At 47.7% G+C, this 225504-nt stretch overlaps 78 protein-coding genes across 78 annotated transcripts; 38 read left to right on the top strand and 40 right to left on the bottom strand.

Annotated features, from left to right (window-relative positions):
• The first annotated feature begins 5532 nt into the window (after nt 1-5532).
• EV420DRAFT_1544215 (uncharacterized protein) lies at nt 5533-6350 on the top strand. The gene is made up of 2 exons (XM_060473226.1): nt 5533-6075; nt 6115-6350. Exons 1-2 carry the CDS (start codon nt 5668-5670, stop codon nt 6169-6171), a joined length of 465 nt encoding a protein of 154 aa, XP_060330502.1. The 5' UTR covers nt 5533-5667; the 3' UTR covers nt 6172-6350.
• Nucleotides 6351-8962: 2612 nt separating this feature from the next.
• On the bottom strand, nt 8963-9550 carry EV420DRAFT_1479955 (uncharacterized protein; the record flags this gene model as incomplete). Its single annotated transcript, XM_060469620.1, has 2 exons — nt 8963-9050; nt 9246-9550. 2 exons carry the CDS (start codon nt 9548-9550, stop codon nt 8963-8965), a joined length of 393 nt encoding a protein of 130 aa, XP_060330501.1.
• Nucleotides 9551-10520: 970 nt separating this feature from the next.
• On the top strand, nt 10521-10874 carry EV420DRAFT_1643092 (uncharacterized protein; the record flags this gene model as incomplete). Its single annotated transcript, XM_060477454.1, has 1 exon — nt 10521-10874. The coding sequence occupies one exon, from the start codon at nt 10521-10523 to the stop codon at nt 10872-10874; it is 354 nt and encodes a 117-aa protein (XP_060330500.1).
• Nucleotides 10875-23303: 12429 nt separating this feature from the next.
• Nucleotides 23304-24742, bottom strand: EV420DRAFT_1479954 (uncharacterized protein; the record flags this gene model as incomplete). The annotated part of the gene is made up of 4 exons (XM_060469619.1): nt 23304-23601; nt 23734-24115; nt 24145-24285; nt 24358-24742. The coding sequence occupies 4 exons, from the start codon at nt 24740-24742 to the stop codon at nt 23304-23306; spliced, it is 1206 nt and encodes a 401-aa protein (XP_060330499.1).
• Nucleotides 24743-27385: 2643 nt separating this feature from the next.
• Nucleotides 27386-27938, bottom strand: EV420DRAFT_1643085 (uncharacterized protein; the record flags this gene model as incomplete). Its single annotated transcript, XM_060477453.1, has 2 exons — nt 27386-27518; nt 27580-27938. The coding sequence occupies 2 exons, from the start codon at nt 27936-27938 to the stop codon at nt 27386-27388; spliced, it is 492 nt and encodes a 163-aa protein (XP_060330498.1).
• Nucleotides 27939-28307: 369 nt separating this feature from the next.
• Nucleotides 28308-29375, bottom strand: EV420DRAFT_385452 (uncharacterized protein). The gene is made up of 2 exons (XM_060481932.1): nt 28479-29375; nt 28308-28429 (listed from the first exon to the last, which is right to left on the bottom strand). The coding sequence occupies exon 1, from the start codon at nt 29278-29280 to the stop codon at nt 28768-28770; it is 513 nt and encodes a 170-aa protein (XP_060330497.1). The 5' UTR covers nt 29281-29375; the 3' UTR covers nt 28308-28429; nt 28479-28767.
• A 1313-nt stretch (nt 29376-30688) lies between these two features.
• On the bottom strand, nt 30689-31800 carry EV420DRAFT_1643084 (NGG1 interacting factor 3-like protein; the record flags this gene model as incomplete). The annotated part of the gene is made up of 7 exons (XM_060477452.1): nt 30689-30816; nt 30869-30922; nt 30975-31079; nt 31137-31483; nt 31560-31611; nt 31658-31673; nt 31720-31800. The coding sequence occupies 7 exons, from the start codon at nt 31798-31800 to the stop codon at nt 30689-30691; spliced, it is 783 nt and encodes a 260-aa protein (XP_060330496.1).
• A 1698-nt stretch (nt 31801-33498) lies between these two features.
• Nucleotides 33499-36032, top strand: EV420DRAFT_1479951 (uncharacterized protein; the record flags this gene model as incomplete). Its single annotated transcript, XM_060469618.1, has 13 exons — nt 33499-33570; nt 33683-33869; nt 33938-34098; nt 34142-34195; nt 34330-34395; nt 34627-34661; nt 34767-34826; nt 35181-35262; nt 35315-35364; nt 35688-35742; nt 35822-35840; nt 35892-35947; nt 35997-36032. 13 exons carry the CDS (start codon nt 33499-33501, stop codon nt 36030-36032), a joined length of 933 nt encoding a protein of 310 aa, XP_060330495.1.
• A 728-nt stretch (nt 36033-36760) lies between these two features.
• EV420DRAFT_1544157 (uncharacterized protein) lies at nt 36761-40371 on the bottom strand. Its single transcript, XM_060473225.1, is given in 18 exon segments — nt 36761-37169; nt 37221-37284; nt 37343-37823; nt 37874-38356; nt 38442-38464; nt 38511-38525; nt 38581-38657; nt 38713-38781; nt 38832-38880; nt 38937-39110; nt 39160-39161; nt 39241-39294; nt 39314-39392; nt 39443-39545; nt 39638-39660; nt 39701-39778; nt 39828-39836; nt 39856-40371. 18 exon segments carry the CDS (start codon nt 40081-40083, stop codon nt 36889-36891), a joined length of 2292 nt encoding a protein of 763 aa, XP_060330494.1. The 5' UTR covers nt 40084-40371; the 3' UTR covers nt 36761-36888.
• A 1837-nt stretch (nt 40372-42208) lies between these two features.
• Nucleotides 42209-43019, bottom strand: EV420DRAFT_1643081 (GTP cyclohydrolase 1 type 2/Nif3; the record flags this gene model as incomplete). Its single annotated transcript, XM_060477451.1, has 5 exons — nt 42209-42244; nt 42300-42424; nt 42489-42859; nt 42916-42956; nt 43005-43019. The coding sequence occupies 5 exons, from the start codon at nt 43017-43019 to the stop codon at nt 42209-42211; spliced, it is 588 nt and encodes a 195-aa protein (XP_060330493.1).
• A 373-nt stretch (nt 43020-43392) lies between these two features.
• Nucleotides 43393-44114, top strand: EV420DRAFT_385143 (uncharacterized protein). Its single transcript, XM_060481931.1, has 2 exons — nt 43393-43751; nt 43809-44114. Exons 1-2 carry the CDS (start codon nt 43581-43583, stop codon nt 43962-43964), a joined length of 327 nt encoding a protein of 108 aa, XP_060330492.1. The 5' UTR covers nt 43393-43580; the 3' UTR covers nt 43965-44114.
• Nucleotides 44115-44612: 498 nt separating this feature from the next.
• Nucleotides 44613-47044, bottom strand: EV420DRAFT_1308963 (cytochrome P450). Its single transcript, XM_060468537.1, has 11 exons — nt 46615-47044; nt 46439-46568; nt 46199-46387; nt 45996-46150; nt 45820-45935; nt 45648-45771; nt 45578-45591; nt 45332-45521; nt 45198-45276; nt 44865-45134; nt 44613-44815 (listed from the first exon to the last, which is right to left on the bottom strand). The coding sequence occupies exons 1-11, from the start codon at nt 46787-46789 to the stop codon at nt 44746-44748; spliced, it is 1512 nt and encodes a 503-aa protein (XP_060330491.1). The 5' UTR covers nt 46790-47044; the 3' UTR covers nt 44613-44745.
• Nucleotides 47045-47287: 243 nt separating this feature from the next.
• On the top strand, nt 47288-48850 carry EV420DRAFT_1682223 (uncharacterized protein; the record flags this gene model as incomplete). Its single annotated transcript, XM_060479225.1, has 6 exons — nt 47288-47453; nt 47503-47579; nt 47635-47825; nt 47878-48062; nt 48148-48363; nt 48413-48850. The coding sequence occupies 6 exons, from the start codon at nt 47288-47290 to the stop codon at nt 48472-48474; spliced, it is 897 nt and encodes a 298-aa protein (XP_060330490.1). The 3' UTR covers nt 48475-48850.
• An 86-nt stretch (nt 48851-48936) lies between these two features.
• Nucleotides 48937-51052, bottom strand: EV420DRAFT_1544130 (uncharacterized protein). The gene is made up of 20 exons (XM_060473224.1): nt 50966-51052; nt 50836-50911; nt 50772-50785; nt 50622-50720; nt 50566-50575; nt 50496-50513; nt 50384-50435; nt 50297-50331; nt 50221-50245; nt 50154-50165; nt 50086-50101; nt 49989-50034; nt 49838-49938; nt 49722-49781; nt 49640-49667; nt 49529-49586; nt 49449-49473; nt 49267-49396; nt 49143-49208; nt 48937-49089 (listed from the first exon to the last, which is right to left on the bottom strand). The coding sequence occupies exons 1-20, from the start codon at nt 51028-51030 to the stop codon at nt 49057-49059; spliced, it is 969 nt and encodes a 322-aa protein (XP_060330489.1). The 5' UTR covers nt 51031-51052; the 3' UTR covers nt 48937-49056.
• A 383-nt stretch (nt 51053-51435) lies between these two features.
• On the bottom strand, nt 51436-54366 carry EV420DRAFT_1308961 (cytochrome P450). The gene is made up of 13 exons (XM_060468536.1): nt 54258-54366; nt 53791-54200; nt 53616-53745; nt 53376-53564; nt 53174-53328; nt 53001-53116; nt 52822-52945; nt 52755-52768; nt 52513-52702; nt 52378-52456; nt 52045-52314; nt 51753-51993; nt 51436-51685 (listed from the first exon to the last, which is right to left on the bottom strand). The coding sequence occupies exons 2-12, from the start codon at nt 53963-53965 to the stop codon at nt 51753-51755; spliced, it is 1683 nt and encodes a 560-aa protein (XP_060330488.1). The 5' UTR covers nt 53966-54200; nt 54258-54366; the 3' UTR covers nt 51436-51685.
• Nucleotides 54367-57490: 3124 nt separating this feature from the next.
• EV420DRAFT_384725 (delta 12 fatty acid epoxygenase) lies at nt 57491-59730 on the top strand. Its single transcript, XM_060481930.1, has 10 exons — nt 57491-57746; nt 57799-57926; nt 57975-58187; nt 58237-58288; nt 58340-58393; nt 58451-58694; nt 58748-58801; nt 58849-59010; nt 59065-59231; nt 59283-59730. The coding sequence occupies exons 2-10, from the start codon at nt 57862-57864 to the stop codon at nt 59496-59498; spliced, it is 1227 nt and encodes a 408-aa protein (XP_060330487.1). The 5' UTR covers nt 57491-57746; nt 57799-57861; the 3' UTR covers nt 59499-59730.
• Nucleotides 59731-60710: 980 nt separating this feature from the next.
• EV420DRAFT_1643075 (cytochrome P450) lies at nt 60711-61317 on the bottom strand (the record flags this gene model as incomplete). The annotated part of the gene is made up of 4 exons (XM_060477450.1): nt 60711-60722; nt 60776-61019; nt 61083-61161; nt 61215-61317. 4 exons carry the CDS (start codon nt 61315-61317, stop codon nt 60711-60713), a joined length of 438 nt encoding a protein of 145 aa, XP_060330486.1.
• A 2138-nt stretch (nt 61318-63455) lies between these two features.
• On the top strand, nt 63456-65345 carry EV420DRAFT_384601 (uncharacterized protein). The gene is made up of 3 exons (XM_060481926.1): nt 63456-63548; nt 63599-64037; nt 64097-65345. The coding sequence occupies exons 2-3, from the start codon at nt 63841-63843 to the stop codon at nt 65151-65153; spliced, it is 1254 nt and encodes a 417-aa protein (XP_060330485.1). The 5' UTR covers nt 63456-63548; nt 63599-63840; the 3' UTR covers nt 65154-65345.
• On the top strand, nt 65346-66141 carry EV420DRAFT_384602 (uncharacterized protein). Its single transcript, XM_060481927.1, has 4 exons — nt 65346-65488; nt 65542-65754; nt 65806-65844; nt 65909-66141. The coding sequence occupies exons 2-4, from the start codon at nt 65591-65593 to the stop codon at nt 66075-66077; spliced, it is 372 nt and encodes a 123-aa protein (XP_060330484.1). The 5' UTR covers nt 65346-65488; nt 65542-65590; the 3' UTR covers nt 66078-66141.
• Nucleotides 66142-66242: 101 nt separating this feature from the next.
• EV420DRAFT_384717 (uncharacterized protein) lies at nt 66243-67506 on the top strand. Its single transcript, XM_060481929.1, has 2 exons — nt 66243-67225; nt 67282-67506. Exons 1-2 carry the CDS (start codon nt 66698-66700, stop codon nt 67381-67383), a joined length of 630 nt encoding a protein of 209 aa, XP_060330483.1. The 5' UTR covers nt 66243-66697; the 3' UTR covers nt 67384-67506.
• Nucleotides 67507-68834: 1328 nt separating this feature from the next.
• Nucleotides 68835-69763, top strand: EV420DRAFT_384623 (uncharacterized protein). The gene has a single exon (XM_060481928.1). It carries the CDS (start codon nt 69095-69097, stop codon nt 69569-69571), a length of 477 nt encoding a protein of 158 aa, XP_060330482.1. The 5' UTR covers nt 68835-69094; the 3' UTR covers nt 69572-69763.
• A 593-nt stretch (nt 69764-70356) lies between these two features.
• Nucleotides 70357-72023, bottom strand: EV420DRAFT_384594 (uncharacterized protein). The gene is made up of 3 exons (XM_060481925.1): nt 71642-72023; nt 70501-71585; nt 70357-70451 (listed from the first exon to the last, which is right to left on the bottom strand). Exons 1-2 carry the CDS (start codon nt 71776-71778, stop codon nt 70529-70531), a joined length of 1194 nt encoding a protein of 397 aa, XP_060330481.1. The 5' UTR covers nt 71779-72023; the 3' UTR covers nt 70357-70451; nt 70501-70528.
• A 1581-nt stretch (nt 72024-73604) lies between these two features.
• On the top strand, nt 73605-74841 carry EV420DRAFT_384575 (NGG1 interacting factor 3-like protein). Its single transcript, XM_060481924.1, has 7 exons — nt 73605-73737; nt 73792-73807; nt 73863-73914; nt 73959-74329; nt 74379-74503; nt 74560-74605; nt 74661-74841. Exons 1-7 carry the CDS (start codon nt 73657-73659, stop codon nt 74786-74788), a joined length of 819 nt encoding a protein of 272 aa, XP_060330480.1. The 5' UTR covers nt 73605-73656; the 3' UTR covers nt 74789-74841.
• Nucleotides 74842-75567: 726 nt separating this feature from the next.
• Nucleotides 75568-76315, top strand: EV420DRAFT_1643069 (uncharacterized protein; the record flags this gene model as incomplete). Its single annotated transcript, XM_060477449.1, has 3 exons — nt 75568-75638; nt 75695-75853; nt 75904-76315. The coding sequence occupies 3 exons, from the start codon at nt 75568-75570 to the stop codon at nt 76313-76315; spliced, it is 642 nt and encodes a 213-aa protein (XP_060330479.1).
• Nucleotides 76316-77137: 822 nt separating this feature from the next.
• On the top strand, nt 77138-78524 carry EV420DRAFT_1643068 (PLC-like phosphodiesterase; the record flags this gene model as incomplete). Its single annotated transcript, XM_060477448.1, has 8 exons — nt 77138-77205; nt 77259-77310; nt 77363-77417; nt 77472-77695; nt 77746-77896; nt 77949-78118; nt 78157-78347; nt 78401-78524. 8 exons carry the CDS (start codon nt 77138-77140, stop codon nt 78522-78524), a joined length of 1035 nt encoding a protein of 344 aa, XP_060330478.1.
• Nucleotides 78525-79562: 1038 nt separating this feature from the next.
• Nucleotides 79563-81065, bottom strand: EV420DRAFT_384397 (uncharacterized protein). Its single transcript, XM_060481923.1, has 5 exons — nt 80822-81065; nt 80754-80767; nt 80584-80697; nt 80415-80531; nt 79563-80356 (listed from the first exon to the last, which is right to left on the bottom strand). The coding sequence occupies exons 1-5, from the start codon at nt 80967-80969 to the stop codon at nt 79655-79657; spliced, it is 1095 nt and encodes a 364-aa protein (XP_060330477.1). The 5' UTR covers nt 80970-81065; the 3' UTR covers nt 79563-79654.
• A 673-nt stretch (nt 81066-81738) lies between these two features.
• EV420DRAFT_1643066 (uncharacterized protein) lies at nt 81739-82935 on the top strand (the record flags this gene model as incomplete). Its single annotated transcript, XM_060477447.1, has 3 exons — nt 81739-81815; nt 81870-82007; nt 82056-82935. The coding sequence occupies 3 exons, from the start codon at nt 81739-81741 to the stop codon at nt 82933-82935; spliced, it is 1095 nt and encodes a 364-aa protein (XP_060330476.1).
• A 1269-nt stretch (nt 82936-84204) lies between these two features.
• Nucleotides 84205-86717, bottom strand: EV420DRAFT_384254 (uncharacterized protein). Its single transcript, XM_060481922.1, has 21 exons — nt 86578-86717; nt 86321-86526; nt 86185-86260; nt 86123-86136; nt 85966-86064; nt 85906-85915; nt 85814-85831; nt 85706-85757; nt 85617-85651; nt 85540-85564; nt 85472-85483; nt 85392-85407; nt 85294-85339; nt 85135-85235; nt 85023-85082; nt 84944-84971; nt 84832-84889; nt 84758-84782; nt 84576-84705; nt 84449-84514; nt 84205-84398 (listed from the first exon to the last, which is right to left on the bottom strand). Exons 2-21 carry the CDS (start codon nt 86383-86385, stop codon nt 84366-84368), a joined length of 969 nt encoding a protein of 322 aa, XP_060330475.1. The 5' UTR covers nt 86386-86526; nt 86578-86717; the 3' UTR covers nt 84205-84365.
• Nucleotides 86718-88211: 1494 nt separating this feature from the next.
• EV420DRAFT_1643064 (uncharacterized protein) lies at nt 88212-88719 on the top strand (the record flags this gene model as incomplete). Its single annotated transcript, XM_060477446.1, has 2 exons — nt 88212-88222; nt 88284-88719. 2 exons carry the CDS (start codon nt 88212-88214, stop codon nt 88717-88719), a joined length of 447 nt encoding a protein of 148 aa, XP_060330474.1.
• A 1246-nt stretch (nt 88720-89965) lies between these two features.
• Nucleotides 89966-92658, bottom strand: EV420DRAFT_1682098 (uncharacterized protein; the record flags this gene model as incomplete). Its single annotated transcript, XM_060479224.1, has 12 exons — nt 89966-89987; nt 90040-90194; nt 90247-90727; nt 90784-90961; nt 91010-91182; nt 91231-91295; nt 91350-91399; nt 91450-91677; nt 91729-91871; nt 91922-92082; nt 92140-92328; nt 92380-92658. 12 exons carry the CDS (start codon nt 92656-92658, stop codon nt 89966-89968), a joined length of 2124 nt encoding a protein of 707 aa, XP_060330473.1.
• Nucleotides 92659-92969: 311 nt separating this feature from the next.
• EV420DRAFT_1270575 (NADH(P)-binding-domain-containing protein) lies at nt 92970-93907 on the top strand (the record flags this gene model as incomplete). Its single annotated transcript, XM_060467580.1, has 5 exons — nt 92970-93008; nt 93068-93319; nt 93367-93468; nt 93518-93715; nt 93764-93907. The coding sequence occupies 5 exons, from the start codon at nt 92970-92972 to the stop codon at nt 93905-93907; spliced, it is 735 nt and encodes a 244-aa protein (XP_060330472.1).
• A 291-nt stretch (nt 93908-94198) lies between these two features.
• On the bottom strand, nt 94199-95608 carry EV420DRAFT_383975 (uncharacterized protein). The gene is made up of 7 exons (XM_060481919.1): nt 95464-95608; nt 95333-95407; nt 95071-95279; nt 95011-95019; nt 94857-94952; nt 94761-94806; nt 94199-94591 (listed from the first exon to the last, which is right to left on the bottom strand). Coding segments are annotated over exons 1-7 (705 nt in total). The 5' UTR covers nt 95465-95608; the 3' UTR covers nt 94199-94322.
• A 275-nt stretch (nt 95609-95883) lies between these two features.
• EV420DRAFT_1544017 (uncharacterized protein) lies at nt 95884-97705 on the top strand. The gene is given in 5 exon segments (XM_060473223.1): nt 95884-95933; nt 95944-96409; nt 96464-96625; nt 96681-96947; nt 96997-97705. 4 exon segments carry the CDS (start codon nt 96080-96082, stop codon nt 97609-97611), a joined length of 1374 nt encoding a protein of 457 aa, XP_060330470.1. The 5' UTR covers nt 95884-95933; nt 95944-96079; the 3' UTR covers nt 97612-97705.
• A 107-nt stretch (nt 97706-97812) lies between these two features.
• EV420DRAFT_383811 (uncharacterized protein) lies at nt 97813-99371 on the top strand. Its single transcript, XM_060481917.1, has 6 exons — nt 97813-98004; nt 98064-98083; nt 98139-98343; nt 98388-99012; nt 99067-99316; nt 99367-99371. The coding sequence occupies exons 1-4, from the start codon at nt 97821-97823 to the stop codon at nt 98996-98998; spliced, it is 1020 nt and encodes a 339-aa protein (XP_060330469.1). The 5' UTR covers nt 97813-97820; the 3' UTR covers nt 98999-99012; nt 99067-99316; nt 99367-99371.
• A 202-nt stretch (nt 99372-99573) lies between these two features.
• Nucleotides 99574-101642, top strand: EV420DRAFT_383757 (auxin efflux carrier). The gene is made up of 9 exons (XM_060481916.1): nt 99574-99647; nt 99702-99772; nt 99826-99913; nt 99976-100048; nt 100132-100272; nt 100323-100426; nt 100475-101361; nt 101418-101451; nt 101500-101642. The coding sequence occupies exons 2-9, from the start codon at nt 99720-99722 to the stop codon at nt 101629-101631; spliced, it is 1512 nt and encodes a 503-aa protein (XP_060330468.1). The 5' UTR covers nt 99574-99647; nt 99702-99719; the 3' UTR covers nt 101632-101642.
• EV420DRAFT_383751 (uncharacterized protein) lies at nt 101466-103542 on the bottom strand. The gene is made up of 10 exons (XM_060481915.1): nt 103436-103542; nt 103139-103386; nt 103009-103087; nt 102720-102957; nt 102601-102668; nt 102466-102548; nt 102367-102417; nt 102138-102311; nt 101896-102087; nt 101466-101837 (listed from the first exon to the last, which is right to left on the bottom strand). The coding sequence occupies exons 2-10, from the start codon at nt 103211-103213 to the stop codon at nt 101733-101735; spliced, it is 1065 nt and encodes a 354-aa protein (XP_060330467.1). The 5' UTR covers nt 103214-103386; nt 103436-103542; the 3' UTR covers nt 101466-101732.
• A 2344-nt stretch (nt 103543-105886) lies between these two features.
• EV420DRAFT_383705 (hydrophobin 2) lies at nt 105887-106842 on the bottom strand. Its single transcript, XM_060481914.1, has 4 exons — nt 106308-106842; nt 106171-106250; nt 106028-106115; nt 105887-105975 (listed from the first exon to the last, which is right to left on the bottom strand). The coding sequence occupies exons 1-4, from the start codon at nt 106440-106442 to the stop codon at nt 105928-105930; spliced, it is 351 nt and encodes a 116-aa protein (XP_060330466.1). The 5' UTR covers nt 106443-106842; the 3' UTR covers nt 105887-105927.
• An 84-nt stretch (nt 106843-106926) lies between these two features.
• On the top strand, nt 106927-109482 carry EV420DRAFT_383452 (cytochrome P450). The gene is made up of 11 exons (XM_060481911.1): nt 106927-107259; nt 107310-107439; nt 107487-107675; nt 107725-107879; nt 107937-108052; nt 108101-108224; nt 108285-108298; nt 108356-108545; nt 108599-108677; nt 108741-109010; nt 109062-109482. The coding sequence occupies exons 1-11, from the start codon at nt 107085-107087 to the stop codon at nt 109132-109134; spliced, it is 1515 nt and encodes a 504-aa protein (XP_060330465.1). The 5' UTR covers nt 106927-107084; the 3' UTR covers nt 109135-109482.
• A 759-nt stretch (nt 109483-110241) lies between these two features.
• Nucleotides 110242-112358, bottom strand: EV420DRAFT_383504 (fatty acid desaturase-domain-containing protein). Its single transcript, XM_060481913.1, has 12 exons — nt 112121-112358; nt 111940-112064; nt 111679-111891; nt 111578-111629; nt 111473-111526; nt 111172-111415; nt 111068-111121; nt 110859-111020; nt 110638-110804; nt 110563-110584; nt 110389-110514; nt 110242-110325 (listed from the first exon to the last, which is right to left on the bottom strand). The coding sequence occupies exons 2-12, from the start codon at nt 111999-112001 to the stop codon at nt 110270-110272; spliced, it is 1212 nt and encodes a 403-aa protein (XP_060330464.1). The 5' UTR covers nt 112002-112064; nt 112121-112358; the 3' UTR covers nt 110242-110269.
• A 271-nt stretch (nt 112359-112629) lies between these two features.
• On the bottom strand, nt 112630-113301 carry EV420DRAFT_383445 (uncharacterized protein). The gene is made up of 4 exons (XM_060481910.1): nt 113155-113301; nt 113056-113102; nt 112876-113001; nt 112630-112821 (listed from the first exon to the last, which is right to left on the bottom strand). Exons 2-4 carry the CDS (start codon nt 113087-113089, stop codon nt 112718-112720), a joined length of 264 nt encoding a protein of 87 aa, XP_060330463.1. The 5' UTR covers nt 113090-113102; nt 113155-113301; the 3' UTR covers nt 112630-112717.
• Nucleotides 113302-113305: 4 nt separating this feature from the next.
• Nucleotides 113306-114852, bottom strand: EV420DRAFT_383470 (uncharacterized protein). The gene is made up of 8 exons (XM_060481912.1): nt 114737-114852; nt 114353-114681; nt 114101-114304; nt 113995-114046; nt 113892-113945; nt 113747-113841; nt 113516-113689; nt 113306-113467 (listed from the first exon to the last, which is right to left on the bottom strand). Exons 2-7 carry the CDS (start codon nt 114385-114387, stop codon nt 113518-113520), a joined length of 612 nt encoding a protein of 203 aa, XP_060330462.1. The 5' UTR covers nt 114388-114681; nt 114737-114852; the 3' UTR covers nt 113306-113467; nt 113516-113517.
• Nucleotides 114853-116130: 1278 nt separating this feature from the next.
• On the top strand, nt 116131-120202 carry EV420DRAFT_1764326 (uncharacterized protein). The gene is made up of 21 exons (XM_060480775.1): nt 116131-116825; nt 118026-118067; nt 118124-118199; nt 118251-118264; nt 118317-118415; nt 118465-118474; nt 118524-118541; nt 118596-118647; nt 118700-118734; nt 118787-118811; nt 118865-118876; nt 118940-118955; nt 119009-119054; nt 119105-119205; nt 119264-119323; nt 119378-119405; nt 119461-119518; nt 119577-119601; nt 119657-119753; nt 119807-119872; nt 119926-120202. Exons 1-21 carry the CDS (start codon nt 116611-116613, stop codon nt 119956-119958), a joined length of 1128 nt encoding a protein of 375 aa, XP_060330461.1. The 5' UTR covers nt 116131-116610; the 3' UTR covers nt 119959-120202.
• A 298-nt stretch (nt 120203-120500) lies between these two features.
• EV420DRAFT_1479921 (alpha/beta-hydrolase) lies at nt 120501-121858 on the bottom strand (the record flags this gene model as incomplete). The annotated part of the gene is made up of 7 exons (XM_060469616.1): nt 120501-120581; nt 120635-120722; nt 120774-120970; nt 121023-121260; nt 121315-121438; nt 121488-121637; nt 121699-121858. The coding sequence occupies 7 exons, from the start codon at nt 121856-121858 to the stop codon at nt 120501-120503; spliced, it is 1038 nt and encodes a 345-aa protein (XP_060330460.1).
• A 752-nt stretch (nt 121859-122610) lies between these two features.
• Nucleotides 122611-123534, top strand: EV420DRAFT_1479920 (uncharacterized protein; the record flags this gene model as incomplete). The annotated part of the gene is made up of 4 exons (XM_060469615.1): nt 122611-122779; nt 122831-123020; nt 123131-123376; nt 123462-123534. The coding sequence occupies 4 exons, from the start codon at nt 122611-122613 to the stop codon at nt 123532-123534; spliced, it is 678 nt and encodes a 225-aa protein (XP_060330459.1).
• Nucleotides 123535-124166: 632 nt separating this feature from the next.
• Nucleotides 124167-126612, top strand: EV420DRAFT_382836 (cytochrome P450). Its single transcript, XM_060481908.1, has 11 exons — nt 124167-124559; nt 124607-124736; nt 124784-124972; nt 125022-125176; nt 125234-125349; nt 125397-125520; nt 125577-125590; nt 125647-125836; nt 125892-125970; nt 126036-126305; nt 126357-126612. The coding sequence occupies exons 1-11, from the start codon at nt 124385-124387 to the stop codon at nt 126427-126429; spliced, it is 1515 nt and encodes a 504-aa protein (XP_060330458.1). The 5' UTR covers nt 124167-124384; the 3' UTR covers nt 126430-126612.
• An 830-nt stretch (nt 126613-127442) lies between these two features.
• Nucleotides 127443-129950, bottom strand: EV420DRAFT_382874 (MFS general substrate transporter). Its single transcript, XM_060481909.1, has 11 exons — nt 129682-129950; nt 129497-129625; nt 129340-129445; nt 129179-129284; nt 129042-129121; nt 128883-128991; nt 128660-128828; nt 128572-128612; nt 128464-128510; nt 128043-128407; nt 127443-127993 (listed from the first exon to the last, which is right to left on the bottom strand). The coding sequence occupies exons 1-11, from the start codon at nt 129754-129756 to the stop codon at nt 127637-127639; spliced, it is 1584 nt and encodes a 527-aa protein (XP_060330457.1). The 5' UTR covers nt 129757-129950; the 3' UTR covers nt 127443-127636.
• A 1105-nt stretch (nt 129951-131055) lies between these two features.
• EV420DRAFT_1682069 (uncharacterized protein) lies at nt 131056-133463 on the top strand (the record flags this gene model as incomplete). Its single annotated transcript, XM_060479223.1, has 18 exons — nt 131056-131120; nt 131174-131249; nt 131301-131314; nt 131371-131469; nt 131520-131529; nt 131581-131598; nt 131655-131706; nt 131763-131797; nt 131849-131860; nt 131914-131941; nt 132006-132118; nt 132175-132259; nt 132311-132386; nt 132441-132468; nt 132523-132580; nt 132633-132657; nt 132707-132947; nt 133001-133463. 18 exons carry the CDS (start codon nt 131056-131058, stop codon nt 133031-133033), a joined length of 1068 nt encoding a protein of 355 aa, XP_060330456.1. The 3' UTR covers nt 133034-133463.
• A 751-nt stretch (nt 133464-134214) lies between these two features.
• EV420DRAFT_382630 (beta-1,4-endoglucanase) lies at nt 134215-135757 on the bottom strand. The gene is made up of 5 exons (XM_060481907.1): nt 135180-135757; nt 135053-135123; nt 134847-134993; nt 134614-134793; nt 134215-134562 (listed from the first exon to the last, which is right to left on the bottom strand). Exons 1-5 carry the CDS (start codon nt 135504-135506, stop codon nt 134388-134390), a joined length of 900 nt encoding a protein of 299 aa, XP_060330455.1. The 5' UTR covers nt 135507-135757; the 3' UTR covers nt 134215-134387.
• Nucleotides 135758-136590: 833 nt separating this feature from the next.
• Nucleotides 136591-137901, bottom strand: EV420DRAFT_382568 (N-acetyltransferase 9-like protein). The gene is made up of 7 exons (XM_060481905.1): nt 137772-137901; nt 137633-137720; nt 137525-137584; nt 137320-137466; nt 137008-137266; nt 136695-136954; nt 136591-136619 (listed from the first exon to the last, which is right to left on the bottom strand). Exons 2-6 carry the CDS (start codon nt 137703-137705, stop codon nt 136942-136944), a joined length of 552 nt encoding a protein of 183 aa, XP_060330454.1. The 5' UTR covers nt 137706-137720; nt 137772-137901; the 3' UTR covers nt 136591-136619; nt 136695-136941.
• Nucleotides 137902-138043: 142 nt separating this feature from the next.
• On the top strand, nt 138044-139524 carry EV420DRAFT_1620764 (nucleosome assembly protein; the record flags this gene model as incomplete). The annotated part of the gene is made up of 5 exons (XM_060475610.1): nt 138044-138397; nt 138451-138949; nt 139006-139190; nt 139243-139365; nt 139420-139524. 5 exons carry the CDS (start codon nt 138044-138046, stop codon nt 139522-139524), a joined length of 1266 nt encoding a protein of 421 aa, XP_060330453.1.
• Nucleotides 139525-140738: 1214 nt separating this feature from the next.
• Nucleotides 140739-142793, bottom strand: EV420DRAFT_382605 (uncharacterized protein). Its single transcript, XM_060481906.1, has 2 exons — nt 142725-142793; nt 140739-142679 (listed from the first exon to the last, which is right to left on the bottom strand). Coding segments are annotated over exons 1-2 (1671 nt in total). The 5' UTR covers nt 142726-142793; the 3' UTR covers nt 140739-141009.
• A 376-nt stretch (nt 142794-143169) lies between these two features.
• On the bottom strand, nt 143170-144592 carry EV420DRAFT_382494 (uncharacterized protein). Its single transcript, XM_060481903.1, has 11 exons — nt 144458-144592; nt 144379-144407; nt 144175-144315; nt 144085-144125; nt 143936-144028; nt 143837-143883; nt 143771-143781; nt 143617-143719; nt 143459-143562; nt 143343-143409; nt 143170-143290 (listed from the first exon to the last, which is right to left on the bottom strand). The coding sequence occupies exons 1-11, from the start codon at nt 144491-144493 to the stop codon at nt 143225-143227; spliced, it is 738 nt and encodes a 245-aa protein (XP_060330451.1). The 5' UTR covers nt 144494-144592; the 3' UTR covers nt 143170-143224.
• EV420DRAFT_382512 (uncharacterized protein) lies at nt 144561-145410 on the bottom strand. Its single transcript, XM_060481904.1, has 2 exons — nt 144775-145410; nt 144561-144710 (listed from the first exon to the last, which is right to left on the bottom strand). Exon 1 carries the CDS (start codon nt 145404-145406, stop codon nt 144786-144788), a length of 621 nt encoding a protein of 206 aa, XP_060330450.1. The 5' UTR covers nt 145407-145410; the 3' UTR covers nt 144561-144710; nt 144775-144785.
• Nucleotides 145411-145493: 83 nt separating this feature from the next.
• EV420DRAFT_1764316 (Hsp70 protein-domain-containing protein) lies at nt 145494-147887 on the top strand. The gene is made up of 4 exons (XM_060480774.1): nt 145494-145667; nt 145721-145801; nt 145853-145935; nt 145985-147887. The coding sequence occupies exons 1-4, from the start codon at nt 145548-145550 to the stop codon at nt 147609-147611; spliced, it is 1911 nt and encodes a 636-aa protein (XP_060330449.1). The 5' UTR covers nt 145494-145547; the 3' UTR covers nt 147612-147887.
• An 815-nt stretch (nt 147888-148702) lies between these two features.
• Nucleotides 148703-150941, top strand: EV420DRAFT_1543841 (acetylornithine aminotransferase). Its single transcript, XM_060473222.1, has 5 exons — nt 148703-149099; nt 149152-149336; nt 149385-149449; nt 149502-150277; nt 150334-150941. Exons 2-5 carry the CDS (start codon nt 149165-149167, stop codon nt 150683-150685), a joined length of 1365 nt encoding a protein of 454 aa, XP_060330448.1. The 5' UTR covers nt 148703-149099; nt 149152-149164; the 3' UTR covers nt 150686-150941.
• Nucleotides 150942-151390: 449 nt separating this feature from the next.
• Nucleotides 151391-152686, bottom strand: EV420DRAFT_382419 (uncharacterized protein). The gene is made up of 7 exons (XM_060481902.1): nt 152497-152686; nt 152207-152443; nt 152123-152148; nt 151944-152069; nt 151773-151893; nt 151571-151706; nt 151391-151513 (listed from the first exon to the last, which is right to left on the bottom strand). Exons 1-7 carry the CDS (start codon nt 152585-152587, stop codon nt 151474-151476), a joined length of 777 nt encoding a protein of 258 aa, XP_060330447.1. The 5' UTR covers nt 152588-152686; the 3' UTR covers nt 151391-151473.
• EV420DRAFT_1543831 (succinic semialdehyde dehydrogenase) lies at nt 152376-154812 on the top strand. The gene is made up of 8 exons (XM_060473221.1): nt 152376-152658; nt 152705-152988; nt 153044-153159; nt 153209-153316; nt 153374-153637; nt 153687-153862; nt 153914-154138; nt 154187-154812. The coding sequence occupies exons 2-8, from the start codon at nt 152787-152789 to the stop codon at nt 154674-154676; spliced, it is 1581 nt and encodes a 526-aa protein (XP_060330446.1). The 5' UTR covers nt 152376-152658; nt 152705-152786; the 3' UTR covers nt 154677-154812.
• A 104-nt stretch (nt 154813-154916) lies between these two features.
• Nucleotides 154917-156227, top strand: EV420DRAFT_382305 (uncharacterized protein). Its single transcript, XM_060481900.1, has 4 exons — nt 154917-155463; nt 155513-155590; nt 155643-155875; nt 155929-156227. The coding sequence occupies exons 1-4, from the start codon at nt 154938-154940 to the stop codon at nt 155968-155970; spliced, it is 879 nt and encodes a 292-aa protein (XP_060330445.1). The 5' UTR covers nt 154917-154937; the 3' UTR covers nt 155971-156227.
• EV420DRAFT_382385 (uncharacterized protein) lies at nt 156228-157708 on the top strand. Its single transcript, XM_060481901.1, has 4 exons — nt 156228; nt 156282-157155; nt 157205-157567; nt 157619-157708. Exons 2-3 carry the CDS (start codon nt 156537-156539, stop codon nt 157288-157290), a joined length of 705 nt encoding a protein of 234 aa, XP_060330444.1. The 5' UTR covers nt 156228; nt 156282-156536; the 3' UTR covers nt 157291-157567; nt 157619-157708.
• Nucleotides 157709-158121: 413 nt separating this feature from the next.
• EV420DRAFT_1620757 (uncharacterized protein) lies at nt 158122-160839 on the bottom strand (the record flags this gene model as incomplete). The annotated part of the gene is made up of 14 exons (XM_060475609.1): nt 158122-158276; nt 158334-158668; nt 158721-158942; nt 158999-159141; nt 159192-159304; nt 159358-159583; nt 159638-159668; nt 159720-159747; nt 159808-160023; nt 160074-160132; nt 160190-160332; nt 160386-160525; nt 160573-160738; nt 160795-160839. 14 exons carry the CDS (start codon nt 160837-160839, stop codon nt 158122-158124), a joined length of 2022 nt encoding a protein of 673 aa, XP_060330443.1.
• Nucleotides 160840-162202: 1363 nt separating this feature from the next.
• EV420DRAFT_1543818 (urea carboxylase) lies at nt 162203-167250 on the top strand. The gene is made up of 18 exons (XM_060473220.1): nt 162203-162721; nt 162827-163126; nt 163187-163254; nt 163308-163380; nt 163432-164067; nt 164119-164333; nt 164389-164527; nt 164591-165026; nt 165126-165218; nt 165275-165813; nt 165866-165952; nt 166005-166098; nt 166153-166178; nt 166238-166284; nt 166334-166443; nt 166490-166572; nt 166621-166775; nt 166838-167250. Exons 1-18 carry the CDS (start codon nt 162440-162442, stop codon nt 167145-167147), a joined length of 3693 nt encoding a protein of 1230 aa, XP_060330442.1. The 5' UTR covers nt 162203-162439; the 3' UTR covers nt 167148-167250.
• Nucleotides 167251-167350: 100 nt separating this feature from the next.
• Nucleotides 167351-170312, top strand: EV420DRAFT_1543815 (uncharacterized protein). The gene is made up of 10 exons (XM_060473219.1): nt 167351-167502; nt 167551-167700; nt 167748-167900; nt 167950-168509; nt 168560-168942; nt 168996-169245; nt 169301-169491; nt 169543-169698; nt 169747-169874; nt 169931-170312. Exons 1-10 carry the CDS (start codon nt 167401-167403, stop codon nt 170243-170245), a joined length of 2388 nt encoding a protein of 795 aa, XP_060330441.1. The 5' UTR covers nt 167351-167400; the 3' UTR covers nt 170246-170312.
• A 34-nt stretch (nt 170313-170346) lies between these two features.
• Nucleotides 170347-171680, top strand: EV420DRAFT_382169 (Delta2-dienoyl-CoA-isomerase). Its single transcript, XM_060481898.1, has 6 exons — nt 170347-170492; nt 170545-170571; nt 170621-170727; nt 170784-171013; nt 171062-171391; nt 171442-171680. The coding sequence occupies exons 1-6, from the start codon at nt 170416-170418 to the stop codon at nt 171514-171516; spliced, it is 846 nt and encodes a 281-aa protein (XP_060330440.1). The 5' UTR covers nt 170347-170415; the 3' UTR covers nt 171517-171680.
• A 433-nt stretch (nt 171681-172113) lies between these two features.
• EV420DRAFT_382176 (uncharacterized protein) lies at nt 172114-173818 on the bottom strand. The gene is made up of 3 exons (XM_060481899.1): nt 172946-173818; nt 172526-172892; nt 172114-172467 (listed from the first exon to the last, which is right to left on the bottom strand). The coding sequence occupies exons 1-3, from the start codon at nt 173498-173500 to the stop codon at nt 172199-172201; spliced, it is 1191 nt and encodes a 396-aa protein (XP_060330439.1). The 5' UTR covers nt 173501-173818; the 3' UTR covers nt 172114-172198.
• Nucleotides 173698-175975, bottom strand: EV420DRAFT_1543804 (uncharacterized protein). The gene is made up of 9 exons (XM_060473218.1): nt 175538-175975; nt 175413-175481; nt 175346-175364; nt 175028-175293; nt 174875-174977; nt 174642-174826; nt 174547-174585; nt 174339-174494; nt 173698-174286 (listed from the first exon to the last, which is right to left on the bottom strand). The coding sequence occupies exons 1-9, from the start codon at nt 175724-175726 to the stop codon at nt 174155-174157; spliced, it is 1158 nt and encodes a 385-aa protein (XP_060330438.1). The 5' UTR covers nt 175727-175975; the 3' UTR covers nt 173698-174154.
• Nucleotides 175976-176427: 452 nt separating this feature from the next.
• EV420DRAFT_1308881 (glycoside hydrolase family 71 protein) lies at nt 176428-178052 on the bottom strand (the record flags this gene model as incomplete). The annotated part of the gene is made up of 6 exons (XM_060468535.1): nt 177854-178052; nt 177384-177802; nt 177217-177333; nt 176953-177166; nt 176745-176899; nt 176428-176691 (listed from the first exon to the last, which is right to left on the bottom strand). The coding sequence occupies exons 1-6, from the start codon at nt 178035-178037 to the stop codon at nt 176428-176430; spliced, it is 1353 nt and encodes a 450-aa protein (XP_060330437.1). The 5' UTR covers nt 178038-178052.
• Nucleotides 178053-179056: 1004 nt separating this feature from the next.
• EV420DRAFT_1270656 (uncharacterized protein) lies at nt 179057-179699 on the top strand (the record flags this gene model as incomplete). The annotated part of the gene is made up of 2 exons (XM_060467583.1): nt 179057-179412; nt 179465-179699. Coding segments are annotated over 2 exons (591 nt in total), but the record flags the coding sequence as incomplete, so codon positions are not given.
• A 1229-nt stretch (nt 179700-180928) lies between these two features.
• On the bottom strand, nt 180929-181789 carry EV420DRAFT_1643030 (uncharacterized protein; the record flags this gene model as incomplete). The annotated part of the gene is made up of 4 exons (XM_060477445.1): nt 180929-180942; nt 180995-181442; nt 181496-181514; nt 181557-181789. 4 exons carry the CDS (start codon nt 181787-181789, stop codon nt 180929-180931), a joined length of 714 nt encoding a protein of 237 aa, XP_060330435.1.
• Nucleotides 181790-182696: 907 nt separating this feature from the next.
• Nucleotides 182697-185348, bottom strand: EV420DRAFT_381899 (Fet3 protein). The gene is made up of 8 exons (XM_060481896.1): nt 184992-185348; nt 184801-184944; nt 184550-184640; nt 184328-184502; nt 183922-184278; nt 183511-183868; nt 183021-183452; nt 182697-182964 (listed from the first exon to the last, which is right to left on the bottom strand). Exons 1-8 carry the CDS (start codon nt 185216-185218, stop codon nt 182790-182792), a joined length of 1959 nt encoding a protein of 652 aa, XP_060330434.1. The 5' UTR covers nt 185219-185348; the 3' UTR covers nt 182697-182789.
• Nucleotides 185349-185952: 604 nt separating this feature from the next.
• On the top strand, nt 185953-187558 carry EV420DRAFT_1643028 (Ftr1 protein; the record flags this gene model as incomplete). Its single annotated transcript, XM_060477444.1, has 10 exons — nt 185953-186177; nt 186229-186281; nt 186335-186399; nt 186453-186521; nt 186572-186619; nt 186670-186741; nt 186789-186923; nt 186978-187244; nt 187295-187368; nt 187421-187558. The coding sequence occupies 10 exons, from the start codon at nt 185953-185955 to the stop codon at nt 187556-187558; spliced, it is 1146 nt and encodes a 381-aa protein (XP_060330433.1).
• Nucleotides 187559-187879: 321 nt separating this feature from the next.
• On the bottom strand, nt 187880-189124 carry EV420DRAFT_382023 (uncharacterized protein). The gene is made up of 3 exons (XM_060481897.1): nt 189080-189124; nt 188256-189023; nt 187880-188206 (listed from the first exon to the last, which is right to left on the bottom strand). The coding sequence occupies exons 2-3, from the start codon at nt 188785-188787 to the stop codon at nt 188046-188048; spliced, it is 693 nt and encodes a 230-aa protein (XP_060330432.1). The 5' UTR covers nt 188788-189023; nt 189080-189124; the 3' UTR covers nt 187880-188045.
• Nucleotides 189125-191854: 2730 nt separating this feature from the next.
• On the top strand, nt 191855-192452 carry EV420DRAFT_1543755 (uncharacterized protein). The gene is made up of 2 exons (XM_060473217.1): nt 191855-192263; nt 192327-192452. The coding sequence occupies exons 1-2, from the start codon at nt 192058-192060 to the stop codon at nt 192373-192375; spliced, it is 255 nt and encodes an 84-aa protein (XP_060330431.1). The 5' UTR covers nt 191855-192057; the 3' UTR covers nt 192376-192452.
• Nucleotides 192453-193725: 1273 nt separating this feature from the next.
• On the top strand, nt 193726-196136 carry EV420DRAFT_1270744 (uncharacterized protein; the record flags this gene model as incomplete). Its single annotated transcript, XM_060467588.1, has 10 exons — nt 193726-193869; nt 193924-194112; nt 194167-194327; nt 194386-194528; nt 194580-194807; nt 194863-194912; nt 194968-195035; nt 195090-195262; nt 195319-195527; nt 195792-196136. The coding sequence occupies 10 exons, from the start codon at nt 193726-193728 to the stop codon at nt 196134-196136; spliced, it is 1710 nt and encodes a 569-aa protein (XP_060330430.1).
• Nucleotides 196137-196906: 770 nt separating this feature from the next.
• Nucleotides 196907-198092, bottom strand: EV420DRAFT_1543727 (uncharacterized protein). Its single transcript, XM_060473216.1, has 4 exons — nt 198045-198092; nt 197950-197985; nt 197315-197898; nt 196907-197263 (listed from the first exon to the last, which is right to left on the bottom strand). The coding sequence occupies exons 2-4, from the start codon at nt 197965-197967 to the stop codon at nt 197218-197220; spliced, it is 648 nt and encodes a 215-aa protein (XP_060330429.1). The 5' UTR covers nt 197968-197985; nt 198045-198092; the 3' UTR covers nt 196907-197217.
• A 2292-nt stretch (nt 198093-200384) lies between these two features.
• EV420DRAFT_381286 (uncharacterized protein) lies at nt 200385-201361 on the bottom strand. The gene has a single exon (XM_060481894.1). It carries the CDS (start codon nt 201173-201175, stop codon nt 200432-200434), a length of 744 nt encoding a protein of 247 aa, XP_060330428.1. The 5' UTR covers nt 201176-201361; the 3' UTR covers nt 200385-200431.
• A 1781-nt stretch (nt 201362-203142) lies between these two features.
• On the bottom strand, nt 203143-205086 carry EV420DRAFT_1543719 (uncharacterized protein). The gene is given in 5 exon segments (XM_060473215.1): nt 203143-204061; nt 204115-204206; nt 204261-204411; nt 204431-204710; nt 204746-205086. 5 exon segments carry the CDS (start codon nt 204779-204781, stop codon nt 203247-203249), a joined length of 1374 nt encoding a protein of 457 aa, XP_060330427.1. The 5' UTR covers nt 204782-205086; the 3' UTR covers nt 203143-203246.
• Nucleotides 205087-208924: 3838 nt separating this feature from the next.
• On the bottom strand, nt 208925-210446 carry EV420DRAFT_1479892 (uncharacterized protein; the record flags this gene model as incomplete). Its single annotated transcript, XM_060469614.1, has 2 exons — nt 208925-209296; nt 209349-210446. The coding sequence occupies 2 exons, from the start codon at nt 210444-210446 to the stop codon at nt 208925-208927; spliced, it is 1470 nt and encodes a 489-aa protein (XP_060330426.1).
• A 2188-nt stretch (nt 210447-212634) lies between these two features.
• EV420DRAFT_1479891 (uncharacterized protein) lies at nt 212635-214436 on the top strand (the record flags this gene model as incomplete). Its single annotated transcript, XM_060469613.1, has 7 exons — nt 212635-212853; nt 212976-213022; nt 213506-213510; nt 213565-213663; nt 213727-214022; nt 214107-214194; nt 214237-214436. 7 exons carry the CDS (start codon nt 212635-212637, stop codon nt 214434-214436), a joined length of 954 nt encoding a protein of 317 aa, XP_060330425.1.
• Nucleotides 214437-225504: the final 11068 nt, after the last annotated feature.

The following is a 225504-nucleotide window of genomic DNA, read 5'->3' as shown; positions in this document are numbered from 1 at the left end:
TACCGCTACTCGTTGTAATACTAATCTACTTGTCAACTCTATGGTATGTAAAACTCTCGGGTAAAATTCTATGTAGCTTCGTGTGTTTTAGGTGTCTATTCTTCGTTGCAAAAATCATTGTCTAGGGAAAAGAGATAGGGAATAAATACAAATAGAAAAAGAGTAAAGGAAAAGAAACAATGGGGGGGCCCGGTAGCACTGCGATGTAGTGTTCTATCCATCATCCTCTTCTTCATGTGGCTCTGGTTCATCTTCCCAGAGCGGCATTCCCACCTCTCACCTTTGAGTTCCGGTCTTTGTAAAGGCTCCAGACTCTGCTAGGAACCTTGTGACCGCTTCGATGCCCTCTGTCGTGCCCAAAAGGTCGCACATCACTAGATTCTGTGATCCTTCATGTAGGATCTGTTGATGGTCGTTGTATCATGGGCAGGATCGTATGATGTGATCTCGCGTTTGTAGTCGCTCGCTGCATTCGCAGTCCGTCGCCTCTGGGATGTTAAACAGTTTGTAGAACTCACCCATGTGGGTGTGCCCTGTTCTACACTGTATGAGCCTTCCAAACACCTCGCGTGGTGTCTCCTTGAACCTCTGGGTTGGTTTTAGCTGTGGTTTGAGTCGGTTTGCGAGTCCAAAGCAGCCAGTAGGGCTTGTCCTTTCCCACTCCTGTACCCATTTCTTCTGTACTTGTTCTCGCATCCTTCTCCTTGCGTTTGCATATGTGCGCTGTCCCATGTCGAACATTGTACATGCCGCCTTCGCCAAAGCGTCCGCTTTTTCGTTTTCAGGTATGTCCTGGTGGCCAGGTGCCCATGCTACCTCCAGCGATGTTTCTTTGTCCTCTTCCAAGAGCTCCGTGGCTATCTTGAAAAACACTGTTGCATGCTGTTGACCTGGTCCCCGTTTGGGACGTATAATGGAGTCAACTGCAGAGGAGTTATCGGCAAAGAAATGAATGTGACGTACGCTTGGGTGGGCTGCACGCAATCATTGTACATTTCATGCGGCCCACGCTAAGCCTATAAGCTCTGAGTCATACACCTCAGCATGGGGTCCTGTCCCTATGCTCTGTGATGCGACCACTTTTCCCCGAATCATCGCTACCCAGCTCGCTCCTGTCTGTCGTTTGCCATTTAATTCGAGTAGGGAGCTGTCTGAGTATAACAGTAGATGGGTGTCGTCGAAGGAGAACCTCCTTATGTAATCTCGATGTTTCTTTGCAGTGTCCTCTTTTGATTCACCGCTGACTGGTAATGAGGTCTGAAATCTGTTTCCGTATTCTGTCAGTGATTTCTCCCATGGGGCTATTGGGAATAGTGAAATTCTCTCATCCTCCGGTGTTAATATTGACTCTAGCTCGCCTAGGAAGGTTCTCCTTGTTGGCCTTTCTTTGTTTCATCGCATTCTAATTGGAATGTCGGGCTGTATTGGCGGGTGTGCTCGTGGTGCCACACCACCTCTCCAATCTTTGTCTGTTAGTCGCTGGATGATGGGACTTGTTTCGCTGAACTTGCATATCCGTACCGCAAACCTATCTCGTTTGAGATCCAGTAGGTGCCGGATGGGTGGTATAGATGCTTCAATTTCTAGAGCAACAATCGGTGTTGTTCTGAATGCTGCGCAAATCAGGCGTAGCGCTTGATTCTGTACTCGTGTAAGCATTTTGATATGAGATGCTTGCCGTTTTCCTTTCCACCATATAGCTGCTCCGTACGTCAAAACTGGGAGAACACATGACATATAGAGTTGTCGCATGTGGTTCTGGCTCAGTCCTCGTACAGTGTTTGCTAGCATTCCAAGCCCGTTTACCACTGACTCTGCCCTTCCCACCATCTCCTTGATGTGAGACCGGAAATTCAGCTTTGCATCAAAGAAGAACCCCAGCCATCTTGTCGATAGCTTTGGTGCAATTGTGACTTCAGTCCTAGCTGTTTTGCCAGGTAGGATGATTGCCGGAAATGGTGTGACCCCCTTTTGTGAGATGAAGTGGCATAGCTCTCTCTTGTCGCAGTCTAAAGAAAGGCCAATCGACTTGAGGAGATCCGATGTATTGTGATACTCAGCTTTTAGGATGGCGATGTTGGTCTCAAGGCTTTTTGAGCTAACCCAGATGTTGCCATCATCTGCGAACATGACTGTCGTCGGTTTGGTGTGCCACTGGGGGTTCCTTGAAAACCATGCAGCATCTGGCTTTAGTGGTGGTTCGGGTGGTGGTACTTCTGGTGGGGTATATCGCTCCAGAATCTCTGCTGAGTAGAACGCTGATAGGATTGGTGACACCGGGGATCCCTGGGGAATTCCATTCATCACTGGTTTCATCTGACCTCACTTGCCATCTAGGCACACTGCTGCCTGTCGCTGCATGAGGAATGAGGATACCCATTTCATGGTTGGTAGTGGTATGTGTTTACAGTGCAATTCCCTTAGTAGTCGTGCATGGTTGATAAAGTCAAAGTAGCCTGTAATGTCAAACATCAGTGATGATGTGACTAGTCCTCTTGCCCTTGCTGCCTCAATATCATGTACGAATGTGGCAGCTGCATCGATTGTTGATCGTCCTGCAAGGCCTCCAAACTGGGTTGGTGGTACCAGATTTCGTGTTTCGGCCCAGAAAGCAAGTCTATTTGCCTGTATGCGTTTGAGGACCTTTTCCAAGCACTCCAGCAGTTGGATGAGTCTCCATGCTCTTGGCATACCATAGTCCTTCTTTCCAGGTTTTCTTAATGCAAAAGCTATAGCTGTTTTCCATGGCATTGGGTGGTAGCCCATGGCGGCGCAGAGGCGGATGAGTGCAATGATGAAATCTTCGCATACATTCCATGCCCACTGTAGCAGTAGGTAATTGATCTGTGATGCACCAGGAGCAGAAGTCTTTGATCCGGCAAATAATGCTGAACGTACCTCTTCCCTGGAGACATCATGGTATTCTATGTCTCCCAGGTTCCTAGTTTCTAGCTCTGGTTCCTTGCTATCTGGCAGTTCTGGAGGTGGTTGGAATAACTCATCTCAGATTGCATTACATTTGTCCTCATGTGTCACTGCTGGTGTCTCCCCTTCGCCTCGGCTAATTGCTGGTGAAGGATAGTTACGTTCTGTTTTGTACCACTTGCTGAATCTCCATATCTTGTCTGTAGTTGCTTCTGCAAGTGTCTCGTCCAACCATTTCTTCTTTGCTCATCGGCATATGCACTTGAAAAAGTTCTGTGCTTTCTTGATCTCCCTTGCGATGTCCAAGCTTATGCAGCCATGTTCTGCTTTGTCGGTTCGTTGCGCTTCTCACAATTCCTTCACCTGTCTGCAAGCATTCTTCATCTCTCTCCCCCACCATGCGCATGCATGTGTGCTTGGTTTCCTTTTGGGGACCACATTCTCTGTGGACTCTTGGATCAGCGTATGAAATTGGGTAACAATCTCATCTAGTCGAGATCGGTCCATGGATTCCGATGTAGCTTGTTTGATCTCTCTCATGCTGTCAGAGAAGCCTCCTATTTTTATCTTGAAGTCTTCCTCCCATTCTCCTGCATCAGCATCTTTTAGGTTGTATTGCTCTCCAAGCGCATTTTCCACCACTTCCACGTCCTGATCGATCCTCCAGAATATTGCACTGTGGTCCGACATGTACGAGGATTCAGGATCTACTCTCCAGTCTACCAGGAGGTTGCCTGTAATAGCTGCAGCATTGGCGAATGTCAGATCTATGACTGACTTGGCTCCATTGTTGCTTCTGGAAAAGAATGTGGGTATTCCCTTCATATTCATCATCAGTAAACCTCTCTCTACCATCCACTCAACAAGTCCCTCTGCCCATGGGCTCTCCCGCTGTCCTTCCCATGACCATAGGGAGTGGTGGGAGTTGTAGTCACCAGTAATCACCATCGGAACGTCTTGGTCAATGGCGAGCCTCTGTACTCTGTCTAGTGCCATCTTGCCATTTTCATCTCTGTCCATTGGGTTGTTGTACAAATGGACCAGCCATAATTTTGTTCCTCCTTGTTGTACGTCTAGCACCTGTATATAGGGATCTGTCGCAATGTCTGATCTCAGTGTTACCATGAGGTCACTGCACTTTCGAACAAAGGTTATTACTCGTGGGCACTCCTCCTCAGCCCCAGCTGGGAGTATTGCCTGCCATTCCTGGGCATTCATGCTTGCCGAGATCCACTTCCCATGTGGAGTCTTCCACCACCATGGTTCTTGAAAAAGAAACACATCAATTGATTTACATAAATCTGCAAGCACTGCTCGCATGATTAACGATGACCGTGAGCAGTTCAACTGCATGAAGTTCATGGGTTTCGTACATGTTGTCTGTTGGTGTTGTGTTGTATCATTCATTGGCTACTGCATGGTTGTTCTGGGTCACGTATGTCCTCGATGACTTGTGCCAGTGAGCTTCCATTGCTACGTTGTTTCCATGACAGCTGGAGTTGTTCAGATTGTATCTCTGGAAAAACAACTTGGAGCATAGCAATGATTTCTTTTTCAGAGAGTATATTATTCGCATACCTTCTGCCAGAGGTGGGTGGGTCAGCTTCTGACTCCGTCCCAGCCTCTGTGGCAGGATTTGTCTGCTTTTTCCCTTTTCATTTGCGAGTGACCTTTCTCCAGCCTCCATTCGCATTTCCAATGTTCCCCACTGGGTGTGTTGGTTTTGGATCTCTATGATCTCCCAGCCTACGGATCTGGACTGGACACATCCGGTCATTCGCTGCATGGTTTGCTTGTTCCCCGTCTTTGCAGTTTGCGCATCGCCTGTGCATACAGACCGTTGCCATCTCCCCTCTTTCCAATGCCTCTCCCCTTGCTTGTATGCACCGTGAGCATTTCTCTGCATGTTCATTCTCGTGGTGGTCCTCCGCACACAGTCGGCACCTTGCTGCTGCTTTGCATGCTGCTTTCCGGTGGAAGCCTTGGCATCCCTCACATTGGATTGCCGGTGGTTTGTCTGTAAACTCCTTCACAATACACGATGCCCAGTAAAGCGATACGCTTCTCCTCTCCATTGTCATGTACCTTGCATCCTCCTCTTTCTCGAAGGATACAACTACCGATGATGCATACTTCCCTTCTTCTATGAGTTTTCCCTCTGGTCTCACCCATCTGAATGCTCTGATTGTCCTTCCCCATATGTCAGGGTTCTTCGCTATGAGCTCCTGTCTGACTTCTTCAGCTGTCCGGATTCCACTTCCATCGACTATCCCTGTCTTGATGCCGCATATATGGACCGAGAACCATTTCTCATCTGGGTATGCTTCTACTTTGCTGTGTCCTGGGAACACAATCTGTTTGAAGATATGTGCATGTGGTTCTAGATCTGCCGCTCGCTGGTCGCTTCGTAGGTTCAATATGCAGCTATTATTCACATTGAACCGTACATGGACAACTACGAACTCCTTCGTCTCGTCATGCTTGGCTAGTTCTTCATTGACCCTGATGGCGACCATTTCGGGTTTAGGCCTTTCATAGTCTATCAGTAGTTCTGGCACTCGTACGACCATGCGGCATGGGTTGTATGGTCTGTTGGGGTTTTTGAGTGTCGATGCAGGTGGTATATTCTGTGTTGTTGCCTTAGCTGGTCTCATGGGACGTGTAACATAATGCATTGCTGGTGTTTCTGTGTTTCCTCCTCTATGTATACTTGCGGTTGCGGCAACAGCTGCGTAATTCAGAATGGGTTTAAAGGTACGCACTTCTTCATTCAGCATCCTTGTCTCGCTCTTCCTCTCCCTTCTGTCCAGCTCTATCTGGCAGCATTCAAACTGTTTCATCCTCTTCTCCATTCTTTCCTGCTGGTTGTACACCCGGTGGAGCATCGCATTGGTGCTGATCGTCTTCTCTCCCGACATCATCACCGTTAGCTTGTGTGCTAGAGCCTGCGCTCGTTCTCCGAGTCTCCCTTCACCTGCCGTTGCTCCACTCTTGGTGTACTCCTGCACGGCTGTGATGGTATCCTCCATCAGTTCTTGTAGCTTTGCTTCATTTTCCCTAATGTTCATGCTCGACATGTGGTCACTCCAGTTCCTCACCGGAGTCCCGAAGAAGTCATCATTGTCCCCTTCCCAATTCCTTTTGGATCCTGTGGAGGAGTTCGAGTGTGCTGGCGATGTGCTTTGAGAGGGTACTGCTCTCGGGCGGTCTCTGTCGTTCGGCAGGGCCATTTTCTTTTTGACGTGACCTTGTCTTGCTCTAGGTGTCTCATTCATGGGCTGTGCGATGCGATTTTTGCTTTTCGTAGGTGTAGTTTGTATATCTTTTGTTATGGTACTGCCTACGCTAGTTTCTACACCCTCCATCGTCGCAAATTTACCTGTGGGAAAATTAGCCAGATGGTGGTTTCGGATCAAGGAGCGGTGCGGAGATGATGATGGAGAGCTCGGTCTTGGGGCCTCCGCTGCAAATTCCACCGGAGCAGGTCATCGCGAGCCCTCTAGACATGGAGTGGCTGCAAATAGGCCGGGAGAGTGGCAAGGGATACCTATCGCCTGGTATCCTCAAACAGGTTGGGTTTTCGCAAGGGAAGACGATTCCCCCCCTGCCAGAGGAGTACCAACTGAGAAAACCACAAGGACCATGAGCGAGCCCTTCATGCAGACCCCTGTCACCATCACCCTCAACCCCAAGACCCAGCAGCAGATCTGGGACACCATTGAAGCCCACAATCCCGATACTGCTGGAGCAGCTACCAGCACCAACACACTCCCTGGTATCCCTGCTTTCATCCCGTCTGTCATGCTGCAAGCCTTCGCTGCCCCTGTCCCTGTCCATCAGTGACCCTGGACCCATCTGTACCACATGCTCATTGAGTCCTTGCTCCTCCCTAGAAATGCCAGGCTCACCCCAGAGGTACAGGCCCGAATGGACTGAGCCTGAGAGAGTGAAGCATGAAGCCGAGATGCAGAGATCGCCATGCTCTGGGAGTATCAAATCCTCCCCCTTGAACCTGATGCCACAGATGCAGAGGCAGGAAGGAGGATTGGGATGGCAGGCCTCTGATACCAATTTGCCCTTTGAAGGGCTGGAGCTGACAGAGATGAGCAACAATACGCTCGAGAAAACTACCGAAATGAGCTCTACAATGAGAGCTCTGACCTCGCCGAGTGGAGGTGCCAGAATGCCAAACAGACCCCCCAATGCTGCGATCAAAATAGAGATCATGAGGCAGGTTTGAGTGGTTCTCACTAGAGATACTGAGACCGCTCCCATCCTTCTCTTGTTCCTTCGATGGGAGGCCTTATACGAGATAATAGCAGAGGACATGATTCGGGACCTGCAATGGATGCTCTCTAAGGGGGGAGAAGACTACCTAGATGCTCAGGTGGTAGGAGATGTGCTCCTTATGTGCAACATTGTCGAGGTAGACACATGGCATCGAGCTGCAATCATATGGAACCTATGCCATGAGGATGACCCAAAGGAAGGATGTGCCACGTACTGAAGACTGGCTCATATGCCGCATCCCTGGGAGACCAAGGGGCTTCAAGGAGGACAGGGAGGCAGAGATGAAGCTGGACTATCACCTGACAAGGGGAAAGGTCACCCGTCGCCAGCCGCACCACTGCTGTGACCACCACCCTCTCTGATCCCATACTATAACTGACCAGGCAGGTACCCATCACCCTGGCACAACCATCAGCTACAGTCCCTCCCATGACCACCAAACCCACCATTGCCTCCAGTACTGCCATCACCTCCAAATACACCACCAGCATGGCAGTTAGGTCCACAAGACCAAAATCCGTGGAGCAATATAAAACTGAAGTTAATCATGGTGCCTGAGTTTTTCTATGGGGAGTCGTCAGATATTAGGCACTTCTTCAACCACTGCAAACTTTACTTTGCAGTGTTCCCTAACCATTACTCCCTCAACTCAGAGAGCATCAACCTGTATCGCATTACCTTCACACAATCGTACTTACAAGGAGAGGCACAGAAGTGGTGGACACATCAGGACCACCGCTTCCGAGACCATGAGTGGGGCCACTGGAGGCTGCCCTCATGGGAGGAGTTCCAATGAGCCATCATGGACCACTTTCATGAGGTGGCCAAGCTAGCCATCAAGAAGCAGCAGTGGAAGAAGCTCCGACAATTGGACTTCAAAACTGCCATAGAGTTCTTTTCAAAGTTCGAAGAAATGGCCCACGAGTGTGACAAGTTTGAGGATGAGAAGCAGATGTTCGAGACTGTAGAAGCCACAGTACGACCCACAGTTCAGGATACCATCATGCATGGGGACAACGAACATCCCACCATGTACACCAAATGGAAACATCGCATCGAGAGGATTGACACCAACTACCGCTATGGACTCACACAGCAGAATGCGAATAAGACCTCCCAGAACAACAGCAACAGTTCTGGGCAAGGCAACCAAGGCCAGTCGTCAGGAAAAGCCAGCAGCTCTGGGAATTCTGGCAACAAGAGAGATGCCATGGGAGTCACATACAGAGGGGCAGGGCAGCCAATGGAACAGCCTTGGCTGCTAGATTTCTGTTTGAAAGGTGTTAGTTGACAGTTAATTGTGATACATCAGGAGTGTTAGTTAGAACCCAAGTGTCAACTAACACCTTAGCTAACAAATCCCACAGGATCCCGCACCAGCGATTATGACATCAGAGACATGAACTGGCAAGGTCTGGGGTTCGAACCAGCAACACTGCAAAATAATGTCCAACCTTATGACATCACTGCAATAGCACAAACTTTAACCAGTAGACTACTCACCTGTTACTAATAGCTGTAATTAAAGCTAAATATAGATCACCCAGTGCAGCCACTTCCCCAATTAGCGATGACGCAAATGTTATGTCAGTGGCATGGTATTAAATATCCTGTACTGCCCAATTGGGATTATGTGTAAATAACTTGATGACATGCAGGAAAGGAGTAAAAATAATGAAATTATGAATAAACAACACGGCATGATATATGTCATACAGTGCCCACCCTCACGGAACTCACTGCTCCCTCAGAGATCCACATAATCCTCCTCATCCAGCTCCACCTCCTCCTCATCACTCCAAATCCTGATGTCTTGTTCATCTGCATCACCATCGCTGCTGGCATCATCATCATCATTGGGATGCAGTTCGGAATGCAGTGTATTCTCCATTCATCCATTGTCTAGAGCTGTCAACCAGAGATCCCAAAACTTGACTGCCAGCTGATGCTGTATATCGCTTTGTTTGAGAGCATAGGCATCCACCACTTCATGCAGTGCACTGCCTAACTCATGTGCACCCCACCGTTACATCCACCACTCCCCTCGCCATTCCAAGAACTTCAAGGTTCTGCGCATTTCCTCCCAGAGGAGTAAAACTTCCTCACGTGCCTGATATGCTCTTGCATGACTGTGACACCATTCCAAATATAGCACTTCATCGTTGTTTTCATCAGCCCCATCTGCTAGGTTGATCTTCGTTGTTGTCCAAATCCAAGAAAGAGTATGCCAGGTTTGGCCAGTCCCATCACGTTTTTCTCGACTATCTTGATACAGATCGACACCAGGTTCAGGAAGTTCAGGAACCAATCCTGGCTCCCAGCTATCTTCATTCATTCCTCAGCGACCTGTTCCCTTATGGAGATGATCTGGATCTTGATAGAAATGGATATTGCCATCTTCGAGCCTATGAAGCCCCTCCTCCCAATCTCCTGGGCCACTCAGCTTCATTTTTGCCTCCCTTGCCATACGGTACTTGATTGCTGCTTGTTACAGTTTATTCATTTTCTTTCCTTTTTCTGACTCATTTCTGCTTATTCACATACGATCAAAGCATATCTGAGTTCTCATAGTACTATTATTAGCACCATCATTGTGTATTTAAGTAGTAGCCTTCACTGGCCTAAACCCCAGCTTTGGCTAAGGTTTAATCTACCCAACCATTCTCTGTGTTTTGTGACTATCTAAGTTCACCTACCCTCTCTTCTCCCACAAATACAGACCTGCAAGTGTATTGACCGCCGAAGTGCGAGTGGTGATCCTTGTTTGATCTTATTTGTTAAGTTGGTGGCTAACATTTAGCCGAAGCTCGTCTATTCGTTCCTCATCGACGTGGCACGATGGTGACCAATGATTCTACATTCTTAAACTTTCAATCTGCATATGCCCATATCTGAACTACTTCCAACTCTCTCAGTCGCCTTCACCCTGTTTACCATCACAGTCCTGATCATTGTCATCTGACAAGTGTATCGGTGTTGCCAACGGACTCAGGAAGTGAGAGCGTGACTCCCCCTTCACTACATCCCACCCTTCATAACACCTGCAACCACGACACAACCATCCTAACCACCAATCCTTCATGATGGACGACCCATCACACCAAGAGAGCCCAGCAAGTTGAGCTCCAACTCCTACAGAACAGCCTCAGTCGATATCACCGATACCTGGGGCGTACTCCTTGACACCGGAGACACTCCCATACCAGGCCTCCTCGACCAGCCTGCCGTCCAGCGAAACGAGTCAGGAAGCAAAGAAAAAGGGTCTGTGGAGTCGAACCAAGGGAGCCCTCTCTGGCTCTTCGACGATGAAGGCAGGAGGCTCCAAAGCTTCCTTGAAAACGACAGGGGTGGGGAAGAAGAACCTGACCCCTATACCTGAAGCGAGTGGCTCACTGCAGAGGCAGACACCCACGATCTCAGATGCAGAGACGACTTTGAACAGGATGATGGAGAGCTCGGCCTTGGGGCCTCCGCCACAACTACCGCCAACGCAGCTGGAACAGACCCCTCTGGATCGAGAGTGGCTGCAACTAGTTGGCCAATGGACCAAGGAATTCCAATCGCCTGGTATCCAGCCACCAGCTGGGTCTTCGCCAGGGAAGAAACTCCTGTGGCCCGAGTACCAACCATGGGGCCCACATCAGAGTCCACCCAAGTGACCCCTGCCCACTCAACGCCTCTGTCAATTACTCGCTGAAGCCAAAAAGGAGGAATCACTAGGAAAGGATATGAAGATCGAGGAGGTAAAGGAGGAGAAGGGGTCAAAAGATGAGCCGGCATCGAAATAAGCGATTCGACGATGTTGGCTAAGGACTTAATTTCTATCGGTATGAGCTTCCCTGTCGCTGGTCAGACTTATACTACATATGTAGGTACTCCATACGATCAATATATTCATTCTGTTGCTACACTCACTATCGAAGAAGTTAAAAAAGAAGAATCGCAAAATCCCAATGGCGTAGAAGGGGATTTCCACCACTGTGAGGTGCACGCTGCGCCCAGTACTGAACCCCGAGGGGTCGTCCAGGAGGAACCCCCTACTAGTGCTACAAGAAAAGTTCCCGATGCAAGGGAGAGGCCCTCCTGCTAGGATCAGGCTGGGCCCAGCCGCCCCGAGGGGAAAGAATAGGCAATGGCCAGTGGCAAAGCAGCTGAGGCCATGACCTTGAAGGATCCCTCCCACTTAGTAGCCCTTGGAATGCAGAATGCACCTGCCAATGGTGCAGAGCCTTCGAGTGAGTCAGCATGTGTGTGGCCTGCCCAGATTCCCAGGAGTACCCAAGGGCCCAAGAACAAGGACAAGAACAATAAGGAGGTTGCAACGCTGGGTGCAAGTACCCTTGGCCAGGGTCAAAGACAGGACAGAGAGTCCTCCTCCTCCCCTTCGACATTCAGTGCCCAACTGCCGCATCAGGGCGCTTCTCTGCCCGGCGACCAACTGCTGCCACAAAGAGCAAGTAAGTATTCTAACGTTACCTTGGAGGAGGTCCTGGATGAGGAGGAACACCTAAAATCTGACATACCCGTTACGCCACCCAAGGGGACATCTCCCATGACCCCTGCTGAACCTGAGTTAGCCCCTGAGGCTCGTCGAGCCATCATAGATATGTACTATGAACCCTTCGGGGTACATTGGACCCGACAAGCATTAAGGCTAGCAACCAATGAATCAGCCGCCTCCACCATACTAAATGGATGGATACACTCCAGATGACGAGGAGAGGTGAACGAGGAATTGTGCCGAACCCTCAAGGAACAACCCGAAATGGCTGCAGAGGCACGAGAGAAGTGGGAATGGATGGAGGATTTAAAGAAACCACCCATGTTTATTCAGGGACGAAATGGGTGCAGTGTATCCATTAACATCCAATTAGAGACTCTTGACACCAGAGAGACTTATGCCCTGAAGGCATTAGTGGACAGTGGGGCCACGGGTAGTTCGATTGACCAACAATGGGTAAAGAAGAACAATATTAATCTCAAAAAGACCGTGCATCCCATGCCGGTCTATAATGCAGATGGCACACACAACAAGGGAGGTGACATCATGGAATATGCTGAAGTACGATTATGTATCAGAGATCATGTGGAATGGATCGACCTGGCCATGGTTGATTTAGGTACCACTCCTCTGTTCCTAGGACATGACTGGTTACAATGTCATAATCCTCTCATCGACTGGAGCACCGGAGCCATGACCTTAGCCCGGTGCACCTGCTGAAAAATACCGTTCTCCTTACCTGATGAAGACCCTTCAGCGACGTGGGGAGAGGAATATGAAGAGGGAGATACCATTTTGGTGGTGGACTTCGAAGAAGCCTTCCACATCCAGGCCATGGGTACTAAGGCCAATGAGCTGGCAGCTCAAGCTCATACCAAAAAAATGACCAAGTCTTTTGAGGAAATCGTCCCCGAGGAATATCGGGACTTCCAAGATGTATTCAGCAAAGAAAACTTCGACGAATTACCACCACGAAAACCTTGGGACCATGCCATAGAACTTATCCCAAACACAAATGCCAATTTAGATTGCAAAATCTACCCATTAAACCCTCTCGAACAAGAAGAATTGGACAAGTTCTTAGACAAGAACCTATCAAGTGGCAGAATTTGAGCGTCGAAATCCCCGATGGTGTCCCCCTTCTTCTTCATCAAGAAAAAAGACAGAAAGCTTCGCCCTGTTCAGGATTATCAAAAACTTAACGAAATGACCATTAAAAATCAATACCTGCTACTGCTAATAGGGGAGCTGATGGACAAGTTGAAGAGGGCTAAGTACTTCACCAAACTCGACATATGCTGGGGCTACAATAACATCAGGATTAAACAAGGAGATGAGTGGAAGGCAGCCTTCTGAACAAATCGGGGTTTGTACAAACCCTTGGTTATGTTCTTCAGCCTTACAAATTCTCCCGCCACCTTCCAATGGATGATGAACGACATCTTTAAAGATCTCATATCCGCCAGGGAGGTTACGGTTTACTTAGACAATATTCTCATCACATCAAAGACCAAGGCCGAACATCAGAGAGTGGTGCGCAAAGTGCTAAAGATCCTATGAGAAAATGGGCTCTTTTTAAAAGCCGAGAAATGCGAATTTGAGGTGGAGGAAACCAAGTACTTGTGAGTGATCATTAGCAAGGGAAAAATTCGCATGGACCCCGTAAAGATAGCAGGTCTACTGGAGTGGCCAATCCCCAGGAAAAAGCAAGAACTGCAGTCCTTCCTCGGCTTCTGTAATTTTTACTGATGCTTTATTCGCAATTACAGTAAGCATGTCAAGCCGTTGACACTCTTAACAGGCAAGGCCTCATGGAGCTGGGGAAAAGCTCAGCAAGAAGCCTTTGACAAGCTCAAAGAACTCTTCAAGGAGGACGTAGTACTAGCCATTCCTCTGGATGAAGGGAGGTTTCGAGTGGAGGCAGACTCCAGTGAAGGAGCAATCAGGGCCGTACTTTCCCAGTTGCAGGAGGACAAGTGGCGACTCATGGCCTTTCTCTCTAAGGCTCTATCCACCACAGAACGCAACTACGAGATTTATGACAAGGAACTCCTAGCCATCATGTTGGCCTTGGAGGACTGGCGTCACTATCTTATGGGCGCATGAGAAGACTTTGAGATCTGGACAGACCAATCCAATCTTCAGTACTTTCGAAAACCCCAAAAGCTCAACCAAAGACAGGCTCAGTGGGTCACAGAGTTAGCCAAATACCAGTTCACTTTACATCACAAACTGGGGGCACAGAATCGCAAAGCAGACCTCCTTTCCCGATGAGCAGATCATGATCAGGGAAAGGGTGACAACAAGGACGTGATTGTTCTCAAAGCTGAACACTTTAGGGCACTCATCATGCCCACGGTGGAGGACCTTCATGAGAAGATCAAGCTGGCCACTCACGACCCCCGAAAGTGGGATCGAGGAATTTTGGACTCCCTCAATCATGAAAAGGGCATCATCCGCCAACAAGACCTACTCATTTATGAAGGACGAATTTATATCCCAGTAGATCAACAACTGCAAGGAGAGATCAGCGCTCTCAAACACAATCATGCCACGGCGGGGCACCCTAGGGTTGAGAAGACCAAAGAGTTGATCCTCCGAAATTACTGGTGGCCCCGAATGCGATGGGATGTGAAAGCCTATATCAAGGGGTGTGAAACCTGCCAGCGAACCAAAGCGGATCGATGACCCAAGAGGGCTCCCCTTCATCCCAATGAGATACCCTCTTGACTGTGGACCCATATCTCGGTAGACATGATCACCAAGCTATCGAATTTGAAAGGATATGACTTGATCCTAGTCATTGTAGACCATTTTTTGAAGACCATAATCCCCATCACCTGTACCAAAGAGCTCATGTCCCTCGGCTTTGCCAAAATCCTAAGAGACTATGTCTATGTACCCTATGGGGTGATGCTGGAAAAAGTTATCTCCGACAGAGGCTCCATATTCATCTCCAAATTCATGCAAGAGTTCTATCATCTCCTCCAAGTTCAAGAGAACCCCTCCACCGCCTATCACCCCCAAACAGATGGACAGATGGAATGGGTCAATCAGGAAATAGAAAAATACCTAAGGATGTTTGTTAACTATAGACAGGACGATTGGAGTGAATGGTTACCCTTAGCGGCCTTCACCCACAATAATTGCCCCCATTCATTGACAGGATACTCCCCTTATAAAGTAATATTCAGACGGGATGGACAAACCCTCACGGGCACTTTACCTCCAGGAACAGTACCAGCAGTGGCCAAATTAGTTGAAGGAATACAGGAGACGCAAGAGAAAGCAAGGATATCGTTGGAAAAGATGGCCGAGTCAATGAAAAGGGCATACGACAAGCGTAAAAACCTGGCTGTCGAGTACAACATTGGCGATAAGGTGTGGCTCGATACCATGAACCTACACCTCCCTCGACCTGCAAAAAAGTTGAGCGACCATCAAGTGGGACCCTTTACCATTTTATCCAAAAAAGGAGCCTCCACCTATGAACTCAAGTTACCAGTCGGATGGAAAATTCACAATCGCTTCAACAAATCCCTATTAACCCTGTTGATACACCTGGTATCAGGCTACCTGTAGATTTTGCAATTTTACATCAGTTTATGCAATCTACAAGCAGTACAAAGAGCTACAGTGGAGGCTTCTCACTGGTAGCTAAATACTACATAAAGAATGAAAGCACGGCAGTACAGAACGGACTTAGAAACGACGTCTCGAAGAGTCAATTCTACCAGCCATCAACATGCCAAGCTAAGCCCTACCTAAACAAGACTATTACAGTCAAATCTCAGGAACTCATCTGTATGGAGTATAAAAACCAAGAAGTTGAAGAATGAAATGAACTAGATGCCTCGTCGCCTCGACGAGTAGAAAGAACCTGTCAAGAAAAATTGTTAAGTCGAGAAACAGATCAGCTTTCAAGATCAACTCAGGCTAGAAAAGGAATAACCTTGGCAGCCTGGTCTGCTAGATTTCTGTTTGAAAGGTGTTAGTTGACAGTTAATTGTGATACATCAGGAGTGTCAGTTTACATCCAGCCCATATACAATAATTCCATCAGGATGACAAAGTGGCTTAGTAAGCTTCCCAATCTATGTCAATTATGGCATCATTAGAAAAGAAGGCAATTCAGGGAATTGAACCCAGGACCTCAAAAATAAATCCAATAATGTCACATGACCTTCTTGAGCAGGCACACTAACCACTACATCATACTGACATTATATATATATCTTTTCATCTCTATATATACCCTCCCTCCCTTAATATTTATGACCTCATATTGATGCCCTCCCTTTGCTCCGCTCTGGTGCGCTCTTTTGCCTTTTTAGGCTCCCCAAATCAGCCCATCAATTTTGTCTAGATCCAGTGGCAGTGCCGCATTTTTAATACCCAAAATAGGGGCTATCTTCCGGTCAAAATAGCTATTGGGCTATTCTCAGGCTACTGGCTGGGCCAGGGGATGGCACTATAATCTGTATAGACATAAACAACATAAAATAGAGCCCTCTAATGATGCATAGGAGCCCTGGATAGTGGGATAAAAGGGTAATATAATGAAAATCGCATAAATATTCGCTTTTGGGGGCTGCTGCATGCATTGGATCGGCTGGAGGACTTCACAAATCGATTCCCTGACCTTGAAAACACCCAAACGAGCCCTCCACAGTACTTTTGGCACACTTTATTCCTGGAGATAAACGAAAATATTCGCTTTTTAGGGTGCAGCATGCTCCAGATCGCTTTGAAAACATTACAAGTCGATTCCTATGCTATAAAAACCCTAGAATACATCCTCCTTCGTAATATAGGTCCAGTATAATACAGTATAAAAGGGGGTATTAGGGGGCATACATCGCTTATTTTGTTTTTCGCACTTCGGATGGCCTGGGGAGCATCACCAATGGATTCCCTGATATTAAAAACCCCAAAACGACTCCAGCCTTCATTTATAGGGTCTCAAAAACGACAGAAATAATGATATTACAGTTTAGGAGGAGCACATGTAATAAATCCTATTTCTGGGCTTCGGACCACTTCGGAGTTTTGTCTATTGTGTTTATTGACCTGAATAACACTCAAATGACCCCACAGGACAAAGGAAACCATCAGAAATACGTGATAAAAAGAGTAATAGGGGGATGGAGGAGACATACCTTATATTTCGCATTTCTAATAGTTAGGGAGGATATTCTTGTTATATAACAGACTATATATATTGTACAATGGTGTGTACGAAGCCCCATGGATATCCGAAATGTATTGAATGAGATATGAGCAGATCATTCTGTAAAACAGGAGGAGCACATCCCATATTTCGATGTTCTGCTCATTCTATGGCCTGGGGATCATCGGATTCGGATTCCTTGACCCAAAAAACAGTAGAGGCACTTATCATCCATAGGAGCCATTTTACCCAGATAACACATACAGCCATATGTAGCTACAGGACAATATAAGTGACAAATGAGAGAACATCTTGTACTTCGGAGTTTGAACATCTGAATACCATGGATGATAGGTGCTTCTACTGTTTTTTGGGTCAAGGAATCCGAATCTGATGATCCCCAGGCCATAGAATGAGCAGAACATCGAAATATGGGATGTGCTCCTCCTGTTTTACAGAATGATCTGCTCATATCTCATTCAATACATTTCGGATATCCATGGGGCTTCGTACACACCATTGTACAATATATATAGTCTGTTATATAACAAGAATATCCTCCCTAACTATTAGAAATGCGAAATATAAGGTATGTCTCCTCCATCCCCCTATTACTCTTTTTATCACGTATTTCTGATGGTTTCCTTTGTCCTGTGGGGTCATTTGAGTGTTATTCAGGTCAATAAACACAATAGACAAAACTCCGAAGTGGTCCGAAGCCCAGAAATAGGATTTATTACATGTGCTCCTCCTAAACTGTAATATCATTATTTCTGTCGTTTTTGAGACCCTATAAATGAAGGCTGGAGTCGTTTTGGGGTTTTTAATATCAGGGAATCCATTGGTGATGCTCCCCAGGCCATCCGAAGTGCGAAAAACAAAATAAGCGATGTATGCCCCCTAATACCCCCTTTTATACTGTATTATACTGGACCTATATTACGAAGGAGGATGTATTCTAGGGTTTTTATAGCATAGGAATCGACTTGTAATGTTTTCAAAGCGATCTGGAGCATGCTGCACCCTAAAAAGCGAATATTTTCGTTTATCTCCAGGAATAAAGTGTGCCAAAAGTACTGTGGAGGGCTCGTTTGGGTGTTTTCAAGGTCAGGGAATCGATTTGTGAAGTCCTCCAGCCGATCCAATGCATGCAGCAGCCCCCAAAAGCGAATATTTATGCGATTTTCATTATATTACCCTTTTATCCCACTATCCAGGGCTCCTATGCATCATTAGAGGGCTCTATTTTATGTTGTTTATGTCTATACAGATTATAGTGCCATCCCCTGGCCCAGCCAGTAGCCTGAGAATAGCCCAATAGCTATTTTGACCGGAAGATAGCCCCTATTTTGGGTATTAAAAATGCGGCACTGCCACTGGATCTAGACAAAATTGATGGGCTGATTTGGGGAGCCTAAAAAGGCAAAAGAGCGCACCAGAGCGGAGCAAAGGGAGGGCATCAATATGAGGTCATAAATATTAAGGGAGGGAGGGTATATATAGAGATGAAAAGATATATATATAATGTCAGTATGATGTAGTGGTTAGTGTGCCTGCTCAAGAAGGTCATGTGACATTATTGGATTTATTTTTGAGGTCCTGGGTTCAATTCCCTGAATTGCCTTCTTTTCTAATGATGCCATAATTGACATAGATTGGGAAGCTTACTAAGCCACTTTGTCATCCTGATGGAATTATTGTATATGGGCTGGATGTAAACTGACACTCCTGATGTATCACAATTAACTGTCAACTAACAGTGTTTGATGCATCAAAGTAGCAGCTACAGGTGGTCGGGAAGTCCTATCGGGATGAATACTGAAAGCTGGAACACATGGACCAGCTTACAAAACCACCCCAATATGTCTGAGGAGTGAAGGGACAAAATATCACAATCACTCTGCAACTAGAGACCTTTGATACTATGGCCCATCACTCCGTGAAGGCCCTGATCGACAGTGGCCATACTGGAAGCGCTATTGACCGGCAGTGGACCTGTGATTGTGGTATTACCACACATAAAGCAGCTCACCCCACCCCAGTCTATAACGCGGATGGTACTCATAACAAAGGCAGCGACATCACCGAATTTGCTGAAGTCTGACTTAAGATTGGAGACCACAGCGAACATATTGAATTAGCAGTCGTTGACCTAGGAACCACACCCATCTTCCTAGGACATGACTGGCTACAAAGACACAACCCACTCATCGACTGGAATATGGGTTCGGTAACCTTAGCATGCTGCGACTGCCGCAAGGTACCATTCCGACTCCCAGACGAGGACCCAGAACAACGGTGGGGAACCGAAGTCGAAGATGGGGATACAATCCTCATCATAGACTTCGAAGAAGCCTTTCACATATGAGCAGTGGGATATAAAGCCAATGACCTAGCAGCCAAGGCCCATGAGGGAAAGGAGGTAAAAACGTTCAAGGAAATTGTCCCTGAACATTACCGAGACTTCATCGATGTTTTCACCAAAGAAAACTTTGATGCGCTTCCCCCTCGCAAACCTTGGGACCATGCCATTGAGCTTATTCCTAATGCCAATGCCAGTCTGGACTGCAAGATATATCCCTTAAACCCAAAGGAGCAGGAGGAATTGGACAAATTCCTTGATGAAAACCTGGCCACCAGCCAAATTCGACCCTCCAATTCCCCAATGGCGTCCCCCTTCTTCTTTGTCAAGAAAAAGGATGGAAAACTGCAGCCAGTACAAGACTACCACAAGCTTAATGAAATAACCATCAAGAATCGCTATCCCTTACCGCTTATTTCTGACCTTATGGATAAGCTCAAGGATGTGAGGTATTTCACTAAGCTAGACGTCCATTGGGGATACAACAATGTCCGAATCAAGAGGGGAGACGAGTTCAAGGCCACATTTCGTACTAACCGAGGACTCTATGAGCCCATGGTTATGTTCTTTGGATTGACCAATTCACCCGCCACATTCCAGTGGATGATGAATGACATCTTTAAAGATCTCATTGTGCAGGGAAAGGTCACCATCTATTTGGATGACATCCTCATCTTCACAAAGGACAAGGTGGAACACCAAAGAATTGTACGAGAAGTCCTGAGGATTCTGTGCAAGAACAGATTGTTCTTGAAGGCAGAAAAATACGAATTCGAGGTACTCGAAACTGAGTACCTCAGAGTTATTATCAGCAAAGGATCCATTAAAATTGATCCAATAAAAATCGCTGGTATCATGGACTGGCCAGCACCCTCCAGGAAACAGGAACTGCAATCATTCCTAGGATTCACCAATTTCTATCGACGGTTCATCTGGCACTATAGTGCAATTGTCAAACCAATGATGAAACTCACAGGGAAGGTCTCTTGGACATGGGGGAAAGAACAACAAGAGGCATTTGAGGAACTCAAACGTCAATTCGCAATGGGAGTCGTTTTGGCGATGCCAAATGACTACAACAAGTTCTGCATGGAGGTGGACTCTAGCGAAGGGGCCATTGGTGCCATCCTGTCACAGGAACAGGAAGGGAAATGGTGCCCGATTGCATTCCTTTCGAAATCTCTTTCCACGATGGAACAGAATTATGAGATTTACGACAAGGAATTACTAGCAATAATGATCGCCCTAGAAGAATGGCGACACTATCTTATGGGTGCCCATTAAGATTTTGAAATCTGGACGGATCACTCAAATCTACAATACTTCCGCAAACCTCAGAAACTCAACCGCTGACAAGCACGATGGGTCACCAAGTTGGCAGGGTACCATTTCACGCTCAACCACAAGCCAGGAGCATCCAATAGGAAGGCCAACCATGATCAAGGCAAGAAGGACAATGACGATATTGTCCTCCTGAAGCCAGAATTCTTCCGTGCCCTGATAATGCCAACGGAGGAAGAAGTTCATGGCAAAATTCGGAGAGCTACGAGCAATCACCAATGATGGGACCGAGGAATTGCTTCAAGTCTCAATCATGAGAAGGGGGTCATCGAAAAGGACCACCTCCTACACTACGATGGACGCATCTACATCCCTCGTGATCACATGCTATGAGGAGAGCTTATCTCCCACTACCATGATCATGTCTCTGCAGGACACCCAGGTATCGAAAAGACCAAGGAATTGATCTTAAGAGATTACTAGTGGCCTAAACTGCGAAGAGACATGGAAACTTATGTATGAGGATGCGAGGCATGTCAGAGGACAAAGACTGACATGCAGCAGAAGGCAGCTCTGCTACATCCTAACGCCATACCATCTCGACCCTGGGAACACATCTCGGTCAACATGATTACTGGATTTCCAGAGTCTAAGGGGTATGATGCAGTACTAGTCATGGTAGACCAATTCTCAAAATACATCGTGCTGATTCCATGCACGAAGGAACTCTCGTCGAGTGGATGGGCCAAAATCCTACGCGACGAGATCATCTGTCAATTTGGGGTCACCCCCTCCAAAGTCATCTCAGATCGGGGACCACAATTCATGTCAAAATTCATCACCGAACTATATGCAATGATGAATATTCAAGGAAATCTGTCAACAGCTTATCACCCTCAGACGGATGGACAAACGGAACGTGTTAACCAAGAGCTTGAAAAATACCTTCAAGTCTTCATTAACCACAAACAGGACAACTGGAGTGAGTGGCTGCAGTGGGCAGTATTCGCTCACAACAACTGCCAACACTCTGCAACGGGCTTTTCCCCCATCAAAATCGTCTTTGGATGGGATGGGGAAATTCGCCCAACTGTGGTGAGGCAGTTGGAAACACCATCGGTAACTGACTTCATCGAAAGCCTCCAGAGAGTATGCAAACAAGCAGAAGACTCTCTGAATAAAGCCACTGAAGTTATGAGAAAGGCTTACAACAAACACACTCGTCCTGCGCAGGAGTACCAACCAGGCAACAAAGTCTGGTTGGATTCCACCAACCTTCACCTTTCCTGGCCAACAAAGAAACTAGACAATAAATGCGTTGGCCCCTTTGAAGTAATCTCCAAGAAGGGGTCCTCCATGTATGAGCTAAAGCTACCGCCAGGGTGGAAGATCCACAACAAGTTCAATGAACGATACCTAACTCCGTACGTCCCCCCGGAGTTTTCCAACCAGGAAAAACCTCCGCCACCTGAGCCAGAGCTTATGGAAGGCGAAGAAGAATATGAAGTAGAGGAGCTACTTCAAGACCATGACCACATCATCAGTCGAGGACACAGCCGGAGAACCATAACTGAATATTTGGTCAAGTGGAAAGGATATCCAGTGGAGGAAGCCACCCGGGTCAAGAGGAGCAATCCTGCCAATGCCGAAGAACTCGTCAAACAATACGAGAACAAGGAAGACCGCGTAGGGGATCACGATTTGCAACACTTGGAAAACAAAGGGGGATGTATAACCATATCATCTCCTGGCTCTTCAACCAAGAGCTCAACACTCTTTCCAGTCTCAAACAGGAATCATACCGATCCATTATCCCTTGATGAACAGGGCTTTTATTCATCGGACATGGATGAAGACGTCTTCGAAGATGAGTGTCCCATGTCTCCTCTAACGACTCAGACCGACCCCAGCTTCCTTCAAGAAGAATAGGGCATGTTTGCTTGGGAGCAAGCCAAGGACTACAAATGGGATATGGAATCTACTAACTCCCTCGACTCAGGGAGTGAGTACGTCTAAAGGACTGTCAGGATGACAGTCTTAGTTGGGAGGTATTATTATGACTTTACCCCTATTTTTCTTATCTTATCTTATCCTTATCACTCGGAACCTCAGACCTACCTATCTTATCTCTCAGACCCATGATATTCCACTGGCACATTCCTTACCCGTTTACCTGGTTGCCATCACCCCAGTTCACAGCTGCCGCATCCCGGATGACCGACGACCTGCATGCACCATCATGCTTCTCTTGATGGCATCATGCTTCTTAGTAGTTGGACAGGAGTCGACTGCTAGTCGAGGGCGGTCTACAGGATGCAGCCCATTCAGACGGAGTCCCGCACAGATGCAGGTGATATGTGCTCTTTACTCTCATTCATCGGGAGCGTACTTCTTTCAGTGCCCTCACTCCTCATTCGTTGAAAGATGCACTTCTAGCTGCACGTGCCCTTGTAGATACTATTCTTAGTACAAGTCTAACATGTATTTAAGCTAGCCTATACTGTGGCTTCAAACCCCAGCTTCGGCTAAAGTTATATACTCCTAACTCTTACAAGCTCCTTGCTTTCACTAATAAGTGATGCCTAACTTCTCACAATCTACCAACGCCTCTCTAACACTGAATCACTGAACACGAGTGACAGGATAGAGATCAGCCTTGGTTCAGATTAGAGTTAGTGCATAACACCTGTGGGGTGGTGGACCAGTATGTTTCATAGGGCAGGCTATCGTGCATGTGCCACCAGAACTGGTCCCAGTTCATCCTATAGAGTTCTTCAGCAGTAGGGTCTGGTACTGGACTCCTGAACGAACTTGTCGCCTTCCTCATTGAAGGGGGGTTCATTTGCATATTCTCCCGCATGGGTGAGCCTGTCGATTTGTATCCTGGCTCTAACCCACGGGTCCAATCGATCGGTATGATCAGTTGGATGGAAGATGGGTTCGTACCATAGGAGGTAGGGATTTCCATCGATCCATATCTGGTTCCAGTTCCAGACATATGCAAAGTATCTTCGATATTCTTCGAAAATGAGGTCGAAGTCTTCTCTATCGTAGACCCACCACTGGAGCTCCCTTTGGGATATGAAGGGCAGCTCAACATAAAAGGTGGGTTCTGGGTTAAGGAAGGGTTTGAGCTCTGAGTGAGGCCCAACTTCGTTATATCAGGCTCGGGCCAGGTCCTGTAGTTGCTGGCAGATTCTGCACCAGCAGTGGGGCCAGTCGTTGTGATTTGCCTGATTGAGCTCTTCCTTGACAGGGTTTGGGACATCTGTGGTTCCAGCAAGGGAGTGTGCTCCAGTGAACCACCAGATGATGGTGTCGTCCTCAGGCCCATCGTCCACAAAGAAGACTCTGCACTCTGGCTGTGGGGATTTGGTATGGAAGTGATCATCCCATGGGTCGTCGTCGTTGTAATATGGGGTTTGGGCCCCAGAGAGTCTTGGGAGTGTGAGTGGGATAGGGTTTTCTTCCTTGGTGATAGTGTCGAGGGTTCCCCCAATGGTGGAGGTTGACTCAACTGGTGAGATTTGTGCAGTCGCGGTGTCTGCAAGGCTTCTGAGGTCTGCGATGGTGATAATCTCTCTGGCTGGGGCATGACGTTAAAGTTCTGCCCACTCAGCGAGCTCTCTGGGGTCAGGTTGGATTGGAGGGTCTGGAATGTATCAATTTGAGCTAGGGATTGGCGACGAATAGTGTCGTGGAGTGTTGATCCCATAGACTCATCGGGTTCCATCTGCTGAGTACCAGGATAGTCAGCTGGAGGAGTGGGTCGGAGACCCAGGGCCTTGGATTCTTGGCTCTGGGGAATTCCTCGTCATATCCCTTGACTTGCCTTCTGTTGTCGTGCCACTTCTAGCCATGACGGGCTCTCCCCAGGACCGCTGGCTGTGCCCATCTGTTGACTGGGCACTCCCAGGGTCTGAACTATCTGGGCCGCCGCTGCTGCTTCCCACATTGCACCTGGCATTTGGTCATACCCACTCTCCTTCAATTGCTCCTGGTGTTGTACCCAGGAGGTGTATTTCATGGCCTCTGTTGGTGAAGATTCTTCTTCTAGTGACATCAATGTAGATCCTTCGGGCTTCTCGTACATGTAGCTGCTCTCTGGAACTGTCACCGTCGTCGTTTGGAGGGATGCTGTGTTGTCCGAGGTTTTCTTCCCGAAGGGGAGACCCAACTTCTTCGCCCCTGCTGCCATTTTGCCCTTCCACATCTTGCTGTGAAGGGACACGGTCGTCCTCTGGGGTGAGGTTTTTTGAGGCCGGGTATAGGTGTTCGAAGCTCTGCGACTGAGGACTGCGGCATGCTTGGGCGGAGTCTGATGGAAGTGAGGTGTCTGGTGGAGGATTCATTAGAGTCCGTTACTCGCTCACTTGGGAGGGTCGGTGCTCTTTGTCATGTTCGTTCTAGCTCATAAGCATATAAAAGGATCATGGATTCAAGGGTGACCACAGAGGTGTAGGCTTCACGGTCTTTGGGGTTCATACAGTCACCGTCGTTGAACAGCGATGAAAGTACTAGTCATGATTAACAGTATGACCACTGTTATTGTGGAGAGTCATAACAGGAATACATAGAATCAACAGTGTAACCGTTGGTTCGATGGTGAGGGTATGTGAAGCAAGCTTCGGCTAATTGTAATGCACTAACTTGGATTGCTTGATGTTTACCTCCAAACTGTCACTCACGTTCGGTGATTCAGTGTGATGGAGGGCATTGCAAACACTAGGTTAGGGATGATAGTCCTTAGTCTTTGAAGCAGGGAGTTTCTGCATGGAAAGTTAGGAGTGTATAACTTTAGCCGAAGCTGAGGTGTAAGACCACAGCAAGGCTTGACTAAATACATTGCGGTATTTACTAGTATGTACTGTCCTAATGCATCGCTGTCTTCTGTATCATATGGCACTGGTATGGTAGAAGTCCTCCTGTGAACATTAAGGCTTCTGTCCTTATGGTGCTTGGTATAGGAGAAGTGCTCAGGCAAGTAAGAAGACTAGTGTCCGTATGGTGCTTGATATGGTAGAAGCATGTCAGTGAGTCAGAAGACTAGTGCCCATGCAGTGCTTGTCTTCTGAGGAACGTACGTGGTGTCCTATCCATCCTGGGTGTGACTTGTGTCATCCCATGAAGCATGAGGGAATATCAAGGGTGGAGCCCATCGAAGTATGATTGGGTCTATGGGCCATCAAACGGATCATGCATGTGAGCAGTGCGATCATGCGTGTGGGGTCATGAATGGTGTGGATCAGGTATGAGCAATGATGACGAGAGTCGAATGACGAGTTGCTAAGATAAGATAAGATGAGATAAGATAAGATGAAAAATAGAGATGAATTCATGACAGTATCAGTATCAACAAGGAAGGCTGGGTTGATCAGACCAGGTGGAATCTGTAGGCAACAAAGAGAGAGAGAGAGATTAAGAAAGAAGCATAAAGAAAATCAAACTTGTCAAAATATGTGATGGAGGCATGATGAGTAACACATCTGAAGTCACATGAGATTAGGAGAGATAGTAGACTTTCAAGTAAAGCTTAGTTTCAGCCAATAGATTGGTGTGAAAATTGAAGCTGGGTATCTACACACAACACTGGCTGTACTTATACTAAAGCTAGAGAATCACATGTAAGATAACCAGGATAATAAGGAATAAAACTGAATATAATGAGTGTCATATGAGTTAGACAGAGAGCCATAGTATAGAAAGGAGTGAGTAAAAAATGGCTCAGAAAAAGGTATATGAAGGAGTGACTAGTAAGTTAGGTAAGCATGATGAACCAGGTATTCCATTACATCTAGTCCTCACTACCTGAACAACAGCTCACTAGATTAATCAAGGACTTGAAGCATGGAAGTTAGACATCTGCTTCACAATTGGGTCCATTGACTTGACTCAATATCTGGGCTGAAAGACTGTGGTTGAAGACCCACCCAATGGCCTTAGTAATGTTGTTCAGCAAGGACCTGTGCAGCTGAGATAGCTTGGAAATATGGGCATCAATTAGGTGGTCTCTGATTTGGTGCCAAAGCTCCTCTTCTGTGAAATGTATATCCTCATACTAGTGCATTACTTCCATCCACTCTTCATCATGCAGGATTACAATCTCCAAGGAGGGATCCTATGAGGAATGTATCAGCATGTAAATTGTTGTCTGCAGGTAATTTACCATATTCAGCAGATATTCATTCACTGCCACTGAAGGATTCAAGAGCTGATAGTAGAATTAGTTTTGGTATGTACTGAGAATGACTGACATAAATCTCACCTCACTTTCTCCAGGTGAAAATTTTGATACTTTTGCAACCAATGACCTATCATCAACACTCTCTGCCAACATCCCACTCTGATCTGAGTCTGGATCCTCCAGCACTTTCCCAAAACCAAAGAATGAGGAAGTACGAGCCCAAAATCCAGTTTTTTCATTGCTCAATGGAAGAGGAGCACTCTTAGTGTCAAAAGAAGGAACCCTGTCTTTGGAGGAGCCACTGAGGTGATAAGGAACCGACTTCCGCCTTGATTTATTGAACAGGCTTTCTGAAATTGATATCATAAAACCCCATGCGAAGACACATTGGTTCTCATGATCTGTCGGGTAAGAATAATGGGCGATAGGATTTGGAAATAAGCTCTTTTCCACCCCGGAATCACCGACCCACAAGTTTGCAACCTTAACCATTACTCCACCAGTGCTCACTAAAGTACACTTGAGGGAAAACATGATGGAGTGGTCTGTCCTTCCAACGGCTGCATTCCCCCAGGTAGTTGTTTTATCACACCCGGTGACAAGATACAAAGAGCCGTTTGGTGCCTGCCAACCCAATGTCCCATTGACATAATTGTACCATGATACTCCATGTCATTGAGCGTAATCTTTGATTGGTGCTTTGTTCAGAGCCTCATACTTTGTTGAACAATTTGGAAGGAACAGGATTGCTGCGGATGCCTCCATAATGCTAACATCAAAGGAGACACCAGCATCCACTTGAATGCTATTATCAAGAATCAAGAAGAATTTAGACAACAAAATCAAGATTATGACTGTCTACACACCTCTGCAAACCCTGAGCAGAAGCGCCTGCCGAAACCTCTCTGCAGGATACATGCTGACTTTTAAGAACATCTCCGTGGGCTGGCGAAATTTGTACATCCCGTGAGGTCGGTTCAGGGAGAGGTTGAAAGCCAGGAGGTACTCGTCGCTCATCAATTCGACCATTAGCATCGCCGAAGATATTGAAGAGAAAGTTGAAACCCCCATCATTGTTAAGAATCCCTACATCCCCAGGATATATGCCTCTTTCCTTGAACTCAGCTGATGCGCTGGAGTCTGGCTCTGGATACCAAAACGGATAGCCACGGCCTTTGTGGATGAGCTCCTTTGTGTAGAGGGTGCGGGGGTGCTGTTCAGCCATGGAAGTTTGGATTAAACCGTGTTTGATGACAAACCTGTGCTCAGGGGTGTGAGAAGATGCTGAACGGCAAAAGCTTCCAAAAGCTTCCATGGCTGTAATGATTCCGATCGGCAATTCACAGAACACGTAACATGCCTTTTTCGAAGGTAGTTGTATCGGTCTTCCTTTGTTACTTTTGGCGGCCTGCCGGTGTCAGATACACTATATATGTAAATTTCACAAATTCACATCGTGTTTGAGCGAACTTTGACGGTTTCATAATAACCCCCCAGTGAAGCTGTAGCCGAAATCGAACAGTGGTGGCGCAATGAATTGAAAGCACAAATAGATGAATACTCACCGGTCACCCACCGGCTAGTACATGGACATGCTGCATGTCATGAGTATATAATTTGTAGTCACCAGATGTCAACTTCATTGAAGAGCATCTGCCACAATGACTACACATGACTGGATAGATGGATCACAGTGTCGTAAGTAGGCCGTAGGTGCTGTAGAGTTTGATGCTTCCGTGAACTTGCACAGGCCAGGCGGGCCTACCTCGCAGAAAATAATGCTTCCCTTTCGAGTTAAAACTAGGTTGCGCTGACTTCTGAAATGGTATGACAAGCCTAGAGCTGTTCTCAAAGAAACGAGTTGAGGGGTGGATGTGAATATAAAACGACTTTGAGACATTCGGAGGCGGTGCGTGATAGGTGTGCTATTCCAAGAAAGAAGTACCTCGCGAAGCGCGCGGTGACTACTTGAGGTTCTGAGATTGAGCGAGGAATGACCAGTAGAACAGGGTTTGTGGGCGAGAGAGTATGATGCAACCGGATTCCTTTTCCTCTCACAACTTCGAGGCCTCTTTCCCCGGTGTGGGCGGTGGCCGCGTACGAATCAAGTGTATCTTTAACGAATGCGCAGGTGGACAGTGGAAAAGTTGGTTCATGATAAAGAGGGGTCCTATTTCCACTCGCAACATCGGCAGAAAACGCATCAGAGCGAGCCAATGAGTGCCAGTTGTAACGAGGAAGTTTTTAATCAAAATCATGTCAGAAACGTGGTCATCTCGAGGCTTCAAAAGACAATGCAATGATAAGTGTAGGCGGGAAAACAATGTGACATTGGCGATATTGAACAGCTGATATGCAAAGACGGGCTGAAGACGTGCAGGAGGAACGCAATGGGTGTTCTGTGCGGATGGATGGATGGATCCTTTATTACCCGAAGTTGCTCCTCGACAGAAGCATGACGGGGTCCGTACTACAGCTCCCCGGATGTACACAACAAACACGAGGGACAATGCTGCTGTGGTAACAAACCGGTCCTGCGCTCTGCTGCCATGGCAAAGCTCTGTCATGAGTACACCTTCACAGCCTCGGAAGTAGGTAGGCTGATATTTTTGTCAATAACATTATTCGGACACCATGCAGAAGCACGCCAGTCATGGGCAGTGCAAATGCTGTCGGCAACAAGTGAAGAGGAGTCGTAGCGCGAAAGCCTTTCGATAACCCTCCTTCATCATAGCGCGCCGTAGCCTTGTGTGACGGAATGAAGTCGCGCAGTGGTGGTGGTAGATTTGGGATTCGTGATCACAGACATTGGGAATATAACACGGTCGTTATCCATAACCCAGGAGATCTAACTTTTAATCCAACTGTCCAAAATGCGTCACCACCACCGACTGAACACTTCCTGTCGCACCTCCTGGTTCTCGACGTCGACTTCTGGAACCGGTCGATTCCTAGAGACCACAACGAGTGGCTTTGATCCGGGTGTCCTCTTCTTGAATCAGGGGTTGAAGGCGAAGGCCGAACATACACGATGTCGAACCCCGCTTATCGATAAATAGGCAAGCAGACTTGGCCCCGTTTGATGGTGAGCTTGCGCACGGTGGGTAACATAAAATTAATTACAACATCTTGATAGTACCGCTCCGTTGAAATGTGGGAGGCCGAGGTCGAAGATGATGCGTCGGGTCTTGGTTGTGGCAGACAAAGATTATCTCCAGCTCGTCGACATTGGGAGTTAACCTACTCTGGTCATTGGTTTCACCTGCAGCGAGCTTTTGAAGACGAATGACACCCGACGGAGATAGAGATGAGGGAACATGAAGGACCCGCTGAGGTTAGGTAATTTTCGTGACAGAAGTACAGTCATACAACGGCAGCGGGAGGATATGTATTCGGCGTTGGAGATAAATTCCTCGGAGTCATCCATGCGGAATAGGAAGAGCTTTTCCTTTTCTAAGAAAATGAAACAGAGATAGTAGTCGACATATGAGCATGAGGGAATGAACATGTCGCTGAATGCCGTGGTATGCGCGTAGCCAGAATCGGCAGAGGTGAGGACGATCTTGCCCTCCGCGACAATGCTTTCAGAGAGTTCGACAGAAGTCGTTTACAATGTCGGGAACAAGATATCGATGAAAATAAACTTTGCTGATGGTAGGAGCGGACCGGAAATTAACACGTCTCAAGGTATGTTAGATGAGGTGTTGTCGAGGTGTTGTGTTATCTCTGATAAGACACCGTCTATGGACCATCCTCTCTATGCACGACCGTTGGCAAAGGTTGAGGACAAGCCACAGAAGCTTAGGAAGCTGGTGATTCGGCTTTATTATACGTCAGAGACCATAAAGCGCTGAAGCTTGAATCCAGGTTATTGTGGAGCAGACTGCGGTAGACTCTGAGCATGCCGTTAGTGTTGTATTTACATAGGATAGACATGAGCACGCACCTCCTCTTTCGGCGTCCCGAAATCCAACATCATGCAAATGTCCACGGATGCGCATCCTCTTTGCTGACAAAGACTTCAAGGTCCTCGGCTTGGATCTCCTTCCGAAGCTGCTCAGCCAGCACAGAAAGATAACCGCGTTCCCTATTCGTGTGGCCGCCTATAAAAAGAATTTCAGCAGCGCCTTTATCGTTCATACCGCAAGCACTTACACAAAATGGCATGCTTCCCAGCGGCGACTGATGCTATTACTTCCATACTTGATACTATCGTCGAGATGTCAGTACGCTGGCAGGAACCAGAATATGAAAGAAATACAAACATGCGACATCCCCCCAATGAAATAAACGTCTGTTTCACGTCCAACGAGCATCGACCCCGTCCGAATGACGCTTAGTGCGGCGGAAGGATATGCTACTTGAACTGAGAGAATACATCAGCCACCAAGAACAATTACCAATTAGTAAAAGGATTTCTCACCTTGTGGTAGCCCAAGATACCGCTTCACCCTACCCACAAGCTCTTTCACCGACACCGGCTCATCCAGGATCACCAAACGACTCTCCGCACCCTCGCTCGTCCCACTCGCATCGAGTTTCTCACCCATAAAGGCGCTGACTTTACCGGTACCAAACCCTTTGGCAAGCCAGTCGTTCAAGCCTCCCCAGACAGAGTCCAATGATGAACGTGGCGAGAAGATTGAGATCCCTTCTGCTGCGCACTGGAGAAGCGAAGTTTGCAGAGGGTTAGTGATTGGAGAGGCTTGAATATCGGTGGATGGTACGAGACGACGACTGGCGCGCTGAGCGTGATGGACCCGTCGACGACTGACGGATTAAGCTAGTTAAGGCTGAAGAATGTTGAAAATTAGACTTGATATAGGTCAAGAGTGGGAAAACGGACTCGATAGTGAGTAAGACGCAATTCCTGCCTTTTAGTTTATGCGAGGGAGACTCTGGAGACGTCATAAGAGACTTGTTCGTCACGTCCAAGGGCCTTACCAAGTAATAATCCAACCTTGAACGACATGAACACGAGAACAAATCGGAGTCAAAGGGCTTACATTGTCCCATTTCTCTGCCAGCCGGAGAGGAGCAATACTCTCCATAACCTTGCATACAGTTTTGACGAAAGGAATACACATCAAGGTAGCGTCTTGAGGTTGAGGTTGAAGTATCGTTACATAACAGATGATGGTGGTGATGGTCAGAGTTGGTTGAAATCGACGGCGCAAGTGATGGTGGTTCAAAGTTCAAACAGAAGCGGTATCCGGACCGATTGCCGCAGCTGACATGGCCTTTTCCTTTCCACTAGCTTTTACGCATCCGTTCGTGCTCGATTCTGGATATACTTCGAAGCCTGGCTTATCAGCTGTTATACTGTGCCGGTACTTGATCCGTGAGCAAGGAGAGGGCTCAAGCCCAGGGCGAGCAGCACCGTTACAGAGAAAATAGTGCGTATCCAATAGGTTTGCCTGTAAGCTCAGGTTGACGATATTTGCAATATGACAGCCTACTTCTTCTCCAACAATGCCTCGCAGACTAGTTTACGTTGGACAATCCATACTACTTTCCTATTTGCCTACCTGGACGAACCCTAGTTGCAAAAGAAATTGGCAGCACACTGCGACGATACCGTCTAAAAGAGGAGGATGAGCTGGGAAGGTCCAGCACGAATTTTCTGTGTCTGATATGAGATTGCCGATGGTTGAAACAGTCGAGGACATCTAAGAAAGGGATTCGTGAGCCTTCTTGGTGCGTTGTGTAAACGGTCTCCTACTATTCGTATTGACAGACACTATTCTAGTGCGAGACACTCATGCCGTGGCTTCATGAGAACAGTTCATGAACAGCTGCTAAGTAATGGTGCATTTTTTAGCCAGTCGTCTGCAGTATCAAAGCTTATCTTTCCTTCAGACCCCTTCGTCGCATTATCATGTGCGGGACGAAGTATGGCTCCCAGTTCTTCAGCTAATGCTGCACGTACCATCAACTACCGCTCGCTATTCCTAGATGAGTTCTAAGGGAAGGCGGTGAATCATGTTTTGTAGGTTGATTTTACGAGTCTATGGTTTATTGTTAGCTGACTGGATAGATGAAGATCAGAGGAGACGTGAGATCTCAAAGTTCGAACATTTATCAGCTCCAATATTCTACGCTGCGTCCACAAGAACATCTCCACGAGAGCTGCTGCAAGATAAATTCCCCCAATTCGCACTCTTCTCTCGATTACGTGGGTCCTTCCACGTTCGAGGAGCTGCCACTCTGGCACTTTCATGCTGAATGGCTGAGACTGTCTCTGTAGCCGGTCTCTTAACCGGACTGTCCCAGGACTACAATCGTTGTTGACTATTCATTATGATGCATGCTGGAATATAGCGGCTGCATCGACTGGACCAACGATACGCAAAAGCAACCTCTAAATGTGTCGAGCATCATGCCGTTTTCTTTGAATGCGAGACACTCTTATCTACTGGCCCTCGCGCATCCATGCCTGAATCTCAGAACAGTAGGAGAGGATGACGGTGACATGGAAAGGACAAGGCGCGCTTCGGTATGTTCGGACCGGGGCCCGTGAAGTCTAACCACGACGATAACGCACAGCCTGTTTTCCCGTTTTCCACTCAATTCTCCTTTGGAATATACAACAATGATACCGCGCAGAGCCATCTGCCCGATAAGAACAGGTGCGGTTAAGTTTCAGGAATTTTGATGGTGCGTACTTAGTGCGTCGCTTAAACGCTTGTACTAGCGATGTGAAAAAAACATAGAAGAATATGTATACAATGGGAACATTCGAGGACCACACGGAGCGATGCAACCTCATCATCGGCCGATGAAACATGTGTAAGAGCATTAATGCTTATTTTGAGAGAAGGTGGGGCCGTGGTTGGGGGGGTATCCCGCCCGAAATGGTACGAGATCGGGCTAGGAAGGAAATGAATGCTCGGGGATGTCGAGTGATCTTGGGACTTACCATCCATCCCCGCCACATCCTCCACCGTCTCCCCGTATCATTTATTCCAGCCACCCACATCCCGTACGCCGAAACATGGTCTCAGAGTAAACCTGGTTCTTGAGGGCACAGAAGCCTACGTCAACGTCCTTAGCGAGACAAGGACGCAGAAAGCGGCAATATCCGATGGTGCACCCAAAACTGTCTTTCGAGGGAAATATATCGTTCATATCAGGGTGATCAAGATCTGCGGGGGAAGTGAGCACTCTGGATGTCAGCGAGGAGCGAATGAACTTGCTCTCTTTTGCTCTCTTGCATGCTTCCAGATCTCCTCCCATCCATCCACCCCTTCCCCGCTCTGATACAATTCGCTTCTCGTCGTCATCGAGTACGACAAGTACATCCTGCCCTTCGCGCCGCTCGCAGACCACGACACGCCATCGCAAAGGAAAATTTGGTCCTTCTGCTCATGGGCAACTCCATCGTTGTTAGTAGGCTGGCGCTGATCGGTTATACGGTTGTAAGTCCAGGCGATGTTGGCAGACGTATGCATAGGCATGGAAGATTGTGGCTGCGGAACGAAGGTTAGGATAAACATACTGCTCACTAAGGGAACATATGTTGAATTCGTGTCAGGACACCATTGATACCTTTCTCTACGCCCATAGACCAAGCCGCATTAATACAACACTAAAGCCCTTGTCAGCGAGATTTGCAGATTTTTCGATATCGTGGTCTTGAACTTGGAACTTTTGGGGGATGGAAATGTCGGCTAAAATGGGCGGTAAGCAGCGCCTCAAACAGCTGCAAAAACAACACCTACATAGCGCCAATAAAGGAGGTTATAATCGTCTCGATGAGTCCTGGAGATCGTTGATAGGCGGGAAGAAAGACTCGTCAGTGGCGGTGGGGGCAGGAAATGAACGACTCGGCTGTATCCGAAGTTGGCCATCAACACCCATCTTGCGACGATGATGCTAACTGAGCACCGTTCTCTGCGACGCTGTTACACTAGTATAGGCATGGTCTCTGGATGAAGAAGGGTAGGAGGTAATGCTAGTGAAGGTGAGAATAGAATGTCCGTGGCAGCACACCCTTCTTTAGACCCCTGTATTCATAGCTGACCGTGCTTCACTACTAGGTTTCTTTCAACAGGGCCGAGAATACACCACCTTTCATTCAAGCCAAGGGACTATTCTTTCAAAATTATGGCATGTAAGCATTTGAAACGACCCGACTCCTTTGAACCTCTGAGCACAAACCTTCATCCATCCCCTCTTCATTTTTCCCTTCTCTTCTCTCGTTTTCCGATATAGTATGCCAGAGACAGCTACACGCTGTGTATACCGCCGAGATTGCTACACTCGTCGCCTCATACGGCAAGTTTCCCGCCTCGCGTCTTTGACGCGTCTGGTCTCGTGACCCTAAACCTACTCGTTTTGGGACCGAGCAGGTTTTGACGATAAACGATTTTTGTGCTTGACCACCATCTTCTCGCCGAGCTCGAATATGGAGAGCTCAATTTCTGCTGCTTTTTTTTTTTGATCTTTTTTATTCCTTCGCCTGAAGACTTCCCTCCATCAGCAACAATCCCACTCTCGACAGCGTGGGTATGCGCTTCCGTTGCGTCGAGCAGAGCGAGTTCGTAAAGGTAAGCATGGTTATTTTACTACACTAAGATTTACTGCAGAGCTTTGCAGTAGAGGATCTCAAGTTTTGATGTAAATTTTTGGATGGAAACACGGTGGCCAAGGTGCGTGGAATACATATGTCATTTATTCTCGCCTCGCTCACCTCTCGACATTCCTCAGCATTGTCACAATACATCTCTCCCTCTCCGATACGCCAACAACACCTCCCTCTCATATGATCAAGTGTATGCCCCCTGCCCCTCCTTTCCCTGTCGCTCCTGCAATTTGTTAAGATAGCGCGTCTATGCACCATCGATAAGGAAGGCTGATAAGCATGATTTGGGGGTGCAGCATTTTTCCGTTGAGCTCAAAGGTGAGACCAATGTCCTTCTATCTCTTTTCCGTGGCTTATGCCCCAATTTTAAAGCCGTTTTCTCTTGAACAGTCATGCCAACGACGCGCACGCACACGACTGCACTGAGATGGGGAAGCCAATCAAGGTAAACCTCATCGTTGAAACCACCATTCCTTTGCTCATGACATTTATCCCATTTGAGCACGAAATCTTCAATGATTCAGCGGGTACATGAGGCTAGAGGTGCGTGCACTAAATTTTGATGCATTTATCTTTTTCTCAAAAATTTCTCAGGCTCACTGTCGACAGCGCCATTGTCAATACGCACAAAACCTGTAGCGTACCCGATGGTACGCAACCGTCCTGATTGCGATGCTCTCGCTCACGTCGTTTTGCCAGAACGACGGAATTAATGGGGTGATTGACGATCGATAGGCCCGAATTCGACGTGCAATATTCACGGCTCACGTTGGGATGCTCGGTAATCCCTTTGATCTCTGAAAGGTAGAGCAACGGTGTTTGGGATCGTTCAGGAGGCAGGAGGGGCTAATGACCACATCAGGGGCCGCTACAGTATACAGTATGTGTGCTAACCTTCTGCTTTCCTTTGGTTACTAACTTAGGCTCGTATAAGCTTCCTTGATCACACGGTGAGAGGAGATGAGGTAAGATGCCTTCATCCGCTGCCTTATTCTACACTGATGGTTAGTTTATGACCAGGCATGGTCAAGCAACGAGTTACGTAGGACATTATACTAGGTAAGGACTTTCTCTTGTTCTTGTTCCTTCTCGTTAAATTAACAGGGCTTCACGCAGGAAGCACAATCCAATACAGCAAGATTTTCTTCTACGCGAGGCTGCATATAAGTAAGTGTGCAATCAAATTGAGAGTCGGCACGCGAGCACAGCGAGAACAGAAGGAGGGTGTACCCACGAGGCGTCGAAGAAGTGGCGCCGTTTTCATGAAAGACCGTGCCTCGTCGGCACTGTAATTAGAACGAGACGACCGGCGGCGCTGACGTACTTAGAAGTCCGCTGGGCGCATCATCATCATCATGCAGTATATGCAGACCCCAACGTCAGCTACATCAATACTATTTCCCCGGTGACCACCCTGGTTCGCTTGTACTAAACCCATCCTACGGCTTGAAACAATTGGATAATCAGCATTCGATATTGCGCTGGCTTTAATTGTCCCTCGAAGAGAATGATGACATGACGAACTCTTTACAGCCCAAAGCACTAGTTCCGCAAATAATCATGATGGAAGGTATGTTCTTATTGATCTATTCTACAAGTGGTTCTGAAAGGACGATAGAAGAACAAATTGAATACCAATAGCGATGAATATGATGATGACCGTCCGTGTACTGATATCATACTGCACAGCGGAAACGATCTCCATCTTGGTCGGGGCCTTGCCAGCTTGTGCTGCTTCGGTACTTCTCGTGACGACGTCCGTACCACGCGGTGCAGAGTTGTGCTCTTCATTCAATATCTGACCCCTCTTGTCCGATATGACCGACGCAGGTCGCGAGGACTCCTCGGATACAGTACCATCTAACATCCATTCTGTCGCATGTCCTTTAGCAAGATACGCGCTGCGTACAAAAGTCTACCCACCTCCTGTAGAAGAGTCGAGGATCTCAAGAAGTAACCACCCAAAATACTCGCATACATCAGCACCCTCCGCGCGCGGGATCGAATCCATACTCGGCATTCAACTCGGGTATGGTTAAAAGCACCGTTTTCAGCCACTGCCACCACCATTTTGCCTGCAGCATGTGAGCCTGGACAGTAAAAATCCCTTCTTCCTCCAACGAATCCACGTCGCAGGCTCGGAAATAAGAGACGAATGGCAAGGATTCGATCGTGTTGGTCCGATAATCGATAACGGGGGCAGTCATCGACAACGAGAGCGCATGACGATCTTTCCCCAAGTTGCAGAGATGACAGCGACCGTACTTGTCCTTTAGGTCGATGTCAACAGTAAAGTATATATCTAGGGGTGTACGCCAGTCAGCAGTTGTTTCAAGCTGAAGCAGATGCCCACCTTCCTGGATATATACTTCAGCATCATCTCCATAGCCCCTGGAGCGAAGACATGAGTATAACTTGGAAGCCTGCGCGATCCACGATTGCACAATCTCAGCCCTCGAACGCACGTGAATCTCAATATCATACTGGGACCCATCGAAAAAGGAAGGCCCGACGGATACCAACCCGCTGGTAGTAAACAATTAGTAGGATCGAAAAAGGTCAACTGAATGACAAACTTGTCCAACGATAGAATAATGACTTCCTTCCCCAATTTTTTCAAGTGCACGTCCCACTCCCACTCATGCGGCCAGGGCCGGACTCTCCCGACCAAAGTACTCTGGGTTCGGGGTGAGTCTGGTCTCGAGGGTTTTCGCGGAGTGTATGGCGGATTAGTTACTACACTGCCAGGAAGATACAAGGGAGCGTTGTGGTTCCGAAGTGGGAATGGATTCCGAATAGCACTTCGCAGATGAGAAACGCTAATAGCATCGTAATGATTTCGTAATTCTCCCTTCCGCGAACTTGACGAGGTCATCCATCTGCTGATTTGACTGTGAAGCGGTACGGTTGATTGGCTCAAACCGTACATAAGGCGGATGCGATTTTCCTGCATTTGAACGGACAAATCCAGCCTGAAAAACCCCAGTATGTAACGGTCATAGGATAGGTTCCCCAAATACAATTTTGCCATGCTCATTGACATAGGGTTGATTCTCGTCCTTCAAAACGATTAGCACCCAAGGAAAACATTCACAAAAGTACTGACATTCATGAAACATACAGATCGGGGAGATGGGCTATTACGTGCCAAAAACCTCCGAGACCGACTGTAAGAATGTGAGCGGTAGCCTAGGGGGCTCCTGCCGGACATACCTGTAAATCTTGATACTGCATACACCGTAAGGTTAGCTGCTTTACCTAGGACACAGAGAGTACCCTTTACCAATTCAGGATAGAATTGTACAAACCGCTTCGCAGTCAAGTTATACAGATACTGTTTAAAAGGGACTCGGGTTGTGCCTACTCGCGGCAGTTAGCTGTGGCGGAAGATAGAGGGAAGGAGCAAAATCTTCACCATGAAATATGATCGCCGGAAGATTAGACGACCTGCATACACCGAAGATTTGCGCCAATGTTTGGGTGCCTACTGTCGAAACAGTCACAAGGTGGGTTTTAGTCAGCTTACAGAGACACGGAAAGCGAACTTTTGTTTCACGAAGACGTCAAGGGCTTGATAGAGTTGCTAGGTGCAGTGCATGTGGGCATCGCCGACGACACAGGGTAACATTCCGAACTCACTTCAATTGCGTCCTCTTTGTCATCACCAAGAGCTTGATATTCACGAATGATCTTCAGTGTATTGCTGTTCTCGACGGTGCAATAGCTGTCCTTATATCCAATAGCACGACAGCTTCTGAATGAAAGGGTCGCTGGCTTAATTACGTATATATCGCCTGGAATGATATCCCGAACCTGCAAAGGTTGAGATAACAAGGGCGGATGATTGGAAGTTGCATACCACCCCTTTATAAAGACCCCGTTGTTGAGAGGCATTTTAGTAATCTTGTCGAGAGATTTTCCATGTTTTCGTTCTGCCGAGTACCCCAGGTGCGCATTTCTTCGATATTGTCCTTGATAGCTGATGTGATGTTCCTCTCTGGACGCCTCCACAGAACCGGCGAGAGTGCCGAATCTCGTGGTAATTTCATCCTGGACATCGGAGAGAGCTAGTCGTGTCATAGTCATTGTACGGACCTGCCGCCCCATCAAAGAGTGAGTGATACGGTCAAAAGCCAGTCACCTACCAGGAAGTCTTCCTTAGCCATCTGTACTCGTTGTCTGTAAGCACCGATGTCATCCGAGATCTTCGTGGCTCTCAAGTATTGCCGGATTCCCCGTGGAGATCTGCTGTTCGCTGTTCAGCTTGGAAAGAAGATCAACCAGGCACCTGTGTATCGATTGCGTAAGGAAGTACAGATAGACAATGTGGGTCAACTTACGTCTGATACTCCACGCATATTGTCTGAAAACATGTAGCGCTAGTCGGAACCATGTTCGATGACGGTGTCCCTTACGACGACCAGTATAGCGACGATACTTTCAGCCAATTCTTGCATATCCTCTTTATTCTTCGAGGCCCTCTGTAGATTTTGTTAGTGTGGAGAGATCAGGGAAGAAACGAAAACATACTTCGATGACCTCGAGAACGTAGAATCACACATTGGGCAGCACCTTTGACAAAGGGAAATGGTGCCATCTCGCCTGCTGCAGCGGTCAACTTGGCGATTTTGAGACATGAGTCAATACCGGACATGACAATGGGAACGAGACGAGTGCAACACTGTATACGCACAACGTTATATACCTTCACGGCACCAATAAACGACGCGTGAGAACGGTATGGATTGCACAGGAGCATGGCAGTGATGATATATGCAACCATCATCAGATGCCCCTGGTGTAGCAAGGCGATGTCGCCTACAAATTTTCTTGGGTAAGCCTGGATCATCAGAATAAGTACCCGACGCCGATTGCAAGACTTGAGTCAACCCCTACCAGAATTGTTAGTCTTCCACATCGTCCACGCAAGTGCTTGACGACAGCATAGTACCGGCATTCTCCTCGAGTCTCGTAAAAATGATAGCCATCCTCTTTTGGATAGCCCGGCCGATGATACCCATGAACCGAATCTTGTTGTAATTCTCCTAGTTAGCTGTGTTTTCGAATTCGATGCATCCCCGAGCCATCCTTTATTTTGGCTGCGGCAGCAGTAGTAGGTATACAGACCATGGTGATGTTGAAGGTGATACAAATGGGATCAGCTCGCATTTACATCTATCTAGATGCATTTGCACATCAGTGAAGGATATGGAGCTCACTTGAGCAGTGTTCATTCACATGTGAGGTTTTACAGATAGCTTGAGAGCGACCGGCACTCGTTTTGTTAGGTATCGCTCTCCCCACACGACACCAGATGTTCAGCGAGGATGATATACCGCGCCATATTGACGGTCATAATAGCACCTACTCTTTCATAAATGGGAGTAGGTGGCTAATTGTTGAGCTCAAGATCTAACGCCAGTGATGGTGATGGTGGTTCAGTGGCTGCCCTCCGGACCGATTGCCGAACTCGGCTCGATAGGTCGGTGCGTAGGCTTTTCCAACTACCTCTCCATCCATGTTCGATTCTGGTATACTTCGAGACTTGCCTTGGTGCCCATTCTTGACCCACTGGAAAGGCAGGTGCTCAGGATGAAGGTTATCAATGGAAAAAATATAATGTCCAATTACAATAGGTTTTAGCTGTGAATTTGCGTTGACGATACTCAAAATGACTCGCAGATGATTTTTCATGTACACCGTCGAAATGTTGCGCTACATCTCTACTGCCTGCCTGGATGAATTCTGGTTAAGAAGATTTTTGCGGTAGAATTGCGACGGTGCTGCATAGAAGAGGAGGATGAGATAGGGAATACGGCGTTCGTTTCCACCATGGTCCGCCTTCAATGAAGAACAGATCCGTAGATCTTGGTATGACTAGCCGTATTCCACTCGTGAACCATGACCGTCGTGAACTAAAGGCGTAAATTTGGTTACTGATACAACCCGACGACTGTATAGGGTGATGAAGGAACGAAGAATCACGTCTTCTGGCCGAGATGACGGCCGCTCAGCTAGACGGACAGCGATGGATAATTCTCCTCACCCCAGCACAAGCTGTATCCGAACTCTTCTTCCCAAACATGCCCCTTCGGTAACCTCTCCTCCCATTCAAAGGTTGGCATAACCATCGACCGCGCATGATGATATTTGACGAAAAGTCTCCAGAATGGTCTCAGCCGAGAACGGAGTGCCGGCTTGAGTTTCTCTGGGGAGAACATGATGGGGACGGAAATGCCGTGTACGCGTTAGGAAGGCTGAAAGTTGCCCGATATCAACTCTGTACTGTCGTCGTTCTGGATCTGAAAGCGGAAACGAAACCTCCAAGGTACCATAGTTGACGCCGTCACGTCCATGTACGAGGTCGAACATTGATTCCTTGACGCGAGCCGGAAATTGTGCGTCCGAAGTATGTCCAGGTCCGTGCCATGGTGACGATGATAAGCAAGTGTCCTGACAGGCTGCCGCTGCCGTTACGAAAGGCCTGATGTTCTTAGCAGGAAGAGATTCGAAAGGTAGACAATGGTTGCTGGAGTACGGAAAATAAGTTTGTATCGTTAGACGACTATGTTATGCAACGCACCTCTCTGCTAGCACAGCTCGACGCCTCGATAAGGATGTAGACAAATCCTGGCAGGAAATTCTTGGTCTAGATGGGTGTGCGTTGATTCTGATTGAAACAGCGACATTGGCACAAAGATGTCTTCTTTCATTTTCGCCATAATTCCACCTCTTTCGGCGTCCCGAAGTTCAAGATCATACGGATGTCGACGGATGCGCGTCCTCTTCACTAACAGACGTCAAGGTCTTCGACTTGAATCTCCTTACGAAGCCGCTCCGCCAGTACAGGAGGGTAACCTAGTCCGTATTCGTGACTGCCTAAAAACAAAAGAATTGCAACGGTGTCTTTATCATTGATATCGCGCGACTGATGCTAATGCTTCGTCCTGTCGTCGAAATTTCAGTACGCCGGAAGTAACTAAAATATAAAAGAACACAAACATGCGACATCTCCCCGGTGAAATAAACGTCAGCACCACGTCCAACCAGCATAGATCCTCCTGACCCAGCGCATATCGCCACTGTCTGGATGTTGCTTAGCACGGCAGAAGGGCAGGCTACTTGAACTGAGAGCATGCATTAGCCAACGAGAACGACCACTAAGCCACGAAGTGACAAAAGATCTCTTACCCCGTAATAGCCCAAGCTGCCGCTTCACCCGACCCACGAGCTCCTTCACAGACACTGGCTCGTCTAGAATCACCAAACGCCCTTCCGCATCCTCGCTCGTCCCATTCACATCGAGTTTCTCGTCCACCAAAGCGCTGATCTCACCGATACCAAACCCTTTGACAAGCCAGTCATTCAGGCCTCCCCAGACTGAGTCCAATGATGAATGTGGCGGGAACACCGAAATGCCTTCAGCTGCACAGCGGAGAAGCGACGCTTGCAAAGGATTGAAGAGGCTTAGTGATTGAAGAGGCTTGAATATTGGTGGATGGCAGGAGACGATGGCCGGTGCTTTGAGGGTAATGGATTCTTCGATGACTGACGCAGTAAGGCTGGAGAGAGTTGAGAAATGAACACGAAGACAGAGTTACAGAGGTCAAGGACGTACTCGATGATGAGTAAGACGCGATTACTGCCTTTTAGTTTATACTATGGCGACGCTGTAAAAGAGTTGTATATCCTTTCGAAGGATCTTACCGTAAAAACCGACATGAACGCGAGAACAAATCGAAATCAAAGGGCTTACATTGTTCCATTTCTAGCCGGAGAGGAGCAATACTCTCCACAACCTTGTATATAGTTTTGACGAAAGGAATAGACATTGAAGTAGCGGCTTGAGCTCGAGCTTGAGGTTCCGTTAACAGATAATGGTGGTAATGGTCAGAGTTGTCTCGCATCTTCAGTCAGCTTCAATCCACCAGTTTCCACGTGGCCTCCCTTGGAACGCGACCACGACGTCCTAGCAATGGGCGGCTACATCCAACACCACTTCCCATGGCACGTCATGTCCTTCCTTGATTAAGATTCTTGTCGGCGGGAACCATTCATCCTCAAGTTAGCCGATCACAGACTAGGGTACCGCAGCGGATACGGAGACTCGGACATACCATCGGTATTAGCTATCCAAGTTTGCCTACGCCGCACATCAAATCAGGCGTTCAAGTGTTCGGACTCTCCTTTTCTGCCCCACCATTTGCTGTCACCGATGGTATCTCAGTAACCCAACGGTATCGTCCGCAAATTTCCCTTGGCTAGATTACAGGAATTATTGGAATGGGTCTTGGTTCTACCAGCAGTACAACTGCTGTCGGAACTGTCATCGGCTTCGAAATTATCACTGGGGCAGGTTATGGCGCTAAATTTTCGAGCCTCTACTTCCCAGTCCTTGCGCCGTTGTCTATATCCTCTGATGCCTTGGCTCTGGCCTTCTTCTCATTCGTGACGGTATTTGCACAAATAAGTCACAATTATTTGTATAATACATGACTGACGCGTACGTAGATATGGGGCGTAATCATAAGGGGTGCTATCCTCCAAAATCGACTCGTCAAGAAACTCCCCCAGCAACTACTGGCTCAATCCTCACTGCAGATTGACGTCGTTTTCGAAGTCATTCCTCTTAACGGCGAATATACAAGTAGCCCAGTGGCTAGATGATCCCTTGCACCGGCGCCCGTGTGGGAACCTAATAATAATAGATGCCAGTTGCTCTTTCTTAAGTGCCATACCGTTAAATACACTCTCGTAAGAGGTCTCATTTCGATGCAATGCCATTCGCTACGTTCCAAATTTAGCTCTTCAACTCAGCCTGCTGTATGGTGATGGAAACGTCCTCCTGCCTTTTGATGATAGCTCTGATAAGTATCAGAATCATGCGTCGAGAAATGGATATCAAAGGTTCTCAAGACATGTGACGTGGCGCCAGTCTTGTTTAAAAGGACTACCGCAAACCTTCGGTTATCCTGTCAGGAATTCCTGATCTTTACGCGATGTCATAGGGAGACTAGTAATAGCGCCCTCGAAGCCAAGGTCCAGAAACCAAGATCTAGCCAAGACGATGGCGGGCTTATTCGTCAGAAAGTTCTCCCTTTGACTAACACCTGGTAGCAGTAGATCAGTATTGACGTTTGAAACGCTGATGTCATTTCTCTTCTCTGCATTTTCATTAACACTGAACATCGTAAAGTAGCACCAAGTGGACTTACTATTTCGCAAGAGCAACAATTGTTTTGTGGTGGTGGTGGTGTTGGTATCGATCGTTGTTCGACCTTGGGTCATTTAAGCTGTCCAGTCTCTTCTGCTCGATGCTCCTGTTTAGGCTAAGAATACCATGTTATACGAATCTATAGCATTCAGAAATAGCGGTTGCTTTGATAATTAGTATTTACAAGTGTAGACTCCGTTTCGGAACCCATGTTAGCACTAAAAGCGACGTTCATTAGAGATCTAGTAGCTCAGAGACACTTTCGGAACGGCGGTGAATTCGACAACTGAACGGATACGGATGGCTGCAAGCTGTCTCAGCCGATGTCATGAGTTATAATAAAAGACACTGACCTGAAGGCTCCACTCGTATATCTGACTTCGGGAAGGATGGTTTTTCCTTCAGCGTCAAGCTCAGGGGAAATGGTGCAAGTTGCCAATGTCATTGCGACAGCTGTCCATACAGTATCGACTGCAAGGTAGGACCCGGGGCAAGATCTGCGGCCAAAACCAAAAGCCAGACTCGTCGGTTCGGGAATTTCAACCTCCTTGTCCCGATTCAAATGACGCTCTGGATTGAACGTTTCAGGATCAGGAAATAGGCTTTCGTTTCGCGTGATAGCCCTAGAAGACATTATGGAATACATCGTTAAATGATGGGAAACAAGATGATCACAGTAAACTAACCAAGCATTTGCAACGACCATAGTGCCAGCAGGAATATCGAATCCGTGGTAGACGTCCGGTACCAAAATGGCGCGAGTCACTGTGGCAAGAGTTATGGTGAAGAGGGGTCATGAACGCAAGTTACAAGAACATACCGGAGGGAACTGACGGATTCCAGCGGAATATTTCTTGAACAAGAGCATACACGTATGGTAAAGATTCGCGATCTGATAGTTTAGGTAGCCGCTCGTCTCCGATGACTGCTGATATCTCTTCCTGCGCCCGTCGTTGAACATCTGGATAAAGGACCATTGCCAAGTAAAAAGACGTGATGAGGCTGACGTTCTGCACATATTATTGCGTTTATCACGGAAGATCGTATGAATAAAAGGGTTACGTACTGTATCAGTTCCCGCTTCGAAATACCAGTACTCAATATTTGATCTACACAACAGCGACAGGGCGACATACCACCGTAGACTTCCGCTCCGGCGTCTTTCAGACGGTTTAGATAAGTAGTGTCGGACATACTGTTTTCGAGGCCGTTTTTCTCAAGGGCATTGGCTAAAAGTGAAGGCAGGGCAGTTCCAGATTTCTACCGCCACCTGTCAATAAGCGTAGCCCGTGACAGCTGACGACTTACTACTTGATTCAATACAACTTCAAAAGGTTTCCTCAAGAAAAGATCGAATGTTTCCCGAGATTTTGCAGCTTTTCTCTTGAAGGAAGCGCCAGGCATGAAGGCCGGTATGTACCTCACTGTAGGAGGAGAAACAAATCAGAATGATTGAGAAATTGCTACTGTTTGGTCATGCTCACGGAGTGGAATTGCATTGACAAAATACTTGTTGGGGGCTAATGCTGCGCTGACGTCACGCATTACCTGAGTGGCTAGGATAACCAACTCGTCTGCTTCCACGTCGTCAGCGACAACATAGCCGTACGCTATGCGCATGATGTTTGCGACAGCCATTCTAGATGGACGTGAGTTGTCAGCCTGATTTTCGCGCTAAATAAAGCACCTTCGTATATTATTCCGAAATGCTTCTGGGTGATCAATATTCGATCGACAAAGGCGGCGCGCATTGTCTTCTAAGATACCAGAGTGTCTTTTAACTGCCCGAGGTCCGAACTCGCTGTTCAGAAGCTTCCTGGTCTCCCTGACATCGTCGTCGTTGAGTCTCGAGGCTAAAATACGCCCAAAGCCACTCCTATCGGAGGATTAGAGTAGGCATGAAGATTCGCCCTAAAGTTTGACTTACATTTCGCCCATGACCCTCCGACTTTTGTCCGAGTAAATACTAGATCTCTGTTCACACAAGTCTGTGATGGCTTCCAAAGAGTTGAGTACTAGGATAGAGCGGCCAAAAACACGAAGATAGATCACGTCGCCTACGGATGCTTGAGTACTTCGTCTTGAAACAAGGATGAACCAAACCGTATTGTTTCCCCCACTCTGCAAACTGGCGCCAGGGTGTTTCGGTAGGAATATGAAAGGCATTTCCAATTATTGGCCAGCGATAAGGACCAGGTGGATATCGAGGTGCTGTAGTGTAGCACCACAAGACATAGAGCATAGCAAAGACAGCTAGGTAGGTTGTGACTTCGTCCATGTTGGGGAAAGTGGATTCTACAGGCGAGACTTGGATAAAGAAGCAAAGTGGGTTCTAAGTAGACTGATAGATACCATAAACGTACGGCGCTAAATAAGTTCCACGGAGATATTGGGCGATACGGAATCCATTGAAGCCACCACGATGAGTACGTACTCCTTATGCCAGGAATAGCTTGATTCACATGCCAGCTTGCCGATCACCGAGTCAACTTGTTTGCTCACAAGTTCCATTCTGTGTGATCAAAGAGGGAGGATTTGGGAAAATAAATAGATAACCGGGCGAGGTCCGATACGGCTTTTGGTCATCGATCACCGGCAATTACCGACAGCACTTAACTTCAGCTCGCTGGCACAAGGTTTGATTAAATCTTCATGGACATTCCTTTCCAGTTAACCGGAACATCAGGGATGTGATGATGACTCTCAGAAGCTCCCCCCTACAAGTGCCTCCAAAAAGGACACCCTCCATCAGCCTGAGCCTACCTACTCTTCGGACATGGCTTCAAGCGACCTTTTTGTAACTAGTTTTACTCTCCAGACAAACACGATTGGTGTTCCACTCTGGGAAACTCTGAAGCGCTACACCAAGGCTAGTCCATCTCTGCAGAAGACTCCGAGTCAATCGGGATGCGTGCTCATTTTTGCGCACGGAGTAGGATTTCGTGAGTAGTGTAGTCCACTTGCTGCGATCTCAACCTGACAGATATGCAGACAAAGAGCAGTGGGAACCCACTATAAACCATCTGTTCAAGCTCGACACACAAAATACTATTCGCGAAGCTTGGACAGTAGACTGCCGGAATCATTGAGAAGCGGCTATCCTCAACGAGAAGGTTCTCGTAGAACGTCGTGGGGTATTGTGTAAGCCCCTTCACAAGCATCCTTGTGTTGTTACTAATCACCGCCGAAGCTATCTACGACTACACTGAGGCCTTGGTCATTCTTCGCCGTGATCTTCTAGGAGACTCCAACCCGGAGTATAGTCGAAAGAACAGATTCATTCTTATCGGTCATTCTGCAGGAACTGTGGCTTGGTAAAGACTATCACCTTGAGCCGTGACTATTATCTAAATGACCCGTTGACAGTGTGATGGCGTTGGTGTTTTCCAATCCTCCCAGCAACGTCATGTTTGATAGTCTTGTCCTCGTCGAGACGCCGATTCATCATCCGTCCGCTGAAGCCCATCATACCGCAATGTTCAAGGCGTTTGCCGTCGTCAACAACTGTCACGATATTTGGCCTAGCCGCGAGGCTGCTAGGGCTTGGCTTGGTAAGCGTTTTCCCTGGAAAGGTTAGGACCCGGAGGACCTGGATATCTACGTAGTGAGTATCTGACCGTCCAATTTACCTTTCAGCTCCACTCATCGTTTTCCAGAACCATGGTCTACGTCCATTACCGACAGCGTTCTATTTTGACAAGACCGATGGAATCATCCTGAGCGTCACATGGGTGGATGAAAATGCCGCATACTCAAAAGACGCCAAAACTTCATTCACAGCGCTTTGGAATTTGAACACGATCTGTGGCGTTGTACCGATTCATCTTGTCTGCGGTGCCAGAACGATCTTATGTGTGTATAAAGATTTGCTCGTCAACGACATCACTCACGCCGTCTTTAGGTCACGCGAAATTCAGGATTCAATTATTGATGCCCGTGAAGGAAGGACTTTTACTTCTATAACCCGAGTTCCTGGAACGGGACACTGGGTGGGTCTCTTAGGAATCGTGAGCATGGCGAGCAGGCTACTCATTGCGAACAGGTATTACAGGAAGCACCGAAACGGACGGCAGACGCATTATGGACTATTATAGCTACCCATATTCCATTGCACAGGCTATAGTTGAATGTTGCCCAGCTGTAGATTGTCCTGTATATTCCGTCGGTATACATGTTAACGTCAAATATCCGACACTATTGGTACGAGCATCCGGAGCAATGACGAATTGTTATGAAGAAATCGGTCTTTCCTGAGGACCGAGAAGGAGTCCTGTTACTTGGTGAAGCTTCCTCTGCAAAACTTGCAGACGTTCGTCCTCATACAAATATAAACTATGTGTATCTGCTAGCCTTAGGCTGTTCCTCCTTAACTAAAATGCCCAAAAACCGATTGAAGAGTGCGAACCTTTGCATCAAAGTCAGGACGTGCCCCTTCCTATCGTAAACGCAGGTGGCAGCAATAATATATATTTAAACAAGCAAAAATAAGACAGAGGCAGTAGCGGATGAAAACAAACACATAGTACACTTCCATTTCTTCTTTCTTCAGATGCTTACGACTTTGGGACCAGGATCAGTCTGTGCTTCGAATGAGCAAGGTCGATGGGCAAGGTCACTATGCAAGTACCTACAGGTGTGTTCCTGTCCGTGTCTCTTGTGGTGTCCACAGTGGATGTAATATTGATATCAACATGCCGCTAACATTTTTCGATCACAAATCGGCGTGAGGTCAGAAAAGAAGCGGGAGCGCAGTACCTTGTTTGTGTTGGTCCTCGCAGCAGCGGCAAAAGGCTGACCATGGGCACCAAAGGTGGAGAGACTCAGCGTGTTGACGTCGGTTGAAAGATTATTATCGACTGATCCAGTAGGTCGACGGGCGTTCAACCTGAAGTGAGATCGTAAGGACAGATGATTATGCAGATAATCACGAAACGAACGTAGCGAGGAAGGAATTTGAATATACTGGGGATGGCATAAATGTTAGCTCGAACATACGGAATATATAAACCTCACATACAGTTCGCAACGATCTGATAGACAGACAGATATACAAGATTGCTAGGGTAAGCGGTGTTCTGAGAAGCTTCAAGGTCAGTGCATGATAATAAGCGGAATGTAGAGTACCCACGAAGGCAATGACGAAGATATCCGCAATCCTGGAGAAGAATTCATTAACTGGACGATAGCATAAGAATCAGGCATGCTCCTACGATGTTATAAGACCATTATGAACCGCATAGACCATGAGTCTATTAATTATGGTGTCAGTGCTGGTGACATTTTTCTTTCAATCAGTTTGGACGAGCGGCACTGTGGACTCTCGTACCGTCTAATTCCCGTGCGACTATTGTGTAGATAATAGCAAAGTGATATGGCGACCAGGAGATCCGTCACCACATGGACAGTCAAGGAAGCTCTGACGAGGCTCTGCAAAACAGAGAGAAATATCAACCAAGACGAAGGGGATGGATGCTTACCGTCATACTGTGACGTTCAAACAGAACGAAGTACTTCAGATATAAACTGAAAACAACGATGAGACAGAGACGCCTGAGAAGCACTGTCAACCCTGACCTATAGATGGTAACGCCTAAAAAACCAAAATGATTAACATCTTTCATACGAGATGCTTAAATACGTACTTATGCTGGTTCCTAGACAGGGCTATGTTATGGCCCGGGGGGTAGGAAAAGAGTATGCGACACTCACCCGAGCGAGTGATAGAAAGGATGACCTGATTCCAAGGTGAGTGTCGCCGAAAAACGGGGAAGCATAGGATACTTACGACGGCTGCCACTAGTGGCACATTGTGATTTGATACTGCATAAATAGATAAGAAGGCGGTAACTGGAAGAAAGAGAATTGTGGGAACAATAATATATCCGTCGGGCATAAAATAGGTAGACAAGCAAAGCAGTAATGCCCTACGATCATCCTCGTTAAAGGCAACTCGAAGAAGATTCGGAAAGTCCTAAATCACATACCGTTATGCCGATATTGAGCTGGTTGGCATATATAGATAAGAGCTCATGCAGACAGATGGAGAAAACTCACAGATGCCGACCTAGCATGTATTTGAGTCTTGTTTTCCCTAAAAATGTGGTACTTACCAAACCGTTTCGGCCAGAGCTGCTGGATCCCCATAATGTAGTATGACAAAATAGTAAATAGCATGGCTAGCGAAAGCCACATGCAAAACTTCCAAAACCCTATGCAAATATGTGAGAGTCGAGTAGTACTTGATTGTTGGCGATGAATACCAGATCGCGCCAACCTGTGAGTCTCTCATATCAGTTGCCTGAGAGGAATTATTTTAATGCTTACCAATGCCTTGAGGACGAAACCATCAGAATAACGAGTGAAATAATACCAGGTTTGAGTGCAGGTGACGCCAAATAAGCTAGATAAAAGAGGCAATCAGAATCTAGATGAATGCATCCCGGCGTTAACGAACCATGAAGATGCGATGACACCAATGAGGTACGCGCCAAAAGTACTGTTGAGTGAAGCTTCAGCCATTTGAAAGTAGTTGACAGCGAAGAGCGAAATTGGTACCTTTATATTATCATGAGCTTGAGGGTCCTAATAATGGGAATCTCGTATTGAATGCACAGCATCATCACTGTGGACATGGAGTGACCTCCAGCGCTGTAATGCATACCTCCGACATCATCGATCACGGAAGAGTCCCCTTCTGTGGGCACAGGTAAACTGCGGCACAAAATAACATGCCGAAGAGATTACAGCATCTGAGTCCATTCAAGGCTGGTGTTATTATTGGGAGACGAGATGAGATTGGGTAGATCCGTCAAACCAACCAACGAAATAGATTTAGTTTGCTGCGCCACATGCATGCGCTAAGGAGGAGCCTTAGCGTAAGCGGGAGAAGCGCGATATTTGATCGGATTACTGTATATCTAAAAACGTGCTTGATGTTTGCCCTACCCTGGACACTCATGAGATAAATATCAGGAAAGCCCGACCGAGGTGGATACTGGTATTTATAGGAGCACTGCAGCGTTTTCGTGAGGAAATAGGCTGATGAGCGGTTTTAGCAGTAGTTCACTGAATCCATGAGATGCGCTAATGTTGCAAGGATACCCCTCATATCTGAGTGGCTTGCAACTCGAAGTCATGGTGCTTGTGCAGCATGCTTGGGAAACACCCGAGGACCCTGTATGTATACGCTAGTGTTAAAATACATCCCTTATTCAAACAAAACAAATGTATGAATCTCTCACCTAGAGGCGGGCTAGTAATATTACGTGGTGGCAGGAGGAGAAAGCGAAAAAAAGTTCCTCGGAGAATCGGCCCGCCATTTTCGAGTTCTGACAAAATATTTCACTGAGACCGCATGATAAGGACACACTTGAAAAATAGTTATTACTTTTACTGATTATAATACAGTTCATCCAATATCTAAGGTCCCACAAACTGGTTTCCGATCGAGGCTCAATACGACAGCTAAAAGGGCAAGGATGACTTGAAACTTATTTCAGCTGGCGTCGTACAAAGAAAGGATGGAATACTGACCTAAGGGCTCCGCTGGTGTATTTTACTTCTGGGAGACTGATATTACCACTACTGTCAACCTCGGGATAAATGGTGCAGGTAGCCAAAGTCATTGCAACCGTTATCCACACAGTATCTAGTGCAACATATGATGCGGGACATGATCTGCGACCAAAACCAAAAGCCAGACTCGCTGATTCTGGAATTTTGGACTTGCTGTCCCGATTCAAATGTCGCTCCGGATCAAATGTTTCTGGGTCAGGAAACCAGCTTTCATTTCGTGTAATTGCCCTACCAATGATGATATACCCATCAACATACGCAGAGGCTGCAATGAAAGGAGGAAGAACAAACCACGCATTTGCAATTACCATAGTTCCGGCAGCAATATTGAAACCTCGGTAGACGTCGGGCACCCGGAGAACACGGCTTACTGTATCGACAAAGATGTCAAACAAAGCCAGGAAGTAAAATCAGAGCTTGGCTTACAACAAGGAGCCGCAGGACTCCACCGGAGCAATTCTTTGACGAGGGCATTGACATATGGTAAAGAATCGCGATCTGAAAGTTTAGGGAGTCTCTCATCCCTGATAACTGATAGTATTTCCTCTTGTGCCCGCCGTTGGATATCAGGATAAAGAACCATGGCAAGAAAGAAAGATGTGATAGTGCTGACATTCTATGACTTACAATCAGTGGAAATCTCGCGAAAAAAAGGAGAGAACACATACTGTATCAGTTCCCGCTTGGAATGTCCATATTTAATGGTTATCTGGACACAACAACGGAATAACCTACCGCCACGGGCTTCTGCTCCGGTATCTCTCAGGAGATCGAGATAAGCAGAATTTGAAATATTGGTATCGAAACCATTAGCCTCAAGGGCATTGGATAACAACGAGGGCAGAGCCATTCCACTTTTCTATGCAATAGGAGGATGACGCGGTTCGCCAGGACTCGTGAAAAGAATGACATACCATCCTGTTTACTAAAGCATCAAAAGGCTTCATCCAATAATCTTTAAATGTCTGTCGTGATTTCGCAGCTTGTGTCTGGAAGGAGCCACCAGGCATAAAGGCAGGTATGTACTTCACTGTAAGGGCGATTCAGCATGCTAACTCATTCAATGACACCAATTCATATAGCTCACATATCGGAAGCAAATTAACGAAATATCTACTTGGAGCCAGCGCCACGCTAAGGTTGAACATAACTTGAGTTGACATTGCGGCGATTTCGTCTGCCTCTGCGTCCTCGGTAATGACACAACCATACGCGATGCGCATGATATTTATTGTGGCCATTCTGGAAAACGATCAAGTATCATATTTGTGTTTATGAGATAAAACTACCTTCGTATATTAGTGAGATAGGCCTCTGGTTGTTTGATGTTCCAACAGCAAAGACGACGGGCATTCTCTTCTAAGATATGAGTGTGTTTTTTGACTGCGCGCGGCCCGAATTCCCCATAGAGAAGTTTCCTGATCTCCTTAGTCGCATCATCATTGCTTTTCATCGTTAGGGTGCGTCCAAATCCACTCCTACAGTAAGACAGTGAGGCTATGTCCATAATATTTTCTACGCTAACTCACAGTTCGCCCATGAATCTTAGGGGTTTGTCTGAGTAAATGCTAGTCTTGTGCTCGTACAAATCTGTGATGGCTTCCCAAGAATTAAGAACCAAGACTGGACGGCCAAAAATACGAAGAGAGACCAAGTCGCCTACAATTTATCAGCACCCAGCTTCGAGACAGAGATTTCACATACCGTATTGCTTCCCCCACTCCGAGAATTGACGCCAGGGAGTTTCGGTGGGAATTTGAAATGCATTACCGACGACTGGCCAACGAAAAGGGCCAGGTGGGCGCCGCGCCGCACTGAGATAGTCCCACAGGATGTAGAATGCAGCAAAAATAGTCAGGCAAATTGTAGCTTCGTACATTGTCCAAAGGATCGAATCGCAGCAGGTTCATGCTTTTAAGAATACGGAGTAAACTGAATGTCCATCTTAAGCACTCCAATAGAAAAACAATTCTTACCACCACCACATGTGGGTCTACGTAACAGAGAGATACATCCCAGAATAGCATGTCCATAGTTACGTGCAAAGACTCCAACTCGGAGTCATATGCACATGTTGAAACGTTTATTGAACGCCCAAGTTGGAAAAACAGTGCCTAATTGATTCGCGGCACGTCAGCCATTTTCCTCCGGTCACTGAATCAAAGACCTATCTGTTCAGTACGTTTATAGTCTACTCTGGTCACAAGAGTCAAATGTTAAGCCGTGATGATCAAGATGAAGCAGGGTCGCGTTGGTGGTCAGCTCTGGTCAGCTCGATGGTTCTTCGGAAATGCCCGAACGGCGTTCCCCACACCTTAGGCTTCCGTCCCAAACAACTGTGATTTCGATTGTGATCACCATCATCAGATGATTCTTACTTAACTCTCGCTTGTGCCCATAGGCGCCCATATTTCTATATCTCAAGGCTGGTACTGCCAGACCTCGAAGGCTTCAGTGTTTCAAACTTCAATGAATGTCGCCATTCATCAGAAATTTTCATCTTGCTGCGAGCAAAAATGAGGTTCCCAACTTGCAATACGCCGACAATTTGCAACGAATTTGATTCTTCAAAAGTGACAAGACCTTTTCTGGCAGGGGCCGGGGGGACAACCTCCGGTCAGAACGTCTGCTCAGTTCACGCGTACAGTGTGCCAGCTGCAGTCCGCTCTGTGTCCCATTATCTATCGATATCTAATAGAGTACACATGATTAGTATAAGCCATCTGTTTAGACCTGGTATAAAAATACCGAAGCGAATCTGAAGTTTGAGCTGGGACAGTGGATCGGCTCATCGTGAAGCAACAAGTCCGGATGAATGGATTCCTGCAAAAAAAACTAGGGCTGCCGTGAAGGTGTTTGATTATGTACTTACAGTATTGCTACATCTATGCGAGCAATGTTCAGGAGACGAGTTATATAGGGTATACTCAACATCCCTGTTGATTATCACTAATTGAAAAGGAGTTGTTTACGAGAGAGGACCATTTACTATAACCCATCGTGAAAAGACCACGACTCCACAGAAGGCGGAAGAAGCCTTGTTGAGATCCATTCCCGTCGCACAAACTGTTCAGACCCCAAAAATTCTTGTGACGTGCCGCTATAGTCTCTTTACAGGCTATGATCCATTGCTCCGTAAGAATAGAACAAAGTTCCTGCAATGGGAAGCGATATCGTGCTAGCCAGCTGATATGGGCGCCAACAAGTTCCTCAATACTCCATGATATGATGGCTCCGTCCGCTACCACACCCCATGATGTGAATTCGGAAAGATTGAGCATCCCCTAATCATATTCAAAAAATATGGACACTGCTTTCACATTTCGCCGCGAGAGTGCTTATTTCGGGCCTGTCAATGAGGTTCATACACTGCGAGAACTCTATGAATGATGTCATATCAGCGGCGCTGAGACGATATGCAATTGCATGATCACCCACACCCTCACTGAAAGTTCGATGATGATTCTGCAGAGTAAAAATTGAGAAGCCCGGGCCTGTCTCGTGTCGCCTAAGGTATTCCTTTGAGTTCTGACCAGACATTAAAACCTGTAGGTCTCGACTTGATCACGCATAGAGTTTGCGAGCATGAGGATCAGCAGAGACGGGCCCCAATTGGTAGTCATGGAAGCAACTTAACAGTGGTCTTCGAGTAACATTACTTCCTCATAGTCGCTGACATCTGTGTCTGTGATTAGCCAAAGCGCAAACAAACCTTTGATTCTTGCGATAGACAACATACTTTCAAGCACCAATGGTCTTCCTTGGTTCAGTTTGGCATTGACGTGATCTTGGAATTCCGTAAGATGGCAAAACTTTCCGCGGTGTGTTCTCAGCGACCCAATCGTGGATGTAGTGACAACTCGTCCATAAATGCTATTAGAGTTAGCGTTTTTTGATCAGTATCGAGTTACGGACCTATCCGTTTGAGCCAACTGTTGGCAGGATGGAATAAGCCTACGAGTTGTTATCAGTATATGTTTACAGGTGCAAAGAAAGTAGGTCCATTGAACGAGACCTATCTTCATACGGATCGTTACGAGACTAGTTTGGTTGATCCGATCATCACTCAGAGCACACACAGCATTAGTCATCGGCAGGTCTCGGCATCTCAATCGAGAAGCGGGACTTGGGTTCATCTCACTACCGCGACTGGGGTTGGCGCGCGACACCCGAGTTGGAGTAGCTACATTTAGAAGACTCCACCATCAAAAAATGGCTCCTACCTTCCTTGCACAGTGTTCCAGATGCTTTTCCGGCGATGTGCCGCATTTAACATTTCGCCGATATCAGATTTCTGATCTTGTCCAGCATCTGGAAGACTGTTGTCTGTGAGTGTTGCTGGTTCATATACGCCAGTTGTCTTACAAACACAGACATAGTTACCAAGCCAGATTCACCATGCCATATCATCAAGTTCAACTTCTACTTACGGGGTCCCTCGGGAATTCACCGAGTCGAAGATATGCTACCTTGATGCTTGATGGCAAAAAGCTTTCAAAATCTACGTGAACCAGTTTGTTTTGAAAGGAGGACATGGTCTTTCCGTCTGACACTAGTTATCCGACAGCTATCCTTTTCGTGCTCAGTATGAATCAACAACCAACGAAGTACACCGCTTAATCCAGAATTTGGACTATTGGACTTATAGGTATTACAGAAAATTTCGCGAGCTCAAGACAGCAATGCCTGCCCGCCTTTTCCGGTGTAGCAATATAACATCGCTGCGGCTGCTAGTACGGGATATTGCTATGTCCCTGATTCTTACCTATGGGGTTTTGCGACTTGACGCCATTTTGTCTTCCATGATTTTGGAGATGACTTTGCTAAAATATGCCTGTCTTTCCGTCCCTTGGATGGTGTAGTAAGTGCGGTCTCATAATCGAACTTGGAAAGCTAGCCTGATGTCATTCCGAAGCGACTTGTCCTAACTCAGGGTATCTGGGTCATCGGGCATGAAGTTGGAGCTTTTTATATTTGTGCGGACTGCAGGCTGATGGTAATTATAGTGCGGTCATGGATCGTTCTTCAAGCTTTACGTCCCAGCTCTTTTGTGATATCGTTGGTTTTGTAAGCGACTACCTCAGCGTCTCGGATTATGGGCCCTTATGCCTTTGCAGGTCTGTCATTCCACTCTCTGGACACCGTACTTCAACCGGGAAATTACACATCGCTCTCACCATCGCCATCACGCTTCAATGGAGAAAGATGAACAGTAAGCTTCACCTAAGGCGCTGTGCGTGCTGTCATTCTGACTTGTCGTAATGCGCAGCTGGGTTCCACGAACGTGCTCCGAAGTATTAATGAAGGAGGGCGTTTTTCAGGACACTCCCATCGTGACCGTGTGCTCCTGGCGGTGCAGCAAGTAGTAGGTTTCCCGTTTTATTTGCTTTTCAACATATCTAGACAGCGAACGTTTCCCAAGGCTACCGGTCATTTCAACCGCGAGCCTCTTATCAGTGTCTTATACCGTCCGTACAGTCGCATATACAATACATCATGCACCATCAAACTATCGGATGCAACCGTACCCTTTCCTTAGCAATCTTTAGCAATCTACCGATGGGTCCCAGATCCGACAATCAAGCAAATTAAGGATTACCAAATTCACTTTGCCTATCAGCGCGCTGGTTCATGCAATTACTTATCATAATGATCATTACGTGAGCTTTAGCATTTTTCTGCTGTTAAAATTAACGCGTAGACTTTCCGTAGGTATAAATAATCTGGGCGCTGACCTGGAAACGTATCGCCAATCATCTGTCTTCCAGAGATATCATGGCAGAAACCAAAATGACGACGTATAACGAGAAGGATTTACCTTCACATACTCCTATGAATTGGTAACTTTTCTTCGACTTTAGTTACCTTGTTTCTCATCCTGAATCCAGGTCGCTAAAAGAAATTAGAGATGCCATACCGTCTCATCTCTTTGTTCGCCGATTGCATCTTAGCACTCTGTACCTCGCAAGGGATCTCTTGCTCGCCATTACTTTGGGACTTCTTGCTACGTTGATCGACCCTTATTTTGAAAAACTAGCGACTTTTCATGTCTTAAACTCTTGGAGCGCAGAGATGTTGCGCTTCATCGTATGGGTTACTTAGTGAGCGAACTATGTTTTGGGCCAAAATTATCTTCTAAAACTTCGACAGTTGGTGGTATCAGGGCCTTGTTTTAACGGGTCTCTGGGTCATCGGTCATGAGGTATTTTTCTCCATAATAATACCTTAACATTTGTAACCCGTTATGTGATAGTGTGGCCACGGAGCCTTTTCTAGCTACAGGCTGTTGAACGACATCCTTGGACTTGTGAGCATTTCGTCGTTTTTTTGAAGAATAAACACTTACGCTATGGAAATCATCTAGCTCATTCATAGTTCGCTGTTCACACCCTACTTTAGTTGGAAAATATCGCACCATCGTCATCATGTTAATCACGCTTCCATGGAAAATGACGAGGTGTATATTCCAAAAACTCGTGGCGACCTCAGGATACCCGACGAACGCCCCAATGAAACAATCAACTACGAGGAGATATTCTCGGATACCCCGATTTATACCTTGTTCATGTTGATCCGTCAACAGTTATTTGCGTTTCCCGCATACCTCTGTAAGTATGGGTCAACTAATCGAACGGTACACTCTAACTTGAACTGTCTCTAGCATATAACGTATCCGGTCAGAAATACTATCCCAAATGGACTAACCACTTCGACCGTATGTATTTTGCATAGATCTAGCCGACTCCCTCTCATAAGAAGCAGCCTCTTCTGTCATCTTCTTCTGCTCGCAGCGCAATGCGGTGATACTGTCTAATATAGGAATGGTTCTAATGGTCTTCATCACAACGAGTATCTGCGCCGAATGCGGGATCTGGAATGTCTGGAGATATTACGGCATTCCGTGGTTAGAAGTGAATCACTGGTGTAGGTCAACAATCCTGATATCGTTCGTCAAATATACTGACTGCGAGTTTCAAGTTGTCATGATCACATACCTTCACCACACCGACCCCATTCTGCCCCATTACCGGAAAAATAAATGGAACTATCCTCGAGGCGCTGCTGCCACCGTCGATAGAGATTTCTTAGGATGGCACGGACGCTTTTTCTTTCATGATGTAGCGCACTTTCACGTCATTCACCATGTGCGTGGTCTACAATCCTCGAGTCAGAGGTTATCTAATCTGTCTACACAGTTCTTCCCGAAGATACCATTTTGTGGGCCTTCCTCCGTTACTGCTGCTAATATATCTGAGATAATTCCAGATAACGGCGAAGAAGCCACACAGTATCTGAAGGCTTTCATCGGTGAACATTACAACTTCTCAGACAAACCTGTGTTCCGTACACTCTGGGATAACTATAACAACTGCCAGTTTGTGGATAACAATGGTATGTTTTTACACCCATAAGTCGACTCGCGTCACCCGTTTGGTTTGCTCACTAACTGTACCTTGATCCTGATAGGTGACATCGTCTTCTACAGGAATAAGCAAGGAAGAGCGGCGCGAAGATCAGACTGAGTAGTATTACGTGTATTTCCTAACCCACTTAGTCCCAAAAATCCAGCATTATGCATGCTCATCCAGACCAAATGTTGTAAGAATGAAGCATTGAGCCTGTAATAGAACACGTATATGTGTTATGGTGGCTACATCGTATAGAATATATGCATCGAATTTGCCGTAAGCGTCAATCAAGACTACTAACACGAATTGAACACGGAAGATCTGGTGGAAGTTCAAAATGAAGAGTGTTGGGATAATATACCCATTACCAGAGGAACATTCAGACCACTTCCAGTTCGTTGGCTGGCAGAGAAATTTTGTATTTTCCAACTTGGTAAGAGCGAACGGGGCAACTGGGTATACTCGTAGTACTTCAAGTTGACTTGCTTTTGCATCATCACACCTTTCCGTAATGCACAGTCTCTGCTGCCATTGGAGTTCAATGCGCCCGCTTGATACAGCATACGAAGTTTTTTTACTCTGGCCATGGAAAGGCGTGTCAATCCGGTTTGTTGAAAAATTAGTGCTGATTTACCTTATGTCAGAGGTGACGGTTCATTTCATCCACCTGGACCACCTGGAACAATGCTCCAACTCATTTTGACCTCTCTCTCACGTTGGTCAAACCGTTCTAGTTCATCACAGTTTGCACTATCCTATTAGTTCAGCGAATCCATGACAACAAGATTATTCAAAATTTCCCGATGAGTTCGCGGATCGCAGGTTGGGGTATCGCAGCAGGGAAGAGCCACAGCGGACATCTTCCGTTGATGATCACCTATGATGTGCGACCCGTGATATCTAGGCATGCGCCATCCCTACTACGCGCATTTGATGATCAAAATCGGCTACCTTGCCAAGACAACAGCTTCCCGAGGCATTGACTAGGAAGGACGGGCAGGTGTTTGTGGGAATGGGTAGACCTTGCAGTGAACCGATAGCATTCAGAAATGGCGGATTCCCTAATTAGACTTTAGTATCTACAAGGGTGGATCGTTTCGACACCCCGGGCCGCGACACTAAAAGCGGTATTGATTGGGATCTAGTAGCCCAGAGACTCCTTCAGAACGGCGATGAATTCGGCAGTAGAATGGATATGGATGACTGAAATCTATCTCAATTGACGTCCTATAAGGGAGAATAAAGAACGCTAACCTGAAGGCTCCACTCGTGTATCTGACCTCGGGAAAAACGGCCCTTCCTTCAGCGTCAAGTTCAGGGGAAACGGTGCAAGTGGCCAAAGTCATTGCAACAGCTATCCACACAGTATCGACTGCAAGGTAAGATCCAGGGCAAACTCTGCGACCAAAACCAAAACTCAGGCTCGTCAGTTCGGGAATTTGAGACTCCCTGTCCCGACTCAAGTATTGCTCAAGATTATACGTTTCGCGATCAGAGAACCAGCGTTCGTTTCGTGTAACAGCCCTGTGAAGCAAAAGTTAATACGTTGTTAAAAGATGGGATGTACCGTGAACATGATAGGCTCACCAAAGATTTGCAACAACGACAGTGCCAGCGGGAATATGAAAATCACGGTAAACGTCGGGTACTAAAATCGCTGGAGTTACTGGATCAACAGATATGGTGAAGAAGCCATGTAAATAAGTAACAAAAACACACCAGCCGGTGCTGGCGTGTTCCACTGGAAGATTTCTTCCATAAGAGCGCCAACGTACGGTGAAGATTCACGGTCTGATAGTCTGGACTCTGGGCAGGCGCTCATCTCCAACAACTGCTACTATCTCCTCTTGGGCACGTCTCTGAACATCTGGATGAAGAGCCATTGTTAAGTAATCACCGAACGCCCTTCCGCACCCTTGCTCGGCCCATTCGCATCGAGTTTCTCGCCGACCAAGGCGCTGCTCTGACCTTTACCAAGCTGTTTGGCAAATCAGTCATTCAGGCCTACCCAGACCGAGTCCAATGACGAACGTGGCAAGAACACTGAGATGCCTTTAATATTAATGGATGGTAGGAGACGATGACCGGTGCTTTGAGAGTGATGGACTCTTCAACAAATGACGGAGTAAGACTGGAGAGAGTTTAGAAATGAACACGAAGACAGAGAGGTCAAGGAGGTACTCGATGGCAAGACGCGATTGCTGCCTTTTAGTTTATGCGAGGGAGACTCTGGCGACGCCGTAAGAGACTTGTATATCCTTTCGAAGGACCTTGCCGGGTAAAATCGACATGAACACGAGAACAAAACGAAACTAAAGGGCTTACATTGTCCCATTTCTCTGCCAGCCCGAGAAAAGCAATACTCTCCATAACCTTGCATACAGTTTTGACGAAATGAATAGACATTGAAGCGGCAGCTTGAGGTATCGTTAATAGATGATTGTGGTAATGGTCAGAGTTGTCTCGCGTCTTCAGTCAGCTTCAGTCCACTAGTTTCCACGTGGCCTCCCATGGAACGCGACCAAAACATCCTGGCAATGAGCGGCTACAACCAACACCATTTTCCATGGCGCGCCACGTCCTTCCTTGATCTTTGTCGGCGGGAGCGATTCATCCTCAAGTTAGCCGATCACAGACTGGCGTACCGCAGCGGATATAGAGGCTCGGACATAGCATTATTTTCAAACACGTTCAGACATCGCCACGGTCAACGACGTTCAAACTCGACTATTATCTTCAGCATATGCTTCGATTCCCGACACAACGTACAAGACTTTTCACCCTAGGTCGGTGTTGAATTTCAGTTCAAAGGTGTAGTAATCTGTTGACTTTATGAAAATGCTCATGTTGAACAGTTACACGCTAGTGGTGACAACCTATGTCGAACTGGGACAACAATTCATCTCAAATTCCAAGCTCGCGATTCCGCAGACTACCAAGATCTAACTGCGACGGTAATCAAGCGCTTCGAATCCTTCACATCTGCTGTCGTCCCTCCAGCTCAACGACTCTCCGACAATCAACGGTTCATCATAAAAATAGCTGATCGCAGGCTGGGGTATCGCAGCAGTAACTCAGACAACGACACGGAGACAGTCCCATGGCACTCTTCCATCGATGGCCGACTATGACACGCCATACGCGATATTCAGACTGGTTTGAAATCATACGTGATTTCGACAACCGGCCTGACACAAGCTTTGGGAGGATTGGATGTGGGAGATCTGTACATGGATCGGGCAGGTGTCAAGCTACGATACAGAGCTTACTGCCTACAGACTTTTGCATCGACTGCAAGGCCGGTATACTCCCGTCTTTTTGGTATCGTCCGTCTCAGTATCACCCCCGACTCTACTCTCCTTCATCCCATCGTCGATGTCGCCTAGGGACTCACTCTCGAGTATATCCCTGGCGTCAGCTCGGCGAAGCTCCAACTAGACACCAACGTCTCAACGATATCCGCACCAGGAACGTCGTTCTACGCCAAGGGAATCGGTCGCCTGTCATCATCGACTTTGCACTAGCGAACATTCGGGAACCTGGATGTAGCGACGAGGACTGGGACCTCATCGTCTGTGGGTCCCGAGGATGGGCACTGTTGGAAGCGAAGTGTGACGCCGTATGAGATGTTGGACCGGCACCACGAGGAACCTCTCGCGTCCAATAGATGACTTTCGTAGGGACGGTCCACGGAGTAGTGGATACGGATTGGGAAGGAGCGAGAGGGAAAGCGGACCAGGGGCGTATCAAGTCGGGGGTCCGGTGTAGGCCTTGGCATGATTGCGATTACTCCGCCGTGGCTCGGTCGGGACTTTGTCTATGTTGCATCTCGAGGAATCCGAGCCGGGCGATGATCAAGTGCTTTTGCCTCAGGCAATAGCTCATATGTTCAGTCAATGACCAGCGACACTTTCAATAGCGAAGCCCGTGACCCACCATCTTTGACTCTTGACTCTTGAAGCTTGAGCTTGAGCACGGAGGTATTTTCTCTGTCACGGCTCACATTGTAGAGGCACAATGAGGGCTCTTGCATCTTCGACTCTTCCACACAAGGCGAGTAAATCCTTGTACACATTGGGTATCTTGCTGAAGACATGCTACAGGATCGCCATTAAATGGTGATACCGTATCTCTGGGTGTCAATCAAGACATCGAGACAGAGATCATATCACGCTATTTGAAATTCTGTCGCAAGTTCTTTCAGAACTACCTGTAAGATAGATCTCAACAACCGGTATGCCATTGAAATAATGCGCGGAACTAGAATCGACAACACAAGTCAATATCCATCGGTCATTGCGCGGATGGAAGGTTGATCCCATCATACCATTTTGAGTGCTCCCGGATGCCGCTCGGTTGTGTCATAGGTCGACCATCTTCACGACGCATGAAACGAGTTCAAACTGCAGCTCGACGGTCGTCTGCATTCAAATTCTCGAGGCCGTCATTTAGAAGTCGTACGCCTATAGACTCCGTGATCCGTAACTCGAGTCGCTGGGTGACTTCGTCAGCGCTGGCAACGCAACTTCACTCGCCACAAGAGTACGTCAACAGTAAAAAAATTATTACAGCTTGCATCCCTTCCTCACATTCGATTTTAGAAGCTGCGACTGGTATCTTCCTGGTTCAGAGATCCACCTACAATTCCAAGCTCAAGACTCCACAACATTTCGACCTCTTGTTGCTAAAATCATCAAACGCCTGGAGCCTTTCACTTCCTCCGTTGTTCTTCTAATTCAAAACGTTTCCGACAGCAAACAATTCATACTAAAACTAAATGACCGTAGACAGGGACATCGTCACAGCCTCACCATGGCGGTTGGCGAACTCCCATGGACTCCAGGTCTTGAAGAGCGTCTACGGGCAGCCGTACGAGATATACAATTCGGGACGACAACGGACTGGTTCGAACTCGTTAAGGATAATAGGAACCCGGCACAACCCAATCCTAAAGACTGGAAGGACTGGATGTGGGAGATATCGACATGGACTTCGAGAATGGAAGAACATCAAACAGAAGTGGAGGCGTATCGGCTACTGCGCCGACTGCAAGGCTCTCTCATTCCCTGCTTCTACGGTCTCGTTCATCTCCCTATCGCTTCCTCCCAGCCTCTTCACCCCATCACAGATTACATCCCCGGCATCGTCATTGAGTACATCCGAGGCATAGGCATGGGCTCACTCCGACCCGGTGTTGATATCCCTCGACCAGAGGCAGAAGCGATTGCTGGCCGTGTCATGGACGCTTTCCGCACAATAAAGGCGGAAAAGTGTGTGATGCACAATGATATACACATCGACAATATTCTTCTGCGCGACTCGGATAGATCTCCTGTCCTGATTGACTTTGGCTGGGCCCTGACGTGGGAACCCGGGATGAGCGATGAGGAATGGGAAGATTCCGTTACAGGTAGTCAGGATACACGCTTTGTGTGTAGGGTACTTATGAGTAAGGACCATGGGGCGTGGAGAAGGAAGGAAACGCCGCTGCCGATTCGGTATTATTCTCCGCTGTCATGGAACGAATATGTGGAGAACCAGCCTGAAGATTACCGCAGACAGGCGTTCGGGAGGGTTGCGGGGACGGATTGGGAAGGTGCTAGAGAGAAGGTGTTACAATGGCGCGTTAGACCAGGTGTTTGTTTCAGGGATGATTGATCTCTTGAGATTCATCGAGTTGAGATGAAGGCTAGCACGGCCGGCTGACGTTCTTTCATCTTCGAAGAAATAAATGGTTCATCACCACAGTCAGACATCCGGCAGACACCAGACGAAAGTCAAGAGCAAATGACAAAGACACATAAGACGTCTGCAATTTGCCAAGATAATCTAGGAGCTTTTGGAGGGTAGCCAATTCGCCGCTACACATGAAGAAGTGACGATCAAGGAAGACAAGGAGTCATAAGACTGCTATCCTCTGCGAACCCTCAGTTTATTGGTCCTCAAGTTGAAGATTTGTTAGCGTCTCACAATAACTCGGGAGTGTAATTCGAGTACGTGGGGTTTATTATAGCCCGCCGCTATTTTAACACATCAATTTCTTCAGCCACCGATAATCATTTGTCCAACGGGGAGACGGGTACAGCCACCAATCTATGGCCGTCACTAATGCCACGGAGAAGACGCGTCTTAGCCGCCACCATCTCGGCAAGTTCCTCTTTGCACAATGCGCGGAGCTCATGAATTCTTCGATGAACCGTGGTCTAGCGCCTTCCTTGACTGCTGCGGATCCATCTCGGACTATCACGTTATCTGTCAAGTACGCACCCTATCAGCTCGCTCTGTAACCATGATTTAAGATCTTGAACAGTTCTCAGGGATATACGAGCCCTCCGACAGGAGCTTATAGGTGGGATCTCAAGTTATCGTAAAGGAGGAGCTTGTCGATTTATTTGCCCCCGTTACATCTGAAGTACGCCTTCGATCATACAACAATGGATGCCGCGGAACGGACGAGTGGCCACCTCCAGTACTACGGTCCTTGTCGACTTATTCATGTTGTGCACCTTCATTTCTGACTCCTTGGCTCGATCTGTGTCAGCATCCATCCCTTTGTTCCGAGTTGTTTTTCTTTTTCCTTGATGGCTTGTCTTTCTCTTTGTGCTAAGTAACGAGTTCGGGTTTTACCGACTCATACATATCATCTTTCTGGCTTCGTCCTGACCGTCGCGCTACGCTCGGTACTCGCAGGGTTCCAAGTCATTTTGAAATCATAATGGTGAATAACAGCTACCAAAAACAGAATGATATGTGCCTGAACGGTGATCGATGACAGGGAACCAGTGAACTCTAGTTATCCTCAGGCTGACTCTTGGCTCGGCAATCCCAACACCTGCGGCCCCAGATTTAACAGGATCATCTCCAACCAGGTACTTCGATTTCTGGAAGTTCGTCCCCTGGAGATTTTTGTTAAAAAAAGTGCGCCACAAGCAATTGTAAAAATTTGGATTAGGAACAAACACCACTTAAGCAAGGTATGATAGTCGTCGACCGACAACCACTAGTCAGAAGTACATCAGGAAGCTGGACCCAAGCTTAATTACTGGAAATGTCATGTGATCGCGCTGTTCATACTTACCTCCTTTTAGAAATAATCGGAAGGTTCCCACGCCGTCTCCCTCGACGTCGCCTTGCTTTATCACAAACCATACGTCCATCTGATAGGAACCTTGGCGGCCTGCTATCCCCAAACTGGTGGAATTATGTCAACTCGTTCGAACACTAAAAAGGCCCTAGAAGCAGCCCGGAAAGCCAAGATCGAAGAGTATTACAGGGATAATGCACTTGTTGATGAGGCAGCTAGGATCCAGCATAACGACGATATCGCGGAATTCTCCCTTTTCTTGGACGATAAAAGAAATGATATTACGAAAAATCCAGATTTTCGTCCATTCATTCGATTTATTAGGCGCATTTTGGTGCATGTGGCAGCCTCAGCTGATCAAGGGAGTGGGACGATGGGGTGTTACGCGAGTGTAATAACGAGAATGGCACGATCCAACAAAGGCAAAGAAATATGGCGGACTCGTTGGAATGACATGGCACTCCATCCGACACCTCAGATTCTCTCGTATATCCAAAAGTCCCCACCCGCCATAATATTGGGTGACACCCAACGAAAAAGACGCGCCCATATAGAACGATATGCGTGGGGTTACGTTGACAAGGAAAATGACGTAAAAGAGATGTTCATATCTCGTGAGCTGGTAATGGCATACATTGAACTGGAGGTGTGTCTGGTATATGCATCTCTTTATATTCTCAAGTTTTGAGTGTCGATCCCTAGAAATCCAATGCGTGCGACGTAAATGCGGATGCCCTTGTTGTTCTCAAAACTGTCATACTGGTTGTGTTCATTCACGAGTTGACGCACGCTCTGACGAAGTGATTCTTCCCCAAGATGCTTACTCCAGATCTGAATGATTATAACAAGGAGGGTGAAAGCGGAGAAGTTGTAGAAAAGGATGTGTTCGGCAACACCCTGCTTTGTGTGGAATGGCTGAGGACGGAGTACGAGAAGGGTGAAGGTCGCATGAAGAAAATTGCGGCGTTGTATTCTAAGGAAGTACGACCAAGCTTAGATCAGGTCGCTAGCCCGTCCGGCTCGCCAGCCCCAGTTCCTACTGGAGGAGCATGCTACTACAAACTTGGTATGTGTCCTCTACGTCTGGACCATCTATCTTCTGCCGTATTGTCTCATGTTATTCAGATATAGACGATCTCAAAATAACTCTAGATTCGCTTGACCGGAAACGAATTTATAACCCGGCGTACGTACATGATCAAGACGGTATTTCTGACCCCGATGCTGGTTTACCTAAGGCCGAATATATACGACTTCGCATTACGCACGAAGATGAACCGAGCCTACACGAGGCAACACCCGCCCAGCCTACCATTGGATTAGGCTTACGGCATATCATAATTGACCATGCGGACAGGATTGTGTCTGGCGAGCAAGCAGAATAGGAAAGGTTTATGACGGACTGGCCAGTTATATCCTCATGTATTCCTGGAAGAACAGATGCTTGCGGCTTCAGCAAGGGGGCTCGCGAAAAAAAAAAAATGTACATAAGGTCAAAAAATTATTTCGTGCCTGTGGGGAGCCTCCAGCAGGTCGAACAGCAAACAAGTTCAAATGATGAGCGACCCCTCCCACCAGCCACCGTGGATGATGAATCAACAGCCGACTTAAACAGACGGTTAAGTGATGGAAGTAGACCCAGTGGAGGATAAGAAAGAGGCTGCTATAAGGCTCAAAGCTAAAGTTTCAGGGAGCAGATCAAGCACTTTCCGAAGGTCAGAGGAGATGTTGAAAAGAGATTGGACAAGGGCGTGCAAGAACTCCCCTAAAACAGGATTCTTCGCACCTGCCAACCACAGAACGCAATCTCTAAAATCCACAAAACACTTCCGCGATCTCCATGGGGCGATTTCTTCCGTCGCTTCACCCAGTGCTGAACTGGTCATTGCTTCTCATGTGAGTACTACAGTCGCTTTGTCCCAACATGAAGGCATTCAGTGTCCCTATGGAGAGCCTATGCAAACCCGAGACCACATCATCCATGAATGTCCCTAGTACAACAGACACCGAGACGGTCTCCGCAAAGTCTCACACTTGCAAGACATCGTACATAGGGACAAAAGAGGGCGTAGAAGCCTTGGCATCGTTCCTGGAGAAATCGGGTGCATTTACGAAGACCGGCAACTCCAAACGGTCGTCCATGTCGCATGCGACTGATGTTGGATGAGGAAAAACTGGTGCTAGAAGACTGGCTGGGAGATCATAACCTGGAGCGAGGGAAGTTCCCAGAGAAGTATCCAATGAAAATTTGCAATGCTTGAGAACACCAAAGGAACTGGCTCCATGTACGCATGCCCGTACCCCACAGCTCCAGCTATGGTGGCGTCAATCCGACTCGTAGTCTTCCCTAGGCAGACTCTCAAATCGAGTAAGTCGAGGTGTGAAATAGGTCCGACTCGGAGCCGGTGACTGGGCCTGAACGATCGGTCACCTTCCTTCCGACTGAGAACCTCTGACTTCCCCTATTGTATGTTTCAAAAGCTTGGGTCTCCCTACATCTCAGACATTAACCACCATGTCCCCCAAGACTCTGTTGGAGGCTCGCACAGAAAGACTGGAATCCCACCGCAAAGATGCCGTCCCCATCGACGAGGCAACCCGAGCACACCACGACTCGCTAATCGGACCTGTCCGTCTTTTAAACGTCGACCCGGACCGCGACTACCTCCCTTTCGTCCAATTCATCCGACGAATCTTGGTACACCTGACGGTATCGAGCCGCACTGCGTGGGGAACCATAGGAAGCTACACATGCACGCTAATGTTCATGAGGCGAACAAACCTGGGCAAGGACGTCTGGGATAAACTGTACCCAAACTCCGGTATCGAATTGCTCCCTTTCATCCTTGCGTACATTCGGGACTCCCCTCCTGCGATCACGTTGGAGGAACGAAGCCCACCTGAATCTTCCTGGGGATCCTGGCACGATAATGAGATAGTGATTTCTCGTGAGCTTGTGGCGGCTTACCTTGACCTCGAGGTGCATTCATGATCAGGTCCTCCTCCCCTCTTTATCGTGTCTGACAATGTTCTAGAAAATCAAATCCAGCAAAGCCGCATTGGATCCAGATGACGAGCGTTCCCTTGTATTTCTCCAGGCGATCATCCTCGTCACTTTCCTCCACGAGCTTACCCACACCCTCATGAAAACACTTTTCAGGGGCCGCCTTGGTTCACTGCTTGATTATGGGGGCATCTTCTGCGACGTCGGGGAGTATCTTGAGAAACTCGTATTCGGGGGTCCGCTCATATACGTCGAATGGCTCCGAGCGGATTTCGAAGATCCCTTGAAGAAGATTCGGAATATATGTTCACGCCGGTCCAGTGATCTCAAGGAAGAGGTTTACAACGTCTGTAAGCGCATTCCATCCTTAGATCATCTGGTTGTTCCTGATTTATGGCAGCGATGGAGGATCTGAGAACGATGTTGGATTCTATCGACAGGAGCGAACTTTACAATCCGGTGTATCCAACTGAAGTGATTATCTCTGATCCCGACGTTGCCCCCGCTGATGATGAGAAGTATGTCCGCATTCGTATCACATCTGGATACAAACAACCGGCTCCAACTTCCACCGTAAATGCTGTTCAGACATTCCCAGAGATAGAATTGAGCAGACTGTATATTAATGCGTGAAGTAACTTGAATGTGCATTCAGTCCTGTTGCAATCCACGCCAGAGTGTTATATCGGAGACATAATGTCAAGAACCGAAAAAGGGTGGGACAGAGGTGTGAGATTCTGTGGACACGGCACGCAAAAGAAATGATGTAGCGTTTCCGTCCACTGGGAAAATACGGGTACCATAGGTTCTGGCCACTGAGGTACAAAATGCTATCCTGCCGAATATCACGCTATGTTCAGGTTGAAACCTCCGAGCTCTATCAGTACGATGTGTGGATTGATCTGAAGTGAATTCACCTCATATGGGATGCCAACCGTTGATCGCCTAGTCATCTCTGTACTGAATACCGGGCCTGACGCGCCACTGCAGTACTTCTTCTCTTGCACCTTCCCAATTCGTACCCGGAACCCTCTCGAACACCTGTCTGCGATAATCTTCAGGCTGGTTCTCCACATATTCGTTCCATGACAGCGGAGAATAATGATGCATCATCAGCGGCGTCGACTTCCTTCTCCACACTCCATGCTCTTTACTCATAAGCGACCTACGCATAAAGCGCGTATCCTGACAACCTGAAATGTGATCCTCCCACTCTTCGTCGCTCATCCCTGGTTTCCTCGTCAAGGCCCATCCAAAGTCGATAAGGACCGGAGACCAGTCGGGGTCGCGTAGAAGAATATTGTCGATGTGTACGTCGTTGTGCAAAACACATTTCTCCGCTTTGAGGGTGCGGAAGGCGCCCATGACACGGTCAGCAATCGCTTCTGCCTCTGGTCGAGGGATATCGACACCGGGTCGGAGCGAGCCCATGCTTACACCTTGGATGTACTCAATGACGATGCCGGGAATATAGTCCGTGATGGGGTGAAGAGGCTCGGAAGATGAAAGAGGAAGATGAAAGAGACCGTAGAAGCGGGGAATGAGAGTGTCTTGTAGTCTGTGCAACAGACGATACGCCTCCAGTTCGTTTTGATGATTTTCCACTCTCGAAGTCCATGCCGATACCTCCCACATCCAGTCCTTCCAGTCTTTAGGATCTGATTGCGTAGGGTTCCTAAAATCCTCAACGAGCTCGAACCAGTTGGTTGCTGTCCCGAGCTGTGTATCTCGTACGGCTGTTCGTAAACGCTCTTCAAGAGCTGGAGTCCACGGGAGTTCGCCATTCACCATGGTGAGGCTGTGACGATGGCTTTCTCTGCTGTCATTGAGCTTTAAAATGAATTGTTTGCTATCGGTAACGTGTTGAATTAGAAGAACGACCGAGGAAGTGAAAGGTTCCAGGCGTTTGATGATTTTAGCAACTAGAGGCCAAAATGTCGTGGAGTCTTGAGCTTGCAATTGTAACTGGATCAATGATCCAGGAAGATACAAGTCGCTGCCTCTGCAGTTGAATATAAGCAATGCCAAACTACAATAAATTTTCTACTGTTGACGTACTTTTGCGGCGAGTAGAGCTGTTCTTCTACCGCTAACAGCGTCAACCGTCGGCCATGGATCACTGCGCTACTTTTTTGAAATGATGACCTCGAGAAGGCAGAAGACTGCCGAGCCAAAGTTTGGAGGCGTTTCATCATTTATGTGGTTGGTAGTGAAGTTACTGTGGCCCTTTGCAACGGCTGTTCGCTTTCTATATGAATGACCGAGCGGCGTCCAGGACCATCAACAAAGAACCAGGATATCTTGGTTATTTCAAGGCTTCACTCAAGTTCAGAGTTCGCTGCTGTGTCTGTGAGAGTGCAGTGGATCGTTTGAGATTGTGCTCCAACTTGTCGAAGTACTTTGTCAAAAAAATAGCCAAAAATATTGCAGTTACGTCCGTGTGTTGTTTCGACGTTGAAAAAACGTCTTCAAATATCACTGGAACAAAAGAAAACAGTAGAAAGATGGTGACTACGGGATTTCCTGAGTCTCCTTAACGACGAGAATGAGAATAAGGAAGGTATGAGAGGTAAGATTCTACCTCGTTCCCTCGTTTCCCCGCTCTCATTTCTTCCACAACTTGAATTTTCAGAATCGCTTTTTCATACCCCCAAACGAGGCAGCTATAACCGTAGACCGTTGTTCATTAAAAAGGGTTCAATCGATCTCTGCCTGCGTTTACACTAGTAAGAAGTTATGATATCTCTCCAGACCAAGCGAATTGAACTCACCACCTTCTGATGCAAAATAGGCGGAGCCAACCAAACTGGGGTAAATTGACCTTCGGGTATGCTTTCCACATATCTGTTGAATGCAAGACGCTGCTCGTAGTACCAGTCCGACATCGCAGAAGACGTGACATTCCTCGTTCAGCCTCCATTCGGATACAACAGAACCTCTCCGCATAAAGCGTGTATCAGCACCTCTCTCGACATTGTCCCCCCCCCACTCGTCATCAGGACACCCGGGACTCCTGATGCACGCATGTCCAAAGTAGATGATAACCAGGCATTTGTCCGCGTCTCGCAGAACGACATTCCCTATGTGGATATCGTTGTGCAGTATACAGTTCTCGGACTCGATGGCACGGAACGCGCTCGACACCTTGCTGGAGATGGTCTCGTTCCTTAGACACGCTGATACAGAGTTTTTGAGTTGCTTCATATTTGAGCCCGGCCTCGAATGGTGTTGGTGATGGGGTGGAGGGGCGTATAGGTGATGGGAAGACGAACGACACCGTGTAAACGAGGTATAACGCTGCCTTGCAGGCACCACGAAAGACGATACGTCGCCAGCTCTGTCACGGTGTCGTGATCATGCGATTTCCACAGCCAGGTGCCGACCTCCCACATCCAACCTCCCAATCCATCATTTCTGGCCAATGCGGGTTTCATAATCGTATCTGAGTTTGAGCCAGTCGGCTATGGCCTCGGGCGTGCGGCACACCGCAGGAGAGCTTGGACAGCTGATGTCCTTCGTCTGTCCGAGATTATCCGCTGCGATACCTCAGTCTGCGACCAGCTAGCTTCAGGGATGAATGGCTCACTGTTGGATGAGTGCTAGCGCTGAACGCGAATAATGACTGCAAAAATGGATGACTGGAGGCGCTTGATAACTCTGGCAGTAAGAGGCTTGAACATCATAGAGCCGTTGGCTTGGAATTATAGGTGATGCTTTGTTCTGGGTAGATACAAGTCATCGCTGCTGCAACGCAAATAAATACGACTTTTCAAACAGCTTCAACTGAACGACGAACCTTTGGATTGGCACGATGCAAATCCAACGTTCACCACGATTGAAGAGTTTTGTCTCTTGAGTCGCCTCAGATCTGTCGGCGGCGCAGCATCAAGGAAGGACGTGGCGCGCCATGCGAAGCAGTATTTGCTGTGGGCTACCCATCACCAGTCTTGTTGGTCAGCCGTGGTCGCACGTCGTGGTCAGGGTCTAACATTAGAAGGGCCACGGACGTTGCCGACTCCTCTACCCACCACCACCATCTGACAATTCCCCCAACAGTCACTCAAGCGGCTTCAATGTCCATTCCTTTCGTCAAAACTGTGTGCAGGGCCATGGAGAACATTTCTCCTCTCCGACTGGCTGAAAAATGGGACAATGTAAGCGCGTTTCCCAATCTTTGATTTTTCAACCTAACGTTCATGTTGTCAAAGGTCGGGCTAATACTCGGTAAGGCCGTTGGTGAATCCAAAATGATAGACCCAATTCTCACCTCTGTCGTTAGAGTCCCCATCGCACAAACTAAAAGGCATCAATCGCGTCTTGCTTACCATAGAGTACGTTCTTGACCTCTTCGTGTTCATTTCTGAACTCTCTCCAGCCTCACCCCGTCAGTCGTCGAAGAATCTATCACCCTCAAAGCACCAGTCATCGTTTCGTACCATCCGCCCGTATTCAAGCCTCTCCAATCACTAACCCTCGCGAACTCCTTGCAAGCGTCGCTTCTCCGCTGTGCAGCCGAAGGCATCTCGGTGTTCTCGCCACATTCATCATTAGACTCTGTCTGGGGAGGCCTGAATGACTGGCTTGCCAAAGGGCTTGGTACCGGTAAAGTCAGCGCCTTAGTGGGCGAGAAACTTGATGCGAATGGGACGAGCGAGGGTGCGGAGGGGCGGTTGGTGATTCTGGATGAGCCAGTGTCGGTGAAGGAGCTCGTGGATAGGGTGAAGCGGCATCTTGGGCTATCTCAAGGTATTTCATTCCTTGGTATTGGTTCTCGTTGGCTGATATATGCGCTCAGTTCAAATTGCATTTCCTTCTGCCATGCTAAGCGACATTCGGACAGTGGCGATATGCGCCGGGTCAGGCGGGTCGATGGTTGTTGGACGTGATGCAGACGTATATTTCACTGGTGAGATGTCGCATGTGCGTCTTCCTTCCACATTCCGGTTCCTACCAGCATACTGACATCTTGACGATAGCACGAAGTCTTAGCATCAGTCGCCGCCGGGAAGCACGTCATTTTGTGTAAGTGCTCGCGGTATAAATGATAAAGATGCTGCTGAAATTCTTCTGTTCATAGGCGGCCACACGAATACGGAGCGAGATTACCTTCCTGTGCTGGCTGAGCGGCTTCGGAAGGAAATTCAAGTTGAGGACCTGGAAGTTATTGTTAGCAAAGAAGATGCGCATCCGTTGACATTTGTATGATATTGAACTTCGGGGCGCTGAAAAAGGGGAGTTGTGGTGAAAAAGAAAGAAGATATTTCTGTGTCACAATCAGGTTCAAAACGTACCTCCTGGAGCACTTAAGCGCTATAGAAAGGTGATTATATAAAACAATTGACCAATGATACAAACTTATATCCTGTATTCCAGATGGACAACGTACCTTTTATTGGTGCTGTTGCATTCCGACATCGGAAACAAATGGATGAGGGACGCCTGGTCAACAACCTCACCCTAGCGTCATAGCACGGAACTGGAGACATTGTAGTTTTACTGCATGTATCAGACAAGACAGTAGGAAACCCAATAGGAACACCGTTGTACCTGTTCCAAAAAGCCGCCTTTTGTACGCAACGCATGTTAAGGAAAAGGGATGACTTCCGAGAGTGAGCGATGATCAATATACCTTCAATGCGTACTACTATTTCCTCCTCAGTTCTTGCAGGATCTAGCCGATGATGCCATCAAGAAACATCAATTCGGATTTTGTTAAAACCGAAGCCACGTGCTAGTGAGAAAGTTGAAATCCGACGTCGACAACGCAGTGCTATCTCCCTCGAAAGCTGTAGTTTTTCTTTCACAGACTCCTCAGGTCTCAGATCTAAATACTCTGAGAAAAAAGGAATTCGACTCGCTTGAGGCCGGAATCCAGTGATTACCGCTGGGACATCACTAGCATTCTTACGACAAAGTCCGAACAAATGAAATTGCGGTTCCACTCTCTGACTCTACGGGCTACTGGGTCCTCAAGGCATTTTTCTATGTGTCTGGCTACGCGTGACCGATGTTTAACCTCGTTAGCGGCGGCAAAGCCGGTGCCATTGCCACGAACGTACGTACACAGGAACTTATATCATGAATCAAGTTAACAATCACCTTCATCTCCAGAGGCGATGACTTATACCAACCTGGAACAATACTTCAGCTCAAATTCCAATCCCACGAATTCGCAGACTACAAAGATTTATCTGCTACGGTGATTAAGCGGTTCGAACCCGTCACATCTGCCGTCGTCCTGCTCGTCCAGCGACACTCCGACAACGAGCAGTTTATTCTAAAACTTGGAGATCGCAGGCTGGGGAATCACGCTAGCAAAGACGATATATTGGGGTGCCATGGACGTCTTCCATCGAAGATCATCTGCGACGCGCCATACGTGATATCCAGGCCGGTGTGATACCTGACTGGTTCGAGCTTATAAACGATCGTGAAAACCGACCTGATCCCGAGCTTTGGGAGGATTGGATGTGGGAAGTCCTCACTTGGCTTTCGAAGATGTCCAACTACAACACGGAACTTACTGCATACCGGCTTTTGCATCGACTACAAGGCCGGTATATCCCCCGTCTTTTTGGCGTCGTCCGTCTTCGTATTACCCCAGAGTGTGCTCCTCTCCATCCCATTACCGACGTCGTCGAAGGACTCGTCCTGGAGTATATCCCTGGTGTTAGCATGGAGACGCTCAAACCAACTCGTTTATCATTTACTGGTCTGCTGTGTCTAAAATGATGCATTTTTATCTTTGGCTTACTCTTTTTCCTCTTGAATTTGTCTAATCTCAACACAATCCGGGTAATATAGGCTTTCCAAGCCGTTAGCTCGAGCTTTTTCCTGGCGGTGACGCACAGAAATCCAGTGCACTTTACAGTCCGGAAGACGATTAATTAGAATGTTCATCTTTCGCAGTAAATTTTCTGTCGAACTCTTTCCGGTGAGATACATGCATGCCGTGGCGGAACATATACCAACATATACAACACAACGGGTATTGTATGTTCAAAACCCATAACATTTGGGCAGGCACCTGTACGTTCTACTTCGACGTATATACACGCCATCTGACTTGTATTTATGAAGGGATCAATCAAGGAATCCTTTTGACCTTGATACAGTGTTTCTACTGAAACGTGCGCAACGTGCTTCCATTCACCCCATTCATTCTACGTGTGACACGCAGTCACTGAGAATAGCTCGTGATTCTTTGGGGTACTGATGAAGCAACCCGCTGGCTCAGATATGAAAACCTGAGGCTTGGTTCTGTGTCCTTCGCCACTCTTGGCGCAATTAAGGATATTCAGTCTTCATGTCATCTAGCGCTGGCACCGACATCCTTCAACGTCTATCTGGAGAATTGATCATCTGATGCCCAGTGCCGGGACAGAATCAAACAAACTCACACCTATGTGAAGCATCAGGGAAGCTATTTGCAGGTGGTAGCTCGTAGCATGTGCCCAAAGATAGGTCCCCGCCATGCGGGCTGAAGTCCCTATATAATATGGTGTCATTTAAAAAAGTTTTCTACCGCGTTTCTTCCTATTGCCCACCTGCGCGATGCGGCTCTTTCTTTTCGCCACGATCTTTTCCATAGGCTTGTCGGTATTGGCAGCGCCTACGAAAAGGTGTGCTGTGTTTTTCTGGTGTCTTCCCCTCCGATCGTATACTTGATTCACAGAGCATCTGTATGTAATGGACGCGCAGAGCTGTGCAACCGAGGTTATGGAAATGTGAGTATTAGGGACCAGAGAGAGAAGGAAATACTTGCTTACATTGCGAAAGGTCACGTTCCTGAGTTCGCATGATTCATTCGCAATCAGCGAGGACATTTTCGCTCGTACGTTCATTTGGAATCCGCCATTGATACGGCGTGCCTGATATCCGATGCCAGTTGCCAGAACTCAAGAACTTGATCTTCCCGGGCAATTAGATCTTGGTGTTCGTATGTTGCAAGCCCAATCTCACATGTCTGTATCCATAAAAACCCACCCTGCACTTGATACCCTGACGTCTTATACAGGGATGGCGATGATTTCAAGTTTTGCCATACGAGTGAGCCTCCGAGCATATACCTCCATCGATACAACTCACGTCATCTATTGCTTGGCAGGTTGCGTGAGTGTATATCGACGCGTTAATGAAATGTCGTTGACTGTGTCCCCAAGAGTTTGTTCGATGGCGGTCTTGTCGTCGACTACCTGAAGACTGTCAAGACTTGGTTGGATAATAATCCTAATGAAGTTCTGACTTTCCTTTTCACCAATCCCGAGGGTCTATCGCTTACCGATGTATGGAAACCTGCATTCGATGAGGCAGGTAAGCGATAGACGCGTACCATCCTCTCTCACAGTCTACTCATCTATCATAGACATAACCGATCTGGCTTATGTACCTCCCACAAAGCCCATGAAGCGCGGAGATTGGCCTACGCTAGGCGAATTCATCAATAGTGGCAAACGCGTCATCGTTTTCTTGGATTATGGTGTCGATGATAGCGTGGATTTCATCCTCTCAGAATTCACAATGGCAAGTCCCTTGGTTCGCGTCACAATGCGACTTAATAACAGTTCAATCAGCTCTGGGAACCACCTTTCAGCGTGACGGATAGTACCTTCCCATGTAGCGTTAACAGAATTTCCGGTCCTCTTTCGACGGTGGACCACTTGAACATGCTTAACCACAATCTGAACATCAACATCATTCCCATAGGCGACGGTGTTCTCATTCCCGATTTTGCAGCCGCATCGAAGACCAATAGTCTCAGCTCGTGAGTTCTTCATTAAGGTTCAACAGTCTATAATAAATTCAATTTCCCTTCAGTATCCTTGCTAACGCATACGGTTGTTCAGGTTTGGCCGGTGGTGTTGCTCCCAACTTCGTCATGCTTGACTTTGTCAACATTGGCCATGGATTGGACGCGGTCAACCTGCTTAATGGCTTCTGATAATGATTACGATGACGCGAAACACAATGTATTATTTATTTTACGTCAACGATCTACGGTGCTTTCTTCATTTCGCATTTGAATGCTTCATTATGGATCCATAATGAAATCCGGATCTGTATACGGGAGGAAGCTAAGCAATCACCCTTCAAAGAGCGACATCATTATTATCCCGCGTACTTTGTAGGTCCATCCCATAACCTCTAAGCCGTTTCACAACAACGCGCCAGAGTTGGAAAGCTCGATAATGCCGCGTCAGTCGATGCTCGTGATGCCCTTTATGGTTTAGTTTGTTTTACGAGGTCGAGAAAGGAACGTCACTTGACTGTTCTCGACGAGAATCGGAGTATTTTTACTGGAGGATCAAGGTCCAGATCGCTTGCCGGCGGGCACTGTAGTATATAGCTCATCTCTGATCTCCCACAGGGCATTGATGTCTCCGAGTAGGAGGCTGAGAGGATATCTAGTGAAGTGATGGAAGGATTGCGTGCTATCGAGGCAGAGAACTGCGTGATTCACGATGATATCCACACCAAGAACATCGTTCTGCGGGAGGGGAGTATGTCTGCCGTTATTGTTGACTTTGGAATGGCACACACACATCCGGCAACCTGGAACTAGTGATGAACATTGGAGGGGGGTCGTCCACGGAGGTCCAGATACGCGTTACATGCGAAGGCTGCTAGTGGATCCTGAGGGCGGACGCTGGAAACGAAATGTCACGCCGTTGGAGATGTCAGAGTATAAAAAGCCAAGTTTGGCGTTCAACAAATATGTTGAAAGTATGCCTGAGGACTTTCGTAGGGCGACTTTTGACAGGGTGTTGGATACAGATTGGGAAGGGGCGAGGGAGAAAGTGTACCAGTGGCACGTCAAGCCAGGGGTTCGTTGCAGGCCTTGGTATGACTTCGACTAATTGACCAATGCTGGGTCGAGATTTTGCCCATCTTTTATTTCTGGATATGCACGCCAAATAACGAGCAAATGCTTTCGTTGAAGACGACGTTGCTCAGGTCTATTACCAGTTTTTATCTTTGACTGGGTTTATTATGGGATGCTACACATCATTGGCAGCCGATGCTATAGCTGGCTAAGAGTGATGAAACTATCAGCCCATGTTGGTTGTTTCTTCAATTATAACGGAGCGGCAGTACTCCGTCCATATCCTTCAGCAGATGCCACTTCCTTGCGTACCATGCTACCGCCAGTAGGTCCTCATCATACCAGGTCCCATCTGAAAAACGCCTCATGACCGCATGTCGGAACACCAACCCACAATCCGACCACTCTTTCTCATTCGAAAAAAATTCCAAGCCCCAAAACGGCACAACACGCGCCCCAGCCCATCCTAAGATACCAACAATCTTCGTCGGATCGCCAGGGTCGACAAGGATATTCGATGGTCCGAAGTTGACGTGTTCAAGCACAAGACTTGTAAGTGGGACCCTGTCGTATTCTTTCACCGCATTGAGTACCATGACTCGATTCTCTTCGTGGCGCTCAGGTTGTTCTCGGACATCTCCAAGATTGCCTTCCCTCCGATGATCCATCACCGCCAGTAACCAGTCACGCGCCGAAGAAAATGGACCGCTACCTTCAAGGCAGAGCAAGGGAGTAGTATCCGAGGGACAAAACATCATTGACCCCATAGTGTAACCGCATTGGCGGTGCACGAGAGGATTCGCCTCGTCTCGAATGCTTCCTATCGCGGCGAACTCAGTGCCAGTGGTTTGAAGTATTTTGATATATACATGCTCCAGTGCTGTACGAAGGTTCTGTAGGTCCGTCTGGGTGAGATCGTGTATCCTGTTGGCAAGGATGTCTCCCTTGACCTATACAATACAACGAACTTGAAGACGACGTTATGAGCGCAATGATAACACAACCCACGAAGGACGTTACGATCCACGCTCCGCCGACACGGCCGTCCAGATCATCATCGTAGCAAATCGGTGTCGGAACCGGTATGGAAAGATTTTTGCATTTCAGGAATCGCAATGTTGCCGCCTGTGGGCCGATCGTGGGTGTTAAAGATTACCGTAGAAAGTTAAATTCTTACCTCAGAGCAAATCATCTCACCTGGATACTTAACGGTTCCTCGGGCATTCGTCGCGGTGGGCCAATAAACGCGGACAAGCACTTTCTTGTGAATTTCCATGGCGGCAGTGTAGATCTGTATATAATCCATGAGTGGCAGGCATAAGGGCGCGACATCCACTTCATAATTACTCTGTAGTGTTCAGCTAGTTTCGGTCAGTATCCATGAAATATTAGATGAGATATCAATAAGTGCTAACTTTGACCAGCAGGAATTAATGTTCCGCACAGACACTGAGTCTTCCCCTCTAGTCTCTTTACAAGCGCTTCTAGGTTGAGGTCCTTGGTACGAGCATAGCCAGAACCAGACGTGTCGAAAAGGTCCATAAAACCCCGTACAAGTCCCATGGTAGCAAAAAGACTCGAGATACAGAATAGAAAGTAAGCGAAGAGCCAGCGTCACCAGGACGAAGAATGGGGAGAAAGAGATGTGAGTCACATCAAATACTGCCACTTAAATACTCTCCTTCACTTATGTAGCCACAAAGGCGAGCACAAAGGCAGGCGGGATGAACAAAGAAAATCAAGACGAAAAAGGAATATGGTTAGTCACAGGATTGATGCGCAGAAGGACACGCTCTTTAAACACCAGATAGCTATTGCATGCCTTGAGTACGGTTTATTGCAGCTACGTAGCGGCAGAACAGTCTGTATCCTAGTTTGGGTACTGAACTTTCAAGATCAGAGCAGAAGCACAGTGGAGAGGGAAGCACCTTTCTTCGGCAAAATTGGAGAACTTGGACCATCATTCAATGGCGAAAGAAGTACAACTTGATGTCAAACGGTTCAAAGGCGTGAAAAACCTGAATGAGGAATAACAGAAAAATTCCGACTCGCTGGGAGGAGTCGTGGGAAAGCCGAGCTGCCGGCGCCGGGATGCCGCTGATGCACCGGCCCGCCATGCACTTCAACCGACGACAACAACGACCAGTGGTTTAGCAAGTGGAGGGATGTCGTAGCGCCACATCTTGTATACTTGCGTCCGGTGTGCCTAAGTGGTACCGTGCCGTGTAATGATGATGATGATGATCAAGCGGCGTCCACGGCACCATCATGGCGCGGCCTAATCCATATTGACGCCGCCATCGATGCGCATCTCTGCTCATTATCTTTCTTCATGCTTGGTTGTCTTGCGCGACGTGCAAGACATTTTATTCGAGAGAACGTTTCGCGGCGCTGGATTTCCGTTCAAAGGTACGGTAATCCGCCGATTTTCTTTCAATACTCGTGTTGATTGGCGTTATGCAGCGATGACAAGCTATACCTACCCGGAGCGACCCTCCACCTTCAATTCCAAGCAGATGGCTCCAATACTTTTGAACCTCTTTCCGTCACGGTGGTTAAGCGCTTCGAGCCTTTCACGTCTGCCATCGTGCTGCTTGTTCGGTGACACTCTGATAACGAGAAAGTTATCCTAAAACTGGCGGATCGTAGGCTGGGATATCGCATTGGTAAAGGCGGGCCAGTGCCGTGGTCGCCTTCCCTCGGAGATCATCTGCAACACGCCATACGTGATATCCAAGAGGGTGTAGCGCCTAATCGGTTGGAGCTCATATGTGATGATGAGAACCGACCTGACATCGAGCTTTGGGAGGACTGGATGTGGGAAGTTTCCAGTTGGCATTACAAATTGTCGAACCACAACACTGAACTTGCTGCATACCGACTTTTACACCGACTGCAAGGCCGGTACATTCCCCATCTTTTCGGCGCTGTTAGTCTTCACATTAACCCCGATTCTACTCCCCTTCATCCCATCACCGATGTCGTCCAAGAACTCATTTTCGAGTATATCCCTGGCACCAGTATGGCGAAGCTCAAGCCTGGTATTGACATCTCGGAGCAAGAAGCAGAGAGGATCTCCAGCCAAGTCATGGAAGCATTCCGTGCTATCGAGGCCGAGAACTGCGTCCAGCACGGTGACATTCACATGGGCAATGTTGTTCTACGGGAAGGGAGCCGATCCCCAGTCATCATTGACTTTGGACGGGCAGGCATAAGAGATCCTGAACTCAGCGATGAAGAGTGGTCGACTGCCGTCCGGGGAGGTCCAGACACACGTTACATGAGAAGGCTTCTGTTGAATCCTGAAGATGGGCCTTGGAAGCGAACTGCGACACCGTACGAGATGTCGGACCCGCATTATAGGAATCCTTTGGTCTTTAACAGATATGTCGAAAGCATGCCTGAGGACTTCCGTAGGGTGACATTTGAGAGGGTTTTGGATACGGACTGGGAAGGGGCGCGAGAGAAGGTATATCAGTGGAGAATACGACCGGGAGTTCGTTGTAGACCCGGCTATGACTACGACTAATCTGGCAGAAGCAGCTCCTCTTGCCTTACGAGATGTCCTAGTGATTGCGATCTTCGACTGGTTCAGATCTTCAAAAGAGGGTCCGAATTCGTAGCTCTACGAAACGGTGGTTTCTGTATATCGATGTCCTCCCGCCTTCAAAGGCAGCCAGCTGCATACCCCGACTCAACGATGGCACTGATCTTCTCATCACATCTGCCTCGGACACGCCACTGTTATCGTAACCATGATATGTGGCTCTTCCTACTGTCTTTCCTAGCGCCTTGGTATCTCTTCTTATTATAGTAACATCACTGCATCGCGTCTTGCCCATTACCAATGAGTCTGGCTGGCGCTTTCCCTACTCCTTCTCTCAATATTTGTAGCGTGCCTGGTCCATACCGACATTTTATAGATGAACGTGGTGTTTCCTATCCGACAACCGCGGTACCCCCGGCTTGGCATTCAGATGATGTTAAACACTGCTACTCACACGCATGGTGCATGATTCCTGCATTTTGTTTGGCTTGGCTCAGCTCGGCGCATGAATACTTGCGGGCGGTCAGCGCTCTGCTTTCGCAGTATAAATCCGACTATACTTCTTAAAAATACACACGGGCTGCAAATAAATCTCAGCTCATCTCATCGTCATCATCATCATCATTACACGGCACGGTACCACTCGGGCCAGACTCCTTCCCATTCTCCTTCGTGGGGGGTAAAAGCTGCTTCGCAGCTGGAGGATAATTGAACGCTTACATATCATCTTATCTTATCTCTCACGTGATGTTTTGATCTTTCTGAACCTTATTTTTTTTTACCCCCCACTACGGAGACTGGCAACAAACCGGGTGGCGCGTTGGTCGTGTTTGGCTGCTCCCTCCAGCTTGCCCTCTTCCACAAGTCTGAAAGCCTCGTTTGTTCCTCAATTTCGCCTTGTTCGTGGCATGTGTTGCTCCTCGCTGTATGTGTAAATGAGATATCTGTATTACCAACGCTATAATATTTTATCTGCTACTCCCACCTACACTTGCACCCTACTCCATCCTCCATGGTCTTCTGAGTTCATTTATCTTCGCCTTTGCCTGCATAGCGCTTCGCCTGGACTTCTTCAGCCTTTTCAGGCATGATGTGACATATGCGGCTCATAAAGGCAGCCTTCGATGGGTGTTGAGCATTCAGCAGGGGGGGCAAGCTGGAGGGAGCAGCCAAACACGACCAACGCGCCACCCGGTTTGTTGCCAGTCTCCGTAGTGGGGGGTAAAAAAAAATAAGGTTCAGAAAGATCAAAACATCACGTGAGAGATAAGATAAGATGATATGTAAGCGTTCAATTAATCTCCAGCTGCGAAGCAGCTTTTACCCCCCACGAAGGAGAATGGGAAGGAGTCTGCACTCGGGCACGCCGGACGCAATTAAAGTAGAGCCGCTTCATAAATGAGCCTAAAGCTTCAAAGTCTAGGGGCTTTAGGTTCGAGTTCAGGCTGGAGCTATGGTGAGCCGTACGACCACTATAAAATCAAGCTGTACTTACGGCGGTGTCACCATCTGGGTCGGGGATGGTACCCGTAGTGCTGGTGATATGAATATCGATATGCCGCTGGCCCGATAACCGATCAGAAGCTAATACAATAATAAGAGAAGAGAGATGCCATGCTCACGGTTCCGGAGATCCTCGAAGGATGTCCTAAAGGCGGCCTACTTGCCTCAAAGCTGGATAGCCTCATGGCATTGTCGTCAGTAGAAATGTTGTCAATATGCGTCATCTTTGTAGGTTGCCGAGAATTCAATCTAGAATAAGTTTAGCGGACTTGTTGAGTGCCCATAACGACGAAAGGCGAACGTGGCAAGGAAGGAATTAAAATATACTTATCCGCAGGTTAGCCAAAGCATGGAAATAGGTAAAGCTACACTTACAATTCGCGACAACTTGGTAGAGGGATAGATATACGAGATTATTAGGGTAGGCTATCTCCTAGTTAGCTTCGACGTTAGCATACGACACGCAGGTATAATAAGGAAAACGTGCGAAGGCAATGATGAGAAGATCCGTAACACTAAAATAGACTTCGTCACTTGAGAAACACTAAAAAATAGAACGCCCCTACCCAGTGAGAAGGCCATTATTAATGGTATATATTATAAGTCTATTGATGATGGTGTCCGTACTGGAGTGGAATGACTCGTGAGTTCGACTCGAAAGGCGCAAAATACCCGTACCGTTTATGCCCTGTACGACTGGTATGGAGATAGAAGCAGAGTGATGCGGCGACTAAAAAGTCCGTCGCAAGATAAAAACTCATACCAGCTCTCAGGAGGCTCTGTGTCTATAGCGTCAGCAACGTATCGAGGCATCTCTCCGGTACCGATGGGGCTTACAGTCATAACATGTGTTTGAAACAAAGCGAAAGACTTCAGCTTCATACTAAAGACGTCAGGTGAGGTAGATATTTTTTGAGGTCTAATCTAGCACTAACCTATAGCCAGCGATCGCTGCGGATATAAGTCAAGAGTCGATTAGCACCATCTGTTTCTGCCATTGTTCTGTTACACTCACCCGCACTGCTTGCTAAAGGATAATTCAGTTATTAATGATGGAACAGGCGTACAAGATAAAGCACACACCCACTCGACACACTGCGAGAAAAAGCTATCCCAGAGGTAAATTTCGGTTAAAGGAGACAAAGATGCATGGATCTCACAAGAATGGAAACCAGGATAACATTGCGGTTCGATACTGAGCAAGAATATATGTCAATTTCCTTGAATTTGTGTTAGAACTTGCGCTGACCAAGATACAATTGCCGAGCGTAAAATAAGTGCACCATGAAAGTGATGATGCCCTACTTCCGTTCCAGTTAGCTCTGGAAGGCACCAAGCAGTGCGGTAAGCCACATACCGTTACACACAGGGTTAGCTGATTGGATAAAGATCAGTAACGCTCGCGTTGACGAAGGGAAGGAAGGAAGGAAACTTGTTTTAGAAACTCACAGATGCTGACCTGGAAAACATTTAGGTCTCAGTTCTTTGAATACACAGGAAATATCTCACCAAGTCGCATCAGACAGACCTGCTAGATTCCCGTATTGCGTTACGACGTAGAAATAGGCAGCATGACATGCAAAAACCGCATGTACAGCTTCCAGAGTCCTGATGAGCGTGTCAGACTACAAGTTCAAGTGCTCGACCGATGATTTGATGCACATACCAGACAATGCCAACCTGCAGGTATATCGGTCAATAGCAGAGAAGACGATGTGAAATGCTTACCAAAACCTTCAGACAGATACTATCGGAGTAATGGACGTAATAATACCATGTTTGCATGCAGGTGATGCCAAATAAGCTACGCAGACAATGAAAAATCAGAACCAGGTGAGCATAGTATAGCGGATGGGCAACGGACAACGCAGAGACTATAGCACCAATGAGGAATGCACCGAAAGTACTGTCGAGTGAAACTTCGGGCATTTAGAAGTACTCGTGAAGAAAGGTCAAACCCCGGTATCTTATATGTTATTACTCCGGTGATCTGTATTAATACATCGGTGGGCTAAATGCATGATTTGAATCGAGAACATGAGCGCTCGGGCTCGGGGGTTGCGATACCACCTATCCATATGGTCACGGTTCAATATATAGATCAGCGTCAAAATCACGCACCGGTAGGTTCATGAGATTACAGGATCACAAACCGAAATTTAAGCGTGACATTGTAAATGCTATGCTCGTATACTTGGGTAGAAGAATAGCCGCTTCCGAGAAGCAAGGAGGTTCAACTTTGATCGCATGCTTGAAGGTAGCGGAAGGAAGAGCTTGTGGAGCTTTGAGATGTCTCAAACAACATCACATCAAATTGATGATTATTTCAAGCTAGCCGGTTGGATTTCAGCCTGCCAGGAGACCCAAAGGAGAACTTAAGGTTCGTTTCTATCGAAGTGAGCCCAGTAAGGGAACGACGCAATGAAGCCCACTCGAGGTCAGGCACTGTAGAAGCTGGTTGAAAGTCCATATCCGGTCAATTTTCTGGTCTAACCGTTCCCGCAGGATTCTGTAAACATCATCAAACTTTCAAGAAGGAGCTTCAGATGGCGAGAGCAGAGGTTATGTGAGCAATTCTCCGCAAAATCACTGTGAGGTAACCAGTTGCCACGCCGACGGCCGTGCAGTTTGCAGCCAGAAAGCGCCTAGAGATGGCTTCGAGGAGCCTCAAGTTTTGAGAGAAACCGATGTAGACTTGACATCTGTTTGTGAAGCCCGCAAACACTGACAGAGCTCCGAGTCGCCGACGACGCGCAGGCCCACGTGATCTCGCAGGTCCCGACTCCCGACTGCCCGGCAGTGTCCGACAACGCATTATGCCGTCCTCATTGGTATCTATTTCATCATTACACAGCACACTCAGACTGGCAGCACATCAATGCATCATGCCGGGGGCAAAGAAACGAGTAAATGAAACCCTAAATTACCCTCTAGTAGTTCGCTATTAAAAGCAGCAAACCGAACCAAAACCAACTGCTGAGTCCGGCAACCAAATTGTACGCCTCTTATCATCGCTCTCACGACATAACAGTGTTTCCTTTGGCATCACATTCAGATGCTATGGTCAGCAGGCTTCTAATGCTGAACATTGCGTAACATGTTTCTTCCCTCTTACATTCGATTCCCTCGGTCTGATTCAGCCCATACCTTATCCTTGTCCGACGCTTAGAGTACCGTCGAATCCGGCCCTTTGATATTGGCGACAAACCTGTCTAGTTTCCTAGCTTGGATAAAAAGGTCAAGAGCCAGAGCCTGCGAAAGTGTGATCCGGGATATCCCGGCCTGTAGTACTTTGCTTTTTTGCACCGCGACGTCGACGACAAGGAGACACCGAGCACTAATGTCACGTCACCTCTTATCGTGATACACATCAGTGCCACCATTGGCATTTTTTTCTCGACTTCATGTTCCGTTATCTGTCAGAATACAGCATACAAGGCTTTTTACCCTAGTGAAGCATGGCCGACGTGGGATTTCGATAGCGCCCATCAAGACGTACGTTAATACAGGTTCTTAAAAGTACTTGTGTTGATTGGCTTCATTCTAGAGGTGATGAACTGTATCTAACTGGAACGGTCGGACCCTCCAGCTTCAATTCCAACCCGAGGGCTGCAGGACTTTTGAACCTCTCGCAGCCAAAATAATCAAACGCTTCGAACCTTTCACATCTACTGTCGTCCTTCTAGTCCAGCGAATCTCCAACAATGAGCCGTTTATTCTAAAACTCGCAAATACCAGGCTGGGGTCTCGTAGCAATGACTTGGAAGTGCCATGGACATCTTCTATCGAAGATCGCCTACGACATACCATCTGTGATATTCAGGCAGGCGAAATTCTGACTGGATCGAGCTCCTACGCGATGATGAAAATCCCAAACGACCTGACGAGGATCTCTGGGAGAATTGGGCGTGGGAGATCTCTACTTGGTATTGGAAGTTGTATAACTACACCGAGCTTGCTGCATACCAACTTCTGTATCGAGTGCAAGGTCGGTATATTCCCCGTCTTTGGGGCACCGTTCGTCTTCGCATCACTTCTGAGTCTACTCCCCTTCATCCAATCACCGACTTTGTTCAAGGATTCGCGCTCGAGTATATCCCTGGTATTTGCATGGAGAAGCTGATACCGGGGGTTGACATCTCCCGGCAGGAGGCCGAGAGAATCTCAAACCAAGTATTGGAAGGGCTCCGTGCCACTGAGGCTGAGAACTGTGTGCTGCACAATGACATCCACGTCGGGAACGTCGGTCCTGCGGGAGGGTGACCAATCTGCTGTCATCATCGACTTTGGACAAGCAATCGTGAGGGAGCCTGGAAAGGGCGATGAAGACTGAAGACTGGATACGTGTCGTCCGGGGAGGCGCAGACACTCGTTTTATGAGGAGAATTCTCAAGGATCCTGAGAATGGAGGGTGGAAAAAAACAGTAACGCCTTTCGAGATGTCAGACTCATCCTATAATAATCCGCTGGATTTTAACAAATATGTGGAAAGCATGCCTGAGGATTTTCGGATGGCAATGTTCGAGAGAGTTTTGGATACGGATTGGGAGGGGGCAAGGGGGAAAAGTGCATCAATGGCGTATAAGACCGGGGATTCGTTGCAGGCGCAGCTATGACACGACTAGGGTGGGTTCAAGGTATCGATATCATTATCGGATTGTGCAAACAGCATGTTAGGGTTGTCCATCTCACCCCACTTAAATATGACATCGCGTAGCCTGCAACGTGCGCCCTATTCTTATGTGACAGAATGGTAGATTGATTCCATCCTCAATGAGTAGCTCTCAGCCCATCCGGACCTACTGTCATTTATGAAAACCGCCAGTGAAGTGACGTAGATGGCATCACCTTCGGCGACTGATGTAAAAACAATCGTATTTTTTGCAGTTGGACCTTCATCATTGCTCGTTTATGCAGCATGAAACTGCGATCTCATATCTTGCGCCGGCACTGCCTACCTACAAAGACCACTTTCCACCCTGACACGGTTCCTACTCGTGATCGTTGTCGATCATCGTGGTTCACACATTGACAAGCGCCAAACAAGTATGTGCAACCTATACATTGAGCTCACAATCTCATCAGTTACCTTGGTTTGGTTTCAGTGATGATTTCTATCAACCGGGAACAAGGGTTGACTTCCGGCCTCAGCTTCTGCTGCATTTACTCCCTAGGCTGTTCTCAGATGGTCACAATCATAAAACGATCCAGACCTTTCGTATATGCGGTCGTGCTTCTAGTCAGCGCCTCCCTGACAGCCAACCCTTCTCGCCGATCGCAGAGCCAGGGAGAAGGTGTATCACTGGAGGTCGAAGTCTGATACTCGCTGTAGGCCCTGGTATGATTAGGAACCTACGACGAGTAGTAAGTCTTGAGGCATGTATACGAAGCACAATGGGTGAATAAACTCTTAACATCCGTAGATATGTACCCATAAATTTTCAGAAGCTCGGGATAGATTTACCGGCAAATAACAGTTGTCAATCTAACAAGGAATCCCTCGAGAACTTTACGAAGACACGTTCTGGATGCTAATTATAGTCATGAACACTGAGCCTGGGGGAGTGTTTCTTGAAGGCTTACCTAGCAGCATCAATTTCCTTATTAACGACTGAGATTGCCTGTGCGAGATCGCTAGTAGGACAAAGAAGATCCAACACAGATCGATGCGCTAATCGCTCCTGTTGAGGCCATGTTGAACGTCTCGCAGTCTGGTTGGACTGAGAACCAAAACATTGCTAAAAGTGAAATTGAGCAGGATGATGAGAAAAGCTAGCAACCCGTGCACACCTGAAAGAGCTCAAAATCCTTGCTAAACAAGGATTCCGATACGCTGCTGTCAAAAATACTGAAGAAGGTCCCTTCAGCTCCAACATTAACGTTTAGTCCGGCATTAACAGAGAAGCATCCGCCCAAGCTGCTGCTGGTATCTGAGAGCGCACTCGAACTACCTGCAGTGATGGAGCTGAGGAAGTTGCTTCCAACCTCGGAACTTTCAGAAGCTGAAACTGATCTTGCAAGCCGTGCAGCGTCAACGACGGGGGTTGGATGGCCTTGCCTCCTGTGATAGCGTGCGGCATTCGGGATGTAAGATACAGTATCCGTTGACGGGTCATCGATAGAAGAAGATCTCCCAGAGCCAAAGACGGTGGATGTCGACGCATCTTGAGAGGCGGAAACAGATGGGCTCGATGTGCCGTGCACCGAAGCCTGCGTGCTGTAGTTCAGGGCAGAACTGGTCTCAGCAGGCAAGGAGGTGCCAGTTTCGTAACTGAATAGTGACGTAGTAGTCGCCGTCTCTGTCCCGTTTGCCGATCCGTTATCCACCGTAATGCTGGTCTGCCATCAAGCTCCAAAACAAGTGCGGCATTAGCATCCAGCTCAAGAAATACGTTGGCGGTAAGTGTATCACCCAGAGCAGAAATGCCTAGATTAAGACGCGGGATCAGGTGTGCTTCAATCGTTCCCGTAACGTTGGCAGCAGGCAAGACTGAGAGTTTCAACGCTAAACGGAAGATAAGCAGAGAGATGGAACTAAAAGGGAAAGGCTTACGAGTATCGCCTATATCAAAGGATCCACCACTTGCATTGTCGCTTTTGTTAGGCGGGAAGACAAATTGGGCTTTGGAGATGTTGTAGACAACACCGACATTGAGATCGAGTGCAACGTCAAGCTTCGCAACGGCTTGAGCATCTATTTCAAATGTTGGTCCAATTGCAAGGATGCTGAAGTCGGGCTCAGAGAAAAGACAAGCACAAGAAGACTCTGCTTACCCAGGGAAATCAAGTCCAGGTATACCCACCTGAAAAAGAGGTATTTTCCCAGAGTCCAAGGTTCCCTACACATAATATCAGGGACGAGCCAGATAGGTGACAGACATAAAAATAGTTACGGTAACACCGGCGAATAGATCAATAGCGCCGTCCAAAGTGGCGTCAAGATCTGCATAGACGGGTTAAAGAGAAATTCAGTTTATGAGATCATAAACGTACTAGCGCGAATGGCAAAATCATTGATGTTGGGAGGAACAAGAGTTCCGCTGGCTGAGATACCCAAAGTCGCAAGCGCATGCGCCTTCGCGGCAATATTGATGTTTAGCTTGGCATCTATGGGTTGGCATGATACGCTCTCGTTCAGAAGATTGAAAGTCTGATCCACGTCTATGGGGACATCAAGGGTCTGATCAACATTAACATCGTTGTCCAAAACACTGCCGAGGACTAGATCACGATATCAGTAAGGTTTCACGTAGCGAGGGGACACACATGTACCATCAATAGCGTCGCCAACAAAACTAGTGAAACCACGGCGTGATAGGCGACTGCGTCGCCGAGACCCGAATGAGATAGAGGAGAGATCAGAGCCGGCGTTAGGTACGTTGGCGCCTTGGAGAATAAAACTAATGGCCCCAGTCCTAACGCCGGATTTAGTCATAAAAGCCGCAGAGGGTATTATTCCACTAACTTTGACGAGTCAACAGCAGAGAAATTCGTGTCCAATGCCAAGGCCTTCACAGGAGGAGCGGTGCCATCACGGCGAAGTACACGGGCGGCCAAATTGGACGGAAGAGACTGGTCTTCGGGATCCCATGCTCTCGCCACCCGAGCAAACGCGTTTTGGCCACACTAAATTGAAGGAATCGTTGAGTCAGGAGCAGATGGAGATATCAAACTGCTACCCACGTTTTCCGGTAAACGAACGATCTTTCCCACAGCGCCATCATTCTGATAAAGATGATCACAGTCGGGCGAGCCGGTATCGTTATTCAAGCAGACGAGACGAATCTCCTGTGTAAGCGCTTCTGGAGCGCAATCGATAATTTCCCAGCCAGCTGCAGGTGTAATGTCTGATAGTGCATTCGCAGATCCCCACTATATGGACATTTAGATAAAAGAAGTTATGGCTAAAAAGTATGTACATACGATTTTCAATGACCCAGATGCAGTACCGTTAGCGGGCAGAGAGTACTCGCAAACTCCGTTGAAGCAAGGTTGGCTCCAGTCATTTGTTGCAAGAACTGTGACGAAAGAAAGGATGTGAGGATATAGAACGAGATAAGCATCATTCTGAAGATAATGAAGCAGTAAATGGAAATTAATCCAGCCGACCAGGGCGAACGAACGAAAGTAAAGACTTGACAAGAAAAAAAAGAACGAAAGTGTCTCTTCACCGAAGAGGTGTTGGGAAAAGTTCTTTGACATGGTAAGGTTTATGTATACTCCTACATACCTATTGAATCCCCAGATCAAGTGTCATCGACATCTTTGATTAACGCCATAGGAATCATATGGTAAGTACCTCGTCTCCAGGGGAGAGTCTGAGAGTAGATTTTCTGTAACCTGCAGTGGACTGTGGTCGAGGCATGAGGCAAGAATGAGCACGTGGATGGTGGCAGCGCATCTCTATTTGTAGTGGTAATTGATGGAGACACGGGCCGGAATCCCGATCACAGTACGATGGTTACTCTTACCAAGCTAATTGTCTCCTTCCACAACAAAGAGAGTATTCACACATGTCTCTCAAAATTGTAATCGTTGGCGGCCATGGAAATGTATGTTTCTTTCTTTATGTTTAGAATCTTCAATTCATCGAACGCTTGATGATTTGAAGGTTTCTCTCCGACTTGCTCGCCTCCTTGCAGCCGCGAAGCACACGGTGACCTCACTTATCAGAAATCCAGAGCAAAAGGGTGATATCGAGGGCACCGGTGCGATACCTCAAGTAATATCTATTGAAGACTCGTCGATCTCCGATTTTGCACAGACCTTTGAAGGCAAGGATATTGTTTACTGGTCTGCAGGTGCCGGAGGAAAAGGGGGCGAGGAGAGGACTAAGAAGGTCGACTATGAGGGTGCCATCAAGGTCCGATAATACTGAGTCATTCTAATATAGTGCTCATCGATGATTAGGTATTCGACGCCATTGAGGCAGTCCAAGGCTCAAAGCCACGTTTGATCTATGTATCGGCTATCGATCTTCGTGATAGAAGTGCCCCTCCACCAGCGCATTATGTGCGTTCGTATGAATATTTGCTGCCATTCTTTAACATGTGTATATTAGAACGAGGCTGACCTCGCGCTTTCGGAGCGTGTGCATAAGGCTATACCCGCTTACATGCACTGGAAATACGAAGTCGAGAAGGTGCTCACGGCGCGCACCAAGTTCAACTGGACCAGCCTCAGACCAGGAGGCTTAACCAATGAGCCCGGCACTGGGAAAGCAGCCCTAGGAAAAACTCACTTGTCACCGACCATTTCGGTATATCTTCTTTTGTTAATATTGAATTCTATCTGATGATATTTGCAGAGGGATGACGTTGCGAAGACCTTATTCCTTCTGGCCACTCGTCAAGATGCTCATGGCTTGGGGATCGACATGGTCGGTGGTGAGAATCCTATCGAGGACGAGCTTGATTCTGCAATTAAGCAGTTGCAAACGGAGAAGGCTTGATTTACTGATTAGATGGCGTAGTTGCAAAGGAAGCAGAATCAAAGTGTACTTCTACGATTTACCCGCCGCGTGACCCTGCAGGACCACATTATGATCATCAGTTCGCAGCGAGGAATGTGGAGGTGAGCCTCTGATACGCCAATGACAGCAAATGACGAGATCCACATTTCTGCGCTGCATGCTATTCGTGTATCGTCGTCTTGTCGAGCTCCTTTTTGTCCTGTCAAGACACGCAAAGGATTGAATTTAGAATTCCCTAAATGAGTGTATGTTCACCGTTACTTCGATGCTGCGCGAGAGTTCACGCATATCAGTCTTTGATTGTGTCGATGGTTCTATGCTTGCAGGACGCGAGTTTCCAGTGAGTGCAATAAAGAGTGTCGTCTAATAGCAGGACTCTGTGACACCGAAACGTCTAGGTTGCCTTCAATTTATCGTCGTCTCCCTCCTCGTGCCGCTTCGTCCAGTCAAACATAGGCTTCAAAGCCTCGATATACCAAGAATCAATGGCTTCAAGTGCGGCTTTCCCCCAGTCGAAGCTATCATGTTCATCAATTGAAGACGGACCATCAACAAAGACAACGATGTCTTCATTGACAGGGTCAATGAATCCTTCCCGAACTCCGTTTTTGATCATTTGTCTAAGAGGCTCATAGAATGACCGGACATTTAAAAGGACGACAGCTGGAAAAGCGGCAGTTCAGCATTACATGAAATATAAGTGCATCATTCTTGCTAGAAGAGATGATTCGCGGAGTCATAAAAACGTCGAGCACGTTTTTACTCGGGGAGAAATTTCCCATGAGAAGAATCGCCGTCGGAAAGTCGTTACATAATTGGAAGAAAGACGTACGTTTTCTATGAATACCAATCTGAGTCCAAGTTGAGACCTCCAGAACCTAAAGGTGGTCGTCAGAAAAAAAGGACATTCACACTATGCGGTACTTGCCTCCTCGAACGTTCCGAACCCACCAGGCAACGCGACGAATCCCCCGACACGTCTCGCCATCTCAACTTTTCGCTCGTGCATGGATTCCACGATGATCTTCGGACGAGCGAAATTGTTCCAATCAGTCCGCAAGACACTGATATTACGCACTTACTGTTTTGACCTAAAATAGATTCATCAGCATTGCGAGCGAAGAATGAACGGTTAGACACACCTGGGTGTTCTGTCCATTGGGAATGACAACCAATGTTGTTGGATCGGATTTGCTCCCTTCGCCTCCCCCGGCGACCATTGCGAAAGGTACGATACCCGTTACCCTACCGCCGTTCTCTGCTACAGCGTTCGATACAGCACCCATGATGCCTTTTTGGCCTCCACCATAGACCAAGGGCCTGTTGTATCTCGCCAGCGCCTTTCCGAGTGCTATTGGGAAGTGGTCATTAACAAGAAAATCGATCGGGCTGATGAACACATACAATCAGCGGCATGTACAAACGCGGGCTGATTCCCAACTTTGGATCCACAGTACACAGCAATGGCTTTATTAGACACTATATCATAAAGAGAACATCAAATGGATGCGAAACACGCTTTGAAAAGCACTTACTTTTGGGCTTGACCAAATGGTAGTACGGTGGATCGTGATGGTAAGGACAAGAAACGGGCTGATGATTTTTTTTTCGTTTTGGCTGACGGAAATATTAATAGGCTGAAGCGTTGGAGTAAGGGGGGCTACGACAGTCGGACTGGTATTTTCGAATGGCGATACTGGCAATTCGTTGCAAGTCCCGGAAATGGCTTCCGCCGGCAGTGACTCATACTTACTTTAACGAAAGTACCGGTAATTCAGTAATTGCCGTATCCATTCCGTAGGTAAAATGCCGCAAAACAAGAGTTTATTCACTCACGTTTGTTATCTTTACGGTGCTTCGCGTGGCAACGAAATGATCTTGTTGGTGCAGTGAAGGTGGGTCGAAGCTGCCAAAAGGTCTATTTCCTTTTTAGTCATTCCCATGCGGATGATGCACCATCACCCATCACCTGTGATAATTGCCGTCATTACGGGACCTCTTCATTACGCCTCCTTTTCGTTCGTACGCGATTGCTGAATACTTGTATGCTCCTTCCAAGCTCCTTCCGTGGATTTCTAGGATGGAAAGTTGCTACTGAGCCGAGACATGGCCGACCGTCTCGTGCTAGCATTTCCGCTGCGCCTGCTACGAATGTCTCTGATGCCAGGGCGGAAGCAGCTAACAACGGAAATTGTGTTTCACGGTGAACACATATCTGAGTCATTGTCTTTCTCCTCAAGGGTTTCGTGTAATCATAAATTGAACATTTTTCCTTCAAATTTTCTGATTCTTCCCCAGGAATCTGCGCTACGAGGCTCCATGGATGAACAACCTCAGCTCATTGGCCCGCTTCAACTTTGCTTCAACTTGAAAAAGAACGGAGCATATATCAGGGTAGATCAATCCGTCGAAACCGAACTCACGTCGTTGGCCACCGAATTGCTCGGGACCAAAGTCGGGGATGAGCGGAATCGACTAAGGGTGGGTGATATATCATCAATTGTGCTCCGAAAACATGATGCAAACGCTTTACAGGATCGACTTAGAAAGAAATTGCTATCGATCTGCGACGGCTGGACGGTGATGGAAGGCAAGACGTACCTGCGTGATTATCCGAAACCAAAAAAGGTCGAGCCCATTCAGACTCTGCAGCCTGAGAATGCTGGCAACGGGGAAGGCAATGCAAACATCAATAACGTATGTGCATTTATCAGTGTCAAAAAATGTATGCCTTAACATGCACGATGAGCAGTTTATCGATATCGTATTTTCGCCTCCGTGGCGAGGGACAGTACCCAGTGTCGGTTGCGACCAATGGAGAAATCAATTGTTAGATTTGCTCCAAAGTATGAATGTCCGCGATCGAGAAATCGCTTGTCAGCGGGTTCCGAGTCTTGTGCGGGTCGAACTAGTCAAACCTAGGATTCGAGCAGAATACTTGGATCTTCTTGATGGCACCAATATTGAGAAACACGACATCAGCAATTGGTATGCTATTCCAATTGAGCTTCAGAATCCCGTGAGTGGATAGAAGTCTTTGCACCAGTATTGGCTTTAACATTTAACAGTGTAAATTATGCACCGACAACCAGTTTCTTTGCACCTGGAGCCGCGGACCCGACGATTCCAAGAGGTGCAGAGAATGTATACTGGCCAATCGTAACAGGTGCCTTTCTAAAGCCACGCAGACTGGTCATACGTCCAATTCTCATCCGAAGAAACGATCGATGACCTCTGACGACTCTGATTACAAAGGCCGTATCGACGACACGCGCGCATTCCTTCCTTTACCTACCACGCGTAGGGCAGATAAAGAACTCTCGGATGGTCTCGACGCAGCAGTTTGTGGACAGAAGAGGCCTAGTTCCCCTTCATCCAACAGTGTTCAGTCCTTGAAGCGGCTCCGTACTGAAGAGGGTAACGTTACCTCCTCAGAAATTGCGACTACAACAAAAACACTTTTTACGGATGATGACTTCCAAGATGGGGTCCGAAGGATTCTGCATTTGGAGAACGCGATAAAGGAGATGCGAAAGGAAAACGAGGAGTTGTGGAGGGCAAATGACTCTTGGAAGGAAGAGACAGAAGATTTGAAGGCTGCTACTGAAACTACCTTGAAGAAACTGAAGTGTCTTCAAGCAGATATTACACACGTAGATTCACTTGTAAGCGCAATGCGATAAGCACTGGATAGGTGGAGTATCTAGGGATAACGAAGCAGGCTCACATGTTGTACATTAGGCTGACTGTATTTTATTGTTGCTATCTTTACTAATTAAATAATCACGAATTCTGTTTTCATGTAGACGCGTCACGTTTCAACAAACGGAAGACGCCGGCCCGGCGGACCGCATCCCTAAACGTTGGCGAAACTTCCGCTTTAACTGCTTGCATGACGGCAACGATGGACAAGGCCATTGCGCTCTCTATATTTGCATCGTATTTTCTCTTGATTTTCTTTCTCTTTGGAGCTATTATCAAAGATTTCTTTCGGACTACATCTCGCACGGTCTCCGTCAGTAAAGTTTTAGTTTTTACTATTCTGACCCTCGCGTCGTTTGGCCATACATGGTTCTGTAAGTTGCGCCTTATTCGAATATGTACACCACATTGACAGCTCTCTAAACGTATCCAGACATGTTTAAATTTATGTCGGCAAGTATTCCAAGAACAAGGTCATTATTGTAACCGGTCATAACCTCATTGGCAGTGGAGTTTCTCGGATTACGAACGCATAGTCCCGCATAGCACAGAAGCAAAATCTTTGTTGGACCGTATTTCATCCTGGCTCGTGGACACCAAGCTTTTTGAGCAGGCTTGGGCTGCCGTATCTTTTGGTGCAGTAAATTGGTGGTGGAGCGAACAGTTATGTTTGTTCACGGCAGGATTTTGGACGGTTTTTGTTTTCCATGAAAGTATGTTATATCAGTGTCTCTGCAGTTCTTCACTGATGAATCAGGTCGCCGATATGGCATAAAAAATGCATGGGCGTACATGCTTTTGGGTCAAGTCGTTGCAATCTCCGTGGCCGCCAATCTTTTCTATCTTGCTATTCTACTGTCACCACAATATTCGAAACCAAAGCAAAAAGGGGTCGCACCGTCTATCTTATGGGCCCCGGTCCTTTTTTCTCTTGTGAATGTTTTCATCAGCCCCTTCACGAATGAGGAAACTTTCTTGCCGAATCTCCTTACCATGCACGCTGTGCTCATGCTACCGCTTCTCTTGCCGCCTGCAGGCCACTCCTCCGCAATTTCGTATTCATTGCTTTATTCGATCATATTGGCTTCTGCCGTAGTCATGCGATTGAAGACAACTTACCTTGCTATATCTGAAGGCGACTCTTTCCTGGCATCTGTATTCGAGACGCTACATTCTCATCCCGCTCAATCTTCCATTGGGTACGATGTTGTATGGACCACTATCTCGTTTGTGGCGTGGGCGAGACTTGGTATAAAACATAAGGCCTCGGTTTTCTCCCTGGTCTCCGTGCCAATTGTGTCCGCGGGCGTTATTGCGCCCTACATCACGCGTTTGAGTGTCGGACAGCAGGATGAGAAAGTTTTATAACATCAGTTCCTTAGGTGATTTTTCCATATCTTTCTGATCACAGTACGGTGCTAACGACGTCCCAACAGAATATCATCCGTTTGAATATCGTACGGAAAAAATGAATAGTCCAAGAACTTCTTTTCCCACATACTCGCCCTTGACTTTTGAGATCCTCGCAACAAGCTTTGCTTCGCCGATTATGTGCCGTATTGAAATGAGATGAGATGGCAATGTCATGCAAGAGGAACGCTTGAGTTATCTTTCATTAATCTCGTGTTGACCCTAGAACTTTTTAGATTGGTGGGATATCTATCATCCCAATCAACGTAAAAATCTGTAAGAACGCCGATCTGCGGAGAAATTTGTTGATATTGCCCACTATACAGGATTTTTTCTCCGCACTCACCTGGGGCTACCACAATAGTAGAGGACGGCTTAAGGATGTGCAACAGTCCTTGGAACTTTGTACTTGGCGTGGCTTCTAGGGGCTGTTGTGACATGACCTACCGGAAGACCGTCGGTCCGGTAGGATGCTTCGGAACATTTCCGAGAGCCATTTACCTCGGGGCATGAAAAATTTCCCCTCGCCTGGATCTTTTCTCCTCACTTGACGACCTCACGACTCGCTTTTATGTACAGATCAAACCGTGTTTTGCATATTTAACAGGTGCGTGTGTTGCATTGTATATCCGGCTCCTCCCTCATCGATAGACCTTTGCAGACACACTCTCTGCAAGCCATGGTCTCTGCAGGCACGTTGATATGGATTTCGCTCCGCCCTCTTCTTCGGCTGTATGTCCATTCTGTCTCCAGGCTTTCTCCCCGCGTTCTGACTACCCTTGCAGTGTCATGTGTGTTACTGGGGGATATGCGATCACTAAAGCAGATATATTTCCGCGCGTAGCTGCGCAGGGAGCAGGACAGATAGCTTTGGTGAGTCACTGTAGCACATGGACACAAGCAGGACTGATTTAATACTATCCATCGGCAACCAGAACATCACGATACCATGCCTTATGTTTTCGAAGATGGTTCCAGCCTTCACGTCGGACAATATTGGCGCCCTAGGTGTGCTGGCTGCCCATAATCGACATGCCAATATTGTGCCATCCCAATCCCTCAAACTCACCGCACGTTCGTCTGTATTTTAGGACCCCTCCTCTTGATTTGTGTCATCTATCAGGCTTTGAGTGTCGGGATAGCGTGGTTAACCAAACAATTCTTTTGGGTTCCCCACCGGTTTCGATATGGGATCTTGGTCGCTGGTGGTTGGGCTAACTATGGCGACATACGTGAGGGTTTTCCCAATCTCTTAGTTGTTCGTGTCTGACGGCAGGTTTAGCAACTGCTGTCATTATGAGCATCACAGGCGCGGCGCCGTTCAACGGTGAATCCGACCAGAATTTGTCCGTTGCGTACATTTCAGTATTTATCCTCTACTACATGGTCTGTCAATGTCGTTTTCAGAAATACTGTCTCTAACTGAGGGCCTAGATAACGTTCTTTCCTATGGGAGGAAACAAGGTCATTGCCTGGGACTTTAAAGGCCCTGATGTAGAACCGGAAGAAGTCAGGGAGAGTGTTCGTCTCAGGCGACAGTTTATCTTCCGTGGCTGGCCCCGTGCTTTACGGCAGAAGCTACGCAAGGTCCAGGGTGAACCAGACGCCGAGAACCAACTTGATGAGAAGATACCAAACGAGGTTGCTATCGTCACAGATGGTAACATCGATATTCACCACCGTCCTCGTCATGGTCGACAGGTCTCTTTCTGCGATGAAGCCTCGACTGCAGTTCCGACAGATGCGGATTTTACCTCTGCACCATCGACGGAAAAGCTACAGTCTCCTCCACCATCTCAGACCGCTACCCAGACCATACCATACGATGGGTGCGGTTCTCGACCTCTGACACCTATAGAAGAAGACCGTCCTCCAAGACCATCGCCCATGCGACGCCGATGGCAAAAGTTCAGTATCACCGCACGCGGAGTCATCAAATCTCTCCTCACGCCCGCGTCGATCGCTATCCTCATCTCGTTCCCCATCGCCCTCATCAAGCCACTAAAAGCATTGTTCGTTGTGGTCGACGGATATTATATGCCCTCTGCTCCCGATGGAGAGCCTCCGCTGGCGTTTGTTATCGACTTTGCAGAATTTATGGGTGCCGCGTCCGTGCCGCTGGGTCTTATTTGCTTGGGATCCGCTCTAGCGAGGTTGAATGTGCCACGAAGTCAGTGGCCGCATTTGCCGTTGGGCGCTATCTTCTCGCTGGCGATTGGACGGATGTTGCTCATGCCTGTGCTTGGCGTTTTGGTATGTGGGGGTCTGGTTAATGCCGGTGTTATCTCTAGAGACGATAAGGTCCTGCGGTTCGTTTGTATGTAAGTTTTTTCAGGTTTTGATTCATTCTTGCAGATCTTGATGAAGAATGTGACAGCTTCTTTTCTTGTCTGCCTACTGCGACTACCCAGGTACGTATATGTTTTTTGCGCACTTATCTCGGCTGATCTCCGTGATAGGTATTTGTAACACAGGTATACAGCGGAACCGGAAGTGCAGAACACTTGTCTGCTTTCCTAATCCCGCAATACATCTTGATGTTCCTTTCGATGACCGCTCTCTCTGCGTACACTTTACAAATGCTGTTCTGAAGATGACTAAAACCTGTAGAATCTAGACTGAATGAAGACAACTGTACGAATACATTGTTTTGTACGACGGTACATTCATGTAATATATTCCTATTTTCATTTCAGGCAGGGATAGGCACCTCAGCTTGAGGAGTAAGCCTGACTGCGTGCCTCCTGTGGATATTATCAAAATCGACTGTCGCTGAGTGAACAGTGAGTCGGTTATCCTACACATTCCTCAAATCTTAGCGGCACGTAAATTCAAAGGAGGACGGTAGTACTCACCCAAACGACGACCGTTCCAGGCTTATACGTCGCCCTTACTTGGAAATCAGAGCCCTTTGCGATATGATCAAAGAGGAACTTGAGTAGATACTCAGATTCCTCCGCTTTGTACCCCACGATACGCTTGGTGAATCCTTGGTTTACGTACAGAGCTTTCTCTCCTGTTACTGGGTGTTCCCGGACGAGGGGATGCTGATGTCCAATAAGACGTCAAGGAATAGACCGAGATGATATAAACCAACCTCGTTCTCTACTGGTTCCCGACGGACGGGTCCTCCTTGCTTTCGGGAATATTCAGCTTGGGGCACGGCTGTGTGCACAGCCCGAAGACCTTCAAGTCGTTTCTTAAACTCCGGAGACAGACGATTATACGCTTCGACTTGAGACGTGAAGAGGGTGTCTCCGCCACTTTCGGGCTGAAACAAGATGGAGTTAACAGAATTGTCGGACTTAGAAGTCGAGATGATTGACCTGATCTAGAATGAAGAAGAATGTGGTACCGGGCGGTTGGCGCTCATACGACTGGGGAGAAGATTATGATTGATGGGAGATGAGGAAAATGACACGTACAATATCAGAGTGCCAGCTCGTTTTGCTGATACGGTCTTCTCCGAAGTATTCAAGGAATCGGTCATTGTCGGCGTCTCTGTAGACTACAGTTCGTTTAGATCCTAGGATCGCTATGATAATTGACAAGCCTCTCACCGACGTGAAATTCTGGATAACCCTTTACATTTCCTGACGTAGGGTGTCTCTGAATCGGACCAAAGTGACTGTAAACCATGATTAGCAAAATGAAGATGACGTCGGTAGAAACAGCGCACTTGGCGATTTCAATCTGGCGCTCTGGCGTGAGGTCTTTGAAGTCCTGGTCGCGGAAGAGAAGGAGCTTGCGCTCAGCTGTGAATAGAGCAAGCTCATCAAGACCCTCCTTCGTCAGTTCCGAGATCTGAATGCCCGTGACCTCCGTTCCGATGTATGGACTGAGGGTCTTGGTACTCGTGTTGGGGTTAAGAAGATGAGGTTTGGCACGGTCAGCACGGGACCCGGGGTCGATGTGCTCTGCCAGACACATCAGTCAGGTAAAAGGTGTGGCATAGAAGTAAAAGTCACCGAAGACCTGGGTTGGAGGGAATTTCTCGTCGCTGTCCCAGTAAGGTAGATAGAAGGGATAGCTGGCTCCAGGTGAAATCTATAAGGGCAGTGAGGAAGAGAAGATCGTAAAAGCACGAGTAAACCGCACTGTCTGTTTGATGGTGGATTTCTTGGGGGTACTGATTTCTTCGGTCTTGGAGAGCTCTGCCACGGAGGGTGCCATCTTAACAGCGAGAGACTTGTTGTAAAGCTAGCTGCTTCAGTGGTCCTTTTATGACATTGCTAGAGATAAGCGTCCGGAAAACACCACTAGCATGCGATATGTCTACAGGTCGACGTCATCGCAAAACTGAAGTACATTGCAGGAAGATTGCGTTCAATGGCGCGACCATGCAGCTTCAATATATTCAGAAAAAGCTCAGGTCACAAGTCTTCCAGCACTCACTAAGCAGTTCCTGGATCTAGAGCGTGATACAAGGTATGTTTATTGGTGAAGAACAACTTCAAAGGTAGGTTGTACTAGATATGTCGAGATTGCGAGCATTTTACGGCATGCGTAAACGAGATGGCATGTTCAGTCTATATCAGGACGACGCATAAATGCAATCCTTATGATCCCAATAGGACCTTGGAGAGCGGCGTCAATACTCGAATCACTGGCCTTGCCAGTTCTTTGGATACCTGATCTACACATGATAGTCAGGTAAATCTAGTTCAGAGTAGATGATTCCGCACCATAACCAACCCGTTCCGGACTCTGGTAGAACCGCAATTTATTGATAGGCAAGCTAATAGGGCATGTGCTTTTAGTTTCTTCCATTCTGTTTTCTTCGCTCGAGGATGCCGGCGATACCAGACTTGAATTAGATTGGACGAATTGTTATGGAAAAATCCGGCTCTTGTGCAGCGAGGTGGTGGGGCCCTATGTACCGAGCTAAAGGATAGTGTGAGAATCGAAATCCTCGAGGACGAAAGCAAAAAATTGGTTCACCCAAAGTTAACTCCTCCCAAAATTCAGTCGCGCCGGGATTATGGAGGCTGGATCCAGAAATGGCATCGGGTCGTTCAATGCAGAGTGGACGTTTCAGCAAGAAGGTATACATTGTCGAGCAAATTAATAATGCCAGGGCGAGTCGTGTCTGGCCAATGGTGGTCGGATGCAAACAAGCGGCGGGATTTGCCGCCACAAACGCTTGACCATCGACCACCTTAGCATCTCCAACATTTCTGCATTTGTAGCCGTTTTCACTGCGGAATTCAAATCCAGTCCGCTATGTAAAGGACGCCGCATGAAGTATGTAGAAATGGAGAGTACTGAGGCCGGGATTTGGTATGTCAAGGAGTTGTTTGAACCGTGGATTTGAACTCATTTCATTGCCGCAGGGGCGATTATTCTCTGTCATTCCTGTATATAACACTTCAGACAATCTAATCATCTCCTACGTCGCTTGGCCTTTCGATGCCACTACAGCAATAATCACTATCTCAAGGGTCCTAACCAAAATCTCAAAGCTCTCCTAAAGTTCATTCGACGTACAGCCGAAGCTACTTGCAAAAAACACCGTCCAGATGACCGCACAGAGCTTGACTATGCATGTCTTTAGAGTCGACGATTCACTTGCCAAGGCTGTTGACGACGTATCTGAATATCGGCACTAAGTCGATACTACTATACAGCAGTCATTGGCAATCGCAGGGGGAGGAACGGTCAGGAGGGTGAAAGTGGAGACTTCCGGACGAGTGAACATCTTTGGCTAGATGGGTACGTTTATGACCGAGGTCAAGAGTTAATAACCTCTCCGCTAACTACTCTTTCATACCCTCTAGATCGCTACCGATACAGCATATAATAATCTCCCTACTATACATCGTGCGAATGACATGTACTGTTTTCCTGTTATGTGTCATTTATCGTTGGAGCCGGACAGCCTGATAGATACGACAATCGTGGAAGCCAACTTGCCAAAGTATGATAGCACACAATCATGTCATCTCCTCACAACGACGAGCGTGACCGTTCTCTTTGCGCTCAGCATCACCGTAATTCGCCGCGACTTGAATCTCTGAGTATGTAAAAGCATATTTTATCTTCCAGTTGTAAGATATAGTAGTAACCGCGTTTTTCTTAGGCTTCTAGCGTGCCACACCTGATCTTGATACGCGGCAGCTCGGTTAGGTTCAAAACACATAATTCTACTGGAGAACGGTCTAATAATTCTCTACCGAGTCCGGATCCCCGTATACTTCGGGGGGACAATCAGGAACCCATTTGGGGGTATTCGTTATCCGGAACCTTGTGATATATCTCACCGCCGGAGCAAGATACCGACATGTTGGAAGGTCTCCGAACTCCACTTCAAATAGCCGATAGCGACGGAGCTCCCAATTCTGGACCTATAGTCGCCCACAAGAGCAAGTAATGATCAATTCAGCGGGCGCCAAGCCATTTCATTTTCTGTACCACCGTGCGCGCGGATCCTCCACAAGTGTTAATTCCGAGATTCCTCATGTTGTATTCGGGACCGCACTACTTACCGGGAGAAGAAAGACGAAACCCCGAGAAATGGAACGATTTCCAGCGCCACGATTCGACGTGCAGCACATCGGACGTTGTAGACATCCGAATGTTGAAGCAACGAGGCGAGGAGAGGTGCAAATCTTTCTCATTGTGTCAGATGGTTTTTAATGACCATTTCCTTTTCTGTAGCTCTCAAATTCTCATTCTGCATCTGTACTCGGATCCTTCAAGGTCAACGACTTCAGTTTATTTACATCTGCAGTCTCATGTCAGAATATTCATTCCGGGTAATTATACTGCTGTCAGGTATCTCACTTACGATTCAAGCAGTTCCTAATCCTTTCTCAGTTGTCAAATCCGCTCAAAAGGTCACATTCCAAAAATACCCAGAGACACAAGGTAAAGAGAAATAAACTAGTTCAAACGCCAACGTTGACGGGGATACAGCCGAGAACAGCAAGTCCATTCTATCAAGATGGTTATTGTCAGCCTTTCCTTTGCGATAAAAATTTCACTCACGTAATTCTCACCTGTACAGCAGGCAGCCTGGCTAGAGCACTGATTGGTTCCAGCACCAATGACGGTGATAGGGTCACATTCGAGCCCACTGGGGACAGCGAGTTAGCAATGGCTTCCGACCTCTATCAAGTTTGGAAACCTACACGTCAGCGGTGATGTCTCCAAGGCCCACACCGAGCGCTGTCAAGGCAGCCAAGGCAGACTGAACAGGGTCGGACGAAGGCTATCGATTCATCAGTCGGTGAAACGTCTTTACATCGAGGAAGGAAATGACTCTCACGTCCTGGACAGATTTGCAGCACTCTAGGGTACCCGAAGAGCAGGTCCCAGAGCCTCCTCGGGGAAGCGCGGTGGCGGACGCAAGGATTGGGAGAGCCAAGACGGCAAGAGTGAAAGCTGAGAGACGAGCAAACATTCTGAAGTGATTCGGGTAGGGGTAAGTTCTAGTTGACTTATGGTTTCCCTTCCATTGCCTGTCGTTCTTATATGGTCTGGGACTTCCATAGTCTCCACGGAGGTGTCTGTTTTCGTGATAAAAACATATCGCCCGACGTGCGCAAAGTCTTGTCCCATACTAGTCGGCATATAGAGAATGGAATTTTCACGGTCTTACAGCGATGGTGGAGCGCTGATATGACGCCAATGAAGCTTGCTGTTCTATTCTTGCCGAAGAGCCGCGTGTAAAGAATCAAAAGACAATTTAACTTCTTCGTATAGCGGTCACGGAACCGAATATCAATCCGTGGTTAGTGAGTCGTTGTGGTCGTTGTCCTTGAGACGGAGATAGCAAGGGAGCTGAAATTTAGGTGAAGAAGATGCCGCCGGTATTTGCCGATGATCACACGGGTCGATTGGAGCTGGTTCGGTGATTAGCGAGCTAGCCTGCGAATCAGACTGCTCCCAATACTATAACAGCATCCGCCCGTACCTATCATGATGTCCTCAAAACATCACATTCTTTAATATCTCAGGGGACCCATGGCCACGACGCATATCTATCAGTCTTCTTAGAATATGCTTCACTTTCCTGTCCCATTCAATCCCCACTTTTCCCAACATGCACGAAGCTGCACTCTACGTTGCTGTCTTCGCTGCTCTCTATATCCTCTGGCGTTATACTAAACCAACTCATCATCCCCCTGGTCCTTTTCGTTGGCCAATAGTTGGCAATGCCTTTGATATTCCGACCGAAACTCCCTGGCGCCAGTTTGCGGAATGGGGGAAGCAATATGGTTCGTGCTATTCTTTATTTTTTGAGAGGAAGTAACTCACTCAGCCGTAGGCGACATCGTCTATCTTCGTGTATTTGGTCGCTCTATCCTAGTACTCAACTCTTTGGAGGCGATCACGGACTTGTATGAACAGAGGTCAAGTATCTATTCGGATAAAAGCCCGAGAGCCATGGGTGAATTGTAAGTTGAGCTTTTCAGCGATGTTCCGTTCGCTCATTCCTCAATAGGAGTGGCTTTGGGCGTATTTTAGCGACGAGACTGAACGGGGACGATGTTAGGGAGACCAGGAAGCTTCTAAACACTGAGTTCGGGCCTCGTGCGATCAAAAGGCATACACACATTCTGGAAGAGAATGCTCGTCGCCTTTGCTTGTCAAATATCGAGCACCCAGAAGAATTTCTGGGTAATATCCATAGGTGCTTCATTTACTGCGGCACTTCAGCCTAATAACTCACGTGTATCCAGAATGTCTGTAGCAAACATCATGCGGATAGCATACGGCTACGTCGTTGGTGAGGATGTGGAAGCGGACGAGCTGGTTGTTCTAGCCACTCAGGTAATGCACGATGTCAGCACAGCGCTCGCTGCCAACACATATCTCGTCAATTCACTTCCATTCCGTGAGCATGATCATGCATTAGCCATTTTTCGATCGTTCTAATTCGTTTTCCCTACAGTGAGATATATACCAGCGTTCGTGCCTGGAGCCTCTTTCCAGAAAACAGCTGCCAGATCTCGGGAGACATTCGATCTTTTCTTGAGGAAACCTTTTGAATTTGTATTGAACCAAGTGGTAGGTTGTCGGTCGTCACGGACTACGCTCACTGACAGGCATCGGTAGAATTCGGGAACTGCCATGCCCTCACTTTTATCCAACGCCCTTGAGGAAAACGGTCTCGAGAACAGTATGTCCAACGCCACCTATCTAAATCGCCTGAAAGACGCGGGAGCGGAAGTCTACGGCGGTACGTTGTCCTGTTGCCGGTGTTGTGTGGATCGAACATTAAATACTAGAATTTTCTAAGCCGGAACGGACACGGTATGTAACGTTAAGTTATTCATATTACTTTTTTGATAAACAGCAAAATCTGTGTAGAATGCCAGCATTATCTCCTCTTTTTACTTAGCAATGGTTCTTTATCCAGACGTTCAGAGACGAGCCCAAGAGGAAATAGTAGCGGTCATTGGAGATGAGCGACTGCCCAGACTATCAGACCGTGAATCTTTACCGTACGTTGGCGCTCTCGTTGAGGAAATCTTCCGGTGGAACACGCCAGCACCGGCCGGTTTGTTTTTGTTACTTGTTTATATGGCATCTTCACCATATCTGTTGATCCAGTGACTCGAGCGATTTTGGTACCTGACGTTTACCGTGATTTTCATATTCCCGCTGGCACTGTCGTTGTTGCAAATCTTTGGTGAGTTTATCATGCTCATCGTATGTCCCATCTTTTAACAATATATTAACTATTGCTTCACAGGGCTGTCACACGAAACGAAAGCTGGTTCCCTGATCCCGAAACGTTCAATCCAGAGCGATACTTGAATCGGGACAAGGAGCCTCAAATTCCCGAACCGACGAGTCTGATTTTTGGTTTTGGCCGCAGATCTTGCCCTGGATCTTACCTTGCAGTCGATACCGTGTGGACGGCCGTTGCAATGACTTTGGCCACCTGCACCATTTCCCCTGAACTTGACGCTGAAGGAAAGGCCGTTCTTCCCGAAGTCAGATACACCAGTGGAGCCTTCAGGTCAGCGTTTTTTATTCTCCCTTGTAGGACATCAATTGAGAAAGCTTGTAGCCATCCGTATCCATTCTGCTGCCAAATTCATCGCCGTTCTGAAGGAGTATCTGAGCTACTAGATCCTCAATGAATACCGCTTTTAGTGACGCGGGTGTCGAAACGGTCCACATTTGTAGATACTAATTAGGGAATCCGCCCTTTCTGAATGCTATCGGTTCACTACATGGTCTACCCATTCCCACAAACACCTGCCAGTCCTTCCTATTCAATCCTTTGGGAAGCCGTTGTCTTAGCAAAGTAGCCGATTTTGATCGTCAAATAGTCGTAGTAGGGATGGTGCATGCCTAGATATCACGGGTCGCGCACCATACATCTTCCGTTGATGACCACCTAATAGGTGATCATCAACGGAAGATTTCCACTGTGGCACCATCAAGAAGTTACGAGACCGGGAATACTGTAGTACCCTAGTCGTACTTGCAGCGATACCCCGGCCTGCGATCCGCGAACTCATCAGGCGAATTTTAAATGATCTTCTTGTTGTCATAGATTCGCTGAACTAATATGATAGTGCCAACTGTGATAAGCTTAAACGGTTTGACCAATGTGACAGAGAGAGGTTAAAAAGAGTTGGAGCCGTGTTCTTGGAATTGAAGATGGAGCATCGTTTCAGGTGGTCCAGGTGGATGAGATTCGTCACCTCTGACATAACGCAAATCAGCACTAATTTTTCAACAAAACCGGATTGACACGCCTTTTAATAGACGAAATCTAGCGTCGACCACTGTTGGATAGAGTAAAAAGCTTCGTATACCGTATCAAATAGTCACATTGAGCTTCGATAGTTGCACAGACCATACATTACGGCAAGGTGTGACGATGCAAAAACAGTCAAGTACTACGGCTATATCCAGTTGCGTTGTTCGCTCCTGCCAAGTTGGAAAATACAAAAATTCTCTGCCCAGCCAACGAACTGGAGGCGGCCTGGATGCTCATCTGAAAATGGGTATATTAACTCAACGCTCCTCATCTAACTTCCACCAGATCTTTCGTGTTGTACTTCAATTCCTGTTGGTAGTCTTGATTAACACTTACGATGAATTCGATTCGTATCTTCTATACATTGCAGACTATAATATATATGTGTGTTCTATCAAAGGCTCAATGCTTCTTCTTGCAACATTTGGTCTGAATGAGCATAATACATAAGGCTGGATCTTTGGGAATAAGTCGCGTTCAAGTCGCTTTGAAAATACACGTAATACTCAGTCTGATCTTCGCGCCGCTCTTCCTTGCTTATCCCTGTAGAAGACGACGTCACCTATCAGGATCAAGGTACAGTTAACGAGCAAACCAAACGGATGACCTGAGTGCAAAAACATACCATCGTTATCCACAAACTGGCAGTTGTTATAGTTATCCCAGAATGTACGGAACACGGGTTTGTTTGAGAAGTTGTAATGTTCACCGATGAAAGTTTTTAGATACCGAGTGGCTTCTTCGCCGTTGTCTGGAATTATCTCAGCGATATTAGCGGCAGTAACGGAGGAAAACTCACAAAATGGTATCTTCGGGAAGAACTGTATAGACACAGGTGAGATAATATTTGGCTCGAGGATTGTAAGCCACATACATGGTGAATGACATGAAAGTGTGCTACATCATGAAAGAAAAAGCGTCCGTGCCATCCTAAGAAATCTCTATCGACGGTGGCAGCAGCGCCTCGAGGATAGTTCCATTTATTTTTCCGGTAATGGGGCAGGATGGGGTCGGTGTGGTGAAGGTATGTGATCATGACAACTTGAAACTCGCAGTCAGTATATTTGACGAACGATATCAGGATTGTTGACCTACACCAGTGATTCACTTCTAACCACGGAATGCCGTAATATCTCCAGACATTCCAAATCCCGCATTTGGCGCAGATACTCGTTGTGATGAAGACCATTAGAGCCATTCCTATATTAGACAGTATCACCGCATTGCGCTGCGAGTGGGAGAAGATGACAGAAGAGGCTGCTTCTTATGAGGGGGAGTCGGCTAGATCTATGCAAAATACGTACGATCGAAGTGGTTAGTCCATTTGGGATAGTGCTTCTGACCGGATACGTTATATACTACAGACAATTTAAGTTAGAGTGTACCGTTCGATTAGTTGAGCACTTACAGAGGTATGCGGGAAACGCAAATAGCTGTTGACGGATCAACATGAACAAGGTATAAATCGGGGTATCCGAGAATATCTCCTCGTAGTTGATTGTTCCATTGGGGCGTTCGTCGGGTATGTTGAGATCGGCACGAGTTTTCGGAACATACACCTCGTCATTTTCTATGGAAGCGTGGTTAACGTGATGACGGTGGTGCGATATTTTCCAGCTAAAGTAGGGTGTAAAAAGTGAACTATGAATCAGCTTGATGATTTGTGTAGTATAAGTGTTTATTCTTCAAAAGAACGACGAAATGCTCACAAATCCAAGGATGTCGTTCAACAGCTTGTAACTAGAAAAGGCTCCGTGGCCACACTATCACATAACGGGTTACAAATGCTGAGGTATTATTATGGATAATGATACCTCATGGCCGATGACCCAGAGACCCGTTAGAACAAGGCCTTGATACCACCAGCTGTCGAAGTTTTAAAAGATAATTTTGGCCCAAAACATAGTTCACTCACTAAATAGCCCACACAGTGAAGCGCAACATCTCTGCGCTCCAAGAGCTTAAGACATGAGAAGTCGCCAGTTTTTCAAAATAAGGATCGATCAACGTAGCAAGAAGTCCCAAGGCAATGGCGAGGACTAAATCCCTGGCTAGGTACAGAGCGCTAAGATGCAATCGGCGAACAAAGAGATGAGACGGTATGGCATCTCTAATTTCTTTTAGCGACCTGGATCCAGGATGAGAAACAAGGTGACTGAAGTCGAAGGAAAGTTACCAATTCATAGGAGTATGTGAAGGTAAATCCTTCTCGTCATACGTCGTTTTGGTTTCTGCCATGATATATCTGGAAGACAGACGATTGGTGATACGTTTCCAGGTCAGCGCCCAGATTATTTATACCTGCGGAAAGTCTACACGTTAATTTTAACAGCAGAAAAATGTTAAAAGCCTAGTACGTAATGATGTCCATCTTTGTGATAAGTAATCGCATGAACCAGCGTGTCGATGGGCCAAGTAAATCAGTGAGTCTTTGATTTGCTCGATTGTCGGATCTAGGTCCCATCGGGAGATTGCTAAGGAAAAGGTCGTGTGGAAAATCGCATTGCATCTGATAGTTTGATGGTGCATGATGGATTGTGTGTGCGACTGTACGGATGTTATAAGACGGTATCATACACACGCCGTTGAAGAAATATAGGACCGATATTGCTCCATCATGATTTTGATGTCGATTCTTACCCAGCCCGAATGAATTTACGATACCTAAAAGAGAAAATCTGGTATGAAAACTGAAAATATTCCTTTGAATTGAATCTAAACAAACGGTTGTTATTCCGATCAACCCAATATCAGAAAACATGCACCACCGACTCGGCATTCCTCTAGGACGTCACGGAGAATACACTGAACAAGTGGCGCAGGAGGATAGACCGTAGACACTTCAGGAGTTATGCATAACTACGAGAAAGAGAAAGACGTTAGAGTCTCGTGTAAGATAGACCCCCCCTATGAACCGCTTGGTTAGGGAAGCTCTAGTGTTTAAGGGTCCAAGTTTAGCGCCCTTGCCCACACGCCGCGTTCGAACCCCCGGAGTGTGCAACAAAGTCATCCAAGAACCGATTCTGGCCCTGCCTGTCTTTGTAATAAGCGACCTCATCTACAGCTGCATGAGCGACAGTAGGCTAATAGCCATGAGTTCGAGGTTACTGACCATGGTCCTCCACAAACTGACAGAGGTGGTAATTTCGCCATAAAACAGAAAACACTGGTTCTGAGGAGGCGTGGTATTGATCACCCAGTACTTCTTTTAATATTAGCGTGGCTTCAGGAGCATGATCTAAGGTCAACCATAAGAAAGTGAGACATTGACAGAAGGTATGACACTCAACACAGAGGCATTTTTGGAAAGAGATGATGGGCCACATGAAAATGGGCAATCTAAACGAGAGCTAAGATTGGGCTGCGGTATAAGAATCCGTGAAATGCGTACATTATGTAAGAAAAAACGGCCTTGCCAACCAAGGAAATCCCGGTCCATGGTTGAGAGCGCTCCTCGTGAAAAGTTCCAAGTGCTTCGTCGGTAATGAGGGAGTTCCGGATCCGTGTGTTGCAAGAAGACAATCATTGTTACCCAATGGGAAACCATTACGCAAGGTATCCCATACAGACAGAATACCTGCCATCCTCCAAATCTAATAGAAGCGTAGTGGACGACAAAAGCCGCGAGAACGATACCAAGGTCAGACATAATCACAGCCCAAGCGCTGACTACGCTGGAAGAGGGCGGTTGAAAACGCTAGAAACTACCTATGAATTGAAGTTATTGTACATGTACCTGACAGGGAACTTACGATTAAAATGACCGGTAGCCTTGGGATACCTTCGCTGACCAGATACGTTGAAAAGCAAATAAAACGGAAAGCCTGCTACTTGTTGTACCACCAGAAGTATCACCTGTCAGGATGGGAGTGTCCTCAAAAAGACTGTCCTCGTTCGATACTTCGGAGCGCGTCCGTGGAATCCAGCTGAGCGATATAGTAAGTCGGAGTGACTGCTGGCGCGGCGCCTTAGGTGAAGCTTACTGTTCGTCTTTCTCCATCGAGGCGTGATGGCGATGGTGAGAGCGGTGTGTAATTTTCCAGCTCAAGTACGGTGTCCACAGAGCGCTATGGCAGACCTGCAAAGGCATAAGAGTCCATAATACGAGATGCTGATGTAGCCGCTTACGAAACCAACGACATCACAAATGAGCTGAGACGTGAAGAACGATCCATGACCACACTATAATTACCATCAGCCTGCGGCCCTTATGGATACGAAACGCTCTGACTTCATGCCCGATGACCCAGATACCGGTTAGGACAAGTCCTTGGAACCACCAGCTTCGGAATGACATTAGGCTAGCCTTCAAAGTTCGATTATGAAGCGGCACTTACTACACAATCCAAGGGACAGAAAGACAGATATATTTTAACAATGCCATCTGCCAAATCATGGAAGACAAGAGTGCGTCAAGTTGCGAAACCCCGCAGGCAAGAACCAGGGACATAGCAATATCCCGTACTAGCAGCCACAGTGATGTCACATTGCTACACTGGAAAAGATGGGCAGGTATTGCTCTCCTGAGCTCGTGAAAATTTCTGTCATGCATGAGTTCACTATTCCGAATTCTAGAATCAGCAGCGTACTTCGTTGGTAGACTGGGAATTAGTTGTTGACCCATACCGAGTTACGTCAAACGATAGCCACTGGATATTGGTGTGGTGTTGAGCAGATAGACACGCCCATCCCATCAAAACAACGTAGTTCGCAGAAATCTTTAAAAGTCTCCGAGCCAATCGTCAAGACGGCATCATGATATCTTTACGAAGATGAAGTTTGATAGATATGACGGGATATCCGAGTGATTCGTACCAGTAAACGTCAAGTTTGATGAACTTGGATATAGTATCGGCAGAGTCCTTCTATCGACGCTTGCTCACTGTAAGCGGCAAGTCACAAGTCTACCGCAGAATTCCTATAAGTATGTCTATTTCTGTAAGATAACTGGCGTGTGAAACGGAGATACTCACGGAACTGATTTTAGACAAGATCAGAAACATCATTTGCAAGGCGGGCTGAAAATTTCCGGAAGAATGCCCTCTACATTGGTGATAGACCTACACGTGTCCTAAGAGTCGAACTAAGTCGAATTGAACGGTGCTCGGAGTACTCCGACTCGATGCCGCCGGCGCGCCCAATACGGGTAGATCCGAATCGCCAAGTGGGAAAGCGGCTTCTTGATTGAATGCCGGGTCCACTCCCCACCGACCAATCCTCACTGACACCAACGTTAAGTATCACTTGCAAATGTAGGCCTTTCTTTCCTCTGAAAATGCTTGTTTCCGCCATTATGATTGACTCATCCCTTACGAGGCCTTCTATATGAAACACGGTTTTCCGGGTCAGCTTGAACGGCAGAGAGCATTGGCTCAAGGTACATCGCCTGTTGCACGATCGGATATTCGTTCAGTTGATAATAGTCACAGATATCATCAGATAGGAGGGAACCATGCTACTCGAAGACCGCGATCTACTACCCTAACTACTAACTTGAGTCCATGGCCGCTGACCCTCATGCTCGCAAACTCTATTTGTTGTCAAGGCGGTGCCTACAGGCTCTGATATCAACGTCCTGACTATTCAGGACCCACGTGTTTCCAAAATCCTTTGCTCCTGGCCAATCTGCAGAATCATTGAGGTTGAGCCGTGCGATATATCATTCTCATTTGTAAAGTTCTCGCTGTGTCCGAACGTTGTTGATAGGTCCAAAGCCAACACCTACGGCGAAATACATCGCGACTGTTGGAAGATTTCCAGCTTCTTGAATCCACGAGGGTCAGATGGAACGAGTCATTCATGCCATAGAGCATTGAATAGAAAATTTCGGGTGACCGTAAGCTAGGGCGACATCGCTTCCCACTGCAGAAACCTGGGACTATTCTTACGACGCATGCTTGTATAGAGGCTGTGACGGCATATCACTGGAAAATCTGGGGTCTGAACACCTTGTGCGTTGAAAAGGGATCAGTCAGAACATTCATTATCCACGAGGCCCGTTGTCCTCGTGGATGTAGCAGCACTGCATTAACAGCGCCCACATGAGTAGTTTGTTTAGTGACGCGATCCGTTCATCCAGATTGGTCGCTTTCCGACAACTTACGCAATTCACTGCATCTCGAGCTTCCTTCGGTATTGGTGCACAGGCTTTATACAAATGGCTGATAGTTATCAGATATTGACAGATCATGGGACTTGACAAGGCGGCGAATACTAAATGTGCATGAATTAATTCTGTTCTCCCCACACAATCTGAGCAGATTTCTGACCGAGTTTTAGATAAATGAACATCGGATTAGCTTTGAACAGTTGGATCAAGTCGGCAAGCTTTTGAGCCAGTTATTTGACTTTTAACATATCAGATTCGAGAAGAAGTCGTAAGTTGTATCTCGGGCGGGGTGCTTCGTTTCCACAGTTATGAACTTTACATATGAAATTTTCTGATGAACAGTGTAACCTATGACTCATTGAGGGCAGCGGCCAGTGAGATATAGGCGCTTATGGGCCCCCACGGACTGGGCCATTCCTTAAGAGTTAAGTTATGACACCCGGTACCCTTATGCCATGATCATCATAGTGAATGGTTTAGTGAGTGGAGAGATGTTGCAGTGCCACGTCTTGTATATTCGTGTCCGGCGTGCCTAGGCGGTGTCATGCCATGACCAGTCTCAAAGCTACAGGCTGCCAAAACTGTCTTTACGTCTTATGTCGTCAACTCGGGCCGATTCTCTGCCTTCCTTCCTTCCGATCTGAAGTGGCTGAACGCTGACTCGAAAAAAAATCGAATCTTTCGTGTATACAATGTACACTGTAGAGTCAAGAGCTTCAGAGTTCTCTCAGAAGGACCATGGAGGACACGCCCTACAAGCAGATGTCGCTTCTCGCACCAAACATGGAGTTCGTCGCACAAAGGACAAAACTTCCCTCACTTCCCTTTGATCCCATTTGTCTATTTGTCTCCCCTATAATCCCTAATAGTCCCTCGCTTCATCATAACCTGTATATCAGTTGTATCCACGCAGGAGGACCTGACGATGACTGCGAAGATGCGGGGGACAATTCGTGAGGCAAGGTTAGGGTGGCTTGACGCCTATTAACACCTTGTGGGACCAGAGCGACAGATATAATTAGCGGTGATGATAGCAGACTTGCGCCTTCACCTAGTATATTTGCATCGTTGTCACACCGACGATACCCGTTCCAAGCTGTACGTGAAAGCTGGCAACTGAGGGTTCCTCGCCGCAATTACACTCGCCTTCCTAAGCTGGCAGTTCCCGATAGCGTACGACCTATAGATTGATGTTTTGTAACTGAAAGACGGTGTTGCTTAAAGTTTTGCCATTCTTACCAAAGCTCCGTGCTCCTCGTCTTTACTTCATGGGGCCACCTCAGTTCAATGATTACTAGTATGGTCAATCTCATCATTACGCGCAGTGGTATCAGCTACGTTGGACAAGTGACTTACTACGAAACCCTGTCCTTATTCTGGTCAACCCAGGCCGAGCCCACGACCAAGCAACCTCAGTCATTTTAGAACTTAGAGTAGACGGTACATTTGAAATCAAGGCACTGCTGCTGTGGCACCCTTCTTGAGACTTTCAGCGTTAAATTTCAGCAAGGGAGATATGGAGGAAAGGGGGCAGACCTAGGAGCATCAGATCCTGCTGATGAACTCCTGATCAGTGCATCTATCAAAGATATTGCGTTTTTGTGAAAGATGTTCGACGAGGAAGCTGCGAAAGAAGGAAACATAGAAATACGCTCGATTTGATTCGCCAATGCTGGCGGCATCTTATCAAGTTAGCGGTGAGTCTAGAATGACTAGATATGGTAGTGCCACGGTGTTCGGGGTTCGGACTTTTTTTTTTTTCAATACCTTTTCTCGTGGAGCCCAGCAAACGCTTTAGTCGATCTGATAACACAGGCTCCCCGTATACCCGAGGGCTTCTTCCTAGCCCATGCGCAGCGAACCTGCTTATCTGGTCGGTTTCACTGATCTGCTCATGAAATTTAGCGGCGGCTCAATCATGCTGTAATCACATCCGCATGTTATCCTGTGATCTATTCTGTGCCCATAGAAAAGATCAGTTCTCCGTGACCAATGGGACAAGATGACATATTGGAACTCTGATTGATTGCATCCATCCAATACGGGGTTCCCATCATAAACCAGGAGGACCCTCGTGATGTTATAAGGGCATTAGCCTGAGTTTCGTTCCTGTTTCTTAGTGACTTTCAAATGGCTGAGTCTTCACTCAACAGTACTTTTGGTGCATACCTCATTGGCGTTATCGCGTCTGCATGGTTCAGTTACCCCCAAATATACTCATTTCAGTAGTCTGATTTCCTTGTGGACATAGCTTGTTCGGCGTCACTTGCACTCAAACCTGGTATTATTTCACTCGCTATTCTGACGTTACCACCCTCAAAGTATGGGTAAGCGCAGAACTTGCTTCTCTAACTCACAAGTTACTAACAGACTTACAGGTGGGCGCTATATGGTCGGTATTCGTTGCTACCAACCGAATACTTAACTCTTACAGGTTTGCACAGGATTTTGGAAGTTTTACATGTAGCTTTCCCTGGTCATGCCATTTATTATTATGTTATACTACATTACGGGGACCCGGCGGCTCTAACTCAAGCAACTTGGTAAGTGCCATATTTTTTGTTAGGATATCAGGAATTCAATATATACTAGGACGGCATCTGTGAGTACCCACATTTATCTGCATGAACTCTTACCTATGCACCAAATAGCTCAACCTTACTGTAACGGTAAAGTGAACGCTACTCTTACCTTCGAGCCGTCTCTAAAGAGAATGATCCTAGGGCCTTACTGGTGTGCTTGTCTACCTATTTTACGCCCGACGGATATATTATTGTTGGAGCAATCCTTTTAATTCAGTTGCCGCTTTCTGATACGTTCTATGCAGTGTCGAACCACAACGTGCCCCTGGTGGCTGCCATCGTAAGATTCCTATGCATCCTCGGTGTTCGGCGACACTCATCTTGGAAACTAGATCGTTCTGTCAGTCTGTCGCTTGGGTGAGAAGTCTCATAATTTTTTCTCTTCCTTCCCCTGATGTAGTCTCCTCTAGGAACCAGCGTAGGTGCGTATTCAAGCTACCTTTATGAAGGATTTTAATCAGGACCTTGGTTCTTTCGCCTTCTAGGTATCACCGCCTACAGGTCAGGACTAGTAGTGCTTCTTAGATGTCTCTGTCTCATTATCCCGTTTTCAGCATACATCTTAAGGACTTCGTTCGGTTTGAAGCCCATAGTATGACTGTAAGTATCCCCCGAACTTGATTTAATTCATATTTATCTCCGTTATGCAGAGTCTCGTCAGGGCTTCTTTGGCTATCCATGTAGTGACAGATATACTGGTCGCGGGGTCGCTTTGCTATTATCTCCATACCAGTCGCACTGGGATCAAACGGTACGACAATCCACACTGTGGCTTATCCGGACCGACTGAAAGAGAAACTCTATTATAGTACCGACACGATGATTAATAGACTTATGGTCTACGCGGTTCATAACGGTCTTATAACAGCGTAAAGACATACCATATTCTTATGTTGTCGTCTGAGTAACTAATTCATTTCCAGTGTTGCCGATATCCTCGTCATTGCCTTCGTGCGTCACTCTGCTAACTCACATATCTTCATACACTGACCTTGGAGCTTCTCAGAACACAGCGTACCCTGGCAACCTTATATATCTGGCGGTCTATCAAGTTGTCGCGAACTGTATGTGACATTTATTCATCCCCCCGCGCGCTCGAACTGACCTTCGAATCGTCCCAAGTATATTCAAACTCCTTACTTGCTACGTTCGTTTCCTGATTATCCATGCAATCATCTGTCCTTACGATCTCTCTTCTGTAGGTTGAACGCCCGTAGACCTTCTAAGCAGGTCTATGATCACTTTACAACCGAAGCCGACATGTTGAGTCTGTCTATCCTGACTACCAACCCGAACAAGGTAATACGCTCCTGTTTATTTTTCATCCTGACGCTAATTCATGACGGTTCCAGCGTCATGTTGATATTAATATAACGTCCACTACTGAATTCGCCGATGATACGGACAGAAACTCTGCTGTGAGTAATTCTATGGTGACTTGATGCATTGACATTGCTCACTCGAAGCGCAGACTAACCCTAGTTCTAAAGTCGGAAGCTTCTGAAGAAAGAGGAAAAACGGAAGTGTTATCCATGTGTTTCAAAATCTTCTGTTACAGTGCTCTGTACTATCATCGCTTGTTTACATATATATTGCTGCTGCTAATTATACAACGTGAACTCATCATGCTTTTCGGTCAGGTGTTGATCATAAAATCCAACGTAACGACTGGCTCGACGTGACACAAGACTGGTAGATGCATTGAAGTTGCATTCATGTTAATATGAAAGCTGGCATGTTGCTGACGGGATAACCCAGAGAAACACTGACGAGTATTCAGATTATTTCCTCCTCAGGACTGACCGAATTGACTATGCCGTATCACAGCAGTCAAGGTGACAGACCATTCAAATCATAATAACATTATCTGACAGTGATACTTAGTGATATTTGGCGCCAACTGTACATATCACGAAATGTCAAAAATGAATTCTGATTGAATGAGATAAGAATAGAAACTACAGAGTATAACCAACTTTGATGTACTAATTGTAGGCGGTCTAATCCGACGTTGTATAGAACAATTTGGAGCCGAGTAACATTCAGCTACAGCCTGTGAAGTGGAATTGGAGCAGTTAGAATGGTCCATAATGCGTCCGCCATCTTTTTCGGTGCTTCTTGTAAAACCTGTTTACGATTAGCCTACTCGCCATGCGGATGATGGGTTTTAAGGGACTCACCCAGTGTCCTGTTCCTGGAACTCGAGTTATAGAAGCGAAAGTTCGTCCTTGACTGGCGTCGACAATCGAGTCTTGAATTTCGCGCGACCTAAAGACGGAATGAGTGATGTCGTTGACAAGCAAAAATCTTTATACGCACATAAGATCGTTCCTGGCACCGTAGACGAGATGAATCGGTACAACACCGCAGAGCGTGTTCAGATTCCAAAGCGCCGTAAACGAGGTTTTGGCATCTTTTGAATATGCGGCATTTTCGTCCACCCATGTGGCGCTCAGGGTGACTCCATCGGTCTTGTCGGGGTAGAACGCCGTCGGCAACGGACGTAGACCGTGGTTCTAGAGAAATGATAAGTGGAGCTAAGAGGCAAACCGACGACCAGATACTCACTACGTAGATATCTAGGACTTCCGGGTCCCAACTTTTCCAGGGAAAACGCTTACCAAGCCAAGCCTTAGCGGCCTCACGGCTAGGCCAAATATCGTGACGATTGTTGACGGCAGCAAACGCCTTGAACATCGCGGTATGATGGGCTTCAGCGGACGGATGGTGTATTGGCGTCTCAACAAGGACAAGACTATCAAACATGATGTTGCTGGGAGGATTGAAATACGCCAACGCCATCACGCTGTCAACAGGCCACCATTAGATAACAATCACGTCTCAAGGCGATAGTCTTTACCAAGCCACAGTACCTGCGGAGTGACCGATGAGAATAAATCTGTCCTTTCGACTATACTCCGGATTGGAATCTCCTAGAAGATCACGGCGAAGAATGACCAAGGCCTCAGCGTAGTCATAGATAGCTTCCGCGATGGTTAGTGGCGACGCAAGGATGCTCGTGAAAGGCCTCACACAATATCCCTCGGCGTTCTACGAGAACCTTCTCGTTGAGAATAGCTGCTTCACCATGATTCTGGCAGTCTACTGTCCAAGCTTCGCGAATAGTATTTTGTGTGTCGAGCTTGAACAGGTGGCTTATAGTGGGCTCCCACTGTTCTTTGTCTGAATGATGTTCGTATTTGTCATATTGTGATCACCGCAAGCTGAACTATGTATTACTCACGGAATCCTACCCCGTGCGCAAAGATGAGCACGCAACCGGATTGAGTCTTCTGCAGAGCTGGATTTGTCTTGTTGTAGCGTTTCAGAGTTGCCCAGAGTGGAACGCCAGTCGTGTTTGTTTGGAGAGTAAAACTCGTTACAAAGAGGTCGCTTGAAGCCATGCTCGAAGAGACTAATAGAGAGCTCCATTACCTTGCTGAAAAGCAAGGTCAACCCACAGTCATAAAGTTTCCTTTTCCGTCGTCTGCCAAAAGCAATTAAGTACAAATAGGTGGCTGTGCTCAATCCAGCAGTCCTCTTCCTACTCTCGCATCTGCCAAAACCAAACAAATACAACGTAGCCGTGCAGCATGTCAAGACTCAGTACTCAGTACTCAGTACTCAGCCGTTTACCATCTCGACTCTATCGCACCTGCAGCACTAGCTTCAAAAAGTCGCCTCGCACATTGAATATTGAACGTTTGAACCTGAACATCTGGGGAATTGCTTAAGAATTGGATCGTGAGCGACTAATACCTTCTCCGTATTTTCCCTTCGCTGATGCTCATGCGTCGCACTTTATAGTCTGTTCCACTTACGAGGACTAGTACTACTCGCTGTGCTGTCCTAGCACAATTAACACTGCATCTGTCCTTCTTGCCATCAACAAGAAGCACACTTTCTAACTTCGTCTCTGGACACTTGCAGAGGGAAAGTCTCCCTTTGGCATCCCATGCTCAATACACGAGAACATTGTACCCAACAAGATCATTATCACGTATATCAGCCCGCAAGACGAGGATCGGTACAAGCTTGTAAAAGGACCACAAGGTGATAGTCGAGGTACTAAAGGAGCTCGTCCAGGGGGAAAATACAGGAAAAGGCGAGGCAGAGTGGAAACTGAATGCTTTTCTGGCAGAGGGAATAGCCAAGGATGACCAGGACCGCGGAGCTAGGTGTGATCGCCTGGACCACCTATCTCGTAAGCCTATATGGGAATGAGCTTGCCCATCTACTGTTCATGGTCCCGATGAAGCTTTCAGCCGCCATCGATATATTATATTCAGGTTTGCGCATGATGCACGCAGTCCAATATGATACTGGTGAGTACATCTGTTAGTGCTCTACGCCATTGATCCTTATCCGTTCACTAGATTCTGCTATTCTCTCCTCCCACTTGCCACGTATCCACCACACCATGACAAATCGACATCAACCCCGACCCAACGACCCATCCCCACGACCCTCCTTCAGTCGGACATTCCCTTCCGATATTGCGTCATCCCCTACCACTCAACGACGTCTACCTGTTCCCGCTGCGCTGGTCTTTCAATGGCTAGTAACGTGCGTTGTTGGAAAATAGAAGAGGACGTTGCCTCCTGTCTGGTGCGAGGAGGGAGTGAGTATGCCTGGAGACTGCGCGAAATATGACCCCACCCCATCCTGGTGTGTAGGTGTCCGAGTTTTGGCTGGAGACAATGGATCGTCTTCCGGCAAGCAAGACGTCTGCGCCTAGACGATGTATTCAAAACCGGTGAACACACCCACGGCGAAACTTCGCATAGGGTAGGGACGGCAGGTAGTCTTAGGAGGGACTGGTTTTACCTCGACGCCATGTATCGACGTCCGGCAAGCGAGAGCATGGCGTCGGGGTATTGCTGGGGATACAAGGAGTATAGGGCTAGGGTAAACTGGACATAGTACGCACGTCGCACGATGTCGACTGTCTTCGTTACTGATCGAGGTCCTTTGCGTCTAGCTGTTATTGTACACCTCGCACCCCAGCCTCTCCCTGGACGACGACTTTTGCGCGGACATGACGTATCGACATCTGGCGAACGAGCGCACGGCGTCGTGACACCGGTCGGAATTTTGGAATAGATTATGGGTCTGAGTTCGGGGACTCTTATTAGAGATCGTTTGGCACTATGCAGTGTGGATTTTTCAATGTACAAATGATCTGCGAGGTATACGACTGGTATATCGGTGTTCAAAGAAGCAGACGTGCCACGCAAACACTTCGTAACATATTGGTATGACTTACGTAGATCAACCCGACGAGGAATCGTCGCTTTCAGTGTTTCCTTACATGTTTTGAGTCGGGAGCATTGCCAATGAAAAGGTCGACTCGAAAGAGACAGCAATAGGGTTCAAGGACAAGATTCAGCAAGGTCGTACTCGCCTCGGCACGCGGCAGGCACTTGTTTCTTTGTAGATGCGTTTATATGGGGAAACTTCTGAGAGTCATCATCACACCCCAGTAAATCAAACCTTGAACAAGCGAGCTCGCTGAGCTGCCCTCGGTAATTGCCGGTGATCAGTCCCTAGTGCTGAGTTTGGGGCTGTTTGGGGTCCTCTTGACTAGGCTCCGCCTGCCAGTCACGCTTGAATTTCTACCCGCGTAGTGGCTCTGAAAGAATTGCCTTATAAAGTTTCTGTCCGGCCAGGAACCGAATCCCCTCAAAATCTGATTTCCATCAGACGCAAGGAGTGCAAGTGGCTCGGCGATCGGCAAGTTGGTCTGCGAACCAGACCATTCACTACTATAACAACTGTACCTATCATGATGCCTTCAAGGGATTCCATATCGCCTAACTCTCCGAGGACCTCATTGAGCGCTATACAATCCATGGACACGGCTCATATTTACTAAGAATAGACTCTTATTTTCGTACCCCAGTTCCCACCTGTACCTCCAGTTTCCCAACATGCACGAAGCTACACTCTACGTCGCCGTCTTTGCTGCTCTCTATATCCTCTGGCACTATACTAAACCAACTCGTCATCCCCCTGGTCCTTTTCGTTGGCCAATAGTTGGCAACGTCTTTGATATTCCGACCGAAACTCCCTGGCGCCAGTTTGCGGAATGGGGGAAGCAATACGGTTCGCGCCACTCTTCTTTTCGAGACGAAGTACTCACTTGGCCGTAGGCGACGTCGTCTATCTTCGTGTATTTGGTCGCTCTATCTTGATACTCAACTCTTTGGAGGCGATCACAGACTTGTATGAACAGAAGTCAAGTATATATTCGGATAAAAGCCCGAGAGTCATGGGTGAATTGTAAGCTGAGCTTTATAGTGATGCTCCGTTCGTTAATTCCCTAATAGGAGTGGCTTTGGTCGTGTCTTAGCAACGAGACTGAACGGGGATGATGTCAGGGAGACCAGGAAGCTTCTGAACACCGAGTTCGGGCCTCGCGCAGTCAAAAGGCACTCACATATACTGGAAGAGAATGCTCGCCACCTTTGCCAAGCGAATATTGAGCACCCAGAAGCGTTTCGGAACAATATACGAAGGTGCTTCGTTTACCGCGACACCCTAGCCTCACAACTCACGTGTATCCAGAATGGCCGTAGCAAATATCATGCGGATAGCGTATGGCTATATCGTCGCTGAGGAGGTGGAAGCGGACGAGTTAGTTGTTCTAGCCACTCAAGTAATGCGTGACGTCAGCACAGCACTAGCCCCCAACTCATTCCTCGTCAATTCACTTCCATTCCGTGAGCATGGTCAGGTATTAGCCATTTTTCGGTCTCTCTGATTCATTCCTCCTACAGTGAGGTATATACCATCGTTCGTACCTGGTGCCTCCTTCCAGAAAACAGCTGCCAGATCTCGGGAAACATTCGATCTTTTCTTAAGGAAACCTTTTGAGGTCGTCTTAAAACAAGTGGTAAGTCTTTAGCACTTACAATACAATTTGCTGATAGACTGCCGTAGAAATCTGGAACTGCTCTTCCTTCACTGTTATCCAACGCCCTCGAGGGAAATGGTCTCGAGAACAGTTTGTCCGATACTGCATATCTAAATCGTCTGAAAGATGCTGGAGCGGAAGTATACGGTGGTATGTAACCTTGTTGCTGCTCCGTAGATGCTACATTGAATAACAGCATTTCTAAGCGGGAACTGACACGGTATGTGACCTTTTCATCCATTTTATTTTCGATAACGAGCATCGAAATATCTGTAGAACGTCAGCCTCATCACTTCTTTTCACTTAGCAATGGCACTCTACCCAGATGCTCAACGACGAGCTCAAGAGGAGATATCAGCGGTCATAGGGATCGAGCGCCTGCCTAAGCTATCAGATCGCGAATCCTTACCCTATGTTTACGCTCTCGTTCAAGAAATCTTCCGATGGAACCCATCTGTTCCTTCTGGTATGTCTTTGTAACTTGTTTTCATGACCCCTTTTCACCGTATTTCTTGTTCCAGTGACTCGCGCCATTTTAGTGCCTGACGTCTACCGTGGTTTCGATATTCCCGCTGGCACAGTGATTGCTGCGAATATCTGGTTAGTGTATCACGTTAATCGTATTTTTCCTACGTTTTTAATGCCGTGTTACCGTTGCTATACAGGGCTGTCATGCAAAACGAAAGCTGGTTCCCTGATCCTCAAACGTTCAAACCGGAGCGACACTTGAATCGGGACAAGGAGTCTCAAATTCCCGAACCGACAAGTTTGGCTTTTGGTTTTGGCCGTAGATCTTGTCCTGGTTCTTACCTTGCATTCGATACTGTGTGGATCACTGTTGCAACGACTTTGGCCACATGCACTATTTCACCTGAGCTTGACGCGGAAGGAAGGGCTGTCCTTCCCGAGGTCAGATACACGAGTGGAGCATTCAGGTTGGCGTTCTTGATTCTCACTTATAGGACGTCAACTGAGATAGCTTGTAGCCATCCGTATCCATTCCGCTGCAGAATTCACCACCGTTTTGAAGGAGTCTCTGAGCTACTAGATTCCCAATGAATATCACTTTTGGCGTCAAAACGGACCACACCTGTAAATACCAATCAGGGCAACCACCAATTCTAAATGTCATGGATTCGCTGCAACAAGTTGTTCCCAGGAGTATCAAGCATAGGAGATGGTATAACTAAAAGGATGATTAAACCGCATGTACCCAAGTCAAATAAGAATCAAGATCAAGTAACGAGTGCTACTCTTGGGATACAGTCGCTGCCCGGATACTTTGCGCGTGTCATGAAACAGCAAGCCTATTTGATATAACTTTACGATGTTTGTCAGGAAGAAATGACGCCGTTGTTTGTCAATACTGATCTGCCAGACTGCTAGATGTGTATGAAAGGGAGAGCGTCCCTGACGAATGAAAAATGCCATCATCTGGGCCACATCAAGATCCTAGGCCGTGCCACCCTTCCATACCCTCCCTGCGGGATCGGGCGGGGATAGATAATCACAAACTAGCGGGATTCGCAAGAGTACTATTGGACAATACAAGCTCCGAACCACATGCCTTGAGAATCGTCTCGACATATTCTGAATTCAGAAATCAGGAGCCATCATTGAGCTAAATTTAGCACCGCAAATGTAGCCTCCGAGCGAGAGGGCTTTTAAAGCGGATGGCGCTTACGAAAGTCTATTGTGACTGTTATCATTGAGCTCCCTGTTCGGTATCATTCGATGGGGCTGTTCTTGATCGATAGAAGGATTCTGCACACAGACCAATCAGCCTCAGCGTGGGCGACCGGTTGCTTAGCCGGTGATAATCTCCCGCGTCTTCTACTAAAGATGATATACATTCCGTTTGAACACCAGATCTACACATTGTGTCCCTGACGTGTGATTCATTTCTAGATTCTCGTCACGATCATTCTCCGGAGTAAGAGACGTTGAACCGAGCGCTGATCACATAGAGTTTGAGTAATATTAGGAAGGACCTTTGTACCGTTCATACTGAAGTATGATTCAACGATTTCGTGATCTTCCCCGGGGTACTTTTGGCCTCTTGTCCATTTAACTATCTTGTCTCTGGGAACTCAAGTCATGGCTGCTGAACACGATTCAGAGGACGAAACCCTACGTCTTAGAGAAGATAAATATATTCACGAAGCGTCGGGGAATGACGGCGAAATGGATGGATATAAATAATATACGAATGAAAGACTATTACGAGGTGATGTAAGATGGTCAAGTCTGGCACTGAGCTAGCGTCCTAGTTTATGGGAGCAGCATTGACAGGTTTTGGCTCATTTTCTTTGTCCACTGGGCCCTGCTTCTCAATAGCGCCCCAATCCGAGTCAACGGAGGTATGAAGGCGCATATGTTGCATGAAGAGCGAAATCAAAAGCCCCAAACCACTGATACCGGCCATAACTTGCCATATGAGTCGGAGACCAGAGGCGAATGCGGCTCGGACCTCCCCTAGAAGTGGCTCCTCGAGTTCTGGCAAAAGGGGAATGATGTCGAAGACAACGTCAGCCTGCAACGATAATTGAGTCAGTAGTTGCTGAGGGAGATTCTTGACGAGTTGGTTCTGGAGGATAGCACCCCCAATTGTTATGCCCCATATCTACCTACGCGTCAATCATATGTTGTATAAATAATTATGATTTACTTACTTGCGCAAACACCCTCACGAATGAGAAGAAGGCCAGAGCCAATGCATTAGAGGATATAGGCAACGGCGCAAGGACTGGGAAGTAGAGACTCGAAAAAATGGCGCCGTAACCTGCTCCAGCGATGATTTCAAAGCCGATGACAGTTCCGACAGCGGTTGTACTGCTGGTAGAACCAAGAAGACCCATCCCGATAATTCCTGTAATCCAACCGAGCCAAATTTGCGGACGATATCGTTGGGTTACTTTAACTGAGATACCAGCAATGACAGCAAATGGTGGGGCAGAAAAGGAGAGACCGAACAGCTGAACGCCTGATTTGATGGGAGAAAAACCTTTGCAGATCTGGAAGTAGAGGGGCAGGTAATCTTGAACCAAATGAGAACGTGAGTATGCTAGCAACCGATTCAGATAAATTCCTTACAAACGAGGGCAAGGAATGGTATCGGCAGAATAAATGTCTGCAGATACCTAGACGTGTATTAAACAACATCGGTACAGTATTCGGAGAATGAAAGAGAAAGAGACGTACCCACTGAGAGTTGTGCGATTGCCCATGAGCGCAACAGGTACCTAAAAGTGGCTATTAGGAGAGAAAAACGAGGATCCTGGAGACTTACCAAAGGTTGTTTGGCCAACCAGAATTCATACAGAAAGAAAGCTACTAAGCCGACGCATCCAATGCAAAGAGGCACGAGAACGTGCCAAGAAGACCAGCTGTACGTCAATCCCGCCCATGTCAGCGCAATGGCAATGGACGTCGAGCAAGATATGATGAGGAAGTTACCGCTAAAAAAGAAATGAGCTATTGATCTCGATGCTCCAAGTACAATAAGTACGAACGTCCAATCCATGAGATGCATAATTTCTTCCCATGTCCTTCCTGGAGTTTTAAGGTTTAAGCACGTCAAAACGAGAGCAGCAGCAACGAGAGCAAAAGGAAGATTGAGATCTAGAGCATGTTATCGAATGGATGACGGAGGATAATGCCTCGGAGCTCACAAAAGACCCATCTCCACTGCCCCTCCTGAGAAAGCGCTCCTCCGACGATAGGTCCAATAGCAGAAGCAAGACACCACGTGCTAAAACACTTCAGAGTCAGAAAAGAGAGTAAAGTGTAAATGAGAATGGTAGCGTACATCTGATATAATCCGTTGAAAAGTCCACGGTCGCTCAACGGGACAAGGTCCGAAAGAATAATAGCAGAGGTAGTAAATATTCCGGCCCCCCCAAGACCTTGTATAGCTAGAAAGAAATAAATCAGTAACGGAAGACTATAGGAACAACAGTTGAAACCAACTTCGGCCAGCGATCAGCATAGTCATACTCTTAGCTGCGCCGCACAATACACAGCCCAAAGAAAATATAGTAATGGAGGACAGTGTTACTGATTTACGTCCAAACGCCTGTGTATACCAGTATCTTCAGCGGATTCTTTGGACGAGAATGAAACATACCTGGGCAAGCGCGCCCGTGGCAGGCATTAAAGCAGCGCAAGCAATATTGTAAGCGGATCCTACCCAAACGTAGGTGTTACCGCCATGCAACGTGTCAACAATAGTGGGCAGAGCATTCGATATGATCGTCTGAAGGTAGTACAGTGTTAGTGCGTCGAAATCCAGTATACTGAGAACAGCAGTACCCCCTCCATTAGAGCGAGGAAACTAGACAGGTTTATTGCTAATATCACAAGCCAAAACGATGCTGAGCGAGCCATTCGACAGTTCTCTATGCTTTCGACAAGGACGAGGTAGTGACCGAGGAACTCGGAGGTGAGAGGTAAGAAGCAAGTTACGCAATGTTCAGCGCTAGAAGTGGCACTGTGCTTCTATAAGCAACGTCCATAATTCGAACGTGATGACGGAAAGCTTCTTCGCATGTCCTGGTACACCGTGAGATCGATGAAGAGCGCTGCAGTTGGGTTGGTCTATCTGGTTTGGTCCGGTTCGGCTAATTATATATTAACCATGCCGACCTGCCGACACCGACTCGGAAGATCACGCTGACTCAGCCAGAACTGGCAGTCGCGTCGGTTCAAGTGTCCCTTGGCAGATTCTAGCAACGCAGTCTACAACCATTGAAGTACTTCTGACTATCTCACGTTGGAATCCAATAGTCATTGCTCTCTGTAGCTTCAATGCAGGGATACCTCGAGCCTATATTGCTGTGCTATCTATCCGACCCCGCCGACCCCACCGACCCCACCGACCCAGGCAAAGGGTTGGTCAGTTGAGCCATTCACTGTCTGACCCATGTGACCTTGACTCAAACTGACCCGAATAACAACGCTCTACGGACTATATGACTGGGCCGAAGTTATCTTATAGTGATTTCGTGGAGAAGGGATGACATACTACCTTTGCTCTCTGCCATCTCGATTCTGCAACTCTGAAACCCCATCGTGAAAGTTTGATAAAGTATATCTATTTCTCGTCAGAATCAGTTGGGCGCAGCGTGCTCAGTCAAACTACAGGTCGTCACGGAATTGGGCGGGTTTCTAGGGTGCATCTGACCTCAGATAAGCTCCAACATGTTGGCGTTCTCTTGCCTGAACTTATTTCAACTTTGATGAGAACGAAACATCAAGCGGGTTCTCTTTTAACTCTCCTGGATTCCAACTGGCTTTGAACAGCATCCTCGATTTGATTGATGTTGCCGGATGTGTCCCAAAGCTCTATGGTTAGGCTCTTCTCCCGCTTTCTTCAAATATGCGATCAAAGTTGAGGCCCCTCTTGCATCTCGGGACTTGGAACCGGCTCCTCAGAACACAAGCACAGCTTTATGTATTGTATTCCGGTCCTTTGATCTGCAATCAGGAACCTACCCGAGTCTGAATTCGAAGTTCACGAGTCCTCCAGCAGATATGGATGGCATGATATGATGGCAAGCCCCGGGCGCTCCCCGATTGATTAAAACCGCCCAATTCCTCACCAAAGCATCTGTATGGAGCACCGGAATAAGATCGGTGATATCATATAAGAAACCTAGACTTTGACTTTCTTCCCATGTACTCTAGATGTCGGAAGGCTCACTCGACAGTACTTTTGGTGCATTCCTCATTGGTGCTATAGTCTCCGCATGGTCCGTCGTCTATCTGCTGTACTCGTCTGGTTCTAATTACACCGTCTACGTAGCTTATTTGGCATTACATGCACGCAGACATGGTATTATTACGGTCATTACTCCGATAGTATTTTCATCAAGGCCTTGGTGAGCATTTTCTTGAGCTGTCTTCTCTGAGATTGGCTAATAACCTTACAGGTCGGCATTGTTTGGTATGCATATTAAATATTGATCAAGCACTTCACCCGTGGGCCGACACGTTTATTAGGACTTTGGAAGCTGTGCACGCTGCCTTTGCATGTCATGCCGCCTACTACTATGTCGTGACACAATACGGGAATGTGGCAGGACTGTCTGAAGCGACTTGGTAAGGAATGTTCTATGCATTCGAAGGACTGAGACCCTATTGTTTTCCAGGTCGACGTCTGTGAGTTTATCCCTTCGTCAACGCGAGTGTAATCAATCTTTTTCCGATCAGTTGACCTTATGTGTAACGGTATGTGGCCTTTCGCCCTACTTGGTACCTCCTGGCCTTAATTATAACGGGAGCAGGGGCTCATAACTTTGGCGGTACACTTATTTTATGCTCGGCAACTATACTTTGGTGAGTGTTGAAGTTTTATAACTTAGATTCAAAGATATTGACACATTCTCGCATAGTGTCGAACCGCAATATTCTCCTGGTGTCAGCTCTTGTAAGGTCAATGTACTTGTGTCTCCATTAACTGAACTTACCTCTGAGCCAGCTCTTCCTCGCAGTGTGTCGAGTGGGTGAGTGCCTCGTCTTGTACACCGACCTTATCATTGATAGCTCGGCCAACATCTAGCGTGTAGCGCAGGTACGTATCGCAGAAAGCGAGACAGATATTAGTCATTTTAACCGACTTCTGACTTCATCCACAGCGGTTGCAGGATATAGGTTAGTGCTGAACGTACATTTCAATATCGTGTACCTCACCGACGTCTTCAGTATGAAGTTGAGGTATTATGATCTGTTTGAGACACAGACTATGACTGTAGGTGCAGTCAGCGCAACGAACTCTACCTCAAGGCATTAACATTGCATACACAGAGCCTCCTGAAGGCCGCAATGTGTTTTTATCTAGCAACAGATTTCCTGGTCGCTGCATCACTCTGCTACTATCTCCACGCCAGCCGTACGGGACTTAAACGGTACGATCTATTCCACTTTTCAAATAAAACTTAAGGGCCAATCCACTTCAGCACCGACAACCTCATCAATAGACTCATGATTTACACCATTAATAATGGTCTCCTCACTGGGTAGAGGCTTCCACTCCTTCTTCGTGGCTCTCGATTAACGATTCATATATTTAGAGTAACGGACCTCCTCGTCATAGCCTTTGTGAGTGTTCTTTATTGTACCTGTGTGTCGCAGGCAGACATTGACGCTACCCAGAATATAGCTTACCCTAGCAATCTCGTATATCTGTCCGTTTACCAAGTTGTGGCGAATCGTGAGCCGTGAAGCATTATCTACTTCTTCACTTTCACTGACCTACGTATAAGTATATTCGAACTCCTTCCTCGCCACGTTCGCCTTTCGTTGTGTGCAATTATCAAGTCGCCTAAACTCATTCTAGATTGAATGCCCGAAAACCTACGAAGATGACATATATTGACAACTTCTCTTGCGAAGATAATTCTGCAGTCATCAACAACCTTGGTGCAAATATGTCACCTTTGCGAGATCCCTCGAACATAGTACAGCACTGTCCCCTTTCTCTTGTCCTTGAACCAACTGATTGGTTACTGGGCCAGCCGCACATCGATATTCATATTACCACAACCACTGATACAATCCGAGACGCAGGTAGCTCTTCTGTAAGTGTAGTAGGGTCCTGTGGTTTTAGTATCACTTACCCTGGCTCTGCTAGCCCGAATTTGAACCCAAACCCATGAGCCTTTGAATCGTTTGTGAGCCGTCATGATTATTGAATTGTATATCTCGACATTTCTCTGCTTATATTCACTTATTCGTTGCTCATGCTATGTATTTATGGGAATTCTATAGGATTCACACCTGAGCGATGAAGTTGACTTACTGGCGTCTCATAGCGTCTCAAAGTCTGAACACTGAGGTGAGGGGACTAACCTAGACCCTGTATCGCGTGGTGGCAACGATGTCCAGTTTATGCCACAAAATCGCACTCTCAGGTAGTGAAACCGAGAGGTTGTGTTGCAATTCATTGAGTTGTGCGCTGGAGGACGGGTCGAAGAAGACAACGGAATCGTTGGATAAAGACTCGAGAAAGCGTAGCTCAGCTGAAGAAGATTTCGCTGTCACATTCTTTTAAATTCGAGTCGGTCAGGCTAAGGTCTCAGAGGCACTCGAACCACAGATCAGTATGGAAATAATTCTATTGCCGCTTGCCTTGCCGATGATAGAAAGTGATACCAAGATATTGTAAGGAGGAAACTGCAGATACACAAAACCTGTATGAGGAAGAAGATACACGAGCTATCGAAGCCTTAAGGAACAACCACCCTCCAATCGTAATAGATCGTCAAGATGCCATGGAGGAGAGCAGCCAAAGAAAAAAAGTTAAACAGCAAGATGGAGTATCAGTTTGAATTTTCTTTGTCGTCCCGTCCACAATCATCTAGTCATGAACGGGAAGCACGATTCCCTTCTTACATGCCTGCGAGAGCGGGCGAATCAGCCAGGAAAACAGAACTCGGAAGAGTAGAGACATACGCGACTTCTGTGCGCGAGCATTGACCCGCGGAGCACGCTTTGAGACAGAATTGTGGCGTTTCAAGTTGTCACCTAGCGGGCATGTTGGTAAAGACGTTGGCTATGTTTGATATTCTGAGACTCACGTTTGTTAGGAACTTGGGCATTCGAAAAAGACCTGCGGCGTTGATACGTTGCATTCGCAAGGCAAGAATCCTTAGTAGAACCGCAGCCATCCCAGTCAGGGTTAGGTTGAGAAGCCGCAATGCATGAGTTGTATGCTATCGAAATGGTTCAGATTGACAAGAAGCTAGGGCTGACGATTGTGCTTACTGTTCATGCACTGATTCGCATCATTAGTAGTTCCAGTGGAGGTGGTCTGTGCGGCGGAAGAGGTTTTGGTGGTGCTGGTGGCAGTTACCTGAGCCACAGATGAAGAAGGGATGGAAGTCGCAGATGCAATTGCCGACGAGGATGATGCCGACACAGATGTCGCAACAGCAGCGTTCGTAGACACGGAGACGCTAGTCGAACTCGCTGCTCAACGAAAGGTTAGTCCACGTGAACGTTAGCTTGATTCAACACCACTAACCCGAAGCACTCCCAACAGCGGAAGTAGTACCAGAGACAGCTGTGGAGGTAGCACCGGATGTGGCGGTTGAAGAAGCACCGGAAGCAGCTGTCGATGAAGCACCGGAGGCAGCCGTAGATGAGGCAGCACCTGATCCACCAGTCCAAAGGGCAGGTCCGGGGATGGTGTAGCTACATGGTGGACATTAGATCGTTGCATTGACAAGAACACACAAGGCTGACCTGTCGAACGTAGTGTACATGTTGAAGGTGATACCAGGGTCGGTTCCAGCGTACGCTCCAGGGAAGGACACCATGTATGACGAGTCAGGAAAGTCGGAACCAGATCCAGTGACTTCAATCTGGCTACAGCCGGGATAGAATTGAGCACCCGGGTAGGTACCGGCGGAGTGTAGGGCGATACTACAAACAAGACGATCAACAGAGTGTTTTAATTCATCACCGATAACACAAACATTTCATGACGGACGAGGTATTGGCCAGCTTGGAGACCGGAAGGGATGGTCCAATACCAAACGTTGTCCTGCTCGTCAACCATGATATCGGTGGCGGCCCACTGTCCATCTTCGTAGCCAGCTTCGTCCACTTTGAACCACACGGCACTACAGCATAGCAAATTGAGATGGCTGCTCCAGTTTCTATAGCACTATAACCAACTCACTCTGTACCCGGTTCCCATGAAGTAATGTCGCTACCGTCGGGAACTTGAGCCAAGTACGTTATAACAGGACCCTGTAATCACTCATTAGACCACACTCAGTTACCCCAGCGAAATGATATTTGCTTACCGCGTGCGAGGTGGGCCAAGTAGTCCAGTGCATCTCGACATTGGACCCGGCTGCAGCTGTGGCATAAAGAGCCGCAGGTGCTGTTCCACCAGTGTTGCAACGAATGTCCTCGCTGGTGACGTCCTCAATAGGACCGTTACCGGGGATGACACGCTCAATCCTATCTGGGACCGGGTTGCTGTAGGGGTCGTTGTACGGGAGGTAACCAGTATAGTTTGTTCCACCATAAACAAAAGTCTCCACGTATCCGTGAGCGCGGACGCTGGTCAGGAGAGACAGCGCAACGAACAGCGCAGCGTTGCAGCGAAGGGAACTCAGATAAGACATTTCGGTTCGGCGCGCTGAATAAGAGAGCGTAGCGAGAACGACTGTCGGTCAAAAGAAGGAAGGAGAAAGGAAAGGAAATATGGGAGAAGGAAACAGGTTTGTGTGAGTTCCTAAGTGAGCAATACTAGAGTTTATATAGTCCAGCCCTTCCGTTATGTTTCCAACAACAGACGGCCGAGTCAAGGTGCCATCAACTGGAAGCCAAGACGTAGATTCTCCGGAAAATTCGTCACATTGACACCGAAGGTCTTATTGAGTGGTTCCATTATTGTTGAGTGATTTGTGCGCTATGCGAGTCCATTTTGCCAAAATGGGGTGTGCCTGGTACGCTACCGACACGGTTGCTAAGGACTTCCCGTTAGACAAATATTTCGTTATGATATGAGGAGTCAATTATACCTGGATAAATAATGCCTCTGAATGTTCCATCGCCACGCTATAACAAACTTGTACTACTGCGGAGCAGCTTGCAGGCATGTTGTTAAGTGGAAGAGGACCGACACCGAACAGAATGGGCGTCGATTGGAAAGATTTTGCTCATATTCACCGTGATCCGCATGGTTCATCCTACCTGGTGCCTATGTTCCTGGAAATATGAACAGTTACTACGACGACCATCTTGGGTCGAGGCTTATGGGGGCCGTCTAGTTGAAACGGAGCGAGTTGTGGCCATCTCTGGGAAAACGGCGAGGGATTACGATCTAATGGTGCAACAGAACTTCAGGAAGGGGCTTCAAGATATCTTCTCGAGGAACGGTAAGCTAATTGCAAGACTATTCATCATAAACCTTACCAGCTTCGTTTTTTGAATCCCAGCTTTACAAAAAGTCTTATCCTATGCATTCGTACTAGTGTCGCCACAGGCTTATGAGCGCCGCTGAGACAGGGTGAGTTGTGGCATATTGTGGCCAACGGTTGAGGATGAAAAAGGATCATCTCTGGAGAAATAGCTAGGGTTTACGACATTCCATTAGCACACAGGACTTCAAATCCCATTGAATCGAATAGTCTTTCTTTCTGCGCCCGCTCATGGCGTCTGTGGTACTAGGGAAAACACCCAGAGCTGCATATGTCAGGGATAGCTACCATGTCCAGAGGTTTCGCGAAAGGCATCTTCGATGAACGGTAAGCCGATTTTCGAAGCTGTTCATCATAAACCTTACCGAGCTTCATGGACGGAATACTTACACATGTCCTGATCTTGTATCCTAGCTATTCAAAGAGTCTTATACTGGGTACTCGCCAAAGACTTATGGGCGCCTCTGAGACGGAGCAAGTTGTCGCATATTGTTGACGACGGAAGAGGATCATCTCTGGGGAAACAGCTAATAGTACACGGGACTTCAAATCTTACTGCGCCGGCTCACAGCGTGTCTTTTCTAAAGAAAAGAATCGGAGCGATGTATGTCGGAGGTAGCTACTATGTCCAGCGGTTTCACGAAAGATATCTTCGATGAACGGTAAGCTGACTTTCGTAACCGTCCAAAGCCATAGACCTTACCTAAGTTTCATTTCCACTTCGTTGAACACCTTTATATGCTTCATAATTTTGAATCCTAGCTTTTCGAACAGTCTTATACTGGGTAGGTTGGTGTCACCAATTCGAGCAACGAGCGAGGACGGCGGAACGGGTAGGGGTGAAGACTTCGGAAAACCCGTCGGTACCGAACGCTCTTCTGGTAAGAATTTGTTTGCCGTCGCGTACTGAAGCATCAATTGGAGTGCTTCTAGGGCAAGTCCACCACGTCGATAGTCCGGTTCTGCGAGATGTCATTCTTAGCGCGGGAATGAAATATCGGCGAAATATACTCGCCAGCGATCATGATCTCCACTTCGGCCGTGAATTCATCTCCTTCCTCAGGTGCTCCGTTCAAGAACATATTAACATCTCCTGCCATGGGAAGAGACAAGATCCGAGGATCAGAGGGCATTAAATTCTCCTCGTCATCAAGAAGGGGGTCTGAGGGTTAGTCCGGTCATTAGGTCGGACCTATCCACCAGACTGGCCGGGAGGGTACCTCTCTCGTGTCTAGCCAGAACGATGAATGTCAGTTTGTCGTCGTCTTCCCGCCATTTACCTGAAGAGCAGATGAGGTCCAAGTTGACCACAGATAGATTAAAATTACGTTGCATATCGAACTCTTCCTCCAGCGTAAGCCTTTCGCTTGCCGTAAGGGACCGCAGTTCGTCGTTCTCCATTCATGCATGATATTTCTGAAGAACAAGTTCAGTCTCGAGCACAGAGGGCATAAAGGACGAACCAACAGCAACGTGGCCTTCATCATAAGGAACAAGAATGACTTTTCTGCCTACCAGAACGGTATTTTGGTTCACCTTCATCGTGGTGGTGGTTATGCACAAGGGGAGGTCGGCAATCTCCGGCCGCTGATGCCGCCGGAATGTTTTTGAACTCCGACGGAAGGAAATTTACCAATTCCATCGCTAGTTTTTCACCTTTTCTTTCTCCTCGTTTTCTCTTTCATTTGCCTTTTGATTTTACCGATTCACTGCCGTTGGCCGCCTGCGTGTCTAGAAAAATGTCTTCGAGTTTGCCCATTGGTCCTGGCTCCAACATAACCGCGCCAACGCCGCAGAACACCCCTTTGCAGCAAGCTCCATTATCGGCAGGATTATCGCGGCCAACCGTGCCAGATATTACAGAGGATAAGGAGGAGGAAGATGAGGAGGAAGCCGATGGTAACCCGCTGCACAACGCGATGCTTGGGATGGTTCAGGGCAAGCTCGCTGACCTAGTCGGCCGGAGCTCTGGTTACATTGAGCAGCTCCCTGTCGAGGTGAAGCGCAGCGTCGAGGCCTTGAAGGGCGTGCAGATCAAGCAGAATGAACTGCAGAACAAGTACAAGCGCGAATGCCTCGAGCTTGAAAAAAAGGTATTGCCGTTCTCTCTGTCTTGGACCGCCTGTTGCTCACCTTATATCGCTAGTACCTTGAGCTTTCTAAGCCTTTGTACCAGCGCAGAATCGCAATTATCAAGGGTGATGCAGCACCGACGGAGGAAGAAATAGAAGCCGGAGAGAAACAGTCTGCTAAGGACGACGAAGACTACATTCCTCTTCCGAAAGAAGCCCCTGCGCCTTGTGCCATCCCTGAATTCTGGCTGACCGCTCTGCAAAACCATATTGGCCTCCAGGATCTCATTACCGAACGTGATACCGGCGCCTTGAAGCATTTGACCGATATCCGTCTTTCCTACCTCGACAATCTCTCCCAACTTGACACCAAACCTGGTTTCAAGATCACTTTCGTCTTCTCTCCTAACGAGTACTTTGAAAATGAGACTCTTGAGAAAACCTATTACTACCAGGCAGAAGTCGGCTACTTTGGCGATTTTGCCTACGATCGCGCCGTCGGCACCGAGATCAAGTGGAAAGAAGATAAGGATCTCACGAAGGAGTTCGAGATAAAGAAGCAGCGTAATAAGAGTATGTATCTGTGTTTTTTTCAAGATAACTATCTACTCACGGCTTATCTTTTGTAGACACAAACCGGACTCGTGTCGTTCGTAAAGCACGGCCTACTGAGTCATTTTTCAACTTCTTTTCCCCGCCGACACCGCCCAGTGAGGATGCTATTGCAAACGGCGATATAGATGAAGAAGAGCTAGAAGAGCTCGAAGAAAAAGTCGAAATGGACTATCAGATCGGTGAAGATCTCAAGGAAAAGGTTGGTCTCAGATTATAGACACCGTCCGCGACTATTGACTGATTCGCTGTAGATTATTCCCCGCGCTATTGACTATTTCACCGGCAAGGCACTCGAGTACGACCTCATGGAGGAAGACGACGATGAATTTGAGGACTTGGAGGATGACGAAGAAGATGACCATTTCGAAGATGATGTATGAACCACTTTTGTCGTTCCTGCATAAGTCTGACTCGTTTATCTTTCACAGGACTCGGATTCAGACGCAGACTTGCCAACTACCAAGCGCCGTGGTGGTAAAGGCCGTGGCGCAGCCGCGGGGGCCGTCAATCCCGAGGAGTGCAAGCAGCAATAGTTTATCGCGCTGCTACGCCCTCGCCTCGCATCTCTTCAATCTCAATCGTCAGGTGGATGCTACCAATCATCCCATTCTTGTTGTTTTAGCTGCTCAAACCAATCACGACGTACGAATACTACCTACATTACATCCTTCAACTTTTGTAAATTGCTGTTTTCGGAACCTTTGTTAAAGGAAAATTACCAAATACTAACGAATTGTATCCTCGTCTACACGAGACAAATGTTCTTCGGTACCGCAAAGATAACAAGCCATCGGCAGTTAAAACCGCTCAAAGTTTACTCATACTTTTTTTCATGACATGCACTGAACGGAGCGACTTCGGACCTGTCCTAGTTGATATCGGAATTTTGGAGTCAACGATCAGCCGTAATACCTTCACCAAGGCGACCCAGGGCTGTGGCTCCTCCTGTAGCCAAGGAACGAGAAGGACGGACGACAGAAAAAATGTACGGTGTTCTCCCAGGCTGTCACATCCCTCGAAGTCCTAGGAACATACTGAACCGATAAGCTCGGAAATGATTCTCCACGCATTGCTCAGGACCGTTGAACCTGGAGGCATTGAGGAAATAGCTGACCCTACCTGAGGTAAGAAAGCTGATGCATTCTAGTGGCGGGATACTATACTCGGTAACACCGACATGATAGTAGGCGGGTCCGGGGTGGCAGGCAAGACATGTCGCGAAGCGTTTTCGACGGTCAGAAGAGGTGAATTACTTTCATATTTGACCCCTCCCCCCGAGTTATATCAAAGCTACCAGTGTCAATAGCACAAGTAGTTTCCACTGAATGATTCTCTCGTACCCTGGTATCTATTTGACGGGTCACCATTCCTGGCGTTTTGGTCCTCGTCCCTGTGCCTTGGCCTCGCAGGTTCTTCCAGTCCTTGTGCTCGCTACCGTGCTTCCTCACGGGCACGGCGGCGACACTGGGTCCTGTTCAGCGGCAATCTCCAATGCTGCAAGCTCTGTCCAAGGTGTGGGGTTCGTTACCCAAACCAAACCAAACATTTCGTACTTACCGACAAATCGATAGACCTCCTTCCATGCAATCCAGGATGCCATAAGTCCTATGCGAAATGACCGCTGATATGCAGGTTAATATACCTGACAGGACCATATCCATGGCTAATTTTCTCTTCAGAGTCCACTTGCGCCCCCAATTGCCACTGGTGCTGGAGCTCCAACCAGGCACCCTGCTACATTGGTAACAACTGCGTGAGTGGACATCGAATCAAAAGGTTGAATAAAACCACCCTGATGGAACAGACTGGCTGTTCCTGCCTATGACCTCATCAGTATCGGTGTTTAAATTTTAAACTCTGTATCCTTAGCCCTCGTGCTCTTGTGTACCTTTGGAACACACTCGCCTCGTGTTGGAATTGACACTGGATAAACGTCTGAAGATTACAGTTTTCATTGAATCGAGTTATGGCGTAGTTACGCTGTTCATGGGATCGTAGGCTTTGGATACCTCGGGACATCATTTCCGTTGTGTAATAATCTTCAGCCCCATTGACCGTAACCGTTCCAACTCCTCTGTATACGCTAGTTCAAAAGAACGCGGCAGTAATGTCTTCTTCAGCTGAGCCACGCCTTCTCGAGTCACTGTGCCATCATCATCGAATGACTCGTCGTTATCTCCTTCGACCCATCCTCCCGCGCGCGACTCTATAAGCTGCAACACAACTGTGTCTCTCGGATTCCAGTTCAACTGCATTAAATTCAGACACGTCAATGTGGGAAGCAAGTAGCAATCTCCATCAGTGGGATGCACGAGCTCGATCAAAAAGTCCGATATGGGGATAGGGCCACTCTCCTCGCCGTCAGAGGCGATGCAAAGTACGCGTAGGTGAGGAGTGACTTTGCATAGTCGAAGCAGCTCTGTACCAATATCGGGCGTGTTTGCGGTGATTAATAGCGTTGTCAGATAACACTGCGAGCGGTCGATAAGCGAGATAAAAGGATCCGCTTTGGGGGGAAGAGCCGTGGAAAGCACGCGTAGCCCAGGTAGCTCGAGCTTATCGAACATCGCTTGAAAATGGCTGTCGTTGAGCTTCAAACGCGCACGAAGGTTGCGAAGAGTGGGCACTCGGACTATTTGTCCTCCGAGAGTGTAGGGGACCCCGCCCTCGGCCTCTGGGAGCAGGGTCGAATTAATGCGGACATCTGTGATGGCGGTGGCCCGTCGCAACACTTCCAGATGGTGGCTGCCTTTCCTTTTACCGCCCTCTTTGTATTCCACAATCTGAGGCCAAGGTATGGTAAAGGACCGTACGATGTCCTTCCGCCCGCTACCGAGGGAGACCCGACGCAGTTTGGGCGCAAATTCGAATATGTTGGAGGGTGTACTTTCTTGTTCCCAGCGCGCGCTGGTTCGTATAGAAAGGTGAACCGTTTCAAGGGATTCCAGGTAGCTCCTGATGGGGGCGAAATGGATGAGTGCGCGAGTATGACATTTCAGTTCTAGATATCGCCACTGCGAGCAAGTGGAAAGGAGTAGGGGTAGTATCAGATCGTAAGGGGCACCCAAACGGCCGTCATCTGTGTCACAAATTGAAATAGTGAGTTCATGCCGACCTGCTCTACGAATTTGCTGTCCTAACGCAAACGAGGCCCTTTGTTGTGCTACTCGCGTAGGGGATATGTATTGCGTATCGATGCGGAAGGAAGCCCAAATTTTCTGGAATGATAATGCAACATTCCTCCAGCGACTGCACACCTGAGACAAAACCCAAGGTTTGCCTCGCATGTTGATGGAGAAAACGAGAAAATTGTCATCGGCCCATGAACGACAACTGGCCAACAGTATTTCCCGCAAAGAGTCGTCTGGAAGTCTGCGAATGGGACTAGTGACAGACTTGAGGTCCTGGTTCATGACAAGTACCTCCTCCCTCTGCTTCTCTGCCACGTCCAACTGTGCACGAAGGTGGTGCATCTGATTTTCGATTGTCGATAAACGCTCCGAGCTTCGAGCTAGTAAATCACGATATGTAACTTCTTCAGCAGCCAGAAGCGGGCGATTAGTGGAAAGTAGTTCCTCGATTCGAGCATTCCGAACATAAAGAGTATAGTTCGCTCGTGTTCCTTGAGGGGTAAGGCCGCAATGAGGACAGTGGCTAGAATCTCGCTCAGATTCACGGTCTGTAAGCACTAGAAAGAGTTAATATCGAGATCTTATTTCTAGAAGCAACCTACTCTTTCCGATAATGAAGTTAAGCTAGTGAGGGGAGGTGAAGGGCCACTGCAAGTGCTGTGGCGTTGTTATCAAGGTGTGCGGTCCGGAGAACCGAACACTGCCACCACGCGAGATCGCTTTTAATATTATCCGGCTAGTAAGTATCCGGTTCGACTACCTCCTCACGGACTCAAAAGATCTTCGACATCTCTTAAGTCTGGCGGAGCGTCACTACACGTGTAGCAGCGTCTTCATCGGAGATATTCAATGAGTCTCTTCGCCCCAAACCTTCGTATCGAGGTTACACAGTTAAGAACAACGACGGTATCCCGTCAGCTTGATGGTGAGAACTTAGTCAGTGCTACAGGTTACATGATGTTCGCCGGAAAGACTACAAATGATGGATCCTGATAAAGACCATACACAGAATCAAAGGGGACGAACGGAAAGCCAAACGTCGGCGAGAAAGGCATGAATCAACACATGGCTATCGAAAAGAATGCATAAATGGTAGACTTGATTATTTAGTGCTGTACTTGGCATACGCGTCTTTCCAAGCTTTGGGTGCGTCTTCTTCGATGACATCCTAAAAAACTTTTAAACAGTCGCATCTAGCCAAGAGTGATGAAGACGTTTACCCCATGGCACATAATAATCCTGCTGAAATCCCATTCTGAAACGACCTTGATGTCCCGACGCATAGCACTAAAATCATTTTGTCAGCATCCAATGAGCACATCTCTGAAGCACTGACTCCTTATCTTTGCCCAAACTCCACAGGAGGGATTTCAACACCAATCCCGGAGGACTGAATTTGCCAATTATGGGAACTTTCGCGGAAGCCTTGGACTTTGAGTACTGCCAGACGCCATTAAGACCTAGGAAGAATGATAGTGTGCTTAAAATACTCACTTGCTCTGTACCAGGTAGGTTGAAAATGAGATCGGCAACAATCAGAGACTTTGACGCGACGTGATAAAATGCGACATCCTGATTTTGGAAGCCGGGGAAGTAACTAGAAACGGTAATTATTCCATGATTTTATGGGGAATAGCTGGTAACGTACTGAGCCTTTATCTACAGGGATGATGTAATCAGTATGATAATATACGACAACGGTGATAAGACATACCTCGCTCTCAAAGCCATACTCTGTCTCCGGCGGATCAACACCATAAGCTAACAAAGGTATTCAGCATAAAATGTAGCGCTGGCAGTATCCTTAACTTACCGCCCGCGACATCAAGACCTTCGTCTTTCTTCTTCTTGAACAGCCGCTCGACGACGACTAGTTTGGCATCCGCATAGGCCTTTTTGTATTCCGCTATATATCACTTATTGACGTCCCAATTTAGGATAATGCCGAAAGATAAGACGTACCAAGGAAAAGATGGTGCTCCGCGTCTCCGGCCACGATCCATCTGTAAAATCGTTACAAGTTTCTTGAGGTGCCAGAAATTGGATGCTCACTTCACAGGTCCCAACTTGTCGATGGTCTCTTTTGTGTCCAGTGTTAACGGCGTTGATGCGAGGACCCATACGTCTCCACTGGCTAACTTAATTGCGGTTGAGCGCCCACCGAACGGGATAAATCGAGCACGTGTAAAAGGCCTGCCCATGTTGATAGAACATGAGACTCCCTCCATGATAAGCAGAGAGGCCTATCGCTCTCACTTGGAAAAAATCCAGACATTGGTAGTTACCTAAGGAGAGAATAAGGGAGGGGAAATCAAAAATGATAACGAGTATATACCTCTCGAATTACAAGTTCGTCCAAGTTCTTTGACATGGTGAAAGTGTGGGAAAGACATGGGACGCACGGGTTTGGACGTTTTTATATTGAGGCGATCGGTTGGACATATTTGTGTGAAACGGCCAAGCCATGCGAATGTCACGAGGTAAGCATCTAGACTTGTTGTACGGCTTCGTACGGTGTCCATTTAACTAAGTACGTCTATGGAGTGAAGGGAAAGAAGCTGAAGATCGTATGAGTTTCACACGGTGACCTTGAAAATAAAAGAGAAATATCCAGAAATCGGAGCTGATAATTCGAACGAAGGAATCTCGCACATTCGTCGCGTCTAATGTCGCCATCCAACTTCATGACCGTTTTCCATCATCGGCTCAACGAACCCTCGGAATGTCCAAGGGCGCGCCTCGAGGTCCTTGGTACCATCTGCCCGAGAACTTTGATCCTGCGACCATCTCATGCCATACCCTTCCTCGATCCTCACTTCATAGACCAGAACCTGGTGAGGTAGCCAATGAAGGTTCCTCCATGAGGCTTCATTTACAATTTTCCAGAACAATATCAATGCCCGTTCATTGATGATTGCCACGGGTCCAGAGGGTTGACCCCACCAGCCTTTACTTGCAAGCTCCTCCGCAGACTGGGATCGATGAAAATGCTTCGACCACGCGCGCGCCCCTGCAGTGAGACCAACTTTGTTGGGTACACAAAATGCTTCCAGACAGACCTCTACAGAAGGGGGTATGGAACCAATTGCAGATCCGATGGTATACGCTAATCCAAGAGACAAATGGATAGTAAGCGGCGAGGACGGATCCAGTTTTCCGGAAACGAGTTTTGCTCTCCCTGCAGCTGCAGAAGGAAGCTCTAGCATCCCAGCACAGCGTGGAGTCTTTGGTTCTAGTGAGGGGGGAAATGGATCAGTTACAGAATGTTGCTGCAGATCCATCATAAAGTTAGCGAGAAGAATAATTCAATAATTACTTTCGCGAATATTCTAAGCCTTAACCCCAGTACATGTATCCCCACGTGGCAACATTTTTTTTTCTTCTCCTACTACCGCGACTTCGGCAAGCGCTAACGCTAACCAGTAATGGCTACGGAAACACTGGCAAACGGGAGCGCCGACCCTTCTGTTGGGGGTGCCACCATTCCCCCGGTCGTTGGAATCAACTTCGGCAACTCATATGCATCCATTGCAGTATTCACGAAGGTTGTTACCTTTCTGTTCTAGCTTTATTGTGTCTGACAGGCAGCTTTTTGAAGGAAGGGTTAGCGGAATGCATCGCCAATGAAGATGGGGAACGCCAGATTGCCTGTGCGATTGCATTCCATGGAGAAGAAATGGTGCGTGACCATCTTTTAGATCCTCGTATTTTGTACTGAGATTCCTATCAGTACATTGGCAACCAAGCCAAACATCAACTGGTAAAGAATTCAAAAAATACGATTACCGGATTCCGCAACCTCCTGGGCAAGAAGTACGCCTTTGCAGTATTTTCTTGCATGGTTGCTGAATGTAGGATTTAGATTTTCCGAGATACCATCTTCCCAAATATCAACGACATCGGCGCTAGTCATCCAACACCCTGAGCTTCCTGATGTACCGGCGTACAAGGTCGAGGTACTGCAGGCTGCACCAGCGCCTCTACCATCCACAGCATCCAATACCCCGGCGGCTTCTGTTGCCCCTACGCCTCGTTCCGAACCTACCCCCGCCGAACGTGTCCTTACCGTTTCTGAGGTCACAACCATGTTCCTTCAGTCTCTTATCCAGTCCGCAGAAGACTTCCTGGGTAAAAAAGTACAAGGCGCTGTCGTTACGGTCCCGCCGACATTCACTGACGCTCAGATTGACGCCCTAGACAAGGCAGCATCTGATGCTGGAGTGAAGGTGTTGCAGTTCTTAGAAGAAGCTGGCGCCGCAGCAGCTACCACCTCCAGCGAACAGTGGAGTTCGTCACTTAACCCAGATCGCACACAACTCATTGTCGACCTCGGTTCGTCTTCCCTTTCTCTGTTCGTTGTCTCCATGCGGGAAGGACTCGCGCACCTCCTTGGTTCGTCAACGACATCCGCCGTCGGTGGTGATCAGATAGACGACAAGCTTGTGTCTTTCTTCGCCACAGACTTTACCAAAAAGACAAAAACATCACTCAAAGTTGTTCCTTCCGTCGAAAATGCCGACAAGCGTGCTGAGGCTAAGTTGCGTCTCGCTATCGAGCATACAAAACGTACCTTGAGTGCATCCCCCGGTGCTGCGACGTGTTCAGTCGAATCATTAAAGGACGGTCTAGACTATACTGGCTCCATCAACCGAATTAGATTCGATATGGTGGTGCGGTCGGTGTACACTGCGGTTGGTGCTGCTGTTGAGGAACTATTGAAGTCACTGGACATAGATTCCTATTACATCAACGAGATCGTTTATGTGGGCGGGACGACGTGTCTGCCAGGTTTGAACGAGCACCTCATCACCTCCTGTGGCTTCAGTGATGCCGTTGACACGCCATTTTCGCTCGGAACTGTAGTCGGTGGTGGTGTCGGTGATCCCACGACGATCCTAGCTCGGGGTAGCGCCGTACAGGCTGCCTTGATCGCTTCTCTGCCACATGACGAGGACTTCGCGGAGATTCGACAAGCCTTTGAGAGGGGCTCTGTCACTGAGGCTCCCGTGATGACGCGTTCTATCGGGTTGTACTTCCCTGGTGAAGGGGAGGAAGACAAAACCGGAACATGGATGACTATTCTGTGGAAAGACACACCGCTCCCCGTTCGTCGAATTGTCACTTTCGATGCTACTCTTACCGACGAGTCGAAGAAGTTTGCGTTTGAAGTATGGGAGGTCGAGGAGAAAGTCCGCATAGAAAAGGTGAAACTCGAGAAGCTCGAGCTTTCCGACGATGAAGAGGAGGAAGAGGAAGATGAATACGAGGAGCAGAAGCACCCTCACATGAGCCGAGTCGCTTTCCTTGGTGCGAAGGAAGCCGAGGCTCTGCTAGGAATCAAAACGAAGGGCAATGGACCTGATGCCGGTAAATGGACGACCACATTGCAAGTCATTTTCCAGGCATCTGAAGAAGGGGAACTGGAGATTTATATGCGTGAGATCGGAGAGAATGGCGCACTGCTGTCCCTTCGTGTTCCTCCGTCATGATACTTACGTGCTCTGTATATCCTGTGATTATAGATTACTGCAATTGCCATCTAAATAAGAAAGGACTGGCAAATTTTTATCTATCTTCGTGGATGCATTCGATCGATATACACAAGAAGCTCAAGCATGCAACATCAAGTACCAGTATATGTTGGTCCCTTCATTAGGTCTTCAGCGAAGGGTGGGCATGTCGATCATAGCGAGTTAGATGGTGAGTCGAATCTGAAGTCCCAGATATAGGGTCAGCATTAGCTCTTCAATACCCGATTGATCTTTAGTTGAGCGACCAGGTAAGTCCTCACCCGGATATTCGGGTCGACAATTTGAAAGGGGAATGATTCCAATAACGTCCCGGTTCGAAAGTCAGTCGTGAGCAACGTCCGCTGACCTCTTACAAAGTATAGACGATACTAATGAGTGACAATACCCCCGAGGAGTCAATGCACATGTGAACATGGACTTCCTGAATTGGGTATTGTCGTCTGCTCTAGTGAGATCTATTGTCAATCGTTTTGAAAGGCAGTGACAGTATTCGGGTCCCGTGAGAGAAAGTTGTGCTTGGCTCTAGGAGTTTGTGGATTCAATGACCATCGATTGAATCGTCATTTGCTTGTAGAGGGTATACATGTCAATAGAAGCCTTGTAGGGGGAAAGTGTTGAAGGGTATTAAATTGCGCTTCAGCTATGCATAAATACCACTCAGTCCACGACTTGAAGGAGGTGCCATTTTTTCTTCGACGAAAGGAGTTAAGGCATATGGGAGGATATTTGACCTTGTCCAACACTTCCATTATTGCGTATCATATCCCGTGGTGAGACCAGGTGAGGCCCCATCAATGAGCTTGACCGTGGAGCCATAGGGGACTCAAAACCGTCAGTTGATGGAGGATTATTATACTCTAAGATGTAGTAGATCCATAGAGCACTAGAGAGGTAATAGCTTTGGAGGCTCCAAGGTTACTTGAAGCCTCAACTTTTTAATGAACGTCGAGGACCAATCAACGACGCGGCGGTGATCGCGCTTGATCGCAAGTCACGTGTACTTACGGAATTGAAAAGCGCCGGCCGGCACAACGAATTGGCTTCATTCACAGAGAGGGGGTCCTATTATTTCCCTTTGCAACTTCAGTATGAACCACCATGGCAACCTTCCTTGTCCATTTTTCTGAAATGGTTTTCCGTCATTATTTCACTGGTATCTTGAATCATGACGCCGCGCAGGACATGGGCAAATCCTGAAACGGGCGCGCTCGTCGGGTCGTCAGTACATTTCTGACTCGTCGTTCACGTTCTTATCAGGTTCCGGGATTAAATTCTCGCGATCTCATCGATATGACCTGAAACGGCTCGCCTCGGCTGACAGGCGTACCTCGGTTACTATCGCTCGATATGTCCTAAGAAAATTTATTGCGGATCGCCGTTATGAATATAAAACGGACCACATCCATGTTTGGCCTTAACCGTTTGTCTTTCCGTGCTCTGGTCATCGTGTGTATCTTTTTCATTTTGGATGGTACAGGAGAGCTGATGTATTCCACAGAAAAAACGTAGTCATGCCGTCCGCGAACGCAGCCCTTCTCTCACTAGGCCAGAAGCACACCACCCACGGTCTTGGACGTGTTATCGATGATGCCATCATCGAGAATGCTTCGGGATCGTACATGACTTTCGATGATGGCCGTACGATGCTCGACTTCACCTGTGGTATCGGTGTGACTTCCTTGGGTACGTCGTGATTATCGATGAAATAGTACTGTTCAAACGCTTTTTTAGGGCACTGCCACCCCCAAATCTCGAAGGCTGCTGCCGACCAATGCATGTCAGTAGTTCATGGACAGGTGTGTTTCCTTTGGACATCAAATTCACTACCATGACTCAGTTTCCACCCAGTGCTCCATAGCATTCCACACTCCGTACGTGAGACTCATCGAGGAGCTCCTTCCCATGATGCCCGACCCTTCGCTCGACTCCTTCTTCTTCTGGAACTCTGGGTCGGAGGCTATTGAGGCTGCTCTCAAGATTGCGCGTATCGCGACAGGCCGGCAAAATATTATCTGCATGCAGAGTGGGTACCACGGTCGCACATTCGGTGCTATGGCTGTCACGCGCAGCAAGACTATCTACTCTGCCGGCGTCCACCCCATCATGCCTGGTGTTTTCCAGACACCTTATCCATACTTCCATCCGCTCGGTCTCCCCAAGGAAACTTCTTCAGCCGAGCTATCTGAGTTCTGCCTCAAGCAGCTTGGCCTCGTCCTTACTAGCCAGACTTCTCCCGCCGACACGGCTGCCATCATCATTGAGCCCATTCTTGGCGAGGGTGGCTACGTTTCGACGCCCGTCGAGTTCCTCCAGGGACTTCGCAGGATTTGCGACACCTATGGTATCATGCTAATCATCGACGAGGTCCAGAGTGGATTTTCACGGAGCGGTGACTACTTTGCTATTGAGCAAAGTGGAGTCAGGCCGGATATCCTGGTTATTGCCAAGGGTCTCGCGAACGGTTTCCCTCTCAGTGGTGTTATCAGCCGAAAGGAGCTCACTGACAAGCTACCACCTGGATCGATGGGTGGAACCTACGCCGGTAATGCCATCTCTTGTGCTGCCGCTGTCGAAGTAGCCAAGATCATGAAGGGCGGAGACATTCTCCCCAATGTTCGCGCTCGGTAGGTTGTGAAAGCATTGGCGCGTCTCCCATTCTAATTACCGTTTTCCTCTACAGCTCCAAGCAGGCATTCGACGCGCTGAACGCACTCGCGGCTGACCCTGAAGTCGGCAAGTACATCCTCGACGTCCGTGGTCGTGGCCTCATGATCGGTCTCGAGTTCAAGGCGCCTGCTGGTCCTGCCGAGATCAAGTCGGGCCTAGTTTCGCAAGCCTCTTCTGATATCCCCGCTGGTCTCGCAGCGAAGGTAATGAAGCGCTGCGTCAAGAAAGGCCTTCTCATTTTGACGACAAGCGCCTTTGAGGTCTTGCGTCTCATTCCTCCCCTCAATATCACTGAGGAGGACATGAAGAAGGGTTGTGATATCATCGCGGAGTCGCTCAGGGAGGTTGTCAAGGAGAGCTCTTAATTTTCTTCTGGGACGCTGCTGGGTACTTCGAGGTTTACAGGTTTGGATGAAACAAAAATGATGCGGACAGACGGCTCGTGACGTATCGTATAATACGCGTCTTTGGCTTGCTGTCGTTGGATTATATCGTGTATCTGTAGTGTACAGGTGGTGCCGTGAAAGTAAAGGCATTGGAGCAGGTCGTCGCAATAGATACGGAGTCGGTCTGTCGCTGCTATGGCTAGTCGCGTCACGTGCATGATTCCAGGAATTCGACTGTTACTCAAAACGGAAGACCGTCACTTTAGAACCACCTCATCGGTGTCATATCCTTTCTCTCTCCTTTATCTTCTCATTTGCTCTCGTGAACTACGACAGCTGCAATATGGCAGGTGATGGCCACGCATGGTAGTTCGAGTCGTTTGGTTCGGTTCAGGTACGTCTCAATGAAATTTAAACTGAGGCTATCTCATAATTTTGTCAGGTGTCGTCCTTTTTACGATGTACCAGAAGATTCCTATATGACGAGGACCGCTGTATTCACCGGAGGTGCCGAAATGATATCAGAACTACGATTTTCATAGGACGGATGAGCTCTGAACATTTGAACTATCGCGTTGGGACTCTGCCAGCCGCTCCTTAGCCCACGATATCTTGGTCTATTCGATGTATTTCGTTTACGCGGTCAGGTCTCCTTGCAAATCAAAACGTCGAGCAAATGGTAAACTCTGCTGGCGTAGTAGCCTAGTATAAGTTAAGCATATGTGGTAAGTAATCCTTTCATGTTGCCGATCCTTCATAACCATAATTCATAGATTCACGCCAGCAGCATTGATGCCCTCCCGCGCGCTACGAAGAAGAAAAACCAATCAGTATACTGTCATCAGTTCTGTGCGCTGGCCGTACCCTTTGATGTTCTCCATCGCACTTGGCATGTCTCCATGTAGGCAGATGGTGTACGCTTCATCCGGTACATGCGGCAATCCTCCCTTCGGTTGCATGGCGAACAAGAACGGCAGAGGTGCACCAGTGTTGTCAATTCCTAGTAAAGCCCGCAAGAGGTTCGTCAATGTTGTGGCGTTCTTCGTTGAGTCGATCGGATACTAACCACACCCTGTTTCCGCTAGACTCTGAATCCTCTTCTTGATCATTTCGGGGCTCACTAGGTTGTCAAAGTCGACCGGTTGGAGTTGTCCCTCCGGACTGTAGTCAATGTCGACAAACGTCTCCTGCAAGACATTCAAATTAGCTTCGGCTAATAGGTTTCAATGAGGCGTACCGGATGGAAAGGGACACCGTACTTGTTCGCGATCGTTTCATGCAACGTCCCGGAGAGTCCAAACATGGGGACTTTGAATGACGCGATGGCTCTAATGACTGCATCCGCGACGGCCTCTGATTTAGCCTGTGTAATCAAGTGAGTCCCAAGTCGGCATCAGATGTGATGCGCTGACTCACCATCATGAAGTATAGTTTCCCATGCGCTGGAAACGAGACGGTCATGTCTTGTCTTAACATCTGAAGTGGCATGCCAAAGCGCACCTTTGACATGGTGAAGAGACATTCCCTCTGCTTCCAAGATCGCCTTACACGCTCCAACCTGGTAAAGGGTCTGCGCGTAGAGCTCCTCAGGCTTGACGTCGATTTCACGACGGCCGAAACCCTTGATATCGTCGAGTCCTGGATGCGCCCCAACCTTGACTCCGTACTTCTTGGCGAGTCGTATGGTCCTCAGCATGATTGACGGGTCACCGGCGTGGAACCCGCATGCGACGTTCGCTGAAAACACACAGAAGCATGAGAACTTGTCAATCGAATGCCGTCGAGCTCACCATAGTCAATGAGCGGCATGAGCTCCTCGTCTGGCCCCAGCTTCCAACGGCCAAACGCCTCACCCATGTCACAGTTGATTGATATCTTCATGGTGTTGAGCACGTCGAGAAAGGGTAATGCTTATCCGCTGACCCAGGACGTTATGCTACCGGCGTAAATATGTGGGCCATTTGAATAACCCGTCTTATCTTGGACTTATCTCCTTAGATATGCTTGTCCGTACTTTCGGCTGCCGGGGCCAGCCAGGATTTCGGGTATCAAAGATCAGCCCATCCGGCATTTACCGGATATGAAATTTCTTTGCAAATGTTGCGTACCAAGGCCGATTTGTTTTCCGCATCTTCCCACTCCGCATTCGACCCTCCTCCAAACAATGGCCACCTTCAATGCTTCTGTCTTCGGCCTCAAAGATTCTTCACTCATTAAAACCCAGGGACTCATCGACGGGAAATGGGTGGATGCGAAGGATGGATCAAGGTTCCAGGTGACCAGTGAGTTCCCTAGCGCTTTGTATAGCTACGAAAAAATTATCGTTTTCGCATCTAGACCCGGCAACGCTCGAGGAGCTTGCGACCGTGCCGGATATGGGTCTCGAGGAGACTAAGGAAGCCATCGACGCTGCTGCAAGAGCATTCCCTTCATGGAGCGCGACCACGCCCAAAGTGAGTATGCGTTCCTCGCATTCGAAAAGCGATCTGATTTGATGTTTAGCACAAACAAGAACTTCTCAACAAGCTGCATAATCTCATGGTTGAGCACCACGAAGATCTCTCTCGATTGATCACCGTTGAGAACGGGAAGGCTCTTTCTGACGCGATTGTGGGTGTGTTTTTGATCTTGATCGATGGCGTTAATCTCAATGATTATACTTCATAGGGTGAGAACAGATACAGCGCGTCTTTTCTTGATTGGTACGCGGCAGAGGCGCTTCGCACCTACGGAGACCACATCCCTTCAGTCGTTCCTGGACTCCGAAATGTTGTCATCAAGCAACCAGTCGGCGTCGTGGCCATTCTGACTCCCTGGAACTTCCCGTCAGCCATGATTACCCGCAAGCTTGGTGCTGCCTTGGCTGCTGGATGCACGGCCGTCATTAAACCTGCTCCTGAGACTCCTTTCAGCGCTCTTGCTCTGGCAGAAGTGAGCCTCTGGTTTGAGATTCGCGACTCATTTCTCATGGTGTCGCTAGCTTTGCAACCGGGCAGGTTTCCCTCCAGGTGTCGTCAACATTGTGACTACTCAGAAGAATGTAGCAGCGGTTGGTAAGGAGATGTGCGAGAGCAAGATTGTCAAAAAGGTCACCTTTACTGGTTCGACCAATGTCGCCAAATTGCTGTACAGCATGGCCGCGAGCACGTTAAAAAAGTGAGTGACTTTTTTACTTCTCTGGTGTTCTCGTGTTGATTTTTCACCTAGGATATCGATCGAAGCTGGCGGCAACGCGCCTTTCATCGTGTTCGATGATGCAAATATCGATGAGGCTGTCGCTGCTGCTATAGCTTGCAAGTTCCGCGGTGGTGGACAGACTTGTGTCTGTGCCAATCGTCTTTACGTTCACTCTTCTGTCTACGATGAGTTTGCGTCGAAGCTGGCGGCGCAGGTGTCAGCGTTTAAGGTCGGCAATGGTGTCGCGGACGGAGTGTAAGCCTGCTTGCTGTTTGTTTCCGCGCATTCTTACAAGGTCTGCAGTACTCATGGTCCTCTTATTCACCGTCGCGCCCTGGAGAAAGTGCACTCTCATGTCGAAGATGCCGTATCTCGAGGTGCCTCGGTTGTTATTGGTGGTAAACCCATAGCTCCTGAGGATCCCTCATCATCCTTCTACCACCCGACTATCCTCACTGACGTACCCACTGATGCTCTGGTCAACACCGAGGAGACCTTCGGTCCGTTAGCATCTCTGACCAAGTTCGAGACAGAAGAGGAGGTCCTCCATCTGGCGAACAACGTCGATGTCGGTCTTGCTGGTTACCTCTTTTCAAGAGATGTGGGCCGTGTCTGGCGCGTAGCGGAGAAACTCGAGGTCGGAATGGTGGGCAGTAATGTGGGCATGATTACCCAGGCGGCGATACCGTTTGGCGGGATCAAGGAGAGTGGAATTGGACGTGAGGGTGGGCCTCGTGGTATAGACGAGTATATGAATGAGAAGCTCATCGTTTTTGGGGGTATCGGAGCATAAAAATGAGTAGGGAGAATGCAAAAAGGGTTGCAGTTGTAATTGATATTGTAAAGCATGATACAAGCGAGCGCACGCATGCGTCGTATATACTCGGGAATTCGCTTTTGCGAGTCTACAATGAGGAAGGAATTATACATGAGACCCAAATTAGTTTCCAAGGTATATTCGGAGAGGACGTGGCCGGTGCTGCCGGTGTGGTGCAGATTTAAACTCCGCGTAACTCCGGAGACCACCGGGCCGGCAGCCTTACTTAACCTTTTGATGGCGGACATCCAGATTTATCTCAAGCCTCGACCTATCTCACCTGTGTATGGCCACTCAGACTACCTGCCATTTAAATGGAACAGCTATCGCCACTATGGACCATTCTTTGATGACTATGGAATGGTGCCCCGCGACGCCACAGAAGTACACATTATACAGTCCCCTGCGCTTTCCACGCTCTACACCGTTTTCATACCTAGTCTCAATGTCGAGGTTCCAGATCCAAATAAATCCGGTACCTCTGCATGGCCTGCCCTGCTTGAACTTGCGAAATCAAAGGTCGCCTTCTCGATTGATTCACGGATGGAGTGTGAAAATCACATCGTTCGACTCTCCCAAGGTGATCGTGCGCCAGCTCCCCCACCACGAAATATGCGTGCACCAGATTTTTCATCCGAGTGGTATAAAATAGTATTCTCTACCATAAGTCGAGGTGATGTTGAGTTGCGCGACGAGTCTCGAGATACTGAATTGGAGTTATTCGTCTGGGTAGCTATGCACCAAATAATAGATGATCGGACCGGTGAGTGGTTCCAGTAACAAACTCATTGCCTATGCTGACACCGCTCCAGATATCTGGAGACATTTTCGCGAGGAGATGCTTAAGTTGACAGACCCGATTGCCCCTGCTCGTTTACCATCAGGTCATGGTCAGTAACATGGGATAGTAGCCGCGGTTTCCATTGACCTTTCTTCATCTAGCCTACAACCCTGGCATATTTAACTTCCTTGGTAGGAAGGCGCTAACAGCCGTGTCTACCTTTGCTTCTACATTCCTCGCTGGCGCGCCGGTTGACGATACTGATCCTCTGCCCCTTTCCCCATCCCCCAACAATGGATCCTTAGCTAATGACTCGATGCCTTCTTCCTATACTGGCGATATCGATGATGACACGAATCTGTCTGCTCTAAATCGTTCGGTCGAACCATACCGGGTCTGTGTCTGATCATCGTATGTCTATTGTTCGTACTGACTGTCTTTATCCAGCGTCGGAAACGTATTATTGTTTCTGAATCCGTAGACCTGTAGCTCGGGTGTTCCCTTAGCAGACCCCCGTTCTCCATCGCATACTTATTCTTATCTTTACAGTATGTATATTGTATGTTTTGTATATTAGACTTGGAAACGCGATGGCGCAAGTCTCTCTTATTACAGAAATGGCAGTATCTTCGGCCGCTCGTCCTTTGATTAAAAGCCTTTTTGGTACTAGATGTATTGTTTTACAGATGGCTCTCACCAATAACGTCGATGGGGTGCCGTTTAGACATTGTTGTGGGTATAGTCATGGTATGTTCTGTTCCAGGTTATACATATTTCTGGGCTCATTAAATCTCATAAAGGTCGTGCTGTCCCAGCTAGCTCTTCGGAATTTTGGTAGCCCTGGAATTATGTTTCTCGTCATGGCATACTGTAACGTTTTCTAGGGCTGTCGATTTCGGTACGTCTAGCGCAACAGCACAAGGTGTCCAATGGGACAGAGTGTCGAACAGACTCGTAGAAAGGGTGATGTTCTTAGCAAACTGAAGTCATCTATAAACCGAGCCCGGCGAAGGAAGGAACGAAGTCTTATTAGTCGTCGGTGAAGCTGAGGCTTAATGGAATCCCACCGACTCGGAGCGTTGCCGATCCGGCTAATTTACCCCTATCCATTAACAGACGGTGTCTCTCATATTCTCATGGCGGACATCCAGATTTACCTCAGGCCTCGACCTATCTCACCTGTGTATGGCCACTCGAACTATCTTCCATTCAAACGGAAACGCTATTGCGACTACGGTCCATTCTTTGCTGACTATGGAACAGTACCCTGCGACGCCACCGAGGTACACACTATACGGTCCCCTGCTCTATCCACCGCACTTTCCACGCTCTACACCGTTTTCATACCTAGTCTCGATGTCGAGGTTCCAGATCCCAATAAACCCGGTCCCTCCGCATGGCCTGCCCTTCTTAAGCTTGCAATAACCAAGGTCGACTTGTCGATTGATTCACGGATGGAATGTGAAAATCACATCGTTCGGCTCTCACAAGGTGATCGTGCGCCAACTCCCCCACCTCGAAATATGCGTGCACCATCGTTTTCACCCGAGTGGTATAAAATAGTATTCTCTACTATGGATCGAGGTGACGTCGAGTTGCGCGACGAGTCTCGAGATACTGAGCTGGAGTTATTCGTCTGGGTGTATATGCAAAAAACCATAGATCAACGGACTCGTGAGTAGTCTCAGCAGCAAGCTAATTCTTTATTCTGACACTGCTGCAGATATATGGAGACATTTCCGCCGAGAGATGTATAAACTGACAGACCCGATTGCCCCTGCTCATTTACCATCAGGTCATGGTCAGTAACATGACATGGCCGTCGCATTTTCTATTGACATTTATTCATCCAGCCGACAGCCCTGGCCTGTTTGATTTCCTTCACAAGAAGGCGCTAACGGCTGCGTCTGCTTTTGCGTCCACATTCCTCGCCGACACGCCAGTCAGCGATAATGATCCTCCACTCCTTTCCCCATCCCACAGTAATGGGTCAGTAGCCACAGACTCGACGTCTTCTTCCCATGCTGGCGATATCGATGATGATGCAGACCTGTCTGCTCTAGATCATCCGTTCGAACCGTTCCGGGTGTGTCTGATCATCCTGTGTCTATTGTTTGTCCTGACTGTCTTCACCCAGCGCCGGAAACGTATCACCACTTCTGAAGTTGTAGATATGTAGCTCGGGTGTTCCTTCAGCAGACTATCCCATGTACTCCGTCGCATCATATACTTATTCTTATTTTTACAGTACGTATATTATATGTTAGACTTGGAAAAGTGAAGGCGCAAGTCTCTTGTTACACTAATCGATGTCGTCACCACTGCATCTTTGGCTGCTCATCCTTTACTTGAAAGCCTTTCGTTACCAAATGTTTTGCTATGCCGGCATCTCTTGCAAACCACATCAATGGGAACTAGCGGAAGCAACGACGTGGCTACTATGAAGAACTCCAACGCCTATAGTCAAGAATCATGTTTTATTACCCAGTTTACAACTAGGCAGTACATTTGTATCATATAACCCTCGCATTACTCTATAGTCATCCAGTATCAAGATAGATAGAATACGTCAATCCGGGAATTTTCAGCCCTGTCATCCAAATATCGTTAACCCAATAAAAATACACCTGCACCTTGTGTTCAGGCGCGAGACGAAAAATGTTTTATATCCTTCCATAATCCCCTGGCGAAGGCGGCGATACCGAAGCGTCCTTCCCATAAGGGAAGAATGCCGATGGTCAGCGCAGCATAGAACGCCCAAAGGAAAATCGTCACAACCCAGAAAGTGAAGAAACCTGGAAGAGACTGGTGTCAGCCTCGCTCATAAAATACGAGAGGCACAGTATCCTTACCTTTGGAAAAGACATAACCGGTGAAATACATAGGAAGGGGAACCAAAATGACGAAAATAAGCGTCATGGCGGTTGCAGCCCACAGGGCCTTCGCCAGTCCCGCTTTCAAGACGCGTTCCGCATGGGCTGACAAGTCGACTTCGACGAGCTCATCCGATCCCTCCTTTGTCACTATGACAGTGGTGTTAGTTTCGCCTTTCTCCTTGTCGTCGGTCTCTTTTTCGTCGTCATCGGCGGAATGTGCATGTTCGTGATCTTCGCCATGAGCCTTCACAGCTGTGATCTCGTGCTTGAGACGGCTCCAGTCAAAGTTCTGATTGCCACCGATGAAAGTCCTGAGTAGATTGCGGTCAAAACACAGCATGCGCAGGATAAATGGTTACTCACAATAAAGGCAAGAAAAAGAGGGGTGCAATGATGGAAATGCCGTTTCCTAGAGCCAATGGTTTGAGAGTAGAGAGGGTGTCGATGGTGATCTCGCCAGAATAGTGCTTTGTGGAGACAAACCATGCCACAAGCGCGACTGAGGAACCAAGGACGGGAGCACCAACACACGCGAGGGTGTTCATGCGTGCCCAAGTGAGCGTACAGACCATAGGAATGACGGCACTGCAGATGTGTAAGTAAGGTGGCTGTTCAAGGCTTCAAAATTCTGTTGAACGAACCTGTCGACAACAATACCAATGGCGGTGACGATGAAGTTGACAGAGAACCCAGCATGGAGGAAACCACAGGCAATGGCACCCACGGAAAGACCGAAAAGGATGACGGTAAGATGGGCAATAGCTTTCAACTGTCTATCAGAGGCCTGAGAATGATGTTATCACCTGGAATCATAGAAATGTATGCAGCACATACCTTGGGGTTAATATAGGTTCGGTAGATATCATAGGTAACCAGCCCAGTGACGGCCATCGTCTCGGAACTCATAGCACTTGTCGCCGCCATGAACAACATAACCTTAATTCGAACTCATCAGACGTTTCGTTCGGCGACGAGTACATGATGCTTACAATGACAGCACCGGCACCACCTTTACCAAGAACCGTCAAGGCGGCCAATGGCATCGGCAATCCCTCCGATACCTGAGCCACCGTCAAGCGGTCGGGGTAGGTTGGCCAGGAAGGATGGCTTTCGAGAGCTGCAGCGGCAAGACCCCAAGTACTGGCGAGGCAGAAGGGGATGGCAAACCAGGCGGTTCCGCCCAAAAGGTATCCGCCGATAGTGCTCTCCGGGTTTGCTGCGATAGCCTGGAATTGTTCAGTCAGCCAACTACAAGTTATGAGAGAAGTAGAGTTACGTACCTTTTGGAACAGCTGCGAGTCAACAGCGGCACTGAGGAAAGATGAATATATAAAGGCGTTGTAGCGAAGATAGAAAGCTCACGAGAAGCCACTTCCTACGAACACGGCACCTAAGGAGATCTCAGAGTAAGTGTACTGTACATGTACATTCATTCAGAGCACAGGCTTACCAACGAGACCACCAGAAAGGGATTTCATGGTCAGGTATTCTCCGTCTTGGTTACCGTCGATGGGATGGGCAGCCGCTGCTTTGCGAAGCAATTCGTACATATCGCCAGGAGATCCTATCAAGTTCGATGTGCCATAGACGACGACAACAGATATGAGCAAGATGATGTAGATGATCAAAGTGTGGACGTAGTCGGACAGGAAGGTAGACTTGATTCCTGTCATAGGATTTAATCAGGCATACAGGAGGAGAGGGGATGGACACTACCTCCGAGAGCGGAATAGATGATTACACCAAGGGGTAGGAGCATACAAGCTGCATCGGCGCTAGAGTATAACGTGGATTAACAAACGGGTAAATGCAGCGTTAGGATGTAAGCCCACCTCATTCCTGTCAAAGTAGAGAAAATAGAACCAGCGCCGACTAGCAAGTTGACCGAGGCGAACAACTGGTACAAGAACGAATAGAAGGCAAGAGTGAAGTGCCCGGCTGGTCCAAAGCGAACTTTGGCAACTTCAGCGAAGGTCTAAGTGTATGCCTATTAGTGTGCATCGGGAATATGATGGGATCTCAACTTACATGAGCAGCCGGAGCGCGACGTTTAAGCTCGATTGCACAAGCTGTGAACAACAAGATCTGCACGCAAGCACCGGCACCGTACCACCAGCCGCCAGAGACACCATAAGAGTATCCATATGCGGTTGATGTAAGAAGAGTTGCTATCAAGAAGTGAGAAAATCATTTCGTGCGAAAAAGAACAACCAACCAGCAATAGTCCAGGACGAGACAACCGATGCGGCCAAAAGACCGGTCCGCACTGACTTCTTGGCAGTCATTTGCATCTCCGAATCTTGCGTTTCGCCGGCATATCTGCTGAGACCCCACGCGATAACACTCATGATGATGGCAAACGCTGCGCCTAACCCGATGACCTGATATTTCACAGTCATGGATGAATGAACGCGGCACAATAGAGGGCATAACTCACAATTCCATAGCCGAAGCCGGGGGAGAATATGGGCCGAATCTGCATTGCTCAGGGAAGACCGAGATCAAGAGAGGCGAACAGAGAAGGGCGGAAGTGCGGGCTGGGGGCGGGCGACTTGCATTCTTCTGGAGTTTGTCCCTGCAAGAAGTACTTCTTCGTTATCTGTATCCGTCTCCCAATGTCCACAGTCGTTATCAGTGGAATTACAGGAGATTACAGGTTAAAAGAAGCGGGATGGCTAATAATATCTAGCGGCACTTATCACCGGCACGCTTGAGTAGTTTCGGTTTATTGATGAAGAGCAACGCGGGATTGGAGTGCATTCTACAATTTCAGGGTCAAGGTTCTGAGCTTTTCGCGCCATTGCCCTTGGCAAACACACCTCTTATCCACTATCTTCATCAAATTGAACCGGAGACTTCCAGGGTCTAACGGCGCGCCTATCTTTGAAATTAAAATAGACTTTCAGGGATGGGAATGCTGTCTGGACGGGAAAGAAGGTGGGTGTTTATCAATGCATAGAACCTATTTTCAGTTAATCTTTTGCATTTAATGCCTAGAAGGATATGACTTACCCAAACGAGAAAGTTATAGAAATGTAATGCGACTTGGCATGTAATTGGTACATATGCCTCCGAACTCTATGTGAACTTTGAAGATAAGTCAGTATCGCACAGGAGACTAGGTTATGCGTACAAATTTCACATGATTTTGAGGGATTTTCTAGGCGTCCCGATGATCGATCAAGCAGCGCTATTTCATAAAGATACGAATGGAGGGAAGCAGGCACGCAAGGAGAAGTGCTCGTTTCCAGCTGTTCCAGTAGGTGGCGGTTCAAATTCAAAGCGGTGATGTCCCAAACGGGAAGTGCCACATGTTTTCGCACCGGCCAAACAGGACCGGCTACTACTCTTCGCTTTAGCGCTGGGTGAGAATGCCTGATGTTAATAACATACCTAGTAAATCACATGAAAATAACATGTATGTAACGTTAAAAACATCGGAGGGTCCCAGCAGTGGTGTGAAATTCTGTGAGAAACTCCGGTGGGATGAGCCTACGGAACGGCCTCTTCCAAGGCTCCAAGCATCATCGGTCACTAAGATGACTACTTCCAGGTGGTGTGCTTGTTGTCGTACACCATGATAGATTTCGATTTACCTTTGATTTACCTTGTATTCATACATATATGGTCATTTCTGACCGCGTAGCGAAATAACAGGAAAATCACACGTTTTTAACATGTTATTTATGTGTTAAAAACAAAAAAACTTTCCGCGCTGCGCGCGATGATGTCATGGGAAACTCACAGTTATTTACATGTGAGGATGAACCTCACACGGGGGGTGCAACCATTGTCACGTTAAATACTTTGCCGAAAAGCATTCTCACCCAGCGCTACTTCGCTTATCACTTTCGCCCAACGATGCCCCCTGTTAATTCCGCCGTGATTCCTTGAAGTTTGCTTACTTACTTCATGTACCGTGGTACTTAGGAGCTTATCAGCAAACCGGTTACAGAGGCCGAGTAAAGGCGGCGGCCAATTTCTTTTCGCCCGGGCCAAGACCATTAACAGCATGCTACCGGGGGGAATTCAGTGCCACTTTCCCATTAGGCATCTCCCTTTGATTCCCTTCACTTTACACCATGGATTGTAAACTCCTCGTCGCAAACCGTGGCGAGATTGCTGTCCGAATACTCAACAGCGCCAAGAAGCTGTCCATACCAACTGTCGCCATTTATACCCATGCAGACGCGTCGGCACCACATGTTGCTCTTGCTGACGAAGCTTACGCTGTCGGACATGGTCCCGATGGCGAAGGATCCAACCCCAGAGGATATCTCGAGATGGATGAAATTGTGACTATTGCTAAGAAGTCGGGCGCAACACTTCTTGCTCCTGGATATGGCTTCCTTTCTGAAAATCCAGTGAGTACTGGGTCTCGTTACATCTTGTACTTGACGCGTCTCGATGCCATGATTAACGCGTTATATGTCCCCAGTTGAAATCTTATCGTTGACTTCTGTCATTAGGACTTTGCAGAGTTGTGTCAGAACGAAGGCATTACTTTCCTAGGGCCCACTCCTGAGCAGATGACCAAGATGGGTCTGAAGCACGAAGCGCGACAAGTCGCAATTGAAGCAGGTGTACCGGTTGTTCCTGGGAGCGATGGTATTGTCGATACGCTCGAACAAGCCATGGTCACTGCACAAAGGATAGGCTATCCTGTTATGCTCAAAGCGACTGGTGGAGGCGGAGGTATGGGCATGCAGATATGTGAAGACTCTAGCGATCTTGAGAAGCATTTCGTTGCTACACAGGCCAAGGGTGGTGTAAGTGGTCATGGATCGTTCAATTTAATCTCTTGTTTACCGTCTTCTTTCGCATGGCAGGCGCTATTCAAGAACTCTGCCGTATTTTTAGAGAAATATGTCAGAAAAGCTCGCCACATAGAGATACAGTGCGGGTGTTCATCGTGTCCAATCTTCATTTGTATTCTCATTACGTATCCAGGATTTTTGGCAATGGTGAAGGCTTTGTCACCCATTTCTCCGAGAGAGAATGTAGCGTACAACGAAGGCATCAGGTTAGTATGATATTATCATCTTCATACAGCCAACACCCTGATAATTCACAGAAAGTTATCGAAGAAGGTCCTAGTCCATTTTTGAGCGATGGACGTGCCAACGTGAGGAAGGCGATGTGCGAAGCCGCCGTTCGCCTCTGCTCCAGCATCAATTACCGTTCCGCTGGTACCGTCGAATTCGTTGTCGACGATGAAACTGGGGACTTCTACTTCCTCGAGCTCAACGCTAGAGTTCAGGTCGAGCACGCAGTCACCGAAATGATCAACTCTGGACTGGATCTCGTCGAGCTCATGATCAAGCTCGGTCTCAAGCAGAAAGCCGGTTTATCGTTGAATGCGGACGAGATACCGGTGCATTCTGGCCCCACAGGACATGCGATTGAAGCTCGGGTATATTGCGAAAACCCTATGTATGGACAATTCCAGCCCTCCCCCGGGACCCTTCACCTTGTTCAGTGGCCTGAGCCCCGCCCTTGGCTCCGCATCGACACTTGGGTTGGTACGGGAGTGCACGTTACACCCAATTACGACCCAATGATCGCCAAACTCATCGTTTCCGGTGCCGATCGTACAGAAGCTCTGAAACGAATGGAAGAGGTGCTCGTAGAGACCTTGATCCTTGGTCCTCCGAACAACCTTGAATATCTTGCTGAAATCGTGCGGAGCGTGCAGTTCCAGCTTGGTCAGGTAAGCTCTATCCTCATGTCTTCCGGGTCGGTGTTCAATATTTTACTCAAGGTGACGACGACCTACTTGTCGACGATGGAATTCATCCCTCGCGCTATAGAAGTACTGGAGGGAGGCATCTTGACGACAGTACAGGATCTTCCGGGACGACCGACAGTCGGTAATGGTACTCCTCTCGGTGGAGCGGCGGACATGCTTGCTGCGAAGGTCGCCAACATGTTGGTTGGGAACAAGCCGGAGACGGAGTTGCTCGAGGCGACGATGATGTGAGCAATTCACGTTTGTCTCTCCTGCCGCCTGATCATTTATCCTCGATGTTAGTGGTCCCACCCTCAAGTTTCATAGAGCAACAGCGGTCGCGGTTACCGGTGCTGCAAGTCCGGTCACACTGGATGGCGCACCTGTGAAGGTGTGGACGCGTCTATCAATCAAGGCTGGCAGCGTCCTGAAGATTGGAACTGTACGTCCTATCTGTATTAGCTTATATCCTTCAAGTTGGCTTATCCGTCGCTGTGTATCATAGTCGACGCATGGATTACGCGCATATATCGCCGTTTTCGGTGGCCTACCTGGTTCTGCTAGTTTCATGGGTTCCAAAAGCACGCTGATTTTGGTTGGAGTCGGAGGATATCAAGGCCGACAGCTTGTTAAAGGAGACATTCTCTCCCTCAGTCCGCATTGTGATTCTGTTGACGATACTGCTGCTTCTGTTCCAGAGCATCTCATTCCTCGTTATCCCAACGAGTGGGATATCGAGGTTCTGCCAGCGGCGCAATGGGATCACGAATATCTGTCCCAAGAAGGGCAGGAAATGCTCACATCAGCGAAGTGGAAGGTAAGCCCTTCAAGTGGACGCAGTGGGCTTAGGTTGGACGGTCCTCGAATTAAGTGGGCGAGAAAGCATGGCGGAGAAGGTGGCTCCCATCCTTCTAACGTAGTTGACCAAGGTTTGTCATGCTATCCTTATAAAATATTGACGCTAAGCTCTGATTCGTAGGCTGTAAGTATAGTCTGCCGCTTCCCCCCGCAAGGCTCAACGTTGATGCTCGTGTAATTAGATTCGATTGGGGCGCTCAATGTGAACGGTGATACTCCCGTTCTATTTGGTGTCGATGCTCCTGATGCTGGCGGTTTTGCTAACGTCCTCAATGGTAAGGTTCTCTTTCTTTCAACGTTGCAATTTCGTTGACAATTAGCTGCCATCTAGTACCCGCTGCTTCTCTTTGGAAACTGGGTCAGATACGACCAGGCGACACCATTACATTCAAGGGGATCAGCCAGAGCGACGCACCTTGCCTACATCAACGGAATGATACTTGGCTTGCTGCCGTTGAGGCGAGCATCAAGTCTGAAACTTCTACCATGGTGTCTTCAGGCATACTGGACTGGATTTCCACTGGCCAAATACCTGAATCATCCTTACGAGCACATATACCCGCCTCGGCTCTTCGCCCAGAATCTAAGATACGCCAGGTCGGAGATTCATTCCTCTTCTTAGAAGTCGGCCCGATGCGTCTTGATGTCGTTATCTGTGCGAGATTGGAGTCGTTTCTACGCGAACTCAACAAGCGCCAGATCCCAGGAATCCTGACGACGCTTTTGCTAATCCGAAGCTTGATGATACACTTTGATGAGCGAGTTACTGATGCGGAGGCACTACTGAAGATAATGATCGAGATTGATGCTGACCTTCCCGACGCGATGCACATGCTGCCCCTTGAAGTAGATGTATACCGGATGCCTCTGGTAAATGAAGTTAATGACTGGTTCGTTTATTAGGGGCTGATAGTTCTTCAAGGTCCCCGATGACTCGTGGTGTCAAGACGCTGTAGACCGGTACATGAAAACGGTTCGATCACAGGCGGTGTATCTACCAAACAACGTGGTACGTCGGTTTGTGGTAAAGATTTATATAAGCTGCTGATTATTGATTACAGGAATACATTGCGCGCTGCAGCGGGATGAAGTCGAAGTCAGAGGTCGCTGATTCAATGCTAGCCTCTCCATGGTTAGTTTTTGGGACTGGGTTCTGTGAGTGCCACGTGATACACCTCGAACACCATCGACTCATTATTTGATGCTCAGTTGTCGGCCTGCCCTTTATCTCTCCGGTACGCACATGGTAGATTTTTGCTCGCAACACATAGTTAAACAATATTTTGACTTCCAGATGGATCCCCGAAAGCGCCTCTTGGGGCAAAAGTACAACCCCACTAGGTTAGTTCATCGAGTTCTTTATACCTTGAATTAATCTCCCGCGACACAGGCTTTATACACCTGAAGGCGCCGTCGGTTTGGCCGGAGTTGTCGGCTCTATATATCCACTGGAATCAGCGGGTGGCTATCAGCTACTCGGTCGGACATTGAGTACTTGGAGTAAGTCATGAATTTGCGGCCTGTCCAGTTTTCTGACTGGCTTTAGATACATGGAGTGACTCTCATTTCATGATGAAGAGATTCGATCAGATTGAGTGGTATCGGGTTTCAGAGGAAGAGTACCTCAAGGTTGGTTACTTTTGTTTATGAATAAGCTCCAATCTTCATAAGGACTAGATCTCTCGGGCATTCAAAGCGGGAAAATTCAAGCCGGAAGTCAGAAAGGTGTTATTTTCTCTGTCAGAGTACGTTGAACAGAACAAAGTGCATCAAGCCGAGGTGGATGCTATTATCAAGACGCAAAAGGAAATGAGCGCAGCCGAAGCTTTGAGGTGTGACTAGTGACTTTCTGTATCATTTGAGTCTTGCTGATATTTTGCTACGCCCCTCATAGGGAAGAAGAGCTATTCAAGAATTGGATAGCTGCCAAAGAAGCGGAGAAGTCTTCTGGGGGAAGTACCAGCACGTCAGATGATTCGGGTATTCCAGTATCCAGTCCGCTGTCTGCGAATGTGTGGAAGGTTGAAGTCAAGGTTGGGCACCAGATCAAATCAAGCACGGAAACAGCGATGATTCTCGAAGCAATGAAGACCGAGGTTGCGATCAACTTTGGTGAAGAAGAGGTTGGGAAGACTGTCACGGCTATTGCAGTTCAACCTGGGGACTCAGTGAATGCTGGACAAGTGTTATATTATGTGTCCTAGCGCGATATGGTTTGGGTATAGATCAGTTTCCCTTTGTCAATACATTTATTTCCGGAGGTAAACTTGGGATTTTGGACTCTTAAATTCTGAAAATCAGTGCTGGTCTCGTTGTACGTTTCTCTTAAATAATTTGGACAACGAATACGAAAGAAATCTTGATTCGGGAAGGCGGCGTCATCATGTCACGTGCCCGAGAAATGTGAATTCGCCCGCCTCCACCGCTTTCCTTCATACTTTCACCGACACCACCTTCATGTCTTCCTGTTCCCACCTTGATCAGTTATCACTCATTCAGCCTCCGCGACTATCCCAGTCTGTCCACCGAGAAGAGTGTACGCAATGTTTTGACTCCCAGGTATGGAAGTAACAGCACCGAGTGGCGGTAGATCTGACGCGATCCCAGGACGATACTCAAGGGATTGAAGTTTGCTTAACATGCTTTAATGGCGGCTGTCTCGATCCCGAGCGACGTCACGCTCTTCTGCATGTCTCGAAGCATGGCCACCCTTTTACTCTCAACGTGAAACGCAAGTTGAAACCATCTGCGAAACGCGTACGTCGCGGTCCAGTATACAGTCGTTTTGCTTACAAACTTTTTAGAATGAGGATGAAGAGCCGCCGGCCAAAATGACAAAGCTTTCCATTGCTGAGGAACGCGAAGAAGACAAGTACGATTATCAGACGGTCGTAAAGTGCTGGCATTGCGATAGTAGTAATGGTGCAGAGATTCGTGAAGCAACGAATATCCTTCAGGTACGTTTCATTTCTATCAAATTCTGAATATCCTCCGATAGGTTTGTAGGTTCAAACATTGGTGCAAGGCGTGATGCAAGCTATGTCATCCGCCAGACAGTCCGAGGTCAAAGCCTGGGAAGAAGAGATTCCACCCTGCGAACACACCCTTACCCTGGAACAATTTACTACTGGTCCCATACCCGCCTCCGGCCTCGCTCACTGCTCGGCTTGCGATCTGAAGGAGAATCTATGGTTGTGTTTGACATGTGGCTCACTTGGCTGTGGTCGTCAGCAATCCGGTGGCGCGCGCGGTAATGGACATGGGTTGGCCCATTACGAGGCTACCAAACACCCAGTCAGCGTCAAACTCGGAACAATTACTCCGGAAGGCGGTGCCGACGTCTACTGCTACCAATGCAATGATTCCAAGCTCGACCCTGAAGTAGCTTCTCATCTAGCAATGTTCGGAATCAATGTGCAGACGCAAACGAAGACCGAGAAGAGCATGACGGAGCTCCAAATCGAGCATAACTTAAAATATGACTTTTCCCTTACTAGTGACGACGGAAAACCCCTTGAGCCAGTCTGCGGTCCTGGACTGACTGGTCTATCTAACCTCGGAAATAGGTATAACAGTTAAACTCAGTGTTAGGATATTTCTAACGGATGCCTGTTAGTTGCTACATGGCTTCAGTACTTCAAACCATCTTCTCTCTTCCCGCATTCCAACAGCGTCACGGCGCGCTTGCCCAGAACCATGCTGCGGCATGTACGGACCCTTTGCCTGCCGATTGCATTGAATGTCAGATGCACAAGGTAGCAGATGGTCTACTGAGTGGACGATACTCTCGTCCTGCACATTATGTGTCCTCTCCTGGGGCAGATGCTACGGCGCCTGTATTTCAAGCCGGTATCAAACCAACTGGGTTCAAAGCGCTTATCGGAAAAGGACATGAAGAGTTTTCAACTATGAGACAACAGGATTCGGAAGAATTCTTTACATACCTGATAACTGCCCTACGACGAGATGGGCACAAACACAAAGATCGTGCTGAGCCAGGTTTGTTCAGTCTTTCTGGTTGAAGAAGATGCTGATGATCAGCTTCTTTATAGACGCGACGTCAGCGTTTGCCTATGGTATGGAGCAAAGACTGCAGTGCAACGACTGCAAAAAGGTCAGGTATAGAGTGGATAACATGGATGTCGTCAGCGTATCCGTTCCAGCCGTAGAGAAGGGTAAGGACGCTGATGGAAAGACGCTCTATGAGGAGGTTCAGCTGTGGCAATGCCTGGAATCGCTACTCGGTGTCGATGCCCTGGAATACGCTTGTCCGTCCTGTCAAAAATCTGTTCGTGCTCTCAGGTAGGGATTTACTCTGTTTTTGAAAGGCTTTGTTTGCTAAGGATCACGTCTACAGACAAAGCAAGTTTGCCTCTTTCCCCGACGTACTCGTTGTCCATACCAAAAAATTCCAGCTGGTGAACTGGGTTCCAGCAAAACTTGACATACCTGTTCTACTACCTGTTGGAGACGAGCTCCAGTTCACAGACAACCAGCTGGGGCATGGATTGCAAGCTGACGAAATCGCATTACCAGGGAACGAAGCCTGTAATGTCCCCGTGTTCTATTGACTGTCTGCCCATTTAATCTGCATTCTAGCATCTTCAACATTACCCCAGTTCAATGAGGCTGCGATGGCACAGCTGGAAGCGATGGGATTTCCGGTTGTTCGTTGCCAGAAGGCGTTGCTTGCTACTGGAAACAATGACCCTGAAGCTGCTATGGAATGGTTGTTCGGCCACATGGAGGATCCAGGTGCGTATACCATTGGCGCAACGATCTTGAGTGCTAACACTGTTACAGATATCGATGATCCTATCCAGCCTACCTCATCTTCTGCTGCGACTTTTGAGCCATCTCCCGAGCAGGTTAGCATGCTCTCCGACATGGGTTTCACCCCCGCTCAAGCGAGGAAATCTCTTCGGGAAACTGTATGTGCTCTTTTCCATCTGGTTGATGAATCCTGAGGTAATATATCTCCTTATAGGGTGGCGACGCCGAACGAGCTGTAGAATGGCTGTTTAACCATCCCGACGACTCCGGCGAAGACAGTAGTACGCCGGCAACCACTCAACCCTCGGAACCTGTAATTGGAGGGTCAAAGACGGTCCCAGCCATCTACAAGCTGAAGGCCTTCATCTCTCACAAGGGACCTTCCGTGCACTCCGGTCATTACGTAGCACATATCAAGGTCGGAGACCAGTGGGTGCTGTTCAACGATGAGAAGGTTGTCAAAGCCGATGATGAAAGCGTGAAAGAATTGAAAAAGCTGGCGTATCTGTATATCTTTGAGAAAGTCTGATCCCATTTCTGCGTTTGTGTACGTTGTGTACGATAGAATGAAAGCAATTGCAAAATTATAAATAACGTATTACTTCTCGGCAGCCGGCTATCTTAATTACCGGCTCCCACTTAACGTCAACCGTCATCATTCATCATGTTCTCCATTAACTCGTTTTCACTCATTAACTAATGGCTTCTCAATTTTCTACAAAGTTTATTCACGTTTCTGAGCCGTCACCTCATGTTTTTCACGTCGAATTATCCCGGTAAGAGCCTTTTTTTTAGTACGACAAATCACCGCCGTAATTTTGATTCTAGAAAACCTGTGAACGCCTTCAATGTCGAGTAAGGAACACAGTTTGGCCCTATATTCTCAACCCTCACTTTATGAAAGATTCTGGACGCAATACGGGGAACTGTTCGAAAAATTGGCGGAAGAAGATGTGCGCGCCGTCGTCCTGTCATCGGCCTTGCCAAAGATTTTTACGGCAGGAATCGACTGTGAGTGTTCTTCTTTAGTGTATTTGGTTGGTTAACAATGTTATGGTGTACTGAAGTATCTGATTTGGCGAACTTGACAACCTCTCAGTCTGACGAAGACACCGCTAGGTTGGCCATCAAGCACTCGAAGCATATCAAAACGTTCCAGCACGCTATTGGTGCACCAGCGCGCTGCCCGTTCCCAGTCATTGCTGCGATACATGGTTCTGTCCTCGGTTTGGGTGTGGATATTGTCTGTGCCTGCGATATCCGCTACGCAGCTTCAACTGCTACCTTTACTATCAAGGTGCCAACCAGACTCTTTCCTAGACGACTGATATTTATATTTTTGTAGGAAGCAGATGTTGGGCTAGCGGCTGACGTAGGCACACTGGCATATCTGCCCAAAATTGCAGGCAACATATCCCTCGTCAGAGAGTTCTGTTATACGTCACAGACTTTTTCGGCTGCTGTAGCCGAAAAGATGGGTCTGCTGTCTTCGGTTATTGAAGGCGGCAGGGAAGATGTCGTAGGTGCAGCTCTGGAGCTGGCCAAGGTGATTGCTTCAAAGAGTCCCGTTGCTGTCGCGGGCACGAAGCATATCATCAGTCATGCTTTGGATAACAGCATTGCTGCGAACCTTGACTACACGGCCGTTTGGAATGGAGCAGCTCTTCAAACACGGGTAGGCATCGTTTTCATTCGCCTTTTTCATCCGTTGAGCACCAAATATAGGATATTATCGAAAACGTGTCCGCTATGAAGGCAAGACGCGCGCCCACGTTTGCACCGCTTCGTGCAAAGCTATAATACCAGCAACCGTGCCACTTGATTGTCGTCTTTCATTCCAACTTAAGGATAGGCGGAGGCAAATCGCGGTGCCACTCTCATGCCCACCTACATATGGATTTATTCCAATCATTCTGTAATGTGCTTGTGTAGCTCATCCGAGCTGTATAGGAATTTGTTCTCTGGCTTTGTCACCGTATAAGGCGAGAACCACAGTTCAAGATATTCCTTAAATAATCTTCGTCTTATCATATCTTCTATACCATGTTTCGAGGGACCTGAGGGGTGACCGGTGGCAGGTAGCTAGCTGCTCTCTGATGCTATGCGCATAGCTGGCTTGGGGCAAAGATGATGGAACCATCAGCCTACATCGGACACCTTGTCAGGCATGACGGATTCATAAGATCCTCAAAGGACACATCTCATACTTTTTCAGAGTCTTCCTTGCATACTACACCTAGGGCTGTGCACTGTCGTAACCGACCGTATACCTCTGTCAGTAGATCCTTTAAGCAAAATCGTGTTTATTTATGAGTGACATGATGAAAAATCAATCTGAGTATGGTGCACAACCAACGTACTTACACAGCTAGTACTGCCCATATTACTTATTTGCCTTTCGAAGCGTGCTTCATGGCATATGACACTTGAGTTGAATATAACGATGCAATTATGGGATGATACCGAATGACTGTCATTTACGCTAATCCTTGCCAACAACAATCCTATCCTTGGTAGGAAAGGCGATAATTGAATCCAAACCTAGTCCAACTACCTTGGATGGAGGTGAAGCTGACTTCAAGTCAACTTCAAGAGTTCTGGCCTCGGACATGACACGCAAGCGTACATATGACTTTCCATCGGCGGGCCCAGCGTCACAGTCAGCAATACCATTCTGGTCAGGCACATATGCAGGGCTGTAGATCTGAATTCGGTCGAGGGAGTCCAGCATTATCTTCAGATCCTTGATTTCTAGATACCAAAGATTGAACTTAAGAACAGACATAATAAAAGCGTCGAAAATGCATACCAAGTTTGTAAAAACAAGTTTTCCCAGTTGGGGCTCGTGGCATCCATTCATTTGATGAGTCCTGCTGAGCCTCCTGATCTAGGTTTGGCAGAACACGCATGATGTAAAGATTTTGAATCCTTTTCATGCGAAGGTCTCGGTTTTCGAAATCTCGGCGCAACCACTCCACACACATAATACCACCAAATATCAGCCGCTCTAATGCCTCTCCCGCCTCACCCTGTTGACCGCCGTTCATGTCGGGAGTAATAAGCCCCCTGAAAAGTGATTTTGTAATAGTGTGGGTCAACTCGTGGAGAAAAGCGATCATGATGACGGATTGTACGATCGTAAGTTGATCAGATGAAGGGCTATCAGCCTTGGCTTTCTGTAGAGTGGTATCAGGGTGTTTGAACTACATGCACATAAGCACAGACGCACCTCAAGGTCTATGTAAGCTGCTACCAACTCACGAGAAAAAAACATCTCATTATCCTCGCGGTCATCAACACCCTTGCATACGAATCCCCACGAATATTCCTTTATTGCATGACGGCGATTTCTGGATTCGTGCTCTTGAGTGTCGACTAGAACAATCGCTGGAGGCGAATCTCGGATATAAGAGACAATGTAGGGAGTCAAATCTTCCGGACCCTGAGACTCGGGGTGTGAATCAATCCAAGCCTGTCTCCCTACATCTGAAGCCGCAATGGTCCGGACCACGTATCCAAAATTGACTACAGTTCCCACCCAAGACTGAGAACCCGACATCAGATGCACCAAGATCTGTTTGACGAACTGAAGAAAAGGGGCGAACTCCGGATCCTCGGTGACTTCGTTGGCCTTGTCTTCCAGGTAAAGACGAACGGTTCCAAGGAGTGCATGGTTATTGTGTTTTGTCTTGTCATCAATAAACAAAGACTTTTCGTAGAAACGTTCCAGTTTTGATTTTCGAGCTTCCATGAGGGCACTGTTGGTCTTGGAACGGGTGGACATGACGTTTGAAACGTTAATCGATGATGAAGGAACAAGGCTAAGTACTGCGATGGTAGGATTTGCACTTATTTGTGCAGGGCCGAGATATATGCCGCGACATGGTTAGAATCCAGGAAAGGGAGGCTGTGGTACTATACGAGCTGGATTTCAAAAGGCCAGGCTGGGTTCAATATTCCGAGCTTAACAAACTCCATAGTGGAATATTGATGACCCTGTGGCTGTACAGGCTGGCGCGACGTCCGGGTCTTGCTAAGTAAAGTTTTACTAAGAGGAAGAAAGTACTAGAAGGATACGAAAGAGTATTTAAATAGCTGGTTTTCGTAGTATTCTGTACTCGTTTGTCTTTCTAAGCAAACATGGACTGTTCTTTCCTAACTCACATGGCAAATGTGTCTAATTGCACGGTCGCGTGTTATCCATTGACATACATACATACAGTGGCAACAAAAAATTCGAGAGGCAGAAAATATAGTAGTAAGTAGCCCAGTGCCAAGACATCGACGGGGCAGGGAGAGAAACAAATGTGAATCACTTCAAGACATTGTCGTTTTAATAATCGCCTACATATCCGTAAACTGCAGTAGTATCCCGACCATAATACATTGATGGTGGACAGCAAAAACAGTCTGTATCCAGGCTTTGGTATACAATTTTCTAGCATCTAAGCAGGAGGATGGAGGATATCACGGGCATGAGATAAATCGCCCATGATATCATGCTCCTGGATGTCCCACTGGTCCGAAGCTGAGGAAGAGGCTGGCTCGGAGCATTGTCGTACAGGAACAACTGTGATTTGAGACGGATTCACAATTTAAATGGAGCGAGAGGATACCCTTACCTTGTCAATCCCAGCCTGGCTATTCATCATATCCTCGTTCGAGTGTGAGACTCCCTCGACCCAGTCAACGGTTGCACTTGGCGGTAGGGAACCCTCCAAACCCTCCAGCATTGCAACAAAATTCCGGCCTCTCTCTAAATGGGTGCTCCCCTGCGTCTGAAAAGAGACGCTCAGTAGCTGCGCACGAGACAGAAAAAAAGTTCCTGACCAGTGCTTCGCATCGGGTGTCTCCAGGACCATTATCTTTCTAAAGGCACAGTTAGTCGAGATGCTGATTAAATACGTTCGAAGAGACACGCTTACCAAACCCCACGCGTAGTGTATGTTCCTACTGTTATATCTAGATACCACACCATTTCTAGCCGCATCCCCGGAAGAGTACGCCGGAAAGCGACTGGACAGTCCATACTTGTAGTCGTCCACACCTCCACACGTTGCATTAGGGAACGGCCGGTCCTTTGTCAACCAGCATAATGACCCAGGGTTGGCTGTTTTGCTTTAACAAGGTTGTTCCGAACAGAGGACAACGAACTCACCTATCCAAAAGTGAAGACGATTATCGTCCTTGGTCGATCTCCGTAAAGCAGCGTAGCGCTGGGTCATTTGCGCACCTGCAGAATGCCCCGCGATGACGACGGTCTGGGAAAATAGTCAGTATCGTAGGAATTCGGCAACGCTTTGTTACTTACTTTTAGATTTGGGTATACACTGGTATCCGTGTAATAATCCACCAAAGCGTCGAGGACGGCAAAGCTACTAAGATATGGTGGGGTGATGCTCTCATGCCCACTAACCCAAGTTGTCGCGCCCCAAAGCATCTGGCCATCGTGGGCCGCACCTGCTTTCAAGTCGGGTTGCGTGAAGAAGCATGGTCCCATGATGGATACGTTGTCGCGTCCACTAACGGCACCAGACCTTGTTGCATTAGACAGAGCGTTGTTCATGACGTTCCAATCTGATTCATAAGGATAAACATTCCACCCCTCGGAAGTAAGAAACGGGCCTACAGAACCAGCAATCCCGGTTCTAAGAACTCATTAACTCGTGATACAGTCAAGTCGGAAGAAGACTTACTCGTCCAGGTAAAACTATCACTGCTCTAGTTATGTTTCCATTATCAACCCCGCTGGTTTGGTATACGGGCTACAAGCCGTCGTCAGTCACAACATCCACGAAGTCTACTAAGCCATGTAACTCACTAAGCTTCCACCTCCCACGTCCCAGTCAGGATATGCGGTAGCATCGATGACCTGCGGCAATGTCTGCCAGCCATTGTCGGGATCCCCACCTACAGTTGGGTTGGGATTACCTTGAGATAGAACAAAAGTGAGAGACGCTAGTAAGTAGAAAGAAAGAAACAACATGGCGGTAACTGTACGACCAACCATTCACACTTGTAAAATATATCAATTCATCGTGTCAGCTATTGATTATGGATGCACCTTGTCGGTTCCGACGGCGTTAAAGAATTGAATGTTTTGAAAGCCTGTCCATCTCTTATCCTTGACCACCGCATTGAATAGCACAGCGCCAGAAGAAATTGAATAGTACATCAGATGCTCAAAAGATCAGAAAGCCCTGTTTATGAGCGAACCCGCTCGCTCACGAGTCGCGGGGAAGAAACGTACGGCATCAAACACACACAGGGAGCCGTTGCCGTAAAGCGTAAATACGACAAGATGGCTGTCATCAGAGATACTAAGTTGAATGTAAATTTCCTTGGTCAACGTTGATTGACGAAATTGACGTACATAGCGTCGGTTTTACTGCATCCGTGGTTCGTAGAGAGAGATCCTAGAGCCCAGCGACCGAAAACATAGCTTCATCACATAGGCATTCCAGCGACATATCGCACAAGAGTCGGCTGATGGTGACAGGAGATCTAACCATACAGCTGAGGGCGTTGGTGGTAACCAGCTTGAGCTCAAAATTAGACGCATGAAAGCCCGGCACTTGCATAAACCCAATACGAATATACAGATAGGTAGTAGGCATAGTATGTAGGTAGTGTTACATGTCACAGTCAAACAAATAGCAGTCAGATGTAGAAGTAGGAGTCTAGTTTTGTCGATACGCATCGCCCTTCAGCTTAGTTCCAACTATAGTAGCCGACAAGCGCGTTGAAGTTGTACGAAGAGGGGTTCATATTGAAAGCGAAGCCATCTGGCTTGAACTCCGCGACGTTAGATCCATCTCTGGACACCTGGACCTGGACCTGGCAATTCTCGACGAGCGGCAGACTAAGCTTCCATGTCCCACTGGACAACTGCCAGAAGAGATTTGAAGAACCACAGATTAGTGAGACCGTAGAAGGCGCCTTCAGAAACACGACTGCCCAGAGAACGTCTTTTGTCTAGGAAAGTTATTCGTCGCATAGCTGTTTATTTGTCAGGCTTGGAAGCTTACAAGTTTCCAGTTATCAGGTATCCCTACGCTGTCACTGGGAGCGTTTGCTGCTGCAGGGTAGAGACGACTCCACAAGTAGATGCCGTTATAATCGAAGTTTGAAAAGCGTCCGTCTTTGAAAGCGCGAGCATAGTAAGACCCGAGTTTCAGCCAAGCTTAAAGATCTTGTCAGCAAAATAGTATCCGAGTTTTGCGACCGACGGATTACCTTGATGATCGTAACCATTAGTCCATGCCTCCGAACCAGACTGAGAGCCTTCAATAGGTCCTAGGTAGTGCGATTCTCCAAAGTCGTTCCAAGTCAAAATTTGTACCATATCGACTTTTTCTCTGTTGATTATGAGGTTTTCCCAGCGTGCAGCGAATAGCCAGTCATCAGAGGGATAGATCCAGTTTTTGTTGTACGTGTCGCGCCCATAGTGCTGGAAGAAGCGTCAAACAGCATAAGCTGGCCATTCAAATTGTTACCTACAGTGAAGAACCAAGGTGAACAAGCTGCCATGTACGTCTTCCCCCCCAGATTGGAGACATAGTTGAGGTCAGAGTCGAAAGTGGTATCGTTGCCGTCCTTCGTCCAACCGGAATCCCACTTAAAACCATTATCTAGTAAGTATTTTGATACGACGGAAAATGACTCACACCAAATATGCCATCGATGGCTTGAAGTCCTGAAATTTGCGATGGGTCCACAAAGAACGAAGGTACAAAATGGATATCTTCAGGGAAATCATGTTTGACAGCGAATTGCCACGCTTGATCGAGATTCTTCGTTCCAAAGAGACAGTGTTCGCCAGAAAATGTCGACACAAGCATTTTCGAGTCAAAGAGAAAGTAGGATCCGTGACTATGGTACTCGGTGAGGTATTGATGTAGCGTCTCGGCGTCTTGAGCAGAAGAGCAGGGTATAGAAGACATATCAAACGAGAAGAACAGCTTGAAAGGCGTTTTCATGGCGCTACAAGCGCCGAAGGCGTCAGCGACTTGATCTCGTTCCCAAGAGTCTCCACCGATGTTCAAGGCGAAGGCGTCGATTCCGTTATCATAGGCGAGTTGGATATCTGATAGATTTAAGCTTGCGATGAGACAGAAGAGAAAGCTAGAGCTCATACCCTTTGTCCAGTCATCAGCGTTATACGAACGCGAGTTTCCTACGATGAAGTGGGCGACGACGGTCTTGGAGTCCGATGTCCGCTTAGAGAGTTTACGAGATGCAAGAGCGCCATAAAATAGAGTGTTCGCGAAGAGCGTGACGAAGAAAATGGAGAAAAATGTGGGAATGGTCGCCCGGTACATGACGGGGGAGGGTAGAGTTATGCTACTGTTTGGTCGTGTATCTTCTTGTGGTGAATCCATGCGGTCACGGGATTTCTCTTGAGGGCAGGTCATCTCGCACGCCGGAGGGATTTCCAGCTCATCTTCCTCTCCCGTAGCTTGACGCTAACCGCTAAATTTAGCATCTATCCGTGGTTCTAGTCGTATTATACACTTCCATAAAGGCTCCTTGAGGCAATGAACCATGCAGTCCAGCTTCAGCTCACATCATGATAAACCGCAAGCTCGAAAATGAAGAGCAAGCCATTGAATTCCTTCTGTCATTGTACTATTCGTCAAAGAACGCCGTCGTAAGTTACTCTACACCATCGCAAGTAATAACGTGTCTACTCTTTTCCCCCCAGTGACAGATACCTAATATTGCGAGCTTTCTTCTACCAGGACGAACGTCTCCCGGTTTCGTCACTGGCTCCAAATTCGCTGGAGAATCGTGCACCACTGACCCATTCAGTCATGGCACAATGGTCTGCCCTATTGAAGGAGTTTTGCTCTACAGTTCGTTTTGTCCTTCATTCGTGGCTGAGCGGTTGAACGTGCTACTATGCCAGTCATCTAAGGAGTTCTCGTTGTCGACAGGGTACTCAATATTAGTCTCGACAATCGCTCTCTTTTTTTCAAATTATCCGGGCTGCTACAGCGAAACTCCAGAAGGTCTCAAGCGACCACAGTAGGTTATTTCAAAGTCTGCGTTCAAAATATCGATTAATAACAATTACTCTGCACAGTCCGGGTCAATGCACCAGAAAAGTACGAAATTCCGCAACAAAGCTCTGAAAACAAGACAAATCCCGATGGCACGTGATCGTTGAATCCCTGCTTTAAAGGCTTAGGCCACCCAGGGACGACCACATCAACCAGACCTCAGCCTACCAGTGTACCACCACCGTTCTATCAGCCTTGCGTATCCGGTATACGAACAAGTCTGCTTGCAAAACAGCATTTCATCGAAACAATCCTACACTATCGCCGACACGTAGAACATGCTCGCTGGCAATGCCACTGGATTAGCCTGCCTCCCCACCGAACTTCTTCTCGAAATCATCTCTCGGTTCCCTTCACCGCCTCTGAAAGCCTCAATGTTCTACTGTCTGACCGTCGGCGGTAAGGAGCTGACTGAAAGATCTGCAGCGCTCGTTTCTCTGTCTCAGACGTGCAAGGCTTACAGACAGATATTTTTACCGATGGTTTGGGAGAAACTTGAGGCATTCCAATGTACCGATCCCAACATCGAAGTGCGCCCTGAGCTCCCTGAGTGGCAACAGAATGTGACCAGTGAAATCGTCAGACAATTACAAACCGTCACGATCAAGGATCCGGCGCTTGCTGATCATGTCCAGTGCGTCCTTCATCATATTTGTGTGATTCTTGACTTATGAAGAGAACTGTAGATCTGTATCATTCACACTGACAGAGTCTGCTCAAAATCTATATCCTTGGATTGCGAAATCTCTGTCCATGCTGCCACGCCTGACCACCGTACAGATCTTTGGGCTCGAGTTTAAAGGATCCGAAGAGGCTCTTCAAAGAGCCTTTGAAAACATCCTCGTCCCTTCGGTTCAGACCCTTGCTATCCCGAACAGCGCTCATGTCATTTTCTCAAGCTTCCCAAATGTGTTGAATGTCATTTGCAATTGTTTCTACGAATCTTCGCGGGAAGACTTTCTGAAAAAGGTCATCAAATATTATCCGATTGTGCATCGCGTGCACCTTTGTGGTTTGTTGCTCAGTCCGTTGCTTGAAAGTGAGAAAACAAACTTCCAACTGACGATCAGTGCTGACTTGGATAACATAGCGATGATCCGTCGACTTCCATACCTCCGCGAAATTGGCCCTATCGCGCTCTATACTGGGATAAATGAGGTGAGGATTTGTTCTACTCTCGCATCGTTCTTCATCTCATATGACCGGTACAAGCTCCCCCTTCAGCTGCTTGGACGTCTCCAGAATCTCCGTCTTGTCAAACTGACATTAGTCCCTCGAGATTATGGCTACAACGACCGCTGGGATGTATGGAGCGTAAGTCCGTGCGTCATGACCGTCATCGACACACTTCGCCAAATCCCCGCGGGAGCCCAAGAGATCAAGAAGCTCATCATCAATAGTACGTTCACAGATCAAATCGAGGTGTATGTTGGCAGAGGGACGCAAAGGCTGGCATCGCTGCAGTAGGCCTGGAACCATAAATCATGAGGTGTATTGCTAACTTTTGGGTACCAATAAAGACTCGCTGGTTAATGTTCTCCATGCTACTTAGCAACACTCGTAGTCCAGTCATACACTCTTGCTGAGCGAAACACAAATATAGCTTACTGAGCGGGCAAAGAACGGCTTCGTCTCTTCTCTTCGAAATTAGCGCTATTCACCGCAGTCGAATGCCGACAACCTCAGAACCGCAAGTCTTTTCATTGTAGGAATCAGGACGTTCCGGAAAATGAAAAAAATAGACTTCGTCGAAGTATTACGCAAGAAGGTAAAAGCACTGGTACTATAGAGGAGACGGTCATGGGGAATACATATCACTAAAGCAAGAAAGTCATATTTTAGAATTGGACGATTGCATCGCGGATTTTTAGGCCAGGTGGCTGCCTAACCACCCTAGATCGCTACAAGAAAGACAGTGACGGCAAAGATGTCGTATGCAAGTCGTAATGTGAAGCTTAAATTTAAATAAGGCCATTGGTGTTGGGGGAAGGGCGGCGGTGAAGACGTGAGGGCACTGTACTTTCGATGTAATTGCATGCATGCAGCCAGTAGTAGATTTATGGATCGATCATGTATGGAAACAGAGAAACAAAGGTGGAAAGACTACGTTAACATCACGCGAAAGGTCCGTCCTTTCATGCATTGATAATTCAAAGGGGAACCCCTGGGGGTGCCATTAGAACAGAGCACGAAGTAGAACATTCACATCAACTCACCTGAATCAACTGATCGGGATCGACTCAAGACGAGGTTTGGTCGCGTCCAGCGCGGGAGCCGCTCTGGCGCTGGTTCGTTGAGCAGGTTGTGGTGAAAGGTGTAGGTAACTTCGTGTCGTCCATCCTTGAATATGTATTCTGAATCCGCTGCTAAAGGATACCGCGACGGGAGGAGGTCGAAACGATCTATTCGTACCCCGATATCATTGTAAGCCGCAACGATGTCACCCGGCCGCTCCAGCGACAGAGATAGCCTTACACCAACAATAACCTTGACGCGGGTATTCACTGCCTGAGGGCGACCGTAGATATCGACGATATCTGCGCCAAATAATTCAAGAATTCCACCCGCAGGAATGGGAATATTGGGATCCCAAACCCTAATCCACAGAGATGAGCTGAATCGGAAGGTGCGGTATAAATGTTGGTCGCGGAGCTTGGGAGGAGTCTGGGCAAATAACTGTCAGCTAATATCCCACCCATGGTAATTAGAGAACATACGGATACTACTGGGTAGTCCCTGGTGTTGATGAGGCGTCAGTCCACATTATTCTCACCATACAAATCCTTCATCGCCACGGGGAGCCATTTTTTGCTCAAGGCTATGGGGTCGTTGGGGCTGAAGATTTCATCGTATAGGTGTCCTTCAGTGTCTTTGTAGCGAATTATGAGGCCGCCTCCGGGACAACTCTCGCTCTCCGGAACATTTTCAACTTCGGGATCCACCATCACTGGAGGCTGCTTGCGAACACGGGGGCCTCTTTTCAGCGTGCGGGTTGGCTTTGAACGCAGCATGGTAAGAGCGAGGCTGAGGGTCAAGATTTGTGGGTAACACTGAGCAACCGAGGGCAACCGTGTTCTTAAAGGCAGAGCGGACTTTGAAATTTGAACGACTAATCGAAATCCAGGGCCGTCCTTGTTCTCTCCCCCTTCAAAGTTCCGTTATTTATTCTTTTCTCCTTTCTGTAGGTAGAAAACACTCTCACAGAGAAACACCCAACGAGACCGAAAATAGCCACATAGAATTTTACCCGATAGTTACACATCCCATAGAGTTGAACAGTAGATTAGCATTACAACGAGTAGCGGTATAGACGTACGTAGCTGTAGGACTATACCCCCGCGTCTTCGCCCATTACGTGGCATGTTGCGGGTTACCAATTCAGAGCATCATCATCATCATCATCACCCCCTTCAAAGTTCATTGTTCGGATGACGAGCCTATGCACCTGGCTATGTATAAATAAGTCAGTAGTTTCGAATGCACAATACTTGCAAATCTACAGTGATTCCTTTAACCTGTTTCCAAGGAGATTATATCTTTGTGTAAGTACCCAAGTACAACTTGCAAGCTTGAATCTTGATGCAATCCCAGTTCAGCGTTTTTCCATTTTGACAGTAGGCTGCATTTGAATGTGGACTGCGGGTTATCGACATCGCATTTTGGGAACGAACTATGCTTACCTGGTTTCAGTTGCGCCGTGCGTACTCTTCGCATGCTGTTAAGCTTGTCCGCTCCTCTCGCCATCCCACATCTATTGTTTGGTCCGAGACTGTATTCATGCAGAGCAGGAACCACATCGAGGTCTCTGACTCCGTTGATCCGTAATTCTGGTATCGATATTTCTTTGGCGGACGGCCTACTATTTCATGTCTTACGTAGCCAATCATTGCGATCTTACCAGTTGTTTACGTCTACCCAGAGGCCTCTCTAATCATACATTCCTCTACTTTCTATCAAAAAACCCTTCGGCCTTGTGCAAAAGAATCTGCTTTAAATCAAAATAATGATAAATCAACTGGCAGGCAAAGAACGGCTTCTTCTTCGCCTCACCTTCTCTTCAATTTCAGCACTACAATCTTCAGACTCAAACGTCGGCAACTCCTCGTATGCACCTCGGGACTTTTTCTTCCAAGCTCGTCTACGCCAAACTGATGTCCCGAGACTGAGAAGAGCCACGGTTGCCAGTCTAATCACATACGAATCAGAACTTCTTCTCTCAAGTATTAACAGAAATAGACATACCCAACCAAAACACCTATACGCAGATGTTTCCTTGCCTCCTTCGTTGGATATGGACCCAGGGGCCATCCACTCAAGTCAGTGGTGGAATTATGTCCAGCAGCATTACCTCTCGATGGCCTGCCTAGCGCCCGACAGTGATCGTGCATCACCTGTGGTATGACCATACCACGTTCCTGTGCGACCAAGGGCGCTTCAATGAGCTGAATAGCTAGCCCTGCCTCGAGGTGCCATTCAATATGACAGTGCATAATCCACGCTCCTGGATTATCAGCGACAATGCGCAGAGTCACGGAACCGCCTGCAGGTACATCGATGGTATCACGGCGCATGGGGTTCAGTTGACCTCGGGCAATGGGTGGGTTTAAAACGGGATCAGAGGAGGTGTAATCTTCCGCGCGTCCAACCAGCATTGGAACGTGTCCGTGCATGTGGCTAGGGAAAGTCCGTCATCAGGTGATATTGGAAGCTTCCGACTTCAAATAGAACTCACAAAGGATGCATATTGTCGTCGCCATTCTTTATGGCCAGGTCTATGACCTCCATATGTTCCAGCACAAAACTAAGCGGACCGTAAGCACTCTCAGACGATGCGTTGGATCCTAGGCTAAGCTCGCTGAACAACGCCGGTACAAGAGGTGGATTGTATGTTATCTGGTTGAACATGCCGCGGTTTGTCCCGTCCGTCATAGCATCAAAGCCTACTTCAACTTCAATGGTCCTGGAAGCATCCGGGGCTGCAATTGGTTTCAAAGGGACCAGCGAGATATCGTCGATACTCGTGTACTTGTCGGTTGTTCCGAAATCGACTAGCGGTGACGAAGGAGAGTAGCTGATGGAGGCCGTGACGTCTGTGAGTGTATCAATATGCCTGGTTTTCAAATACGCATGAGACGACACGCACTGGGTTTCAATCTCTCTGGTATCTCGTCAAACATTACGGTGTCCATGTTGGCATGGACAGCCCAATTTGAACCGGTATCATTTCTAGCAGTGATCAGCACCGAATACCGCTGTCCGGCGCTGACACTAATAAGGTCGATGGGAGACTCCTCAATATCAGTGCCATCCACTTCTATCAATCGCATGTCATGGCCGTCTATCCAGAACATGAACATTGCAAACGCCGATGTATTGAGTATCCGGAGGCGATATGTCTTGCCGGGTGCAAACGGTAAGGCTGCATCTTTATTGAAGGCAACTGAACCAGACGTATCCCGAAGATAGGACGATTTCTGGGAAAAATAGATCAGCGCCGAATCTATGCAGCAAATTAGGTATTTTCAATGGAGGAGATGGGATTCACGTACCCGGTACAGGTTCGACACCATCAGGATTTCGAATGGTAAGGAACTTTTTCATAAGAACCGAGTGTTCCTTGTGATACCAGTCGCTCAGAATGACGGTGTACTCTTCATCGTAAATGTAGACATGTTGACGTGGTTGTATCACTGCTGGAGCGCGTAAACCATCGACATATTGGCCCTAAGATAACGGTTAAAGCATAGTCATGTATCTAAGGAAGTACGTACATTGGCATGGCCGTGTACCCAAAATGTGCCAGATTGTCCAGAAGCATTGATAGGCACTACGTAGTCGAAGTGTCCACCAGGCGGAATACCACTACAATGGCTAAATCAGTACAGAAATACAAAAAGCGGGGTATGCTGCGTCAGTGCCGCCCTGCTCAAGATAATCTCTGCGCAAAAATGGCGCAATGGACGCATATATGCCTCAATGCTGCATGCCCAACGCTCGAATTACATGAATACAACCAACGCACCATTCTGAAAGCCCATAAGCCCCATCCATCCACGGCGTCGAGTTGAAGAGCATCCCATGATGGTGAAGAGTCGTAGCCCGGTCCAAAGAGTTAGTCGCATGCAAAATGAGCGAATCAGTCGGCTCGACGTCTATCGGTGGTGGCCTGGAGATTTTCAGAGCGAGCTGTGAGAAATTGAGACGCATACATACGGCCAAGTCCCATTCACTCCAACGACACGACGAGGATAACGCCCATCGGGATTGACTCCATGGACGTAGGTAATATTCCACCATACCTCGTGGATACCAGCGAGCACCGGACTCGCCAGGAAAGCAATAATAAAACCAAGAAAAAAATGCATCCAATGTCTACATAAATCGTCAGGACGAAGAGGATGGTGGTGGTTAGAGAACAAGGTCTCGATCGTCGCTGTCATTCCTTCTGACCATCACCATCTCAACCTCGCACCTGCGTTATGTCGGGCTTGAACGTGCATGCAGGCGTTCTAGATCATGTTTGAGAGCAGAGAGATGGAGGACGCTGCGCAACGCGTGGTAGTCTGACGGACCCTTTCAAAGCACATGAACTGGATCATTTGGACTCGGGACGCGCATATATGCTGCTACATTTTTCGTCTGCGCAACATTAGCAGTACTAGGTACGTCCTCGATGCTCTCGCCGGCGGTGGAGACTGACGATGGAGGAAGCTGCCACGTGTGGTGAACTCACCCACCCTTTCAGAGTACACCAGATCATGGAACGCGCATATATGCTGCTGCATTGTTCGTCTGTGCGTATTTTAGCTGCACTACGTACGTCCTTGATGCTCTCGCTGGCGGTGAACACTGACCAAAACAGACTAGCAACATTCGTCCTGTACAGGTAACCCCAGCCAAGAATTGCATCCGACCCGACGTAAACGCTTTCAACATCTCTCTCCCTCTCTCTCTCTCTGTGTGTGTGTGTGTGTCGCAATGAGGATGGGATGCCAGTCATCTCGAGATATACTTGTTTACTCGTGAGGGAGGCAGAGGCGAGGCAGGCAGGTCGGCGTTGCTTGCCGGGTCGAGAATTTCATCGAGTTTTCTTGGCACTTGTCACCCCCTTTTGCGCTATTTTTGTCTATAAAAGCATTCTCACCGGGAGTAATTCCTCTTGCTCACAACCACCATGACCAAAAACCTCTTTTCCGTACCCATCTTCTTCATCGTCTTCCGGGAGACCCTCGAGGCCGCCATCATCATCTCCGTGCTTTTGGGCCTCGCCGAACAGATCATTCACGACGATCGGCGACCTATCGTAGCGGCAGAGGCGAATTCTGAGGAGAATAGCTCTGGAAATGATTCGGATAACGTCGTTAAGCGTCGTAGACTCATCCGGAAGCTGCGAATCCAGGTATGTTGCTGATATTCTGTCTCAGAGATCAGTGACGTACGATCAATTTAGATCTTCCTTGGTGCTGGAATTGGACTTTTCATTGCATTTGCAATCGGCGCTGCGTCCGTTTTTTTCCCTTGCATAAACGTGCTTGATTAATGACCTGTCTGTCCAGATTCATTGCTGTGTGGTTCACTAGAGCGTCAGACCTATGGCAAAAAGCTGAAAAGCTATGGGAAGGTGCGTATTTATGCTCTTACTATTCGCTCTCGGGAACTGATATCAATCACCAGGTATCTTTCAGCTCATCGCGTCCTTGATGATATTCGTTATGGGGATAACCATGCTCAAAATGGATCGAGGTAAAACGAATGTTAATTAGCCTGTCACGTTCCTCATATCTCCCACTCAGCGAAAGCCAAGTGGCGTATCAAGCTCCAAAAAGCATTTGACGGTTCCAGTATGTCCATTCGACATTGTATGAAACACCTTCTGACCCATCTATCGTAGACGAGCGAGGAAGCGGTGCGACAGGGAAATGGGCCTTTTTCGTTTTGCCTCTGATCACGGTATTACGTGAAGGTCCGTTTTAATTGAGGTGCCAAATGACTGGGCTCACAGTAGATCAGGTATGGAAGCTGTGGTCTTCGTCGGAGGTGTCTCCCTCGGCCAAGCGGCAACATCCATCCCCATCGCTGCTATTGTTGGTCTTGTCTGTGGTCTCATCTGCGGATTCCTCATCTATCAATTCGCAAGTCGGACGAGTATGTACCATTTTTGTCTCCACACTCTTTTGTTAACCCAGAGCTCTCTTCCAGCCCTGACTATCTTCCTCATCGTGATGACCAACTTCATCTTGCTGATCGGTGCTGGCCTTTTCTCCCGCGCGGTCGGCTCGTTTGAAGATAACGCGTTCAATCACCTCCTTGGGACGTCCGTGGATGATGCCGGAGGTAGCGGACCCGGCTCGTATCGGGTGCAAGGGAATGTATGGCACCTCGACTGCTGTAACCCGAATGACTACGAGAAGGGCCAAGGCTGGCTGGTCTTCAATGCTATCTTTGGATGGTCCAACAATGGTTCTTGTACGTGTCTAGCTTCTTTACCTGTAGATCCCCACCTGATCTTTGCGCAGTGGGGACGGTGCTCTCGTATGTGTTTTATTGGATTGCGGTAATAGTCTCATTGGTATATCTGAAATGGAAAGAGGTACGACTTTTTGAGTATTGTCGTGAAAATGGCTTATTCTTTGTCGGAACAGGGACGGGTCAAGGTTTTGGGCGTCGAGTCTGCTGCCGGTTTGCGTCGACGTATCAGACGAGAGGCGAAGCAAGAAGACTCGGTAACGAATGAACAGAAGGATGAGGCTGTTGTAGAGACGTACGCTCTACCGAAGTAAAGGCGCTGTGATGAAAGTGGTCTAATGAATGAATGAATTGAATCCGTTTGTGTAACAGAGAAATGAGGCAAGTGTATTCGCTTTTCTAGTCTGACCATAAATGAGACAAGAGACGTGGTACATGCATGGGCTAGTCTTTCGAAAGGATACCCAGGCTAAAGATCGATCGAGTCTGCGACGATAAGGTTCCTGCGCTGGATGCATCGATGAAGACCATCAGTACAATGATAGATACAGGGTGATGAGACGCACCCGCAATGGACGATATAGAGCCAGTGATTTCGCAACGTCGTCAAGGTCATCAGCATGCGAATATGTTGATGAGCCATTACTGGAGGATGGGGAAGGAAGTGGCCCAGGCTTATTTTTGTCTGTAACCGATGACCCGTTGCTAGAAGACGGGGAAAGAAGTGGAGGCTCATTTTCGTCGACTGATGCCTCGGTGGAGAATACGGATGCAATAGCAGAAGTAGCTTGAAATACCCCCTTACTGACCAAGTTGAACAAACCAAGACTGTCGGCTAATGAAAGAAAGGTCAATGGAAGAAGGGTGGCCGTGATGTCTCTCACAGTAAGAGGAGGGTAAACGAGCAGCAAAAAATAGCCTTGTCAGCTGATACATCTCCTGACGCAAACCTCTCCAGATATCTGTAGAGGTGTAAGGATAGATAATTCACCAGTTGCTGAAACCACTTACGGACCCGCTCATTTGCAACGTAATACATATACGCCCAGACGAATAATTCCAATTCAGTATCCCGAGACTCGTCGCGCAATTCGACGTCACCTCGAAGCAGGGTAGGATACACTATATCGTACCACTCAGGAGACAAGTCCATTCTCCGCCTGCTTGTAGGTGGAGGAGCTGGAGCACGGTCGCCTTTGACAACTTGAACGATATGATTTTCGCATTCGAGCTGGAAATAAAACGAAGAGTCGACCTTCGCCACGGCAAGCCGATGAATGCCGGGCCACGCAGAGCGAGGTAATTTATTAGGATCGGGAACCTCGGCATCGAGACTAGGTAAGATATCGTTGTAGAGAGTGGAGAGTGAAGTAGATAAAGCGGGAGAGTGCACAGTGTATACTTCTGTAGCATCGGAGGGTATTGATCCATGATTGGAAAAGAATGGCCCGTAGTTGAAGGAATACTTGAATGGCAAGTAGTTGGAGTGCTTATACTTTCGGGATATTGGTCGAGGCTTGAGGTAAATAGTAATGTCCGCCATTGAGATGAGAGGTGGGACCAGAGACGAATAGGGGTGAATTCCTATTCCGAAAAAAAGATAGACAGAAACACTCCACCACAGCCCCAGAAATGAACGATACAAAACTAAAGCGATACGCGTGTCGCCAAATAATGCCCGAATTGTCAAGACAAAGGTCTCGCTCGCCGGAAGAGTATTGATAATTCGTGAGATATCGAGGTGTTGAGTCTAGCGTTACGACCACCGCAACTATTTCCCTGATACATGAGACATTAGCATTTTTGTGTGCCCGATTGGCTGACCCACTCCTTACTTTGCGTGACAATTTTGGCAGCACGGCCAAACGCATTATTTTAACAATACTCTTGTTACAGGTCTCGTCGACATCAGCTGAAGGAACGAGAGCGAGGACCCTACCTTTGTAAAACCTAGTTTTCAAAGTGTAAATCTACCGGGGGATGATGGAAAAATAAACACGAAATACGAAAAAGTTTCAACTCAACTGAGAGCTCCTGGAACTTGATATCGAACCTGAGAATGCCGTTGTTAGCGCAGAGCGCTTTGCCGAGGGTCTTGAGATGATTGTCAATGTAGGTTAGGACTTCATTTTCATTTTTCTTAGATTTCTTTCATACCACGAGTCGACGATAATTACCTTGCTTGCAAGGTCTCTGCTGTGCATAACGATGTGTTGACTAAGAGGTGGCAATCATGTGATGCCAATATTTCCTTTTCCTTCTGAGCGGATTCCTAGCCACGCTATATCCTTCTCGACGGGAAAGACATCGCACAGGAACTCGACATGGAACAAATCAATCAGATATTCGAACGTCACAATGTAAGGCACAGGCACTTTCTCTCAGCTTACCTCAACTGTAACTTGACATCGCCCACAGTTTGCAATCAATCTCGTCATAGCAACCCAGCGGCCATACCTGTACTACTACATATCTAAATGCCATCCGGACCTCTAGAACACTGTACGGAACGAGATTCAAGGAAGCACTCAACGACCTTTTGAAAGCGAGGTCGTGCTGTTGTATAATTAACCAAGAACAAGAGAAAGGCAGGGGGGGTCGAGAAAGGCGAGATTAAGAAGTCCCGCACTTAGGTTCTCAAGCTCGAGGCTTAATGTACCTTAATGCAGTTGCCACCTTAATAATGGAAGGCTTGGATCTGGATTATATGTTTCAAAGAAACACTGAAAAATGGGAATAGACGACAACCGCAAAGGCAAGGTATTGATGTTGTCAACCGACGACCGCTAGTATTCAGGTTGAGTCAAGGTTGAGTAGCAGCGAGCAAGAATCACGTGCGTAAATGATCAGTTTTGGTCCTTAGGTAAGTTCGTTGCCACACAGAGCACAACAACGCGATCTTGTCACCAACTTTCCTTATTGGGACCTGGTGCCGGTAACATCATCATCATGACCCCTTCACTTTAATACAGTGAGTGAGTATGTATCATCATCAGGCAGAGAAAAAGCTGTCTTACTGATTTATTGCTCTTATACATGAAACCCATTTCGGCAAAGTGACTCAGGCTCTTATGAGTTGTCTTTCATTATCTCACAGCATTATAGGAAAGTATCGGTATGTAGAACTGGACAAAGGTTATTCTAAAAGCTAGTCACTGAAAGAAATGGTGACACCGGTGAGTAGGGAATATCTTACTCTTCTTACTGTTGGTGACGGTCGTAGAATCAGTGTCGCATTGGCCCTGTCACCCTCAACGGCCTTCCCAACGAACTGATATTGTTCACTCTCCAAAGTCCCGGTCCTTACGGCCTCATCGGTGTCTCCTGTCTGTGTCGACGAATCAACCCTACAGCCCTCACATACTTCCTCTGAATCTCCCAGACGGATTTCATGATTCCCTTGCCCGTATTCATGCCAACGTCCTTCGATTCTGTCTCTCCGGCACCTTGTCATTCGACAGCATCTCTGCCGTCTGCTTCTCGCTCCCGATGAAGCACCCTATAGACTTTCTCTCTCGTAACCTGGCGCTGAAGAGTGCATTAGAGAGGTAGAACAGGCGGAAAAACTCCTCGAGACGGGGAGGGAATTGCAGCATGTGATTCTGTAATTTTCGAGATGGAGTGCATCAATACATGCTAGCGGTGTGGCGATCTCTATTAACCTCTACACCGTGTGTAGTGTCATAAGTTTGCGGTGTATGATTCCCCTACCGACGACGGTGCCAGGTTTGACAGAACGATCCTCAATACGGTGCAAGAGATTACCATCTCCCGCGCTTCCTTCATCCTATCCAGATTTTTCCGTGAATAGACCTAAGACCATCAGAACAAGGAATTCATCACCGATCTCGGTCGCACACTGACATCCACGCCTTGCTACCTTCACCCTACCGTTTCTGATAAAGTTCACTGTGCGGTGTCCTGACCCGCTGACCGACGTCACTGCCTTTCTATCGCGACATCTTACTCTCCAGATATTCATACTCTGAATCTCACTCGATGAGGCAGAACTCGCTCCAGGATCCCTCTTCAAGGTCGATGACCTCGTCGACGGCGGAATTCCTGTTCTGGCTGCTTTCTTCTCATGCAGCGCTTCGGAGCACGTCCTGCTACAATGCAAACATCCTCGTTCCTTTTAGACCCCCCACCAGCAGATGCTATGCAGGCCCTCTTCCAAAGCGCTGCCCTCCACACCTCCACCACCACTCTAAGCATACCGCTTACGGATTTGAAGGCATGGCTGAACCTGAACCCGAGATTCGAGCACCTTTTCACAAGGATCACTCACCTGCATCTTGGTTTGTCCTCTGGACCAATTATCGAGTCGGTTGTACTTTCCAAAGGTGATTCTGTGACGGGGAGAGTGTGATGAGTTCACAACGCTGGTAAAGCAGACACGCCCGAGGATTGGGAGAAACGTTGCGAATCTAAGGGACTTAGTAGTGTGACGGTCGGCCTTGATTATTTTTCCGTATAATTCATTATTCTCATGAGCTCATAGTATTTAATCGTGATGAGATGTTCTGAGCGTGAATCGACCGTTCCATTGCATTCATAATTACGGTCGCGATGCCGCTGCATAACCACGGACTTCTTTAAACCTTCACAAAGATGAAGTAAAATCCAAGGCAGTAAGACACTATCTAGGTCGCTTGGAGCACCCTTAAATGATAGCTACCCAGAAACCGGATCATAGGCGCAAGGATGGTACGAATGACGCGTGTACATCAAAGGTGTATCGTCAAGACATAACTCCAGCAACCTGTTAACTCTTTGGGACTTTCTCTGGTCCATCAGAAGGGAAAGATCGTCGATGCTTCTTGCAACCAGCAGGGAATCCATCCAGGCCCTGGTCAAAACGATCTCGAAGCAGGAGAAGGATATTGATATTATGGTCAACGACGTGGGCACCGCTACTCAGACGGCCGATGCAAAGAAAGGAGAGATGGCTCAGAAGGATCTAGCGAAGGAGATGTGGCAGCTCATGCTGGACGCATGGCTGGATACGTACATCAAGGGGTATGATACTACTTTGAGGTTGGATTATTTGACCCGGGATTTACGGGCGCTACTTCACTTCAGCCGCGTTCTTGACCCTCCTCAGCACCGCCTTTGGCCCAGAGCATACTAGCACTCTCATCAACGGATATTCCATCTTGGCGATCACTACCAACTTCCAACACCAGATCCAAAGCAACGTATTCAAGGTAGCTTTCATCTAGCTTACGACTCATTCACGCAGGAGTTTAAAGGGCTAGGCTTGGCATGATGATGGATAGTATCACGCCGAGGGTAGTCCCATCTGAGATGACGAGTTCGTCCTGCACTACGACATCGATCACATTGCTGAATCCTAATTATTGTTTTCTCTGCATTTTGACAGGATGGTGCGAAGATAAGGTACAAGCGGTGTTGGTGCTTAGGTCCAATCAGTGCACATACAGTCAGGTAAGAATCTTCGAACTTATATAATCTTCATCTTCTGAGATTGCTTGATAGTCCATTTGATTGTTCACGGATAAGTCAGCGTATTTTACGAAAATTTAATTGTATTGGCTTTAGTGCTCTTGGGGTGAACCAGCTACTGAGGCAAGAGAGCGACTGGGCCTGGAAAGATCGAAACATAGCAACTACCTAGAGCAAATGTAATGATGACGTGCCTCCACTGGGGATGTCAAATATATCAAAAAGAGATTGATGTAGTATGGCTCACATGCGTTCGATACCCGATTTTCTAGACATCATAGTCTCGATGTTGAAGTAGATACGAGACTATCAAATTAATCAGAAGTTAGAACTGGTGAGCGCTCCTTTATTACCGGTTGTGCAGAAGTCTACTACGTCCTTTTGTGAGGGAGTTTGAGAAAAATCGGACATTGACACCCCCGTTTCTAGGTAAACTGTCATATTAGTTACTGAATAATTAGAAACAGGTGAACAATCCTAAACCGGGAGCATGGTGAAACTTGGCTGTGGGAGGAGGCAGGCGCTGACGGTCCGGTCCACATGGGGTGAGCACCGCCACCGTTTGCTTGGCACTCTGACTTTACTCCCACTGGCTTCGACTCTGAGGTGCAAGATATCATGAAATTTGTATCTACATGATCCTTGCTGTAACATGCTTGCCTTGAAACGATGTGATGGAGGCATTAGCAAAATCTGGCAGATATTGATGTGTCTATCAAGTCCGAACGATATTTGTTGGGCCACCTCAATGCGTGTTCCTGGGTCTAATTTCTCGCAGATACCTCCTGGTTCTCCTTGGAAACCAATGCCCCGCCGTAGCGTCTCATCGATGTGCTGCTTATGCTCATATCAACTTGATGGAATGACATCTGACGATCTGATTTTCGGTCACAGTAGGTATGTGGAAGTATACTTAAGCCTTGCTATGGTGGACATCTTCGTCTCAGCATCCTTCGGTTTTCTTTGCTTTCCTACTTTTCTTTCCCTTGCCACTCTTTAAAACCTCGCCTTCTCAATGGCGTCGTATTCGTTCTTTATCCTCACATCCTTAATTCTCGTCACAGTAGACGCTACCAACAACTGGGACAAACCTTGCTTTTATGGAGAATGTGAATATTCTCTCCCATCACATGTGCCCGCGTCAGGGTCATTGAAAATTGTGCGTAATAGCTTAATTATTTACCGCGACGGTTCATCTTAATCGTCAGCGCAGTGGGGCTCAGCCGACGTACTATCAGACATTACCCCGGCAGCCGGATGGGAAATCCTTGACTGCTCTCCAGATGAGCTCGAACAGGAAATCCGTCTCGTGTGCTCGAATAATAGCACTGACTCCGCCGATTGCGATCATCTTTACCAGAACGATGGTGCCGAAGGCAAGATCGTTCGTTTACCGGAGAGTGTAAATATTCCATGATTTTCATTCGGTGATAAACTGATGATCTCCCCTAATCAGTGTGGGCAAAATGCCTTTGCTCGGGTGGCTAGAGCATGGGATCCGGAAGACCAGTCCCTCTCTTCTGATGTGGTTGCACGTGTGATTCGTCGCGATGGAACTACTCCTCCCGTAAAGGCCCTGGCATTGGACACAAATTTTGCTGCTATCAATTCGTCTAAGTGAGTAGCTCTAAGTTTGATATACAACACCCATCACAACTGAATTCGATTTATCTAGAACTGGGACCGTCAATTTCGCTATTGTAGGCGCCAATATTCCCGGTGCCGATATCGATCTTTCATCTCTTTCCGCCGGGACTTCAAGGCGGAGCCATTTATCGACCCGTAATGCGTCTGACATTGTTGGGAACGCACTTTTTTGTATGTTGTTTCCCTTACTGTCAGATTCATCTTACTGATATTGGTACGTAGCTCTCGGGGGTCTTTTGAAGAACCACATTAGCGTTGGCAAGTCTGTTGATATTCCCGTCGACATAGACCAAACATTCAACCTCCTCAATGAGAGCATTTCATGCCCATCTATAGATGCCAGCCTGAATATCAACATCGCAGCGAAAGCACATGCACTCGCTACTCTAGGAGTGTCTGCCAGCGGCACCATCTTGCCTCCCAAGATTGACGATTTTGGTATCACCGCTAGTGTGTTCTGGTTTTACTATGATGCATCTTCATCACGTTTAACCCTTATCTGTAGGTCTTGATGCCACTCTTGATGGTGCCATTGATATCCTTGCCGACGTTACCGTGCGTTCTTGCTTGGACAATTTGTCTTATTTTGTCCTTAGTTCGTTCTGCACAGGGTACACTAGACTCCGGGAGAATTGTTCTTCTCCAACCTATTCTTATAGCAGGTATCGATTTCCCTGGGTAAACATTCTACTTCCAATTGTGTCTTTTATTCTAAGGCTCATTTCACTTCAGTATCTTTTCTCTCGGACCCTCTTTCGAGATCGACGCCCAGGCGAAAGCACAGCTAGATGTTAACCTCGACCTCAACGTCGGTGTCGTATATACCATCTCTCAAGCTCAATTCGTTTATCCGCCTAACGATGATAATGCATCGAACAGCGGATCATTTAACACTGGGGACACACGTATGATTTCCTACTCTTTCAGTCCTACTTGTCTTTTTGTTTACCTCTTTACTTAGCATTAGAACTTTCGGTTGGCGCCGCCGTCAATGCCACGGGCACGATTGAAGCGCATCTAATTCCGCGCCTCAACTTGGGTTTATCAGCATTCGCTGGTATTGCCGAAGCCAATGTCTTCCTTGAGCTTGATGCCAGTGCTACGCTGGATCTCGAGCTGGATGCGACGGCGGAAGCAAATGTCACCATCGGCGACGGGTCGACGAGTGCAGTTACTTCCTCGGGGACGTTGACGGCATCAGAACTTGCTTCTGCAACTAGTGACGCTGCTGGGACCGTATCCGTGTTCACAGCTGAGAGCAGCTCTGCAACAGAATCTGATAGCCAGCTCTCTTCTGTTAACATAACTTCTTTAGATTCACCGACAGCATCCTCCTCCTTGGCCGTGCCTACTCCTTCTGCCGATAACGCAACTGTTACCTCCATCCCATCCCTCTCCGCTGAGGCTACTTCTGCTACCACATTCAATCGCAAGAGGAGAAGCCGGCCAACTTCCGTTGCGGAAGCCATATATGCCGCAAGATCCGCTGAGGAATCCAGTTCCCCCACTCCTACTTCCGTCGCTGACTTGAGTGTGTCGACAAATACCAGCACCAGTCTTGGCGGATGTTTCTCTATTCATTCCGGGCTTGATGTCAATATTGGGGCCGAAGGGAACTTTTTCAGTATCATCAAGGAAGGCGTGTCCTTAACGCTGTTCGACAAAGACTGGGAACTCTACGCAGTGGGTAGATTGCTCGCATCTCCATCACAGATTCTAACAATCGGACTTGTGTACAGACATGCTTCGGCTCTCGAGCTGGTGAGACTGCGTCCTTAAGGCGCTCGTTGGGGCGGCGGCGGGAGAGTCGAGTAGCGAGTCGATCCGTGCTTGATCTCCTTTGCCCGGCCAGTGATCTTTCACAGGCAACGTCAGTTGCGGACGAAGACATAAGTGCCTCCAGGTGAGCTTCAGTAACTTGTCTTTTTGTTCGAGTGCTTATGACAATGATTAGCATTGAGGCACTGCTTTCCTGAAGGATTATCTACCTGTTATATAATTCAGTAATATATTTACATTCGTATGGTCGTGCAGTCGAGCAGCATCCATTCAATCAAGTAGCGAAGCTTTAAACAGGTATCGGAATGCTAGGATTCGCCTCTATTCACTCTTGTTCCCATGGCAAGCATTCGTATTGCTTCAAGCTTCAGCCAATCTTTCCCGTGTACGGCCGCCACTCAAGCCATTCGCCCTTCGACTGGCGTTCGTATTGCGAGAACAGACCATTCTTTGCTGACCATGAAATGATATCCTGTGACACCACAGGAGTGCACTGGGGCCGCAAATTCGCCTTCGTGATTATATGAACACGCGGGTTCCGATTTCTAGTTCCTATACCTTCAACCCAACAGCATCAGCTCAGTGACCGTATCCAGCAGGTGCACCCCTGATCGTTCCCTCGGTTTCTTGCCCAACATCGTGGCGCTGAAAATTATATCAGATGGTGGTGTTGCTGCAAATCTTCCTACTCCATCTACCTGCCTCTTCCTGAGTCTTCTTAAACTCGAATTTATGGGAACAATAGAGGATGCTTGCACCGTCAGCATCGTGTTCAGGAGTTCCAAATCCAGACGGCTTCTCTGAGTAACCCGCAGGATATGAGGCTCCTCCGAGCAACTGTTCACATCTTCTGCCCAGTGTTGAAGTCCCTTCAGGTTACCATCCGTGACTGCCATCCTACCAAGAAATTTTAATTAAACATGGCCGACTTTGTCGCATGTTCATATTCGTTAACGTCAGAGGCAAATATTTTCAAGGTGGCGTCTCCATACATTGACAAGCGATGGGAGGAAAATGAAGATGGAAATTGGCTTTCATTGGTATTGGATAAAAACACGATAGAAATTTGCAAAAAGTGAAGCTATGAACCCAGCCACGCTGACGCGAACAACATCACGTACAACAACCTTAACACCAATTAGTGCATTGCACGGACGGGTGAAAATTGGATAACATACACAAATGAGTGCCACATGACGCTATGAAAGACAGAATCGTACGATGCGAAGCGTGTCACCATACAGCACAGGTAGATCTTCGTAATAAAATCCAAAATCGAGAGACAGACTCTAGCGCGGAAGGAAGGTAGATCGAATGAGGATGCAATATACACCACAGCCACACAAGGACATAACAGGCTCAGCATGCAGTTCCACAGAGGAAATAGAATAGATTTCGTAGGGATGGGAGCTGCAGCAGAAGGTGCGACTGATTTTGGAGCCGCAGGGGACGGTGTAGTTGACGTCGAAGGTGTCGTAGCTGATGTGAGAGGTAAAGATGGCGGAGTACCTGCCGGCGATGTAGATGGTATATTGGGCGATGAAGAATTAGCATGAGTTGATGGATTGGGTCCTGGCATGGATTCAGACTGCATCGTATATGAGGCGGGGATGATTGATTCGGCATCCACAGTAGCAGCGTCAACGACGGTAGTATCGAGAGACAACGGGTCAGGTTCCAGACTGGACTTGTCGGTCGAGCTTGATTGTACCAGCTGTTCAGAGGAATATGTTGAAGGCGGTTCACTGGAATGAATGAGCATCTGTATATTGAGTGAATATCCAGTAAACGCGTAGTGATAAAAAGTACGGACATCATCTTCGTTGTCCATCAAGTTTGCTTTGAGTTCCTGTCAGGATACACAGATGAGAGTTAGTTACTAGATCTCGACAGAATAACGGTTAATACCCTGTTGATTCACGGAAATGATATCGAATCGTAAACGTTGAACGAGGAAGAAGGAAGAAAGACGCAGGTGAAGACCCCGGCGCTTTATATATAGTTCGAGTTCAATCTCCGCCCCAATTTGGTGGTGCCGGCTGACCGCCGCCGTGATGTTTGATTTTTCACCAGAAGGGAAGGATCACCGACGTGCCTTAGGACCACACTTGCAAGGCTCTTCAAAATTTACAACTCAACTCTTTGGTTATCCTGTGCGCACTCTTCACCAGCAGTCGCTTAGTCCTTTAGTCTGCGCATGTATGACGTCTCCATGTTTTCGTGGGACTCGGAGAGATCCTTCTATCGTCTCTCCTTGCATATAGTGATTGGCCTGAACCAGTATTATTTGCTACCTCGATGCTAGTATAGGTAACAGCTTGAGTGGATTATAATTATAGAGTACTCGGGCAAGAAGATGTCGACTTCAGTTTCAGAAAGCCTGTTGAATTTCTCTGTAAGTTCTCTATGTCGGAACTTTTGCAGGAGCCTTATTTCATAACTTGATGCAATTTAATGGCCTTAATACGGTAATGCGGCCGGCGACCATTTATTACATCACGAGCAAAGAGTCAGAGAACTTAATTTACCTCTTGAGTAGGGTTGCGCACGAAACCCTAGGTTTTGATATACCAGGGTTTATTCCCGGTAAGTTCCCGGTAAGTTACCAGTAAGTTACACCCCCATCGGTGGAGGGTATTTTGTCGAGGTAACTTACCAGTCACATGGTAATATTACAGCAAAATTTTTCAATTTTCCCTACCAAGGAATAGTAACCCCACCATGGCTGCCGCCAACTCCGGATCATCAGCTAGTCAATTCCTTAGAGAAGCACGCTGCTATACCCGAAGACTATTCATCGTTGTTACCATCGGATACTGCTACACTTAAAGACATCATTGACTTCGTCATTCCGCCTGTCTCTGAATGCCGCGTCCTCACCCCAGATGTTCCCTCATCCTTATCCAACTTTCCAGCCTATCTTGATCCCTCTTCTGCCTGCACTATTTTATTAAAATTACCCACCGCTGGCGGCAGTGCAGAAGTCAAAAAAAAGCTAGCGCGAAATGGTCATGTGAGAGATCATGTGACCGGTAAGTAACGGTAACTTACCGTAGCAAAACCAACCCCCCCAGGGAGGGGTCAGTAACTAACGGTTACTTACCCCCCCTGGAGGTTTCGTGTACAACCCTACTCTTGAGGTGGATAATAATGTCATACGGTTTAGATTTCAAAATAGGATTCAACCCGCTTTTGCCGGGCCGATTCAGTCACTTGCTTACTTACTAATTACCAGTAGTTCATTAGTACTAACACTGAGAGTCGAACTAGCGACTTCATGAGAAACACTTAACATTACAAATGAACATACCGATACACTATACATCTTTGATTATATATACATTTTGGGTTAATATAGTACATAGGGAACACAGCTGGCTGGTGACTATTTTGGGGTGGTCAAAATGCGTGCAAAATGCATGATAATGGTATAAAGTTTTGGCACCGGATTTTGCCGCATGAAAATCAATGATTTTAACTAAGCAATATACAACTAAATTATATAATCTTGCCGGTGTTTAATCCCTGGGGAATATAATCATTTTACAGTAGCCAGAATGAAAGCAATGTTATAAATTCACTCGCACTGCGAAAACTTATTGTTTTGCCATCTGGCAAAATGCAGGATGTGATCCACATTTTGGCTGATCCGGAATGCCTTATATAGACTTCTGACAAAATTCAGCCTTTTGCTGCCCACCAGTCTATATAAGGCATTCCGGATCAGCCAAAATGCGGATCACATCCTGCATTTTGCCAGACGGCAAAACAATAAGCTTTCGCAGTGCGAGTGAATTTATAACATTGCTTTCATTCTGGCTACTGTAAAATGATTATATTCCCCGGGGATTAAACACCGGCAAGATTATATAATTTAGTTGTATATTGCTTAGTTAAAATCATTGATTTTCATGCGGCAAAATCCGGTGCCAAAACTTTATACCATTATCATGCATTTTGCACGCATTTTGACCACCCCAAAATAGTCACCAGCCAGCTGTGGAAGGCACCTACTAGCCCTAATTCTGAAATCGTTGCCAACAAAATTTTGGCTTCTTATAACTTTAAATTCATCGCCATGAACCATTTTGTGCATGAAAAACCGAAGGGACCTCAGATGAGCTGCACAAACACAGCCGGCAAGAAAATAATGGAATCACGCTATAACCCAGATAGGGTATTACATAATAGTCCGAAATAAATGTTTTCTGCCGGGAATCATTATCTTATCGTTCCGAAATAATCTAAAGCGGGGATTAAATTCGATATTATGATGTATCGTAATGTCACCTGCCTTAAAAGGCTCTGTCAAAGTTGGGACATAGCGCTGTGAATAGCAACCTGAAGTATATTACCAAACAGAATATCCTGAGAAACGCACGCATTCGGTGGGCAAAGCTGATCTTCTTTGTATGAACGTCATCACCAGCAGACGGTGAGGTCCCGTTATGTGGCAAAACGCTCTCAGAACGCCGGATAGATTTTCTCTTCCTGATAATCCGTGTTGAAGAAGAGGCCTCTGCTCCTGAAATCGGAACGTCCAGTTGTAGTACTGATCTCCTTGGAGAAGGGCGCCTCCTTCTGTTGGGCCATCGCATCTCCTCCGTCGGATAATGCCGGTTATCCGTACTAAAGAAATATGCTTCTTCAGGGCATGATGCTGGGGGACGAGCATTGGCAACATCGAAGCCTGCTTGTATTTTACTCTTGTCAACATCCGTCTCCAAGACCTCGAGGTCAGGACAGGCGTCTACAATCAGGAAGACAGCACAAGGATTCGCCCCTTTCATCTCAAGCGTCCGCACTCCAGTGAAAGGACGACAGCGACAGGGTTTCCTAGTTTTGTCTGGATGGTAGAAATACTGCTCAGAGGCGTATGCGTATCGGTCACGAGGTGAATAGTCAATATCCGTTGTATCGTACGTGAATATCAGCCGCAAGTGGGCGTCCTTGCGGGTGTTAGTGAAAAGGCCCTGGATCTGGATATATAGCCAGGAAGGATATCCTTGAGCGTAGTTTTGGAATAGCATGGTAATCATGGGACATCGCGGGAGGTTTCTGACGATGAAGTTGGCTCGTGTCACTGCCCCCAAGGTGGGCCCGATGGTAATTGAACGACAATGGCGGACTAAGTAATCGTGGAGAGAAAATTGTGTAGCATTGATGGTTAAGATACGGAGTGGTTGCTGAAGGCGGCTGTAGGGAATGGTGAGGTAGTAGGAGTAGGTGACACAAAGTAGATATCCGTTAATAATTCTCGCAAAAGGCAAACAACCAGTACGAGGATATGCATAGGGACGCTTTCATGAACACAAGCCGGTCTTTATCGGTAAGGGGAAGTTTCCACGTCTTGTGTATGATGAGTTCGATTATTTCTGCAGGTAATATGATAGACATGGAAGAGGGGCCAAGTCAGTGGCGGTGCAACACGAGTTTCTTTTCCGAAACCAACACCAACACACCAACTCTTTCGTCGGCAATGTATTGTGGTATTACATACATATATGAATGGAAATTTGCCAAAAGCGAACCCATGTAGGCAGCCATATCTTCCAGAGGAATATCAATAGAATATGTAACAACCTTGACACCCGTCAGTCCACCATACAGAGGAGCTAGTGCTAAGTTGAATAACATATACAAGTACGTGCCACATGATGCTGTGGAAAACTGAATCGTAGGATGTAACACGTGTCAACATGCAGGACAGGTAGAGCTTCATGATAGTGTCCAAGACTCCGATACAGGCTCTAATTGGGGCGGGAGGTGGCTCGACCAAGTAAAAATAAGCCAAAGAAGTCATACAAAAACACGACAAGCTCAGCATACAATTCCAGAGAGGAAACAGAATATATTTCGTAGGTACAGTGACCACAGCGGGAGGTGGCGCTGGTGTAGCTGGTGTTGAAGGTGCGGAGGATGGTGTAGTCGATGTCAAAGGTGTGGCAGCTGATGTAGGAGGTACGTTCGGCGGGGTAGCTACCAGCGGTGGAGAATTAGTGCCAGAGGTGAGAGCTGGTGGGTCGGAACCTGGCTCGGGTTGCGTCGTGGGCGTGCTCGATTCGGTATCCACGGTGGCGGCGTCAGCAGGAACGGTAGTAGCGAGAGACGAGTTGGATCCCAGAATGGACTGGTCGGTCGAGCTTGATTGCACTAGATTTCCGGTAGCATAGGTTGGCAGGAGTCCATTATCTGGCTGTATGTCGGATAAGTGACCATATTGAACACGAAGAGGTAGAAATCACGGACGCTGTTTTCGTCGTCCATAAAGTTGGGCTCGAGCTCCTGTTAGGATCCAAGTCAGTTCTGTGACGCATAAGATAATGGCGATACCACCTGTTGGATAGAAGACATGATATTAGCTTGCGAACGAGAAGAGGAACGAAGAGACAAAAGCAAAAGAGGGCAGACTGTATATACATTTGTGATTCAGTCTCCGCTAGAAATATCGGCCCGAGCCGCTTCGCCAATCATCAGCAAAAACGCAGAACGATTATAAGAATTGGCGTCCATATGCATATGATAATCTCGGAAACCATCCACAAGAAGGCAAAAATAATTGATACTCCCTTATTTGCCGTCGGCGGGACGACTCTGGTTGATTTTGGACAATTGTGGTGTGACACAGCCACATAGATCCACCCGTTCTGACACAACTCCCCCACAACGATGGCATTCTGGTCCTAGGTGCTAGTGGCGGGAGCCATATTAGACCCGTGCCTTTCTCTACTGAGCACCATCGTAAACTCGCCTAAACTGACTATGGGATCTCCCGGCCTTCTGGAATGCTGTCCGGAAGACTTTACGCTCTCGGTAATGCTGGATTTGTCGGTTATGGGTCGCAGCAGAACAGGTAGTCGACGTGGTGATGTACGCTGCAATACCTGACATTGGATTTGGTGCGTACTGGATATATGTGCTATGTTTACCTCTGACTTAACCCCACATGGGTCTGCGTAGTGGTATCCTCCTTGCCAAGATCGTGACTGCTTCCTGTCACCTCCATGATCTCCTTGCCTGGCGGGTCCCCGATATTCTCCTCGCCAAAGTTCGTAACGTACTTCGCCTTGCCCATAATTGTCTTCATGAATCCACACTCCGAGGTCAGGCCTAGTCAGGGCTACCTCGGAGGTGACTCCGTTCCAGGATGTACAGGTCCTGTTGTCTGTTCGACGCTGGTTCGGTACTGACCAAACTCCGACACTTTTGGCGACCGTCCCTTCTAAAATCTGAAAAACGGCGCTGCCTTGGACCATCATCAGCATCCTCAGCAGCACTACTCGTCGAACGCTGTCGCTTCCGATGAACAGCCGTGGGAGTGACACTGCTATGAAAAGTCGATGAAGTTGTCCTTCCCGCTCTGGACAGAGGATCTCCTATACCCACGAACGTTGAGGATGTTGCATCTAGGTTAGAAAGAGTTCCAGAAGCGATGGGAAATGGTGGAAGAGGTGGGGGTGTAGGAGATTGACTTAGTGATGAAGGGCCAAGGGGCGAGGGCGCGGCAGAGAGTCGTGGTGAAAGTGGTGGTGACGAAGCAACAATAGAAGCTCGAGGGGACGGTGATGACCCGTTAGAGATCCGTCGAAAGACTGGTGGGGTAGTCGATGGGGCCGAGGCCGTCGACGATGTTCCTGGCTTATGTGGTTGAGATTTTTTGGCCACCTTTTTGGAAGCCTTCCCTGCTAATACCATAGACAGAGTCACTGATTCGGCTGGTTCAGTGCCTTGAGAACATATTGCGCCAGGGGCTTTGACGGACGGCTCGCCAGACGATGAGAGGGGAGCGGCGGAAGCGCGACTGGTAGTATTGGCATCGTCTAGGCGATGCAAAAATGCACCGTTGTGTTCAACTTCTCCAAATCCGAGCCCACGGAGCCCTTCGTACTGTGCGGGCAACGCCATCGCCCGACAATCCTCTAAATCTATTGAAGAAGTTGTGAAGTCAAATGAAAGTGAAGGAAAAAAGTGGACGCACTAAATCTTTTCTCTAGGTAGCTTCTAACGAATGGCACCACCGCGCCGACGTATCCATCCTTGTCTGAATTAATAATATTTCCTGTGGACATACTGGTGGTGCGCGTCAGAACGAAAAAGGAAGACTTGAGCAGGGAAAAGGAATACCCCAGGACGTTTAGGCGGCCATCGTCGCCTGGTTCTCGACCTCCCCACAATAACACTAGCTCGCCTTCGGTTGCTTTGGCGATGACATCGAGGATAGGCCGGACAATGCTAGGAAAGCGTTCAATACTTCTAAAGGCGAACAATGAGCAAACTGAATACAGATAGTGAACATGGGCTTACTTTTGTATTTTCCAGGGGTTCCTTGGATGTCTCCACTCCGTTCCATTTTCTCATCGCGATGTCGTGTTCGTTCTTGCTCATCTTTTGCCATTTATTCCGGTCCTCCTGCGACAACAAATTGAACCTTTCGGTCCTCAAGGCCTGACGTTTGCCCAGTTCGTCCTTCTCACTCAACAATCCCTTCTCTTTCAGCGCTTTTATCTCTTGTTCGATTACACTGTTGCCTTCCCTATCGGCCCACATGAAATGGGCGGGTCGTCGACGAGGTTTCTGTGGGGATTGTCCGACGATCAGTGGCGATGAACGGAGTTGCAGAGAGTGTCCCCGCTCACTTTCGGCATTGTGATAGTCGTGTGTGGCAAACCGACGATAAAAGAATGACTGAACGAGAACTAGGGCTGTGTGAAAAACCTCGGCCGAGGTTAGTTACCTTGCTGGATAGCAAGGTCTACCCATATCCGTTCACTTTGTTGCCGAAAGTTGTGATGGGCAAATACGTGTCAACATGCTCCGAGATACCTAATAAGTCGATACGGCCGGCGAGCGGCAGAACCCTTTACTTTGTGTCTGTCAATTGGAATTTCCGTAGTTGAATAAAGCTTGGAAGGGCCCACATCAGGGGCAGAGCCTGCTACGTTACAGTACTGCAGCAATTGTGTTTATGCTGGCTATGCTAGTCAGTGGATGCTATTGTTGGGAATAGACGTCAGCAGGGAAAATGAACGTAGTGGTAGTGACTCGAATGCTCATGTATTCAGTAGCTAACACGGGGATGGTCATGGTACAAAGTCAAGTTGCGGTAATGATTGGTATTAGTGTTGCCATGGCTTGGTCCCAAGTTGCCGAGTCGAAAAACCCCGAGCCAAGTCATGGCAACGACTTAGGATCCAGAACAGCTTCGCTCAGCTATGACTTGACTTTGCCGGCTTCAAGCCGGCTCAAGCCATTGACCTCATCTATTACCTTGCTGGAAAGCAAGGTCTACCCGAGGTGACAAACCTTCCTATTTAGGGAGAGCTCTGATAATAAAGCCAAATATGTGGCTGTGCTCAATCCAGCAGGCTTGAAGAATGGCTTTGGAATCTGCAAAAACCAAACAACTGCAAATATACCAATTTACAACTAAAGGACAGAGAAATAGTGATTCATATGTGGAACATGTTAACATGAGAATATCCTAATTGATGTGCTTAGTGTAGGCTATCAGTGTCTCTTTCGCATGCATGACATCAGTCCCTATTCCCAACATTCAATAATTAGTATTTTTGAAAGTGCCAGAGGGAAAATGGGTAGTGAAAGCCAGAGGCTTTCCATCCTTTATAAGCAGAAGACATATAACAATTGGATATTCATCAGCAGCTGCTGGGCATATCGCATGTAATTTTTTGATGATTGGAGTGAAAGGGGCATTGTTCTCAATCAAGGGTGTCGTGCCTGCAGTGATCCACCTAACACCATCAACACTATTCATGCTCATCGGACCAACCTCCACAATTTGTAAATCTTGATGGCGAAGGTGCCCCACTTTGTAAGGTCTAACAAAAATTAGTATATTTTCGAGGGAGCAGAGGGAGTCTACATACTTCTTCCCCATCTGAGCTTGTAGTAGATCTTTCACGTCATCTTAACAGCACTCCTATGCCCTGTCATCAGTGTCCATTTGTGCCCCCATGCCCAGACGACTTACTCCCAGCCTTTTTTGATTTTGCCTTGAATATCATTATTGTGAGCATGCTATCAAGTCCCAGTAAGCAGATACATCCTGAAACTGATTAAAAAAGACTTACTTGATAGAGTTTCATGTGAAGAGATACAACCCTTAGTGTCCAGAATCTGTAAATTTCACAGTAGCTGTGGTGCAAGCCACTTTGCAAATTTTCCAGTACCTACTGTGGACCCTACACTTTGTACATTCCCATAGAAACAGACTTTGTAAAGTCTGCAGAACCATTGATGGACTTGTCAGCATGTGCGTGTTTATTTGCCCTTCCCCGCCATGCTTTCTGATCATCGTGTATGACAGCGATGACAGCGGTGAAGTTTCCCCCGATGCCTACCTGTTACAGACTGAAAGATTCAAGATCTATAAATATTGATGGAATCTGAGATTCAACATACAGGAACAACTCAAACGGTCTGGCCTGGCTGCAGAAACGAACTTGGTTTGCTTACTCCCATTGGCAAGCGGTAATACCTGCTACTTGTCTCAGGTCTGTCAGCCGACTAGTCAGCCAGAAAATTCTGCAGTAGGAACTCACTTGTACATCAATGAATTTTTATCAGAGTTCAATGAGGATTTTTGGAGGCCACTTTGACGCATAGTGAGTAGAGTACAGTATTCATAACATAGCTACATATGCTAAATAAGGACAAATGATGTAAGCATCAAAAAAATCACACGTCACACCAACGCCCTCTTCCTCAACTTCATACACTACAGATGGCCTCATCTCGACATCTCCATGAAAAACTGTCAAGTAAGTCTTTTTTCATCAGCTTCAGGATGTATTGGCTTACTGGGACTCAATAGGAAGCTTATGTCGAAGTCATTCAAAGCAAAAATCAAAAGAGGTTGGATGTACGTTGTCTGGGCACGATGGGCACAAACGGAGACTGATGACGGAGCGTAGGGGTATCGTTAAGACGATGAAAAAGGTGTACTACAAGTTCAGATATGAAAGAAGTGCATGTACACCCCTGCTCTCTCGGAAGTGTACTGATTTGCATTAGATCTAACGTGAGAATGGGATTCGTGTACACCTTATCAAAGGTTTCGCCAAGATCGAGGCAAGGCTATGTATCAAGATGTCAAGGAGTAGGAGGAGGGCTCGACTCCTCACCTTGTAGTGCGACGAGCTCCATTTGGGGGGGGGGGGAACCTTGCCTGAAATACGTCAGTCTGTCATGTCTGTAAACTCTGTAAACCGAGACAATGTACGAATTTTTTGGTGATTTTTTCCGATTTTTATGAATTTTTTGCGGGCGAAACGATCGTTTCGCAATGTGTCATGACGCTAAGTGAGCGTGGTGGGCGCTAAAGTCCCAAAAGGAATGTGATGGTGGGCACCACCACCATCAGCCGCCGACTACCATATCAGGTTCAGTCGGGAATTGCAGGGAAAAAAAAAAGAGCTCACCATCTACCGGGCTGTGCCGAGATGCCGAGGCATTCTGGCATTCCAGGAAAATCCGAAAATTCCATAAAAATTGTAATGGATGATCTGGGTGGAACAAAAGAACTAACCGGGTGAGGTATGTCATCTGAAGGCTGCATTTTCATGCAGCTTGACCAGTCTTGTACTGCACCATCAGGAGCACTTCATATTATGACACAATGTATCTCTGGAGGCAATTTAATGGCAGCAAACAACACTGCAGAAAAACAACCTTATCATTAGTGAAAGTTGTTAGGCACTTTGAAGTCCGGGTTGCTGATATTAAGATCTTCGATGGGCAGATGACCTCATAGGGGGCGGGCTGGTTGACAAATCATTGATTCCAGTCATCAGGTGTTGGAGTAACCGAGATGGTGATGTCAGCAGGCAGTGGAGCTCGGCATATGATGGCAAGTGCATATTCAAAGTCCATCGGTAAATGCTGGAAACAAGGCTGGAGTTACGAAACGTAGCAGGGGTACTAGAGCTTTCTCAAGTGTTAACGTCTTGGAATGGGGAGAGTGGGCGAATATTCAATATATTGTAGAGAGGAGTATCACAGACAGCAAGATATTTACTGTAACAGGAATGAGAAATTAGGGGAGGAGCAGTGGTGACGATGCTTACCATTACAGATGGGAACTTGAAGTGTGAGGGCAGATTGTGTTATGCCTCACAAGCAAGGTATTGTGTTACACCAGGGGAAGTAGTCAAAAGTCAAGGAGATAGTGAACTCTGTTTGTGGACAAGAGTTAGTGTGTTGTTGTGGGAAAGTACGGGGGCCTTACCATGGTACGGGTGTGAGGTATAGCTGCTCACTTTGCTTGGGATACTATCCAATATCACGAAGCGGGTAAGCATTGATGCATGAGTAGAAAAATGGTGGTGGAGGACATCATGGGTCGGAGTAGATGAATGTGTGGCATCTGCAACGAGGATGTTTGTGACTGTGACTGTTACAGGCACGAAGGTTCTTGTTACATCGATTTACTATGCAGTGCTAAAATTAGCTCAATCGATGAAATGGTATTGCCTCATCTGAGGTTCGATCCTCAATACAAGTAGTTTTGCCAAATTTACTGATTATCACTGACATTGAACAGTGAACCTAGACTCTTGTTTCATGCAAACCTAGAGTTCTGCAAGTATCTAATAAGGCAGCTCTAAGATTCGGAAAATTTCCCCGATATCAGTTTTCCAATTTTCTGTTTCAACCAAAGGTATACCGCATGTAAATTGCCTACTAAAGATGTGTATGTACAGTCATAAATACCAAGAATATTGCTAGCTCTTCATTTACACCAGTAACAAAACAGTTGGAAGCACACCTTATCGAATACGATGCTTTTCAGGTCCGGTAGCATTGAGGAGGGTGTCAAACATATCATTGACATCTGTTACCAAGGCAGACCATTGTGATGAATCATCCAGATTCTTTCTCCACCAGAAAAGACCAAATATCACTGTGACAATCCCATTCTGGCCTCCTTTGCGCAGACACATAAATGTTTTATTGTACTTGCGTTGCGGCAGCCCCTCCACATTCTGCCTCCAGTTTGGTTGAATCGAATTCCACCACGTTACCATAGCATCACCAAATTGATCGACATCGTTAATAGAGAGAAGATCGCTAAATGAGCGAACGCCATCCAACCATACAGCCAAAACACTTGGCCGTTTTTTAGGCGCCTGTAATTTTCCCTTTGATAAAATGAATGAGATAGAGGTATATTTAGTGACTCGAATAACACACTGAAGACTTCTCTTTACTCAGGATGGTCTCCAAGGCATTCCACTTATCCAGCAAGTTTGCCCAATCATCGCCAAATGTGGGATCCTGCATTGAAGCAAGACTTTGAAGTTGCCAAACAGGGGTGCTCTGTTCACTACCAACGAGAGTTTTCACTTCTCTAGGGCCAGGTGGTTTACGGTTTCGGGCCCGCCAGGGGATCACAGGTGCTGATGCTTGTTTGGCTGATCTATTCGAAAGGCTGTGAGGACGGACTTCAGCCGATGTTTGATTGTTTTTTGTTGCAAGGTCTGACATCGTCTCGACCTCTGACATTACCACATCCTCGGATGGCATGATGGTGGAGGGAAAGGAGGATGGCACAACGGAGGATGACGAAGTAGATGCCATAGAAGACATACTAGATTTGGCGGAGGGAAAGGAGGGTTGCGCAATGGATGAAAGAGATAATGATGAAGCAAATGCCATGGAAGACATGCTAGATTTGGTTTGGGATGAATTGTAGTTCAAATATGTGGGATTGGGCAAGGAAAGGTCAGGTGAAGTATGGCCATAATTGTCCCAGGAGAAGGAATCCGACCAAACATCATTGCTACTCAATGGTGCCGGTATATTAGGTTGAAACTCATTAGTAATGGGGAACGAGTTGTCTTGTAGAAGCTGAAGAAGGGCATAATTGTCATATACCAGGCTTCCTTGAGGGGATTGAAAGAACAGGGCACTGTTTTGGGATACTGAGTTATTTTGAGAGGATTGATAGTACGTGGAATTTGCATTAGGCATAGATAATTGGCCGCTACTCCAAGCGGCAAGGAGTGAGTCTATGTCCATCTCAGAACCTGATGGAATGGGAAAGTCTGGGGTTTGATTCGATGAGAGAAGGGGAAGAGGCTCATCCATGGATGACGTTCCCTGAGGAGGCTCATTAGGAAGGGGCTCATCAGGCAAGGGCCCATCCACGGTGTCCGAAGATGATGTTTCCTGAGGGGGCTCGCCAGGAAGGGGCTCGTCAGGCAGGAGATTGTTCACAGGAGGCAAGTTTGAATCGTTATTGCCTGGTGCCACTTTTGGAACATCACATGCTACAGGATCAACATCCATGGATGATGACGATGCAACAGGTTCCTGAGGCTTCTGTTGCTGTGCTTTCACTCCTGTATACACCCACAATCAGAACTTGGAAACAGTGGAATCAAGTAAAGTATGACGTACATTCCGTATTTCGCATATGAGCAAGCAGAGGGCTGCCGTAGTATGTGTCAGATTGGCATTTGTCCCCCACCAAACCTCCCGGTACCAGACCTATGGCTGCATCTCTGTTGAAATTGTCAAAGAACGTTTCACCAGATGCAAGATCTGTCCCATACTCCCAGCTGTGCTGTAATCAGGCCTGTATCTTGTCAACTATGCTGTGGATGCACCTGCAGCTTCTCAGATTTTGACTACCGGGGTCAATTCCAGCACCAACGATGACGAATCCCCAACCCGTTGAAGAGGCTGGCTGTGGGCACCTGTGGAATAGTGAGCGGGCTAAAAGGCGAACCTCAAAAACCCACACACACACTCACACAACTACACAAACTACAATCACCCTCGTAAGTTCTAGGGGGAGCGATTATTTCTAATGCGATCCAACTATACTTCAATATCTCAAAGAGTTTCTCTTATTCTCAGTGCTCTTAGTGAAGCTAAGCTTTCTCTAATGACTTCCTAAGTCTAGGAACTTTTTACAGGAAGGTCGTTCACTGGCGCAACGCAACCTTCAAGGCAGATTTGAGTTATAATACACAAGGGACACTGATCCCAACAGAAACAGAGGCAATACATGCCGAAACCTTAGTGAGCTCGCTAAATGAACACCACAGGCAAGCACTGACTTAGCCCGCTCGCTACACAACTGTATGTAGGGGTTCTCCAACTAACTCCAGCAGGTTATCTCGACTCAAGAACACTTCAGAAGTGCTCAGAAAACAGATTCAGAAATGGAACTTTGAACAGAACTGACATGGAACAGACTGAAACAGAACAGAACAGAACAGATCTCAGATTTCCACTTCAACACATTCTCTGAACAGACTTATCACACTTAACAGAACAGAAACAGCATCACTGATTCGTATTCACTCTGACTAAGTTCTCAAAAGTCTTATCAAAAGGGTATCTTGTATTTCTCTGAGTGAGCTCGCTAATTCTATGCACAGCTTGAAGTCACAAACTGATCCTTTGTTACAGTACCACCTTCAACGCGTGCACGGGAACTCAGGGGCTCAAAACTTGCCTCTACCTACTGTAACCAACCTACTTATACTACAGGGGAATTAGAATTACAAACATCACACAGTACCCAGACTCCTACATGCGTAGCACGTCGCCACCGCCGCCTTACTGAGCATCTGAGTCGGACTTCCCAGTTTTAGTCTCATTTCTATAGTGAGCTCGCTAAACGCGTGCCAAGAGGTGCTCTCCTGACACTCACGGGCTTGTTCTCTAGCAACCAACAGGTCTAGGTGCATGGAACTATCAGTTCTGGCATATGTCATTCAGGACTTCTTTCTTGGATTCACAGAGGCTTCTCATAGACATGGCAACAAGTGAGTCTTCGAACAATGGGACTCAGAACAATGGAATGCGGGCTCGTGGACTTTGGCTGAAGCCCATTGCCCAAGCTCGTGCCGGTGATATCTGTCATCTTGCTTAAGGATTTCCCTGGATTTTCAGGTACAACACATCACAGTTAGCAAGCGCGCTAAGTATTCTCAGTGTCACTGCAACCTTCAAAGTTCTATCTAGCTCCCGCGAGTGTGCTTGTAAGTTAGAGCCTAAGGCATTGGGTATAGGGTTTGGCCTTCTCATCACGCATGCCTGTCAGGTACAGTGCTGTGACTAAGTCCTGTTTAGAATCCCGTTGCTTCTTATGCCATAAGTTACATTTCATATCATTGCACCGCGTAGCATTAGTGTCGACGCGTAGTTTTAGTCCGCTCACTCACTATCTCTCAGTATGTGTGTAAAACACTCTAGATTGCAAAATTACATGCGTAAATAGGCTGCAGTTGCAACACCACGGTAAACACCAATGGAACAGCCTTTCAAAACAACGTACCACGGCCCATCAGGACCCACCGTGACAGCTACGAATGCTGACTGAGGTGGAACGGGAGCAGGAGCGGCAGGAGTGATGGGAGCCTGGACGACGGGAGCCTGGGTGACGGGAGCAGCAGCATGAGACGAATGAGCTGCCGATGCAGGAGCTGCAGCGTGAGTGCGAATGTAGGGTTGAGGTGTGGTCATGGTAGGGGCACTGGGCACTCAGTCGGAAGCAGGCAGGACCGGGTGGCCTCCAGACCTCGAGCTTGGAAATGGGATGCCAACCATCGTCAGGACTGCTGAAACAGGGATGACATTTGGGAAGGCGCAATTGCTGCAGTGGATGGTGAGCAGTGGGCCTGCTGCCATATCTGCTGAAGCACAAGCATGCGAAGCGGGCTCGACAGCAGCTGTACAGAAAGTTAGCAATGGAACTGATGTAGGACTAGACAAACTTACCATCCATAATCGGAACAGAGATGCCGAGCGCTGAGAGAGCTGCTGCGAGTTGTTCAAGAGAGAATTGGGTCATTGTTTTGTTAGGTGTTGGTGGGTAATTTGAAGGAAAAGAACTGGATGGTTAACATCAGGTTAGTTGGAGAGCTTTTATATGACCAAGGGTAGGGAACTTTACAAAGTTGAGAGAGCCACTTTGTAAATTCTCATTGACAGCTTGTACATGACTTTGTACATTCTCGCATTTTTGACAATTTGTACATTGCCGTGTTGTTGACACTCTGTACATTGTCATGTTGTTGACACTTTGTACATCGCCATGTACCTGATGTTCGCACTGATTACGCAAAATAAAATTATGTGCCTGTATTTTTTTCATTTCGAAACCTATTCCTGCCATCATACAAGTTCACATCATACAAAAACCGACTCACCATATGTGAAAGCGATAACTCTGGAAACAAAACTGATGTTTAACAATACAGATTCCATACGATGGCAAAAGAACCGAAGAACTCCAAGCTGAAAGGCATACGATATGCCTGAGTTTCTGTCCCTGAAATACCAAAATGGACTGTGAAAGCCAATCGCGATCTTCCTGATGACTTGTACTATAGCAGTGGTATGTGAATATTGCCTTTGTTTGAGAATGAGAGCTGAAGATCCTTTGTTGTAGGGAAAGAATTTTCTTTCTGTAAACCAGTATGGTTAAACGACATGGGGCATGGAGCTTGGGATGACGAGGAACCAGGCCCCAATGAGAAAAACCTAACTAGTAGGTGGACTTCTTGGCCTATGACCCAATATCTCCGGTGCCGTCAACTGGCTCGTATGTTAGCTTCAGAGGCAGGCCAGGGAGAGGCGCATAAGTTCCTTGGAATGATGGTGAACCTTTTTATGCACCGCTGGCTGCCAGTATGGGAATTAATGTTTATAGACTATACTGGACATGCCAGAAAGTTAGCTCTTCACCTTATCGGCATCATGGATTCTCCCGATGGCATGCCTTTTCCAAGAATGGATAAAGGGTTTCTCGATCTTGGCCCAGATTTAGCTCTCAACGGATGTGAGCTGGTCCTTCTTATGCAGGAGCAGAGGGATACATTCGGTCAGGTACTAGAGAAACTGCACATTGTGAGTTTCCAACAGTCTCCATTCCATTGTGTTCTAAGCACCATATATTAGTGACTGAGACAATGGTTTCCCAATAACGAAAAGGGACTGACTAGCAGCAGGGGCCTCAAAGCTATACTGAAAACAGACGTTGAGAAGACATGCCCTCCCCAGGTGATGCACATTTACTCGCGTAAGCTCTACACTGAACAGTGTCTCCATGAAAAAATCATAGCTGAAGCGGCAAGGACTGGAGAGTCTCCCAATAATATCGCCGTTATCTCTTGGATGACAAATGTGGAGTGGAAGAAAGAGGTGCCAGAGGTCAGGGCTGAGATCATGAGCATACAGTCGGAGCAGAGGAAGCTGGTTGAGGCAGTGAAAGCTCATCACTATGACAAGATTAGTTTTCCTCCTGGGCAGAAAAAACAGTAAGTTATTGTATTCATGTTGACGATATGATTCTTACTGCAGTATAGGGCGATCGAATCATTGGGAGGGCAATTTAAGAAGATGTTCAAACTGTTTCAGGCCATAATGGTGTTGCAACTGCAGCCTATTTACACATGTAATTTTGCAATCTAAAGTGTTTTACACACATACTGAGATATAGTGAGTGAGCAGACTAAAACTACACGTCGACACTAATGCTACATGGTGCAATGATATGAAATATAACTTATGGCATAAGAAGCAACAGGATTCTAAACAGGACTTAGTCACAGCACTGTACCTGACAGGCATGCGTGATGAGAAGGCCAAACCCTATACCCAATGCCTTAGGCTCTAACTTACAAGCACACTCGCGGGAGCTAGATAGAACTTTGAAGGTTGCAGTGACACTGAGAATACTTAGCGCGCTTGCTAACTGTGATGTGTTGTACCTGAAAATCCAGGGAAATCCTTAAGCAAGATGACAGATATCACCGGCACGAGCTTGGGCAATGGGCTTCAGCCAAAGTCCACGAGCCCGCATTCCATTGTTCTGAGTCCCATTGTTCGAAGACTCACTTGTTGCCATGTCTATGAGAAGCCTCTGTGAATCCAAGAAAGAAGTCCTGAATGACATATGCCAGAACTGATAGTTCCATGCACCTAGACCTGTTGGTTGCTAGAGAACAAGCCCGTGAGTGTCAGGAGAGCACCTCTTGGCACGCGTTTAGCGAGCTCACTATAGAAATGAGACTAAAACTGGGAAGTCCGACTCAGATGCTCAGTAAGGCGGCGGTGGCGACGTGCTACGCATGTAGGAGTCTGGGTACTGTGTGATGTTTGTAATTCTAATTCCCCTGTAGTATAAGTAGGTTGGTTACAGTAGGTAGAGGCAAGTTTTGAGCCCCTGAGTTCCCGTGCACGCGTTGAAGGTGGTACTGTAACAAAGGATCAGTTTGTGACTTCAAGCTGTGCATAGAATTAGCGAGCTCACTCAGAGAAATACAAGATACCCTTTTGATAAGACTTTTGAGAACTTAGTCAGAGTGAATACGAATCAGTGATGCTGTTTCTGTTCTGTTAAGTGTGATAAGTCTGTTCAGAGAATGTGTTGAAGTGGAAATCTGAGATCTGTTCTGTTCTGTTCTGTTTCAGTCTGTTCCATGTCAGTTCTGTTCAAAGTTCCATTTCTGAATCTGTTTTCTGAGCACTTCTGAAGTGTTCTTGAGTCGAGATAACCTGCTGGAGTTAGTTGGAGAACCCCTACATACAGTTGTGTAGCGAGCGGGCTAAGTCAGTGCTTGCCTGTGGTGTTCATTTAGCGAGCTCACTAAGGTTTCGGCATGTATTGCCTCTGTTTCTGTTGGGATCAGTGTCCCTTGTGTATTATAACTCAAATCTGCCTTGAAGGTTGCGTTGCGCCAGTGAACGACCTTCCTGTAAAAAGTTCCTAGACTTAGGAAGTCATTAGAGAAAGCTTAGCTTCACTAAGAGCACTGAGAATAAGAGAAACTCTTTGAGATATTGAAGTATAGTTGGATCGCATTAGAAATAATCGCTCCCCCTAGAACTTACGAGGGTGATTGTAGTTTGTGTAGTTGTGTGAGTGTGTGTGTGGGTTTTTGAGGTTCGCCTTTTAGCCCGCTCACTATTCCACAGGTGCCCACAGCCAGCCTCTTCAGCGGGTGGTACATTGCTTCTTCCTTAACATTGAACCTCTATTGACCTTCTTGCAGGCAAAACGTAAGTAACTTAGTCACCAGTGTCAGGTGGGCATGCTTCTTTTGTTGTGGAACTCGTGCCGCAGCCCAGGCTGCATTTGATGAGGCACTTGCTGCCGGTGCCATGGAAATTCTCTGATTCCAACTCGCCATTCATTCTTGATATTTCTTGGTCTTTTACTGTTGTGTTTCTCATGTCAATCATCATCGGGAGTAGTGCCTATTTCCTTATATACCACTGATTCATACATACAATAGTGTCCACTCATTTACTTATCTCTTTTCAATCCCATCGATCCACACACTCATTAAAGATCTGCTCATTTACTGTTCTATTTATTGTCATCTGTACATGCTTGCTATAAATATGATAGCAGTTGGCCAAAAAACACCGTGTAATCACCAATTTTGATGCATGTCTATCAGTCTGGAAGGGATAATGTATCTAACTTTTTTTTATTTGCAGTGGCTTTATGAGATACCTGCGGAACTTGTTACACTTTGTGGTCTTCAGTCGATGTTCAGCATGTTACTGGAGTTTAAAAAATGGTGCCTGTGTGTTAGCCACTAACTCTATCGACTTAGATCGTACTAGGATCGCTACTCGCACTTCGGTAGACGACACTCTAGTAAGTCAAAGGCGATGAAAGTCGATGGGACAAGTAGTCACGAAGAACGGAGTTCGATGTTAGGTAGATTGAACCTTAGCCGAAGCTGGGGTTGAAGCCAGCTGAGGCTCTACTTAAATACACGTTTCATAGACTAAAAATAGTATGGTGAGAATGTCCGATCAGGACCGCAGTATAGGGTAAGCGTGAATACGAGAAGAAAAAGAAAAAGAAAAGAATAAACCGTAACATTACCCCCTCCCTAAGGCTCATTCGTCCCGATGAGACAGTGAAAAAGCGTCGCTTACTCCGGATGAACCACCGGATTCCCATTCGTCGTCATCGTCGTCTGAAGAGGACTGTCGAGATTCGGAATAAAACGAAGATGGGCCATCTTGATCATCGTTGTCATCATCTTCGTCTCTGTCCCAATTTTCCGTGACCCATTGTATGTTTTCGAGGTCAAGGTTGGGATCCTCCTCCTCTGCGGTCGGTTTTACCATGGGTATACCATCCGCTTCTTCTGCAGCGACTTCTTGAATGTCCATGTACGACTGTGCATCTGAATGTTTTGGGTTGGTACATTCGGAGGAATAAACGGTTTCAATATCCGTGATACACAGGGTGTCTGGATTGTGGTAGACCATTCCTGTGCCGAGGGGTATTTTATCATCGCGGCCGACCATTTTTCCATGTTTGTCGACCTCCCAACGAATCCTTTGAAGGTGGGCTTCGTACGCCATGACTAGTTCTTCTGCATTTGCCATGTCTGAGCGTTTTACTCAGGAGTTCTCCTCCCTCGGGTATCCTTTCCACTTTACTAAGTATTCGGTTATGGTGCGATGGGTTCGACCGCGACCTATGACTTTATCTCGTTGTTCCACAATTTCCTCTATTTCGTATTCTTCTTCGTCATCGATCAGCTCTGGCGGTGGTCGCTCCGGACGGGGTTGGTTTGGGAAGGCAGGGGGCACATAAGGCGTTAGGAGCGATTCGTTGAAACGGTTATGAATCCTCCATTTAACGGGAAGGGTTAACTCGTAAGCCGAGGCCCCCTTCTTTGCAACGATAGTGAAGGGGCCGACGCGGCGATCTCCAAGTTTCTTGGTAGGACGTGAGAGGTTTAGGTTGGTTGCGTCTAACCATACCTTATCCCCTGGCTGATATTCGACTGCTTGGCCTTTATGCTTGTCGTAAGCCTTTTTCATCGACTCGGCCGCCTTTTCTAAGGATGCCTTTGCCTCCCTCTGTGCCTTTTCAATTTCGGTTGCCAGCTTTGTCGCGGCCGGGACTATCGTAGGGTTCTGGGCGGTGGTAATGACCTGTCCGTCCCTTCCGAATATCACTTTATATGGAGAATACCCAGTGGACGAGTGTTGACGATTATTATGGGTGAAGGCCGCTAAGGGCAGCCATTCACTCCAATCATTTTGTCGATCGTTGACAAACATCTTGAGGTACTTTTCGATTTCTTGATTTACCCTTTCTGTTTGTCTGTCCGTCTGGGGGTGGTACGCGGTAGAGGGATTCCCCTCGACGTGAATGAGGGTATAAAACTCCTTCATGAACTTGGAGACGAAAACCGAGCCGCGGTCCGAAATGACCTTCTCCGGCATTATCCCGTAGGGTACATAGACGTGGTCCCTTAGGATCTTGGCGAAGCCGAGAGAGGTGAGCTCCTCAGTACAGGCGATAGGAATAATGGTCTTAGAGAATCGATCGACGATGACCAGAATAGAGTCAAAACCCTTCGAGTCTGGTAATTTTGTGATCATGTCCACCGAAATATGAGTCCAGGGACGGAGCGGAACTTCGTTGGGATGTAAGGGAGCTCTTTTCGGGCGACGGTCCGCCTTGGTCCGCTGGCAAACTTCACATCCTTTCACATATGCCTCCACATCTCACCTCATCCTTGGCCACCAGTAATCCCGAAGCACCAGTTCCTTGGTCTTTTCAATGCCCGGGTGACCCGCGGTGGCGTGGTCATGCTTGAGGGCTATGATCTTTCCTCGGAGGTCGCGATCTACGGGTACGTAGATTCGCCCATCGTACCACAACAAGTCCTGATCATGAGAAATCCCCTTCTCATGGTTTAGGGAGTCCGAAATTCCTCTGTCCCAGTGGCCAGGGTTGTGGGTCGCCACCTTGATTCGCTCGTGCAGCTCTTCGGTGGTGGGCATTATCAGAGCCCTGAAGTGCTCTGCTTTAAGCACTACGATGTCTCGATTATCCTCTTTGCCCTGATCATGGTCCGCCCTTCTCGATAAAAGGTCCGCTTTACGATTTTGGGCTCCGGGCTTGTGATGCAGAGTAAACTGGTATTCCGCTAGCTCCGTTACCCACCGTGCTTGCCGTCGGTTGAGTTTCTGGGGCTTCCGGAAATATTGGAGATTGGAATGGTCTGTCCAAATCTCAAAGTCTTCCCTCGCCCCCAGAAGGTATTGGCGCCAGTCTTCGAGAGCAATCATGATTGCCAGGAGTTCCTTGTCGTAAATTTCATAGTTACGTTCCGTGGCAGACAGTGCCTTGGAGAGAAAGGCTACCGGTCGCCACTTTTCGTCTTGCCACTGGGAAAGTACGGCCCCTACCGCTCCCTCGCTTGAGTCCGCCTCTACTCGAAACCGTCCTTGATCCAGCGGAATGGCTAGTACTACGTCTTCGCGGAATAGCTGCTTGAGCTTGTCGAACGCCTCTTGTTGAGCCTTCCCCCATTTCCATTCTTGCTTTCCGGTGAGGGAGGTAAGTGGTTTGACGTGTTTGCTGTAATCTCGGATGAACCGTCGATAGAAGTTGCAGAACCCAAGGAAGGACTGCAGTTCTTGTTTCCTTCGGGGTACCGGCCAATCCAGGAGGCCCGCAATCTTAACGGGATCCATACGAATTTTTCCTTTGCCAACAATCGCCCCTAGATACTCCGTCTCTTCTACCTCAAACTTGCACTTCTCCACCTTAAGGAACAGCTGATTATCGCGCAGGATCTGCAGTACCTTCTGCACGATCCGTTTATGCTCCGCCTTGGTCTTGGAAGCAATGAGAATATCGTCCAGGTACACCGAGACTTCCCCTGCTGCGATGAGGTCTTTGAAGATGTCGTTCATCATCCACTGGAAGGTGGCGGGAGAATTGGTGAGTCCGAAGAACATTACTAGGGGCTCATAGAGACCCCGATTGGTTCGGAACACCGCTTTCCATTCGTCTCCCTGCTTTATCCTCACGTTGTTGTACCCCCACCGTACGTCCAACTTGGTAAAGTACTTGGCATTTTTCAGCCGATCCATCAGTTCCCCAATAAGCGGTAACGGATAACGATTCTTGATGGTCATCTCGTTCAGCTTGCGGTAATCCTGTACTGGGCGGAGCTTCCCATCCTTCTTTTTGACGAAAAAGAAAGGAGATGCCATCAGGGACTTCGAGGGTTGAATTCGTCCTGTGGATAAGTTCTCGTCAAGGAACTTATCCAGTTCTTCCTGTTCCGCTGGGTTAAGGGGATAGACCTTGCAGTCTAAGTTGGCGTTGGCGTTTGGGATTAGCTCAATGGCATGGTCCCAGGGTTTCCGCGGAGGTAATTCATCGAAACTCTCCTTGTCGAAGATATCTTTGAAATCGCGGTACTCCTCGGGTACGATTTCTTCAAAAGATTTGGATGTCTTTTTGGCGTGAGCCTGGGCCGCCAACTCATTGGCTTTAGTCCCCATGGCTTGTACGTGGAAGGCTTCTTCAAAGTCGATTACTAAGATGGTGTCCCCTTCCTTGTATTCCTCCCACCGTGCTGAAGGGTCGGTATCCGGTAAGGAAAACGGGATTTGGCGACAGGTACAGCGGGCTAGGGTAACTGCCCCGGTGTTCCAATCGATCAGTGGGTTATGACGTTGTAGCCAGTCATGCCCTAAGAAGAGTGGGGTGGAACCTAGATCGACTACGGCGAGTTCGATCCGCTCCACGTGGTCTCCGATACATAATCTCACTTCGGCATACTCCGTGATGTCTCCTCCTTTATTTTGAGTGCCGTCGGCATTGTACACTGGTACGGGCCGGGCAGCCTTCTTTAGATTGAGGCCGCGGGCTTGAGCCCAACCACGGTCGATAGAGCTACCAGTGGCCCCGCTGTCGACCAAGGCGCTGACCATGTGGACCTCCCAGGTGTCTAGGGTTTCTACTTGCACTGTTATTGAGACATTCCGTCCCTTTCGGCCTCGTATATACATGGGGGGTTTTCGTAAATCCTCCATCCACTGCCATTTCTCCCTTGCTTGGATGGCCGTCTCCGACTGCTCCTCCAGTTCGTGACACAATTTGTCGGTAACCTCTCCCAACCGTCGGGGGTGAATCCACCCGTTGAGGACGGCTCTGGCTGCGGTGTCTCCAGGGGCGATACGTAGGGCTCGACGAGTCCATAAGACGCCATGCGGTTCGTAGTACATTTCTGCGATGATTTTTTTGTCGTTAGGGGTGGCAGAGAGGGACGGGGTCGGCAATGGGTCCCTGCGTGGAGTGCGGACCGGGATGTCGGACCGAAGGTAGGCTTCTTCATCTTCTACTTCTTCCAACGAGACCGGAGGGGTCTTCCCTCGAAGTGGCATTTGGTCACCGGGATGAGAAAGGTCCCGAGGCGGCATTTGGGCGCCCTTGGTAGTCAAGGTGGTGGAGGAGGGCTCGCTGCCCTGTGTTCGGCCCCAGCCTAGGGCGCTTGTGCGCGGCGTTGTAACCTCCACGGTCAATCCTGTCTTAGTGCTCTTCCTAGACCCGGTGGTACTTCGGGTAACCCTTCGCGGAGGCACACATATTGGCTCCTTCGAACGGTCCTTACTTTTTGCCGATGTAAGGGCGACTGGGTAAGGGTGGTCGTTCGAGTTCCTCGCCTCAGCTGCTTTTCCGACGCCTCCCGTTAGAACAGACGGCTCCACAGACGGGGACGCAGGCCCAACGGGCTGGGTTGTCGACCTTTCTCCCTCTCCGGGGTGACCTCCCTTCGTCAAGGGTGCAGTCGGGACTCGACCTAGGGGGCTCTGCCCTCGAGGGGCTTTCCCTATGTGGTGAGCCAGGGGTTCCTGAGCTCGGACGGCCCCTAGGGGTTCAGTACTGGGCGCAGGCTGCGTGGAGTGGCGGAAATCCCCTCCTATGCCGGGATCGTTTTGCGATTCTTCATCTTGAGTTTCTTCTACTGGTAGAGCGGCGAAAAAATTGGTATATTGTTCATACAGGGTACCTACATATGTAGTATAAGTCCGACTAGAAGTACATGAGCTCGCACCAGATGAAACTAAGTCCTTTGCTGACGCCGTCGAATCGCTTATTTCGACGCCGGCTCGTCTTTTGACGACTTCTCCTCCTTTACCTCCTCAATCTTGGTATCCTTTCCCAGTTCCTCCTTTTCGGCTTCAGCGAGTAGTTGGCGGAGGCGCGCAGCGTTGGGTTTCTTGCGAGGTGGGAGTTTGACCGGAAGCCATTTTGATTTGTCATCCGGACATTTATGCTTCGGGTTCCACCCAGTGTTCCCACACTTGAAGCACCGCTTGTCGGACCGCAACTTGTCGATTTCCATCGGCTGCCCGGCACCTCCATAAGTGGTCCCCGTGGAGTCCTTCTTATCGCCACTGGAACCTGATCCCTTCAATTGGTTTTGGTTGCCTCGACCTGAACCTCCTTGGTTCGGGGAGGTCTTACTGGCAAGGCCCTGGGCCACATTGTATCGATAATTGGCATCAATCCTCAAGACGCGCGCCTTCCACTGTGCGTAGGTTGTGGGACGCTCATTGTCCCCGTGCATCACCGTCTTTTGTACCATTGGCCTAATCGCCGCTTCTATCGCTTCGAACATCTGCTTCTCGTCCCCGAATTCTCCGCACTTGTGAGCTAGCCGCTCGAACTTGGCGAAGAATTCGACCATGGTCTTGAAGTCCGACTGTCGCACCTTCTTCCATTCCGCCTTCCATATGGCAAGCTCCGCGACTTCTCTAAACTCCTGCGTGAGGTCATGGGAGAATTCATCCCATGTGGGGAATCTCCAATGCCCCCGTTCATCCCGGTAACGATAGTACTGATCTCCCCACCAGTCCTTGGCCTTTTCCTGAAGGTAACCCTGTGCGAATGTGATGCGATAGGGGTTCTGCCCCTGGTCGTTCATGGTGAAATGGAGTGGGAACACCTGGAAGTACATCTCGCAATGATGCAGGAATCGGTTAATGTCGGTGGACTCCCCGGTGAAGTATTCGGGCTGTGTGATCAGCTTGGGCTTCATGTCATTCCAGGGATTTCCATCCTTGCCCGTTGCTAACGTCCACGGCGGTATCGGGTCCGGCGGTGAAGGCGCCCTTGGGGGAACTGGGGGATTCGGGGGTCGCGGAAGCGACCGCAGGCGATAATTTTCTCCGGGTGGCGGATAGTCGCCCAGATAAGCGGGTCGTCATGGAGGTTGAATCGGTGGTTGGGGCGGGACCGTGGACTGTTTTCCTTTGTCCGAGGGTCCTGCGCCCGGATTGTCCATATCGTCGTCGTCAGGTCCCGCACCAGCCCAAAACTCTTCGGTTTCAAGCGGATTGGGCATGGGTTGCGGTCGTCGATAGGGGGCACATCCCTGCTTGGGCTGGTCGGGATTGGCCAGGTTCCATACCAGAGCTGCCTGGTGCCAGGTCTCTACTTCCAGGATGTTCTTCATCAGATACACGTCGCCCATCGTCTTCGCGTATCAATAATCTTCTCCCGCCTTCGTTAGGAGCCACTGGGAGTCCTTTTCCATGTCTTCCATCAGGATCTCATATAGTCCGTGCCATGGTAAGATATTAAAAATCGTTGGTCGAGGGTGGTGCAGATGAACCAGGAGGGTTCGAACCGCCATCATTACTTCCGTCTCGAGGGCGCTGTTGGGCGGCCGACTCGGCATCCTGGGCCTCCTTCCTCTCTCGGGCGAGGCGGTCGATCTCGAGATTTCTTCTCCAACGTCCGATATCGGAATCGGGGTTGTTGATCTCGGACTCATAGGCCTGCCAAGCTCTGCTTCGGGCCTCGAGGTCGGCTCCTGCTCGCTCCGCAAGCCCAGCGTATCGAAGGGCTGCGGCTCGCTGCCTGTTCTCGACCTCGATGCGAGTGGCGTCGGGCTCGAGGGGGAGGTCGTAGAAGGCATTGGGCCCGATGAGGGTGGTGATCTCGGCACGGCGAGTGCGTAAGTCTGCCGCTCTTGCTCGGTCCATTCGGGCCTCGTACTCTGCGGACTGCCTGGCAGCTCGAGGGTGCTCGAGCGACTCGACGAGTGTGTGGTAGAGGAGCGTCCAAGGACGCTGGGTTTCAGGGACGGGGTTGGCGAAGGCTCGCGATGAGACGGATGGCTCCCAATTGGAGACTCCGGCGAGTCGCTCGGAAACGGTAATTGTCCCAAGTTCCTCGGAGTCATACTCTGGGAACTCGCTCCAAAGCTCCCCACTCGCCTGCTCGTGCGGGGACTCAGCAGGAGTGATCGTTGAGGCCTCTGGCTCCTCAGGGATCGGGTCGGGCTCTCTTCTGGACATGACTCTGGCCACAGCAGCCTCTTCCCTGTCTGCATAGACCCAGCTGGTGCTGGGGTGCCAGCCGACTGGCTCTCCCCTATTGGTCGGCCAGGACCTTGGAATAGACTGTGACTCAGCTGAACTGGTGGTAGCTGCGGAGGCTCCGAGGCCAAGCTCGCCGGAGTCACTGTCGTAGTCGTCCTCCTGGGCGACTCGGTATCTTCTACTTTCACTCTTCCAGACGGCATCCGTCCACCTGTTTCCTGACCTTCCGCTGTAGTTATCTCCGGTATAGGTCACATCTTCCTCCTCGTTCGGGTAGAGGTCGTCGAGTCGGGTCCTTTCCCACTCGGTGAGTTCGTCCCCTTCGAACTCGGTGTCAGGGCTTTCCTCGCCCTCGTCCAGAGGCCTGGTGCCTTGTCCTCGGCCTCCGTGGGCGCTTGACTCGTCTTCGACTGGAGACTGGTCGAAGAGGCCTGGTAGGGGCGAGTCTCCTCGGTCGAGGAGTACGCCCCGGGTATCGGTGATGTCGATGGAAGCGCTGGACTCGTTGGTAGCGCTTCTGTAGGAGTCGGTGCTCGACTCTGAGGATCGCGAGCTGGGTTGCGACGATGTGTAGAGGGATCCTCCAGGTTCCCCGGAGGCGGCGGATTCGACATCTTGTAGCGTCTGCTGAGATGCCGCGGGTATGTGAATTATTGGCGGGGGATAGGCTGGGGTACTGGGGACGTAGTGAAATGGGAGCTGTGTACGAACTCGCCTCTGCTGTCGAAAACAGCGGTGTAGTCGGTACAAAGTAATGGACAAGAAAAAGAGTATAAAAGTCACGAAGACAGCGAGAGTGGAGTCGGACCAGGGCATCCGTGAGTGGATTTATCCTTGGCGTAGGTCTACGATTGACCATGCAAGCTGATAGACAGCGAGTATGGTGAGAACGATGAGAATTGCGATAATTAGGCTGAGGTCGGTCTCGTAGTTGGAGCCGGTCATCAACAAGATTTTGCAATCTTCGGTGGTCGAGGTGCTCGTCAATATCAACAATAAGATTGTTAATATAGAAGCGAGCTGGAGGGCAAGGATAAAGGGTTTCGTGTTTTTTAGTAATGGTGCAGAAATCCGACCCAGAATAGCAGGAGCAATCCTGCAAACACTGGGGATGGGATGTATACGCAAGCGAGGAGGGTTTGGAGGATGGTTACTATAACCAATCCAAGTGGATCGTTAAGAAGAAATCGTAGCACGGAGAGTGCGACGACGGTTA

This window comes from Desarmillaria tabescens (genome assembly GCF_030435595.1).
Source record: "Desarmillaria tabescens strain CCBAS 213 chromosome Unknown EV420scaffold_18, whole genome shotgun sequence".
Taxonomy (NCBI): Eukaryota; Fungi; Basidiomycota; class Agaricomycetes; order Agaricales; family Physalacriaceae; genus Desarmillaria; species Desarmillaria tabescens.
Note: the sequence above shows the minus strand (reverse complement) of the source record. Positions and strands in the feature narration are given on the sequence as shown.

What these genes read in the sequence shown, in the direction of transcription:
- EV420DRAFT_1544215 (XM_060473226.1), top strand. Translation starts at nt 5,668, where the DNA reads ATGGGTTTAAAGGTACGCACTTCTTCATTCAGCATCCTTGTCTCGCTC. An exon ending in CCCAATTCCTTTTGGATCCT is followed by an intron (nt 6,076 to 6,114) that starts GTGGAGGAGTTC and finishes GTGCTTTGAGAG; the next exon opens with GGTACTGCTCTCGGGCGGTC.
- EV420DRAFT_385452 (XM_060481932.1), bottom strand. Translation starts at nt 29,280, where the DNA reads ATGACAGAGCTTTGCCATGGCAGCAGAGCGCAGGACCGGTTTGTTACC.
- EV420DRAFT_1544157 (XM_060473225.1), bottom strand. Translation starts at nt 40,083, where the DNA reads ATGATGGTTGCATATATCATCACTGCCATGCTCCTGTGCAATCCATAC. An exon ending in GAAACAAAAGTTCGCTTTCC is followed by an intron (nt 38,782 to 38,831) that starts GTGTCTCTGTAA and finishes TTTCGACAGTAG; the next exon opens with GCACCCAAACATTGGCGCAA. An exon ending in GGTGGCAGTGGCTGAAAACG is followed by an intron (nt 37,285 to 37,342) that starts GTGCTTTTAACC and finishes CCGCGCGCGGAG; the next exon opens with GGTGCTGATGTATGCGAGTA.
- EV420DRAFT_385143 (XM_060481931.1), top strand. Translation starts at nt 43,581, where the DNA reads ATGGGTCTTGGTTCTACCAGCAGTACAACTGCTGTCGGAACTGTCATC. An exon ending in CCTTCTTCTCATTCGTGACG is followed by an intron (nt 43,752 to 43,808) that starts GTATTTGCACAA and finishes ACGCGTACGTAG; the next exon opens with ATATGGGGCGTAATCATAAG.
- EV420DRAFT_1308963 (XM_060468537.1), bottom strand. Translation starts at nt 46,789, where the DNA reads ATGGACGAAGTCACAACCTACCTAGCTGTCTTTGCTATGCTCTATGTC. An exon ending in AGAGTGGGGGAAACAATACG is followed by an intron (nt 46,569 to 46,614) that starts GTTTGGTTCATC and finishes AAGCATCCGTAG; the next exon opens with GCGACGTGATCTATCTTCGT. An exon ending in TTTCGGAATAATATACGAAG is followed by an intron (nt 46,151 to 46,198) that starts GTGCTTTATTTA and finishes ACGTCCATCTAG; the next exon opens with AATGGCTGTCGCAAACATCA.
- EV420DRAFT_1544130 (XM_060473224.1), bottom strand. Translation starts at nt 51,030, where the DNA reads ATGGCTGAAGCTTCACTCAACAGTACTTTTGGCGCGTACCTCATTGGT. An exon ending in GGTGTCATCGCATCTTCATG is followed by an intron (nt 50,912 to 50,965) that starts GTTCGTTAACGC and finishes TCTTTTATCTAG; the next exon opens with CTTATTTGGCGTCACCTGCA. An exon ending in TTGAACGTCACAGTATGACG is followed by an intron (nt 49,939 to 49,988) that starts GTAAGCATCCAT and finishes TCTGTTTTGCAG; the next exon opens with AGCCTCGTCAGAGCTTCCTT.
- EV420DRAFT_1308961 (XM_060468536.1), bottom strand. Translation starts at nt 53,965, where the DNA reads ATGTACGAAGCTACAATTTGCCTGACTATTTTTGCTGCATTCTACATC. An exon ending in CGTTAATTTGCTTCCGATAT is followed by an intron (nt 53,117 to 53,173) that starts GTGAGCTATATG and finishes TCGCCCTTACAG; the next exon opens with TGAAGTACATACCTGCCTTT. An exon ending in ATGCTTTAGTAAACAGGATG is followed by an intron (nt 52,946 to 53,000) that starts GTATGTCATTCT and finishes CCTATTGCATAG; the next exon opens with AAAAGTGGAATGGCTCTGCC.
- EV420DRAFT_384725 (XM_060481930.1), top strand. Translation starts at nt 57,862, where the DNA reads ATGGCAGAAACCAAAATGACGACGTATAACGAGAAGGATTTACCTTCA. An exon ending in TGAACGACATCCTTGGACTT is followed by an intron (nt 58,394 to 58,450) that starts GTGAGCATTTCG and finishes GAAATCATCTAG; the next exon opens with CTCATTCATAGTTCGCTGTT. An exon ending in ATGGACTAACCACTTCGACC is followed by an intron (nt 58,802 to 58,848) that starts GTATGTATTTTG and finishes CATAAGAAGCAG; the next exon opens with CCTCTTCTGTCATCTTCTTC.
- EV420DRAFT_384601 (XM_060481926.1), top strand. Translation starts at nt 63,841, where the DNA reads ATGCCGCTCGGTTGTGTCATAGGTCGACCATCTTCACGACGCATGAAA. An exon ending in CAACTTCACTCGCCACAAGA is followed by an intron (nt 64,038 to 64,096) that starts GTACGTCAACAG and finishes ATTCGATTTTAG; the next exon opens with AAGCTGCGACTGGTATCTTC.
- EV420DRAFT_384602 (XM_060481927.1), top strand. Translation starts at nt 65,591, where the DNA reads ATGGCCGTCACTAATGCCACGGAGAAGACGCGTCTTAGCCGCCACCAT. An exon ending in ACTATCACGTTATCTGTCAA is followed by an intron (nt 65,755 to 65,805) that starts GTACGCACCCTA and finishes GATCTTGAACAG; the next exon opens with TTCTCAGGGATATACGAGCC. An exon ending in CCTCCGACAGGAGCTTATAG is followed by an intron (nt 65,845 to 65,908) that starts GTGGGATCTCAA and finishes TTACATCTGAAG; the next exon opens with TACGCCTTCGATCATACAAC.
- EV420DRAFT_384717 (XM_060481929.1), top strand. Translation starts at nt 66,698, where the DNA reads ATGTCAACTCGTTCGAACACTAAAAAGGCCCTAGAAGCAGCCCGGAAA. An exon ending in TGGCATACATTGAACTGGAG is followed by an intron (nt 67,226 to 67,281) that starts GTGTGTCTGGTA and finishes GTCGATCCCTAG; the next exon opens with AAATCCAATGCGTGCGACGT.
- EV420DRAFT_384623 (XM_060481928.1), top strand. Translation starts at nt 69,095, where the DNA reads ATGTCCCCCAAGACTCTGTTGGAGGCTCGCACAGAAAGACTGGAATCC.
- EV420DRAFT_384594 (XM_060481925.1), bottom strand. Translation starts at nt 71,778, where the DNA reads ATGATGAAACGCCTCCAAACTTTGGCTCGGCAGTCTTCTGCCTTCTCG. An exon ending in CAGCTCTACTCGCCGCAAAA is followed by an intron (nt 71,586 to 71,641) that starts GTACGTCAACAG and finishes ATTCAACTGCAG; the next exon opens with AGGCAGCGACTTGTATCTTC.
- EV420DRAFT_384575 (XM_060481924.1), top strand. Translation starts at nt 73,657, where the DNA reads ATGTCCATTCCTTTCGTCAAAACTGTGTGCAGGGCCATGGAGAACATT. An exon ending in TCACTGGTGAGATGTCGCAT is followed by an intron (nt 74,504 to 74,559) that starts GTGCGTCTTCCT and finishes TCTTGACGATAG; the next exon opens with CACGAAGTCTTAGCATCAGT. An exon ending in CGGGAAGCACGTCATTTTGT is followed by an intron (nt 74,606 to 74,660) that starts GTAAGTGCTCGC and finishes TTCTGTTCATAG; the next exon opens with GCGGCCACACGAATACGGAG.
- EV420DRAFT_384397 (XM_060481923.1), bottom strand. Translation starts at nt 80,969, where the DNA reads ATGGGACTTGTACGGGGTTTTATGGACCTTTTCGACACGTCTGGTTCT. An exon ending in GTGAGATGATTTGCTCTGAG is followed by an intron (nt 80,532 to 80,583) that starts GTAAGAATTTAA and finishes ATCGGCCCACAG; the next exon opens with GCGGCAACATTGCGATTCCT. An exon ending in CGTGGATCGTAACGTCCTTC is followed by an intron (nt 80,357 to 80,414) that starts GTGGGTTGTGTT and finishes TGTATTGTATAG; the next exon opens with GTCAAGGGAGACATCCTTGC.
- EV420DRAFT_384254 (XM_060481922.1), bottom strand. Translation starts at nt 86,385, where the DNA reads ATGCCCGAAGTTTCACTCGACAGTACTTTCGGTGCATTCCTCATTGGT. An exon ending in AGTCGTACAGGGCATAAACG is followed by an intron (nt 85,083 to 85,134) that starts GTACGGGTATTT and finishes ATTCCACTCCAG; the next exon opens with TACGGACACCATCATCAATA. An exon ending in CTTCGAGGATCTCCGGAACC is followed by an intron (nt 84,515 to 84,575) that starts GTGAGCATGGCA and finishes TTATCGGGCCAG; the next exon opens with CGGCATATCGATATTCATAT.
- EV420DRAFT_383975 (XM_060481919.1), bottom strand. An exon ending in GTTTGTACATGCCGCTGATT is followed by an intron (nt 95,280 to 95,332) that starts GTATGTGTTCAT and finishes ACTTCCCAATAG; the next exon opens with CACTCGGAAAGGCGCTGGCG. An exon ending in GGTTCGGAACGTTCGAGGAG is followed by an intron (nt 94,807 to 94,856) that starts GCAAGTACCGCA and finishes GACCACCTTTAG; the next exon opens with GTTCTGGAGGTCTCAACTTG.
- EV420DRAFT_1544017 (XM_060473223.1), top strand. Translation starts at nt 96,080, where the DNA reads ATGTCTCTGATGCCAGGGCGGAAGCAGCTAACAACGGAAATTGTGTTT. An exon ending in GCAATGCAAACATCAATAAC is followed by an intron (nt 96,626 to 96,680) that starts GTATGTGCATTT and finishes CACGATGAGCAG; the next exon opens with TTTATCGATATCGTATTTTC. An exon ending in CAATTGAGCTTCAGAATCCC is followed by an intron (nt 96,948 to 96,996) that starts GTGAGTGGATAG and finishes AACATTTAACAG; the next exon opens with TGTAAATTATGCACCGACAA.
- EV420DRAFT_383811 (XM_060481917.1), top strand. Translation starts at nt 97,821, where the DNA reads ATGACGGCAACGATGGACAAGGCCATTGCGCTCTCTATATTTGCATCG. An exon ending in GTTTGGCCATACATGGTTCT is followed by an intron (nt 98,005 to 98,063) that starts GTAAGTTGCGCC and finishes AAACGTATCCAG; the next exon opens with ACATGTTTAAATTTATGTCG. An exon ending in GGTTTTTGTTTTCCATGAAA is followed by an intron (nt 98,344 to 98,387) that starts GTATGTTATATC and finishes CTGATGAATCAG; the next exon opens with GTCGCCGATATGGCATAAAA.
- EV420DRAFT_383757 (XM_060481916.1), top strand. Translation starts at nt 99,720, where the DNA reads ATGGTCTCTGCAGGCACGTTGATATGGATTTCGCTCCGCCCTCTTCTT. An exon ending in TATTTATCCTCTACTACATG is followed by an intron (nt 100,427 to 100,474) that starts GTCTGTCAATGT and finishes CTGAGGGCCTAG; the next exon opens with ATAACGTTCTTTCCTATGGG. An exon ending in TGCCTACTGCGACTACCCAG is followed by an intron (nt 101,452 to 101,499) that starts GTACGTATATGT and finishes TCTCCGTGATAG; the next exon opens with GTATTTGTAACACAGGTATA.
- EV420DRAFT_383751 (XM_060481915.1), bottom strand. Translation starts at nt 103,213, where the DNA reads ATGGCACCCTCCGTGGCAGAGCTCTCCAAGACCGAAGAAATCAGTACC. An exon ending in CGCCAGATTGAAATCGCCAA is followed by an intron (nt 102,669 to 102,719) that starts GTGCGCTGTTTC and finishes CATGGTTTACAG; the next exon opens with TCACTTTGGTCCGATTCAGA. An exon ending in TTATCCAGAATTTCACGTCG is followed by an intron (nt 102,549 to 102,600) that starts GTGAGAGGCTTG and finishes AACGAACTGTAG; the next exon opens with TCTACAGAGACGCCGACAAT.
- EV420DRAFT_383705 (XM_060481914.1), bottom strand. Translation starts at nt 106,442, where the DNA reads ATGTTTGCTCGTCTCTCAGCTTTCACTCTTGCCGTCTTGGCTCTCCCA. An exon ending in GGAGACATCACCGCTGACGT is followed by an intron (nt 106,116 to 106,170) that starts GTAGGTTTCCAA and finishes CGCTGTCCCCAG; the next exon opens with TGGGCTCGAATGTGACCCTA. An exon ending in GCTGTACAGGTGAGAATTAC is followed by an intron (nt 105,976 to 106,027) that starts GTGAGTGAAATT and finishes CCATCTTGATAG; the next exon opens with AATGGACTTGCTGTTCTCGG.
- EV420DRAFT_383452 (XM_060481911.1), top strand. Translation starts at nt 107,085, where the DNA reads ATGCACGAAGCTGCACTCTACGTTGCTGTCTTCGCTGCTCTCTATATC. An exon ending in AATTTGTATTGAACCAAGTG is followed by an intron (nt 108,053 to 108,100) that starts GTAGGTTGTCGG and finishes AGGCATCGGTAG; the next exon opens with AATTCGGGAACTGCCATGCC. An exon ending in TACACCAGTGGAGCCTTCAG is followed by an intron (nt 109,011 to 109,061) that starts GTCAGCGTTTTT and finishes GAAAGCTTGTAG; the next exon opens with CCATCCGTATCCATTCTGCT.
- EV420DRAFT_383504 (XM_060481913.1), bottom strand. Translation starts at nt 112,001, where the DNA reads ATGGCAGAAACCAAAACGACGTATGACGAGAAGGATTTACCTTCACAT. An exon ending in TTCACTGTGTGGGCTATTTA is followed by an intron (nt 111,630 to 111,678) that starts GTGAGTGAACTA and finishes AAACTTCGACAG; the next exon opens with CTGGTGGTATCAAGGCCTTG. An exon ending in CCAGTTTGTGGATAACGATG is followed by an intron (nt 110,326 to 110,388) that starts GTATGTTTTTGC and finishes TGATCCTGATAG; the next exon opens with GTGACGTCGTCTTCTACAGG.
- EV420DRAFT_383445 (XM_060481910.1), bottom strand. Translation starts at nt 113,089, where the DNA reads ATGTGGCCCATCATCTCTTTCCAAAAATGCCTCT. An exon ending in CTCTTTCCAAAAATGCCTCT is followed by an intron (nt 113,002 to 113,055) that starts GTGTTGAGTGTC and finishes GGTTGACCTTAG; the next exon opens with ATCATGCTCCTGAAGCCACG. An exon ending in TCAGTTTGTGGAGGACCATG is followed by an intron (nt 112,822 to 112,875) that starts GTCAGTAACCTC and finishes ATGCAGCTGTAG; the next exon opens with ATGAGGTCGCTTATTACAAA.
- EV420DRAFT_383470 (XM_060481912.1), bottom strand. Translation starts at nt 114,387, where the DNA reads ATGGGTCAACAACTAATTCCCAGTCTACCAACGAA. An exon ending in TCTGTCCCTTGGATTGTGTA is followed by an intron (nt 114,047 to 114,100) that starts GTAAGTGCCGCT and finishes GTCATTCCGAAG; the next exon opens with CTGGTGGTTCCAAGGACTTG. An exon ending in TCGATGGAGAAAGACGAACA is followed by an intron (nt 113,690 to 113,746) that starts GTAAGCTTCACC and finishes TATATCGCTCAG; the next exon opens with CTGGATTCCACGGACGCGCT.
- EV420DRAFT_1764326 (XM_060480775.1), top strand. Translation starts at nt 116,611, where the DNA reads ATGGAGGACACGCCCTACAAGCAGATGTCGCTTCTCGCACCAAACATG. An exon ending in CATAACGGTCTTATAACAGC is followed by an intron (nt 119,324 to 119,377) that starts GTAAAGACATAC and finishes ATTCATTTCCAG; the next exon opens with TGTTGCCGATATCCTCGTCA. An exon ending in CTATCAAGTTGTCGCGAACT is followed by an intron (nt 119,519 to 119,576) that starts GTATGTGACATT and finishes AATCGTCCCAAG; the next exon opens with TATATTCAAACTCCTTACTT.
- EV420DRAFT_382836 (XM_060481908.1), top strand. Translation starts at nt 124,385, where the DNA reads ATGCACGAAGCTACACTCTACGTCGCCGTCTTTGCTGCTCTCTATATC. An exon ending in TTTCGGAACAATATACGAAG is followed by an intron (nt 124,973 to 125,021) that starts GTGCTTCGTTTA and finishes ACGTGTATCCAG; the next exon opens with AATGGCCGTAGCAAATATCA. An exon ending in GTGATTGCTGCGAATATCTG is followed by an intron (nt 125,971 to 126,035) that starts GTTAGTGTATCA and finishes GTTGCTATACAG; the next exon opens with GGCTGTCATGCAAAACGAAA.
- EV420DRAFT_382874 (XM_060481909.1), bottom strand. Translation starts at nt 129,756, where the DNA reads ATGGCTCGCTCAGCATCGTTTTGGCTTGTGATATTAGCAATAAACCTG. An exon ending in CCACGGGCGCGCTTGCCCAG is followed by an intron (nt 129,446 to 129,496) that starts GTATGTTTCATT and finishes TGGTATACACAG; the next exon opens with GCGTTTGGACGTAAATCAGT. An exon ending in TCGTGAGGGTGTTTGCGCAA is followed by an intron (nt 127,994 to 128,042) that starts GTAAGTAAATCA and finishes ACGCGTAGGTAG; the next exon opens with ATATGGGGCATAACAATTGG.
- EV420DRAFT_382630 (XM_060481907.1), bottom strand. Translation starts at nt 135,506, where the DNA reads ATGTCTTATCTGAGTTCCCTTCGCTGCAACGCTGCGCTGTTCGTTGCG. An exon ending in TACCTCGTCCGTCATGAAAT is followed by an intron (nt 134,794 to 134,846) that starts GTTTGTGTTATC and finishes TCTTGTTTGTAG; the next exon opens with TATCGCCCTACACTCCGCCG. An exon ending in ATGTACACTACGTTCGACAG is followed by an intron (nt 134,563 to 134,613) that starts GTCAGCCTTGTG and finishes TCCACCATGTAG; the next exon opens with CTACACCATCCCCGGACCTG.
- EV420DRAFT_382568 (XM_060481905.1), bottom strand. Translation starts at nt 137,705, where the DNA reads ATGGAGAACGACGAACTGCGGTCCCTTACGGCAAGCGAAAGGCTTACG. An exon ending in TCTGGCTAGACACGAGAGAG is followed by an intron (nt 137,467 to 137,524) that starts GTACCCTCCCGG and finishes ACTAACCCTCAG; the next exon opens with ACCCCCTTCTTGATGACGAG. An exon ending in AGTGGAGATCATGATCGCTG is followed by an intron (nt 137,267 to 137,319) that starts GCGAGTATATTT and finishes GACATCTCGCAG; the next exon opens with AACCGGACTATCGACGTGGT.
- EV420DRAFT_382494 (XM_060481903.1), bottom strand. Translation starts at nt 144,493, where the DNA reads ATGTCAAAGAACTTGGACGAACTTGTAATTCGAGAG. An exon ending in AGGTCTTGATGTCGCGGGCG is followed by an intron (nt 143,884 to 143,935) that starts GTAAGTTAAGGA and finishes TACCTTTGTTAG; the next exon opens with CTTATGGTGTTGATCCGCCG. An exon ending in AGTTTGGGCAAAGATAAGGA is followed by an intron (nt 143,410 to 143,458) that starts GTCAGTGCTTCA and finishes AAATGATTTTAG; the next exon opens with TGCTATGCGTCGGGACATCA.
- EV420DRAFT_382512 (XM_060481904.1), bottom strand. Translation starts at nt 145,406, where the DNA reads ATGATGGATCTGCAGCAACATTCTGTAACTGATCCATTTCCCCCCTCA.
- EV420DRAFT_1764316 (XM_060480774.1), top strand. Translation starts at nt 145,548, where the DNA reads ATGGCTACGGAAACACTGGCAAACGGGAGCGCCGACCCTTCTGTTGGG. An exon ending in CATTCCATGGAGAAGAAATG is followed by an intron (nt 145,802 to 145,852) that starts GTGCGTGACCAT and finishes GATTCCTATCAG; the next exon opens with TACATTGGCAACCAAGCCAA. An exon ending in CGCAACCTCCTGGGCAAGAA is followed by an intron (nt 145,936 to 145,984) that starts GTACGCCTTTGC and finishes TGTAGGATTTAG; the next exon opens with ATTTTCCGAGATACCATCTT.
- EV420DRAFT_1543841 (XM_060473222.1), top strand. Translation starts at nt 149,165, where the DNA reads ATGCCGTCCGCGAACGCAGCCCTTCTCTCACTAGGCCAGAAGCACACC. An exon ending in TGTCAGTAGTTCATGGACAG is followed by an intron (nt 149,450 to 149,501) that starts GTGTGTTTCCTT and finishes GTTTCCACCCAG; the next exon opens with TGCTCCATAGCATTCCACAC. An exon ending in CTCCCCAATGTTCGCGCTCG is followed by an intron (nt 150,278 to 150,333) that starts GTAGGTTGTGAA and finishes TTTCCTCTACAG; the next exon opens with CTCCAAGCAGGCATTCGACG.
- EV420DRAFT_382419 (XM_060481902.1), bottom strand. Translation starts at nt 152,587, where the DNA reads ATGAAGATATCAATCAACTGTGACATGGGTGAGGCGTTTGGCCGTTGG. An exon ending in ACGGTGTCCCTTTCCATCCG is followed by an intron (nt 151,894 to 151,943) that starts GTACGCCTCATT and finishes AATGTCTTGCAG; the next exon opens with GAGACGTTTGTCGACATTGA. An exon ending in GCGATGGAGAACATCAAAGG is followed by an intron (nt 151,514 to 151,570) that starts GTACGGCCAGCG and finishes TCTTCTTCGTAG; the next exon opens with CGCGCGGGAGGGCATCAATG.
- EV420DRAFT_1543831 (XM_060473221.1), top strand. Translation starts at nt 152,787, where the DNA reads ATGAAATTTCTTTGCAAATGTTGCGTACCAAGGCCGATTTGTTTTCCG. An exon ending in GCGCTCTTGCTCTGGCAGAA is followed by an intron (nt 153,638 to 153,686) that starts GTGAGCCTCTGG and finishes TGGTGTCGCTAG; the next exon opens with CTTTGCAACCGGGCAGGTTT. An exon ending in GCCGCGAGCACGTTAAAAAA is followed by an intron (nt 153,863 to 153,913) that starts GTGAGTGACTTT and finishes TTTTTCACCTAG; the next exon opens with GATATCGATCGAAGCTGGCG.
- EV420DRAFT_382305 (XM_060481900.1), top strand. Translation starts at nt 154,938, where the DNA reads ATGGCGGACATCCAGATTTATCTCAAGCCTCGACCTATCTCACCTGTG. An exon ending in AATAATAGATGATCGGACCG is followed by an intron (nt 155,464 to 155,512) that starts GTGAGTGGTTCC and finishes ACACCGCTCCAG; the next exon opens with ATATCTGGAGACATTTTCGC. An exon ending in GTTCGGTCGAACCATACCGG is followed by an intron (nt 155,876 to 155,928) that starts GTCTGTGTCTGA and finishes GTCTTTATCCAG; the next exon opens with CGTCGGAAACGTATTATTGT.
- EV420DRAFT_382385 (XM_060481901.1), top strand. Translation starts at nt 156,537, where the DNA reads ATGGAATCCCACCGACTCGGAGCGTTGCCGATCCGGCTAATTTACCCC. An exon ending in AACCATAGATCAACGGACTC is followed by an intron (nt 157,156 to 157,204) that starts GTGAGTAGTCTC and finishes ACACTGCTGCAG; the next exon opens with ATATATGGAGACATTTCCGC.
- EV420DRAFT_1543818 (XM_060473220.1), top strand. Translation starts at nt 162,440, where the DNA reads ATGGATTGTAAACTCCTCGTCGCAAACCGTGGCGAGATTGCTGTCCGA. An exon ending in GCGTACAACGAAGGCATCAG is followed by an intron (nt 163,381 to 163,431) that starts GTTAGTATGATA and finishes GATAATTCACAG; the next exon opens with AAAGTTATCGAAGAAGGTCC. An exon ending in TTTTGCTAACGTCCTCAATG is followed by an intron (nt 165,219 to 165,274) that starts GTAAGGTTCTCT and finishes GCTGCCATCTAG; the next exon opens with TACCCGCTGCTTCTCTTTGG.
- EV420DRAFT_1543815 (XM_060473219.1), top strand. Translation starts at nt 167,401, where the DNA reads ATGTCTTCCTGTTCCCACCTTGATCAGTTATCACTCATTCAGCCTCCG. An exon ending in CTATCTAACCTCGGAAATAG is followed by an intron (nt 168,510 to 168,559) that starts GTATAACAGTTA and finishes GATGCCTGTTAG; the next exon opens with TTGCTACATGGCTTCAGTAC. An exon ending in CGGCCACATGGAGGATCCAG is followed by an intron (nt 169,699 to 169,746) that starts GTGCGTATACCA and finishes ACACTGTTACAG; the next exon opens with ATATCGATGATCCTATCCAG.
- EV420DRAFT_382169 (XM_060481898.1), top strand. Translation starts at nt 170,416, where the DNA reads ATGGCTTCTCAATTTTCTACAAAGTTTATTCACGTTTCTGAGCCGTCA. An exon ending in TTTCACGTCGAATTATCCCG is followed by an intron (nt 170,493 to 170,544) that starts GTAAGAGCCTTT and finishes TTTTGATTCTAG; the next exon opens with AAAACCTGTGAACGCCTTCA. An exon ending in GAGCAGCTCTTCAAACACGG is followed by an intron (nt 171,392 to 171,441) that starts GTAGGCATCGTT and finishes CACCAAATATAG; the next exon opens with GATATTATCGAAAACGTGTC.
- EV420DRAFT_382176 (XM_060481899.1), bottom strand. Translation starts at nt 173,500, where the DNA reads ATGTCCACCCGTTCCAAGACCAACAGTGCCCTCATGGAAGCTCGAAAA. An exon ending in CAGCTTACATAGACCTTGAG is followed by an intron (nt 172,893 to 172,945) that starts GTGCGTCTGTGC and finishes ACCACTCTACAG; the next exon opens with AAAGCCAAGGCTGATAGCCC. An exon ending in AACTTGTTTTTACAAACTTG is followed by an intron (nt 172,468 to 172,525) that starts GTATGCATTTTC and finishes TTTGGTATCTAG; the next exon opens with AAATCAAGGATCTGAAGATA.
- EV420DRAFT_1543804 (XM_060473218.1), bottom strand. Translation starts at nt 175,726, where the DNA reads ATGGTTGGTCGTACAGTTACCGCCATGTTGTTTCTTTCTTTCTACTTA. An exon ending in ACGTGGGAGGTGGAAGCTTA is followed by an intron (nt 175,482 to 175,537) that starts GTGAGTTACATG and finishes GACGGCTTGTAG; the next exon opens with CCCGTATACCAAACCAGCGG. An exon ending in GTGTATACCCAAATCTAAAA is followed by an intron (nt 174,978 to 175,027) that starts GTAAGTAACAAA and finishes CTATTTTCCCAG; the next exon opens with ACCGTCGTCATCGCGGGGCA.
- EV420DRAFT_381899 (XM_060481896.1), bottom strand. Translation starts at nt 185,218, where the DNA reads ATGACAGCGACGATCGAGACCTTGTTCTCTAACCACCACCATCCTCTT. An exon ending in GCTTATGGGCTTTCAGAATG is followed by an intron (nt 184,641 to 184,800) that starts GTGCGTTGGTTG and finishes TAGCCATTGTAG; the next exon opens with TGGTATTCCGCCTGGTGGAC. An exon ending in GACGACAATATGCATCCTTT is followed by an intron (nt 183,453 to 183,510) that starts GTGAGTTCTATT and finishes GACTTTCCCTAG; the next exon opens with CCACATGCACGGACACGTTC.
- EV420DRAFT_382023 (XM_060481897.1), bottom strand. Translation starts at nt 188,787, where the DNA reads ATGGCGGACATTACTATTTACCTCAAGCCTCGACCAATATCCCGAAAG. An exon ending in CGTTGCAAATGAGCGGGTCC is followed by an intron (nt 188,207 to 188,255) that starts GTAAGTGGTTTC and finishes ACACCTCTACAG; the next exon opens with ATATCTGGAGAGGTTTGCGT.
- EV420DRAFT_1543755 (XM_060473217.1), top strand. Translation starts at nt 192,058, where the DNA reads ATGCTTCTTGCAACCAGCAGGGAATCCATCCAGGCCCTGGTCAAAACG. An exon ending in CTGGATACGTACATCAAGGG is followed by an intron (nt 192,264 to 192,326) that starts GTATGATACTAC and finishes ACTTCACTTCAG; the next exon opens with CCGCGTTCTTGACCCTCCTC.
- EV420DRAFT_1543727 (XM_060473216.1), bottom strand. An exon ending in GTCATGTGGCACTCATTTGT is followed by an intron (nt 197,264 to 197,314) that starts GTATGTTATCCA and finishes ATTGGTGTTAAG; the next exon opens with GTTGTTGTACGTGATGTTGT.
- EV420DRAFT_381286 (XM_060481894.1), bottom strand. Translation starts at nt 201,175, where the DNA reads ATGATTACCATGCTATTCCAAAACTACGCTCAAGGATATCCTTCCTGG.
- EV420DRAFT_1543719 (XM_060473215.1), bottom strand. Translation starts at nt 204,781, where the DNA reads ATGCCGAAAGTGAGCGGGGACACTCTCTGCAACTCC. An exon ending in GGCCGCCTAAACGTCCTGGG is followed by an intron (nt 204,207 to 204,260) that starts GTATTCCTTTTC and finishes GCGCACCACCAG; the next exon opens with TATGTCCACAGGAAATATTA. An exon ending in CTACCTAGAGAAAAGATTTA is followed by an intron (nt 204,062 to 204,114) that starts GTGCGTCCACTT and finishes CTTCTTCAATAG; the next exon opens with ATTTAGAGGATTGTCGGGCG.